The 241,816-nt window shown below is 44.6% G+C and overlaps 4 protein-coding genes and 1 non-coding gene across 13 annotated transcripts; 2 read left to right on the forward strand and 3 right to left on the reverse strand.

Moving 5' to 3' along the window:
• Nucleotides 1–4,750: 4,750 nt before the first annotated feature.
• Nucleotides 4,751–57,662, forward strand: Cimip1 (ciliary microtubule inner protein 1). The gene is made up of 8 exons (XM_074075262.1): nt 4,751–4,755; nt 9,793–9,918; nt 14,671–14,740; nt 50,962–51,137; nt 51,220–51,321; nt 52,198–52,279; nt 53,647–53,745; nt 56,690–57,662. Exons 1-8 carry the CDS (start codon nt 4,751–4,753, stop codon nt 56,849–56,851), a joined length of 822 nt encoding a protein of 273 aa, XP_073931363.1. The 3' UTR covers nt 56,852–57,662.
• Nucleotides 57,663–97,592: 39,930 nt separating this feature from the next.
• Nucleotides 97,593–107,244, reverse strand: Ankrd60 (ankyrin repeat domain 60). Its single transcript, XM_020170046.2, has 4 exons — nt 107,145–107,244; nt 101,971–102,101; nt 100,329–100,494; nt 97,593–98,226 (listed from the first exon to the last, which is right to left on the reverse strand). The coding sequence occupies exons 1-4, from the start codon at nt 107,227–107,229 to the stop codon at nt 97,922–97,924; spliced, it is 687 nt and encodes a 228-aa protein (XP_020025635.2). The 5' UTR covers nt 107,230–107,244; the 3' UTR covers nt 97,593–97,921.
• On the reverse strand, nt 99,630–99,702 carry Trnai-aau (transfer RNA isoleucine (anticodon AAU)). Its single transcript has one exon. It is a non-coding gene; the product is annotated as a tRNA-Ile (tRNA).
• Nucleotides 107,245–109,007: 1,763 nt separating the features above from the next.
• LOC109690606 (putative serine/threonine-protein phosphatase 4 regulatory subunit 1-like) lies at nt 109,008–195,840 on the reverse strand. 9 transcript variants are annotated; one of them, XM_020170057.2, is made up of 20 exons: nt 195,761–195,840; nt 194,835–194,879; nt 162,412–162,544; nt 148,506–148,612; nt 147,132–147,274; nt 137,029–137,175; nt 129,005–129,112; nt 128,236–128,301; nt 126,216–126,374; nt 125,452–125,636; nt 123,931–124,391; nt 121,718–121,911; nt 118,895–118,990; nt 117,547–117,732; nt 117,127–117,288; nt 116,151–116,251; nt 114,081–114,201; nt 113,143–113,277; nt 110,924–111,065; nt 109,008–110,172 (listed from the first exon to the last, which is right to left on the reverse strand). In XM_020170057.2, exons 3-20 carry the CDS (start codon nt 162,498–162,500, stop codon nt 110,018–110,020), a joined length of 2,757 nt encoding a protein of 918 aa, XP_020025646.2. In that variant the 5' UTR covers nt 162,501–162,544; nt 194,835–194,879; nt 195,761–195,840; the 3' UTR covers nt 109,008–110,017. The 9 variants fall into 9 exon arrangements, 7 of the variants coding, with proteins under 7 accessions (XP_020025646.2, XP_020025648.2, XP_020025649.2 ...); XM_020170059.2 differs by lacking the exon at nt 195,761–195,840 and adding an exon at nt 195,007–195,059 and having other exon boundaries at nt 137,035–137,175; XM_020170060.2 differs by lacking the exon at nt 195,761–195,840 and adding an exon at nt 195,007–195,059.
• On the forward strand, nt 195,173–240,985 carry Rab22a (RAB22A, member RAS oncogene family). Its single transcript, XM_020170054.2, has 7 exons — nt 195,173–195,496; nt 196,369–196,448; nt 222,500–222,581; nt 230,616–230,687; nt 230,772–230,878; nt 231,473–231,582; nt 236,472–240,985. Exons 1-7 carry the CDS (start codon nt 195,461–195,463, stop codon nt 236,567–236,569), a joined length of 585 nt encoding a protein of 194 aa, XP_020025643.1. The 5' UTR covers nt 195,173–195,460; the 3' UTR covers nt 236,570–240,985.
• Nucleotides 240,986–241,816: the final 831 nt, after the last annotated feature.

Consider the following 241,816-nt stretch of genomic DNA (forward strand, 5'->3'; position numbering starts at 1 on the left):
AACCATGAAAACAATGACTAGAAACATCAAGCCATAGAATTCAAGCCATAAACATTATAAAGAGGCTCGTTTTGTATTTACATATACAAAAGCCAGCCAGTATCTACAATGCTCACAGAATAGTCACGAACCTTTACCCATTAGGTAGCAAACATAGTGCTAAAATGTATGAGGCAACAGGATCTGAAGTCACTAAGCTTACGTGTTTGCTCCTTAAGAAAGGCTTCCAGGGCTCGTGAGCTCTCCAGGAGACACTACCTGTCTCACCACCTCCTCTCTGGCACAAATTAACCTCTGAGGGTCTCAGGTTATCCCTGTTTTCCTCAGACTAAACTTCAGCACCTTGCAAACATTCAGTGAATAGTTGTTAAAGGCATGGAAGTAAACATTCGATTCTGTGCCACTAAACCAGAGAACACACTTTTTTCAAGTGTTCGTGAATGTTTACAAAAATTCATCACACACATTTGATCAAAAGGAAACTTTAATAAATTTCATAATGTACAAACCACAAGAGAATGTGACATCCTCTGGCCTTGTAGCAAAAGAATAACCAAAAAGAAATTTACAAGCAAAAACTCCAATCTGCTGGAAATTAAGACTCACTTTATGAAATGGTCCCAGTCAGGGAAGAAGTCAAGACTGAAATTAGAGACTATTTACAAAGTAAGACATAACCCACACCCACATCAAAAGGCCTGGGAGGTGGCCAAGCCTTTACCTGAGAAAAGACAAGAGACTGAAATGTTTTCATATTTGCATAGCAAATAATGAGATGAAGAAACCAGTCAAAGCAAGAGCTATAAAAAGAATAAAATAAACTGAAGGAAGCAGGAAGTGATAAAGATAAAATTACAAATTGAGAAACTAGAAAACAACAAAACAGAATTTATAAATATATTCAAGTGCTTGTTTTTTGAAAGGCAAAATAGACATGCAAATAAGAAGTTTAATTTAAATTGATTTTTAAAAATAATTTAAAATATTGAGGAGCAAACTATGGAATAACTTGGTGTCCTGAGTAAGCTATATCAGAAACACAGACTGACACTCATGTTATTCCACAATGTCAGAATTTACTGAATAACAATAAATTTATAAGCCACATCAATGTCATTGGCTTTAATCCTCCAAGTACTGCTCAGCTCACTCGATAGCCATGAGCCATTGGTAACACAGCTTCTTTTATTATTTACTAATATTTATTTACTAATATCGACTCTCAGATCACACATTGCATCACACACAGTAACGTGTATGTAGGGGACAGAATGGCTGAGAAAGGGTCAAAGAGGCTGCAGAGTTCAGAGGGCTGTGCTGAAGGCTCAGGCAGAGCTTCACAGACACAAGGAAAGTCTCTTAGGGGAGCAGATAAGGAGTTTTGCTAACCACAGGTGAGGAGCTGCTCAAGGTGCAGAGTTGCCAATGCAGGTCCAGGTGGCAGGCCATTTAAATGTCAGTTGGAAGTGGTCTGTGTGTCACAGGCAGGAGAGACTGTGTTTGAGCTGGAGGCTGGGGACGGAGGCAGAGGTCCTTCACTGTGGCAATTTTCCTGGACGAGGCTCCTGATGGGTGACAGGTGAGGGGTCAGTGTGCCTGCCACATCTCAGCCTTGGGGTGTCCTACTTTACAGTCCCAGGTGAGGAGGGTTAATCTGTTGTGATTGATAAATTCATGTGTCTGGTGTTTCTGATAAGAGTTAATATTTTTGCAGATGTGATTATCGGTTTGTATTTATGATGTACAGACAGATGGTACTTACTTGTATGAGTCATCCTATTTGGGCAATAAGAGTGGAGTAGCTTAGGTCAAAACTGTTGCTTTATAAAGTGGAGTTAGTAGTCAGGTGACGCTGACTCACACTGTAATTCTAGCTCCTTGGGAAGCTGAGATTGAAAGGATTGCAGATTGAGGCCAGCCCAGGCAAAAAAGTTTGTGAGACCCCATCTCAACAGAAAAAAGCTGTGTGTGGTGCTCCATGCCTATCATCCCACAATGGCAGAAGGTGTGAAATAAGAGAATTATGGTCCAGGCTGGCCTAGGCAAAAAGCAAGACCCTATCTCCAAAATAACCAGATCAAAAAGGCTGGAAGTGTGGCTCAAGCTGTAGAGCGCCTGTACAGCAGGTGTGAAGCCCTGCGTTCACACCCCAAGGCCTGAGTTACCACCACCAAAACAAAAACAAGTGGAAGAGTCAAGGCTAGGCATGGCTTTAATCTGTGTTTGACACAACATACAAACCCAGAGCAAGCCCAGACTGTACTTCTCCCTTGGAAAAATCTATCAGGAAGAAAATGACAAGGTTTTACTTAGAGAGTTAAACTGCGCTCCCAGGTGGGGAGACTCAATATTTGTAAGTGTATCAGCCCTCCTCAGATCAATAAGTGAGCTCAGATACAGATACTCCTAGACTTCAGCAAACCCAAGTAAGATGAAAGCATCGTCAGTGGAAAAGCACTCAGTGCACCTTGCCTGACTGGGTAGCTCAGCTCACCTCCCCTACCGCAAACGCGCTCTGAACGCTTGCACTGGCCTGCAGTGTGCAGATCAGCGAGCACAAGCCTATCTGGTAAGAAAGCAATTGAAAGCAGCATCGGTTGCCGCCCTGTGATCGACTGGGAGCTGCAGCCCACAGCATCGCGACAGGGAATCACACCGATCATAAGCCTGGGTCAAGATCAAAATGCAAACTTCACAGTGTGGTTTCCACTGACTGTGTGGCGCTTTTGCACCATCACCAAGTCATAACGTAATAAGTCTGTGACCAGATTTCAATTACCAGACTAATAGGCTTCAGAGGCCAGAGAGGCGTGAGGATAAGAAAGGCAGTTCTGAAAGATAGAATAGAAAGGGAAGCTGGAGAACTAGGTGCGAGTCCTCCACACAGGTGTACCAGAGCAAGGATCAAGCAGTGAGTGGACAGAGACTTGCTGTCCTGGCCACCCTGCCCTTTGTCTTTTAGCCTTCCTGGTACCCACCTCCCTTGGACATCTGCAAGACCTAGGTGTGAGGCAATACCTGTTGCCGTGCAGGTGAAAGGAAAAACACAATTACCAAACACAGTTGGGCAGACCCAAAGCAATAAAAGATGGTGTGACCCTTACAAAGGCCACTACTTCAAGGACAAGTAGAGGGGCACTGGTGCCAAACTTGTTCCAGACATTGCCATCTACACAAGTGAAGAGGTCAAGGGTGGCACTGCCAAGCTACTGCTTCAGTGTCATAGGCGGCCACGGAAAGTTGACAACACTAGTCCAGTGACCTCAGCGAAGTGGAGATGTCCGTGCTGTGATCACTGCACATGAGGGACCAACCTGTGATAGAGGAAAAAGTGACAAGTTTGAAGAGGTTTCTCAGATAGCAAATGCACGAAAAATAATAATAATTGGGCACCATGACTTCTGGCGCAGTGCAGGAAGGTTGGAAGGAGGAGTGTCACCACGGTGACTACTACAAACAGCAAGTTCAAGAATATTTTTAATCCACACGTACCTGACACACTGAATGATCTGATCATGAATTCCAGGATGCTTGCAGTGAAAAGAAATGGTTTAGTGTCCGATTCCCCCAAAACTTCTTCCCCAAGAAGAAATTAAAAGTCCCCATTGAAAGTCTAGGTTTTAACCTCTCGTTGCCCCACACCTGTCCCTGTGTCAATCACTGTGGGTCAGGGAATGGAGCACCCCATGAGTTTACATGAAAGCCTCCTGACACTCCAAGACACCGTGGAGTCAATCCCACCCCAAACATGAGGACCCCAAGGAAATCCAGGGGTCTTTGTGTAGGCAGACAAGACAGGTGTGAATTTTAGAAGGAAATGCCCAGTTGTGTTCCTTCTTACAGAAGGGGCGACACATGGCTGTGACCTTGAACACTGGGACGAGCATCTTTTATTGGAATTCATTTAAAAGAACAAAACAAGGGGTGTTTGGGCCAAGTTGCCCTGATGCCTGCTAGTCACGCAGCACATCTCCACAAGACAGACTTTGCCCCACAGCCCTCACCCAAGGCTGGCCCACTGGGGACCTTCACCTGCCGTGGCCAAGACAGCAGCAGCTGAGGAAGCCGAAGGCAAGAGCAGCCTCGCTCCTGCCCCAGCAAAGGCAGGGTCAGTTCCCAACCAGGTGAAGGGTCTGCTCTTGAACACAGCGCTGAGGCCCATGTCCTTCTGAAGTCTGGGGCCCAGGCGGAAGGCAGCAAAGCCCCATCTGGAAATAGATAGAACCCATCTCACCCCAGAAAGTGGCAGAAGATGCCCCACCTTACAGCCTGACGAGGCTGGGGGTGCTCCACCTGAAAACTGATGAATTTCACCAATCCACATTCAGTTGGCCAGGATTTTAGTGAAATAGGTCAAACTTTTGAGGGAAACAGGTACACACCCTATGTCACTTAGAGCCAAAACTGCTAGTCAACTAGGAGGCAGGTGTTCATCTGTGCTCCAATGTGACCTCACCAGTACCTCACTTAAAGCAGTATCACCTTGTGTGGCCTTCAGTGGTGACAGATCTGCCTCCCACCAGTCTGTGACCCCCACAAGGCAAAGGCCTTGTCCTAGTCCCCTTGGTTCCCCAACAAAAGGCATGCGGGCTTGTTGGCATGTGGGAGGGTGGGAAGAAAGAGGAAGTGAGGAGGAGGAACACAGAGAAGGAAGAGAGGAGGGAGAGTGAGAGGCAGGAGAGGAGTGGGAGGGAGGGCAGGGAGTGTGGAAAGCTCTCTATGTGGAGCTAGTCACCCTCTTCAACCAGCAATGCGGTGAGTATCCCTGCCTGCCCAGTCAGCTCCCTGCAGGCCACATATAGCCATTCTGGGGCCAGGTTTTCTCTCCTTTCTGAGGGTGACCTTACACAGAAGTGGCCTTCTCCGAAGTATGAGTCCCTTTGCGGCAGGATGGTGGAGCACTGAAGGCCAAGGCTGTAGAGACAAAGGTCTCACCTCCAAGCTCAGTTCTACCACCCGCAGGCCAGGTGACCCCAAGTGTTACCAAATTTCTCAGAGCCTCATTTACTCACCTGCGAACTTGGGGTGACGTTGCTGTCATAGATTTCTGGTGTTACCAAGACAAGCAAGGAGGAGAAGCACCGGGTTTATTAGGGCACAGAGAAGCAGCAGGCAGCTGAGCACAGGGGCTTGGGCCAGGTTTTCTTGTGTGACCTAAGCAAGCGTGCACCCTCCAGAGGAAGGGTGGGGAGAGTCAGGAGGGAGCAATGCACCAGAGTTCCCAAGACCTCAAGCTCTGGTTTTGTTTGTTCTTTTGACATTACTGGGGTTTGAATTCACAACCTCATGCTTTCCAGGCAGGTGCTCTACCACTTGAGCTGCACCCCCAGCCCAAGACCTCAAGCTTTTATTGGGGTCTGCAGAGATGGGGGTGGCCAGTGCTGGAAAACTGAGGTATGTGTCATTAACTCTCAGAGACTCTCAACTGCTCCCACATGTCGGTGGGGTCGTTCTTGGCCCTGGATGAACAGACTGGGTCTGTTGTTTTCTGTGGGCTCCAAGGGCTTCAGGTGAGTAAGACCCTGCTGTGTGTCACAAGCCATTCTGTGAACATCACCGGTCCAGGGTGTGATTCCTCATCAACATCCAAGCCATGGTTCTCAGCTACCAGCTTTCCTCACTCCCTATTTAGCCCTCATCAGAAGTGAGACATGTGGTGACCAACTCTGGGCAGAGACCCCAGAGGCACTGTCAGAAGGGAAGTCACTGTGGACCAAATTTCCCTGACCCTATGGCCAGCTGCAGCCACAAGCACAGAACTCAAACCTGAAGTCTTCCCAGAAAGGAAGGGAAAGTTCTTCACTGGGGAGAAGTGACTCTTGGTCTTTCTCCCCTCCAGGACTTTTGCCTTCTCTTCCTCTCAGAGTGAGCACCAGAGAAGAACTTGGTCCAGGTCAACTGCACAGGGCCAAGGAACCAATCTTGGTTCCTCCTGCTTTCTGGAGGTGGCTGTGACCATTTTGAGAGTGTCCTGAGGGCTGAGATGCAACTACAGCCAGTGGTGTCCAGCTGCTCAGTAGCAGTACTTTCTTTCCCTCCCTCCTCCTGTGGGTGGATCCTCCATTACTACCCCCTCCCCCGTGGGTGGAGTCCTCCATCTCTTCCCTCCCTCCCCCATGGGTGGGGTCCTTCCACCAATCCTCAGTCCCTGGAGGAAAGAAGCATTCCAAGGATTTGAGGTTGGCAGAGAGAGGTCCTGCTCTCCCCTGGGATCCACCCAAGGCTGCTCTCAGCAAAGACCCCTGGAGGGGCACATGACAGGGGAAGGGGAGAGTGCTTCCAGTGAAATCATAGCATTCCCGGTTGTCATTCTAAAAAGCCTCAGAAAAGACAAGCTGTTCAAGGGAAGTTGCCCCAGGGATACTTATTTCAGGAAATTCGTCCCTGTTTCTTCCTTCTGAGAGTCCTGGGGCTGCTGCTTCCCAAAATGGTGCAGAACAGAGTGGATTCCAGCCTGGGTCCCCCTGGGGTCTGTACAGCTGTGCCTGTACACTTGCTGCTGATGTCTCTTGGTCTTTTTCTCTGGGCCTCCAAATCCTCCTCGTCACATTGAAACTGAATCATTGTCCCCAGGACAAAGTCATAATAGGCGATATTTCTGTCACATCTTGTATTTTAAACACTCATTTCATCTGCCTCATATAAGCCTCACCACCACTATGAGAAAGGTAGTTTTTCATTAAATTTGTTTTTGTAACTGACCCATAAAAACACAAAAATTACACATGTTCCTGAGATGCTGTGTGGAGTGAGGTACTGTTTTGATCTCCGTTCACAGATGAGGAAGCCAAGGCTCACAGAGTCGGTTTATCTAAAGCTACAGTTAGCAGAGGTGGAGTCTGTGATCAGAAGACTTCCACATTCCTTGTGTCCCATGGGGAAGAGTCCATGGCAGAACGCGTGGGTATAAATGGAATTTATTAAAATTTAGGGAGGGGAATTACAAAAGGGAGCATGGCGGAGGCAGAGACAGCAGGTGCTAACCTATTGGAAGGGAGGAACCAGATGATTCCCATCCAATAATCAATGAGTGGGGAGGGGCATGGGTGCCCCCCCCAGGCAAGGGGGGTCCAAGCCATCCCCGGGCCAGGCGTGGGCAACCTACACACACACACACGATATTAAATTATATATTTTTTATGAGTTCCTAACTTGCCCTAACTCTTGCCTGCCTCACTCCATCTAGAAGGTTTTGCAGCCAAGTCTGATATCCAGTCCTGGAAGGACGCATGCAAAATTTAATTCTGCAAGTCACTATAAAATAATAACAAATGACAAAGCTAAAATTAACCACCTGCAACCAAGGTTTCATTTTAGTATAGTACTCATCCAGGCTCTTTTCTTACCCAAACTGGACTCTATTACAAGTACTATAACTTGCTACTCAAGGGGCGTTTCCTTGAGGGACTTCTTGGCAATTATTTAACCCATCCCCTAGGGTTGGATAACAAGATTGCCTCCACCCTCTGGCCCAGGCTTTCTGGGCAAACCTCCAGTCCTTTCCAACACCAACTTCTCATCTCCTCACTGCCAGTTGGAGCTCCCAACTGGGCTACCCTCCAGTTGCCCAGAGGGGTAAGCTTTGTGGTGGCACCAGGTTTCCTTTCCCTCCTATCTTAATGAAACCCATTGCCTACAATTTCTTTCCTGCTCCTCTTTGCCTAAACCCTGCTGGTCTTTTTAAACTTAGCAGGTTTCCTCCTCCAGGAAGCCCTCCCTAGCCCTAGCCCCCCCAATCCCAGACTGGCTAACATTCTGTACTCCCAGGATCCCTGGAACAACATGGAGCACCTCACTCATTCCACTGTATTATCATTATGCATTTGCCTCAGTTTCCTGCAGGAAACTGAGACCCCTGAAGGCACACTCCGTTTGAGCTGTCTCTGTGTCTTCCAAACTCAGTATCTTGTTTGGGAAATGGGGTTGCTTGATAAGGATTTTATTTCTTCATTTGTTGTTGCCTCTGGTGGTAGAAATGCCTGCACCCCCTTTGCTGTTGGTAGCTGAGTAGTGAGGGAGGGTGTGGTGACAGACAAATTTATCACGTGTCTATTTTATCTTAAGTAGCACACCGTGACTCTGAGTCTTAACAAGGATTTCCATGTTCGTGGTGCAGGCCAGAGCCAACTGCACACAGAGCAGCTGTGATGGCGTCAGAGTGCAGATTCTAACTCAGCCAGGCTGGGTGGGGCCTGAGGGTCTGGATCTCTAGCCAGACCCCAGGCTGCTATCTGTTGGCCCAGCCCCACACAGTGAGTGCCAGACACCAGCAGGGATGCATGGCTCAGTCCCATCCTAGGGTACTCAAATGTCCCTTACATCAACTCTTGATTCTGTTCACTAAATGAATTTAAAAGTAGGTTTTAAGTTACTATCTTAAACAAAAAACAAGCATCTATATGACGTCATATAGATGCAGTGAAAATTTCTAAATGTAACTCACTTTCGGATATATTTCCTCACTTAAAAGTTTTGAGCCTCTCTCTCTCTCTCTCTCTCTCTCTCTCTCTCTCTCTCTCTGTGTGTGTGTGTGCATGCTGGGGATGGAACTCAGGGCCTCAAGCACTCCACCACTAAGCTACACCCTCAACACTACTCTCTCTTTTTTAAAAAGTAAATGAACAAATCGCAGAAGGGTGTTAAGTTCCAGTTAGGACTACGATGAGACTTTATTCTTTGAGGTCCCTAAGGGATTCAAAGGAACAGAAAAGAGACTGAGTTTCTTGGTCTGTGTTATTTGGAGATACACCTGTGTGTCACAGGCAGCCTGTGTTTTGGGAGGGCCTAGATTTAACACCTCCAATGGCCACCGGGTCCAGCCAGGCATGCTCCATGCTCCTGAGGCCCTCGGCCAATTTCAAAGCAAAGCACCCTCTTCGAGAGAGGGCAGACTGGACTCTATGCTGCTCAAGAATTTTCAGATTACACACACTGCCCTAGTGCAGCAAAGCGCCTGATGCATTTCATCTCCTTGATGACTGGTCCCACTGAGGCCCACCCAGCAAAACACACCCACCGGACTTGAATCCAAGACTTCTACCACTTCGATCCCATTGTAACTGCCTTAGATCACCCTGGGCTTCAAGAAATGGAAGGCCATGTGGGAGTGAAGGATATTTCATGCGGGCTTACTGTGTGGCCCATCTCTTCCTCACTGTGGATCTGGCTGAGCTCCCACAGTGCTGGATATCACCTTGGTGACTATTAAGGGCTGTTGCCACACAGCTAGAAGAGTTACAATAGCATCTGATGCAGGAGTCAGGGAGCAGCGGGAGGGTGAGCAGAGGATCTGTAAGCCAAGCCCATTCACTCCCACCCCCCATCATCAAGACAAGGAAGTCTGAGATGAGTGGGGGAGAAGCAAGGAGTGGCCAACTCAAGGCACACCCTGCTAATATGGCTGGTGAGTTCACAAGTTCAGCCAGCCCCAAACGCAAGACACCGTTTTCTCTCCTGCCCCAAACCCTTTAATGATGCTAAGGGCTGTTCTGCCTGTCCCCTGCCATTTGCCCTCTGCACCTGCTTCCTGGTCTCTCTGGGGAGGCTCACCCTTCTCAGCCTTGGTCTCCAGGTTCAGGTGGAATTCGGCCCCTCCCCCTACAACCCAGACCCCTGCTGCTGTAGTTGGCCCAGGGGTGGCACGTGTTTCAAACAAGGACTCAGGCTTCAGTCTTCAGATTTCACCCTTGAATCTGCCTCTGCCCTGGAGAACATTTGCAGCTCTGAAGTTTTGGGGTACATTCTGCAGCTTCCCAGGCTTGGTGGCCAAGGCCTATGCCTGTGACCTTCCAGGCAGTTCCCCGTGGGCAGCCCTGGGCTCCCACTGTCAGTGGCCACTGGTGAACCACGCATGCAGACGCTGGGCGTTACTAACTCACTAACAGGTGTAATTTACACCAGGGGCTCCCGTGAGATCAGGTGAGATGGCAATCACTGAAATCACCCCAGTGACTTCCTCCCCACATCACTCTGTCCCATGCCTCATCCCAGCGTCCCTGGGGAGAGTGGTATTAGAGCCATTGTAACTGGCCAGGCAGGGCAGCCCAGGTCCACCGCCTGCAAACACCTGTCCAGTGAATCACCACCTTTGACCTGACTGGCTGGGTACACACTACCCACACTCAGCAAGTTACCAGGTCACAGGCTAGGCTTGCTTTCCTGTCACTGACCCAGAATTTTTGAAGGGTTAGTTGGAGTCGGGAAAGTTGCTGCCACTTGTGAGCTGTCAGAAAGGCCGAGCTCACTCCTTTAGAGGTGAACTAGGCAGTAGAATTTTCTCAATGTTTCCCTGGCTGTTTTTTGTTGTTTTTAACCACACTCTGTCCTTTTTCCTTCTTGCTGCTGATTCTGGGTGAAAAGCAGTTGTTGAATGATGTCATTATGTGTGGGCCTAGAACACGAACCACACCCCAAGCTCTGTTCCAAAGCACACACCAGACCCCGCAGCCCCCTCCTTGGCTAATAGAGACTTCTCTCCAAGAAAGGCCCAAAAGGCAGCCTTGTGGTTGAGAAAAGTGACCGGTCAGATTTGCCGAAAAACACCAGGGCCTGGAGCCATCTACAGGTTCTGAGGCTGGCAGGAGCGGGCAGTCAGCAGATCAACTAAATCTCAAGGGGAAAAAGGTTGCTAAATTTTTAATTTTAAAGCAGAATACAAGAGAGTAATAATTCCAAGAGCATGGACTATTGTCTGGGCCAGTAAGAATAGTCATTTTGTTTCTGTGTAAGAAGAAGGCTCTGGCTGAAATGATGAGTGTGCCTTTTGTCAGAGTTAGCTGGAAGGGCCTTATTGCCAGACATCCGTACGTGTGTAAAACCCCTTCTTTAAATCTCTTAGCTTAGGTTACTTTTTTGAAAGGCCTGGCACAAGTGACTCCATGTGGATTCTGACAACTCGCCCCCTCCCCCATCTAAGCAGCTTTTCTTCAATCTTTCTTAAGATTCTGCTGGTTGGCAATTCTGGTCCCTCGTCACCAAGGATTAGCTCACTCCTGGATGGGCTGACCAGAGGGAAAGTTACAGATCAGGTGAGAGTCAGTGCCAATAAGACCCTTGACCAAACTAAAAATCAATGAGGCTGAGAAGGAGTGGCTGTTAGGCTGGGTTTATCTCAGTCCATTTTTGAGTCTAATTCTGTCTGTCCTACAGGAGGTCTCCTAGCATCTCAAAAACTGTTCGAGCTGTTTGTTAGCAGGTGTACTTATGCAGAATCTCAACAGACAAGTGCTATGAAGTTTTATAAGGACAATATAAAACAAAACTCAACAAAAGCAAATATTTAAAGAGTCTGACTCAGTTGACAGATAAATAGTTGTTAAAGTCATTTTTAGAATAGCCATGGTTAAGATTTTAATAAACAGTTAATCAATTGACAGAACAAAGTGTTTTAGGACAATAATTATGACTGACAGCATTACATCAGCACCATCCATTTTTCCTTGTTACAGTTAGGAACACATGCACACAAGCCTACAAAAGGCCATCATCACAGTTTCAATTTGGAGGACACCAATTTGGTACACCATCTTCCTAAACTTTGCATTTTAGAAGGCTTTGTACTTGGAGAACACAAATGCATGTAACACACAAAGGAGCCAGAAACAGCTAGCGTCATAGTTTTACAGATGTCATGCATACATACATGCATATTAATTTAGCAGTTACCCTTAGAATAAAACCTTGAATTTTTGGATCGATAAGACAACAGGTGTACAACACTGACAAAGTGAAAACCCTAGGTTTCCACCAATTAGGAGAGCAGTATTGTGTGTGTGTGTGTGTGTGTGTGTGTGTGTGTGTGTGTGTGTAACACAATATTTACCTAGCCAAGACAAACAGATATAGTCCAAGTTTCAAGCTGCATGGCTGCCCAAGTGGCATTGACCATAAATAACAGAAATGCCAAAGGTCCTGTTGTCATTTATATTTGTAAGAGGTTAAGATGAAGTGCATCTTAGACTAAAGAGAGCTCAGCTGCTCATTTTATATATACCAAACTTACACATTTTTGCTCTGCAAACATTTGTACAACATTCAGATAAACTTTAAATATATAACTCCACATATCTCTATCACAGACACTGATAGGGCACTAGGTGTTTTAGAGTCACTTAAAATAACAGTTGTTTAACTCCAGTTAGGAAGGAGTCATTTTAGACTCAGTGTCCTCAATAATCAAAACGCTGACAAAAATCAATAGAGAACACAAGCAATTATTGGTGAGGCCTAGACAGGGAGGTAGGAACCTAATGGCTGAGAGCTTGAAGGTTGAGGAATCACACTCCAATTGCTGACATTAACAGAAAGGCTTGTGACATCCAGCAGGGTCTTGCTTAGCTGCAGCTCCTGGAACTCAAAAAATAACAGGCCCATGACACATAATCTCGTCTTCCAGGACTAACCATCTCCATCTCTATAGACCCTAATAAAAGCTTGGGGTCCCAGGACTCCCAGTGCATGCAGTGCTCTTTTTTTTTTTTTTTTTTTTTGCAGTACTAGGGTTTGAATTTAGGGCCTGCACCTTGAGCCACTAGCTCTTTTTTGTGAAGGGTTTTTCTGAGATAGGGTCTTGTGAACTATTTCCCCAGGGATGGGGGGGTTTTGAACCACAATCCTCCTGATTTTTGCCTCCTGAGTAGCCAGGATTACAGGCGTGAGTTACCAGCTCCCGGCAGTGCTCCTTCTTGAGTCTTTCCATCATCCTGTCTGGAAGGTGCTCTTTTGCTTTGCTTCTATTTTGCTTTACATAAATAAATCTGCTCCAACCCTCATATCTGAGTAGCAGCAATACTCTTTCTGCTCAGCTGCCCGCTGTTTCTGTGTCCTAATAAATTTCATGCTTTTCCCTCTTGCTTCTCCTGATAAATTCTTTTACCAAACTGTGGCACCAAAACATTCCTGACAGTTATCTTATAAAACAAAAACCTTTCCTTTCAGGCAGGTTTTGTAAATGTTATTAAGAAAAGAATTCATCAAGGCAGCCTTGTTATTACAGACATGGAGAATTAGGTTCTAGCTTTACATCAGAACATTAGATTTTTACCTTAGAAAATCTTTTAGGTTAACTCCGACATTATAATCAACTCAATCATACACGTAAGATTTTATAAGTTCCATCTTTTAATTTTTTTTTAAGACTTACTCAGCACTTTACATGACTTTCTGAACCTCCTGTGGATTTATCCTTACACTTCCTTTACCACTTTAAAACAACCCTTTAGGACAAGATTTATTTTACAAAATTCTTTCTCATCCAAAAGCATTTTCTTTTCCCTTTCTATTGGTGTATCAGTGATTGAGATAATTAGGTTTAAATGAGTCCATGAGGTAGATGGCTGTAACCCAATAAGACCAGCATCCACACAACAAGGGGAAATTTGGACACACACACACACACACACACAGGGACAACCACATAAAGACTAGGACAGAAGATGGCACCTGAAAGCCAAGGTCAGAGGCATGGAAGGAGGCCAACCCTGCAGTTGCCTTGACCTTGGAAGCCTGGCCTCCAGAACTGTGACAGTAAGTTTTCTGTCACTCAAGTCCAAGGCCTGAGCAGCAGGGTGACAATATTCCTGGTCCCAGAGAAGGAGGAGCACGGCAGATACAAGGGCCCAGAGAGAAGAGGAGGAGCCATGGTACAGGGACAGCAGACACGGGGCTCAGAGAGAGACAGTCCTCTGACTCCTGGGATCTTTCCAATTCCAGGTCTGAGCCTGCTGGACTCGAGCTCTGCTCCTAGACTTGAGGTTGCAGGCATGACAAATGACCTTCTTTCACTTAAGCTACTCAAGTAGGTTTCTGTTACTGTGACCAAAAAAGCCTGAATCTTATACTATGGTTTTGTGACTTCACACATTACTGGGCCCTTATTCCTATGCAAGGTCCTTAGCCAGTGGTAAAGAGAAATTTAATGCAAAAATACTTTTGTGGTAGATAGAATAACGGCCTCTTAAAGATGTCCCCATCCTAATCCACGAAATCTGTAAATATGTTGCCTTATTTGGCAGAAGAGATTTGGGAGTGTTACTACATTCAGAATCTTGAGATGGGGGATTGTCAGGAATATTTTGAATTATGCAGGTGAGTCCCAGTGATCGCAGGGTCCTCCAAGAGAAAAGGAAGTGATTGGTATTTGGAAAGCACACTGCTGGCCTGAAGGAAGGATAAAGGGGCCACAAGTCACACACAGGCACCCCGTGAAAACTGGAAAAGGCAGAAAAATGACTCCTCTTAGAGCCTCCAAGAGGAACATAGAACAGCTGACACTTTCATTTTGACCTCACTGGGTTTGTCGCGTTTGTGATAGCTGCAATAGGAAACTTATACAACCGTGGATGGTATCATGTTCATAAACCCGGACCCTGAATTTGTTTCAATTCTTGTTTTCTTTTCCCCTCAACTCTTAATACCGAGGATGGGTCGATCATGGAGTGCACCCAAGTCTTGATCCTGGTTGAATTCAAAACAAAAGCCATAAATAGAAAGAAGACTTGCTAAGCTGAAACCCTCACAGCCGAGGGACTTTCAAAAGCAAGTCCCAGTGCTCTCTTGCTGTCTTGCCATGTGGGTAGTTTATTTGCATCCTGTGGGTGGCAGACCATGAGGTTTGCTGCAGAAGAGTGATGGGCTCTGCCTTGACCCCCCACCTTCCCACCTACATCCCAGACTGACCAGAGGTGGCCCCCAGAAGAAGCAGGGGTGCCAGCGGTACGAGGATCTCAATGCCAGTAAGGCAGTGAGAGAGCAGGTGGCTTTTCCAATAGCCTGTCCTCTGTCCTCACCCCCACCCTTATCTCCCAACTGGTCCCCTGCCCACCATGAGTGGCATTGTGGGTTAGGAGAGTGGGGCCACCAGGAGGGATGTGTTGTCCCTATGTCTATGACTCAGTTGCAAATCACGGACCCCTCAGACTGGGAAATCTGGACAGCTGTGCCCAATGCACTCACTGGTGCCATCTCCACCTGTGATGTCATTACAGGAGACATTGGCAGTATCAGCAGAGAACTCAATTGTTTTCCTCATAAAGAGGGAGAACAAACTTTCCTGGTGTCCCCATGAGTTCCTGGAGTCACGTCAGTGTGTAAAACAGGAGGCTGTTGCCCGGCTGAGGAGCCGGTGTGCATGCCTCTATGGGGTTGTGATTTATACCCAACAGACATACAAACCACATCTGTGTAAGTGCTTCTAGCTGTGTGGTTTAGCCATGAGAAACAGCATCAGAGCAGAAAGGCATTCCAAGGCTGGGCGATTTGCCTCTCACACTTACACACATCCAGAGGTCCCATTCAGCAAGCTGGCTCCTGGATGGGCATTCAGAGAAAGCAGACTGTCCTGGAGTCCTAGGAAGAGAGAATGAGCCCAGCAATGTGACAAATAGGAATACCCCAGCTACTGGGTCCAGAGTAAAGCCTTTAGGCCACCCTTGTAATAAATTATAGAGGATCCATCCTAGATTTCAGATTTCACAGAACAACTATATTCTCCAATCCACCTCTGCCCATCATCCCCAAGATGGAACATGCTGGACTCCCTCAGAAAGCCTGAATCTTCACTTTGTCACTTAGAATGCGACCCTGACCTTCAGATTTCTCAGCTGTTAACTGTGGATAATGCTATTAATGACTTCTCCGTGCTGTGAAGAGAAGTGAGGGAGAGAATGTGTGTCGAGGACTTAACAAAATATCTGTCTCATGAGTACCTATTATTGCCATTATTACGTCCCTGTGACTGTTCTATTGGATGACTTAAAGCTGAAGTCACCCTTTCAAATGCAGCTCTCAGCCCTCACTCTAAGCCCGGCACTGGTGTACGTGACAAGCTACAACTTGTGGACCAAACTCTATGACATGAAAAATCCTGTTGACTTCTAGTCTCAGCTCTAACATGTGAAGAACTTGGAAGCTGTCACTTCTGCCCTTGAAACAAAACAACAAAAAGCTAAATAGACAAATCAAGGATTCTTTTCCTTGATTTTGGACTCATCAGAAAACTGAGTTCTCAAGGAAAGCAGCCCCCAAATCATGCAGAGTCTTGGGCAGAACAGACACCACCAGAGACACAGCTAGTAAAACAGTTACATGATAACTCTGATGACTTGCTAAAGGCTGAGTGAACTAGCTGAGTGGCTGCTGGGGGCTTCAGTTTCATGAGCTTTACCTCTAGGAATCCCCAAGTTCCCATTGTTAAAATCAGAGGACAGCTATCCACCCCCCCCCCACCCATACCCAACTGGCTCTGGTGGGAAGAGGAAGAACAATCCTTGTGAAATACACCCAGAGACTTCATGGCAGTGGTCCTGTCCTCCAGGAAAGACTCTACCAGGGCCTCATCTTACTAGGGGCAGGATGCACTCTTCCTCAATCCCACCAACTTCCCTGTGCCACCTAAGGATGAGAGACCCCAATACAGGTCCAGGCCAGACACACAGGCCACTGAAGACTGAGGTCTTTTCTGAAGATTACAGGATGCTCTCTCTCCTGACCTCCCCACCATCCAGCAGGCTCAGGAGTCACAGTGGAGTACAGTAGGAAAGAACCCTGACTCTCTGAGGAGGGATGGGGAAGTTCAGCAAGGATTGGACACAGCTTAATTCTGAGCCACCAGCATTTCAACTCTCACGCTAAAGTCTGTTCATCCCAATTCCTGTTACCTGATAGAACATATCTGGCTTTCAACAAATTAAAAGACATAACACAAAAAGGGAAAACAATTATAGTCTGAAGAGAAATAAAACATAAGAACCAGACTCAGATATTACACTGATGTTGAAATGACCAGACAAGGAATTTAAAATAACTATGATCAATGTATTAAGGACTCAAATGAGAAAAAAAAAAGATAACACATAATAACAGATAGGTGCTATGACCAGAGAAATAAAATTTCAAATAATAATTATAAGGAAATGTTAGAGATCAAGGGTTCACTAACAAAAAGAATGCCCTGATGGGCTCCTCAGTAGACTGGATGCAGCCATGGATAGAATTAATGAACTTGAAGATAGATCAACAGAGACTCCCCAAAGAATGACTGAAAACAGAACTTCCTAAAAAGTCTGGGAAATCCTTAAAAGATACAACATACATACTGTGTTAGTCACTTTCTCATCACTATGACAAAATACCTGACATAAACAAGGTAAAAGGAGGAAGGAGGATTCTTTTAGCTCATGGTTTTAGAGATATCAGTCCATGGTCAACTGGCTCCATTATTTCTGGGCCTATAGTGAAGAAGAACATCACGGCAGAAGGGTGAGGCAGATGAAGCTGCTCACCTTATAGAAACAGGAAACAGAGAGAGAAACAGAAAGGGATCAGGGACAAGTTATACCCTTCAAAAGCACATCCCCAGTGACCTATTTCCTTCAGCCCAGCTCTATCTCCCAATTATGCTATCAAAATATTAATCCATCAATATGTTAATCCATTGATTAAGTCAGAGCCCTCATTGTCCAGTCACCTCTCAATGATTGGATCCACCAGCCTTCAACAAACAAGCTTTTTAGAGGGTACTTCATAGCTAAACCATAACACTTGTAATTAGAATACCAGATGGAAAGACAAAGAACAAAGGGCAATAGTTGAATAAAACCTCCCCCAAATCAATGATGTACCAAACTACAGATGCAGGAAGCTCAGACAATAACAAAGGCTATGCCTATGCATGTCATACAAAGTTGCAGAAAACCAAAGAGAAAGAGACATTTCTCAAAGAGTCCAGAGGGGTATCCTTACTGCTAGAGGAAACAGGGTGAGAAATATAGCAGACTTCTCACCAGAAGCCATCACCCTAACCCAAACAAGAAGAATAGAGTGAACTATTTAAATGCTGAATGAAATAGAAGCCAACTTAGAATTCCATATATAGCCAAATTATCCTTCAAATGTGAAGAAGAAATGAAGATTTCCCCAGACACAAAATTGAAGGACATGTTGTCATAGACCTGCTTTGCAAGAAGAGTGAAAGGATGTCCTTCAGACCAAAGAAAAATGACAGAGGTCTGAAAGTTAGATCATTTTTACATTTTTTATAAAGGAATAAAAGAAAGCATTGGGGAAGACAAATAAAGATAAAATCTTATGTTTTTCTTATTCTTAATCACTCTAAAAGATAATTATTTAAAGTAATAATAGTATCTTAGTCAGCCTCAGCTGCCATATCGTAAATCACAGACTGGAGGCATATGTGACAATTTATTTTCTTACAGTTCTGGAAGCTGGAACATCCAAGAAGGAAGTTCAGCTGATTTATTTCTGGTAAGGGCTGCAAGGACTGTCTGCCTTGCAGACAGTCACTCTGTCCCCATATAGCCTGTCCTTACTGAATGTATGTGGAGAGAAGAGGGAAAGGGAGAGAGAGACAGCAAGACAGAGAGAACTCTGGAGTTTCATCTTATAAGGACACCAATCACATCAGGTCAGAGCCCCACCCTAATAACTTCATTTAACCTAAATTAGCTCTTTCTAGGCTCTATCTCCAAATGCTTCAACATATAATTTGCAGGGGGAAGGCACACAAATCAGTCCACAGCAAGCACTATGAATTATAGTGTTTAGATGAATGAAATTAATGATGTCAATGTGACAAAGCATGAGGAGGAATTTAGAATAGTCTGCTATGAAGCATTCTAGTATTATTTGAAGATGCACTTAAATTAGTTTAAAACATATAGTGTACACCCTAGGGCATCAATAAAAACTTTTTAAAAGTAAATACAATTAACATGCTAAGAGAAGAGATTAATGCCATCATATAAAATGCCCAATTTTAAACCACAGAAGTCAGAAAAAGAAGTTTCTAGCAAAAAAAAAGAGAAAAGTGGTTATAAACATGGTTGATATTAATCCATATAGCTTGATAGGAGATTCACAAATATGGCAGATTAGAAGCTTCCTCCATGTGACTCTATGAAGGAGAAGAGTCAGGGTAACAAGGAGAAACTATATCCCAAAGAAAGAAAGAGGGAAAGCATCAGGAATCACAACAGAGATGAGAGGACAGCTGAAAAGCATGGAGAAAGAGAAAAGCAGCCCAGAGAAAACTAGGAAACAGTCCACAACTCCAACTCCAGTTCCTAGGAGAGGGGGAGTGAAAACCAAAACCACTCCCACAAAGTAAGAGAGGCAAGCATGGTGACAACAGACTGACAGACTTGACCACAAGGTACAACCACACTTCCTGCAAGCCTTAAATCCAGTGTGGGTTTTGGTGTGATAGTTATTCCTCCTGCATGTCAAGCTAGCATTAGAGAAGAAAGACATCTTATCACTCATCTTAAGATAGATATGATATGATATGATATAGAGCCAGCACCATCTTGAGAGGGAGCTTATTGTTTGAGATGGAGCTATGCTGCGGACTTGAAAATAAGGAACAATCACAGCTCAGGGACTTTGGGGTCACCCTGCCACAGTGTCTAGGTGGGAGATGGCCATGAGAGGAAGTCATGGAGAGACGACATAGGCAAGTTGAGAAATTTAAGCAACAGGGATCTTTGTCAGTGAAGGGCACAATGGTCAGAAGCCCCAACCTCCCTAGCAAGGAGGGAGTCCCATCACCTGAGAGTCATGACAGAAACAGAGTACCAAGCCTCTAGGAACTGCCTCCTAGCTGTGTGTGATTTACTGCCAGGAAAGACTGAGAGCTCTGAGCCAGGTCCTGTGGATCTCTTGATTTCCCCAGCCTTCTCCCTCCCACAAGGTGGTTAACTGCTGGGTGGGATGTGAAAGTACGATGTTGGCAGGCAGCAAGTTGGATTTCTCTGGTTCTCTACTTCCAGCTTGCTTTCTCCAACTCTTCAACATATTTGGGGGATACCCCTAGGCTTGGACACTTGCTGCCCCTGGGGACACAAACTGAGGGACATGTGGAGCCACCTGCCTGGCCCACAGACTGCAAAGCTCACTGGAGCCAGCACCAGCTCCCAGTAAATAAAGAAGGGAAGTTTTAGTGTGACTGCATCCCCAAAGCCCAGAACTGACCCTTGACCAGCCTAGCCCTCAACCCACATATAGCACCAGCATTTACACTAGGAACTACAAGAGACTCCAGCTAGTTTTTACTCTCTGGTGGTGCTGGAGATTGAATCAGTTCCTTGAGCATGTAGGCAGATGTTTGGACACTGTGCCTACATACCAGATGCAGTGGTGAGAAGGCACACCACAACTCTGCCACTACCGAGTCCTGACTGAACACTGAGAACACTTCAACTGAAAGAACACATGTGATTCAAATCTCCAACCAATGATTTGGCCTCAAATGTACAAACACCAATGCAGAAACATAAGAAACATGAAAAAATAAGGCAACATGACTCCTATAAAAATCAACAATTCCACGTTAATGATAGCAAAGTGGATGAAATCCCAAAGAATTCAAAAGAATGATTATAAGAATAATCAACAAAAATTAAAGAGGATGCCAATAAACACTGAATGAGTTCAAAGAGAATACAAATAAACAGCTGAATGAAATAAGGAAAACAATATAAGACATGAAAAAGGAATTCTATAAAGACAAAGAAATCTGAAAAAAAAAGTTGAATTGAAATCCTGGAAATTAAAAGCTCAATAAGTTAAAAATTCAGTTGAAAATTCCACCAGTAGACTGGGTCAAGTTGAAAGCAGAATATCTGGGCTTGAAAACAATGTAGATGAACTAGAATATTCAGACAATAATAAAGAAAAACAAGAAAGCACAAACAGAACATATAAGATCCCCTGGGACACCTTACAAAGACCAAACTTACAAATTGTGGCTACAGAAAAGGGAAAAAAGGTGCAAGAGGAAGGCATAGAAATATTTTCAATAAACTAATAGTTAATTTTCCAAATCTTGGAAAATTAGAGACGACTAAGGTAACTTTACAACAGACACCACTGAAATACAAAAGATCATCAGGAAATATTTTGAAAACTTGTATGTCAATAACGTGGAAAATATGGAAGAAATGAATAAATTTCCTGACCATATGACCTACCAAAATTGAACCATTTAGAAGATAAGAATAATTTACAGATCAATAACAAGCAATAAGACTGAAATAGTAATAAAAACAAACTCCCAATGAAGAAAACCCCAAGACAAGATGGATTCACTGCTGAATTCTACCAGACCTTTAAATAACTAATGCCAGTGCTCCTCAAACTATTCCACAAAATACAAATGGAAGCAACATTTCCAAACTGATTCCATGAAGCTCATATTACTCTGATACAAAAAGTAGGTAATGACACAACAAAAAAGGAAAACTGCACACCATTTCTTGATAAACAGATGCAAAAATCCTCAATAAAATACTTACAAGGCAAATTCAGCACCACATTAAAAAGGTCATATACCATACTCAAATTGGCTTTATTTCAGGAATGCAAGGATGACTCAATGTATGCAAACTGAAAAACACAATACAGCACATAAACAGAAGCAAGAAAAGAATTACATAGTCATCTCAATAGGTACAGAAAAAGCCTCTGACAAAATCCAACATCTCTTCATGACAAAAAACCTAAAGAAATTAGGAATAGAAGGTTCATACCTCAACATATAAATGCTATGTATGACAGACCGATAGCCAACATAATACAGAATGGGGAAAAACTGAAAGCATTTCATCTGAAATCAAGAATGAGGGTGGGTGCCGGTGGCCCACGCCTGTAATCCTAGCTTCTCAGGAGGCAGAGATCAGGAGGATTGTGGTTCAAAGCCAGCCCCAGACAAATAGTTAGAGAGACCCTATCTCAAAAAAAACCATCACAAAAAAGGGGCTGGTAGAGTGACTTGAGCAGCACGAGCACATGCCTAGCAAGTGTGAGGACTGAGTTCAAGCCCCAGTGCTGCCAAAACATGAATGTAGTTTACCCAGTCAGAACGGCTGTCATCAAGAAAACAGCAAATGCTGGTAAGGATGGGGGCAGTGAAAGGAACTTCCATGTGATCTGGCCACACCACTTCTGGGTATATACCCAAAAGAATTAAAGTCAGATTATACCTATGTGTACCACAGCACTATTTGCAATAGCCAAATTAAGGAACCAGTCTAGGTGCCCATCAATGGATGCCTGGAGAAAGAAAATGTGGTGCTTATGCACAATGGAGTCTTATTCAGCCAGTAGGAAGAATGAAATTATGTTGTTTTCAGAAAAATGGGTGGAACTGGAGACCATCATGTTAAGTGAAGTGAGCCAGACTCAAATGAGTTCATGTGTTCGCTCTCATTTGAGGAAGCCAAAGAGAAACAAAACAACTGAGGTCATGAAAGAAAAAGAGGGACTTCTAGAGGGGCAGAAGGGAAAGGAAAGAGGAAGAGAAGGAGGGATAAGAAAATAACAGAGAGGTGACTATGACCATGTAGGGAAGGGTCCTTTGAAATCCCTTACTAGATGTTATTTAATACACACCAACAAAATAACTTGAAAAAATAGACCAATAAGCACATTAAATATGGATGGCCTAATTACACCAATTAAAAGACAGAGATTCTCAAAATGGATAAGAAACAAGATTTGTCTGTCAGAAGCATGCCTTTCTTACAAAGACACAGAAAGGCTGAAAGTAGAGGCAAAAGACAAAATACCATATTAACTTTAATCAGAAGAAAGCTTGGGCACCTACATTAATTTCAGACACAGCAGACTTCAGAAGAAGAAAAATTATCAGGAATAAAAAGCCACACTAGACTACGAAAGAGGCAATTCTCCAAGGATGTAACAGCCCTAAATGTGTATGCAGCTAGCAGCAGAACCTTGAAACACGAGAGACAACACCAGGGAAGAATGAAAGGAGAAACAGACAAGCCCACTACTACATTTACGGACTCCAGCATCCCTGTGTCAGTACTGCTAGGCTGAGCAGACAGAGAACCAACAAGGATGCGATTGACCCAGATGACACTGCCGACCAGCTCAATCCAACAGACACACACACAGCTCCTCATCCAACAGCAGCCGAGTCCACACCTCCCGGGCTCACATGTGACACACACCCAAACACCCATGTCCTTGTCATCAACGCATCTCGACAAACTGAAAAGCGTAAGCCATACAAAATATGATTCCACAGTGGAATCAAACTGGAAATCAATAATAAAAAGAGAGCTAGAAAATTCTCCAAATGGTTGTAACAGCAAACTGCTAAGTAACAGTAAAGGTTATAAGCACAGATGTTATTTATTATATATACATAAATGCATATGTCACTTATAATATATTTATATTTTGATTATTTATATATGTTATACAAAGATATGAAATATAAGTGTATGAAGTCTCAAGATAAACACTTTTAAAATATTTTGAGCTAGGTGAAAATGTAAGTGAAATGTGTGACATTCAGCATAGAGTTAAGAGAGAAATTTGTAGCATTAAAAATTATAAAATACAAAAAAAAAGGCAGATCTGAAATTGATGACATAAGCTTACGTGGTAGCAAATTACAGGAAGAACTTGAGCAATTTAAGCCTAAAGCAAATAGAAGAAATGAAATAATAAAATTAGGGAAAACTAAAACGGTAAAGCACTGGAGAGAGGCAAAGAAATAAAAAGCTGGTTCTTTGAAGAGATTAAAAAAATAATAATAATAATCAGTAACTTAGAGCCAGGCTAACCAAGAAGAAAGAAACAGGCACAAATTGCCAAAATCAGAAATGAAATGAGTTAACACTAGGGTGTTAAAGAAAGACTGCAAATAACTCCATCTTAATGTCCATAACTTTGACAATTTAAATAAATGAGCAATTTCTTGTCAGATGCCAGCTACCAAAATTCACAAATGAAGAAAGAGGTGATTCAAATTACCCTGTGTCTGTTAAATCGATTGAATCAATAATTAATAGACTGAATCAATAAATCACTAGATATGAATCCTACCAAACACTTAAGGGAAGAAATAATACCAGCTCTCCATACTCATGCTCAGAAAATGAAATTAGAACATTTCTTAAGTCATTTGAGTACAGGACCACTCTAACCCCAAAGCCAAATAAGGACATGGAAAAGAAGCCCTATGGACCAACGTCACTCTGAAATATAGATCAAGTACTTCAAAAGTCTTCAATAAAATTGTCTTTGCTCACATATTTGCCATATATAAAATACCAAAAATTATGCAAAAACATTAGCAAATTAAATCCAACCAGGATCAAGCAGAATTTATTCCAGGTATGCAGAACTGGCTCAACATTCAAAAATCTGTTAATGTAATCTGCTACCCACAACAGGTAAAAAGAGAACACCACATAACCATATAAATTAATTCAGAAAAGCGTTTGACAAATCCAGGGTCTATAAATGAAAATACTTCTCAGCAAACTAGGATTAGAGGGCATTACCTCCATCCAATAAGTAACATGGACAAAAACCCACACCTGATATCAGAGTTAATTTCAAGAAACAGGTTTTCTTGAGTTAATTTTCAAGAAACAATCCCTCAGGGATTGTGAATAAGACAAAAATATTGTTTCTCACCTCTCTTGCTCAACACTGCACAGAAGTCCCAGCTAAGACAGTAAAACAAGAAAGGAAAAAAAGAAAAGAGAAGATAGTCCAATTAGCAAGGAAGATATAAGACTGCCTTGCTCACAGACGATGTGATCATCTATGTAGAAAATACCTCACAATAAATAATTGATAGTGGGTATATCAAGTTTGCATGACACAGGCAAACATATGAAAGTTCATTGTTTTCCTATATACCAGCAATGAAGGGTAGGAGTTTGAAATTTTTTAAACACCCTTCACAACAGCACAAAAAAATCTGAAAAATTGGACTCAGAAATAGAGAGCAGAATGACAGTTGCCAGAGGCTGAGGGAGGAGGAGAGAGGGAACAGGTGATAAAAGGGGAGGTTCCAGATAGAGTTCTGTTGTACAGCAGAGTGGCTGTCCTCAGTCATGAAGCGTTGTGTATTTCAAAACAACTGAAAGAGTAGATTCCAAAGCTCTCACTATGAAATTGATAAGCGAGGCAAATGATATGTCAATCAGCTTGACTTAATCACTCTTGGAATATCGGACCCCATAAATGTATACAATTACAATGTGCTCACTAATAGTGAATAAAATTAAAAATCAGAAGAATTTTAAATAGTATAAAAAGTAAAATATTTAGGCATAATCAAATCAAATATGCACAGGTCCTATGTGCAAAATCAAAAATCAAAGAAGATGTAAGGAGATGGGTAGATTATTGAAAGACTGACTATTATTAAGATGTCAGTTCTAGGGCTGGGTGGTAGAGCACTTGCCTAGCATGTGTGAGGCCCTGAGTTTTATCTCTAGCACACGCACACACACACACACACACACACACACACACACACATATGAATTTGATCTACAGATTCACTGCAATATTAATTGAAATATCAGGAAAATATTTTGTGACTATCAACAAACTGATAGTAATGTTTATGTAGGAACACAAAAGATCCAGAGGAGCCAGCACAACCTCACAACCAGCAAGCTTTAAGACTTAAAGCTACAGAAACCAAGATAGTGAGGCACTGGTGAAAGAATAGGTACACAAATCAGTGGAACAGAACAGAGGCAGAAATAGATTGACAGGAATACAGTCAAGTGCCCTTTAATGAAGGAGAAAGGACACTTTTCAACAAATGGTGCTGGAACAGTAGGGTACCCATAAGCAAAGAAAATGAATCTAAACACAAACTTTACATCCTTGGAAAAGATTAACTCAAAATGGAACTCAGACCAGTATAAAATGCAACGTTGACAAACTTGCAGGAGATGGCATGGGAGAAACTCAGTGGTCTTGACTTTGCAGTGAGTGCTTAGATAAACCACCAACTGCATGACCCTTGAAGGAAAAATGATAAGTTGGACTTCATTAAAATAAAAAACTTCTGCTCAGTAAAAAAATCAAAGACCAGCCTTAAACTAGGAGAAAATATGCACAGACTGCCCATCTGATAAAGAACTTGGATCCAAAATACACAAAGAACTCACAAAACTCAACTTAAGAAAACAAACCAATTTTGAAAATGGGCAAAAGATCTGCAAAGACACCTCACCGACTAAAGTGAAGTGCCACTGCACACCCATGAGAGTCACTTAAAATCTTTTTAGTCTTTTATTACTAAAAAGAAAACCCTGACAACACCACCTGCTGCTGGGGACAAGTAGCACCAGGACTGTCATGCACTGAGGATGGGAATGCAATGGGAGAGCCACTTTGGAAGATAATTTGGAAATTTCTAATAAGGTTAAGCCCAGTCTTTCTAAGTGATCCAGCAGTCATGAGCTGAGAGCCACAAATCCCAGTTAATCAACTGCAACATATATCCACCAAAAACCTGAATACAGATGTTCACAGCACCCAGATGTTTATGTCACTTTTATTTATAAGTGCCAAACACCAGAAATAACCAAGATGCCCTTTGATTTTTGAGCAGATAAAGAAACTATGGTACATCTATAAAACAGAATGTTTTTCACCAATAAAAAGAAATGAAGTATTGAGCCACAAAAAGACATCAAGGAACTAGTAGAATATATTGCTAAGTGAACCAAAAAAACAGTCCTCAAAGGCTACAGACTGTGTTGTCCCAGTTATATGACATTCAGGTAAGGGGAAAACTTCAGCCACAGTAAAATGACCAGTGGTTGCCAAGGACTCAGCGTTCAGGAGAGAGATAAAGACGTTGAGCACAAGGGACTTGGGTGCAACAAAACTACTCCACGTCATACTCTAATGAAGAATAAATAACACGTCACATCTGTCAACTCTATGGAACTTTTCAGAGCAAGAAGTAAACCTTAATGAGTGAAACTTTTAAAAAAATAACTCACTTAGAAAGTCAGGAGATTCACAGAAAGAAACATCAGGATCAGAAATGAAGCAGCCTCACGGAAGGAAATCGAGGAATAAGATGTAACTTATGGGGACATGTGGAACCTGAGACAAAAGCAGATGAAACTGTCCCTGAGCACTGCCCTCGACTTAAAGGCACTAAGGTGCACGTTAGCAATTCTCACACTGATACACATGGGTTCTGGATTCAAAGTAGTAAGTGAATGAGGTTGGATAGGGAGGTCCAGGCTTCTCACTGCTAGAGTGGGAGGGTGCACTTAGGCAAGAAAGTAAACTAGAATGGTCCACACGCTTGTGGATTAAGCTTGGAGACATCAATATGAACTTGTCTTTAGTTTAGGACAGACACAGATGGGGACACATGGAAATATTCATGGATGTGTATAATACACACTTATCTCTTTGCTCTGGCAGCAACAGCGTCATTGACAGCAAGCCACCCATGGCCCAGACAGATTTCTAACACCAAGCTCCAAGTTTGAAATAGAAAATATACAAGATGGGCCTGGGACATTTTGTGATTCCAAAAAGTAAGTGTTCCACACACACACACACACACACTCATGTGCATACAATGAAGAGTATGTCAGAAAGATACAGGATCCAACTGTGTCTTTCTGACTGGAAACAAAACTGGAACAATTTGAACAATAAAAGTCATTGTCATAAACTAAGTATTGGGTTCCCTCAAGATTCATATGTTTGGGGGAGGGGGAAGGGGGGAGAAATGACCCAAAGAATGTATGAGAGTCATGTGGTGGTGTAACGGTATTTGGAAACAGGAATTTGGGGTGGTAATTAGGGTTAGGTGAGGTCATGAGGAGGGAACCCTCATGATGGGATTAATGGTCTTCTAAGAAGATGAAGAGATCCCCACCCCCCAGGCCGAGTACAGGGGAAATACATGTGAGGACAAAGTGGGAAGCTGTCAAAGGGACAACTTCACCAGACAACGAGCCCCACCGGCACCCTGGCTTTGGACTTCCCAGACTCCAGAACTGTGAGCTCTATGACTCTTGTATAAACCACTCTGTCTATGGTGTTGTGTAGCATCCCAAGCAGACTATGACAATATTTTTGGATTATAACTCATAGTACGAAATAAATACCCATAAATCCATACTAATATTAGTAAATGAAATAAGTTATTAGATCAGGAAGAAGAGACATATTTCTCATACAAAGGAAATCCAAATAATTTGTGTAGCTACATCACCCTCAAAGACAGGGTGAATAACTCTCCACTCCTTAAGTATGGGCTCGCAGGGTGGTTTTCTTCCAAAACATGCAACTAGGAAAGTTTAAAAAAAATGAAGAAACCTAAAAAACACAACCTTATCCAGGCACTCAAAGACAACATCAAGACTTTTTAGTCATATTGACAGACAATGCCTTGATATGATGATGAGGACCTCTGTGGTCTCACTCACCCATAATGCTTTGCTGTTAGACTATCATGAGAAAAACACAAAACAAATTTCAGTAGAGGGACATGCTACAAACGCCTGACCAGCACAGCTCAAAACTGTAAAAGTCATCAAAAAACAAGGAAAATCTGAGAAACTGTCACAGTGAAGAGGAGCCTAAGGAGATGACAACTAAATGTCATGTAGTGTCCTGGATAGGATTTGGTACAGAAAAAGGACATTAGGTAAAAACTAAGACAATCTGAATAAATAATGCATGATAGGTAATAATAAAGTAGCAATATTGGTCTGTTCATTTTCATATCAGAATCTGGTCAATGAAGGCTCAGGAAGCCTCTTGGGGTGGATGGAGGCTCAAATGTGGGTATCCCACTTGCACTGGAGCTGAGTTTTGTACTCTGGTTATTGAGGGTTTTGTACTCTTCCTGGGTTTTGTACCCTGGGGCTTTGTGAATTGCTGGATTGGGTCATGGATGACTTCTTGCTTGGAGGGGAGGGCAGGGCTGGAACCGGGCTGGTCCTTCCCCACCCAAGGGCTGCATTCCCATCACATTCCACAGCCGTACTTGAGAATCACAAGCAAAAAGGAGGGAGAACAGTGTCCACTCAAGACCACCAGAGAGCTGCCCTACAAACATTGTGAGACACCAACACCAAGCCTGGAACTCAGGAGGGGCTCATGGCTTAGTGTCTAATGCTACTGTCCCTGGACCACAAGAGAGACTGAGTGAGACGATGGCTACCAAGCTCTTTCTAAACTGTACAGTTCTGGACATGTGTGAGAACAAGTTCTCTACGGCAGAAGGTAGAGCCAAGAAGGATCTCTCTGGGTGTGGCAGGTCCTGCTCACGGCCCCCAGCCCTTAGGGACAAATTTTAATTGTCCCTAATAGCCCTTGGCGACCTGGTCCCCATTTGCCCAAAACTCACTGTCTGGGGCTCCTTTGCAGTTCGGGGTGCTCACAGGATGCGTTTCTGACCAGAGGATGTAGAGGCTCCAAGGAAAATTTTCCTGTTCTGATAAAAAAAATAAGGAGCCCCCACTCCTTTCTCATACCCACTCTGTCCCCATTCTTGGTGATGCCACAAATGGGGCATATTTGAGAACTTATTCATTCATCTCCTGTTGTCTACCCCCCTCTAAAATGAAATAAAAGTTCCAGGAGGGCAGTGACTTAGCTGTCCCTCTTCATTCTCTGTCCCCAGTGCCTCAGTGGACCCTGGTCCTTAGTAAATGTGCCATGGATTTTTGTTGGATGAATGGATACTTTTCTGGAGCTTCTGACCTGGGGTTGGAGGAGGGCAAAGAGAAAATAAACAAGTAAACAAGCAAAAAAGCGATTCAGTGCTCTAACTTGCACATAGGCATGTCATAAGTCCCTAAAGCAGGGTGATGTGCCAAGAAATGACAGATGAGAGGAGCAGGCTGCGCCAATGGAAGGCCTCCCTTGGGGGGTAACTTTGTTCATTATTTGCTGTTTGTTGAGACAGCTAACAAGTATGTAGCCCATATTGACCTAGAACTCGCTATGTAGCCCAGGCTGGCCTAGAATTCACAGTCCTCTTGTCCCTGCCTCTGAGTTCGGGGATTACAGGCAGGAACCAGGTGGCATTTGAGCTGAGCCCTGCATAAGAGGGAGGCAAACATGGGAAGCTCTGGGGGAGGGCATTCCAAGAACAGGAGAAACATGTGAGACTTGCCACAGTCCAGGGTTTCTGGCTGAAGGTGTTGGCCAGGGAACTTACCAAGGCCATGCTTTCAGGAGATAACAAGAGTGAGGGCAGCAAAAGAGGCAGGGGATGAGCCCAGCACGAAGTGCTTCCAAGTGACATCCCTGCTCACCTGGTCCCATGCGGTACGCAGAACATGAGTTACCCCTGAGTTTGCTCCATCTCAAGGGAAAGGAGCCCCCCATTTGCATGCACACATCAGTCAGGCACTGGCTCCAAGGACTCACACACACACATACAGGATTTGAAAGATGCCCAGGTGTCTCCAGCTACCTGTCTAGCCAAAGTGCTTCCAGTGTCAAAGGTGGCAGCTGTGAGTTGTCAGCAGCAGAGCTGGAGAGAGGCTGGCGGCGACATTAGAAAAGAGCCCAGGGGATCTTTGGGAACATCAAGTGATACTGGCTATACCCAGAAAAGCCAGGAAGTGAGAGGAGGCAGAGGATGTGTGTATTTGGGGCGCAGGGTGCCACATGTATGACCTCATAGGCCAAAGGAAGGGGGTTAGATTCCTTATAAGGAGATCGGGATGCCTTTGGGAGGATTTGAATGGAGGCCCATGTGTTTGAAGGCAAGTGATAAGCGCATGCTGTTTGGGGAGCAGTGGGAGGGGCGGGGTATGCATGGGGCCTCTCACTGTTTTGAGTAGAGCTGAGGAGTCCTCATAGTTGTTTAAGACTGCTGAAAGTCCCCAGATCAAGAATTCCTTGACCCAAAACCTCCAGGACGGAGCGACCACCAGGCTGGTTGCTTGATGCTACATTGTCCCCCATGCATTTCCAGTTTGGGCTGGAAGAACGAACACACTGGCCTCTGGGGTATGGCTCCGGCTCCGGGGACACACAGCCTTCCATTTTAAAAAGCCCAAGGACAAAGGACAAGTCCCCACACTTAATCAACAAGTATTTATTGCATACCTCCTACGGGCCAGGCACTGGAGATGGAGTGGTGAATGAAGGCAGGTGTCCTTACCAGGGCGACACACACACAGCAGAGACATCTGAGCAATCACACACACACACAGTTGTACTGGTGACTCAGCAAGAGCCTCAGGCCTGGTGCTCCGGCCTGACAGTGATGATGGCGTGACCCCAGGACCCTGTGGAGTTTGCTTTCCCCTCTTTGGGTTTCCATGGAGCAACACGTCCATCCCTATGCATTTTGCTCCGTGGCATGGCGGGGTCATGCGTCTTCCTCAAGCGAAGCCTTTGGTGCTATAAGAGGCTCAGATGTTGGGTTACTTGCCTGTGCTCATGACACTAGAGCTTTTGGAGATCTCCCTGGGCATCAGTACCAGGAGGAACCTCCTGGTGCTCTTTTTGGCTCACCAGGATGCCCATTATCTACAGTGCCTTCTGAGGCCAGATGTTCAAAGGTACACCATGTCTCCTTACACAAAGACACAGGCATCAGGACAATAGACTAGTGCACGTGGACTGATTGGGGACATGCTCAGACATCACACAAACACAGAAACACACTGTCCTTGTGATCTGCATGTCTGTACAGATATGCTACTCTTACACAGATAGCAAAGTTGTATGACACTCTCTGTTTTAGTTTGGTTCCCCCAAAACCAGAGCCTGAGAGAGGGACTTGCATGCAAGTAATTGATCTGGGAGGGAATCCTGGGGAGCAAGAAGAGGAAATGCTAGAATTGGGACTCACCTTCTAAGGAGCAAACGACATGCCTCCCGGGCTTCTGCATCTGACCATGTCACACTGGCAGTAAACAATGGAAAACTGGACCTGACACACAAGGCAACTATTCCCAGGCAACAAACATGGGTAGCACAGGATCACAGCTCCTGAGAAAAGAAAGCTGAGCCAGGTGTGAAGGGAGACTGAGGCAGGAGGATTGTAAATTCAAGGTCAGCCTGGGATATATAGGAAGACCCTGTCAAAAAAAAAAAAAGAAGGGAGGGAAGGAGGGAAGGAGGGAGGGAGGGAGGGAGGGAAGGAGGGAAGGAGGGAAGGAAGGAAGGAGGGAGGGAGGGAAGGAAGGAAGGAAAGGGAAGAGGAGGGGAGTGGAGAGGAGGGGAGGAGGGGAGGAAGAAGGAAGGGAGGGAGGAAATGAAGGAAGAGAGAGGGGGAAGGAAAGAAAAAGAAAACCCTCATGATGAGCTCAACCAATCATAGTTTGTAACTGGGGATGATTCTCCCAGTTACAGAAGGAGGAGCTCATTTAGGGCATGGTGGTCCCACTGAGTCAAACAGGTAGAGAACAGGGTACAGGCAGGCACATAGCAGCTGTGATCTGTGGCTTGGGGCATCAGAAATCTGGAAGCTGTGAAGACAGAAGGCTCCAAAGGCACATGAGGCGATCCCTCTTTCATTGAGGGTTATGCTGTTGAGCAGCTGAGGTCTACCAGGCAGTAACTGCTGCGTGGTTGACAGCAGAGATATAGTAGAGGCATCTATCTCCAGGAGAACTGTGGATGCAGCATTAGCCTTGCCAGCATAGAGAGACCTCATTAACACTTCCTGAGCACACCTGGCATTCTTCTTAGGCATGAGAACCACACTCTAGAGCTGGCCTACATGAGAAATTTCCTAACAGGAACTGTTATCAAGCTCTGACACAATCTGTGGGGCTGTGCAGTGTTTAGAGGTTAAGTCTCACTGAATTAGAAAAAAACCTTGAGCTTTCAGCCAGGAATCAAATCACCTGCTAAAACACTCTAGAAAGGAAAACAATGCAATCCAGAGGTCCTATAATATAGCTTCCAGCATCTGTAGAATTCAATAAAATAATTAGACTGACAAAAAATATATAAACTATAGTTTTTTCTAAAAAAAAGTCTCTAGAAACTGAAACAAGACAAACCAGGTATTGGACTTAGCAGATGAAGACCTTGAAACAGACCTTAATATGTTAAAAGAATTAAAGGAAAATATAGTCTTAATGACTAAACAAATAGGGAATCTGGAGAGTCAAAGGTAAATTATTACAAAGAACCAAATGGAAAGTCTAGAATTGAAAAATTGTAACTGAAATTATGAATTCCCTAGGATACTAAAAGCATATTGATCATGGCAAAAGAGTTGCTAAACTGGAAGACAGGTCAATAGAAATTATCAAATCTAAAGGATGGAGATAAGACGGGTTAAAGAAATGAACAGAGCATTTCTGATCTATAGCCCAAGATCATATAGTCTAACATATGGTGTATTTGGTGTCCCAATAGGAGAAGAAAGTAAGAATGGGACAGAAAATTTATTTGAAAAAACAATGACTCAAAATTTGCCAAAGTTGATGGAAGATGGAAGCTTGTAGATACTAGAAGCTTTGCAAATGCCAAACAGGATGAAACTGCTAAAAATCAAAACCAGAAAGATCTTGAGAGTAATCAGAGAAAAAGAGTTGCTGTATGTACAAGGGAACAAGGTTACAAATTCTACCTGGCACCTCACTTGGAGTCAGGGGCAGGCTAAAAGCCAATGGGACAACATCTTTTAGAGCTGAAACAGAGCACCTCTCCAGTCACCCACCCAAAGGCTGACCCAGACAACTATTTACTCATCAGCTTGAGAGTTTGCTCCAGGTGTAAGCTCTCCTGCACACTGGGATGCACGTGTATACCACACCAGCTGGTTGCCACCAGTGTCTGCAGCATCAAAGCATCCCAAAGGCAGGAACAATATCAAGCTACATAGCATGTCTCAAGGCTACATGCTAAGATGGTGGCCTGGAGCCCATAGCAGACACAGCTGACATTACAGATGACAGATGAAGCTAGAGATAATTCAAGGCACCAAGGGCCAGCTATCCACATGCCATACATCGTACTAAGCACTTGACTGAACTGATTCACTTCATCCTGATTGCACCTCAACAAGGCCAGGGCTATTATTAGTCTGCTTTACAGAAGTGGCAACAAGGCAAAGAGTGCGTAAGCCATAGGCCAAGACCCCTGGCTGGGACGTGTTGAAACTGGATTTGAACCCAGTCCGTCTGCCATCCAAGCTTTCAGCAACAACCCCACACTGCCTCTGGAGATGTCCTCTTCTGCCGTCCCAGAGGAGATGAGAGTAAGAATGGGACAGAAAATATATTTGAAATAGTGACTAAAAACCTCCCAAAGTTGATGGAAAATGGAGGTTTATAGATTCCGGAAAGCCACAGTGTTCATACACAGATATCTAACTCATTCTCCAGACAGCCTTGGTTCCTCTGCCAGCTCTCCTGTGTTGTCTGTGACCACAGCCTCCCCTTTCTACAAGCACACTGAGTGTCTGCAGGCAGGAACTCAGTCTCCTCCTCTCCTTTAGTTTAGGGAGAATCCACCCTTGCTTCTTGGATCTGTAAACCAATCCCTGGCTGTATGAATCTGCAGCCACAACTCCCAGTGCCCCAAAAGGTCAGGTTTCTCTTTTTTAATTTAAAGCACACTAAATCCTCCTGTGAGTTCCATTCAGGAAGTTGGTTTGTCACCCTCGGGATCTGTGGCCTGGGGTTAGCAGATGTAAGGAACAGGATGGAGGGTGCACAGGATACACTTCCTCTGGTTAGCTGTGGAACATCAGGGAAATAAGTAAGCCTCTCTGAACCTGGGACTCCTGGCGGGTAAAGAGAGAATGATTGTGACTACACGCATGCACACAAATACGTGCCAAGAGAGCAAGCATGACACTTGGTAATGTGGGACAGATTACACAAATTTGTAGATTACTACAAATGCCAGCTGCCAATGCTGTGAGTTGCTGCCCAAAACCACACTTCTGTTTTGGGTTTCTCCCTTCCAGAGGTCAGCTTCTATCAGTCCCCTGGTTGCAGGAACTGCAGTCCTGGCTGAGGCATGACAGATGTGCCCAGGCTTAAAGAGGGCTTTGCAAACAGCACCACACTCTGCCCTGTGAGGCCCTGTGGCCTCACCAGTCCCTGGCACGGCTGAGCAGGTGGAGGCTCCAAGCAGTGGAAGAGGCGCTCAGGAGCCCTGTCCAAGTAGCTGGCAGCAAGAGTAGGTGGCTTGGAAAGCCACAGATGCCACCTTCAACTATTTTTTTTTTTTGTAGTACTGAGGATTGAACTTGCCAGGCACTCACTCTACCACTTGAGCCAGGCCCCAGCCTCCTCCTCTCAAGTAGCTGGGATTACAGGAGTGCATCAGCATGTCAGGCCTTGTCTTCAGATTTTGTTTTAATTTGTTTTTGTCTTTATATCCCATGCAAAATAAACAAAATTCAGATCTGGAAGGATACCCACAGGGCCCTGCTGCCACCCCTGGTCCTCCACCCAGTAACTGTCCCTAAAGTAGGAAAAGATGCTCACTGGGCCCCTCCTCCCCTAGAATCCAAGTTCCTACCTATGTAGCTTTTCTTTTTTCTTACCTTTTCCTCTTTTTTAAAACTCTGGATATGTCTTTAAAAGAAAAAACAACTATAATGCACCATGGTTTATAAAAATACTTTTTATCACTCAGGCTAAGGGAAGTCTCTGAACTCTCTGAGGTTTTGTACCAGGAACACAAACTCTTCCAGGTTTGTGTGGTGCAGTGAGTGGGCACTTGGGCTATCTGGTTGTTTTCCTCCTCTCTCCTCCCCCACCCAACTGCAGCCTTTTGTCCTGTGAACACTGAGTGATCATTTTGCTGATGGCTTTGAACTTGGCTTCTCTGGGGACAGCTTGTGTGAGAGATCAAGACTTTTGCAGGTTTGCAGTTTCCTTCCCCTGGCAAATTCTCTCCTGATTCACTCCTCCCTGGCTCCTTTGCAGCAAGCCTCAGCGTCTTTTTCTCCCCCTTCTTTGCTTTGGTTGAATTACCTTAATTAGGGGGCTCGTTTTTTGACAAGGTGGAGATTTTTAGGTTCTGATCTCTCCTAGGGAGACCACGGGAGGCCTGAGGCTGTCTGCGTGCAGTTACCAATCGGAGACTCAGAACACACTTCCTTGTTTTGTAGATTGATGCTGTGGGGTGAAACTTCACTTCTAGCTTCCTCAGTTGTGCCCTCCGTCTCAGGGGACAAGCAGAGCACCCGTTCACAGGAAGCAGCTGGGAGGACAGAAATGAGCAAATTAGAGCTGGAACAAGCCACCTTGCAGAAGGTGGGGAATGCCCCAGAGGAGCACTCAGGTCATTACCATCTTTTTCTGGACTTCTCGGGAGACAGCAGATTGGAGCACACCATTGAGATCAAGAGCAACAGACGCTTTCCCAAGTGCTCAGCTTGACATCCACTGCCTTCCCATCACAGTCAGTTGTGGGTTCCAATCCTTCTGCTCACAGTCTGCACCTGACCTTGCCCAGCCCTGAGCAGGTCACAGGATGACTCAGAAGAGGCGCAGAGGTGAAACATCTGCACTCCAGTTTCTCTTTGGGTCATGGTGCACTGTCCTCCACAGAAAGTTGTCAAAAAGACAAATCTTCCATGTCAGGAAGAAAGTTGCCAAGATGAAAAGAAAAGAAAAGCCGCATCCAAGGGCCAGCTCCTCCTGGTCCTTCTCCTGACTTGCTGGAAACGCACGCTCTTTCATAGCAGCACCCGCAACCACTTTGGAAATTTCACCAAATTACTTCTCCTTTCTTTATTTCAAAAAATAAAAAAGGCAAGGATATTTAGCTGTCATTGACCCCAACCAAATCTCTAAATATGTTAGTGCATCTGTAAGTACCACACTGACAAGCTCAAGTCACAACAAATAATAAAACAGAAATAAACCTGCACTGGGAGTCCGGGGACTTTTAGCAGCAGGATTGAGCATGCTTTCTGTGCACTCGAATTCTTCTAGAAGGCATGTTGATTTTTAAAGGAAGACTGTAATATCTGGAATTTTGAAGAGTGACTTCTAAATGGTGCTGGCACCAAGCATCTTTCTCTTCCCATCCAGCAATGTCAAATCAGCATCACAGTGGGGTTCACAAAGTGATTTGGGGAGCACATATGGTATTGAAAAACCACAGCAGGTTGTACTGGTGCACACCTATAATTCTAGCACTTGGGGGATGGGAGCAGGAAGATCAAGAGTTCGAGGCCAGCCTGAGGTGCATAGCCAGACCCTGTCTTTAACATGAAGTGGAGATTCTATGCGCAGGCTGGAGGTGTGGAGGAGTCAAAGTTTTGCCTCTTCTGGGTGGTTTTTCCTGTAAGGTGTATCTCAGTGTCTCTCCAAGATTTTATTTTAGGAGGCATGCTTTCTGCTTCCTCCCTCTAGCCACCATCTTGGAATTCCCCCAGACCCTGTCTTTAACCAAAAAAAAGTGCTGGGGATGTAGCTTAGTGGTAGAGCACTTGCCTAATATGTGCAAGGCCTGGGTTTGATCAAAGAGAGAGAGAAAGGAAAGAAGGAAGGAAGGATGGAAGGGAGGGAGAGAGGGAAGGAGGAAAGAAGGAAGGAAGAGAGGGAGGGAGGAAGAGAGGAAAAGGGAAGGAAGAAGGAAGGAAATGGACTAGAAGGAGATGGAATAGAAGGAAATGGAAGGAAGTAAATACAATGGAAGGAAAGAAAGAAGGAAGGAAGAAAGGAAGGGAGGAAATGGAAGAAAGGAAGTAAATAGAATGGCAGGAAGAAAAAGGAAGGAAGGAAGGGAGTAGAAGGAAGGGAGGGAATGGAAGGAAGGAAGGAGGGAGGGAGGGAGGGAAGGAAGAGAAAGGAAGGAAAGGAGGGAGTGAGGAAGGAGAGGAAGGAAGGAACAGCAGGCCCTGACAAAGCTATTCCCTCACCATCCTTCTGGCTCTGCCCAGGACAGTCTCCAAAGAGGTCAGTCGGTCCACCAAAGCTCCCCGCACTGCCTCCGCCCTCTTTCATAACAAGAGCAAGTGAGCATTACAACACAGAACCGGGTTCTAGTCACTCCGGAGTTCACTCTGTTCTGACCAAAGCCTTCTACCTGCCCACGAGTACTGGCTTTCCACTTATGGTGATGACTGGAAGTTTCCTTCGAAATAACTCTATGCTTTTTTAAGTGTGTAAATTTAAAAAGAAAAGATTAAGTAAATAATGGCACCAATACGGTAGGAAGGGTACAAATGACAGGTTTGGGCAAGAGCACAATCCATAAAAATAAGCCAACATGGCACCACTTCCCATTGCGACCTTTCAAAAGAAAATTAAAATTAATCCCTTCTGATAGAGGAGAAAGGACATCCAGAAGAAATTCACCAAACCCCTAAAAGGTTCCCCTAGGGAAAGGGGCTGGGGACACAAGCAAACATTCACTTTTTACTTTCTACACATCTGGATTATTTGAATTTTCATAGTGAATAGGAATTAACCCCTTGTCTGACATCTTGGTTATAAATATTTTCCCCAGATCAATCCTTTATTTATTACCTGATACCTTTGGCATATAGAACTGCATTTCATAGACTCAAAAAAAATCAATATTTTCTTTGTAGCCTCCGGGTTTTTAATCTTGGTCAGGATGGTCTCCCAGCTCCTAGCTCGTACATGCAGTGTCATAAATTTCTTGACACTTCATTAACATATTCCTTGTAAGTATTTAATCCTTCTAGAATTCATTTTTGTCTATGTGGGTGATTGGTTCTGTTTTCATTTTCTTCCGTTTGTCAAAGGGCTCATCCTTCTCCTGCCCCCACGCTCTCTCTGAGTGCCTTCTTGCTACAGTGGTGCCCAGGTCCCTGGCCATTTCCTTCACCAGCTGTCTGCTCCTCCACCCGACTGATCTGAGCTTTGAAGCTCATGTTAATATCTGGGTCAGGGGTCAACCCCCCACCACTCTCTTAGTTCCACCTTTTCCCTGCTGTTCTTCCATGAACGCCAAGATCATTTAAGTATGCATTACTTCAGTCATTTTCAAAGTAAAATCTTTTATTCTTAAAAGTGGGGGAGAAGACAATACCAAATGCTGGCGAGGGTGTGTAGCAGCAGGAGCTCTCATTGCTGGTAGGAATGCAAAATGGTACAGCCTCATGGGAAGACAGTTTAGGAGTTTCTTGCAAAACCCAACAAACCATCACCATACAATTTAACAATAACTGGGCTCCCTGGTATCCAGCCAAAGGAATTGAAAATTTATGCTCACATGAAAACCTGTACAAGGATGTTTGCTGCTGCTTTTCCACAACTATCAAATCTGGGGAGAAGCCAACATGTCCTGCCGGAGGCGAATGGAGTCATAAACTGTGGTTGATCCAGACAAAGGTATACTGTGCAGTATTGAAACAAAATGAGCTATCATCATGCAAAGACATGATAGACAGCCAGGTATAGTGAAGCACGCCTGTAATTCCAGCATTCAGGGGGCAGAGGCAGGAGGATCACAAGTTCTAGGCCAGCCTAGTCTACCTAGCAAGACCCTGCTTCAAAAAAGAAAAGACATGGAGAAAGCAAAATGTACATCACTAAGTGAAAGAATCCCACGTTGCACACTGTGGTTCCAGCTTCCTGACACGTGAGAAAGGGCACCGCAGTAAAATGATCGGGGTTGGGATGTGCAGGGGACAACCAGATGGAGCACAGACTGTTTTCCAGGCAGTGAGACCACTCTGTGTGACACTGTCATGGAGGGTACGTGACATTCTTGTCCAGACTCACAGAACATATGACGCCGAGAGTGCACCCTAATGCAGACCATGGATGGGTGACGATGGTGTGTCAACCTAAGTTTATGGATTGTGACACATGGACCACCCTGGGGGAGCAATGAGAAGGAAGAAGGCTAAGCACAGTTGGGGCAGGGGACATGGGGAGTCTGTATTGTCTGCTCTTTTCCAAGGAAAAGAGGGTCTTCCAATGTCTCTTTTTTGGACATCAGGAACTAGGACAAGCTGGCATCCTACACAGGAAGTAGGAGGCTCTTGGACCTCATTGCTTGGCATCTCCCTGAACCTGGTGCCTAAAGAAGGCTGTGAGAGGGGACAGAGCCTTCAACTCCAGAAGTGTCACCGCTGCAACCCCCTTGGCCAAGGGTCCCTCAGGTCAGCCAGCTGAGGGCTGAGCACTTCCCCACCATTTTCCTGGCAGAGAGCCCAACAGTGCTTGCAAGAGTGCCACACATGCGGTGCCGATTAAGTCAGAACTGGGCCTGTGAGAAGCCCAGGGAGAGCTCTCTCGGCAGAGTCCACCACGTGGTGAAGTGTAGATGGGAAACGGCCCTCAGGAGGACAGAGGAAACGCTGACAACACAGCACAGGAGGGCAAGGTCACCATGTCTGACCACGTGCCAGGCACTCTGTGCGTTTGAATCCACAACACTGCCCAATGGCCTTATCATTCCCACAGGCCTTGGGAATGATCACTTATTCAATCTACGCTCACCCCGCTGGGGGTACTTGGAGCTCATTGTTGGACGCAAACCCTGAGCATTTGGATGCAGAAGCAGCGGGTGTGACCCTGAAGGAGGCGTTCCTTTCCTCTCCGCAGGTAATCTCCATTACCTTTGGAGAACGGTGCTAGCATGTGTACACACAGGAGAACTACGGAGCCTGCGTCCTCACTGCAGAAGCAAAGGCAGTGCTGCATTGACCACGACAGCTGGCATCCTCCAGCAAACGAGACAAAAACCAAGAGTCGCCCTTGCTCAGTGTTTTTGCATGAAATTCAACATTTCCGTCCAACCCTCCACCACTGTCTAGGGAGATGGAGCCTTGCACGTGCACAGCTCAAGAAAGTTTTCATGATGTCACATCCCATTTGTGACAGCCCAAAGTCCTCATCGAGGGAAGGCAGCAACATGGGACAAATGCTGCTTTTCTCTTCCAACTTTTTAAAAGTTCGGTGTCCAAGTAACTTGACAACCTAGACCCTCGCAATGATGCTTTGTGCAGAATTCTGGGATCAAAATATAATTTCAAAATAATATATTTTCTGAAATCCCCCAAGAAAAAAATTACTGGTTTCTTCCTTCTAAAAGGATTTCGATGGAATAACATCTGTGCTGAGAATATTGTGAATATGTTAAACTGACAGGCAGTCTCTGAGGCACTCCGCTCATTAATGTTCTGTGCATAAAATTAAAACTTGAAATATATTTTTAAATCCATTTTGAATCATTTAAGCAATTCTCCCGCAAAGAAACTATTGTGCTGAAATAATATATTTGGAGCAAGGGATATGAAAGCTATTAAGATGTCTTCGACCCCCTGCCTTTCATGGGAAGAAGAAGGGGGAAATGCTGTCTTTTATTTGAAACATGTTCTGTATAAAATGTACCCACCCACACCCCCTGAAGAAAACGACTTTGAAATAACACCAAGAGTTTGACTTAAACCCACAGAAGCCAAGGCACTCAAAGTTGGGGTTTGGTACTTATGCTTTCCGGTGCACAGCTGAGCAGGAGAGCTGCTGGGCTGGAAGCTATGTGCACCTTCCCTTAGTCTGCATGGCTCATGGCTGGAAGAGGAAACCCCAGAGGAAGGCAGGCGACAGAGGCACAGAGCCTTGCCTGCATCTTCCTTGTTCTGATGTCTGCAAACTCTTGCAACGTGCACTCAGGTCGCTGCTCACTGACTGCTTTGTCAGAGGCCATTGGCATGAGTGTGTTCTTAGAAAAGCAATCCAACACTTCCCAATATCCCTTCCCTCACTCATCACCTCCTTCTCCATTTAACAAGAACTTACTCAATGCTAGCCAAGAGCCATCCTGTACTGGACTCCAAAATTTCAGTGTCAAGCAAACTCAACTGTAAAAACTCACTAGAAAAGGTCACAAGGGACAAAAGGATGGGAGGCATCTCTCTGGTCCAGGAAGGCTTCCTGAAGGAAGTGACAGCAGATTTATATTCTACAGGAAGAGGAAAAAAGGGAAAGTACATGCTAGGCACAGCCAATGGCCAGTGCAAAGACCCCGGGGTAGGAATTTGCCTGATGTGTTTCCTAGACAGGAACCAGGCCAGTGTGGCTGAAGCCTGGAGACAGGGTGAGAGAGACCAGAGGGTCTGTCTCAAGGCAAATGAGTCAGCCCTGGGAACCTGTGTCCACCACGAGAGGCCTCAGCCTGACCCTAAGAGAACATGCTTACATTGCCCTTAGCAGGGTCCCCAGCATGGTGCCCTCTGTGCATGATGCTCCTTCATCATTCCTCATAACGGTTGTCAACACGAAAGTTGTTTTGAGCCACTTTGTACATAAGCAAGAGCCCCTGACCTTGGACAGCGAGTAAGGCAGAGGGAACTAAGCCCAGAAGCCTTCGCTTTAGGGTCCAGTTCTCACCACTCTACACCACCTTCCTGTCGGGGCTGAAAGCAGAAAGGGTGATAGGATCCTGTTTGTGGTGTCAGGTTCAGGATAGCTGCTGGGATGAGCAGTGGGAGGGACCCAGACGACAGTGCAGAGGAGCAAATGCTGTGGAGAGGATAGAAATGTGGTTGGGGGTCGCAGAAGTGCTACTTCCCACCTCAAGACCTGCATCCTTTACCAAGGACACCATTTTCCTGGTTCCCATCCTTCTTGCCTCAGATGAGGAAGGATATCCCATTGGCCAGTTAGCTGAGCCAGGACTGGCTGGTCCTTGTAGAAGCCCTGGCTTTGTCCTTCAGTGCCACATGGGACTGGATGCCACTCTACCCTATGGGCCAGAAGGACCGGAGGCTGAGGCTGGATGCACTCAGCAGGTTCCCCTCTCACCCTCCCACCACCCACCAGGGCCAATGGAACCAAAGGTCCATGGAAGCAAGACCACACAACTCTGGTTCACCTCCACACATGAATTCATGACACTCAGAGATACGTGTGAATGAAGGAACGGATGGATGGACAGACAAATGGACAGGTGATGGATGGATGGATGGATGGAAAGATGATGGAAAGATGAATGAATGGATAAACGATAGATGGATGGGCAGGTAACAGATGGATGAATGGACAGAGGGAGGGATGAATGCACAGGTGAATGAGTGGATAGATGGACAGATGGATGAATTTCAGTGTGAACTGAACTGGCAAAGCATGGAGTTGTGAGCCTTTCGAGCTTTCAGACTTGATGACAGCCAGGATTTCTGACACTTTTCTGGTGAGGAAGTCAGGGTTCCAGGAGACTTCCAAGTCATCGAAGCTACCCAGGAACCCCCTGTTGCCCCTGCAGCCACAGGACCAAGCTCCCATCTCTCAACTTTTTGTCTCAACTCCACAAGTGCCACTATTACAGCAAATCTCTCACATGGATGTTATGGCTCGCCCCCACTCTTCTGCCTCCTAACTCCTGGAAACTCACTCTCAACACTAGCCACCCAGTGAGAAGAAAGTTCGGTCCATCTCTGTGCATGGCCCAGGAGGGAGCCCCAAAAACGTGCTGTGAGTATACAGTGACATTGTCACTGGCAATGGCAGGGCTGCATGCACAGATGGGTGGGACTAGTTGCATTACTGGGCACCTGGCCCAGGGAGCAACAGACCAGGCTGTTCTATTCACATTGGAGACAAACTCGGTTCTCACCAGACCTGGGGGCAAAGTCCCATATTTAGTGGACTCTAAGACACACGTTATTTCACATCTTACCATCTCTGAAATTACATGCAACTTATAATGGGCGGATGTCAGGTTGAAAGGAGAATAAAGAGAGACACCCAGGTGGTCTTGAAGGTTCACTTTCTCCCTGTTTTAGAGTTCAGCAAGGAGCTGGCTCTTCAGGTCTGAGTTCTTTCCACAGAGAGCAGACTGATGCCATCCCCTGGGCTCCAGAGACACCTGCTCTGGGAGGCCACTAAGAGTGGATCTGATGTCTTGTGGCTCCCATCCTGCTGGTGGGTAGAGCATTGTGAGAGCAGGATCCTCTACCAGAGCCTCTTCTGAGGTCCAGCCATGCCAAGCGAAAGCTTCTCCCTTGCACCAGCAGATGTTCTGAGGTCACAGGCACTCGGCTCCTTCTTTACCAAGTCCTCCTGTGGCAAATTCCACTTCAGGGGTGTGTGTACATGGTTCCTTGCCATATCACCACTTTTCTATGGTACAGGAACTAGAGAGTGCCCAGCACTCAAAGGACTAGATTTCATCAGATACAGCGGTCAGCAGCCTGGGCTGGTAGCACAGCCATTCTGGGCTCAGTTTCCTCATTTGCTTTATGGGATAATATCTACTTTGCAGGACTGATATAAAGACTCCAGAGAAGGTTCCTCATGTGCAATGCCAATACAAATTAAGTGTCCAGTAAACACCAACAACGACTTCAGATGAAGAATGCTAAGTCAGCTCTTCCTTACATGGGCTGCCCCAATTCAAATTTACCATCATGTCTAGAAATGGCGGAGACAATTTTTCTGAAATCTCAGTTTCCGTGGGGAAGCTCTAAAGGAGCTAATGTTAGTTACGCTGTAGTAAAATGGATTATATAACGGAGTGCTGAGCAGTTGACATCCTTTCTGCTCTGGGCGGGCAGGTTCTCAGGAATGTTAGCAATGTTCTAAGGAGATCATTCTGGAAGGATTCCCAAAGGTGGTCAAATCTTAGACCCACGTGATTTCCCCCTGCAAGAGCCGTTTGCATCTCCCCGCGGTCTCTATCCTTCTGCCTTCCTCTCCTTGTTCCCAATTTTTGTACCTTCGGGGAAGGCCCATTAATAACACATAGCACGTGTTCACATGCTTAAGAAGACATGGGGAGGACATGGCCACTCTGCCACAGGAAGAGGCTGCCACCTTGAGATAACGCAGGGTGATCCTTCTGCTAAGATGGTCCACAGGCCAAGTGGCTGGCTCCTCCTGAGTCCTGTGAGGTGGAGGCCATTACTTTGTCTATGGTGGAGCTGACAGTGGCTCAAAGAAGCCAGGAGCAGAACCCAAAGCTCACGGCGGGGGACTGGCGAGACTGCAATGTGACTCCAGGTGTGGGAGGTCAAGGATGAAGCCCTGGAACCATCAAACCACACTCAATGTCCCCAAGCGCTACCCCATGTGATCGTGGGGAGACGTGCGTCAGTCACCTGTGTCAATGTGTCAGCCCAGGACAGTCCCTGTCCCGGGGTTGGGCTAACAGCTCACATACAAAGAGCCCTCTCCCAGTGTCCACACAGCGATCACACTCTTCCCACAGCCAAGTTATGCTGGCGTCTGGCTGGTGTTTTGTTCCGAGTCTCCTCCAAGAAGCTTCCCTGGATTTATGACCCTGGACTGGTGGTCCCTCCTCACTGTACCCACAAGACTCTCTGTCCCTGTGAGAGAGGCTAAAGGAAGCCAACCCTCCCTCAGAGCATTTTGCTGGGAGTTAAGCATTATTAAGTGCTGTTAGGAATGTTGATGATAGGCTTTTACTGTGAGCTGACTTTTATACTGACTTTTCCTTCAAATAAGCTAAGCTGTGAGAGGCCATGTTGATTTGACCCTTTGATTGACAGCTGTCATACCCTTCATTTGTGCCTGGGAAGCTGTCAACTAAGCAGCCTTTCTTTCGGCAACTGACTGGACTGTCGTACGGCAATCCAGCTGCTTTGAACACTGCAGGGTTCCTGGAGGAAGCTACACTCCGGGTGTAAGAACCTCTGCAGCTGAAGTCACAATTCCTGCTCCAAAGGCCGTACTGCAGTGACAACCTGCACCATCCTTGGAAGGTAGCATCCCAGGCAAGACAAGCCCAGGGAACTTTCAATGACCCTACACTGTCATCACTGAAGATGACAGGCGGAACACCTCCTGAGTAAGTCAGCAAGAAGCCAGTGATTGGTGCAATGCAGGACTTGTGATTGGTCCTTATGTAAGGTCTGTGATTGATGAAATGGAAGCTGTTCTGTGATTGGTGCAAATTCCATGATATATTTGCATGCCATGCCCCTTTTCTGGCTATATAAGCAGGCTGACTGCTGGACTCACTTTTTGAGTCAGCTGGAGACACCCTCCTGTGCTGCCCTCTGAAGTTACAGCATTAGGCCCAATAAAGGCTTCTCCTAAATGGGTGCTCTTGCCTGCTTGTGACCTTTGTAATGGGAAGAGCTGGCTGAGCTGGTAACACAAGGGAAGACAGTGGCAGCAGCAGTAGGGGCAAGAGGGCAGCTGAAGGAGGAGGACAGAGGCAGCAGAGGTAACAAAGGAGAGTGGGAGTGCAGAAAAGGAAGAAGCCTCTGAAGAGCCAAAGACAAGGAACTGCGGGCTAGCTCGAGGAAGAGGTCCAGGTGGCAGCCAAGCCCTAAAGGCCCAGGGTCCTGACCCCAAGGCCCACGAGCTGTATGTAACAATAGTCACTGTAAGGGCCAAGAGTCCTGATGCTTAAAAGCTGTGAGCTAGCCACTGTTAGGATCCACCCACAGCATCTCCTGATGCAGCCATGCCTGAAGAGTGTCATGGCGAAATTCATTTTCTTCTTTTACTTTCTTTGCGCTTCTCCCTGATATCACAGCTGGAATATTTTATTATCTCTGAATTTCACCACATGGTGGTGAAGGGGATGATACAAAATTTCTGTTCTAAAGCAGAGATGTTGGGGGCCAAAGGTGTGGCTCAAGTGGCAGAGTGCCTTCCTAGCAAGCATAAGGCCCTGAGTTCAAACCCCAGTACTACAGCACCCCCAAAAACTAAATAAATAAATAAAAATGAAAGAGACGTTGGCTTGGCAAGGGTAGAGACCACACAGATAATACACGTCCTATGTGGCTCAGAGGGTCCCCTGCATGGAGCTCCTTGTTTATTTGGGGTTTATTTATTAGACTAGAGTCCAGGACAGTGGGAGCCTAGGGGTCCTAGGCATTTCACTGGCACCAAAACAAACTGAGAGAGTGGAGGCAACTGCCCTAGGCATGTAGTCACTGATAATCAGGGATGGGCCACAGGTGGGGTGGCCCCTCCCTTCCCTACAAGTAGAGGGGCTTCAAGGACCAACAGGAGAGCCCCTGAGGCCTGAGGACACGAGCTGGACCAGAAGATGACCATGAGCTGGGAAGATGCTTTTTGGTAGAAACCCCAGTAACAAATAAGAGGTGTGTTATGGCCTCCTCCACTGGGTGGGGAGGAAACCTCAGGACCCCAAGACAACCTTAAACTCAGGCTTCAAGGCTCTTTGGTAGAACAGACTTGCCAGCAAAATGTTTTCTGTATTGGACAAAAAGAAGTTTTCCTGTTTTGCTTTGTTTTTTTCAAAAGAAAAAACACCCTGATTACCACCAACATGGGTAGCTGATTGTCCCTGTCCCCAGACAAAATCACAATTGCTCTGGTTCATCCTCTTTCCCTGAGCAAGGGGAAGTAAGCACACAAGGTCTTAAATAAGAGTCAGCTGATTACAGCAGACCAGAGCCAAACCCTGCAAACCTATAAATCAGGGCTGTCTTACCGGGCAAAGCCACGGGGCCGCTCCAGCTTAATTTGGCCCCTTGTTGTTGCTGTCTCCCCCACTCCTCCACCCCCTCTCAGAGGTCTCTGCTCAAGGCCTCCTGTTCCAGCCCTGGCCATACCCCAGAAGCACCGGTGACACCCATTCTCTCCCCCACATCTTCCTCCACACCCTGGGCAGGCACAGTTGGTGGCCAGTCTCCCACACCTAGGCCTTGTCTTCAGGAACCAAAAGACTTACTCTTGATCCATGTAGAGAGTAGGTGTGTGGTCCACACCGCCCATCAGCTCTTTGTCCTCAGGCCGTGATGACTCCATCAGAGAGGCGCACATGACAATTCAGTGAGACCTGTGCAGGAGCAGCAAGAACAGAGGCACCTTCCATCCATGCTGGAGCCCAGAGCCGCAGGTGGCCACCACCAAAGAGAACCTGCCTGAGGTAAGCCAGCCAGGAAACACAGAGCCAAGAGATAAACAACAGGTCCTGATGGCAATGCTTGAACCCCTGGATACAGCCTTACCTGTCGCCTCCAATTTCTTCAAGTATGACAGCTAAACCATTCTGATTTTATTAAAGCTGATCCAAGGCAACTACTACACACTTTCAAGAATCCTGACCAACACATTCTCCTAACATCTTCTATGTCCCACTATAGCTACTCCTTTCTCCCCAGCCCAAATACCTCTTCTCTGGCCCTGGCCTTAGCCATGTATCTAGATATCACTTCCAACCTCCCATCTGGGTTCTGGCCTCCAGCTTTGCCTCACAGGCCATTCTCCAGGCCAGAAGCCCCAAACAAAACAGCATGCAGCACATGCTTCCCCAGGCTGGACTGTTCAAAGGTCCCCAGCATGACAGAGGTGGGCTGACTAGCAGGACAGTCGTGGGGCTTCTAAGCTCCCAGCAGTGGACTTCCTTTCTTCTCCAAGGAGTGGTTTAAGCAACTGAGAAGTTCAGAACAGGGCTGGCCATTAGATCTTTCTCTCCCCCTCTTTGTTTTCCTCTCTTTCTCTCTCCCTTTCTCCTTCCCGTGCTCATCTCTCCATTCTCCACATAACCCCAATATTTCTTAAAGCATGTAGACTCCTTCTGTAGATTGTTGGCAGTGGGGGATGTGGGGGGGAGGTTGTAGAGATAGTCTCACATAGCTCAGCGTTTTCCTTATTCCAAGCTAGGGATAGAAAAAGAGCCTAAGGAGTGAAAATCCCAGGGAAGGGCTCTGATTGGCCTGCATGAGTCACATGCTCTTCTGTGGGACCAATCACTGCAGCCAGGAGGATGAAGCCTGACTATTGGCAAGCCTATGGCTGGCTGGCTGTTGTGGTGACATGCAGGAGGATGAGCAGCTACGCTAGAACCATGTCAAGCCTGGAAGGAGAATCTCCTCCAAAAACTCCAGTGGCGAACGTCCCTCTCTTACCAGGTCTCACCTCAGCCCTGATGCCCCAGCAACATGAAGAGCAGGAAACTGAGTCTGCGGCTGGTGGGAACGTATGGGGTCCTATAATATGTCCCAGGCCAGAAAGCCTGCGTGGACAGAGAAGTTACAGTGCTTTGAGGAGCTCCCACCCAAACTCACGACCGCCATGGTTTACATGTGGTTTGTCCCCACAGCGTTCACTGGTGACACTTGGTCTTAAGTGTGGTGATGAGACCATTAAGAGACAGGACATAGGGAAAGTCCTCTGACCCTCTGTGGGCAGCATCCTTCCCAGACCACAGGCCCTTCACACCATAGGCCAGCTGGAGAAAATGTGTCTGAAGTGACAGAATTGCTGGCCTAAAATTCCCATTCGAGTTCAGTGTTTATGACTTTAAGCCACCTCCAAACATTTTGGACGTCACAGCAGGTAGAAATGGCTGCCCTGCAGGCAGCTGGCAGGCGACCATCTGCTTACCACCTCTGATAGCCAAAGCCAGGGAGATTCACACTGTGGAGTGAGCCAGCATTCAACTCACTTTCCTCCTCACTACGCATGCCCGCCCCACAGGGCTTGGGCTTCTCTCACATCCCCAGAGCCGCACAAAGGAGAATGGGGGGGAAGGCCAGAGCGGGAAGGAGTGGTCCTCAGCCTGCTGGGGGCCCTAATGGGCACAGTAAGACAATAATGGATAATTAAGCCAAATGGAGGACAGCTGCGGGGAGGTTTCTAGGGTGCTGTAGGAGGGGGTATGGCCCTTTCCTTCCTCAATAGCCCCCAGAACGTTGATAATTGTCACCGTAGGTGCGGAGTGTGGAGGGTCTACACCAGCTAAGAGCTCTTTAGCTGTGATGAAGGGGAGCACAATGGCTGTACAAAGACAAGCTCCGTGTTCCTTAAAGCCACGGCTCGGTGAGGCCATCAAATGCAATCCTTGCAAATTGGCACTTTGAGTGCAAATCTTCAGACCTTTGTTGTGTCGGAGGTAGTAATCACCCGGGCTGCAGGAAAAGGCACGTGGCTGGCAGAACCCTCACACAAAGCACTCTGGTTAAAGAAAAAAAAAATCATCAAGCGAAAAAGAAAACTGTTTAAGCTCAAAAACTAAGAAACAGTTGGCTCCAGTTGTCGGAATGTTTTATAAAGCAACAGCGAAATGAAAAAAAAACCAAAAAAACTGTCCGAGAGAGCTGACAGAGGGCCAGAAATATTAATACATGGGAACATGGCAGGCCTGCTGCAAGCTGTAAATATTTTCTGTTTCCCATGTGCAATCAGCAAGCGCAGTTGTCCTCTTTCTCGCTCCTCGTGCCCTATTTGAGATCTACGCTGAAGAACAATTTTACCAAGCAAAAAAAAAAAAAAAAAAATTAGGTGAAAAAACTGCCAAAGGCCCAGGAATTTCTTGTTTCAAATATCAGAGGGAAGGGGCTTCAACACTTATGGAACTAAGAACAAGGAGGAGGCTTTTTTAAAAAGAAAAAAGCAAACCTTCCAAGTTCAAAAATACAATCAGATGTGCTGTGCGGGAACACGTAACCTGCCAGGCAAGAGAAGCGCACCAGTGAGGCAATTCTCAGAGGGTGTCAGGGTGAGCTGATAACACACAACTCAGTCAAATCTGAATTGCAGGTAAGCCAATAATTTCTTCCTAGAAGTAGAGGAGATGTGTGTCTGTGACACCAAATGTAGTGGGCATCCTGTGTGTGGCTCACTGGTTCTGGCCACCCACTGACCAGGGAGGGAGTCAGTGACAGGAAGAGGGGCCTTGGCGGTTTGATTCTGTGGGGTGAGGCTGAGAAGGCACCCCCCCCCAATCCGGCAGCACCCAATTGGACCAAGGAATCCATGAGTCTGTGCAGGTGGCTGCACAGCAGTCAGGAAGGAGACTTTAGGGAGGAGAAGGAGGAGGTTGATGTGGCAGGGTCTCTATGTCTCCATCTCTGAGGGCTTGATGCCTGGAAGCAGCCCCAGGGCACATGGTAGGTGTGGATCTCAGGTGAGACTCGGGCCTCCTACAGGTGCAGCCTGGGAGACACAGGGCCTGAGCTGCCTCCGAGGCCTCATGTGCTGAGTAGACTGTGGCCAAGCACCCACCGCATGACAATCACCTGGGGAGAAAGAGGCATGGGCAAGAGAGAGGGAGACCCTGGAATACTGAGTCTGCCTGGGCTTTTGAGCTGCCCTCCAGGGCCAGCGTTCCACTGAGCCAGACTTTCCTGGCAAAGCGGTCAACAGTGAGTCCCTCCTGTGAGGCTCCGTTGAAGAACACAGGAAAGCCCCCAGCAGCCCTGCCACCAAAAATGTAGCTGAGTGTTCTCCAAAGACATGCGCGGTAGTGCATAGCAGCACTTTCCTAGTGGCCAAAACTCAGTCTGTCCGTGAGCAAGGGAACGGAATAGGATTCAGGAGAGGCGCACAGGAGGGCTCCTCCCAGCAATCTGCACGGATTTCCAGTGCCCAAGCCAGGCTGTGCAGAGCGCAGCACAAGGGCAGCTCCAGCAGTGGCGGTTGCACGGTGCACGTTCTCTGAAGCTTCCGCGAAGCTTCGTGTCCTGGGGATTCTGCTCACGTGGAGGTTCGTACGCTTCCGTTTCAGGTTAAGGGTTGAGGGGCGCGGGAGTGTTAGAGCTAAAGGTCCCCCTCCCTTGGAGGAGCAGGTGGCAAGGTGGCGAGCCCGAGGTCCAGAGCGAGCAGAGGGCAGAGACTGGCAGCAGGAGACAGAGGACGACACAGGAACCCCGCGGCCCCACCTCCTCCAGGTAAGCAGCCACCTCCGCCTCCGCGTCCCGCGTTGCCTGGCAACCGGTCTCCAGGGCGACGTGAGACGCTGAGCCCAGGGCCGGAGCTTGCAGGGTGCGCTGAGACCCCAGGCCCATGGCGCAGAAACCGCTCAGCACCGCGGCGGCGGAGCGCATGAACCTGGTGGCCCAGGACAAGATCTGGTAACACCCAGGATCCTCCAACCCCCTGGGCCTGGGTCCTTCTCACCCGGAGTGTGCACACCGGCGGCCTCAGTTCCCCCAAGTCCAGGAGAGGGATGGCCTCCAGGAGCGAGGGGCATGCTCTGAGGATGGGCCAGGACCTTGAGGAGAGGGGACAACGTTAGGGACATGAGAGTCACTGCCACGACGGCCGAAAGATTTGCCAAGACCACCAAAGGACTTGTTTGTTGAAGCTGATTGAGACGTGTTCTTTTAAGATTTACCGATTTTTAAAAAAATGTTAATATTTGTTCAATTTGAAAGACAGATACATATTCTCTTTTTTCTAGATTTTTAAGTAATAAGAGATTTTAAAATAGATCAATTTCCTGAAAGATGTATCTTAGTTGGCATTCCGTCAGGCTGCTGAGTATCACTTCATTGATAGCGTGCTTAAATTGGCCATTTCACTTAAATTCATTTCATAGGAAGGTTTAGATCACACTCCTAAATCGGAAACCAGTATTGTTTGGCATAAAATACTCAACTATTTTTTTTTTCAAGATATTTATCATCATCCAGGTACCCTCAGTAGACGTAGTAGCATCAGCGTCTCCAACAAGAGGACTTTCGAGAAGCCGGGAGTCTTATATACATTTAGGGTTTGCAGCAAACACCCAAAACGCCCCGCATTTAAGGCACTTTCTTTTTCAGGAGATACCGCCTGAAGGCTGAAACCGAAGCCCGGCAAAACTGGCCCCAGAAATGGGGGTTTTTAACAACCCCCCTGGAGGAGGTAAGTACAAACTTCATGAGCCCGAGGTTATGGTGAATCATTTCAGGAAATGAACTATGGCCTGTATAAGTGGTCAGAATAAGATTAAAGAGCAAAGATTACTCATTCATACCAGGAGCTTTCTGACTTTGACCAGTCACCGAGCACCTGCTCTGTGCGGACATGTGCTCAGTGCTTCCTTGGAGCAAGCTCTCAGTCTGCACAACAGCCCTGTGCAGAGGCTGTGGCCCTATACCTATCTTACAAGTCAGTGGAACTCAAAAAAACACAGCCATACAACTAATATGGGGCCCTCCAAGATGAGCAGCTGGTCAGTCTAATTCCATGGGCACCTGGCCTCAAACTTCCCATCTGTAAAATGGGATGCTGGCCTTCACCTGCCCAATGGAGTGACTGAGTGCAGGTGAAATAAGGGTGTGTGCGGCCTTCCAGAGACCCAGGGGCCAAGGGATCTATGAAGGGCAATTGGAAAATTGCCCCTCAGCATCCTATAAAACAAGATTCATAAGAGCATGGAGGTGACAGAAACAGAAGGGACCAAGCAGGGAGTGGAGGCGATGCTGGCAAAGGGACTATTTGCCCTGTCCAAAGAAGTAGCCTGTGTCAGCCCAGCCGAGTGCTTCCACGTGGGGAGAGCCAGTTGTATTTTCTGATTTTTAAGAGAGTCCAGAAAATCAGATGATCAATGGAAGGAGTGGCTCTGATTTACAGAAAGACTTTGCAGCCTCTCAAACCATCTCTGGACAGAGCCGGGGAAAAGAGCCACCTGATCCCAAACACTCATGATTCCAGGCAGCAGAAACCGGTCTTTAATTCCCCCCACACTTCACTAGCTTGGAAATTATGCCACCTTATCGAGTTTTTTAAAATTCTCAGAGAGTTACACAATTTGAAATTTTATGCATAAAATGAAGACTTGTTAATATAATATGCAAAAAATGAGTCTATATTAATATTCCTTGTAATTAAATTGGGTTTTCAAAGAGTTCAAAATTGCTTTAAAAATTCAAAGGGGGACAGGCTGTCCTCTATGATTTGAAAGGTTGATTCTGGAACCATCTGGCACTTTTTAATTTGAGTCCATAAGCTGTAAAGTTCCCTCAGGTCACTTTGCAGGGGACAGAAATTAGTGGGCCTCAAAGATCAGTAGAACTGGCACGGTAGTGCCACTGGGGCAGAGCTGGCCCGCAGGCAGGATCCTCTCCACTGTTTGTAACTGTGTGATGGGGACAGGCTCCCACCTCCCACCTCCCATTCCGAGCCCCACTGTTATCTGTCACATGTGGCCTTTGGGGAGAACGATAAAGACAGAGAACACGTTCCCCGGCCTCACCCTGAGGTTTCCCGTCTTGGGGGATCTGTTTCAGTTGATCAAGGGTGAAGAGGCCTGCACTCCAAAGCCTGAAGTCCGGCTTCCTGAGCACTTCTGCATCCAGCCAGTGACTCCAGTGGAGAAATACATCAAGGTTCGCGAAGCCATGTTTAAACTTCAATTTCCTAAGAAAGAAATAAGCCCTGTTGGGAATTATGGTCTGCTCAGACGCCCAAGGTAAGATCACAACTATACCTGGTACACAAAACCCAGGGTCCCTGTGTAGGAACCGTGTCAGGTAAAATGTCTGCACACCTGCCGTGTCATTGCCACGTCTCTGCAGAGCCAGAGTGTGCAAACATACACATCCACACACTCATCACTGACACGTGTACACACCCGCACGCACACCCGCACGCACATGCTGACACACACTCACACATGGGTGTACAGGTTTTAAAAACAACCTGCTTTATTCACTTACCAATTTATCCTGCATGTCTTTCCACACAGTTAAAAATAACGCCCCAGATCATTGTTACAGTAATGTCTGCATTTTTCTCCAAACTATGGGCCTCCCAGAATTTACCTGACCTTTCCCCTACCCCGTACACCTGGGCTGCTTTCCATTGGCGATCTGGGAGAATGATGGTGTGAGGCCCCCTTGTAGGCACAGCATCTTGCTTTTGTCTAGCTGTGCTCTTGAACCAGGTGCCTGAAGGGCAGTGGCTGTCCACAGGCAACGTGTGTTCAGGCAGCTGGCACTCCTAGGGCCCAGGAGCACAGGAAGAATGGCGGGGACATGGATCTGATTCTTTTCCAGGGCTGGATTTTAATTCCATACCTCCACCTTCACCCCAGAAGAAACCCCAGTGGTGAGGAGTGCACTGAGAAGCAGCTGTCTCTGTCAGCCTCAGCTGCCCCCACAAATGCCTTGCCCTTCTTTGGAATGGACCCTTCCCTCTGCCACAAATGGCCCCAGGGCCTGCTCAGCAGGTGGTAGCTGCCACCAGAGTCATCCCCACCTAGCCACTAATCCCCTCCTGGCTACCAGTCACCTCCCCTGGGTAAGGCTCTTGATGTGACAGCACAAACTCCAGAGCAGGACCTTGATCTGGTGACAAAGTGCTTAGCCTCTACTTCCCACTGCACTTCCTCAAGAAACGGGACCGTTTCCTTCTTCCACCTTCCCATCCCCTCTTGGGGCGATTACAGCCTTTCCAATATGTCACATTTAACAAGTAACCATGCTGCCCAACGGGATGTAGGATGATGGCCTGCTCCCCACACCCCCGGGGGCCATCATTACCCTCCCTAGATGGTACACACAGACGCAGTGGGTGAGTCTCGCCCTCTTCCTCATTACCTAACTCACGCCCACTTCACGTGCTCTTCTGAGCCTTGGTTTGTTTTTTGTTTTTTGTTTTTTTTGCATTAGCAGCTGTTCTCCGACGTTGCGCCATCTCAGGACACACAGAGCGGCTGCTTCTCTTCAGCTGTCTGGGGTGTGGCTAGGCCAAGTTTAATGAGACCCAGTCAGTGGATTTGGTGGTTGTGATCCATCCGTCCTTTGCTGTCACACACAGGCTACAGTGTACCGTGTGCCGACGTTGGTATGGATACGTGCAGACGTTAAGTGTGTTAGTTATTTCATAGCTGTGACAAATACCTGAGAGAAACAGTTTAAAGAAGGAAGAGTTTCTTTTGGTTCATGGTTTTAGAGGCCTTAGTCCATGGTCTGCTGGCTCCATTGCTCTGGGCTTGTGGTGAGGCAGAGCGTCATGGCAGCAGGAGTGTGTGGCAGAGCAAAGCTGTTCACCTCATGGCAGCCAGGAAGCAGCGAACAAGACTGGAAGGGGCCAGAGACAAGATATATCCTTCAAAACTGTGGCCCCAGGGACCCACGTCCCCCAATGGCCTGTTCAGTATGAACTTATCAAGAATTCACCCCCTGATGAGGTCAGAGCCCTCATGACCCAACTGCCTCCCACTAGCACACCAGCTGGGGACCAGGCCTTCCACACATGGGCGATTCATATGCAAACCACAACCATCTTAGGACTCAGGCTCAAGAGTGTTCACCGCTGCATCCTTGTGCATAACCGTTGTGTTGCTCTTGTCCTGTTTTGTGGTGTTCCCATCTCGCTGCTGGTCTGAGGTGACACATGGCACCTTGGTAGTTTTCAACCGTCTCCTTCATAAGTTGGTTAGAGATCTGAAAACTATGCTGGATGCTCTCCAAGGGTCCTGCTGGGTAGGTGCTATGGCTGACTCCAGGACACTTGGCCCCCCTGGTGTTTATAGATGACCCTCCCTACTGTGGCCTCTCGGGAGATAAATTTTTATACTTCCTCAAGAACACATGCTAAGGAACTGCGTCCGCGGTGCAGCCAGCCCACCTGCCACCCTCCCCGCCCTCCACCTCTGCCTGGCTGGCTCCTTCAGTGACAGTGAACTCCTGACCCCGGGCCTGTTAAAGCTCTTATCTCATTCCTCTCTTAGAACAAATGTTCCTGGCTGCTGCCTTTGTCAAATGGAGAGAACCAGGACTTTAAGAGGAGGGGAAGCTGCCTAAACATTTACCTTCCTTCTCCAAAAATTTCATGTCCGTCCAAACAATTGACAAATGAAGCTGGCTCTTTCATTGAAGATAGAGCCTCTTTTCCTTTTGTTTTTGAATTAAATTCAATTGCTTTTCATTCCTGTGGTGTCTGTGCATGTGGATCACAGAGCCTTCAAACCAAAACAAGATTTACAACCATCAGAAAGCCATCAACAATTTTGTTATGTATTTTATAAAGGGCAGTGAGGACCCTAGTATTTGATATTTCTGTGTCTTACCTTTTTTTCCTCTCTCTCACTGAATAAAAATTATTTTACTGGAGGTTGTGGGCTAAATACGCTAAATGGGGCAAGGTACAGAAATGTGTTTGGTGTTCCTTACACTCAGGAGGCCATGCGCCTTGGCCTCCAGCTGATGGGAAGGTGTTTTCCAGTCTATTAGTGTTATTGAGTTTGCTTCCTGTCTCATGCACTGACCCTGGGGGCCTTCTGTCACCATGGCCAAGGTCACTAACTGCCCTGCGTTTCCACTCCAGGTCCTTCCGTCCCCTCCAGTCCCACAGACAACACAGGGCTTCATTGGCTGGCGGTCCGGGGTTCGCGGTCTGAACAAGAACCTGGAGCATGACTCTGACATCAGGAGTTGCAAAGGGGCCTACGCCCGGGAGCTGAGCTGGCCCAAGCAGGGCATCTACTGAGTGGGCCAGGGCCACGGGACAGCTGGCATGAAGCCATGCCCTCTGGGGAAGAGCCCCCAGAGTCCCTGAGGACAGGTCTCTGTCCTCGCATCTTTGCACAGAAGATGTTAAAGAGGCACAAAGTCTACCTTAGGTGTCCTCAATTCACAGTACCTCCCTTCTGGAATGTTTCTGTGACTACTGTAATGAATAAGGAAAAATTTATTCTGATTTATTTGTTTGTTGATACCCTGGAAATTTCTAGGTATGGCTTTAAAACAGTAGTGATTTAATTTTTAAAATATTTGTCTAGGCGCTTTGCTTCAGCTTTCTCTCGCGCGCCATCCTGATGGGAGTAAAGTTGCCGGTAGGTGTTTCTGTGTCCAGACATCACGGGCCGGCTTTTCAGGAGGAATGAGATACCTGGGGACCTTGAACTCTGCTGGCTAGGTGTCTGCAATAAATCAGTAACTCCCAGAGTAGCAGCGAGGCCAAGGTTTGCCGTGGTTTATAGATGGCCAAATCTGACTTCTCTGGTGCACTTCCTGCTGACCTACCTGGCATCCTTGTACCATCTTGCATTGCCAGTGCCAGGCTGGCCATTTCCTGCCCCATGGACACCCCCCACCCCATTGACTGAGTTTTCTTCTACCCCAGTTCAGTTTTGCAGCTTTCCTCTGGGTCCTCAAACAGGAAGTGGGGAGGACATCTTGGCATATCATTAGGTTTCTTGAAGTGGACCCCAAAAGGTAGGAGGGGGAGAGCATGCAGCAGCCTGCAGAAGCCGACTCGTGGACTGTGTCTCATTTTTTACAACAAAGACCTAGAGTGGACAAGGGCAGGGCAGGTCACACCTGGCCCACAGAGACATGGGCTTTCCTCGGGCAGGTTGGCCAAGCCTCACTGTTGGAGGGCAGAAGTTCTCCCTGCATCTGGCAGATGGGACCTGTAGGGCCTCTATCTGGTGGGATCTGCTAATGAGGCTGTGCACCCAACATCTCCTGTCACCCCCTGTCCAGATGGGATCTCCTTTCACCCCCTGTCCAGACGGGGCAGGTGTGCTGGAGGCGATCCTGGAATCCCTCCTCTTGGGGTCATTCCCCTAGCCCTGACCCTGTCCTTGACTCCTCTGGCACACTCCCAAAGGGACTCCATGGCTGTTGGGGCACCAAAACCCAGGGGGACATAATCCCGGCTGAATCTGGGCCTCCCAGGCTCCGAGCATCCCAACCCAGAAGCCCTAGCTGACAAGCTAGTCTTACTTATGGACTCTGTTCCCTGTAGAAGTCTCCAGAGCGTGATTTGAACCTTCAGCCTTCTTACCTCTGAGGGGCTGCTGCTGACACCTCAGAGCCAGCATCTGGGAACTGAGGACAGAACTCCTGGCAGAAGCCTTCTCCAGCCTCCTGGTGGCTCTCTACCTCCCTACGCCTTTCCTCAGGCCCAAGAGTGGCTCAGAAGGGCCAGTACCCAAGAAAGCAGCCCTTGGAGGGCCTCATCGTTACCTCTGAGTGTGGTACCCTTGTTCATTGGGAATGTCACAGCTCCTTAGATCTGAGGACAGGGGAAGCAAGGCATTATGGGTTGAGTTGTGACTATCAAAAAGATATGCTGAAAGCCTAACCTCCAGGTCCTTTGAATGTGAGCTGATCTAGAAATAAGTGCATTGCATTGTGAGGTTAAATTAGAATGAGGTCATCTGGGCTTTGACCCAGTATGGCTGATGTCCTTATAAGAAGAGGACACAGGAAGGAGATGACCATATGATGACAGAGGCAGAAATTGAAGGGACCCGCCTACAAGCCACAGAATGCCAAGCCAGAAGCCAGGAAGAGGCAAGGAAGGACCCCACCCCACTGATTTCAGAGGGCACATGGCCCTGCTGACCTTGACCCCAGACTTCTGGACCCCCAAGTGGTGAGAGAGCAGACTTAAGCAGCCCAGTGGGCGCTACTTTGGTGCAGCAACCCTAGGAAATAAATGCAGCTCAAGCACACCCTGCCGCCTCCTCTCCCCAACTCAGAAAACGGTCCGCTCTGACCATGCATCTGTCATTCCCCCTGACTCGCTGCATCTGTGTGAGACAAATCACAAGACTCATTCAACTCCAGAGATTTCCCCCTTACCCAGAGTTCAGCCTAAGGTAGACTGAACCATGGGAGGCTTGGCCAATCCTCCTCAATCCTCGTGTTTTGGTGTCTTGGTCATCACTGCAGGCAAGACCTCTGTGCTTGGAAAAACGTATGTCCCTTGTTATGTTGGATGAACCCACCACAGAGCATGGTATCTGTGATCTCAGCCTCACAGAGATGAAGTGCACGCCTTGACGGGGGTAAGTCTCTAATGGCAGATGCTGTGTGCCCTCACTTTTGATCACAAAACACATCTGGGAGTCATGGTCATGCTGTCTTTGTGCCCACAACAACTGGGCAGCAAAAATGCCCTGTGAAAACAGATGGGCTGCTGGATCCATCCATCCCCTGGACAGGACGTCTGCATCCTATTTGCCACTGGGTGGCTTTAATTCTGCCTCTCACTGACTGCTCTCTGTGAACTGACAGGCTCACCTGTAGGGAGACTGGCCAACAGGTGTGGGTGGAGGTGGCCAGGAGGAGCTGAGCAGGCCACACAGGGCTTGGACAGCTGAACTTTCAAAAGACCAGACAGCCCCAGGATGGAGCCCCTGAAGCTGGCCTGCCTCTCCTGTCCAATGTGCACCAGGGAGAAAGTGGGCATAGGAGAAGCCACATCACCTACGCCACATCTACCTGACTCCAGGTCCTCATCGGGACAAAGATTCAAGAGGCACAGATCACACCTGAAAGAGGAACTGCCCTGTGGACATCGGCACACAAATATATTTACATTTCTAGAAGATAGTGTGGTACTTTTGTGCGATCCTTTCATCTTAATGAAAGCTTCTCCAAGCTGTGTGCACACGCTTCGTGCTTCCTACAACTACTTCTGCTTAAAATGTTAGCCCACAGCTTCTTCCCCCTCTTTTGCTCCTGTCAATACATAGATATTTTAAACTAACCTAGAGAGGTCTAGGAAACCTCTCTTGTGGGTGGGTGAGGTTTCTGTCTTCCATAATTTATTAACCAACTAACCACATACGTGCTTTTATTTAAAGCAGTGAGTGCAAGGCCATGTTTCTGCAAGTATCAAGTTGCACTGCCATGATCCTCCCAGTCTCCCCCTCCCACTGGGCTCCCAGCTGACCTCTGGCATTAAGCAGTTTGGCCTGCACTCATGGACCCACAATAGGACACAAACATCCAGTCAATGGCCCAGTTGAGAATCAAAGTGGACAACGTTCAAGGATTCAATTACCCTGGACGGTTTCAGACTTGACATTTAATCTATGGAAATCAACCTCTTTGTGGGTGTCCAAATGGGCCCATAAATGTCACCACACACTGTAAAATACCACAGGTCGAGATGCAGCTGGTGAACCTGTGTGTGTGATGTCAAAATACATCATGGCAACGAACCACCAGACAGGCCTTGGTCAAAATGAACAGGCTCTCAGATGATGCAAAACATAATTGCGTCGGGGACTCAGATTGGATTCTGTCACGCACTTTTCAGTCCAAGACAAATTAGATTCCTATGTCTGAATTAGAAGAAAATGAAACAACTGAATACAAAATAAAACTATTGAAAAGGATGACTCTTATACATTGTAACACTCCGAGGACAAGTGTCCCCGGGGACTCTAGATTTCTAGTGTCCAAAGTCTGAGAACAGATCATTCGGGAATTTATAGAGAAGGGATATGGCAGATATTACATACACTGTCCCCCCACCCCGCCCGGGCAAGGTGTGAGCATCCCCACAAAATTAAACCCATTAGTATTTTTTAGCAAGATTTATAAATGTGCACACACACTGGAATGAGGACTATAAGGAGCCACATATCAGTGTGGTCCATGTTTTTTCCCCAAATGAGCATTGGTGTCAAACTAAAAGAAGATTTCTGTGGTCTGGTACATTTTGGAGTTTGGAACTGGTAAGAGATTTTGGAAATAAAAGTTCTCATCACAGAAAATATTGTAGGGGTGATTCTTTTGGAGCTGCCTGCAGTTATAAACTTACACCAGGCTCCCCTTGGTTGTAAGACAATGACCATAACCCCACCGAAGCTAGCCAAGTACAAAAGCAATGTATTGACTTGTAACTGAAAAGGTCAAGGCCAAGACTGGCTGCAGGCACCGCTGATTAGGGATTCAAAGAATGTCACCAGGACCCAGGATCTTTCTGCTTCAATTTCCTTCAGGCTGGCCTATCCGACTGCTTCCAACACAAGCTCAGCATGGCAAGAACAATGAGGTGTGTCTTAATTCACAAAGACGAGGCCCAGAGGCAGGCCCAGTGCCAGCGCCAGTCTAGTAGCTTAACAATGTCATCAAAGACCTGGCTGCTTTTCCCTTCCTTTCTTGACTGTGTCAGAACTGAAGCGTCAGCTTCTCCCTGAGGCTGATCCTTCCTGGCTGCGGCACAGGTGCCATCAGTAGTCAGGGCCACCTTGATTTCTGACAGTAGGAAAGGAAGTAGCTTTTCCCACTCATCTCTGAAAAACTCTCAGGGGTCTCACTGGCCAGAGATGGAACCTGCCCCTGTTCCAGAATCAATCACTAGATTATCACTAGGTTATGTCCTTTGAGGGCAGAGAAAAGGCAGTGGGGGTCCATATAATATCTTTCCACAATGTCATTCCCAGACAAGCTCACGCTTCATGGTCAAGCAGAGTAGGAGAAAGACCCAGAGACTATACTCCCATCTAAAGTCTCATTGTGTCTCATTGACTCTGATTGGATAACTTGTCCATTCTTGAGCCAATGGTAATGGCCCAAAATATACTTAACTTAGGGCTTTGCTCTACCCCTAAGCTGAAGTGGGCCACACCACACAGGGTACTGAAGTCAGAGAGAAGGAAGATTTTTTTCCCCAGAAGGAACTCTGGACATGATCACCAGAAACAGGGCAAAGGGTGCCACATGGTAACACAATGAACAAAAGCAAGAATCCATCGGACAACCTGACCTAAAATGACATCCAACATCTCCTGGTCACTTCAGGGCATGTGGCCTCCGAAATGCCAGCCCCCCCCCCCCCCGCCTCTAAGAATCACAGCCTTGTGTAGTCCCTTCCCTGGAGTGTGGTGGGAGGTGGTGCCTCCTTTTTAGGGGAAGAATATGGCAGAAGTGATCCACCCTACCACTGACTCGCAAAAGCTCAGAGAATTTCTGAAGGGGCTGGAGAGCTCTGGAGTGCAGGGTGGCGCCTGGATAGCATCGGCTTCACCATGAAGTGTGGAGAGGCCCTTTGGCAGGGCAGACCCTGCCCTCGGGTTGCTACTTCCTAAAGTCATAGAAGGTGGGACAGCATTCCAGTTTAACTTTGGAGGCAGAGCCAGAAAAATAATGCCAGTCCCTCCATCCCCAAAATGTCATTTCAAAACTGTCCCTAGGGTTGGGGGCCTGACTCAAACGGTAGCGCTCCTGACTCACAGGCACAATACCCTAAGTTCAATCCCCAGTACATAACTAAATAACTAAATAAATAAATAACTAAATAACTATCCTCAGATGGCCACCAAGGCTGGAAATGTCTTCCTTTGGACCTGCAGAGAAGGTGAAACAGCATCACAGAGGGGACAACCTGAGTCCACATTGGCCTTTCCATGCCACATGGGGTGGCCCTAGGCAGATGGCTGGACCTCTGTGACTTCTGCCCTCCCCAGCTGGGGAACAGGGACACAAAACTCAGTCTCCCAGGTGGTATACAGATGAATGGAATGCGGACAGAAAGGCTCAGGAAGGAGTTGACACACAGATCAAAATGCAGAGAAAGCATGAGGAGTGTCCCTTGCAGAGACTCAGAAATGGGAAGACACAGGAGAAGCTGGTGATAAAGCAGCTGTAGGGACATGGGTGTGAAGGCCCAGGGTGCTGCTGATGGGGGGGACACAAAGGGACCCCCAGAGACCTGTCACCTAGTTAAGACAGCACTGTTTACTCGGTAGCTGCCTCAGTTAAGGCCAGGCTGTTGCAATTCCAGACAAAGCTGGGTGCTCCTTCAAGACCCAGAGCAGGTGCTCCCAGCTATAGGAAGACAGTAAGTCAGCTCTCCCGGCATCCTGGGTCTGCAGGTGACCACGGACACCACCCAGGGCCCTCTGTAGGTGGCTGTTGCCCACAGCTTGTATTCCGGGTGCCACCCTACAAGCTTGGGTTGGAGAAGCAGCTGGTCAGCTGTGTTCTCCTGCGTGGGTCACGATTCCGATTAGATGGAATTCAGATGTCAACTTGGAAGCCCAGACACCCCGAGAGTGGCTTGTCCCCAGGGAAGCTGGACACAAGGGATCATCACACCTAATGCCTTGTTTCGGGACAGGAGTGTTGCTGACTGATTTGCCTTTTCATCCAGAGAGAACCTTGCCTCTCAATGTCCACCTGTGACATTCCTCTCAGGATACAAAGGGATTGCTGACCAGGAGCAAAGGGGCTGTGCAAGAGGTCTGATGGTGCCCTGCAGAAGGCGTGCATGACTGGGGCTAAGCTGGGCTGATGGCACTTCTGGGAGAAATCGCCTCTGAGTGGGGGCTGTATTTTTTTTTTCCAAGACTGAACAAAAAGTCATTATGTACACTCCCCTTGAGCACTACTTGGCCAGCACCTGCTGTGTTGTCTGATGACAGCCCCCCAGATGCAAGAGCCTTGGGGAGCAAGCATTTACTTCTATCCCTCATATAAGCAATCTCTCATGTCTCCTACTCATTTTTATAGAATAATTATGCCAAAATACAGGAGCATATTCAAACCCTCAAACCAACAAAAGCTAAGGAAGCCACCAAGATAACTCTGGGCCCATCCTGATCTCTGGCTGGTAGAGCGATGGTCGCCCTCTATATGGATTGAATGTGATTGTGATTTGTCCACTGTAAGCCCAGGTTGGAGTTTAATCCCCGCTGTGAGGTCTTCGGAGGGTGCAAAAGTAATCTGACAGTGGAGTTTGGAGGTCAGGCCTTTGGGAGGTGATAGGATTGGCTAAGGTCATGAGGGAGCCTGTGATTGAATCGCAGTGACTTTGTAAGAAGAGGGAGAGACCAGAGGGCAGACACACACACACGTGCACTCCGTCTCTCGTGTGATGCCCAGGCTCTGCCTCAGGACTCGGCTTGTGGTCACCAGGTGTTGCCACCTAGGCAATGGACCAGACTGTGAGTCAAACAAAACCTCTTCTTTACAATGTACCAACCAGTGTGTGGTCTTGTTATTGCCAACAGAAAATAGACTAAGAAACCCCAAACCCACAACGGAACAGGCCAGGTGTTAAGGAAGCATGTGACACTGTGTTGACTCGGAGACATGGCGTTCCTACACCACCTTCCAGTCTCCAACTTTCAGTAGAGCCTCAAGTGTGGAGATGTATTTAAGCTTCCTCTCTGCTGAGGGGAAGGTGGCTCCTGAGCAAAGTAATAAACAGCACTGGGATTAAATTCAAGGTCGAGGAGCCTTGGGGGAGAGGTGGCAATCTGTAGCTGGCATGTCCTGCTGAGAGGGGCAGGAGATCCCTGTCCTAGGGATCCTCCAACTTTTCAAAGGAAGCTGAACAATTTGGATTCTGTAAATGTAAAATCTCCTGATCTTTAAATGTTTATGCATGTTTTAATGTTTAAATTACTATTAAATACTATGCAAGTTTACAGCTCCTAAAATAAACTCATATTTCCTTTCCATTTGGCTGTCTAAAGCCATCTCAGACTTGACACATCAAAAGGTCACTTTTTGACTCCTTACCCATCTCCCTTCCCACACAATAACCCTCTGCCCCTTCTCAGTGTTCCCACAGCCAGCGCCAGAAACTAACCCCCACCCCCAAACATACCCTTCTCCTTCACTTCCTGCCCTCACCGCCATCTTCACATGCTCTGGTTTGGAGTGTGTCCCCCAAAATTTCATGTGTTGAGAGCTTGGTACTTAGGGTGGTGATGGTGACAGATGGTGGAACTTCAAGAGGCAGGGCCTAGTGAAAGCACTGAGCCATTAAAGGCACAGTCCTTGGAAAGGATTAATATAGTTCTCACAGGACCTGGACAATTCCCCTAAGACCAAGTAGCTATTAAAAAAAAAAAACAGTGAGCTAGGCCAGGTGTGGAGGTGCATGCCTGTAATTCTAGCACTCAGGCTGAGGAAGGAAAATCATGAGCTTGAGGGCAGCTTGGGCTACAAGGAAAGACTCTGCCTCAAAAAAAAAAAATGGAAAAGAAAGGAGAGGGAGGCGGAGGGGAGGGGAAAAGGGGAGACAGAGAGGGAGAGAGTAGAAGAGTGAGTGAGCCACAACCAATGGGACCTGCTACAGAGGGTGAACAGATGGGGCCATGGATCTTGAGCTTTCCCCCTCTGAAGCTGAGTTAAATAAACCTCTTTTCTTTATAAAGAACCTGGCCTCAGGTATTCTGTTATACCAACAGAAAATGGACACCATGAGGAACAGGCATTTAAACAACCTGGCTTACAGCTTTTGTAGAGATAGCAGTGATGGCAGACAGCAGAGCCCACAATGGATGCCTCTGTCTATCTCAGTGCACACCAGGCTGGAAATGCTTCAGCCTGGCGGTGATAGAAGTGACTGTGCTCACATCTCATTCCCCCAAACAAGTTGGCTTAGCTTCCAGGGAATAAGAGGTCTTCATTAGCATTAGTAATGTCTCCCATGCTAAATGTTTACTTTTACAACAACCTGGAAATGTATCGTTTGCCCATCACTGCCATCTATTAACTCAGTTGTGCAAACTGTGGCCCACTGGCAAAAGCCGGTCCCAAAACGCTTTAAGTTCCACGCACACACCACCACGCTGGCTGGCTGGCGTTCTGTCTCTGGTTGCTTTTGTGCTACAGTGGCAGAAAAAGTTGCGTGGGTCACCCTCCATATCCACGGTTTCACATCAGTAGACTCAACCAATCGCAACCCCAAAATCTCGGGGGAAAAAAATGCATCTTTACTAAACAAGTACAGACTTTTCCTTTCTTGTCTTTGCTCGTTAAACACTGCAGGGACACAACAATTTGCACAGCACTGACCTTGAATTAGGTTTTAAAATCTTCTAGAGAGGGTTTAAGGATATGCAAGGATTGTGTAGGCTCTGTTTTACACCAGGACTTGATCACACTCAGATTCTGACATCCAGGGCTCCTGGAACCCATCCCCCAGGCATGGGGAATGACTGTAGTTACAACACAGGCTGCGTGTCCTGCACAGCTGAAAGAAAATATGTACAGAAAAGGTTGGCTCACTCCTAAACCTTCTACTATCACAATTACCTCATAAAAGAATAATTGGCTCCTGAGCAAGCAGAGAGGAAGTCCCCCCATACACACACACACCCGTCTTGATGAAACAGAGGTAAAGTCTTCATATGCTCCACAAATCTGCACAAAGAGAGTGCCTCGTCAGAGAATGGTGGTGGACCACAGGCTGGACTGCAAAGCCCTTGGGGGTTACACCCTCAAGCTGAGAAGAAAACAGCACACAGGGATAGGCCAGGTGAGGCCTTCAGCAGGTCTGCAAAACTGTGCCCACCTGAGAGGCAGGGTTCCAGCATTCTGGACATTCTGATCGGCCAAAAGAAGCTGGAAATACTATCTCCTAGCTGGGGGTGGTGGGCACCTCTGTAATCCCAGCTACTTGAGAGGTGGAGACAGGAGGATCTTGAGTTCAAGGCCAGCCCAGCAAGTTAGCAAGACGCTATCTCAAAAACAAAATGAAAACCAAAGGGCTGGGGGCATAGCTCAAGTGGTAGAGAACTTGTCTAGCATTCAGTGGGCCCTAGGTTCAATCCCCAGCACTGCAACAACAGAAAAGTTTCCTGTAGTCATGATTCCTGATTTAAAAACAAAAAACAGTGCAAAGGGCTAACTTCATGACAGTTGTTTCTCCTAGAGATGGGGGTGGCATTTCTTCCAATTGGGGAAGAGGTGACCCTGTGGAAAAGACGACTTCCCAACTTTATCAGTAATATTTCATTTCCTTATTTTTTTTTAAATGACTTGAACTGGGAGTGGTGGCTCACGCCTATAATCCCAGTTATTTGGGAGGCTGAGTTAGGGAGGATCACAGTTCAAGACCAGCCTGGGCAAAAAGTTCTCAAGACCCCCCCATCTCAACCAGTAGCTGGGCATGGTGACATGTGCCTGTTATCTCAGCTACAGCAGAGACCATAAGAGTATCAAGGTCCAGGACAGCCTTAGCAAAAAAAACAAGAACCTAACTCCAAAATAACCAGAGTAAAAAGGACTGGAGAAGGGGCTCAAGCAATGGACTGTTTGCCTAGCAAGTGTAAGGCCCTGAGTTCGAATCCCAGTACTGTCAAAAAAGACTTGGAAGCCTTAAAAAGACATGAAATACTAACACATGCTTCAATGTGGAAGAATGTCAAAACCACTGTGCTAAGTGAAAGAAGCCAGAAAACACAGAAGGTCACCTGTTGTGAGGTCTTGGTGGTAGGCAATGTCTGTATATTACCCACTGCATGTGTCAAATTAAAACACAGAGGAGGGCCACAGAGGCCCTGGAACACCCATTCAGCCACCACCGTTGTTGATCCTCCCTTGTGCCATCTGGTCATCGGGTCACTCCCATCAGAATGGGCCAGCATCTGGGACTCTTTCCCAGCTTTGGGAAACCTGCTCTAGGGGATTAGAGATAAAAATAAGCCCACAGAACGTTGGCCAAAGACGCCAGACACAAAGAGAACATGCTGTATGATGCCATTTATATCAAGTGCAAAGCAGACCAAGCTGGCCGAAGCCAACAGGAGCCAGGATGGGGCCATCTGTGGACCATGTTCTGATCCTTCCCTGGACTCTGGTGACCTGGATGCTTTCAAGTTCGTAAGATGCCTCAGGCTGTACACTTATGATATGCACTGCAGTGCTGTTTTGCAGTTTTAGAAGTTTTTAAATCAATTATAAATGCATAAATCTATGGGATACATTTAATTTCCTGTCACACCTTTGAAATGCAGGCCTAAGCCCTGGCTTCAGGTTGCGAGAGAGTTTCTGGGTCCAAAACCCTGCAGCATGGGTCATCATGCAGAAGTGGATCTCAGCTGCTTCTTATAGCTGCTTCTCTGTGCAAACAGAAATGGCCTTGACCCCACTCAGGCTCCCTCTGGGGACCATGGTCCAAGGACAGGACACAGTGCAGTTGTCTCCGTGGGGCAGAAGGACCCAGCACACTGGGCCATGATAACAGGAATGTTAACCAGCCCAGACCAAAATTGTTCCCAGGCTTAGAACAAGGAAAACAGAAATGTGACTACAGAGGTGGTTATTTCTCTAACATTTGGGAAAGAATTCAAACCATTGGTTACGGCCCCACCTCTCCCCTCCACAGGCTCTCAGACCCTTGAGGAGGGGCCCAGAGTGGCCTGCCAGAGCCTTCCTCCTCCCTCAACCTGCCCTTTGAATGGTCCTGCAGCATCTGCCCCAAAGGTCCATTTTTATGGAGTTTGTCAGAATCTTTGGCACACAGCAGGCATACAGGGGACTGCATAAGCTAGTGACCTCTTTTCCTTCCCCTGGAACAGAAAAGCCTTGACCCCATAAAGAGCATAAACCACAAGTACAGTCCCACTCCCAGCACAGGCCCTAGGGTATGGGAGGAGGGAAGAAAAGGAAGGAGGAAGGGAGGAAAGGAGGGAAGGGGGGAGAGAAAGAGAGGGAGAGGGTTACAGAGACAGAAAGGGGGGTAAGGAGGAAGATGCACAAAGAACAGAAGGTGGAGGAGAGGAAAGGCTGGGGTCCTGGCTGCTCTCCTGGCTGAGCTTCCAGCGCAGCAGGGAATTGCATTCCCAGGATGGATGGGAACAGCTCCACAAAGCAGGCCAGTGTGCACTGGGCCACAAGCCAGAGCTGGACAGCATAGGTTCTGGTCCCCTGCAGCCACTCCCTGCTGGTCCATCTGCCATCCAAGTGGATGAGTGGCCATCTGGGCGACAGGTCCTTCTGGCTTTCTCCCATCACACTTGCAGCAGGCACAGGAGAGCTGCACAGGCCCCATGGTAGCCTCAGAAGCGACAGAGCTGGCCCAGTAGGCCTCCACAAGGTGGAGCAGAGAATCTGTGTCTTACTTTGGCTCTCAGCTGCTCACACCCCACCTTCCACAAACCCCCAGAAGGGTCTGACTCCATTTCAATGGGGTGGTGGGAGCTACCCCAGCCAAGGGGCTCTTCTTACTGGTTCCTTCTCCAAGCCCACAGATCCTGTGTGAGTCCCCACCTCCAGGGGAGCCCAGCTCCAGTTTACACTGATCAGTCACTGCATAGAGAGTCAGCCAGCATTGACTGGGCACTTACTGTATGCCAGGCATGCTCAGGGATTTGATGTGCTGAGTCCTCACTATGGGCAGCAATGGGGACTTACTAATGAGGACACAAAGTCCAGGGGACGTCCCTGTGGCCTCCACAAGGTGGCTGAGGCTGCTGAATCCTGATGCATCAGCTCTGGCCCCTGGGCCTGATGTAGACAGAACCTAAGGATCTTGAGGACAGAAACCACAGGGCGGGCAGAGTGGCCTTTGGAGCGGCAGGGCCCACAGAGTCTGCTGCTATTCAGGAGGTGACAAGGGTGGGGTGTGGGAACCCCTTCCCAGTGTGGCAGCTCTCACAATCTCAATCGCAATCCTTCCATGGCAGCCTCCCTTCTAAAAGCCCTGGTAGAGTTATTCTTAGACAAAGTCGGTTTTTCATTCCATACCACAAAATTCTAATGAAGGAGTTCTGTTACCTTCTGGGAATAGAGAAAAGAAACACATTCATGCACACACACACACACGCATGCATACATACACACATGCAGCCTGTACACGCATGCACACATGAATACCAGCCCAACAGATGAAGTGGATATGTGCATTTTCTGAGGTCGAGATTGAGCTCAGGAACCCATCAAGCCTCAGCCGGCATCCTGCTGGGATGCTCTTCCCACCTCCAGCGACAGCGGGGACCTGACATTTAACACTGAGCAGGCGACCCCCTCCAATGTCTCTGAACTGGGCCTCAACAAATAGCAGTCACTTCTGAATCCATTCTTCCAAAAGGTCACCAGCCAGAAACCTGCAGAAAAGCCATCACTGTGGCCCCTCCCATCCGTCTCTCTCCACCACATCTCCTTCCTTCCATCTGCCATATAGACCCCTGCACAAGGAGGAGGGTGCCAGCCAGGACCCTCCCCTGCAGGAAACTAACAGCCTCCCAATTCCCGACATCCTCTCTTCCCTCCTTGCCAGGAGGGAAATTCTCCTGCCTCTGTCCTCTTGGTGGCTGCCTGGGTCACAGGAACGGACTTGGGGGGGATCCCAGTTCTCCCCAAACCTGCAGCCACAGCCCCACGGCCACATGTTAGCCTGTGCTCTGGGGAAGGCTAGTGGCATCACGCCCTGAGCTCACTCATCTGCAATACTTCCTCAGTCTGCAACAGAGAGCACAGGCTGCTCTCACAAGCCTCATCCTCTTGGCCGGGACAGTCTGCTAAGCCTTGGCCGTCACTGTCACATAACAGAGTTGTGTCTTCTCCTCCTGTTTAAGGAAGGCAGGCATACAGGGCATGAGGGCAGACCCCAAGCCACCAAGGGAGAAAAGGCTTCTTGTAGACATGGATGGGACAGTGGACAGGGAAGAGCCCAGCCTGTCTCCCTGTGCAGTGAAAGGTGACTCTGTCCAGGGTCCTCATGTGCTTGCCTTCAGCAGGCAGAAGGAGGCACAGCTCAGCCCTGACTGAGAACTGTGTCTGCTGCCTCCTGGGGGGGCACACACTTGAGTCCAGTCCTTCATTTGTTCACTCATTAAGCATACACATAGCAGGACCTTGACTTTGGCCCTCAGGGCTATTGGGCTAAGGGTTTGGCTAGGAGAGGGAAGGGGAGTGGGGACCACAGAGGTGCAGAGGGGAGATGAGCAGAAAGGAGTTGGGCACATGCACTCATGCGGTCAGATCTGCATCACAGGGCCACTGTGGAAAGTAAAAGTGTCAAGCACCGATACATGGTCATCACAGCATAAATGTTAGAAATTACTGTGTCCCCCAAGACTGGATCCCCGCCCCCCAGAGGGGTCCTGCTCCTTGCCCTGTGGTGGGGACAAAGGCAGACACTGATCTTCAGATCCAATCACTCAGTCACTTAGGGATCATATCCCAGAACTTCCTGCCCAGCCTCCTGCTGAGAGCTCCATTAGCTGCATTTTCTCTGTTGATGGGCTTTTCTCTTAAAGTCTTACTTTTTATGGTTTTCTTTTCAAGTTCTGCAAGGAATGCACCGTTAAAATAGAAAAAGGAGTAAAATAAAAATGCCCAATATGGAAAAAAGACCCTTCACCAGGGCTGGCCCACCAGAGTTGGACCTCCCTCTACTGGTGACTCCACAGCTCCCGGGGATGTGTCCCCAGTCCCCAAACACCCATCATCCATGACATCACATTTTCATCTTAAGCAACTATCCTGATAGGAGCCAGGCCCCATCACTCATTCACTCCCCCACTTCCGGAAGGCCTCTACCAGCTCTTTTATCTCTCTTGCCTTTCCGCTAGCGACAGCCAGGTCAGAGCCCATGGCTCTGGGCTTGGATCTCAGCAGCCTTGCACCCTCACTGACTTGCTCCTTGGTCATGTGGGATAGCTTTCAGGCACCAGTAAGGAAAACCCCACGAAGCCCTTTACACTCTACAGTAAGTGCTCAGTAAGCTCGATGGGACTAAGGTTCCCTGCTCAACAGAAGCAGGTCCTACACTCTGGGTGGGAGGCAGGTGGCTCACTGGGGATGTGCTGGGGAGGGAGGTGGAGACACAGGGGAGACTGGCGGGATGGTCAGGATACTGGGTCCACCACAGTCAAAGGAGGGGCACTCTGGGGTGATCTCACCCTCTGGCACTGGAGCAGGGCATTTGTCCCCCTTCCTCAGCACTGACTGGGGTTGCTCTGGGGACCCTGACTCTGGGGTATGTGTACATGGGCTGGACCACTGCAAGTGCTAAGGATTTGGAGGGGGACACAGGCCACCCATGTCCCACATCCTCAAGGGGCTCTGCCTGGAGACTGAAAGATAGAGTGGAGAGGGGGTCCCAACTGTGAGTAACTGACAAAGGCCCTCCTCGGCCACTTGTTTCTGTCCCACAGTTCACTGCCAGCATGTGAGGAGCAGGTGGCCACACAACCTGGCCTCCTGGGGAAACCAACAACATGGGCCCATCCCAGCTGTGCCCACAAGCCAGGGTGACAGAGGACACTGCTCAGATTCAGGGAAGAGGATACATCCATCGCAAGAGACCTCACCTGTCTGCCTCAGCCACCTCACCTACAAAGTGGGGCTTACAGGAGCCCCACCTCTTTAGGGCCACTGTGAAGTCTGGGACCAGTGTAAGAGCCTGGCATGGAGTTAACAGTCAGCACATATCTCATACATATGTGTCTGGTTTATTCTTTCTTTTTAGTTCAAATCCAAGAAAAACATGCTGTTCGCCAAGAGCAGAACTCAGAGCCCCTCCTTCCCCAAGAGCGAAAAGTAAATGGCAGCCTTGTGGCTCTGTCTCTTGTGCGATGTTTGCAAGAAGTGCAAGGACCCTGGAAGAAATGCCCAGGCCGGGCGGGGACGCGCGCGGTGCCACGCCGCCCCCTACCGGGCACTCGGGGCGCTGCAGGAGTCGAGCGCGGCCCGCGGGACACGGCGGGGGCGCGGCGCTGCGCTGCAGGTGGGGAGCGCGCCTGGGCCAAGCTGCGGGCCACCCCGCCTAGGAGCAGAGGGCACCTTGGGGGAAGGACAGTGGGGGGGGGTGTCACTGGAAACGACCACCTCCGGGTAACCGGACACGAGTGGAAATTAAAGGACAAGCTGAAAAAAAAAACATGGAAAATTTTAAAGGAACACAGGATCAGTGTTACTGATTTTCCCCTCTGCTGCACGGTACAGCACTGTAAACTCAACTATCTGTATTTTGTTTTTGCATTAACTTTTTTTTTTAATTGCCTTTAATTGTCATTTATCTTGATTATGTGCGTAGGGTTTTGTGGTGGTCTGCTTTGTGGCGGGTTGTTTTGGTTTTGTTGTGTTGTTTGGGCACCACCATAAATTTTGCACCCTAGGTATAGGTGTCACCTGCCTCACACTAGTCCTAGCAGTGCCGACCCCTCAAGCCACCTCTCTCTTGCTGTCCTGTGGTGGCTCCCATGGGCTCTAGACCTTTTCCCTCTCCCTCCCCTCTACAGTGGGGTCCCACCTCCTCTTCTAAGGCCTCCAGAAAATGGAACAGGAAGGTTTGCACCTCCAGGAAAGAAGGCAGTCCTGCAGACCTTGACTCTAGCGCAGAGCCAAGACTGATGGCTGACCTCTGGGGCTGTAAGGTCAGGCATTTGTCTTAAGAACCTGAGTTTGTGAACCTGAGACAGCAGCCCAGGGCTAACGCAAGGACTCCAAAGTCTTTAAGGCATACTGGACCCCGGAGATTCCCCAAGGAAGAGAGGCAGCCCAGATAGCAGGCTCCTTAGCACTCACACAGGCCCTGTATTGGTCTCCTGTGGCTGCTGTGACCAATGACCACAGGCTGGGTGGCTTAAAACAGCAAAACCTGATTCTCTCCCAATCTAGAGCAGAAGCCTGGAGTCCAGGTGTCAGCAAGGCCATGTTCCTTCCTGCTCCAAGACAAGCCACTGCCTACCCCTGCCAGCCTGGTGGCTCCAGGCTTGCTCATTTGCCTCAGATCATATCACCCTTCTTCTTCCGTCTCAAATCAGCCTCCACTTGTCACTTTCAGACTTGTGATGCCATTGGGTCATTCAGATAGCACAAGATATCTAACTATCTCAGGATCCTTGACTTATTCTCACATCCGGCCTGTTCCCAAATAAAGATCACAGGCTGCAGGCACTGGGACCTGAGCTCTCTGGGGTCATTGCTCGGGTGTCCACAAGCCCTGTGACATGTCAGCAGCTCTCTTGGATGGGCGAGAGATAGCCAACTAACCCAGTGGCTGAAAGCCCAGCTCTGTCTAGAGCAGAGAGCCACCCAGCTCCACCCTCACTCACTGGGACCCCTGAGACAGGTTAATGGTGACATTTAGAGACTCAGATTCCTCCTATGGGAATGCTGATCCTGTCCCCAAGCTTCTTTGAGCAAGTGCCTCCCTGGCCAGGCACTGTAGGGATGCTTGTGTTAATAATTTTACCTTCATTAGTGATACCCCAGTTGACACTGTAGCTGAGGACAGGGGGCCAGGCCACCCGGGCTGAATCTTCATGCTCCCTTCACTGGTTCTTTGACCTTGGACACACACCTTGCATCCCACTTGCTTGGCCTGTAAAATGGGGTGCTGGCTCTTCTCCTCAACTCACTCATTACAAGGATTAATGGGGTGACGCATGAGGAAAGCTTAGCTCCTGGGAGGGCTCTGTCCTCACGTGCCTGGGTCCTGCAACCCACAGGAGGAAGCCATCCCCAGGAGGAGTGGGGGAACAACTCTGTCTAGGCCTTCCACCTGGGGGGGCTCAGCTTCCCCAGCTCCCTACAGCCTCAGGGCCCCCCATTATTCAGACATGAGTTGTGTCCCATTTTCCCACGGTCAGCTGTCATTTCATGTGACTTCTGGTGACAAGTACGGCAGGACTGCCACACAAGCTCTGTGCTTCATGATCCCACAGATAGAATTACAGCTTTAGTCTGGATGATTGGCCACACATCATCCCATATTTTATTTGTATTTATCAGTACTGCTAATTATATGAGCCAATCCTTGTCACTTAGGGACACACATAAATTATCTCTAAATCATTCGTGCAGAGCTGATATCCAAAGAAAAGAGGCCATCTGCTTCTGGGGAGACTTTACACACATATGCATCACAGAGAGACCTACACATATTCATGTACTTAACAGATACACGTCCATATACGCACATCCGTGTATATGGGTCTCTATGCATCTACATACATATTTTTACTTATTCATATGTATTTTTTCTTACCACTTCCACCTCCCAGGATCTTGAGATTTTATTTTCAAAGGAAGACAGTGAAAGACACTTTGAAAGTCAGCTTGTCAAGGCTATGGTCCCAGTTAGTCAAATCAAACAATAATTTAGAAGATGCAGTGTAAGAGACATTTTGTAGCTGTGATTCAGCTAAGTAGATCGTCCTGACTGCTCTGGGTGGAGCTGGCCCAATCAGGTGAAAGGCCTTAAGAGCAACTTGGGGCTCCCGAAGAAGGAAGGATGCCTCCTGTGGATGCAGCTGTGGACAAACCTAAAAGGCCAACCTGTGTCCATGGTCTGCCACTCATGGGCCCAGATCTCCCAAGTCAGACCCTACAGCCATAAATTCCTTAATATGGATCTCCTCCTGCTATTTGTCTACTTGACCCTGAATAACACAAGGCCCTGTGGCACCACCCTGTCACAAAGCTCAGCCACAATGTTGATTTGCTGAGTGCTGGCGCACAGCAGTTTACATGGGATTGCCGAGTCCTTGGGGCCAGACAGCAATTTGAGCCCAGAGCAATCACAAGCTCGCTGAGACGTCCATGTCTCCCTTTGACCTGCCCTCTTAGTGGGGAATCTGAGGCAAGAGAAATAGCTGCTGGGCAAGGTCTACTAGAACCACTCCCTACCACCATCTCTGGGAGGGTCTCAGAAACACTCCACTTACCAGAGAGATATGGAGCAAGCTGGTGAGTGACACAGCCTCATTGAGAACACCTTGGTGGCTATGCCCTGCAACCTGGGACTAACAGTGGCAGATGCTGTCACAGAACTGGGCTCTCTGCTAACTAGGAGGGTGAAAGCCCAGAATTGCAGGGGTCAGGTGGCAGCACCTGGTACCAGCAGCCAGGTAGTCAGAATTAGCCGGTGGCAGCTGGGGTGGAAGCTGTGCTGCAGGTATCTACAGAGATCACTTTTCACCCAAGAGCAGGGCCAAAAGCTGGGCAACCACAGGATCCCACAACTATTTATGACCCAAAGAGGTCAAGCAAAAGCCCGGCACGGTGGCTCATGCCTGTAATCCTAGGTACTCAGGAGGTGGAGGTAGGGAGGATCACTGTTCAAGGCCAGCCCAGGCAGAAAGTTCACAAGACCCCATCTCAACCAACATCTGGGCATGGTGTCTCATGCCTGTTGTCCCAGCTATGTGGAGAAGCACAAATAAGAGAATTGTGGTCCAGGCCAGCCTGGGTATAAAGCATGACCCTATCTCAAATTTAACCAACACAAAAAGGACTGGTGGAGTGACTCAAGAGGTTAGAGTGCCTGCCTAGCAAGCACAAAGCCCTAAGTTCAACCCCCAGTACTACCAGAGAGAGATTAAGCAAAGCCAGGTGCCATGCAGCACATCTGTAGTCCCAGCTACTCAGAAAGGCTGAAGCAAAAGTATCTCTGGAGCCCAGGAATTCGACATGAGCCTGGCCAACATTGAGACTCATTTCAAAAAAAAAAAAAAAATGGTGGAACCCACTGGGGTGAGCTGTAAATGCAGTGACCTCCTCCATCACACAGGCCTTCCAGTCAACCCCTGCTCTTGCATCCCACCCTTCCCTGGCAGAAAAACCCTCAGTGGGACGGGCCACGCAGAAGCCCTAAACCTGCCACTCCCTACTCAATGGTCAGTCAAGGACAAAATTCTCCTGTCTAGCCCTGCAGAGCTGAGGAACTTAAGAAAAAGGAGAGCCACCCCCCCCCACCCCGCACCAAGCACCTTTATAAAAATAGTTAACTGAAAAAGTGCAGTAATTACTTTGACTAAAACACAAATTTAAAAATAAGACATAGTACCATAATACCATCTAAACTGCTACTTCATGGAAGGTGCCTGGCACTGTATCCAACAGTTTGCTGAATATCCAGAGCCCTCCCCCAGCCAAGGCCAGCTTGGCTGTTCCAGGAGAGGAGTGGGGCAAAGGGTGCCTTGGGCTCCTGTGCTCCAGTGCTGAGGCTGGGAGCGATGTCGAGGAGAGAACAAGGCAGCCTTCGTCATAGTGGTCAGCTGCATGTCTCTTGTCTGATTCTACCATTTTGCAAACCTGCGCCCCTCGCTCCTGGGAAGGCTGACATCCCAGGTTCCACTGACCTCGCATGACCCAGCTCTGAGGCACACAGGCGATCAACTTTCTCCCTGTCCTCTCAGGATCAAGATATGGTGTGGTATGGCAGTGGGGAGCAAGGGGAAGGCATTTAAAGATGTTTCTAGACATTTCTCCCAGCATTCTTCTCTCAGCAAGGGGCCAGGCTGAGCAAACCATTCTCCTGCCTTTGCAGACTCCAACCTCTCTGTGCTTTCCTGGGCTCCCCTTGGGGTCCAGGAGACGTTCCCAAGATAGAAGCCTGAGAAAAAAGGGAACTGCCTGGTGCTGGAGCCCTTTATAAATGTCTCATGACCTCAGATGCATCACAAATATTTCAAGGTCACTAGGAAGCTGTGTTTGAGAAAGGCGGGTTGTCTTAATAGGGAAGAGTGTTTCAATAAATGCTTTGGGAAGATTATTTTGATGTCATCAACCAGAAAGGATTTAGTCATGATCAGTCAGTATCTGCACACAGGCACAAATTGGTGCTCACTGTAAGCACACATGTTAGGCAAATGCTAAGATGATAGTCCCACTCCAGTGTCCAGGCCTCTGTGGGGTTCCTTCCTCAGAATGTGAGTGGGACTGGGGACTTCCTTCCCAGTGACAGAACGAGGTAAGTTGAGGGCATTACTGCCATGACTGTGTTGGTACAGACAAAGGTGAAGTTTCCTCAGTGTGATTAAGGTCCCTAATCAGTTGACTTAAAGTCACTCAAAAGGAAGATTATCATCCGTGGGCCTGACCCAATCCAGGAGGCTTCCAAAAGAAGGCACTGAGTGAGTCTGTCTCTGTCTGTCTCCATCTGTCTCCTGCTGCAATGAGTGAGGGCTGTGAATTCTGTCAACCACTGAGGGAGCTTGGAGCAAGTCCTTCCCTAGCCGAGCCTCCAGATGAGAACGCAGCCCTGCCATCATTATTTTAACCACTGAGACCCTAGAAGCCTGGGCTTCTGACCTAAGAACTATGAAACAATAAATGGATGCTGTTTAAGCCTCTAACTATTTGCTCATTTGTTCCACAGCAATAGAAACTGATATAATGAGCCTATTAAAACCTCTTTAAAATGCAATAAAGAAAGAGATTACACCATGAAGTTCACCCACAGGACAAATGGGGACACTGTCACTTTACCATCAAACACTGAATGATGGCCTCACAGAGGGATTCACCAGGTGCTTCTCCTCCCACCACTCGCCAGCCAAATCACTGAAACCATCCCTCAGACCCCTAGAGGCTGGAGGGGCAGTGAGGAGCGGACATGGCACTGATCCATGGAAGGGGCAGGAGAGCAGCAGCCACGCTTCCAGGTGCCCCCTCACGGCACGCACAGGTAGTTTTAAATATGTGCACCGAACTGGTTAGGCAAACCCTGTAAGCAGGCCTTTGACTGCTTCATCTATGTGTCTTATTTGGTTTTAGATCTTATTAGGAAAGTGGGGGGGGGGTCTCTTTCTGTTTCAGGTCCCCATATTCAGCCACATCTTTATCCGTGGTCAATGAATGCATGGACATCGGTTGCCAGGAAGGGAAGTAGAGTCACAGACCTCAGAAGCAGGGGAGCCAGGATCCAAGCATTCAATAACCCAAAAGCCCACCTTTTAGGACTACAATAGACAAACATGAGAGATGGTGTTTCAGAACCCCAGGAACCAAGAGCTGACAGGGACATCAAGGTGACCCTAGGGCACTGTGAAGGCCAGAGAATTGGCCAGATCCACAGGCAGTGCTTGGCAGCCAGACCCCCTCAGACTCCCCAAAATGTACTCTTTCAGGTGTATAAACTCGCCGCCTTCCCCACACTCACCTGAAGCCCATCACTCACAGAGGTGGTAGCTTGACTTTCAGCATGGCTTCAATATGGTAATGGAAAAAAAATAGCTTCTAACCATTCTAAGGTTTATCCTGACCAGCCATACGGTTGTCATTCCCCAGGCCACAGGGGCCCAAATGCCCAGCCCTAGTGGCAGAGAAACCTCATTTGCAGGCCACACTTGGGTTCATACCTTACACCCATTTAGTGTAGGGACCACTAAAAGCTGAAATACAGCAGCTGGGAGTTGACTGTCAAGTTCTACCTTTTTTGTTTTATTTTGTTTTGCTTTAAGTTCCTTATGTCACTAAAATTGGGAAAGTTTTCGAAGTTGGATGAAAGTTAAAAGTGTGGTTTCTAAACTAAATCAAGCCAGGAAAAGAAAGATGTGGTTTTTATTAGAAAAGATCACACCCAGTAGAAATATGCATTCTTCCTGCTCCACGGTCTTTCCTTCAGGGAGCCTTCACCACTCGGGGTCCCCAGCTATGCAATCACCTGTCAATAACATACTCACCCCAACACATGGAGGGGGCGGGGCCGTGAGCCTTTTGGCCAATGAGAATGCTCCATCCTACTGGGCCACAGGGATTGGTTCTAAGATGGTCATGTGACTCAAGCAGGTTAATCCGGGGCTTCCCTGAGATTTGTTGGGGGATTTTCTCCTTCTCTCTGGGGCCTTGAACTGTGAAGACCACTAAGCTGGAGCTTCCTGTGGCCGTTGGTCCAGACGCAGGCTGGGACCCATCTGCAGGAAGAGACCGCCATGCAAATATACGGGGAAAGGCAGATCGGTGAGGACGTGAGAGAAAGAGAGACACCCAGTGGTGTCAGTTGACTCTCTGAGGCCCCAAAACCCAGTGACACCCCTGACGCTTTCTGTTTCATGAGCCAACAATGTCCTCTTTGGACTTAAGCCACTTTCAATTGATTTTCTGCCAATCACACCCAAAAATGCGCTGAGTACACTACAGAGGATATCTGGCGTTCATCCATTCATTCACTCAGGCAAGCGACACAGTCCCAGGTCCACACAGAGTAGAGCTGAGTAAAGACAACTGCCAGACAAACAGCCACACAGAGAGACAGCCAAGGACAGAAGCAGTGAGTGCCACACAGGGGACATCAGGGGTTTCAGGAGTGCACAGGGGACCTGACTCTGACTGGCAGCCCAGGGCCTCTTCCCAACAGTGCCTAGGAGATGTCACGGGAGCACCTAAGCTCCCAGGTTTGCTCCTGAGGATTTTTTTATTGAGTTCAAAAGCTATTGCCAGTGCTACTTGTAGGAAAAAACACCATCTGTCCCTCAGAGGCGCCTTCCCAGGGCCATGAGAGCTCCCTGTCATGGCTTGGGCACACCAGTCTTACAAGTCCCCCCACTCCAGCTGGGGTCACGCAGAGAAAACCTTTGGAGAAGTCAGTGATTCAGGTGAAGCCATAGTGGCTTGGAGAAGCACCTGAGAATTGGGGTGTAGGCACAGGCCTGGGAATTACCCACAGGTACAGGGTTTCCTACCAGCAGCTACCCTGCTCCCTGTGGGAACAGAGCCTGCCACTGAGTACCAGGCCCTCCACTCAAGCCCCCACCCTGCCCACCTGTCTCCTGTGGCCCCTGGTGTCCTCTGCACTCTCTGACAGACAGCACACGCCTCTGCCCAGCGGCTTGAGTGCTCAGTGGCCTATGCCTGCCTGTTCCCATCTGCCAGAATGTCCCTCATCAGGTGAATATGGCACATTGGTTAGCCCAGCCCAGAGCTCCCCATCACTTCCTCAGCCTCCTGCTGTGATGCCACCTCCTCAAGAAGGCATTCCAGACCATTCTACCCGAAAGAGACTTGCACACTGACACATGCATGCTCAGACTCACAACACAGACCACATGCGGGTGTGCAAACACACACACTCAGACTCATACACATGCATGCACAGAAGTGCACAGGCACATGTACACACACACACATAAGTACACAGATGCACAGACACATGGGCAGGCAGAGATGTACACAGACACGTACACACATAGCTGTCATGCATGCACACAGAGACACACATGCAGGGACATGCAGACAAGCAGAGAGGGTGGCAGAGGGAGGGTAGAGGAAGGAAGAGGGGTAAGCCAACCTGATGTGCAATGATTTAAGGCCCAGCTGGGTTACATCACAATTCAACCCTAAACTAAACACATTGGACATATGGACTCAAATCCTGGCTCCTCTCTGACACCCCTCGAGCCTGGGGGACTCCCCTCCTGGAAACAGTGACAAGAGCAAAGTCCATCGTCAGAGAGAGGCAGAACAAGCCCCCTGGTAAATGGCACCCTCCCCAGAACCTCGAGATGTGCCAAGCCCTGGCAGCTTCTCTCAGGAGGAAGCTTGTCCCCACCTGCAGCCCCGTGAGGACAGCAGCCACAGCAGAGCTCAGGGACTCCAGCAGAGGGCAGTGGCAGCTAACACACAGACCTGCTCCTGAGCCCTGTGTGACAGACGGGAAGCCCCTAGGAGTGCTAGGATGGAGATGTCACAGAGCTTTTCAAATGAGGAGGACAAGACTTGGCGATACCTGGGCTGTCACGATGGCCCTGTTTGAGCCATGGTTGGTGAGAAGTGGAGGCTCAGGTCCCATTGAGCTTCTAACCCCTCCCTGCAAAGGAACATGAGACCCAAAGAAGCATCGGCTCAGAGGCAGTGCCTTCCCAAGCCCCAGGAGTATCCCATGCAAGAGTAGCACCCAGGTCCCGGGCAGAGCACTTGACACAGGGGAGCTGCACCTGGCATCAGCCTTGTGAGGGGCATGACCTCCTGCAAATCTGGCATGATGGAGACACGGTGGAGACAGCAAAGCAAGGAAAACGGAGGACCAGGCCACTGTCCCCACAGCTGGACCCCAGTGTCTCCCAGAAGCTTTCAGCTGCAAGTAAGCACTGTGCCTAGCATTCCATTCACCTAGACGCTTGCACACCTGCATGTTACCAGAGACCTGTTCTGCCCCAGACGTCCTCAGGAGCAGGGCAGGGACGAGGGGAAGAAAGGACTGTCTATCCCCAGTCACTGAGGCCATGCCTGTACCAAAGAAAGATGGATGGTGTCCAGCCTGGCTCCTGCATCACAGAGCATCCCCTCCTCTTGGTTACAAGCAGACACAAAGCCTTTGCCACCCTTGGGACCCCAAGCAGCTCACCCCACAAGCTAGGAGTGCTGCCCCTCTGGCCAGAACACAAGCAGAGCCAAGACCCACCCTGGGACCATGTGGGAGGAACGAGAGCTTTGCCCTGCCTTCACGGTGTCCAGAGCCACTCTGTCCATGCTCCAGACATGCCACACATAAGCAGGGGACCCCTCTGCCTCTCCTGTCGCTGGCCAGGGCTGCCCATCTCTGAAGGGCCACTTCCTCTAACCAGCCTTCCTGGACTTGCACTTCCTTTACTGCCCAGTCACTTCCTAAGCTAGATTTGGAAGCACCCAGCTCCCTCCCACACCTTAATGTCTAGGCCTGGAATAGGTGCATTATGTCCTCTGTTCTAGAAGCCAAAGTATATTCCATGAACAAACCAATATGGACAAACCCAAAGTCAAGAGGCTGGAGATACACACCACCCTTTTGATGGAGGAACCTGCAGAGTGGCTGGTGAGGGTGTGGAGGGCGGGGGAGGGTGGAGAGTGGAAGCCAGCCATCTCCTCAGGCCCATGATGGATGACCATCAACTCTGCCCCCCGGCCCAGGCCTCTCTCCAGAGCCTCAGAGAGTCCTGAAGCACAGAAAGCACCAAATGACTCAATTTTTATAGGTAGAGATTCACATAGAAAAAGTCTGGAAAGATATAGATGATAACAGTCAGGTGGCTCTTGACTGAAAACAGCAGAAGAACCCACTAAATGTGGCTTTTAAAAAATTGAGCTTGCTTTCTACATCAGAAAAAGGTGAGTGAAGGAACCGAGGGGTAGGGGAGCACATGCTTATGATCCTAGCACTTTGGAGGCTGAGGAAGGAGGATCAAGAGTTAGAGGCCAACCTGGGATACATAATGAGATACGGTCTCAAGAAAACAAAAAACAAAGAAGAAAAAAAATGTGGCATCAGCTTAGCAGTTGTAGCCCTGGTTCAGCTGCTCCATGGACTAAAAGCCAGATCTCTGAAAATTTTGGGGGTCTTAACAGTTGCAAAATGACTGCCTTGCCTCCAACCACCACATCTGAGCTGCAAACATGTTGGTGAGCCAGCTGAGAAGACAACAAAGAGGCTGCAGAATGGGAAGGTGAGTTGGGACTGGCCAGACCGGAAGAGGCAGGAGATCAGCTTGTGTAGAGGGTCTAAAACAAGACTCAGAAGAAAGGTGTGCAATCCAACGAAATCCACGCAGAAGTCAGTAGGGCACAGGGGCCTTACACTCCAGCCATTTTCACTGTGTCTGAAAATGGGGAGGCATGGAGGATTTGAAATGTAGCAGTGACATGATCACACATTTGGGAATTACCACTCTGATGACTTGGTAGGGACTGAGAGACACAGGCAGTGGAAGGGATGGGGAGATTTGCTCCAGGCCTTGGAGGCAGGTTAGACATTGGAGTGAGAGTATGGGGTGGGAGCTGCCTCTGAAATGGGACAGGAGGGAGCCACAGCAGCCTGGGGGTGTCGAGGTTTGGTCAGTTTTCCATACGATTTGAGGCCAGAGTGGCTGGTGACTTTTAGAGTCAACTGCATTACCTAACACGGCTGCGCAATGAACTTCCCGAGCAGCGGTCAGCCGTACCCTTGTCACTGAGGGAATTTAGAACACCTCTGACCTGCCATTCCCGTCACCAGCAAGCAGGCACTGTGGTGAAATTATCCCTCCAACTCTGTCAGTGCATTAAACTTAAGTGTTTTCTATAACCTGCACACCCTGTGCCTTCATCCCCGACTGATCTATCTGCCAATTTATTACCAGGCCTCAGCCCATCAATACTGGCTGCATGCAGCTCCCGAGGCCTCTGATTTGTCCTGCAGATGTCCTGGGGTGACTTGAGGTCCCCCGTGGCACTGCAGAACCCCTGTCCCAAAATCGATGGGTCGATCTAGCTGCTGCCTCAGCCTGGGAGGGGCCAGGCCTCAGGCCCCCTGGACCTGCTCCATCAGCCCAGGGCTGGCCCTGACCTCCAGCTCCCTGGGGAAGGAAAGTTTCCCAAACTGCAAAGGTTCCACGGTAATCGGGACCATGGGCTCTGTGAAGAGGGAAGCAGGCCGGCACTGCATGAACTGTGTGGCACTGGGTCAGGTTCTAAATTAGACCCTTATCTTTTGCTCTGGGCGTATCAAAACAGGATGTTAGGCTTTCTGGTTCCCAAGGATTCAACAAAACTTGCTAAATATATGCGTGCATATATTATATATATATATACATAGCAAAAGACGCCTGACAAGATGTTTTTTTTCCACCCAAAAGAAGGGTCACAAGGTCTGAAACTGAATTGAAGAGGTCAAGGTCTTCCCTCTTGAACTTGCTCTGGCAGAAGTTCAACCATCACATCCTCTGCTTCTAATTCTAAACTTCCCAGAGGAGGGCTAGCGGGTCTCTCAGCCTGTAGCCTTTCTCAAAATAAATCACCCACCGTTCTGGCAGCCAGTATTATGAAAATATGAAATTATTTGGGGGTCTGTGTTTTAGACTTCCTGCTCCCTTGAGGCAGATTTGGAAACGCTTTTAGCTAGAAAGAAAAGCTTGAAAACTCAGCCATTGACCTAGTCCCAAACACTTTTGGGGGCCAGGGAAGCCACTTAGGTGGCAGGGCCACCGGGAAAGGCAAGAAGGGCCTGGGGAAAATTTAGGAAGGGGTGGCTGCTGCTGTACCGCTGTCTTGGCCTGAAGGGACTCCAGACACTGGGGTTCTTGGCTTACCAAAGACTCCTGGAACCCGAAGATGAGCACGCACATACTGGTGCCATCAGGCACAGAAGCAGCAAGTGTGCTGGGACCACAGGCATCTGACCAATGTCTGCAGTGTCCCCTCACAGGGGCAGAGTCCATAAGACTGATGGGTGCTTGCCCACTACCAGCCCAGAGGGTTGAGGCTGTGCTGGAACACTTTTGCTCTGAGCCATGCATTCCCTGCCTTCCTCCCTCGAGCCACTCCTCCCCTGTGAAAATCAAGCATTAGCTTCCAGGAGAGAACGCACTGCAAACAAGAGAAGCAGAGTTGACTTCATTGGGGTCTCAAAGTCTCCTCCTCAGAGGAGGCCTCAGGATGTTCACAGAGGGGAAAGGTCCAGGGCACGCCCTTCCATCCTAGGTGAGCAGGCATGTGGGGTGGGAACACCCTGGGGTGCTGAGGTTCTGGGAAATGCTAAAGGAAGACTCAGAATGGCCGGGCAGCATCATGGCACCCGTAATGACAAAGAAGCAGGCATTTTCCTGTCCCTTTGGAAGGGAACTGCCTTTCTGGAAGCCCAGCAGCTATTGGGACGAAACCCAGCTTTCTCGTGGTTAGGGAACAGTAAGAGCAGTGGAGTTAGGAAACGGCCACCTCATAACCTCAGGGAGGAGCCAATGGGATGGATCAAAGGCAGACAGGGACCAAGTCACACTCAGAGGACAGTGACAAGAGCTGGTGAGAATGTGGGAGACTTCTTACCCTGGGCACTGATGGTGGGGTACAAATGGTGTCACTGCTGTGGAAAACAGGAAACGACCCCGGCAAATCCTCAAAAGTTAAACCTCAAAAGGATCAGAACTATCCGTCCACACAAAAGGGTTTGCATCCATCTCCAAGGCAGTGCTATTCATGTAGCCAAAAAGTGGGGTGGGGAGGGCAAATGTTCCTATCAACAAAACATGGGATATTCATACAAAAATATTATTCAGCCACAAAAAGCAACCAAGTAGGAGGCTGGGGGGTGGTGTGCATGGCTCAAGCAGTAGAGCACCTACCTAGCAAGCATGAGGCCCTAAGTTCAAGCCCCAATACTGCAGCGTGGATAATCTATAAAACACTCAGCTAAGTGACAGAAGCCAAAGTCAGCCATATATTGCATAACTCCTTTATAAGAAGTATCCAGAAGAGGTAATAGTGGGGGCCGGGGACTGAAATGAAGGGTTCCATTATGGGAAGATGAAAGTCCTCTGTGGGTGGATGGGGGTGATGACTGCAAAACGGTGTGAATGTCCTTAACACCACCACACTGTGCACTTGAAAGAGTGAAACACGGAGGCCCACGTGAGGTGTATTTGCCACCAAAACACAAAAGGAGGCAGGAAAGAGGAGAAAGGATCACCTAGTATTGCTTGCTAGTGACAAAGAAAAGAGCGGAGCTTCCCCAGGGAGGAGCACCTGCCAGACCCCAAACTCTGCATGCTGACAGTGCAGAGCCTGGCACCCAACACCCTGCTGGATGCCCAGGAAGTCACAATGCCACTCCCTAATGTAGTCTGGTGAAAAATGGCTAATGCCACATCCAGTTCACAGGAAATCAAAGCACAGGGAAAGGAGCCGAAGGGCTACCCAGACACCTGGGGAGTGACCTCCCACAGGATGACTCCACTGGCCTCCTCCACAGCTAGCTGGGGTTGGGGGAGCCACTTGCAGGTTACAGAGACTCCACAGACCTCCCTGCCTAGGGCTGCAGCTCAGCGGAGCAACCAGCTGAAGTGGCAGCTGTAACAGACATTGGAGACCACTGGGGGACCTGACTTCAGACTGGCTATTAGGTGCTGGGGGCTCTGAGCAAAGCCCCCAGGTGCCTGCATCCCACCCACAAGAGCTGGGGATGCTGCCCAGGTGAAAGAGGGAGTGTGCAGGGGTGACGATGGGTCCAGAGCTAGGGAGTGGTCCTGGTCCAGTCCAGTCACAGCATAGTTCTGATAGGGACCAGGAAAACGGTCATGGTCAGAGCAGAATCAGTAGACACAAGACTGCTGGCTTAGGAAATGGAGAATGAGCTGGAGCCCTAGGATGGGGGTGTCCAGAGATAGGTGCAGGCTAGCAAGTGGGTTCTCCTTCAGGACCTCCAGAAAGAACCAGTCTGGCTGGGTGGAGCCTGTGAGCCCCATTTCAGACTTCTGATCCCCAGAACTGTGAGATAATGAACTTATTTTAAGCCATGTGATCTGTGGAGCCACTGCTGTTTTGGGGGTGTTTGAAGGAGAGCATCCTTGTTCTGGGTCCATGCAGGTAGTCAGTGGAGGGAGCAGTGTCAATTACTTTAACCAAATAGCTCCACAGAGGGAGCAAACAGGACTGGAGCTGGCAACTATTGAGTGAATATGTACTTTCTTGATTTTTTTTTCTTCGTGCTTAAGATTTTTATTCTAAAAATTGTTTAAAGTCTCACTGTAAGAAACTTTTCACCAAGTTTGGAAAATTGGTTCTGACAAGTGGGAGCCAGTTGGATGCACGGGAGGGACTAGTGGACACCTCACCCTCAAAGCAGCCTCTTTACTCAGGACCCCTTGGAAGGAGCCCCCCTCCCTGCCAGGCCTTCAGCTGGAGCAGTTGCTCTGACTACTGCCTCATTTCTTCCTGTCCAGAACTTTCCTGGAGAATCGCAGCCTCCCTGGGCTCCATCTGCACTGTGCCTAGAGCCCATCTCAGGCTCTCCCTCCCACCTCACCAGCACCTCCCTCTCTTTCGTCTTCATTGGCTCCCCATTCCCTGAGCTCTAAATAAAGTGGAGTCGGGGCTCAGTCCAGGCTGCCTGCTTTGCCTATCTGAAGCCCTTTCCTTCAGCCCATGGCTTGCTTGACAACCTTCAAGGGTGCCCAGCTGGTGAGCCCTGACCTGTGCACCCAGCCACGTGTGCCCAGCGGCCTCCTCAGTGTCCACTGGGACTGTGGCAGGCAATCAAACATAACGGCAGTGGTGGGAGAAAAGGTGGCCTAAAGGCATGTTTGTCCAGAACCTGTAAATTCTATCTTATTTCGAAAAGAGGACTTGGCAGAGTTGGTCAAGTTCAAGTTCTTAAGCTCTTCCTGGATTAGGGTAGACCCCAAATCCAATGGCAAGATCTTATAAGAGATGAGGTGAGACATGGAGGAGGAGGCCTCGTGAAGACAGTGATGCAGCCACAAGCCAAGGGATACCTGGAGCCACCCAAAGCTGGAAGAGGAAGAAAGGAGCCCAGCCCTACCAACCCTTTGATTTCTGATGCCTGGGACCAGAACTGTGAGACATTAAATTTCTGTGGCTACCTGAGTAGGGACATTTCTCTTTACAAAGGGAGAATGTATCCCTGTGCTCCCAGCTGTGGTTTTCGGATGAGCTTCCAAGAGAGCAGGCGACTCCCACTTGCCATCCTGAGGGTGCCTCAAGAAGATGATGGTGGGAGCAGGGGCAGGTGACAGAGACTTAAGGAACCAAAGGAAGTCTGGGCAGCCTTAGAACCTTCCAGAAGCTACTGACAAGGCAGCATATTCCCAGCTGTGGCCACAACCCCCAGCCCTGCCGTCCAGGGAGCTTTGCTAAGTTGGTTCCAGAGCAGAGGCACTCATCAATTCACTAGGTTCACAGTAGTTTGTGACAGCAGCCATGGGAACCTGAATGAGGTGGAGAACCCTGTGGTGCCCCTCCCATCTTCTGCTCCCCAGTTTCTGCCTTCTCAGTAAACCACCTCCATTCCTCAACTGCTTAATCACAGGAAGTGGCTTTTTGGATGCGGTGGTGTCTTGCCTGTCCCATCTGCACAGCTCTGTCCTCTGCCCCAGGCCAGTCCCTCCACTCACACCCTGGTCTGTCACCATCCTCTCTCCCCTGAACCACAGCGGGCTCCTCTAATTGGTCCAAGAACTCCCACTCTCGCTCCTTGTGGACGTTTGTCTCCTCCTACCCCTGCCACCACCTTCACTAGTAGCTGCTGGAGAAAATTCCAAACTCTCCCAGGGCTTCTGTGGGTGAAGGTATTGGCACCAATTCCCCACCCGTCTCTGCGTCCATCCCACTGTGGCCTATCTCTCACCCCCTGGCATGGGCCTCAGCCATGTAGTGCCCTGGGTCACTGACTTGCACCCAGCAGCAAGAGGAGATGGTTCTGAATCCACACCTCACAAAGTTCCACTCTTCTCTACTTGTCAAGGACATTCCAGGGGCAGGCAGAACACAGCGTCCCCAGCTGTGCCCAAGTGGACCAGTGGTCTAGAAACTCTCGGGCGTGTGATCAGACATCAGTCTCTGTCGGTTCAAGCTGCGGAGTTCGGAGCAGCCACGCAGCCCTGCTGTGGCCACCGCTGGCCAGTACAACCTCAGAGGCACCACCTAACCTGGCCTCTGCCCACTCTCCAACCCCATGTCATGTCATGTCATGTCAGTGACTTCTGGAAGGTTCTAAGGCTGCCCAGACTTCCCTTAGTTCCTTAAGTCCCAGCCACCTGCCCCTGCTCCCATGGAGTGCTGGTTCCCATGGCTCTGCCACTGGGCTCTGGGGGTCTTCCTAGTGCAACTCAGCTGCGCTGTCCTTCCCACCAGGCTTTTCCTGTCACTGCCCCAAGCCATCCTCTTCACGGGAGTCTCCTGCTTTCTTAGATGCCCACAGCTGAGCGCACAAGGAATATGTTCCCCTCTTCTGAAGAGAAGTGCTGCACCACTCGGGTAGCACCCCCCTTGCTACTTCTGAGACCCACAGCCTCGCCGACCCCACTCTTCCTGCACTGCTGCTCAGTGCAGGGAAGGTTTCTCTGAAGGGTTGGGTGCCACAGGGACCTCTGGCCATTTACCCACTCTCCCCGCCACCAGGCAAGGGCCTAAGGACACAGAGTCCCACTCCCCATGAGGACACTGTGCTTGAACTTCAAGAATCTCACAGGGCCCGGCGCTGGTGGTTTAGGCCTATAATCCCAGCTACTTGGAAGGCTGAGATTGGAAGGATGGTGGTTCAAGCCCAGGCAAGTAGTTCAGGAGACCCCATGTCCAAAATATCCAGAGCAAAATGGACCGGAGGTGTAACTCAAGCGACAGAGCGCTTGCTTTTGGAAGCATGAAGCCCTGAGTTCAAACTCTTGTTTCCCATGAAGCAAATGCACACAGAGCGCAGGTAGGTGGCAGGTGCAGCCTGGAAAGGATGGCTCCCTTACAGTGTCGCCTGCACCTGCTCACACAACCCACAGGACAGACCACCTCGCCCTTAGCAGGCAACCACCATGCAGGAGTCCCTGGTCGGGTCTCCAAACACCCAGGACATTTCTGAGTGCCCCCTGACAGAGGGCATTGGGTGGTGGAAAAGCCATTGCAGTCCCTCTGCCTCCCTGCTGGAGCAGAGGTATCCAGTCTGCCACCTTTGGAACCAGGTCGGCCTGAACTGGGGGAGGGGGCCATGCTGGAAAGGTTGATGTTTTAAGATTTGCAGGTGGACACCTGTACAAGGTCAAAGGAGCTGATGTCAACCCATGCAGGAGGGGAACTGACAGGCCAGAGTGCAGGCAGAGGCGGCAGTGCTGAACACTGGGGCTGATGCCACCAACCGACTGGAGTGTCCCAGGCCTGGCAGGATGGAGTAGCCAGTGCTCCTTTCATTTAGTTGAGTGAATGGTGGGCACTCAGCCAGATGTTGCACCTCGTTAGGAAAGGCCACTCATCTCCATGTCTGATAGCCAAGGTTCCTCTCCTCCATTCTTTTCAGAGCCACAGGCTCTGGCTCTTCCAGCCTCTGTCTCTTTGTGTAAGTGGGACTAGTACCTCCCAGGACCGGCTCAAGAATCAAATGACGTGCTTCATAACACAGACAAAACCAAACTAGAACTTCTTTTCTTATTTAAATATAATTCTCAAACCCATGTGAGATGGACCAGGACTAAATACACTGCAGTTTGCAGAAAGCTGGAAGTTCAACTCCAGAGAACTTCATTTCTTTTTGCTTTTTTTTTTTTTCAATACCAGAGGCAACTCCTGCACTCACCAGCTAGTGCCCTACTTTACTACTTGAGCCACAGCCACAGCCCTTTGCACTTCAGTTATTTTTCAGATAGGGGCTCTCACTTTTTGCTAAGGGCCAGCCTCAGGCTGCAATCCTCCTCCCTTGTAGACAAGATTACAGGTGTGCCCTACCACACCCAGCTTGTTCTCTGAGATAGGGTCTTGCTAGCTTTCTCTCCCTGCCCCCCAGGCTGGTCTCAAACCTAGATCCTCCTAACTCCATCTCTCAAGTAACTGGACTTAGCAGAGTGAACCTCCAAACCAAGCACCTGGTCTTTCTTATTGCAGTCTCTCCTGGGGAAAACATTAATTAAAATGTTCCATAGAGTTGAAAGAGCATAAACTTGTTTTCCGTTTGGGATGTTAAAAAGTGCAATTTGGCTCCACAGCTCCTTACCTCGTCCTCAACCCTGAGAGGGTAACTGGTGGAGCCCTGAGGGAACTCGGAATTAGAGGATGCAGTTCCTAAGTTTTGTACTGTGGATTTTATGTGAAAGTATCTACATAAAGTTTCATGCTTTAAAAAGTATTCTGAACTAGGCAAAGCTCAAACCACCACCTAAGAATGGAGAGTGGGAAATCCTGGGGTCACAGCGGTGTGCAGGGACAGGGGAAGTGAAGGATCTGAGTCCCAGCCAGGTCCCAGCCCCAAATTGAACTGCGGTCTCGCAGCGACACCTGGCGGCCGCCGCGTCTCCCGCCGGCGGCAGCATTGCTCAGTAGCGCCATCTGGCGGACGCCCCCTCCGGACGGGCCTGGGAAGGTTTTCCTTGGTCCGGGGGGAGCCTGGGGCCCGTCCTGCGGCTGCTGGGGCCCGGGGAGCCCAGGAGGAAGTGTCGGTGGGGTTTGCCTTCATGCCTATCCTTCCTGCCCTCTGAGCTGTGGTCCTGTGGTCCCCTCCCAAGCGGCCAGTCCTGGCTGCATTCTGGCAGACCACCCCCTCAACCTTTGAGGAGTGCCAGCGTTTTCTGAAGTTGCACGTGGGGAAAAGCAGCTTAAAGGATCAACCAAGGTCGCAGCCATCAGGAAGGGTCCTGAGCAGGCTGACTTCAGAACCGCAGCACCGCCCAGTGCATCTGCTAATGGTGTGAGAACTGAGTTCACCCCCTCCCCTCCTCCCAGGAGGTACACACGCTCTGAGCTGGCAGGTACATAGCACACCAAGGCTCAGAACCATTTGCTGCTGTGTGTCACTGGGCAAGTTGCTGACTTTCTCTGAACCTCTGTTTCCTCAGAACAAATGGACATAGAATTGAATTTGCTCAGCACTGCTCAATGCTGAGAAATTTGTCAGAAAGCAAGCTCAGTCTCTGCCTCAAACCCTCTCCATTTAGGCTCTGGGAGGCAGGCCCAGCAATGTATTTAAGAAACTCTTTCAGAGATTGTGACGTTGGTTGAGTGTCTGCCTGACACACTCAATGAGGGAACACTGCCGAATGCCTGGCTGCTGTAATTCTCCAGCTTTGGAGAGCTGGGGTGGGGTGTTTCTTCTTCCTTTCTAAATAAATATTTTTGCCATGTAATCCAGCAGTTTCCTCCCAGGTGTACATGCACAAGAACAGAAAGCAGAGTCCAGAAACTCCATCACCAGGTAGAAACAGCACTGACGTCCACCCGCTGGTGAACGGATGTACACACTGTGACCCTTCCCTAAGTGGAACACTCGATCCTGAAAGGGAAGGAAGCTCTGAGACAAAGGGCCAGTGCTGCATAGTGTGTACCCGCCAGGGAGGTGGACATGAATGGGATGGGTGATCGTCCAAGCCTGGAGGGGACTGTGAGGAGTGACTAATAGAGATGAGGTTTCTTTTGGGATGATGCAAACATCCTAGAACTGCACAGTATGAGGGTCGCACAGCTTGAGGCTGGAGTAAATGTCATGGTCAGTTTAATGCATATTTTGACACAATATAGCAGTTTGACTATTCACAGTGCCTAAGACAACCCCTACCCCAATCCCAAAGTAGGCAATGCTAAGAGTCTGGGATGGATCTTTTGTGTGTTTGTGATACTAGAGTTTGAACTCAGGACCTTCCCCTTGAGCCACTCCACCAGTCTTTTTATGTGATGGTTTTTTTCAAGATAGGGTCTCACGAACTATTTGCCCAAGCTGGCTTTGAACCTTGATCCTCTTGATCTCTGCCTCTTGAGTAGCTAGAATTACAAGCATGAGCCACCGGCACCTGGCTGGGGTGAGTCTTTGATGTCATTCTCTGTGCTCAATATATGTAGACATGTTCCTGTTTGCTTCTTTTTACAACTGTGACTCAGTGAGCCTGTGCCATTCCTGACAGCTTGCCATCTTCCCCATAGTGACACAACGCAGACACTCTGGTGACCTCCTCTTGGCCCATACACACTGATGAAGTCATCTCTTAATTGCAGAATGTGCCCCCAATGCTCCCCTGTGGGCATTTGGAGTGTGGCTAGGGGCTTGCCACCATAAACCACTGCCGTTAACATTTGAGTGCATGTCCCTTTAGGTACTGGGCCTCCAACTCTGCAGGATGATTTACAAAAGTGGGGTAGCTGGGCCCAGATCAGGGCATCGGCAGAAGCATTGACAGGTTGTAATCTTGCAAGCACACAGACCTCAGCAAGCCCCTCGTGTGGCTTTGGGATGGCTCCCCAGGCACACGCAGGCCACACTGCCCCAGGTGGGACTGGGTTATCATCTTTCCAGTGGTAAACTGAGTTATGCACCAACAATATGGGCCAAGGGTGACACTGTGCTGACGGTGACAGTGCAGTTTCTTTGGCAACTGGAATGGGGGAAGCTTCATTTATGTGGCTGTGTTGTGGAACCCTGGGGAAGGAGGGGGGACTCAGAACCTTTAGGGTGTCTTGAGAGCTCTGTGTATGCTCCCCAGAAATTGTGCGTGTGCACACAGCCTACTTTGCAGACAATTTCTGGGGTCTAGGTCAAAATGCCCACCTGCGAGCCCCGGGGCTGAGCCCTGCTCTCGAGTTTTCTAAGCGACGCAGACTGCAGCACCGCTGACATTTCCAGCGAGCACAGACACCGGTGTTTTTCTAAATGTTAATGGCTTTCTGTGCCCTCTGCTGGATGCCTCTGTACTCAGTGTGCACTGCGGAGGCAGAACCAAGCCACTGGAATTTTCCTCTCCCCGAGAGCTTGTTTTCCTCTGCGGCAGACCAGCCCTGGAGTCTGTAGTTGAGAACACACTTTGTGCAAGTTGCTGAGGAAGCTCTCAGCTGAATATCACCATCAGCAAGTCTAAAGGAAATTCTTTGGGAATTCTTAGCTCTGGACCCTTGTTGTGTAAGGTTTACTGAGAATTTATGTATGAAGCTCTCTGGAAGCAGGGATGTATTGATTCCCAGTGAGCAAACATTTTAAGCAAATTCAGTGGTGCTAGCAATAACAACAATGATGACAACTAGCATTTTTCAAGTGTCTGCCCTGTACTAGGCATATAATCTCTCCAGTGATGTAAGGGGAATATGAGGAAACTGAGGCTCAGATTGCTGCCATTGCTTGGCCTGATGCCACATGACTGGTGGCAGAGGAGAATTCTAAACAGGACCTGCCAGATGGCAAGGCCAAGCCACTCTCACTGTGCTGCAGGGTCAGGCTGGCAGGTCCTGGGTTCTTACCAGCACATTTCCCATTGGTCAGTCCTTTCACCAACATGACCAGGTTAGGAAGGAGAGGGTGAGGCCAACATAGTGAGCAAGGGAGCTATGGTTCTTGGGTGGTGACAACTGGTGCCAGCTTTACCCCACTAGTAAGAAGGGGAGAGAGGAAGGAAATCCTGAACCCAAGACCATGCTATTAACACTAGCAGAATGTCATCACCTATGGCAGTCTGTTCTACCTGAGTGTCTGAAAGGAAGACCAGCCAGGGCCCGGAGGCAGCAAGACAGATTAGCAGAGGGAGACTCCCCATGGTACAAAAGGACTAAGCAATGGGGAAGGAAGGGGTCAACTTTCTCACTGAGTCAGGCCCAGCAGAGGAGTGAGAGAACGTGCTTCAGGCACGGGAGCATCCATGTCTTCAGTGGAGGGGAGAAATGGTGGCAAGCACCCCACATGCACTAGAACCTGGCAAAGGAGGCTCTGATGAGAAGGCACAGTGCCAAGAGCAAGGGAGCCCAAGAGACCTGGGATGCTCAGTGGTCCAGAGGCCAACAGAGTTACACATAAGAACAGCTCAGGTTGGGTCCACAGGCTGGAGGACCAGGGAGCAGGGTCTACCAAACCAGCCCTGGGTGAGATGTGCTAGCCACCCTCTAAACCCCACAGTTTGTACCATGACTTTCTAATTTGCACTGCATTGTTTCCACAAAGGAGGCAACTTACAATGGCATCCCTATACAAGGCAGCTTAATTTTTAGGGCCGATTGCAACTCACCCAAGGGAGAAGAAGAGGTAAGCTGGGTATTTGCTCCAGGTGGGCATTGAGCTTGACTGAACAGCCTGGCAGCCAAGGCAAATGGAAACATGATGGCCAACACAGCCTCTATCCTCCTCTGCTCCAGTGAGTGTGTCTGTCTCTCGGGACATCTCTGATTCCAAGGACCATTTTTTGGGATGCCATTTAAAGCTCACAGGTGAGCAACGACCCAGCTGTGCTGAGATGAAGAGGATTCTCCTTCCTGTCGCCTCCAAGAGAGCCATAGATACAAGACAGTGTCTCACTGAGCTCAAAGGTCAGGTCATTAGATATGAGGGATCAGAACTAGAGAGAGTCCAGGAAAGGTACCAGGTGGGTCTCCCATCTTCTCTCCCCGAAAAGGTCAATCACTTTACTCAGGACAGCCATACTCCCAGACAGCAGTAGCTAACACGTGCTAAATGTTCCCTGCCTCCCAGGTGAGGGACAACCCTACTCTTTCCTCTACAGGACATCTTTAGCTAGAAACAGCTGAGAACTTGCCCAAGGCCAGCAAGACGCACCCTGAGGTCTACAGTGACCCCAACCCCATGTCTCCACCTCCACATGAGTGGCTCTTACCCCTGGTGACTAGAAGGCCAGCCCTGTGTGTGAAAAGCTCTTCTAAGGGAGCCAGCTCCTCCCCATGCAAAGGAATGGCCCCTGGGCCACGCCAGACCCTGACTGTTCTACCATTCTGGACCCTCTGCGCTGCCCAGGCCTCCAAGAAATTCAAGGTCCTACAAAAATGCAATTTCAGTCTTCCTGCAATTTCTGTTGCTGTTAGCCCCCAAATTATGGGGCAGGGACTTCAAAATAAGCATTTAATGGAATAGCTACAAAATGTAACATTACATCAACTTGAGTTACAATAAACTGCCTTTTCTGGTTATGAGCACATCTGATTTGAGAAGCGAGGCAGGTTTGCTGCAATGTAATGCACAGGGTGTTTGTGTGCGGTACTTTGGATGAAACCCTGGGTCCTTCGAAGGCTAGGCAAGCCCTTGACCACTGAGCTCCACTCCCAGCCCTAATACGGGACATTTAGATTGTCTAAAATGAAGAGTCCACAAGACCTGGGAGCCTGTTCAAATGCTCCTATCACAGACTAAGAAAAATGTCACCACAGAGAGTTTGGGACTTGCCCGATGTCTGGCCAAGTGTCTAATTGAATTGGGCGGGCACATGAAGCCTTAGTGCTTGACCCTGAAATTGTAGACCCAGGTGCCAGGCAATTGGCTCTCCTACCAACAAAGACAGCTTAGCTAAGCTCCTGGCAAACACATGACTTGAAGCCATGCCATTTGTTAAGTTGAAGGGTTGCCCGAGTCACCCCCTCCGCACACCTCATTAGTGAAATGAACTGGCCTATTGGATAGGGTTATTTAATATCTGCCTATTGACTTTGGAGAACACCTGCCAAAAACAAGACCTCAGTTTTGACAGCGTGGATGCTGAGCTATTTTTTCCTGACTATTATTTGTCAAACAGATTGCTGAGCAGGGCACGCACGGCCACGTAGGCTGGTGTAAGACCATGGTCAACACAGATCCTACTTGTTGTGACAGCAGGAAAGGCGGGCCATTAATTCCAAAGCTGGATCCGGTTGTTGGGATGTAAGTCAGAAAGGGTATCCTGCCACTGTCAGTCACCCGAAAAACAACTTCAATGGCTGCTCTGGGGACCTTTGCCTTGTACCTGAGTTCTGGAAGTCATATTAGGATATAGGGCTTTGAGGGATCAAGGAAAGGCCAGTGGGAGACAGCATGGTGGGTGGCAGGCCCATGGCTGTTCCCTGGCTGTGACCTCAGAGCTGTGGATTGTCCCCAGTGGAACTTAGGTTCTTTCTAGCACTTTCCCCAGGGAAACAAATTGAGTTTGACAGTAGGCAGCATTTCCCATAGAGGTGCCTCAACTCTCATTCCTTTTGTACCAAATGTCATCCAATGTCTGGTTCCTCTCTGAAGGATCTTCTTCAAGACCAAGTCTTCAAAGATTTGAACCAACATTTAAATCTCAAGGGTTATCCCATCAAAAATCAGGTTCAGCTCAAGAAGGCTGTAGAAAGTTCCAGCAGCCTCTGGCTGGCGTTTCTGCTGGAGCTGGGTCCTGGTGCCCTCTTCAGACCGTGGGCCCATCCTCACCCTCCCTGCTCATCCCTGCAGCAGCTAACTGGCCCACTCCACCACCTGGTCTAGGGTTGTGTGGCATCTGAGGCCTGTGGCCAAGCACAAACCCTGAGGGTGGGAGTGAAGTCCTGCCTCAGGGAATGAAGGGAAAGGGGCTCCCAGCTCCTGTCTTTCCTAAGAATCACCTTTGTCTTCTACAACACTGTTTCCTCCACATCTAAGCTCACCTGCCACCCTGCAACCTGTGTTCCTTTTGGAGAACCACACTCCCCCCCAGCTCCTTTGTGCCCTCCTGCCCCCCGAATCCAGCAGCAGACCCCTCAGACGGCTCAGCCCAACCTCAGGAGCACTGCCAGTGGCAGAAGCATTTAGTTCCATGGGTTTTACAAGCTCAAGTTCACAGCACACATGGCACACGGCCTCCCAACTCGCGCTGGCAGTTGTTTTGTACACTAACAATGGTGCTATTATCATTATTGTCATCACTCCTATTATCCTGGCACATTGAGTGGCCTCCAGAAGGGAGAGAAAGTAATTGGTTCCCATCACCCCACCCGGCGTGATCAGATACAATGTACAAATAGCTCAAAATTAAAGGCTGGGCTCATCTGCCATTCGCCAGCAACGCAGCACCACAGGAACATGAGCTCCTCAGTCACCGATGCCCTCCCGAAGTCATTGCAAACATGACAGCAAATTCCGTGTCTGGCTTTGAGCTCAGCAGTGGTGAAAAGTCCCCCCGGGCAGCCCCAGCCTGCCAGCAACCCATGGGAACAGCTAATGCCAGCTGTTGTTGGACTCAAAGCCAGAGGTGGTGGCTCTCCGAAGGATGTCCTTCATGTGCAAGGTGCGGGGGTCCTTTGCCCCAGACCTGGCCATGCAGTGTAGCAAAAACATCCTCTTCTCGCACTTCTTTCGGTTCAGGCGGCGGGCGACAGTGAGGGCGGTCTCCCCCTTGTTGTCCCTGTCATGGATGGAGAACCCGTGCTTCATCAGGAGGCTTATGCAGTCCAGCCGACCCATGGCTGCTGCCACATGCAGGGGCGTCCTGCCCACTGGGGACTTGCTGACACAGTTGGTGCCTGTGAATAAGAAAGCCGGCTGGGGAAGGGCCACCCTCTTGGTGATAAGCAACACTCTTAGAGATACACTAGGGACAGGGTACAGGAGGGGGCCAGGGCTGTGCCCGGAGTGCTTGTGAGAAGTAACTGATCCGAAGGGCACAGCTCGGCTGCCTCTCCCAACCCTATGATTCCTGGGGTCCAGTCTGTCCCCTTGCAGCAGCCCATGATCTTCCCACAATACCCACCTCAGTCTCCTCAAATCCCATCACTGCCATCTCGTTCCCTTGGGGTAATGTTCTAAGTCTTGGTTGCTCCAGCTCATCCAACCTCCCTTTATTACTCATGCACTTCCAACCCAACCACCCCCTGCCAAGGCTCCAATTATATCTGTCTTCTGTCTTTAACTACATCCTGCTCTGCATCCTGCCCCAGGCCCTTTGCACCTGCAGCTCCCTTTGCATACAATACTCTCACTTTTTTTTTTTCTGGGATAACTCTTAGCCTTCTTTGTGTTTCATTCATTTCCTTAGGAAACTTTTCCTTAGCTCCCTGTCTCTGTGAGAGCTCAGCAGACACAGTCTTCAGAACAGTCCCTATGTGACTGACCACAGAATTAGTTATTTGTAATAATTTGCTCCACGACTTGTTTTGACAACTGCTGTTTTTGTCCCCAGCATGTAGGTTGGAGCCTGGAGAAGACAGGCACAGGGGAAGTGACAGGCAACAGCAGCCTGACTCATGGACAAATCTCACTTGGATCAAATTCCTCACTGCCTCCCGCAGACGGATGTGTTAATGACAGGTGTCCGACGTGGACTTGTTGAATTGAATCAAATTCCAGGTAACAAATATCATGGCACAGAAAACAAGGGAGTTCAATCCAATTCCGCTGACATCTCAGCTGCCAGTTTTTGTGATCTATGGCTGGTTGGTGAGGCAAGGTTTTAAATAAGCTCTAGCATGCCAGTGTTGCTGTGCCCCTCCACACAGCAGGGGACAGAAAACTTTGCAAAGCCGGCAGTCATTTTTTAGCTGGTACCTTCAAATACATCAGAGTTCCATCAGAGGAAAAATGACTTTTTATGAGCTGAAAGGGGTGCTGGGCTGAGGAAAGGCCATATTTCATTTCACAACAGAAGGACAAAAAGGCCTGGAGGATGCTGGAGGACACAATTGTGGAGCCCATCACAGACATTACCTCCTGGGAAAGCGAGGTGTGGATAAAGGGGGGGGCTAGCAAAGGTCAAGCCGGCAGGTTAGGGAACAGAAGGGGCCTGATGCGGAGGCAAGTGGCTGGGAACCCTCAGAGAGGCTCCTCCTGTGAGCAGGCTCAGACCAAACACCCCTACACACACACTAAGCTAGGCTCTGGACTGACTGTTGTTATGATCTGTAGTTCCCTAGTAATTTTTTTTTTCTTTTGGTGGCACTGGGGTTTGAACTCAGGGCCTCACACTTATTAGGCATGTGCTCTACCACTTGAGCCACCCCACCAGCTGTCTGTTGTTTCTGAAGGGTTTGCATCCCACTCAGTGGGCACCTTCCCCCCCGCCCCCAAGTATCCCACACCCAGGGAGGAGACAAGGCAGTCCTGAAAATCCCTCAGCAAAGCCTTCAGCTCAGGAACAATGCTGGCCAAGAATTCTGTTTCTATGGACAGGAACCCAGACAGCCAGCGAGACAGAGACAAAGTGGAGGCAAGGTGAGAAGACAGTTTGGAGTGACAGTCTCCTGAGGAAACCATAGAAGGTTTGCAGAAAGGGGCCAGGCCAGCCTGCTGACCACCAGTGGACCTCCACTGCCCTGGCATTAACCATGTTGAACCACCACAGAACTCACTTTCAATGGGGCTGAACTGACACAGACTGCCTGGGGGTTTCCAGCAGTGAATCTGGTCAGAAAGAACAAGCCAGGAAACCCTGTGGCTGCTCCTATGTCACAATGTCCTACAATTTCTGACTCTAGACAAAATCTTCTAGAGACCTGGCCTGTCCTAGGATATTCTCCCAGATGGGACTCTGGCAGGGACCATGTGTGGTGGATGACAAGACTTGAGTACAGAAAGACAAGACACTTTGTTGTCCCCAACTCGAACACACTGAGCTTTCTGGCAGAATTACCTTGTGCTAGAAGGTACCGCACAGCCTCAGTGTGGCCTCTGTGGGAGCAGATGTACAAGGCCACAAACGCCCTCTGGGATGTCCACTGCTTCCACTGCTCACCTTCAAAGTGCTTAGAGTGTGCTGTTCGGTAGAAGGAGTCCTCGGTGATCCCGAGACAGGACAGCTGGCAAGGGAAACAAGCCAGGTTACTCTCCAGAGTGAAGTCTGTGGCCAGAGGCTGGCAGCCATGTTGGGGGAGGGTTTGTTCAATCCTAAGGCAGGGCACATGGGGAAGGCAGAGGTGAAAGCCAGTGGAAAGAACAGGGAAGGACAGTGAGGACATTGTCCAGCTGTCCATGCTCAGGAAGCATGGAGTTGTGGTCGGTCAGGCAGGAAGCAGGAAGGCCTTCCTGTCAATGTTTTGAGGAAAGAAAATAGCTCCGCTGGTGGCCAGAGGAAAGTGGTTGTGGCCCTTAAGGAAGACACCAACCAACACAACATGGCCCCCTAGAGGGGGCCCAAAAAGAGGGGAAGGTCTTGGAGACGTGATGAATTCTGGCCTTCCAACCCACTTTGTGCCCACTGTCCTGCTAACTTTTGGAACACTGTGAACTCACTCACAGGTGAATGATCCATCTGAGAAGCACCTTGTCAGGAAATAATTCTTCAGGATCAGGAGAAAGGCAGAGAACAGCTCTGCTCCAGATATCGGGTCAGGTGTGAGGTAGAAGAGGAATAGAAGGGACAAGGACCCAGAAAGGAGGGAAATAACCTCAATCCTGAGCAAGAGCCGGAAAACCATTTCTGGGGCAGAGGGGCCTAGGGAAGCCGGGGAGAACAGAAAGGGGAAACAGGGAAAGAACTGAAGGAGGTGTTTGAGACGGGGTCTGGAGGGTGGCGGTGCCCACCCTCCTGCCAGGGTGTGGTGTAGGGAGCACCAGAGGGTTGCTGCAGCCCTGACCCTGCCTCCCAGAGCCACCCGCTCTTCCCTGGACAAATCCCACACCCCCCTGCAGTCAGCTTTCTCTGACCTCTGACCCACAAGGAAACTCTGCTCCCTGTTCCCTGGGAGCCCAGAGCTCTACCACCTGAATGCCTGCTATGGAAAGAACACAAATTTGTCCCGGTGCCAGCAATTCATCTTCCCTGATGGGTAAACATCCTGGTCTTTATCCTCCTTCCCCTCCCACCCCAGAGCCAGCAGAGCGCCCAGCGGGAGGCCTGGCAAACAGCAGGGCCTGCTGTGCTGTGCTGTGCTGTGCCCAGAGTGGACTTCCCCCAGGAACTGGGCTGGGCCCCCTGTGTATTTTTGTACCCTCACGGCACTGGCATGCAAGATCTGGAGCTCTGGACCAAGACTTTCCAGATTATCTGGAAATTCTTCGCTTGTACTAAATTAGATTTTCAACTTTATAAAATAAGCACACAGGTTAAAAAGCAGCTGCCTTGACTCCTTGGGGGTGGGGATGTCGGTAGGTCTCTAAGTCGTAACAAGTGCATGAAAGAAACACTCCATTTAGTAGCTGGCAGTCGTGACGTGGGGACCTGGGTCCTCATCTTCCTTCCCTGCTCTGAGACTTTGCGTACCGCTAGTAAAGACTGGCCCCCACACGCGTCACCATTACTTTGTACAACATCCTTTCAAGAAGCTTGAAACCACCTTACTGGGGTCCCCATCTATGGCTGCCAAGATCAGCTCTGTCCAGCCATCGTAATGCCAGATGCACAGGGAGATAATCCCGTCAGGAACAAGATCCTGGAACTTCAGGGTGGTGTCATCCAGCAAAACTCCTAGGGGGAACAATTGTCCCTTTAAAAGTGCTGAGGAGTCGAGAAAAGACCCACTGCGCTTGGCCACCACAAAGATCACTTTAGAATCTTGAGCAAAAATCTCATTTGATGATTCTGCATGAGTCTCTCTGCTGTCGTTAATGCTTTCAGAAAATTAATTTGGCTCAGCTCGGATAGAAGCTGGACCAAAAAAACAGTGGCAACAATTTATAAAATTCTGTAATTATAGCTTGTCCTGTTGCAGAAAAATACATGAGTCAGTAAAGTTGTTTTATGAGGCAAACTCTACAAATAGAACTACTTAAACTTGGAGTAAGTATGTTATAGACACAGTGCAATGTACTTAAGCAAGTTACAGACCTTCGACTAAAATACCAAATCTGCTAAATGCTTTCATTAGGTGGCTAAAGAGGTGACAATGACAAAATGTTGTTGGATCATTCACATGACAGCATATGCAAGGGCTTCTCCACGTGGACACTACCGACATTCTCAACTAGGTAACTCTCTCAGTTAGGTGCTTCCCTGGCCTCTACCCAGGGGATACCAACACCACCTGCAGCTAGTTTTTGCAGTCAAGAAACATCTCCAGACAGGGAGACAAGATGTTCCCAGTGAGGACTCCGGTAATGTAAAAGGTGAACATTGACCTTCATTGTGTTTGGACTTGGAGCTCAGAGCCCTGGGCTATGTCATTCCCCAGCACCGCATCTCATTTACGTGAAAGGACAGGTGGGTATGCTGGGAAGTCAGGCTCTGGGGAGGCCCCCCCAGAGGTGGGAGAGAGAGGGGCAAGAAGAAAGTACAGTGGTAGTTACTCTTTTATACACACACACACACACACACACACACACCTCTCACGTGGCCACCTTAGGAATAACAGCAGACTTGCTTTGCTCATAAAGTCTTGGCTCTGCCCAGGCTGTATGGTCACACATCCCAAGGGAGTGGAATTCTGGGTATTTTGGGTTCCTGACAGTGATTACTTTGGGCCTGTGTGCTAGAAACTTCACTTAGAGATCACCTTGTGCAGGTACTAAGGACTGTGTTCTTTGATTCCCATGACAACCTTCCAAGGTAGATGGATCTCATTGTTGGGGATCAAACTGAGGCTTGACAGGCTAGGATGACCTGCCACTCCCCCTGGTCCCCCCAGCGCCCCACACACCTACCAGGAGCTGTGAGCCGTGTGCTCCAGACTCTGTTAGCACCATTCACTTATGGGAATCTTGGGACGGTAGATAGAAACCGAGAGCACAGATCAGCAGATCTGTTCATTAGGGTCTTATTTGTGGTTTGAACATGGAGAATAATCAGTAATTCACTTCCTAACAACTTTGAAAACCTCCAGGAAAGCTTATCTCTGAGCAAGGCCGGGCTCCACTCGCACACCGAGTAGATCTTGCAGGGATCAGCCACACCCCTTAGCACACGGGTAGCCACTGCCTCAGACTCAGACAAGTACTAATTATCACCAGCTAAATAAATGATCAGAGCTGACAACAGACATGGAAGGGTGACCCATGCCATGAGTTTGCTTGCCCCTGCAGCTTTGTTCATGACAGGGTTTTCACACACGTGATCGAATCTGAGTTTACCCCGTCCCCTTCGAGATGGACCAGACTGTGTGTCAGCTGATTACTTACAGGCAGTAGCCCAAATTTCTCCTAATGACAAAACCACACCTTCTCCCTTTCTTGCTTGCTAGCCGCAGAGAGAGGTCAAGCTTCTAGTGGTTGCTAAGTGACTGCTGAGTGGTAGCAGTGTGACATCAGTGTTAAGTCACCCCATCTTGCTCCTTCCCTCTTAGCTTTCTTGAATTTATTGCTTGGCAGAGCTCATCAGTGAAAATAAATGAACAGAGGGGTCCAGACATTGGCAGTGGGGGATACATAATTTTTCAAGTTATTTGCTGGAGGGCTCTTCCTTCCGGAAGAAGATACAAGTTCTTGCTTGTATCGGCTCAAGATACAAGTTCTTGCTAATACAGCATCCAAAATAACCAAAGCATCCTTCAAATACTCCTATAAGAAAATAAATAGGCCCCGGAAGATGTTGAACTTATTTTTCAAGAGTGCAAAGGAAGGAATTTAGGCCTTCGCTACCCAGTGGGAGTTTCCAGAGTCATTTCTGTTCTTGGGGAGACGGCACCGAGAATTCTGGAGCTACTAGGATTCTGCTTTAGGAATTAGGAGACTGAGCCCGGGAAGGGCAGTGTCTAGGAGCCTGGAGCACGTGGAGATCTCGGTGGGTCTCCATCCTTCCCTCCAGTACAACTGCAGTCTCTGCACTGTCACGTGTTCTGTGCCAGCAGCTCAGAGATTTTTTTTTTAATCTTTGTTTTCTTGAAGTATTTTGCATTAATTTCAACCAGGTGGGGAGATGATGGAGTCCAGGGACTTCGGTCTTGTTTTCATACTCTGAATATTGCAGGGAACTGAGGCGGGGTAAGCCATGCCCTCCAGTAGATGCTAGAGGGAGAGATGGACTATAGGAAGGTCGGTGCCACTGGGCATCTCCCCCAGGGGATCCGTCTAGATAGGGGGCTTTGGGGTCCTGAGTTAGGCACAGTGAGCTTTAGGTACTAGGTTCTGATTCCACTGGGCTAGCTTTGAGTTCCTGATGTGGCCAAGGACACAGCTTGGAATTCGGGGTTCTGATACAGATGGCTAGTGCCAGTATTGGGGGTTCAAACGTGGGCAGGGCTTGCTTTGAGCTCTAGACCCCTGGTAAGGGCAGATTTTACTTGATTTGGGGTTCTGATGAAAGCAGGATTTTGGTGTCTGTTTAGGGATTCTGGGTTGGGAAAGGTTCATTCTGGGATTTGGAGTCCTTGCATGGCCAGGACTCATTTGGGGATTTGGTGTTCTCAGGTAGCAACTGGAGGTTAGGAACTGGGCAGGTCTACCCTGAGATTTGGGGTCTCGATAATGACAGATTTGGGGTTCCAAGATTTGGGGTACTGATATAAGCAAGGTTTGCTTTAGAGGATTTGAGTTTCATGTGCAGTCTGCTTTGAGTTTCGGGGTTCTCATGCAGGCAAGGCTTGTTTTTTTGACCTTGACTCTTTACATGGACATGGTTGGCTTCTACTCTGGAGTAGGTGTAGACAAAATTTTCGTGCAGGTTTGGGATTCAGACATGGGTAGGTTTGATTTGAGTTTTGGGGTGCTGTTGTGGATAAGGTTCATCTTATCCCTGACACTTTGCCTGAGGACATCTTGCTTCGATCCAGGTTCTGGTGTGGTCATGGTGAGCTTGGGACTAGCTTTCAGATGTAGACAGTTTGCTTTGGAATTTGGGGTCTGGATGTAGACAGGGTTCACTTTAGTCTCTGGCACCCTTATGTAGACAGAAGTGGCTGCTAGATTGGGGTTCAGATGCACCAATGGACAGCTAGAGACTGGGGGTCAGAACTGAGCACATCTGCTCTGGAATTTAGAAGCTGTAATGTAGGTAAGAGTCTGCTCTGGGATTTAGGGTTCTGCTGTGGCCGGGAGCAGCTGCCTGAGTGTCAAGGCAGCAAAGTGTGCAAACAGCTCCTGGGACCTAGAGGTGGGCAGGGGATTCAGATCCCAGGTCACATGGCTAGCCTGGGGTGTTGGGGCTGAGATTTGGCCAGGCTTGTTCTTGATTTGGGGGTCCTGAGGTGGGCAGGACTTATTTTGAGTTATGGCATCCTCACATGGACAAGGCTGCTGAAAGATTCAGGGTTCTGAGGTAGTGGTGGTTAGCCTGGAGATTTGGCATTGGTTTTCTTAGGCAGGTATGTTCTGGGTTTGGGAATTCTGAGGTGGGCAGAATTTATTTTAATCTTTGGTATTCTTGGAAGAACAAGGTGCCTGGAAGATTTGGGGTTCTGAGATAGTCATGGTTGGTTGGCCTTAGAGTCCATTCTTGAGCAAGTTTGGTTTTGGTTGGGGTCCTGATGGGGCTCAGGTTTGTTCAAGCTTTCATCCTTTTTGTGTGGACATGGTTGCTGGAGGATTTGGGGTTCTGAGGTTGTCATAGTTTGCCTTGACTTCTAGGGTTCGAATTTGGGCAAGTTTGTTCTGGGTTTGGGGTCCTGAGGTGGTCAGGGTTTATTAGAGTTTTGGCATGCTTGTGTGGACATGGTTGCCAGAGGATTCAGGGCTCTGAGGTAGTCATGGTTAGCTTGGTGATTTAGGGTTCAAATTCAACCAAGTTTGTTCTGGGTTTAAGAGTCCTGAGGTGGGCAGGTTTGTTTTACTTTGCTTGGATGGAAACAGCTAATGGTGAATTTGGGGTTCTGAGGTAGCGGTAGTTAAGTGTAGATTTGGGGTTCAGGGTTTTGGATTCCTGGAATGGGCTGGATTTGTTTTGACCTTCAGTGTCTTTAGCATGGTTGATGAAGTTTCAGGGCTCTGAGAAAGTCATGGTTGGCCTGGAAATTTGGGGCTCGGTCGTGGGAAGGTTTGTTCTAGGTTTGGAGTTCCTGAGGAGGCAGGGATTGTCTTGGCCTTTGTATGGACATAGCTGGCTAGAGGATGCTCACAAGTCCAGCTGAGGATGTGGGGTTTTCTGTGAGTATGGGGTTCTAACACAAGGCAGGTTTGCCCTTGGTTTGGGGGTCCTCCTGAAGACAGGCTTTGCTTCAAGTTTCCAGTCCTATGTGCACATGGTTGGCTTTGGAAACTTGCATGCCTTATGGAGACCCGGGGGGAGTTAAGGGTTCAGATGCTATGGGGTCTTGCTGTGGCTTTGAGATTTGAGTCCTGGTATGGAGAAGCCTTTGCTCATGGTAGGCAGGTGCAGGTGGACAGAAGCAGAATTTGTTTACAGACTAGGGTCCTGCTGTGGACAAGGTTAACCTAAAGACCTGGTGTCCAAAGCACGGGTCTAAGGTAAACCAGTGTTTGGGAGCCCCTGTGTGGCCAGGACCCCAACAGGTGCTCCTGTCTGGGGGCTTAAGGTGGCTGGGGCTTGCTTTGCCACCCAGGGTCCTCCCGTAGGTAGGCTGCCCTTGGGACTCTGGTCATGCGAGGGAGCTGGGGTCATGTGGGAAGGGGTCACAGAAGCCACCTTGGTCCAGGTAGTGGAGTCGCTGGAGGTCGAAGGGGATGGCGACCATCAGGTCCAGCTCCTCTTTGAGCTCCCGCACGGTCATGTCGCCGTAGCAGTTTGCCACCCGGAACATCTCCCCGGTCTCCTCCAGCCGCACCCAAACGGAGAAGACATCAGGGGCCGGGGCCAAGTCTGGCGACGCACTCGCGGCCTGCGGGTCATCGGCGAGCCGACGGCCCCGGCCCCGGCCTCGGCCTCGGCTGGGGGTCTGTGCGGGCGCGGGCCGGGAGCGGGCAGCGGGGTCGGGACGCAGGGCGCCCCCCAGTGGCTGCCCGGGCCGCGCGCCGCCGGCCCCGGCCGCCCGCCGCATGGCCCCTGCGCCCGCGGTCCCCCTGCCGCCCTAGCGAGGCCGCGCGTCACCCACCCCGCAGCCCGCCCGTGACTGTGATGCCGGGCCGCGGGCCGCCCGAGCCCGCCGGGACCAAACCTCGCAGCTTCCACACTCGGAAAGGCCGGACCCTGCGCCTGTTTCCAAACTGTTCCCTCCTCTTCGTGCATTGAAAACACAGATCTTTGCATAATTTAGGGCCAGCCACGTGGAGGAATTACGCGTGAGAAACGCTCGGGATGACCGTGGCACACGCGTGCAGTCTTCAGACCTGCCTAAAACGCAGCAAGTCTAGCACGAGGCAAAGACAAAACCTGCACTGCAGAAACAGGGCTCCCTTCAGCAGATCTGCGCCCTCCCTGACCCACGAACTGGGGAGGGAGACCTTGGAAATCAGACATCTGCAAAGCCACTTCCATCACATCAACTTTTCTCTTGACTTTGGAAGGGAGGGAGGTGCTGGTGAACACTGAACTGGGAAGTGTGCCCTAGGGACAGACCGGCAGCAAACAAGCTTAGGTGGGGCCCAGGTCACAGACAGGCACAGGGGCTGCCATGAGCCAGTGTACCCAGGAGCTAAAGGCCTGCAGAGGTGGCCAGCCAAGGGCAAGGGGTCAGGGGATCCACAGTCTTTACCAGGGCCAAATTCTACATCTCACAGCACAAACTGAAGCTCATTTTTCCCCTAATGGAAAATTAAGCTTGCTTAGAATGAATACAAGATTTCAGGGGAAGAATTTTACTTGTTGCTGGATCAACAGATTTTAACAACATGACAATCTCACTTTCTAGACAATGTATTTATTTTAGGCACAGATTATACACAATGGATTTTTTAAATATGTAGTCTCTAAATTTTAATGAAGTCACTCTTTGCCAAAGTTGCCCTGAGTGCTACCCTGGGTTACAATGTGGCATTTTCACACCATATTTTCTTTGGCACAGTAGAGACTCCTTCCTTTCTTTTGAAAGAACCAGTTCAATAGAAATGGGGGGGCGCGGGAGGGGTATCCTGTATGCCAGGAAATCCAATATACAGCTTCAAGAAATTTTATTTAAAAAAAGAAAGAGAAAACACATACAAGGAAAAGATAAAGGGGAAAACAAAAATAGCTCACATGTCCTTACAGCCAGCTCCTGAACCCCAGGGGCTGCTCCTCCCTCCTTCCCATGCCCACCTTTGTGAAGGTAAGAACAGAAACAGAAACAAGCACACATGTATGAAGAACTCAAACATTTATAGAACCTTGGATTCTTAATGAAAAATTCGTTTAAATTCTACAGCATCTTTCTCTTAGTCTAATTTTTTTCTTTTTTTTTGGTGAGACTGGGGTTTGAACTCAGGGCTTCCAGTTTGTAAAGCAAGTGCTCTACTGCCTGAGCCACATCTCCAACCTTCTTAATCTAAATTTTTAAAGCATGACATTTAAGTTCTGTATACTTAGGGCAATTTAAGACTACATAATTTAACCCCCACAATCTGGTATTAGGGGGCAAGTTCTGATCAAACCTGCGCTTTCCTATTTTTTTTGTGAAGATTCTTTTTTTTTTTTTTTTTTGCAGCACTGGGAGTTGAACTCAGGGCCTCTCGCTTATTAGGCAGGCACTCTACCACTTGAGCCATGCTCTAGCCCTTTTGTGTGACTATTCAAAAGCATTAGCTATAAAATCAATACCCATGCATGTCAATTATTAGTTTCCATCCTGAGTTCTTAAACATATGACAATACGCACATAAAATGAAAAATCTTTCAGCTTCATGCCACTTTCACACATCTTTATGGGCAGAGTTCCCGACAGATGGGAAAGTGTGACCACCCGAGGGAAAGCTCCAAAGTTATACTGAAAGCACAACATTAGGAAGACTGCCACAAATCACTCTTCAGAATTCTCTATCACATCTCTTAAAAGTAAACAACTCGGCTATATTTGCAGCAACTCAAGTGGAACATAAATTTAAATGACGTATTTGCTCAGCTCACTGGTGGGAAACTAAAAGAGCGTTCATATATTTTCTTCCTATCAAGAGTTATTTATATACGAACGGTATTTCAGTCAAAAATAAAATACCATAAACTATATTTTACAGGAAACCATAAGAGAATATGGAAGTCTACTTAAGACTTACATATGCTTCTAGTAAACGACTTTATTGGCAAGGGGGGACTTTAGTACTCCGTCTACAATAGACCACAGTCTGAAGGTGCAGAGACCCTGACAGCTGTAAGCCACCTGGTCCTTCAAGCTTCCTACAGACTGTCATAGATGAGGCCTATGAGCCTGAGGGAGCAGGACACCAGCTGAGCTGTCTGCAATAAAACCCCACCTGGAGTTCAGCCCCCAAGAGCTGCAGACAGGAAAGCAGGCGGTCATGGAGGTGCATGATATGAAAGGCTCAGAGACCCTTCTCCTTCAGCAGGTAAAATACAGTCAGCTCCCCTTCAAGTTACAAGCCAGATGTGCCAAGCAAAAAGCATGAGGAGTGCAATTCATCACGGAGGAGTTAGCTGTTCTCCGGCACAGTGGTGTCTGTAATATTCTGCTGCTTTGGTTCTGGAGTGGCAAAAAAGGAAACATCTTGATCCCGATCAGACTGCAAAGCCAAGATGGTCTCGTCAATGACTTCAAGATGAGGGTTACCAGCACTTCTAAAATAACCTGAAGGTGGGGGAAAGAAAAGAGTTTGAATTACATGTGCAATGAACTGTGTACTAAAACATATTCTAGTTTTGTTGTTTTTAAACCATGGCAGCACAATAAACCATTTTTCCAGCACAGTCATATACTTAAGTCCTTTCAAATGACAAAATGTCTCAATCAAAAAGTATTTCTTAATATGCGTATTTGAAAAATTATAATAACTAGTTTGCTATCTTTTTTCCTATAACACAAAAGAACAGGCAATGTGTGGAATACAGGATAGGGAACAGGCCTCGGGCAGAGTGGGGCAGGGCTAGAAGTGTACAAGCAGGGAAGAGCTCGAGTTGTTTCTCTATTGAACTGGAGAAACATGCCACTCACAGGACACACAACTTATACCAAGTCTCACCCAGGCTTGAAATAGCCTGCTAGGCTGGGTTCAAATAACTTCTTGCTGACTATGAAATAACGTCAAGGCCTTTAATGGCAGTGAGGCTGCAGTTTGCTTCCTTCCATAGCCTTTCACGCCCTGACTCAAAATTTACACAAGCTCCCCGCTTCCTAGAAGGCTAGGCAGTATTCCGTGTTAGCATGTCTATTAAGTATAAAGACTGGATTGTATCCATTTCCTTCATCATTTTGCAAATAACAAATGTCATATAAAAAGCCACGACTTATTGACACGCAGGTGTCCGTGTGATGGGACTCTGTTGGTGCCTTGGAGGCTGCGTGTTTACGCAGGGAGGGCTCAGGGAGGTGCGGCACACACCCGTCTGCAGCAGGGTCCGCTGCAGTGCCTTGGCCAGCAGGACTCGCACGTTTGGCACAGGATCCGATGCAAGGCTCAGAAGACTGGGAAGCAAGTGCTCAACGAACTGGTCCACGGGGACACACTCCTCACTCACCACCGCCTGTGACAAGAACACCACCACACACATACACTGTTATCCCAAAGAAGTCATCTGAGAGCCTGCACGTGTGCGGGTGCATGTGTGTGCGTGCTTCTGAATGCCAGCAGTGAATCTGGTCAGAAACACTAGCACCTTTATGATGGAACACTGCCCCACACTGGTGTACAGCTAGTCTGAGATGCAGAGGGGAGCACAGGCTTTGGAGGCAGATGGATTTAAGTTCAAAACCTAACTTGGCTAGCTATCTGGCCTCACGTCCGTTGCTTAGCCTTTCTGGGCCTCAGTTTCCTCAGCTGTACAGTGGCAGCTCCTTCATGCCAAGCGTCTAGCACAATGCCACCACTCTGCCTATGGCTCACCAAAAAGATTCGGAACCAACTTCCGTTGCTCACCAGAATGTAGGTGCCGAGGCACAGACTGGCTGCAAGTCAAGCCTGGGCCCTAAACCAAGGCCCAGCCCCCTGCAAGCAGCTACTAAGCGCTGCTCCTGGTGGAGTGGCCACCACCTTTGCACTGTTTTTCTACTTACAGAGACCGCTGTATGCATCCCTCATTTAATGTCACAACTAGCCTCAGAGGTACAAACTAGCCTAGTTTCACAGCAGAAAATTCTGGTTCAACGTAGCAGTGACAACTCATGGTCTCATGACCAACAAGTGGTGACTAGGTGGGGACCCCCAGCAGGAGGGTGGACTCTGAGGCCTGTGGACGTTCCTGCTGAGGGCAGTTCGTGCTGTGGAGGGCAGCATCCAGAGCACCAGCCGCCAGCAGTCTCTAGGTACACTGTGGGCGCCAGGACCCTAGCAGCTGGCTGCCTGCCTCACCCCACAGAGCCTGCAACAGCATGAGGGGTGCATGGGGCCATACAGAGAAGGAAGTGGTGTTGGCTTCAATGTCACCAGGATCACCCAGTCACTCTAGGAGGACATGGGATTGTGCTTCTGACTCCAGGCTCCTTCCCCACTCCGTTCACACAGCAGGTGGTGAGGGTCTGGGAGGAGCACGAGGCTACGGGCCCCCTTCCTCTGGTTGGTGTTTTGTGGGGTTTCTACATTTTGTAATCAGTGAGAACAACAAAAGACCTCACTGATTTTTCTTAAACAAAACTAGTTGATGTCATTTCCTTGTTTCCCACAGATTTTTCCAAATCTTAGATAAAGAATTAAAAAAGGATTCACTTCAGCTTTTAGCAAAGAATGTTTTGGAACGCAGACCTTTTCCTCACAAAGGGCTGTGCTATCATGAAGTACCCCGTGATACCTGTCTGGACCAACAGGGGGCGGTGGCAAGTATCTTGGTTGGGGTGTTTATAAGGGAGAAAAAGGGAGTTAGGGTCTGGCTTTGCTGTGCTATCAGTGCAGTGGGAGACTGGCTTCAAGGCGATACCTTATACCACCCCCTTTAACTTTGTGATGCTTAAAAACACACATGATGAAAAATGAAAACGTTTAAAATAACACTTTAGGGAAAAAATGGCTTTACACTTTGTGTGATTTTGATCAAGTTACTTAACCTCTCTGGGCTTTAAATGCTTCATCTAAAACAGTGATCTGCCACTCAATACACAGTAGCACTTGTTAGAGAATTAGAAGAGGCATTTGAGAAATGTTAGCCATCATCACTGCCATCATCCCCATTTGAACGAAAGTCCCTCCTCTCCAAAATGCTCAGGAGAGAGGGCTGTCTCAGGAGCTGGACAGGCTGACAGGATCTCAGTGCATCTAAAGAAGTTAAACAGTCAGTCTCAGCCCTAATCCACAGCCATGTTTTTCACCCATCTTCCTGGAAGGAAGCCCTTGGTTACCAGGAGGTATGGCAGGAGCACAGCCCTAGATGGCATATGACAGGAGTGAGCTGTGGGCCCAGTGGGAGAGTCTGTGACTTCAGCACACAGAGCATGGTGCACGGCAGGGGTGGAAATGACTTGAATGAGTGCACCAGGCACTGCACCTCCCAGGCTGGGTAAGGAGGCCAGGTGAACCGCCCCCAAGCTCCCAGCCAGCGCTCAGGGATGGAACTCCATAGCACTACAGAAGACATGTCCACGCAGGGCAGGTTCTTGCTGGGCCTTGCTAACCTGACAAATGAAAGCGAATGCTTGCCTTCCAACCCACTTAGAGCAGTGCCGGAACCTCAGGATGAGCTCCTTGATGAAGAGTAAGCCCAGGGCACTTTCACTGTGTGAGTAGAACTTCTGCAGAATTGCCACAACCTGGGGAAAGGACCAGAAGCGCAGGTTTAAATTGTGCTGTCCATGAGGGCTATGAATAGTGCCTAGATGGAAGCTAGACATTTTATGACCCTTCCACCTTTCAAATGAATTTATAAGCATGAGAGAGAGAAAGAGAGAGAGAGAAAATGAGGGAGTAATTTTTCTGACAGTCATCATTACGACACAGAGAAAAAAGATGTTTAAATATACAGCAGTATCCATACACTTATAAACACACTATAACTCTTCATAGAAAATGAAATTAACAAGGGGACTGACATTAGAAAATGTACTGTGAAGTTTTAGGTTCCAAATTTAGAACATATCCCCTTGCAAAATAAGGAAATCACCACCTTTTAGAACTTGTCATTTTTATAAAATTTTAATACCAGCCAAGTATCTTAAAATCAGTATTTTCAAGTGAGATTTTTCTCTGTAGTTAGCTGCAGAAGTCACATCATAAAACAGGGCCAGTTTTTGTGCACTGCAGTTTTCTCAGCAGATGCTGTTCTACTAAAGCAAGATGGACCTTTTTTTTTTTAAATGAAGCTATTAAAGGTTTTCGTATACAGTATGATTTCCCCATGGCTTTCATCACTGAAATGAAACAACAACAAAACAAATGAACAACAACAAAAAGCTGTCCTGCAAACTGATAAAACTGTAATAATACAGTTCCCCCATTTCAAAACTTAAAAAGCTGGCTGACAATGAAACCCAGGGGAAAAAAAAAGTTAAAACAGCAAACACACAAATGTTCCAGTTTACAAAACTCACAAACAGAAAAGGCCGAGCTGCCTTACTAGCTTGAAGGAGATCCACCGAACTCGAGACACTTTGTCTGCACACAGCTTGAGGGCGATATGCATCAAGTAAGTGTGAACGTCACTGGGGTTATAGAGCTCCAAAATCAGTATCAGCTGCCTGAAATTTAAAAACTCCATTTTGGTCTACAACCACCTTATTAATTTCCCTTTCCTGTCATCTTGGGTTATGATGGAAACAGGCGGGTCGGGAACAGTGTGGACCCCCACCCGCAAGGCTTCTGCCAACAGCAGGGAGCGGCAGGAGCAGCCCACGGGGAAATTCTTCTCCTACGCACGTGCACACAGCCAAGGGAACGGAAGTAAATTCAGCTGGGTAAAACAGGGCTGAACAATTTATGGACACGATTCCGTATTTCAATTTTAGGTTATCAGTTGAAAAGCACATAAAACTTCAAAAATCAGATAACATAAAAATAGCATGGACGCTGAAGTTCCCAAAGAGCAGCGCGAGGGGACCCGGAGCGAGACCACAGCGGCCGAGCCCGAGCCCGAGCTCCCTCCCTGCAGATTCAACCTGCGCGGCGCTGCTCGCTCAGCTCGCTCGCTCGGCTCGGCTCGCTCGGCTCGCTCGGCTCGGTCAGCCCTGCGAGGCCCGCTTGCAGAGAACACGCGATCGCGATCGCGCCTCACTCCGAGACAAAAAGCCACCACACAGCTGGCCGAGAAAGCCGGCGACCACCGCTCTCAGTTTTCTAAGTGGGGCTGGGGCGAAGGGCACGAAAATAAATGCATTATTTTCATCCAGGCAACCAGAGGAAATGAAAAAGAGATGGGGAGGGAGTTAGAGCCAGAAGCCACGAGTGCCAGTGAATACTTTCATATCAAACAGCAGTTTTCAGAAAAATGATACCAATATCACGGGCACGGGCGCACAGAACTGTTATCAGCAGCTCCTGCTTCAATAAGCACGGGCGAGATGGAAGATAGGCGCGCCCACCGGCCAGGAGATAAGATCCCAGGGAGCCGCCGTCGGCCGGGCCCCGCACAGCCGGAGCCACAGAGCCGAGGCGAGCGGCCGAGCCGGGCCGAGCCGGGCCGAGCACCCGGGAGGCTCGCACCGACTTCCCGCGCGGCCGCTAGAGGTCGCAAGGCTGTCATGGAAAACATGGGCCTGTTATTCTCAGTTCTTTTGGAATCGTACGCCGGGAACACGGCATAATGACTAAACCTCAATCTCTCAAATTAAGCATAATGATTAAAGCTCAGAGCAAAGAGAAAATCTTCCAGTTTGCCCCTGGCACCAGCCAAGTCATATCCTGAATAGCTGCAAAAGCCTGATGACTTTCTTTGGGGAAGACAATTACTTGAGAGATTTCTAGTTGTGGATAAGAAAAATGAAAAATAAAGAGACCAAAATGAATCTCAACAAACCCAACCACCCACCACACAAGCAAACCCCCTGCTCGTCATGAAAAACGCCCTGTATGTCCAGGGAAAGGGTCACCTAAAATCACTCCTCTCTCCCCAGCGTTAAAACCTCCAGCATTCTTCTTGTTTTTGCCTGCACTAGGTGGAATGGAATGACTCCTTCACACACCAGTGGTGTACAGATATGAGCCACCTTAGGGGACATTTTTACTAACAATTGTCTCATCTAGGGAGGCTTTTTTAGATCTCTCACTGCTGCCCAATCTTCTTTAGAAGCTGAAGTACATAAGGCACAATGTACCCTACAGAGAGGACTGCACTTAGAATGTTCAAGAAAGCTTTGCAAAGCCACTCCGATTAACAGGAAAATATTGAAGAGTGGGTGATTCATCTTTGATTTGGTTCAAATAAATTGCCTTACAGACAGCAGAACACTCCAGTTCCGGAGTGACTAGCCCTGTCTTCGTGTGGAAACGAAGGTCTCCCCAGAGACCATGGCATTTGTGACTTAGAGCTTTGGAATTCAGTTTATACCTTAATAAAAAAAAATCATCTCTTTAGCCAAAAGAACACTATTGCTGCTGGTTTGGAAATCAATTATCAGAAAGAAAAATTAAGAATTATTCCTTCTGGTTTGCCTTCTAATAGCCCCAGATAGGTTTGTTTGTTTTTACTTACTCTGCTAGCTCATATCGAAACCTCCAATTCCTGCTGTTATCAGTCACTATAAATTCTTGAAGCTGATAAAGATATTCTCTCCTCTTGTCTTCATGGAGTAGCTATTTTAAAAAATGTGTATGTAAGCACACAATCTCTCACAGTGACCCCAGGTGCCCTGTCATTGTGCTTCAGGTTATCTGTTTGTCACCACTAGGGCTGGGCACTTCCCTTCCCTCACACTACAGTCTGTGGCCCAGAGTGGTTGAATGTTAATGCTGCTGCAGAAATCAAATGTCTCCAGCTCCCCCACCCCCCCGCCCCCGGGGGTATGTGGTACTTGTATCTCCTAAACGCCCCAGGGACCTCCTGGTGTAATTCCCCACCTAAAGAACCATATCTGCGTGTTCAGATGATAATGCTGCTCTGCCTCCCAGGCTGAGCCTGCTCTACTGCACCAGAAGGGAGCCTGCATGGCACACCATGCACCAGAGTCCCTCAAGGGCAACTCTGGGTTATGTAGGAACAAGTAATTAGTTTCTCTAGGTTATTCCTAAACTCTTGTTTTTATACTCATCTTTCCTTTAAGGGGGAAAAAAAATGCAAGAAAGGAAGGAGCAATGTCTTGCAGAAAAAGTCCTTCATGTGGACCTGAGGTTTGGATTTCGGCCCAGACACTTTTCCCTGGATAACTCCTGGGCAAGTCAGGTCACTCCCTGGGGGCCTCAGTTTCTTTCTCTGCACAGCGCATGAGACTATCTGTCTACCACCCCCAAAGAATCACAAGTTCTACAGGGCAGAAGGAGTAGCAGAAAAGATAAACAAGTATTTCCCATTAATGAAACAACACCCAGTTTGAGATTCTGGACCATGCATTTTAACTAAATAATCCATGACAACAGCCTTGCTGCTCCTCACTGGCATCACACTAACCTGTTGTGGGCCTAACATATGGACTGGAGAAGGAAGGTGGCTTGTTTTTAGCCCTTCTTCCTACCTTTAGAAAATCATACAGATGCTTTAGAACTCCTATGCGTACTTCATCCAAATCCTTTAAAAACCCATTGAAGACAGGTACCAAGTCAGCTGCCGTCAACTGATCCCCAAGAATCACAGCCAGCTCATGAATGGAGAAGGCAAGGGTCCTACGGACCTTCCACTAGGATGTAAGCACACACAGGAATCACAACAAGCAAGTGCAACTCAGTGTTCCTAATGTCCTAGGAGAATTTGTGGAGCAAAAGGAATGATGCCAGGTGTTGGTCACTGAAAGCTTTAGTTCATCAGAGACCAGTAAATATGCCAGCTCACATGCACATGAACTCAGGTCAACCAGCCTTGCCACAGCTTCCCTGTGCCTCCTGATCAGATGTCCCCCACCTCCATTTGCATGTGCCACTGAAAAGCCTTCTTTTACCTGTACGTCGGAAGCCAGTGTTTCATACGTGTCTTTCAGGCAGTGCCAATTCTGCCTGCCCAGGGTCAGTGCCACCCCTGGGAGGCTATAGGCACAGTGCTTGGCTATGTCAGTGTCCACAGTCTGGGCTCGAGCTGGGTCAGTCATTGACACGAACTGGTCTAGTAGAGGCTGAGGGATTATATCCTGGGAAACAGGAGAAAGGAAGAAGCCACCATGTTTGCAGGGATGATGGCCAAAGACAGCAAAACAAGCATGGAAAACAAGGCATCTGGAATTGACAGGTGAAAGAAGCAAAGCAAAAATATGGAAGAACAACAGGCCTTGCTAAAACCAAAGGGTGGGGGGCGTGGGGTTCAATTTTAAAGCAGTGCCCCCAAGTCATCCTTTCCCAGTTTAGTGCATCTGGACCACAGAGAGCAATCCAGACAGCAAGGACTGCACGGGAAGGCGGTGTAGCTCCTGAGAGTAGAGCCTTCCTCTCTTTTCACTAATGCCCAAAAATCTAGGGCCCAAGACTTGGAATCACTACTATATTTTTCCAACTCATGGGAGGCTCTGTCACAAGACATCAACCCATGCAGATTTATCTCTGTAAACACAAAGCATCACAATAACTTGAAACACTTAAGGGAACATACATGGCACAAGAGGCTAATACATAAGATAAAACAAAATCAAACATGGTTTAACAAAAGAAGCTACTGACTTTTGGACGGAAAAGAAAAAGCAAAGTAGTTCGTATAAACAGACACTAAACATTAATGTTACATGTCAAAATTTTTTCCTTACATTGGTTAGCTTCATTAAATTATAATTCTAAGCGTCTGATGTGGTGGAACACACCTGTAATTCTAACCACTCAGGTGGCAGAGATAGGAGGATTGCAGTTCAAGACCAGCCTGGATAATTACCAAGACCCTATCTCAAAAACAAGCCAGGCATGGTGGTACATGCCTGCAATTCAAATTCTCAGGAGGCAGAGAGAGGAGGATCATGCTCTTAAGCTGGCTTAGATAAAAGCACAAGATCTTGGCAGAAAACAAACAAAAAGCAAAAGGACTGGGGGGAGCCATGTCGGGGGACATGGCTCAAGTGGTAGAGCACTTGCCTAGTAAGCACAAGACCCTGAGTTCAATTCCCAGTACAGCAAAAAAAAAAAAAAGACTTTAAGCAATACTTTAAACTTACTATTTTAAGTTAGAGAATAAATACTAGCAACATGGCCTGTGAACTAGATAGGTAATCAATATTGATAAAAGGAACATATTTGGTTTCACCAGGCATCCTTTAATTTAACTTTCAGAAAGTATAAAGGTTTGAGTTGCTTTCTTTTTAAGGAACAAACCTGTAGTTTAGATTTATCCTCTTGAAGTGTGGTGGGTTCATGCCTCTGCTCAGTCTCCAAATGGCCAGTGGTTCCATTATAGGGGTTGCCTGGATCCTACAGAGTTTATTGGACACATTACCAAATTATGTCAAAGGAAGAAGCTGTCCTCCCCTTCAAGGAATCTGCTTTCATGTCAGCAATGACTTCCATAAGCCAAGGCAAGAACCTTCTTTGGAGTCCATGGTGTCTCTCTGGTTTTAAAGACTACATTTGCAGTTCATGTGATAACACACAGACCAGTTGTTTTAGGTGCTAGCGAAAACACATTTCATGCATTTGAATTTCAAACTGCTGCATTCTTTATAAAATCTTGGTAAGGAACAATCACGTGGGTCTGCGCCTCTCAGTCTTTAAACCCCAAATCTCCCAGTGTGGCTGACCAATGCCCTCATGTTCAGTCTCAGGTTTAGGGCATGGACAATCAGGGAAGGAGAGGTAGGGTTTGCAAGAAATGGTACAGCAAGGATCTTCAATTTTTCTGAGAAATCACAGACTGCAGGACAGTGGCCTCAGAAGCTGGGGGTGGGAGGGCCGGGGGTGAATAAAGGAGTGCTTACTCGGGAAATTGCTCTTGATTTTCACATGCACAAACACTCCTAATGTTTGATGATGAACCTTCCCATTAGGTTAACAATTAAAATGAGCAAGAACATTCACCAGAGACATATTGGTCTCTGATTATTGATTAACATTAACTGAGATGGACCTGACCTTCTCCTTCAACCATAACATGGATTTCCAACTTGTACTTGAAATGTCATACTGTCTACCAGCTTAATGGATTCTGACAAATCAGTTCAATATATGAGCCAGGAAAGTCGATTAATACACCAGTAGATGCTGCGTTTGTTCCGAGGGTGCTACCAGAACCTTCAGTTCCAAGGTTTTCCCTGATATGCCCTGTTTCCTTTAACAGAATATGTGATAAAACACAAGGACTTTGGTAAGATACCTTAAGACTTCTCTTAGGATAACCTTCTCTGAGGATGACCTCAATTTCTCCAAGTTAATAAATTCACATGTACTAATAAGATAGATGTGTGTTGAATTTATTTGCTTTCAAGTCTTCAGTTGCAATTGTCATGCATAGCACTTACTTCAGGGACCAAGTCAACCCTGCAAGAACTGAGTTCATTTCTCCATTCCACCCCCAGCCCAGTGGGACAGTATGCTGGATGGCTACCTGGGCATCTGCTGCCCACTGTCCTGCAGCCCCAACTAGCAGAATCCAAATATTCCAAAAAGCTTCTCTGGCATAGGGTGTTCTTGCTCTTTAAAAAAGACAAGTGGGAGAGTCAGTCCCTCCTTCCACTGAGCACCTCATACTGACACAAGCACATGGAGGTGGAGCAGGTGGAGCAGGCAGGGCAGGGGAGTGGGGGTGGGGCAAAGCCAGCAGCATGGAGGTGGAGAGCCCCCAGCCACAACACAACGCTGCTTCCTACCATCTTGCTCAGAGGATCTGTCTCCTCAGTGCCCAAGCCTTTTGAGTTCTTTTGCAATTGGAGGCCCCTGGCTGACCCTATGAGAACCTTGAGGCCAAGCTGCAAATCCACAAGCTCTGACACCTCAAACCATGAAACAAAGTTCCATGGCACAAAGTCTTTCAAATCTAACTCAAGAGACCTACATTGGAGGAGTCTGCTCTTTTTCTTTTTGCACTTCTGTCTCTGATAAAGAAACCTAAATACTATCACACCTCAACAAGATTAACAGGTCACATCGTTTTACTTCACATACATGACTTCTGCAGTCAGGTAACAAAGGCAACAACATGAGTTTTCTTGCCAAATTTTTAGAAACAACAAGCAAAACAAGATATCATCTAATTTCTTAGGACTCAAAGATAACCTTAAACAACTCTGAAACATTTTACATTCAAGTTTTTGCAACTTTTGTTTTATTTTGCTGTACTGGGGCAGGACTATGGTGCAAAGGAGGTAGTAAGTTAATCACTAAAACCAAATCATAAACTGTGTGGACAAAGAAAGAATTTGTACCCTGGCCCTGAAGACAGTGATTTTGAAGAGCCTGTCCATCATGGCCTACGGTAATGAGAAGGCTCTAACTCAATCACAGGCCCCCCCTGAGTTCTAATTCTCTACTGTTACCCCTACCTGTGGGAGACCCCAGCTTAAAGTGGTTCAAGTGCGAGCTTAGCAGGAATTGGGGGGGACACAAGAGTCTCCAGCAACAAGAGGGTTAGAAAACTTCTGGAGAGATTCAGGGAGGACAGAGTCCCAGGCTTCCCACCCAATTTTGGGGCCCAGGCTCTGACCACAGAATAAAAAGGCGGCATTGCTGGGTTTTTAAAATCTAGTCTCTGGCAAGTGGCATGCCAGGACTGGTACTGAAACCACTGTGTACTGAAGAGCTCCTGTAAAATGAGGGGGGCTGGATGCAATGATCATTCTCTAAGGCCCCCGTCAACTTTAACTTCTAGGAATTCACCCTCTACTATTATTAAAAGATGTAAACGACTGTTAGCAGTGGCAGAGAACATTTATATCATTAATCTCCCCCCCTCCCCCCTGAAAGAACCAGTTCTTGTCATCTTCGAAGAGGGAAGGTGCTTTCTGGTCCCCACCCTGTTTCTGTGGAGGAGAAATCAGTGTTATCAATCACCTGATTGACTGGTTGTCTAGTTATCCAAAACATGACCTTAAGAATGAAATGAAATTTGCCATTTATCTTCTCTGCAGGGATGTATTAATAAAAGAAAACGCAGCCTTGTGATTTCTGTCACATCCTCAGTAGCAGAGGGATAGGGCACATACTCACTGTGCTCTGTAATATCCTGGCCACAGAGAGCTCATTCTGAGATGATGAAGCCAGCAGAGGGATGTGCTTGTCAGGGGCAGGGCTGGGATGTGAGATGGACACTTCGCTTAGCCCTTCTGCCGGCTTGCTCTCGGGTTCATACATGGAGTCAAGCTGTGCTGCTCTCAGTGCAGCTGATAGTACCTGAACTTGAGCTGCAGGAAGAAGAGGTTCAAGAATTTTAATAACTTTGTGTGGCTCATGGTGGCTCACTCCAAAGAGGCGCACTGCGCCCTGGGACAGGGCCCTACTCAGATACACGCACCTGTTCCTGAGTTGAAGACTATGCAGTCTTAGGATGAGTTCTCAGCAAAGTGTGATGCAGGGGCCATTAGCAGTAACCATATCAACTAAGCACCAGCCATGTTCCAAACATCACATCTGATCTCAAAAAGCCTCCATCAGGAGAGATCAGAATCTGACTCCCGTGTCTTTCATAGAAAGACGCCATGATGTTATTGAACAGCAAGGTCCAGGAGATTCCCCACCTCGGCAAGGGTCATCCTGCTCCCCACTTTTAAAACAGAATGACTACCTTCTCTACACACCCCACACAGGCACAAGCACAATTTGTGCTCACACATCCACACGCACATCCATACCTGAGTAAGTCAATTTATGCGTAGGTGGATAAGGCTCTTACTTGCTGAGCCCACAAGACTGCTCGACCTTGGGTCGCCAGTATAACTATTTGAGACCTCCTAACTAAAAATGACATAGTTCACATTCCTTTCAGAAAACTGCACATTTCCATGTCTCCAACCTCCAAAACATACACATTACTCCCTGCATTCTGTTTTTTTTACAAGTTAAACTCAACAAACCTCAAGAGTCATTAACAACCTGTAGCTGGCCCTGCACTGTGCCCAGGACAAGTCCCACCTTCTACTGCAGCATACCAGGTCCCTCCGATAGCCCAGTGGGTATTCCTGCCAAGGCCAATTCACAAAGAAGACATGCTTGTTTCTCAATCTTTTGGGGTTACAGATCCCTGAGATATGAGGAAAGCTGTGAACTCACTCTTACAAAGATACTGAGTATGCATACGTGGGAAAGACAACACAGAACAGTAACTCCAGGGAGCTAACAGAACCCTCAAAGCCATTTCTGGACCCCCTAGAGGGTGGGCTCCAGCTGTCCTAGAAGGCCAGGCCACAACCACCTGCTTTGCTCTGTGAGGTCTCTTCTCTCCCAACATTTCCTGTCCCAAGGCCCAGCCAGCTTCCTGGCCCAGTCTTACTTCTATAGAATGTTAGTACCCTCCTCTGCCAGCCTTCACCACACCCTTCACTGACACAGCCCCTCGGCCACTCTAAGGGCCTTGAGCACCCGTCACTGCTGCTCGGTTCCCGGCTCGGGTACTCACACTGGGAATAAGGGCAGCTCCAGTAATGCATTTTCCAAAACAGACCTTTGTCTGCAGCTATTAGAAGTGATAGGTTACATGTACTCATTCCTTTGGTGAACACTGATTTCATTTCACTCATAAACTTAAGGACAATGAATAATCACAGGGCTAACTGGATCTTCACATTACCCTTCCCGAAAGCTTCACAAATCTTTGCCCAGCAACAGCAGCAAGTGTTTTTCCCGCTTCTCTACGTCAAGGAAGAATACAGATACAGCACTGGTGAGAGGAAGAAGAGCTGTGACAGTGGACATGGATTACAAGGGCCTGGCTCCCAGACCACTCAGTGGGAGCACTAGTCATGAAATGAAAACCACCCGAAGAAGTTGCACTTTTCCTGGCTGTCATAGACTGAAACCTTAGAGTTCAGCTAAGGGCTGAGTTAATAGGCTCCAAAAGGAGCTCCAGCCTTAGCTGCTCATGACAGAAAGGGCATTAGAGGTGGGAAACTACATCTGTGTCCCGGGCTAATAAGCCATCCACTGCTATGAATGTGCCCAAGCACGGCTCCTGTTCTATCAGGACTGACTTCAGGCTGTGTGCGTAACAAGGAGGCACGGTCCTTGCACAGGTCCCGTCTGGAGACACCACAACTTATCTTGGCTGTGGTCAGACCCAACCAGTCTCTCCTCTCCATATGCACACAGTGTAAGCAAATACAGACATGCACAATCAGTGCACAGGCCTGAGGAAGAAGGAGGTAGTGACGTGTAACACACAACTCAGAAATACCTATCTTCTCCTTAATGACAAGGGTCACATTTACCTTGTACATTGGGATCATTCATCATATGCTCCTGCAAACTATCCAGGACCCTCTGGATCTCACTGCTGGCCACACAGCTGTGGTACGTAGTTTCAGGGCAGCCACAGTCCTCTTCCCGAGGCCCAGCCTCACTCAGAAGCAGTTCCATGTCCTTGCTTATGTCAGGCAGAGGAGTTCGCCAATATAGGACATTACTGAACATATCCTCTAAGTTCCCTGGGCAGGCCTGGGGATCTGGTCCATGGCGGCTGCTGAGTGGTTGCTCATTACCACCACGGAGCTTCAAGGAGGCACTGCCCCCTGGGGAAAGCCTGGTCAACTCAGCTCCACCTGAAGCAGGGTCTTCCATTGGGTTTTCTGCAGGGCCACTGGAGGAGCTACTGACATGAAGGGAATTACTGTTTTCAGCTGAGATCTCCTCCACAAGTAGATCTGCCTCCATCTGCATAGGCTTTGTTGAACTAGGTTAAATGGAGGGAAGCAAATTTTAGTGCCATGTGACAAACTGGAAGTAGATGGAAAAAGCTGAGACCTATATCCTCATATACCCAGTCCTCTTCTTCTAGCCCAACACCCACCTCCTTGTGTCTCCCAAGGAGACAATGGAGAAGAAATCCAATCAGCACCCTTTGCCTCACTAGGAGTATGATGTGCATTAAAGATGCCCTGTGACAGCTGAGCCAATGCTTCCCCCATTCCAGTGTTGAATGAGCCCTGGCTACCACGCAGACATCTCCAGTGGTCAAGCCTCATCCCGTCTCCTCAGCAGAACCTCCACCAGGGGGCAGGCATCAGGAAATGACAGGCCAGGACACTGGAAGAGCTGGCTCTGTGTGGCCACTTGGAAAGTCTTGATGAGGAAGCTGTGGCACCTGGGCCTTACATTTGGCAGGAGCTCAATGGATCCCGATGGAGAGTAGATGGAGAGAAGGACGGACCAATCTTAAGAGTATCTGTATTATCTAAGGTGTGACTTGTCCACTCTCACACTCCTGCTATGTAATACTAAAATAGAGGCACGTATAAACTACCTCAAAGTGACTGTGTAGTGCAAATCTATTATCCTTAGAGGAAAAGTATGGAAGACCCAAGACCAACCACCACACTAGAAAAGCATCGTAGGTCCTACAAATGGTGGTCAGGAAAACCACCTTCAAGTGCACACAACATCCTATGTTACAAAGGTGTATTTGGGGGACTTCACGTTTTTCCGTATGTAAATTATCCAAAGAACTTCCTTCATTAATCAAAAAGAACGAGAAAATTTTCTTTATAGGTTATTTAATCATTACTCTTAATGAATATTTTATCTAAATTTAGGAGACATGGTAGCTTCATTATTTATAACCCAGTAGTCATGTTTCAAAATCATTATTGCAATTACTTTTTGCTTCTTTACGTAATTAAAGCTCTAATATTCCATCTTGCCCAGAAGGTCACTCTTACTAAAACTCGAGACAAGATAATTGCTAGACTTCTAGGTGAAACGTGGGTCCTGGCAACGATCCTGCCACAGCATACCTGGTTGAAGAGGTACTACCACAACTGCCAAGCTTGGCTGAGCCAGAGGCAGAACCAGCCTCCACATCCTGGCTTGGTGGGCGGATGTTCGGGGTGCCATCCTCTTGAATGTACAGGCCAGCCCTGGAGGGGTTTGCAAAGGTGGAGATAAAGGGGCCAAGGGACTGGAAGGCAGCTTGGCGTACCTGGAACCAGAGAATAGTGAGTGACCACAGCATCACCCTGGCGGAGGCCAGGTCTGACCTTAGGCTAAAACAGATAGCTGATCACCACTGCCCACCAAGTCATGACTACTCAAGTTCACTACTTTTCAGACCATCCCCTACATCCCAAATAAACTATTTTTCAAAAGAAAAGAAGAAAAATTTAATTCCACGATAGAGTTTTATTCTTCTAGAATGTTAATTCCATAGCAAACAATTCCAGAGTTCATAAATGATGTAAACAGAACTAACGAATCCTTACAAGCATATTTATGATAGTAACAGAGAAGGTAACAGCTCAATTATAGTTATTCTTCTCAATTCTGACTTCTATGACATTCATTCACTGCAAGTAATGAGGTGTGCCTCACTTTCTTAATATTTACCCCAAAGTTTCTGCGATTTTAGTTGCCTTAATTTTGACCTTACAAAGTTTAAGTCTGATTATACCCATCAGTGCCTGACAAGACAAAATACAGAGCACAAGCCTAAAGCCAAAATGAGGCCCAGCAGCTGGACACTTTGTGGAGCTGGACACTCCGCAAAGCCATTGGCACTCACCCATCGGCAGGGGTCACTGGCGAGCCCAATGAAGAGAGGCGAGAGCTGGGTCCTGCGGACCTCAGGAGAGGTGTTGTAGGACACAGCCATGAAGCACTCCGCACAGGCTTTCCGCATCCCCCACACACTGTCCGAGCAGAGCTCAAAAAATTTTGGTATCTACCAAAGCAAACAAAAAATAGAGCTACTCAAATCTGATTTCCTGGAGGACAGACAGAACCTGTCTTAATGCCCTAGTGAAGGCAAAGCCAGAAAGCAGCAGAGAAAAGGAAGTATGCACTGTTAAATGGAGGCATCTGAAACCAAGCATAAGTAACATTCCCTTCACCTCCTAACTTTAAGTAACTCAATTAAATTTAACAAGGAGATAGAGGAAACTCCAAAAAAGCAGAATGATATTCCCTACATGAAACATAGAGAAAGAAAGACTGTAAGAGATACAAACTTAGTAGATCTCCTAACTAGCTCACCAGACGGGTATTACTGTCCTTACCCAGAACACTGTACAACTCTGTGAGGAGGTTGTTAAAAACTGACAGAAATGCAAATGATTCCTGCCCACAGAAATGCAAACCGTGTCCTGCAGAAAGCAATCAGTCACCACTTTGACTATTGACCAGTTTTGAATTCCTCTGTAATTTCACTTCCGCATTCCTGGGTCAGATTGTAAATGTGTGCTACTCTACGTTCTCCATTAAGCTAGCTGTAATATGTGACTAGTTTCCCTTATTAACAAAAGTGTTAAATGTAAGCTTTGACACATACTCATTTATGTCTACATAAAGGTGATGATTACATCTTCTTTTAAAATGTATCCTTTAAAAAGGCTTTGATTTTACTATCCTAATGTAAACTAACAGATGGGGATAAACTATGGCCATGATCTCACCTACAGTTAGGTTAGCCTGTTGGACACTTCTGTTCTTCATTTGCATGCACTAAGTTCAAGGTAACACTTGCTGTATTTTCAACGCAGCAGCCCATTAAAGATTATTCTTGGCTTATATTTTAAATAAAACAAAATGAGCTTCTGAGCTTAAATTTAAAAGTCAATTTAAAGATTACAATTTTTGAGGTTAAATTCCAGCTGCACAGATAGTGCATTCTGTCAAACAAAAGTGACAAATGCTTTCCTAGCATCTGGCCATTGTCCAGGTGACAGGGCCAGGGTGGGCACCAGGGAAACAAAGATAAACATGATAAGGTTCCTGCCCTCAACATCCCCATCCATGAAACTCCCATAAAGTACTCTGGGGGAGTACCTTATGGTTACAGGGGGCTGAAAGGGGAGAAGTGAATCTTCTCTGGTATGGATGGCAGGTATGTCCAGACAATGAAAGAACACCAGAGAGCATACTGAAGCTGGGTTTGAACTGGATGGGCAGTCCCACAAGGTGGTAATGAGCAGAGGCTCAGGGTGAAAAGGCAAGTGGGCTTTGGGTGGAAAGTCATGAAGCTGGCTGGCAAAATGATTCTCTATCTTGCTGTGCAGCAGTCATGTAGGAATCTGTCAAACACACAGGCACCTCGGCTCTACCCTATCTACCAATCTCCCCAAGATAAGAGATGAAACCCACCTTGGCCTGGGCAGTGTGCAGAACTGAGAAAGACAAGTGGAGGTAAGGCAGAAAAGACTTACAAAGCCACTCAAAAGGCCAGTGAGACTCTGCACTTTAACCTACAAACCAAGAAAAAAATCCCAATGGTTTTGAGACTCAAGGGCAAGGTGGTAGTGTTCTAGAAAGAACAACGGAGACCGGACAGAGAGTGACATAGACAGTAAGAAGAACAAGGGGATCAGGACCTATGAGCAGGCAACAGCACAGTCCACAGGAAAGAGGCCAGGTACTAATTCACCAGACCAGCGGCCTTGCACTTAGGAAAAACAGTAACTTCAGAAGTCAAGAGATTTGACATTGACGAATGCAAAACTGAGCTGCCATTCAGAAATAAGAAACTCACAGATAAAAAACTTTGCAAGTGACTTGGAAAGTGCACTAAGAAGCAAAGCTTCACATACCAAAAATTTCTCAGTGGCTTCTTGTCCAACAGCATGACAAATATCACCAAAACTTGTAGCGCACACCTTAAAAAAGGTAAGAGGCATACCCATTATTCTTATCTTTCTTTTTGTGTTAACAAAATGTAAAAACTAACAAGCAGGAACCTTGAGAGCCATTCTCCCTCTAGTCAGGCAGCTAACAACCCCTTACCAAGCCCATCGCCTATGCAGCACAATGCAAGGCGCCTCTGCTGCATGGAAAAAAACAGGTCTACAAGAAGGTGCCAACCTCTAGGATTTTCTGGCTCCTAACTGATCTTGATACATATGCATTTAGTTAGCAATAAGGCCAAAAGAGATCCTTAACAATCTCTGCATGGCCAGCAAGACCCCTCATCCTGCCTGTGCCTCACCAGGCCAGAGGAGCTGGGCCAGAAGGCAGCAAGGTGGAGGCTGAAGCTGTTTAGGGAGGGTGACACAGCCTCCAAAAGGAGGAGTCTGAGCTAAGAGGGCTCTGAACAAATCACACTCAGGCCTCATGAGTGTGCTAATGGCAGCCTGTGGTCCACCCTCACTCTGTGCCCCGGGCTCCTCACACCCCCTAGTCCCCAAGTCTCTGTGTAGTTCTTGACTGTAGTGAAACTGGGAACACTGTTCAGTCATTTCCCTCACACACTTCATACTGGCCACATTTTCACAGACTTTCTACTGAAGAAGCAGATAGGAACTTTAGAGGAAGAGATTCTGAATTTTTAACTTGAGATTTCTGAAATGTTTACGTTCCCACCTTCCGAATTTGTACAAGCTTCCCATCACAACACAGCTCACAGAACCGAGGGAGTAGCAGGCGTTCAACTGTGCTCTTGCTCAGCATTGAAGCCATTTTACAGATTACCTGTGAATGCCAAGAAAATTCAAGTCACCTCATGTGCTAAAGTATGTATTGCTAACAAGATATATTCCAATCTACTCTACTACCAAAGAGAAAAGACACACTCTAAAAGTAAATACTCAAAATATTGCCAAAATACCTAAGAAGGAAATGAAAAGAATATCTTTTGAGTTGTGTCATTACACCATTGATACAAGGCCAACTATCACTCTGGTTTTGCTCAGCTAGGGATAGTCTGCCATTTGCAAGGTAACCACTGTGTGGCCAATATGTGAACAGAACACCGGCCCACCATTCCTTCCCAAGGACCCTGGCATGGGTGTTACTTGTCTCCATCTATCCAGAGGAGGTGGGACATACAGTCACAGCAAGACACAACATTACAAAATGGCATGCAGACACTGGGGTATGATGAAACAGCAGAGAAGCTGAAAGAGGAGATCATGGAAAGAAGAAAACCACGCTGGATAAAGTTTGTACTTCGGCTGCTCTGTGTGTGAGAGCACTTCCTAGTCTGCATGATGATGCAGGGTCACTAGATCTCATGCAAAAGCTATCAGAAAACAGAGATTGAGCATGCCAGGGCAGCTGGAAAGTAAGCACAGAGATCCTGGGAAGGAAGGAAGAGGAGAGTTGAAGGAAGCCTCAACATCTGTGACTACATCCTGCCCTAATCATTGGCTGACCCCTGAGCTATGCACGCCTAGGGGAGACAGTGAGGTTTGTAACTTTGTGCTGAAAGAACTGAGCACTTATAGCCGCTACCTATTGCAGAGGAAACAAAAAGGGAGCTGCTTCCTAGAACAAGGTTAACACTCTAAAGAGGAAATTAAGAGAATCCAGAGTTTCTATAATGTTAACAAGATACAACAGAAAACAAAACAAAACAAAAAATTAAGCATGACACTAGCGCTACTAAAAACAAGACCAATAAGCATCCTAGAAGAACTAGGAAAATGTGACCCACATTCTGAAGAAAAATCAGTAAGTAGAAACGAACCCCTAACAACCCCAAATACCAGAATCTGCAGATTTTAAGAACTTAAAGCAGCTATTATAAATACAACTGAGTACTACAAGGGAAAGGCAGCAACACTGAATGAACAGTTTAGGAATCTTATCAGAGAAATGGGAACTATGAGAAAGAATCCAGCAATAACAGTACTTTGGGATGGTTCATCTTGATTATCAACTTGACGAGATTAAGAAATGTCTACGAGATCAGTCAAGAGGACCTCTGCGTGTCTGTGAGGATGCATTCATGAAGGATTACATCATGAGGGTTCTGACCTAACGGACAGTTTAATCCACTGATGGATCTGAAACAGGAATAGACTGTTGGGAGCTGGTGGAACCATGGAAGGCAGGGCCTGTTTGGAGGAGGTAGACTTTCTGGGGAAAGGGGTCTCATGGAAGCAGTATCTCCTGGTCCTTTCCTGTTACTGCTGTTACTGCTCTGCTTTGCTTCCTGGTCACTTAGATGTGAGCTGCTCCATCATACTCTCCCCACCAAGATGGACTGAAACCGCTGAAACTAAAAATAACAAAATAAACCTTTTCTCCATTTAGGTTATTTATGCCAGGTACTCTGTCATAGTTACAAGAAAGCTGACTAATACAAACTTAGTTGGACTAAACTTTCTATGGATAATAATTATAGAATTGTATGAAATTTTATAAACATAAAAACAGCCATTTGAAAGCAGTGAAGAACAACCAAAAGGTAGAGACTGGAAGGGAGGCCACAATTCAAATGATGAACTATAATAGGAGACATTTGTGATCAAGGTCTAAAATCTATATATAAAGTCTGTTCAAATCTTAAACTGACTGCTAAACTACGTATGTGTGTGGGAGATTCCAGAGGACCCAGCAGCCAGAAAGTAAACAAACTGAGCAGAGATTTTAGCTACTGCTCACCACAATGGTGATCAGATGGAAATGGGAACTCAGCCAAAGTAACTACCTACTAGGACAAAAAGAAAAACCACATTAGAGAGACACAACAGAATTCAGACCCCCTGCAGCGTTCAGTCAAACATCACTACTCAGCCCAGGCACCGGTGGTTCATGCTATAATCCCAGCTACTTGGGAGGCAGAGATCAGAAGGATTGTGGCTTGAAGCCAGCCTAGGCAAATAGTTTGTGAGACCCTATCTCAAAAACACCCAACACAAAAAATAAGGCTGGTGGTAATAAGTTCAAGTGGTAAGAGTAACTGCCTGGCAAGCATGAAGCCCTGAATTCAAACCCTAACACTACTACAAAAAAAAAAAGAAAAACCACTATTCATGTGTTCACAGGACAAAGTGACCCATAATACAAGTTACAATGGAAATCAACACCAAGATGATCTGGAAAAAGGCTTTGAAGAAACTGTTACAAAACGAGTCACTGAACTTCAGATGAATAAAAATGATCAAATCTGAACAACAGAGAGAAAAATGACTGAAGAAAAACACAGCCTCAAAGACTTGATGGAGAATATTAAGAATCAAAACTTGGTATCATTAAGTCCTAGACTGAAAGAAGAAAAAGAAAATGACAAAGAAAAAATATTTGAAGAAACAATAGCCAGAACTTCCCAAATTGTGTAAAGGGTATCAATAAACAAATCCAAGAAATTCAATGAACACAAAGTAGGATAAATACAGCTCACTAAAATCTAAAGATAATAGAGAATAATCTTAAGAGCAGCCAGAGAAAAAGGATACCTCATATAGAACAGCAGAAATGAATGAAAGTTGACTTCTATGAGTAAAAAGGAGACCCAGAAGACAACAGAATGGTTTTTCACATGCTATAAGAAGGAAAAAACTAACCTGTATGCCCTCAATTCTATGCCCAGCAAAACTACCACTCAGAAATGAAGGCAAAATAAAGGCATTGGTAGATAAACAAAAACTGAGAGGTTTCATCATCAGCTGTCCTGAACTACACAAAGTAAGAAAGGAAGTTCTTCAGGCTGAAGGGAAATGATACCAGATGGTAACTCAGATCTAGGAAAAGAAAGGGCAATCACCAAAAATGAGAGTATAAAAAGGCCGTATTTTTCTTATACCAATTTCTTCAAAAGATCTAATTCTTAAAAAATTATAGAACTGTACTTTCAGGTTTATAATGTAATATATGTGAAAACAACAGCACTAAGGATGAAAGCAAGTGAAAAAAACTGTACCTGTTGCATGGACCTGGGCTGAGGCTCAAGGTAGAGATCTGCTTAGCAAGTGTGAGGCTTTGAGTTCAATCCCTAGTCCCCCATACCCCCCAAAAAGTTACTATATTTTTTTAAAACTGCAATCTTATATTCAACTAGCCCAAAAGAAAGAAAGAACAGAGGGAAAAGAAACTGATGAGAAAAACATAAAACAAATAGTAAAGAAGCAGAAATAAATTCAAACATACAACGATCACATTAAGTAAAATGATCTAAACATTCCAATTAAAAGACAGAGACTATCAAACTAGATATAAAGCAAGACCCAACCATATGCTAACAAAAGCAGAAACACTTGGATATAAATATACAGGTTGAGAGTAAAAGAATATAAACAAAAACATTATAATAAACAGTAAACATAAAAGTGCTAGTGGTTATATTAACACCACAGCACACTGCATTATATACATTACTGTCAAAAACATTTCTTAATGATAAAAAGGTCAATAAATCACAAACACATAAACATTAAGCATGCATCTTCAAACACTTAAAATGTTAAAGAATGTAGGCTTAAAACTATTGTTTCCTCTTTATGAAGCTAGAAAAATAAAAGCAAATTGAATTTGAGAAAGTTGAAGAGAGAAAAAAAAAACAGTAGAAATCTATTACAAAGAAAACAAACAACAAAGAAAATCAGTAAGGCCAAAAATTGGGTTAAAAACATAATAAAACTGATAAACACCTAGCAAGACTGATTAAAAAAAAAAAAAACCAGAAAACACAAATTACCAGTATCATAAATGAAAGGGGATACAGATCTTACAGACCTTCAAAGGATAATGAAGAAATACTATAAACAACTCTAATCCAATAAATTTGAGAAGGTACGTGAAATTAATAAATTTTCTAAAATATCCAACTTAACCAGTGACACAGATGAAATAAGAAAAATGAAATCTGATTGAATTTGTTATCAAAAAACAAATCACAAAGAAAACTCCAGAGCCAGAGGTTTTACTGGTGAATTCTAATAAATATTTCAGGGAAAAATATAAGTCCAATTTTAAACAAAATCTTTCAGAAAACAAGAGGAGGGAAGACTTCCCTCCTCATTTTTTGAGACCAGGATAACCCTGATTCTGAATCCTGACAAAGATGTAGTAGGAAAAGAAAACTGCCTTCAACAACCCTCTGGAATACAGACATGAAAGTCTTCAACCAGCTGCTAGCTAACAGTGGAGAAAGGTTATTTCGCAGTACAAAGCCAGCTACAATCATCCACAGTCACAAATACCAGCAGGTGAGAGTCTGAGGAGAAAGAGTTCACACACATAGTCTCAAGGTAATGCTTATCACTTCCAGAGGGAGACCTGCATACTGGAAAACATGGCAGGTATGTCTCTTACCTACTATATCATCAAATTAACACCAGACAAAGCCAAATTGGAAGACATTTTACAAAAGAACCAGCCTGGACTTAGTGTTAAAAAATTCAAAAACTCAGGAACAGCTCCATTTGACTGGAAACCAAAGAGAGTGACACACTGATGCAAACACAGATTGGCCTGGACCCTTGACAAACAACAACATTTCGAAATGAACTGTGAATGGTTGTGTACGAGAAAATTTCTTCATTTTTAGGATATACACTCTGAAGTACTAAGATGTCAAGGGAAACAAAGTGTCCAATTTATTCTCAAATGGCTCAGAAATGTATGTGCGTTTGGAGAGGACAGAAAGAATTATAAGAAAAAGTAGAGCTGAACATTAGGTATTCGAGAATCTGGATAAAGGGTATAAGGAGTTCAAATTACTATTCTTGCAACTTTTCTGTAAATTTGAAATTAAAACAAAAAGAAAAGTTATACCCCCTAAATCTAAAAAAAGAACTCTTCCACTGTCTCTTCAAAAATTAAAAGGAGAGAAGGAAGGAGGGAGGGAGGGAGGGAAGGAGGGAGGGAGGGAAGGGTGGAGGACTTCCTGTCTCTGAAGCCCATCATGTCAGTAGGTGCACAGCACTACTGCTTTATAGTGAAAATGATCTTAGGTAATCCACACATCACTGCATTTGGAATGTGCAGACAAGAGGAGAAAAAAAATTAATTGGGGTGGGGGAAAGGAGAAAACAGCCCACTGACACAAATAAGGAAAAGGCTGTGTCTTCAAACTCAGAAGACACATCTTTCCGATCTGATGCTTAGCAGAGTTGTACAAAGTGGCAACTGCAATAAATGAGAACGTGAGGTTTCTGTATCCAGGGCAACGGGTGACTAAAGAGTTCCCAGCATCTCCGTCCACCCCTCCCCCACCTGCCACACCCACATGACCTTATTACTACCCACTATAAAACCCAGAATCATTAAAAGTCAGCACACGGAGAGACAAAAAATGATATTCCGTGGCCCTGGGAACCGCTTATAGGGAGTGACAATCTTCACTTAGTTGCTTGGAGCCAACTATTCTTTATAGCACGACCATAGCATTCTTTTTAAATAAATGCACAAATAAAAATGAGCTTAAAATGGGAATGACGACAAAAAATGAGGAAGCCTTAATGTGAAAACGTGTTGAGAGAGAAAAATGGGCTTCTGACAATTAGTTACAATCTCAGAATGCTAATGGCCTCCCTGTAAGCAAGAGGAATTATAATTGGTCTCCAGTGGCCTGTGTATCCTGTCTAGATATAATTACAAGATTCAGCTCTTGCAGTTTTTACCAACCCATTCATCTAACAACTAACATTTACTCAGCACTGACTCCGGGCCTGGCACTGTGCTGGGTGCTGATGATACAGACGCCATGACTGTGGTGAAAGAGCTCACTATCTCAGGGGGACGTAAACAAACAGAGCTTTACAACTCAATTGCAAAGTGACAGAAGACAAATATGTGCCAACCTTCTGACTACAGAAAGCAGAGTCACTAATGCTGCTTAGGGTGCTCAGAAAAGACCTCATCAAGGAAAATGCACATGGGTGTGAGAAACCAGGACCCACACCTGTCCCAGCAGGTGAGCTGCACAAGAACTCCTCAGCTGCTGTCTCTGATTGTCCCCACCGCATATGCACTATGGTGGGCAGCTCAGGACGAGGACCTTCCATCACACGTGAAGCAGAACCTGTAGCCATGAGCCAACAACTCACTCTGATAGAAAGCAATTTATATGAACTAACTTGTTCCGCAAGTGACTTGTGCAGATGACTTGTGGAAGGCTTGTTAGATTTTTCTAAGGATTTCCATAAAAAAAAAAACAGAAAAGAAAGAAGAAAGAAGAGAGGATATTGTTGACAGGAATGGAGTGTTTGGAAACAAACAAAATAAAAATCATGCAAAAATGCCATTAGCATTGCTTTTCATGGTATTATCAGTCTTTGGGGATAAGATACTTGGTTGTCAGTTGTAGCCTTGGAAACTCACCTAACCAACTTCTAAATGAAAAAGGAGGTCTAGTGGGCAAAGTTCACTGCTCAGCTGCCAAATATCACAGCTAAATGCTATTATCCAGGTTCATTTTGCAAAATAAATTTAATTTCTTATAGAGAAACTCAAAATTTATAAAAGAACTCTAGAGAATTTGAATTTTAATAATCAATTATTCTTCAGCCTGATTCATCTTATAAACATATGGAATATGCAAAAAATTAAATTAGTTTAAAAAGCCAGACCTTTAGCACATAGCTGAAGAAAACTTTTACATAAATGAAGAATAATTGCCAAATGTTCTGATACTGCAATATAATTTTTCAGCTTCATGGTGTATAATGGTTTTGCACTTTGGAAAAGAAAATACTTCCTTTCTCTAACATCATTCTTTTCTAAACAAGAAGACAACTATGTCCTATCTTTTACTGTACTCCAAAGTAAGGCTTATGATTTTTTAAATCCTTTATGTACAGGTACGTCCTCAGATGATGAGTAGTCCTGGAGCTCTAACTTTTATATTGCAAACAGAAAAGGGTCAAGCATATAGCATCCTTCGCACGGGTCAATTGAGGAGTGGCAGCTGAAGAAAATAAGATGGCCTGTGATGACCCTCGGAGCACAGAAGAAAAGGTACAAAGTCAGGCTAGAGCATCTGGCAAGGGTGGTAAAACCAGCATGGGCTCATCAGCCACTGTTTCCAAACAAGGGGTACAGGAGCAAAGAGGAAGTCCTGACTGTACCTATCCGCGATAATGGGCATGGAACCACAGACCCCAAGGGTACCACACAAATGACTGAAGAGTGGGGACACTGACTATCTGCACTGCTCCTTTTGCTGCATACTTTTAACTGAAAGAGCACAAACATTCTCATTAAGAGCTTTTCCAAACCACTGTCGATAATGTGCCAGGGACTCTTATTTGTTTATGGACATAGCTTAAAGAAACAAGTGGGTCTACTAATTTTTTTAGTTGTCAACGTAATATGTAACACTGCTGCACATAACATACAAAGTTCCTTCCCATGAAAAGCAAAGCCCAGGCTGCAAGCAGGTTCAGGTATCTACCAGGGAGTCCAGCATCCTGCCCAGCAGAGGCCTAAACCAGCTGCCCCTATCACTGTGATTTTTCAAGCCATGCCTTCTTAAAACAATGTGCTCTGAGGATGAACACTTCCAAAACAGGCTCTGGGCTGCATGGTGAACTTCCCTGACTATCTTGTCTATGGGAACAGTGCTGGCCAAAATTGAACATTTGTGAAACTTCAAGACCTGCAGAAACCAAAGTATGGGACAGTCCCAACAGGTGCTGACAATCACCCCTGTACAGACTTACACTCACAGCTTCAGCTCTGTATTCATCTTCACTATCTGGGGCAGACAGCTCCAGCAGAATAGGACACACTTTGTTTTCGATATCATGCTGGAAAATTAGGTCTTGTTCCAGAAGAATCAAGAGCACTTCCTGACTCGATTTCCTAACCTACAGGAGAAAAACAGCAAAAGATAAAACACAAAATAAGTAACGGTGCTCTCAGGATCAAGACTGACACTGAAGCTGGACTCTATCTTTTCTGGATCTGCATGTGCACCAGTTAGTCTTCTGGCCCTTCCATACCGAGGTCCCCTCGGTCTAACTGGCACTACCATTTCTCCACTCTCAGCCCCCAGCCCTCTCCACCCTGAACTCCATTCAGGCCACATGCCTGATCTACACTTGAGTATTGCCTTGTACTCTTCCTCCACAGTTCTTGCTCCACATTTCTGCATAAACATATACACACATACATACATATACATACACACACACACACACACACACGTATGTATATATGGTTTTTTTGGCATACAATTCATAACTGTCACCTGTCTCCCCCACTGCGGAGGGTGAACTCAGAGGGCAGGTACCGTGTCTGTTTTGTTCTTTCTCCAGCACGTCTTCTCAAGGACCTGGCAGCACGTGGCACAAAACTTTTCATTCTATGGGGATTTGTTGAATGAATGGATGACTTGGTGCCTTCCCTCCTTCACAAGTACATGAATCTAAAAACAGGGTGCCCTCCTCCAGCTACTCTGTAAGCCCCAGTAGGCCACACCTGAGATGTGAGTTGTTCCTGGTGCAGTGGAGGAAGGGGCCCAGGAAGAGCCTGGCCACAATGGGACACTACAGAGAGGAAGACTCCTCGGCCAGCAGAGATGAGGGCAGAGAAATGCTTGCTCTTTGCTGTAGGCATGGGGGTGAACAAGCCTAGAACTCAGAGATCCAAACAAGCTGGAGAGAAATTTTTAGAGAAATGAAAACATGTATATACTGGTTTATAGAGAAAGTAATGAAATATGCAATTCATGGCTAGGACAAGAAAATAGTTAGCAGGCCCAGAGGTGAACAGACAGTTGCACATGATCAGTCTACAGGAGGGTACAAGAGGGCATGCCTGGGAGGTTGTGGCCACAGAGGCAATGCAACACCAGGGCTTCTTGCTACAACAGAGAAAAATGGTGTTGCAGAAAGATCTTTCTGACAGCAGCATCAGAAAGATGAAAGGCCGAGTATAGAAGGGTCAGTGAGGCACCAACTGCAACAACCCAGGTGGGAGGGACGAGGCCATACTTGCTGTCCACATACGGGAAGGTGATGCCTGGCAATATTGCCCAACATGGTGACAGAACTGGGTGCAGCTAGAAGAAGCAAATGTCCACAGTGACTCTAAGGTGTCAAATACTGCCTGAGGGTATGGCATATGTCAGCAGCAGAGAACATGAGAAGACCAGAGATGAGAGATACTCAATGCTGCCTTGCTGCTTGGCTCTCTCCCAGGAATTGCAAGAGGATGCACAGAGAGCTGTAGGGACGCAGTCACAGCAGACAGGGAGGGGAAGGCCCTGAGCAGTAGACATGGAACCAGATGTAAAAAGACAGAAGCCTCCTAAGGCAGTGTATTGAGTGGCAGCTCCCAAGAATAAATGTCTACACCAAATCCCTGGAATCTGTGAATATGAATGTTATAGTTTGGACTCTGAATGTCCCCCAAAGGTTCATGTATTGAAGGCTTGGCTGCCTTCAATATTAGAACAATATTAGAATTCATCAATATTAGAATTCATCTCCTATTGGGAAATGGTAGAACATTTTAGGATGTGGAGTCCAGTAGAAGGAAATTAGGTCATTGGGGTTGTGCTCTTCAAGAGGATAAAGGGATGACAGTCTCTGTCTCTCTACTTTCTGGCCACCATGAGGTGAGCAGCTTTGTTCTATCACATGCTCCCTGCCATGATATTCTACCTTACCTAGCCCCAAAAGCAACATAGCCAACTGACAATGCATTGAAACCTCTGAAACCATAAGCCAAAGTAAACCTCTCCTCCTTAAAAGTTTACTGTTTCAGGTATTCTGACATAGTAGAGGAAGGCTGACTAACACAGTGACCTTCTTTGGAGAAGAACCTTTGCAGACACAATTAAGGTAAGAACCTTGAGGGCATCCAGGATTAGCTGGGCAGGCCTGAATGTCATCACAAGTGCCTTACAAGAAAAGGACAAGCGGAGAAAGCACTGAAGAAGAGAAGACTGCCTACAGAAAGAAGGAGACAGTCAAGTGAGGTGGCCATAGGTCAAAAAAGCTGGCAGCCAGCAGAAGCTGGGAGAGTTGAGGAAGGAGCTGCCCCAGAACCACCCATTCCCCCACCCTCCTGAGAGGAGGGGAGCCCAATCCCGACAACACTTCGTTTAAGACTCTCGCTCTGCAACTGTAGGAGAACTCAGGTCTGATGTTCTAAGGCATCCAGTTTGTGGTACTTTGTTATAGCCACCCCACCAAGTCAGGAAAGGGGTGATGAAGGGAGTGCCAGATTCAGGAAACAGCATGTTTTCAAAGGGTTCATGTGATGAGCTAAGGGGAAGTGAGACAAGTTCCAGATGACAGGATTTAGGAGCCAGGGAGGAAGGGCACAACAAGTGGCTGGGGCAAGCTGAGGTAGGACTGGGAAAGATACCGAATACCCCACTAAGACCTCTGGTGACCCACTCTAGGTGCAAAGAGAAGCCACCAAGGGCTAAAAATCAGGGCCACACTGGGTCTCAAACAGGGTGACAGTGTGGAAATCTAAACTGGTTCTGAAGGCTGAGCACAGGGGAGGAGCTTCTAGTTTTAGCAGACAGAAGAAAGGTGGGCCAAGACCCTGCCCAACAGCTACTTTGATGATCACAGGAACCAAAAGCAACCCTGCTGACTGCCAGGCTACGAGCAGCCAAAATGGACGAAACGGAAGGAAGAACAAGACTGATGGTAAAGACAGCAAGAGAGCAGGGCTAAGTAGTAGAGTCCGAGCTCCAGGGGATTCACTGGACCTCAGGTGGGCCTTCTACTGGGCTGTGGCAGTGGTGGTCAGACCTGGGTGGGAGACAGCAGTCTGGTGTTTGCTCTCAGCTGGATTTCCCCTAGGGAGCTCTGGGATTATTAAGAAAAGAAGTCCAAAGACAGTAATATCCTATAGCACACCAACCCTCAAGGACTAGCAGAGGCCCAGGGACTAGCGATGGAGACTGGGAGCTACTCAAGCACTCCTGAGGTCAGGGAAGAGGCAGAGAAAACTATGGAAGCCCAGAGGGGGTGCTTAGGAATTCTGGACTCTGGCAGGTAATCTGTTGCTGTGCTCTGGTCCTTATTCTGCAGTTTACTAGGTGACTCATCTGGGCAAGTGACTTAGCATCTCTAAGCCTCAGTTTCTTCATCTGCAAAACTAGATAATTATACTGATGTTCCTAGACTTGTGATGCGCTTATGTCCTGATAAGCCCATCTGAAGTTTTCAACTTAACTTAAGCCAAACTTAACATTTTTAACTTAAGCCAAAAATGCATGTAATACACCTAACCTACCAGACATCATAGTCTAACCACTTTGCATGCTCTGAACACTTACATCAGTCCCCAGTTGGGCAAAAAAAATCACCTTACATATGGTCTATTTTATAATAGTATGGAGTATTCATGTAACTTACTAAATACTGTGCTGAGAGTGAAAAACAGAATGGCTGTCTTGGTACATTTTTGCACCATCACTGTAAACTGAGGAACATCTGTAGAACTAGCCAGTCTCACAGGGCTGGGAATGAAAGGACTTCACAGATGCCAAGGGCTGAGGAGAGATCTGGGACATCGGTGCCCAAAAGAACACCAGCTGTCACTATCAGCAAAGCTGCTCTTGCCTGAAACCCGGACAAGGAGAGTTTAGAGGGTCCTGGTGCAGGTCTCAGGAGGGTCTAAGGACATATCTGGTCCCCTTTTCATCCTGGTTTCTCGGGTGGAACAGTGTTAAATACCTGGTGGGTATCTGGCAAAGGTTCCTCAGAAGCTCAAAATGTTTAACAGGGACAAACGGAGCAAACAGACTTAGCAAAGAAAAAGCAGTTGCAGTGAAATAACTAAATGGCGGAGGAATAAAAACACGAGCTCTCATGTTGAAAATGACCATTGTGGATGGACCTAAAGCACAGGTACAAAGCAATCAGCAGAATGGGATGCAGAATCTGTATCATTAACTCGAAGTGTTAAAGCCCCCAATGACACAGAAGCACTTCGCACATGGGGTGACTGTGACAACCTGGATGTGAAGGGTGGCGGTTTCTATGGCAGGGAGGGGTAGAGAGCACTTAGGAATCATAGCTGTGAGCTCTAAATCAAGCAAAACTGCAAGCTGAGCACACTTGCCGAGTATCAATGGTACATATACAGGTGTTTATTATACAATATTCTTTTTTGCGATTACATATTTTAAGACATTAAAAAAAAAAAAAGCACTGGATTGGATTTTCCAATGAGCCTATCAGTTGAGTCCACTGACTGGCTTTTCAGGAGCATCAGCTGTGGCCCAGGGGCGGACATCTGTGCATGAGAGCCGAGTGCAGGCTGCAGTTAGGTCCTCCATCAAGGGCTCAGCTGTGAGGAAGGGCGTGTGTGGCATACTCTGGGTCAAGGTCAGGGAACAGAGACAAGGGAGACTGAGGTATGATCATAATGGGAAGAGAAAAGCCAATGAGAGTTGCAAAACAAGCAAGCTGTGAACCAGAGAGCAAAGTGAAGATGCTCGTCTAAAAAGCCATAAGGCAAAACCAGAGGGCAGGAGCTCAGGTCTGCTGATGAAATGCAGCTTTAAGATAAGCAGAGTTTATAACTACTTCAGCTCCACAAATCAGTAAAACACCACAGAGGTCAAGAAAATAAGAGCACTCCAACAGTCAGGGGTTCGGATTTGAGGATGGGTAAAAAGCTCATGGTACAATGTCCAGAAAAAAGCTTTCACCACCCCCAAAGACAGGTGAGTTTCAGGAGCCAGGTCCCACATCCAGCCACAATCCCACTTTCTGTACCTCAGCCTCCTGACCTCTGACAAGAATGAACATATAAGGAGCATTCTCCATACTTCCCAGTTTGGTGGGAAGAGTAAAGGACACATCCACACTAGTCCTGGAGCATGGCACCCACCACTGGAAGCTGCAGCAGCAGTCCTCCCTGAAATTCAGGTATTACGCCAGCACTCTGAGCGCACTCCTCACCTACATGACTGGTGTTCAGCAGCCATGAAAGGTGCCTGCCAGTGAACAGGCTGGCAGGAGAGGCTGATGCCCGGCAGGACACGGCAGACACACCCAAAGTCAAAGTACCCTTTGTCTCTGCCACACCAAAATCCTAACTCTACAGGACCTTTGAGCAGGGCCAGTGGCCCACTGTGTGTGTCTGTGAGAGCCAGCATCTGTTAACATGAGGTGGACGCTGACAGGGGCAGAGAGGACACTGGGAAGAGCAGGCACAGCCAGATGAGCAGACCCTGGCAGGGTTGATGGTAGAACTTGCTGGGATAGGAGAGGTGGCCCCCAGGGCTGGGCTGTGCCCCAGGGAGTAAGTAGTCTGAATAGACTCAATAACATTGACTTTCTCACAGCTCTGGGCTTAAAGATGGTGGACGTGAAGAAGGGGGTGCCTTCAGGGTTAGGTGTTTATGACAGAAACAAAGGAAATGTGCTATGTCTAATTGGATGTAGGAGGTAAGAGGGAAGGGTTCCAACGGTTCCCAGGTTGCACTCAGGGGAATTGAATAAAGCAGATGGTGGTTCCATTTGTTGCAATAGGGGATGAAGATTGAAGGCCTCTATTTTCTTCTCAATGTCAAAGGCAAGGTCACCTGCTTGACGCAAGGCAGGGCGAGGTGAGGGGCCTGATGAGAGTGGCAAAGGTCTAAGAGAACTGCCAAGGATAATGTGAAAAGCAGCTGATGAGGGACAAGGAAAAGGATTGCCAAGCAGCGCTGCAGGTCCTGCTGCGATTGGAACCCATAAATTTGCAATGGCACCAATCAATGTGTGATTGGACACCTTACCTCCCTCCGCTCCTCTCTCCCTCCTTCACCTTTTCCCTCCCACCAACCACAGAGCTCAGTAATCGGGAGTGGAGGATGTTAGGTGAGGCTGCGCAGGCAGTCAGTGAGGCGGAAGGACTGTCGGAGGGCAAAAATATGGAGGTGATGGTAGAGATGGGGAAGAGAGGAGCACCTGAGGAAGAACAGGAAGTGAATGCAGGCCCTGGAGCCAAGGGCCTCTGGGGGCGGGATGGGACAGCCAGGGCAGTGGAGGAAAGGAAAGGAGAGTGGTGATCAGAGTGGGAGACCAGATTGGGGAGGGACCCTCAGATACACAACAGCTGTGGAGACAGCAGGTAGCTGGGAGCTACTGGGGGGTAGGCGCAGGGGAAGGTGGGCTGCAGGCCCAAGTGGGAGTCAGCTTGGACTGATGGTAGGGAGGGCAAGCTCCAGGCACTTCCTCAATAGACACAAAGTGGGCATCGGATGCTAAGATAGATCCTGTGATGGAAACCACCCTTCCTACCTCTACTCTTCCAGAACAAAATATACAGCAACAACAGATGACAAAGATCAAGAAAATGTCAAATCCCTAACCCGGTGTAATCTCATTGTTAAAATGTGTCCAAGGAGAAAGAAAAGCCAGCAGAAGCAAAAGTGCATCCTTTACATTTACTGTATCTACAGCACAAGAAAAGCCAAGGAGCTCTAAACAGTCAACAAAATTAAAACCAGGAAGACTATGAAGAAATGGAGGAAAAATGTTTATGGTCCATGGACGAGCTTTCTGAGGGCAGAAAATCAGTCCTGCTCAACTCTTATCCCTAGGCACAACACTCTGTGCTCTGCTCCTAATGGGCACTCAGAAACTGTCGAAACAAATGAAAGAATGGAAGAAACTGCACCACGTTACGATTAGACCCAAGTGGGAACATTGTGAGCACCCAGAGAGGAAAATGCAAAAATAATCAAAATACCCACTTTAGGAAAATGGAAATAGGATGACTTTTTCCTTATTTAAAACTCCATTGAGTCCTGTCACACTGCTTAACAGCTAAAATTGAGTATCTACTCTTTTAAAAACACTGGAAGAGGGAAAAAAATACAAGCCAAAATCTCAGAATTTCTTGAAAATAATGACAATAAAAACACTGGCAATCATTAAAAATTAAATATATTTACCCCTTTTGGAAAGCCATCCCCCAAACACACTGGCACAAATAGAAATGATGCAGGTTATTCCTCAAATCAATTTTAAAATGGCAAAAGACTAGAAATAACCTCAATGTCTAATAAACTATGCCCTGTCCCCCAATGGGGTTGGATACTGCAGAAAGAAGGAGCAAAGAAGAACTCCACAGACTGCTGTGGCCCTGAATCCAGTGCATGTTGCATAGGGAAAGCAGGGCAGAACAGCAAGAAGGACATGGCACTGCACACAGGAGGAAAGATGGGGTACAAAACACAAGGACTTAATCTGCAAACTATAAGAACAGCCAAACACTAAAAGATATAGTTACCTAGAGCAGAGGGAAAGGACAGGTGAAGGGAAAGGGAGGGAAGTCAGACTTCCTGAATATATTTTGTTTTATTAGAGTTTTAACCTTGGAATTAAGTAAACATTTAAAATAATTATAAATCAAAATGTAAAAGCTAAAGCTATTCTTAAAAATAAATGTCTAGACTAGGTGACGGTGGCTCACGCCTGTAATCCTAACTACTCAGGAGGCAGAACTCAGAAGGATCACAGTTCAAAGCCAGCTCAGGCAAATAGTTCACAAGACCCTATCTTGAAAATACCTGTTACAAAAATGGCTGGCGGAATGGCTCACAGTGAAGGATCTGAGTTAAAAAAAAAAAAAGTCCAGGTTCAGTGAAATGTACCATAGTCCTAGCTACTCATGAGGCTGAGGCAAGAGATCACTTGAGTCCAGGAGTTCAAGGCTGAACTGGACAATGGAATGGGCCCTTGTCTCAAAAAGCAAAAACAAAAAAAACCCAGCCAGACATGGTAAAGCACACCTGTAATCCCACCTACTTGGGAGGCAGAAGAATCACAAGTTCATGGCCAGCCTGGGCAACCTGGCAAGACTCTGTCCCAAAACAAAAGCAGGCTAAGGATACAGCTCAGTTGCAGAACTTGCCCAGCACATGCAAGGCCTTGGGTTCAATTCCTAATACCACAGCGGTACCCCTCACCCATCACACAAATTAAAAACAAATGAACATAACTGTGTATCAAGTTGGTGCCTTAACTACTAGAGTGATGCAAGTGACATGAATGTGACTGTGTCCCCAGTGCATGCAATGTAAAGATAAAAAAGAAGTGCAGAGAGATCTTAACCTACATTCAGTATTCCTATTGTATGTCAGCAATGCTATGGGGATTTCATTTTGAATACACACACATTAATGTTACTAAGAAACAAGATCTGTATCATAAGGGAAAAAAATACAAATACGAAGTCAAGGAAGTAAAAGCTCTGTAATTCTAAATTTGAGTTGGAAGTATCAATATAAATTTATGAAGGATTTTATTTAAAAAATAAATTGCTCTGTCACTAGGAACAAAGATCCAGCTTGTAGCTACGAGTGGCCCTGGTGCCAGTGTTCTGAGTTTTCATCATTGCCTGTTAGGGAACCCAACCTCCTTGGAGGAATGGCCAGCTCTGGGTACAGGTGTACTACAAAGTCTACTGGGGTCAACATTAAGGCCTCCCACATGTTAAAAGTAGAACAATTTGATCAAAAAGAACAATGCCCACAATGGATTGAAACCTACTTAATATGTTAAAATTCGGGAGTTCATAATACTACTAAAACCAACAAATTTAAAAACCTAATGGACTACCTTTGCAGATTATTAAGACACCAACTAATTATTCTGGAAACTGGCAAATAAAGAGAGAAAATATAGATTTATCCTGTCTTTTCTATACAGACAGATTTTTTGGTTACTAAGTAGTTAATAAGGATAGGTCTTTACAGAAGAACTCTAGTTACATCAAGAAGGAGGGATGGGATCCAATGTGAGAACTGCCCAACCTCCAATGAAACACTGGGTCTCAGCAGTGCCAACTGTGGCTTCTCACAGGTGGGTAGCAAGCTTCATGGGAAAGGTGAGGCTGACAACACCTGCAGGTGATAGTGACCAGGTTCAACATCAGGACACAGAACATGAGGCAGCAGGAAAACAGAAAATAGGTGTCTCACTGAGCCTCTGGACTTAACTACCAGCTTCTAGAAAATGCTTGGAAGAGAAGGACACTTGAACGCTAGATGCAACCAGCCAGGACTAATGGCCTGGTTTTCTCAATAGATACATAGGGATGGGAAAAGTGGAGTGAGCACAGCTGTTATGAACTTAATTCAGAGATGTATCAAACAAATCCAATGCAGGGACCTTGTTTATATTCTGATTTGAAAAGACTACCTACAAAAAACACGTTTTCAGTTAGGTGAGGTGGTGGTGCACACCTGTAATCCCAATACTCAGGAGGCTGAGGCAGGAGGATCATGAGTTTGAGAACAGTGTGGACTACATACTGAGACCCTGTCTCAAAAAAAAACAAAGAAGAAGAAAACCCACATATATATGAGAAAACTGGGACACTCTGACCAAAGACTAGATATCAGATAATATTACGTAACTATTGCTAATTTTTATGATTATAATAATGGTATTGTCATTATGTTTTCTAAAAAGAGTGTTCATTTCCTAGAGAGCCATGCTAAGGTGTACAGCTGAAGTGATAGGGTGCTTCGGGATTGCCTCCATCTGGGATGGATTCTATCTGGGTAAGATTAATGGGAGGATGACTACTGAAATGTTAACCATGGTTGAAGCAGTGAAGAGTACGCAAGCACTCACTTTCGAATTCTCTCTATTGTTGTGTGTACGTCCACACACTTCCATGACAAAAAAAGTTAAAGAAAAGACAAAATCTGCAGATAAGAGGTCCACAGGATGAGAGGACCTTCTCCTGTAAGTCAATTAACTCGAAGGTGTTTTCTGAATTAAGAATACCAGCTAAAATATGACTGCATGGAATCTGCTAGAGATCTTAAGGTGGCCAATTTTCAAACCTGATTGTTTGGGTCAGTCAGATACCTCACTACAAGAGGTATGAGGTATGCAGAGAGCACCATAGGAAAATCTGATCTGTTTTCTCGTAAGAAACTGGCGACAGGAGGAATCTGTTCCATCAGCTCGGTCCTCACTGTGGGCTCTACAGCAACAAAAAATGAGAAGGAATTGTAAGAATAAGCCAAGCATCTTACATAGTATATCCTGATAGTTTCTAGCTTTTCTTACTAAAATACTTCATCAAGGAAATTAAACAAATGCAGTTTAAAAATCATTTCCCATTTTGAGTATTTATGTTACAGACAGGCTTAAAAAGCTAATAAGCTGTATGGTAATATAAAAATATAAAAGGAGGAGAGAATGACAACTCTATTATAACAAGCCATATATAAATTGAGGAAGGAGCAAGAAATCTGCGTGCTGGGCCAGCGTCCAAAAGCCATTACAACTAATGGCTTATATAGCAGACCTATGGGTTGCGCTTATTTTAACTCCAGCCAGAATGTATACATTGTAAATAGTTCTTTCATAAATGCACTCCCCCACAATCCACGCATCCCAATTATTCCTACGGTAAAGCATTAAACAAAAGAGAGGCTCTAGCTCCGATACACCACATCAAATTTAACACAAATACGTAATTGCTGCAGCATGTAAATGGTGACTCATTTACAAAGAGAATCCATTTAAAGACTCAAAACATCCACTTGGGCCTTTTTAAAAGCATTGTGTCATAGTCGTATGAATATTTTAAACTAATATGGGAGCTAGGGGGAAGGCTTATTTTTCTATTTTCAGTTAAAATGATCAAATTCTAGGGCCTGAGATTTCCGGAACTTTCTGCAGCCGCTCTCCATTCATTATGAGTGCAGGGAAGGGGGGGCTGCAGGGCAGTTGTCAGGACTGGCAAGCCCACCACTCATTCATCTTACTCATCTTTACTGTGTGTGGCGGGGGTGGGGAGGCAGACAAAGTCACAGCGTCTGCCGTACAGCAATGTGGTTTTCTTCCAGAATAGCAATCATGGCAGGTAGAAGAGAAAGAAAAATCAAGATTAGCCCACAGAGATCACAGGTGAGAGAAACTAACAACTGGGATTGTTCTAATCCAAAGCACCTCTTTTGATTGGGTATTTCTTAGCAAAATTCGAGAAACACAAAAGGCCTAACTGCCAGGGCAAACAGCATTCATAGCCATTAAGTCGTTCTAATTTTCCAAAAGTAAGGACAATTTGAGTCATTTTCAGATAAAATGGTCAGACAATGCTTAAAGCCGATCAATTAATAAACAAGTTTTTTAAAATTCAGCAACCACTAGTTGTACGTAATTTCTTAGGAATGTGCAAGGAAAAATTATATAGTAATTATACAAACCTCCATCTTCTGACAGTCTGACCACAATCTCCATTACTGTTCGAAAGTCTTCTTCATTGCTGCTGAAGTCCCGCAAGACATCAAGAAGTCCTCTGGCAATAATCTGACTGTGGAGACAAGAAACGATTTCCACAGTTACTGAAGGATTCGAGGAACAGGAATAGGACCATGGAGTAGGGGATCACAAGAACCTGCATCCTAAAGGAGGGCAGAGAACAGTAAAGGCTGTCCAGAGATGGGTATCCTAATGTGAATCAAAACTGTAGTGGAACTGGAACCCATTCCTTCTAGTCTGGCAGTCATTTGAGTTTGAAACTGTCTACGGGAGACAGGGAAAAATCTTTTCCTTCTTCATTGATTGATTCTTTAGGTCTAGATGTTCTTGGAAGAAAAGGCCCAGGACAGTGGAAGGGAATTAAGTAACCCACAAACACAGAAAGAAAAAGGCCCAGAGAGACATGCACTGGTTCTCTCTGTGACTAGAGATGAGGAACTAGCAATTATAAGAGGCTGGAGGGAACTTTTAGAATTTCCGGAATTGGCTGGGGCATCAAGTGGCAAAGCACCTGCTTAGCAAGTGCAAGGTCCCAAGTGAGCTAAAAATTCAGGCATTTCCCATATTTATTATTTTTAGTCTGCATCTCCCTAAGCAGATCATCCATAAAATCCATAAAACAAGAAGGAATACAATGCTCACTTGTTTTTGAAAGCATAAGGAAAGCTATGGGCAGGTTTGGTCAAGAGAATCAAAGGCCAAGAGACAAAGCCAGCAGTGGTAGTTACTTCAAGAAAGTGAAGCTGCCCTTGGTCACAAGGCCCCAGCAACATACAGGAGAGGAGCACATCAGCCTGAAGCTGAAAAACAGAAGAAGGACTGGGGCAGCTCCCATGAGGCCACAGGTGACAAAGGAACTGTGAGCACTCGGGCACCTGAAACACAGGAGAGGTGCCATCAGAGGAGAAAATATGACTGTCACTACAGCATCAAGTGACAGAGTCCACAAGCATGCTCTGAGCTAGTGGGGGCCTACTAAGGAGAACCCTTGAGATCTCTGTTCAGGTTAACTGTAAGAGCTGAATGGCTCCTGATGAGTGATGGGGATATACTCAAGGAAGGCGTATTCAAAAGGACAGATCCTCCACCCCAGGAGGCCAATGTGAACCACCCAAGACAGAAAATAAGAACTTTAAAAAATATACTTTTAAACACCCAAAAGTGGAAAGAATTCATCACTGAATTGTGAGAAACAATAAAAGAAAACCTTAAGGCAGGAATAAAATGACACCAAATAGAAATCTGAACCTACGTGAAGGAGTAATGAGCACTGGAAATGGTTAACACATAGGTAGGTATATGAAGTTTCACCCTATTATGTAAAACTCTTTCAGAAATAATTATCTAAGTAAAAATAATAATAGTGTATTGTGGATTTAAAACACATGTATAAGTAAAATGCAAGATACAGCATAAAGACTAGGAGGCAATCACTAACGTAACAAAATGATAAATTATTTCTAAGAAACTATTTTAAAAAGACAAAATGAAATCATAAAAATACTCAATTAATCCAAGAGAAGGCAAATAAAGAACAAAAAGAGGAACAAAAGAGATGTGACAAGAAGAAAACAGCACGGTGACAGGCATAAACCTAATCACACCAATGACTGCATTAAGTGTAACTGTTTTAAACATTCCAATTAAGAGACAAAGATTGCTACACTGGATAGAAAAGTGTTACCCAACTGTACAATGCATACAAGAAACACACTTTAAGTATAAAGATACAAATAAGTTAAAAATCAAATGATGAAAAAAGATTATTTTACGCTAACAATAGTCAAAGGAAAGTTGTAGTGGCTATATTAGCATCAGAAAAAGTAGATATTAGACAAAGAATACCACCATGGATAAAGAAAGTTATTGCATGATGATAAAGGGATAAAACTGTACAGAAGACTTAATAATCCTACATGTCTATGTACCTAATAGTAGAACGCCACACTACATACAGCAGAAGATAAAACTACAGGAAGAAATAGGTAAAAGTCATTATCAGAGTCCAGAAAAAGGTCCACGCATATGTATCACCAAGTGGTTTTTACAAAGGTAAACAGAGAAAGGACAGTCTTCTCAAAAAGTGATACTAGAAAAAATAGATATTCAGAGGGGAAAACGTGCCTTAATTCTTACCTCATGTCATACACAAAAAATAATTCAAAATGCATTATAAATTTAAGAGCTAAAACATAAAACTATCCGAAAAGAAAAAAATCTTTCTGAACTTAGGTTAGCAATTTTTCTGAGGTCCCAAAATAGACAATGCAAAAAATAAAGTAATTGATAAACTGGACTTCATCAAAATTCAACACTTTTGCTCCCCAAATCATGCCATTAATAAAACAAAAAAAGACAAGCCAGAGATTAGAGAAAATACTTGGCAAAAGACTTGCACATAATACACAGATAACTCTCACAACTCAATAATGAGGCAGCCTAATTTTTGAAAATGTGTTCATCAATTATCCAGAAGCATTATTCTTAAGACAAAAGCTGGAGACAGCCTCAGTGTCTATCAATTGGTATATGGGTAGATGAAATACAGTACATCCATTCAGTGGAATATTATTCATCAATAAAAACAAATAAAGTACCGATACATGAATGAACCATAAAAACAGTACGCTGAGTGAAAAGTCAGTCACAGAAGACCACACATCCTGCAATTACCTCTTTATAAATGCTTAAGACGAGGCACATCAATGGAGACAGAAAGGAGATTGGTGGATTCCCAGGCTGGGGGACTAAGGACAGATGGAGAACATGGTTTCTTTTTGTGGTGGTAAACGTTTTAAAGTTCACAACTCTGTGAATATACTAAAAACCATCAACTTGTATACTTTAAGGTGGTACACTGTATGATGTGTAAACTAAATCTCAATAAAGTCATTACATTTTAATAAGTGTAAAATATATGCATATATGCAAATATATACAAATAGATAAGTTTATGTGCATATAGTTATTTATTCATATATAAGAAACAAGAAAAAAATTCCACATCACAAATCTTCAGAAAAATGCAGACCATCATGGGTCTGACAGACCTCATCCGAACTGTGCAGTCAAGGTCAGCGTCACCAACAATGGGTCATATTGACATCATGAAACTCCTAATATAGCTCAATGAAGAAGGGCTTATCATCTCTGTGTCATATAACCTCAGACACAAACACACTTGTTCATTATTTTTCAAAACCGTCAAGGTCACGTAAGACAAGTACAGCCCAAGAGGTCCTCAGAGATTGAAGGCATCTAAAGAGACAACCAAATGTGAGGTGGCACCTGGGACAGAGTCCTGGAACAGAAAACACAGTACCAATGGGAAGACAGGAAATCCAAGTAAAATCTGCAGTTTAGTTAACAGCATTGGACACTGCTAACATTAACATCTTAGCCTTGGTAAATATAACATGTTTCTATCTGACATAAACCTTAAAGCAGCATTTCCTGCCCTTAGTACTACTGACATTTTCGAGTAGATGGTTCTTTGCTGTGGGGGCTCCTGTATATTCCAGGGTGTTAAATAGTGCCCCCAACTACCTGCTAGATGTCTATCTATAGCATCCCCTGCCCCCAATATGTGACAACCAAAAATATTTCCAGCCACAATTAAAGGTCCCTTGCAAGCAAAATAACTTTTGGTTGAGAACCACTGTGCTAGTAGAGTTGGGCAAATGCTAAAGCAACTCTCCACACTGTCTTTGCAACACTTTTGAGAATCTAAAACTATCTCAAAATAAAAAGCTGAAAACCAAACACAAAAAACAAAAAAAGAAAAAGAAAAAAAGCTACAATAAGGTAATGCTACAACCACTAGAACTAAAGTTATAATGCCAACACCAAGTGCTGGCAAAGATACGGTGCAAAAGGAGCCCACAGACACTGATAGTGGGATACAAAAATAGCACAGGTGATTTGTAAAACAGTTTGGCAATTTCTCAAAAAATTAAATAGAAACTCATTCAACTGCATACATATCTTTCACTTTTTGATATTTATCTTGATGAAATAAAAACATATCCACACAAAGAATATGAAAATGTTCATATAAGCATTATTTATCTTAGCCCCCAAATGGAAAAATCCCAGTGTCCATCAATTGCTGAATGCATACAGCAGACTATCCACACAATGGAATCCTACTCAAAATAGAAAGAAACAAACTACTGATAACAAGAGGAGCAAATTTCTAATGCCATTTTACCAAGGAAAAGAAGCTAGACACACAAGACTATATAGCATATGATTCCATTTATGTGAAATTCTAAGAAAGTAAAACTTGAAAACATCAGAAACCAAGTCCATGGTTACCTGGGCTCAAGGCAGTGGACAGAGGAGAGATTAAATGTAAAAGGGCAAACAAGGGAGCTTGCTGGGTGATTGAACTGTTCAAATTGACTGTGGTGTTGGCTGCATACTAGTGTACATTTACCCAAAGTCATCCAACTGGATGCTTACAGTGAGTGAATTTTACTACATGCAAAATAGGCCTCAGTAAAGCCATTTTAAACAAGGCAATGACGAAGGGAAAGTGTCCTCGGTGGCCTGTGGGATTCAGCGTACAAGAAGAAGTGCAGCTCCTGAAAGTTCCTTTGAGCAAGTGGAAAGGGGCCCCTGCCTGCTTCTCTCCACTCCCTTAGAATAAGGGACACTGTAGGAGCAATGCATAGCATTCCTGGCCACACATACAGGATAATTAGCTGCATACAAAAACCTACCTTGATTTGCAGGAAAAGATGCCTAGAAATACAGAATTCAAAGAGGCAGTCCTTAGGCCCACCATACTACAGGAAGAAATCCATCAACTCCATCCTGTACAGGGAGAGACTTATACCACCCTAGGGATGGAAGGTCGAGATCTGGCAGCCAGCAGGCTTGGGAAAAGTTGAAATAGATACTATACAGAAAGTCAATGATTACATTTCACTGGACCACATTCATGTCGGCCTCCCCTGGGAAATCAAGCAACTAAGATCCCCAATCTGCTTCTAGGGCCATAGAACGGATAGACAAATCTGCATCTAGCTTCAAGAGGTCACAAGGGGCCTGCCCTCTTAAGGAAAGAGAGGAAAAGGGTAAGAGAGAGATACAGGCAGGGACAGCCCACAGCAGTGAATACAGATTGGAAGAGCTAAAGGTGAACAAATAGGTACTTTGGAAAACCTGCTGCTTTTGGTTGCATGACTTGGAGAGACCATAGTGGATGAGCAGAGTCTAACAGCATCAGCCTCAATACCCCACTGTCAGCTATGTCAATGAGGTGAAAGAAGAGAAAGGCCTCTAGGTAGACTGCCTATGTCTGACAGGAGGGTTCAGTGAGGCAGTTTGCAGCACAGTGCTTGGCGCCCCATAAGCCCTCCAAAGTGTTGGCCAGGACGATGCAATCTAAGCCAAGAATTTCCAACTGTATATCAAAAGTGGGAAGCTTAAAGAAATTATGACATAGCTACACCATGACATACTGTACAATTATTTTCAAATGTACCTTCAGATATGCATTAAGCTTGGAAGATGTTCATGATAAAGTAAATAGAAAACCAGGTGCAGAATTTTACCTCTAGGATAAGTTCATTTCTTAACATAAATTGTATTTATGTACATATGTGTAATACACATACACATAAACACACTCGTGTGTACATGTTATTTACTTAGGAAGAAGCCTGGAAGCACATATGCAAACTGTTCACAGCTGTTTCCAAGACTGATTGGGGCAAGAGGGAAACACTTGACACTGAAACTCCTGAAACAAGTGTTTCAACAAGCATGCATTATTTTTGTGAAATTTTTAAAATACAAAGAAGGAGGATGGCTCGGTTTTATAAGTAAAGTGTCCTGGAAATACAACCATGGAGGTCACCGCACAGCTCTGTTCATCCTCCCCGTCCCACTCACTCAGCTGTGGGCTCATGCTGAGCTCGGCTATGTCCAGGGCTGGTGTAAGAAAGCTTAGGGCGCTAGAATGAAGAAGATCCAGGCTCTGCCCTCAGGAGCTGCAGGACCCAGGCCCACAAGTAGACAAGGAAATCCCAGATGACCCAGATAAGAGATCTACAGAGTGCCCACAGTGTACTCCAGAAAGAGTGATGGAGAGAAAGTACATGGAGAAGCTGGCCAGGGAAAGGAGGAGTGTGAGGCTGAGCAGACCTCAGGCAGAGAGACATGGCTGTGAAACGCAGACTTCACTGTCGACTTGACCCATGTGACAGCAAGACAGCTGGAAGTGTCTGGACCACTAAGATGAGAGCTTTATGCTTTCCACTCAATCTCTCTGTAAAAGTGAATTGCTCTTACAAATCAAGTCTATTAATTTAAAAAATGAAAAGTAAAATAAGGATTTCTTTCAAACAAACAAAAGCTATGAGAATTCTGGACAGTAGTTTTGCACTAGCAATTCCAGAATTGTTAAGCAAAGCTCCTGAGGCAAAAAGGATGCCTGCTAGAAGTAGGAATTTGGCTGGTGGAGTGCCTACCTGGAAATAGGCATTTTACAAAAAGAAATTAAAAGCACAAAAAAAATTGATGTCAAATACAAAACTACAGTTCTCATTTTAACTACGTCAGAAGATGTCAAAGCAAAGATAGCAGCAAGGTCCTGTAGCAACATTAACCTGTCACACTACAATGCAGGAAAAGGCACAAAGGCTAGGAAGAGGAAATGGAACTGTGCTACTGGAGTGTTCTTCCACTATGTCTTGTGCTGAATGCACAGTGGCAACAATGTATGCTGGGACAGAAGAAGGAAGTATTCTGTAATCCGTAGAAGGACCAGTAATTTTTTTTTGGCCATACTAGAGTTTGAACTCAAGTCTTCGTGCTTGCTTATCAGGTGCTCTACTGCTTAAGACGTGCCCCAGCCCAATAAAATTTTTAAAAAGAGGTGTAACTAAAAATCCAATAGTGGAAATAAAATAGAATCATTTTTGAAACTCTTTAAAAGGCAGGAAAAGGGGAAACAAGAGCAGTGAAGATAGAGGGCATGCAGAGTGGCTCAAGCAGTAAGAGTGCCTGCCTAGCCCTAGCAAACATAAGGCCCTGAGTTCAAACTGCAGTGCCACCAAAAAAACAAAAGGTAAACAGAAAACAAATGACATGATAGATTTAAGCAAACCAAATCAAGAGTAACATCAAATATAAATAATCTAAACACTGAAATTAAGAGACAGAGACTGGAACTGGAGATGTGACTCAAGTGGTAGAGCACCTGCTTTGCAAGAGGAAAATCCTGAGTTCAAATCCATCCCACCAAAAAAAAAAAAGAGGAGAGTGTTAAATTAGATTAAAAAAAAGCAAGATTCAACCATATCTATTCCATAAACACACTTTAAATTTAAAGATATAGATTAAAAGTATACACAAAAATATACCACCCAAACATTAATCAGTGGAAAGATGGAGTGTATATATGATTATCAAAGTGAGCTTCAGAAGTAGTATTACTAGGAATAAAAAAAAATATTATAGGATGATTAAGAGATCAATTTATTCAAGAACACAGAACAACACTAAATGTGTATGCACCCAACATAAAAGCCTCAAAATACATAAAAATTGAAAAGAAAAAATAGATAAATACATGATAACAATTGAGGATGCCAACATTTCTCTCAGCAATTGACAGAAGTAGACAGAAAATAAATAGGAATATGAGAAGACCTGAATAATGTTTTCAACCAACTTAACTAATACTCTACCCAAAAACATTGGAATGAACCTTCTTTTCAAGTGTACATGGAATAGTTCTAGTAGAACATACTCTGAGCCGTAAGACAAGCCTCAACAAATATAAAAGAAGATAAATAACCATAACGTATGTTCTCTGCCCACATAAGAACTGAAGTTAAGAATCAACAACAGAAAGACACAGGGAAATTTTTCAAATACTTGAAAACTATGCCATACACTTCTAAATAACTCATTGGTCAATCATGCCATTATAATACTTTTAGTGAGGAGTAATGACAATATTACATATTAAAACTTGAAGATACAGTGAATACACTACAAAGAGCTGCTATATTTTGGATCTAGAATGTCCCCCAAGGGTTGTGTGTTGCAGTCTTGGTCCCCAGTCTATGGTACTGCTGGAAGATGGTGGAACCTTTAGAGATGGGGCCTAGTGGAAGGAAGTTAGGTGTTTGAGGACGTGCCCTTGGATGGGATACAGAGACAACACTTTCTTCCTGTCTCTTTTTTTGTTTCCTGATCACTATGAGGTGAATAGCTTTGCACCACACATGTTCCTCACCATGATGTTATACCTCTCTTCAGTTCCAAAAGCATGGACTGAAACATTTGCAACCATGAGCCAAAGTAAACCTTTTCTCCTTTTAAATTGATAGTTCTTTGGTTAGTTTTTAGTTTTGCTTGTTTTGGTTTTTTTTGGCAGTACTAGGGTTTGAATTCAAGGCCTCACGCTCCCTATGCAGGCACTCTCCCACTTGAGCTACTCCACCTGCCCTTTTTTTTGTATTGGACATTTTTGAGACAGGGTCTCAAGAACTATTTGCCCATGCTAGGCTTGAACCTTGGTCCTCCTGATCTCTGCCTCCCAAGTAGCTAGGATTATAGGTGTGAGCCACCAGTACCCAGTCAGTTCTCAGGCATTTTGTCACAATGACAAGAGGAAATCACACAATGTAAAATGCAGATGTCACAAAAGAAAGGCCCAAAATAAATAAAGAACTAAGTATCCTCCATAAGAAAAAGAATAGCAATTAAATTCCAAAACATTCCCAGGAAGAATAATGACTACCAAATCAGAAATTATTAATTAGAAAATAAACATACAATAAAGAGAATCAAAGCCAAAATCTGATTTGCTGACATAACTAATGAAGTTGACAACCTTCTGGAAAGAATTATCTATGGAATAAAACAGAGAAAGGCACAACAACAAATAACAGGATGGAAAATGGAGCCATACTACAGATCTCACAGATGATAAAAAGAAAACTGCCATTTTCCAGCCCATAGTGAAACAACTTATCCAAGCAAAGATTATTTGTGACCACTAAAATCATTAGAAGAACTGCTGGTGAGGAACTTTTTCATATGAAAGAATCAAACACCTGAGACCACTGTTTAATATTAACACCTCTAAACCAGGACAACCAGACATTGTTTCCTGAAGTTTTGCAATAAGTACACAACACAACATACAAGTACTGAAAACAGAATCAAACCAGAACCTAACCAAGTCTCCAAGTGTAATATTCAGTTTGTAGGAAAGATAGAGAACAAATTATACCATGAGAATAATGACTACCAAATCCAGAATGTGGAAAATTCTACAGGACTAATGACTCCTTCAACAAATAAATGGTGTAGGGGAAGATGGAAGAAACAACCATTAAAGATTAAAAGAGATTTAAGATCAAAAGGGGATAAAACTGTAAACTAAAGAAACTTAAGAGACGCATCTACCTAATGAAATGTGTGGACCTTATTTAGATCATGATTCAAACAAGTCAACCATAAAATGGCATTTTTGAGATCATCAGGGAAAACTGCACTCACTCACAAAGGAGACTGGAAGGCATTACTGTTAATTTTGGTGACTGTGATAATGGCACTGCAGTTAGACTTGTTTTAAGTCCTTAACTGGATATAACATGGTGTTTCGGGTTTCCTTCAAAAGACACCAGCAAAAAAAGCACAAAACCTCTATAAAGAAAATGATCAGGTTTTATTGAGACATTAAAGAAAGCCTACATGAATAGATAGATATACCACATTTATAGATTGGGAGCTAAGTATTACACAGAGTGCAATATTCAGCAAAACCAACTGATTCAATGCAAACCTAATCAAAATCCTAAGAAGTACTCTGTTTTGTTTTATTTTGTTAGAATTTGATGAGCTGGATTTAAAATCTATATAGGAACTCAACACAAATAACTAGTAATGTCAAAGAGGAAAAACTAGGTGGGAAAACTTACTCTATCAAAAATCAAAACTTACCATAAATGTGCAGGAATCAAGACGGTATGATACTGGCTGAGAGGGAGACAACCAACACTGGGAAAGAGGAGGTTCTGACAAAGATGGTTCATAAACAGAGACTGCATCCTAACAGACGTGGTTCTCCAGAATGCGGGAAAGGATAGACTGGATAGATAGTACTGTGACAAGTAGGAAAATGAAGCTGGACCCACCTTTTGAATGATAAACAAAAATTGTTTTCAGACAGATTAAGGAATTAAATGTGGAAGAACAAAACTAATACCTTTAAAGCAATAAGAAGACCAGAAAAGGGCTACAGAATACTTACCAAAATGTGCAAGGCCTTGGATTCAATCCTCAGCACAAAAAAGAAACCAAACAGGCAAAATCAGCAAAAGCACTCCAAAATGAAACTGTTGGCAAATTTAATTACATTAAAATGAATACTTCTGGTCACTAAGAGAATATTGTAAAGAGAATTAAAACACAAGGCACTGAACAAGGAAAGAGGATTATCAAACATTACTAATGAGATTTAAAATGTATACAGAAATCCTACAATTAAGAAAGACAATCCGTTCTCTCCCTTCCCCTCCAGCAAAGATCTCAATAAGCACTTGACAAAAAAAAGAGATGTCCAACAGACATCACAAACTCAAACTCAGAGTAAGGACAACACAAATCCAAGTCACAAAGTGATAAGCTATACTCACTACCAAACTACTGTACTAGCTAAAATTTAAAAGTCTGACATACCAATTGGCAGATAGAATATAGGGCAAAGGTAGGGGTGCAAAGTGTTCCAACCACTTTGGAAAAACTGACATCATTCACTCAAGCAGAAGATACGCATAGGCCATTAGACAGTAATCTTTCCTGAGTCTGTGCGCTTCAGAAATGCTTACTTACCGGCATATAGGATTGTTCACAGCAAAACTGTTCCTAATAGTAAAAAACCTCAAACCTCTCTGATAGCAGTGAATGGATAAACTTCAGCATATTCCAAGAACATTGTGACAAAAGGAAGAAACTCAAGCTATATACAAAATCCACAAATTAATGACTCTTGTATCATTTCACAAATTTCAAATTTAGGAAAAAAAATAGGTTATATGGAGGTAGATGCTCAGGTACTAAAACTAGACATAAAATTAAGATATGATAAACATAAAAATCAAGATGGTGGTTATTGCTTGACAGGAAGGACACAGTTATCAGGATGGGGTGGGTGCCCAGGGTGCTGGTAATATACAGCTGTTTCTCTTGAGCCCAAGACTATGTGGGGACTTGCTTCATAAGCATTTCTTAGAGTCTGTATCTATGGTTTATCCGACTTTCTATGTGTTACCCTGCACAATAAAAGAAATTTTAAAGTTTTAAAAAAGAGATTTTTTTTAAACCCATCTGGTAATCTCAAGATTTAAAAGAAGCATTATAAAATTCAGACTTCACTAATGATCTAAAAAACTTAGTAAACAAAGTTTATTATACAAAACAAATGACCTGTACTTTTCAAAAATGTAAGTTTCATGAGACGTAAAGAAACGCTGAGCTTAATGGATACTAAAGAACTACAAAAATTAAATGTAAAAATGGTGCTGGGTTAAGATTCTGAAGCTAAAAAACAGATAAACAGACAAAAAAATAATTATAATAATTAATAATAATAATAGAACAAATGGCAAAGTTTTATTAAAACCTACATGTTAAATAACAGTATTATGTCAGCTAAATGTCTTGACTATTGTAAAATTGAATGGCAAATGTCCTTGTTCTTAGAGACAGGCACACTGAAGCAACTGAGGAAACACAACTTATTCCCCAATGGCTCAGATAAAAACAATGTAAAATTAAATAAAAAGAGAATGATCAAGGTAAAAGGGCAAAATCTGAGTCAAGGACATGTAAGAATTTTTTCTACCATTACTGAAACTTTTTCTGTGTGAAATTATTTAAAAATTTTTTAAAATAATCTCTTAGCAAAAAAGAAACATAAACTTTCTTAAGCTGACAACAAGTTACCAAAAATATAAAATAAGGAGATAAAACTCATTTGTCACAAACATTATTGAAGTACACAGAAACCCAAAAGAATCCACAGGAAATACAGTAAAATTAGCATGACCTTAGCATAACTAATACGACAAAATAAAAATTTTGTTATCATATATCAACAATTATAAAGTTAAAAAATGATAGAATTTACATTAGCATGAAAAAGTAAACTTAACAAGATACAGGTCTCAACCACAGAAAACTATGTACTATAGTTTCATAGTTATTTGTGTGTGTAAATGGGTATACATGTATATACACAAATATGAGCACACATACACACACAGACATTGGAGAAGATCTTAAAAAGACAGGAGGATTTAATACTAAATATTGCAAAGAGGTCAATAGTTTACAAACTGACTTACACATGCAATACAATTCAAATGAAAATCTCAACAGGGTTTTTTTTCCAGAAATTGATAAACTGGTGCTAAAAAGTGTTTGGAAATGCAAAGAGCCAATAAAAGCCAAGATAATCCTGAGGAAAAGCAAAGTGAGTGGGCTTACTGTCCATGAGGCCAAGTATTTGATGACAAAGTTACAGTGATAAAGACAGTGCAGTGCAGTGACAGAAGAAAGACCAAGGAGCAGAGTATAGAGTCCAGATGTGGACATGTGACGTAAGACAAAGGAGGTAGTGCAGAACACAGACAAAAGACATTAATTTTAATAAATAGTGCTGGGTCCACTGAATTCCATGTGGAAGGATGCAAAACCTGGTCCCTACCTCACACCATACACAAACAAAAACAGTGATTCCAGGTGGACCATAGATCCAAATGTGAAAAAAGCTTCCAGAAAACAATGTAAGAGAATTTCTGGTGGTATTGAGGGAGGCAAACATTTCTTTCACATGACATGAAAAACACAAACCACAAAAGAAAAAGTGAACTAGATTTAAATTAAGAATGAGTACCATCATTTCCTAACTGTACAATGGGGAGGACAATGGGACTTAGCCAGTAACATGGTTGTGAGCTTTCTATGATTTAAGAGATGTGAACAGCCTCACTTATGCTTGCCGTAGAATATAACTTTTAAGAAGTAAAAGTGAGTGGGAGGTAAGAACAGAGTCCAGGAGAGTCATCTAGTCTCTGCAGAAGAGTGGTGTAGTAGGGAAGATACAGGTAGGATGGAGTCTAGAGTGAGAAATGAGCCAGTGTTTGTAAGTGGGAGGAAAGGGCAAGTGCAGGGCGAGGACACAGAGACCAAAAGCACTCCTGAGGGAGGGGAGAGGGCAGGGTCTGAAGGCCTGTCCAGGGCAGAGCAAAAGGACAGAGAGGAGAGGCCTGGAGGCTTTCAGATTTAGGGAAGCTTGGGGACAAGTTTGCATGTTTTAGTTTCTGTTTTCTTCAGGAAATAAAACCAAGGTCAAGTGCTGAAAACAAGATCGTTTGAACTAGAGTTAAATTATAAGGAGTGACAGTGGAACACAGCAGGACAGTTGCCACTGAAGCCCCAGAAGCACAATGTAGCCAAAAGCTGAGTTGTAAAGCCAACACTCCAATGGGCACTTGTCTGCACCTCTCCATGCAACAGAACCTTTTAACTTTCTGAGTATACATGTGACAGAACCCCCTCAGCAAGCCTAATCATTCAGACCCCATTAAATTTCATCACCATTCTCTTCTTGGCTGATTAGGTGGTCAATACAACAGTAACAAAAATAATGGGAAGCCCTAATAAAATGGTGCCATCCAAACAGAATTCTGGCTTCCTGGAGTCAGACTGCATCCCACCTCATTCATGAGTCTCCCTGAAGCTGTCAGAAAGAAAGGGTCATAAGCATCAGTGTAACCCAAACACAGCAGAAGGCTGGATGTGTGAAGGACAGCAGCTTACCGGTTGAAGACATTATCGCTGAACGCGTACTTTTCCAGGCGGGTGAGTGGAGGCAGATTATCCTGACCTGGAATGTCCAAGAAGGCCATTACCCTCCTGCTGTCACAATCTGGGCTGCAGTCTTCAAATCCATCTAGTGGGAAGAGGAAATGCTTTAAAATCACATACCTAACTGCAAAGCAACTGTGACGGGCCACACAGGCAAAGCTGTGGCCTTGTGGCATGCCTTTTGCCTTCTCGGCCCTCTTCTACAAGCATCTCTAAAACTGCCACATTGAGAAGTCATCTAAAGTAAAGTGGACAGCTGTATAAGCCCACAAGGAAGGCGGGAAGGAGCAGAGGGTTCCAGAACAGCTGGCTGCCTCTCGTTCAGTGCCATTTGTCCAATGTGGGCGTTGCCTCTGATCAGCACCCTCGGGAACCACTCCTCTACTGGGGACTCAGAAGCAGGGAACAAGGAGGCTCACCCCTATGAAAAACAGCCAGGCGGTTCTGTTCCAACGTGCTGACCAGTCAGACGAGAAACAATGAGGTCTCGTCCTGCTAGCAGGAATCTGACAGAGGATTCGCTCCCATCCCGTCTGCCCTCAGGCACTCACCAGCTTCACCATTTCCCATCCAAGTGCACCTCTGGCCTGGCAGCACCTTGCTGGCCCTTCCCTGGGTATGCCCAATAGGTCTCTCTGGATGAGAAAAGTGTCCTGGTTAAGAAGCCAAGACCCCTTCCCAAAGCAAAATCAGAAGGCTGAGCTCACAGGCTCAGGTGCCTAATGCACCCAGAATGTAATGGGATGCATCCCACAACTGCTACTAAGTGTAGCTGAGTGGCCAGAACAAGTCACTTACCTGTCTACACTTTCACACGCTCACTCGAGGGATGGCGATAAAACCCCACCCTTGCCTCAGGATGGTGGTACACACTGGGTTTGTGCATGTGGGATATGCCACCACCCCCATGATCTGGCCACCCCTGGCCACTGGTCACCACCCTTTATACACCCCACGCTTTGGTCTGTTGGAACTGCAAGAGGCCCTCACACCTGAGACTTCCTGCAGAACTTGTTCCTCATCTTCTCTCTCCTTTTGGCTTTAGGTCTCAGCGAGGGTGCAGCATCACTAGAAAGCCTTCCCTGTCCATTCTCCTTCCACCTCAAGTGTTCCAATGGTGGCAATGTGGCTGACGTCTGGCTATGCCACAGCTTGCTGTGATGGGCAGTAAGTCCTTCTGTGACAGGTGTTTCCACAGGTGACTGCACCTGGTTGCTACTGGATTCTCCAAGCTTGGTATGATGCCTGGAGCACAGTAGGTCCTCACTAAAGATCATGCCGTTCACCAAGGAAGCTTTTAACCAACCACCAAAGTCATGCCACCTTTCCATCCACTCTATAAGACACTGACTACTCCCAGGACACACTAAACACTTGTTACCAAAAGGCTACTCTCTAGGAATGAGAGTCAGAAGAGGAGCCGTTGGGACAGTCATAATAAAATAATGGCTATATCTTTTGAGGACCAGCAAAGAGGACCTGCCAGAAGCAGGAAAGTGCCTCCACAGTTATGACTCCATTTCCTCATCAACTCACCAAGGAAAGACCATTCTTACCTCCTTTTACAGCTGAGCAAACCAACACTTAAAGAGGTCAAGTGACTCCCTCAGCCAGCCATCTAACTCATCCTCACAGAACTAGGCTTGTACAGCTGTTCCTGCAGAAGGGAACGGGTGTCTGTGCTCCCAAACCTGTTTACCCAGCAGTCTTCTTTACTCTGATCAAGTAACTCGGTGACATATTGTGCAAATAAATGACATGTGACTGTCAAAACAAAACTGTATTCCTGAACAGGAGCTTCAACTCTTCAGAAAGATTCAACAAAAATACATTACTAAAATGTAGCCATCAAATTAGGTATGGGTAATACAAGTGGAAAATAGTGTAAACATGAGGATTTCCATACATGTTTTTAGCACAAATCTCACTCCATATAACCCTGAGCCAGGAAGTACAGATGAGGCCTTCCTGGCCTGTTCTACAGGAAAAGAAGGTCCAGTGCCTGGAGCAGGCCTTGGCTTAGATCATGACAATCACCTATGAACACATATTTCATGCATATTAAAAAAATATGGCCACCTCATTTCTAAGAATCTCTGCTCTAACCAATCTGTCCTCTTAAGCAGACATGCCCTCATTCCATTCCTGCTAGAGAAAGGAAAGGGGATATCTTTAAAAGATACAGCAGGTAGGGAACAGCCTAGATTGGAAATCCAAGTATCAAGAGGACTCTCACTGTTTCAAAGAGCCTGTTGAAGTTTTGCACAATAAAGAGAACCAGACAGACATAGCAGAGCCCTCCATGTCCAAGCTCCCTCCACCAAACCTGTCTGTTTTTGACCTGAAAGAATAAACAGGCTGCCAAAGACCTCCTGGAGGCTAGATTCAGCAAGAGAACTGCCTCCCTACTCAGTTCCGGGAAGATCAATGGGCACCTGCTATTGAGGTGTAAATGTAACCTGCCATTCCTTGGACTGAAAATTAGATAGCTGCTTCAGTAGTGCTATTGGTGTGAAAAAGCAGGGGGTCTCACCTGGCAAACCAGAAAACCATGGGCAATTTAGGCAGTAGTGAATGACAGTTTCAAATAGAGAGGACAAGCTCGTGCCAAGGTACTCACTTTTCTCTGAAACAATAACCACATTTTCTCATCTAATTATTTTAAGCTAGTAATGAGAGCTTATTAAAAACTTATACACATAACAGTTACCAGAGAACTGTATAAGGATTACACGTTTGTAGAAAAAATATGTCTGACATCATCACAAGATGTTGTTTCTCTGCAGGATTGCTACCTCTGTGAATGAGTCCACTCAGGGTCACAGCCAAGGCCAGAAACCATGTGGCATGAGTGTGTAGTAGTACCTATCCCTAGGGGCCCACAGGTAAGTACAGAGCTCCCAGTCCCAGCCTGCAGCAGATTTGAAGAGCAGCTGAGTGCAATGCAGCAGCTCCCATCTCCAGAGCCCACGGGTGGCTTTGGAACTGGCAGAGACCCACACGCAGGCACACACAAAGCCTCTCAAGAGTGGGTGCTTCCAAAAGCCCCAGGCCCATGGGCTTCCTGAGGAAAGAACTAACTTGCTGGTTTTTAATACACAGAAACTCTGCAAGACACACTGTTTAAAGAGATAACTAAAGACCGTGGCAATTAGTCCCACAGAAGAGTACTTGTTATTACAGAGTATTAATGGTCCTGCTATACCAGCTATATAAAACAAGGAAACAAAAGCTACGAGCCATAAAATATGGGATAACAATTAGCCCATATTGGTTACTTCCTACAAGCTGGGAACTAGGCTAAGAGCTTTTTGTGTAGCATTAGTTTGTTAAATCTTGACATCAACCATATTATTCCATTGTTTCTGTTAAGAAAACTGAAGGTCAGAGAGGTTAAGAAAGTTGCTGAATGTGGCACAGCTACAAAGTTGCAGAGTCAGAATCTAAACTCAAGCAGCTAGACTGCAGACATTGCCTTGTGCTATACTGGCCCTCACAGATTACACAACTGGAAAACCAGGAACAAAGAAGCCCAGACAACAAGTAGCACAAGTATGATTCCTCAGAGAAGGGAGAGAAACAAGGAGAGGACTGGGAATGCAGCAGCTCCCACCCAGAGGCAGTGTTCACTAAGAGGCCACAGGCTGAGGAAGCCTAGGAACAAGAGAGAAGAGGGGCAGAGATGGGAGAAGGGTTCTCTTGGAGCTTAGCTGAGCACTCTTTTCTGCACATGTGAGAAAAAAATACCCAAGGCTGGGGAAGGACCCAGCAATCATTCCCATCACCAATGTGCAGTGAGCAATAGTCCTGTTCCCATTAGCCAAAGAGGGCCCTGGTGCCACAAGGTACATGGAGTACAAACTTCAAGGAGGGTTCTATGGCTGGGCACTGGTGGCTCATGCCTGCAATCCTACCTACTTGAGAGGCTGAAATCATGAGGACTGAGGTTTGAGGCCAGTCCAGGCAAATAGTTCTCGAGACCCTATCTCCAAAATAACCAGAGCAAAAGGGGAACTGGAGGTGTGGCTCAAGCAGTAGAGCACCTGCTCTGCAAGCGAGCATGAAGCCCTGAGTTCAAACCCCAGTTCCACAAAAAAGGGGCGGGGAGCTCTGGGTGAGAAGCAGAGCTAAATCAATGCAAACTTCAGCCTTCTCCAGACCTGCCCCTAGTAGGGAACTAAAATGAGTCCCGAGGGAATCCAAAAGTATGTTCCTAATAACACTTGACACTACCAGGCTACATAACAAAACCTAACAACTTGACCACCACAGGATTCTTTTTTTTTTCTTTTATTATTCATATGTCATACAATGCTTGGGTCATTTCTCCCCCCTGCCCCCACCCCCTCCCTTACCACCCACTCTGCCCCCTCCCTCTCCCCCCACCCCCTCAATACCCAGCAGAAACTATTTTGCCCTTATTTCTAATTTTGCTGTAGAGAGAGTATAAGCAATAAGAGGAAGGAACAAGGGTTTTTGCTGGTTGACATAAGGATAGCTATACAGGGGCATTGACAGGATTCTTAATGTCGGCCACACATGAAGAGAAGTCAAACATTGTGACCACAACCGGGAAAAGTGAGCAGAGAGGAGGTCCCCAAAGGTTAGAAGTGAGGAATACACCAACTAAAAGAAACAAAGTTAATGAGAGAGAGAGAGAGAGAGAGAGAGAACAAACATTCCATCTACTCCAAGAAAAAAAAAGGTCAAGGAAAGAGACAGAAACAGAAATAAGACCTAAGCATACATCTGAGTGATTAGAAACAGTGTTATCAAAAATTAAACTAAAAGAAATTAATAGACTAGACAACTAAAAAAAATTGGAGAACTCAAAGATATACAATAGAGTGATTCACATATATAATCCCAGCTATGGGGGAGGCTAAATCGGGAGGACTGCCTTTCAAGGCCAGCCTGGGTCAAAAAAGTTCACAAGACCCCATCTCAACCAACAGCTGGGTATAGTGCTATGGTGTACAACCATCAGCCCAACTTTACAGGAGGCTGAGATTGAGGTGTCAGCATGGTGGGGGTGGTGTAGCTCACAAGACTCCATCTTAACAGAAAAAGCTGGGCATGGTGGCATGTGCTGTCATCCTGGCTACTGTGGGAAGCAAAACCAGGAGGATTGAGATCCAGGTCAGCCCAAGCAAAAAGTGAGACCCTATCTCCAAAATAACCAGAGCAAAAAGGGCTGAGCCACAGCCCAAATGGTAGAGTACTTGCCAAAATTGCAAGCACAAAGTCCTGAGTTCAAATACTAGTACTGTCAAAAAAAAAAATCTCTTTAAAAGATAACTGAGTATTAAAGCAAAAATAATGATTATGAATGGATGGGTTATAGCATATGTAGAAGTCAAACAGTAGTAAGGCAAGAAAACAAAATAAAAAGCACACAGAACTAGAAAGGAAAAAGCAAAACTGTCTTTCTTCACAAACATGACTGTCTATGCAGAAGATCCTAATAAAATTACAAAGAAGCAACTAGACCCAAAGAGTTCCCAAGACTGCAAAATACCCAAAGCAAGTGCATACTAGCACGACACAATTAGATTTTGAAATTTTTAAAATATCATTTATCGTGGCATCAAAAAGATGAAATTTTTAGAGATAAATTTAACAAAATATGTGCAAATAATATCACAAGAAACACGTTAAAAGAATTTGTTTAGTTATGCCACTTTCATACATCAGAAGACTCAATGTTGTTCCAAGATCAACATTTCTCAAATTTATCTAAAGTCCACTGCCGGCCATCTTGCTTTCCATTGGGTTGTAGCTGATGCCGGAGGCTGTATGAGGAGGTGGGGGAGGGGGAGAACAGTGCTGGGAGAAGGGAAGAGATCGAAACCTGATGCTACTTTGCAACCCAGCCTTGTCGGGGTCTGGAGCCAGCACCCGGCTGTCTCTGCACTAGTGTTAGGAGCTGTGGAAAATCCACCCAGATCCAGCAGCCCTAAGCAGACGTGCCTGTTCCTGCTGGAGGTAAGCGGGAGAAACCAGGAGGGCTCCCACGCCGCCAGACGCCAGCGTCCAGACCTCTTGGGAAGACGCAGACTATAAGGTGAGCTAAGTGGCACACGGTACTCCCACAGACAACCCTGGGCCAGATCAGCATAGCCCCCTGGACAGACCGACCCCCACCCGGGGAAAAAAGAGAAACTGAGTAATAAGCAATAAGAACAATAAAGAGCAAAGAGGGAGGGAGGGGAATCCTTCCCAGAAACTGGTAAATAAACAAGCCGGGCCTGGCCGGAGAGGGCGGGAGCGGCAGCGTGTGCCCAGCAATCAAGGAGCAGGAAAGCTTGTAAAAGTGGCGGTGAGAGGAAAACTCTACAGGAGAGAGGGGAAGACCCACTTCCCACGTGAACTGTAAATAAACACCCCGGCCTGAGAAAGCAGGTGCCGCGTCACCTCCCCCAGTGTGCTTGGAAAGGGGAAAGCTTGTAGCAGTGGCTTTACCCACAGGAGAACTCTGAGTAAACAAAGCCTGCAGGGCCAGGTGAGAGCTAAGCTCACTCCTGAGATCTGCATAAATAACGCCTCCAGCAACAGCAGGCTGACAGCAGCGGGCAGGCAGCCACAGCCTAAGATAGCCATTCACAGAATTGTCACCAGAATCTTTTTTTTTCTTTCTCCCTATCTTTGATGAGAAAACAACTGAACTACACCTGCATGCTGAAAAACTTACTGAAATTGTATTGCATTTGAACTTGGGATACTTTGTGGTGGTTTTTGTTTGGTTTGGTTTGGTTTGGTTTTTTCTCCTTCGATGAGACAACAACAGAATGACTTCTGACTCCATCTTCAGGATTGGAGGCTGAGGGACTAACACCAAAATTATTAAGTCTGAAACTTTATTGCATTTGAACTTGAGAGATTTTTTAATTATTTATTTTTTTATTTTTATTTTTATTTATTTATTTATTCATTTTTTCTCAATCCTCTCTCTGTCTCTCTAAGGCCTGTTCAGCTTACTGTTGATCAGTACACTGTCTCACCCTGTTTATGTCTTTGAAACTTTTGTTTGTTTTGGGTTTTTTTGTTTGTTTACTTGTTTTTCCCTCTTTCTTTAACTTCTTTGCTTTCCCTCTCCCATCACTCTTCCATTCTAAATATCACCATTGTTATTATTACAAGCTAGAAAATACTTAATTGCACACAGTACAGGGACAGTAACAACACCGAGGGCAATGACGGGAAGACAGAAAAAACAGGGAAAACAGTTTCTCCACAGCAAAAAATTAGTACAGGAACCAGAGGGAAATGAAGAAAACAGATACTCAGATCCAGACTCCAACAAAATGAAGATAAACTATGCCAAAGAACCAAATGAAGCCCACAAGAATAATCTAAAAAAAGAAATACTACAGGTACTCAATGAGAATTTTATAGAGATGATACTGGATAGAGTCAACCAAGATGTACAGGAGACACTCAAGAAATTCCAAGACAACAAAAATAGAGAATTTGAAAAAACACAAGAAGAAATAAAAGAAACCATAGAAGTGCTGTATAAACACCAAAGTAAAACAAAGAACACAATTAATAAAGAGATAAATGAACTCAGGGCAGAAAAAGACAACATTAAAGAGGAAACCACCCAGGATATGGAAAACCTCAGAAAAAAGAATGAAACAGAATCGCAAAACAAAATGGAAGGCCAATGCAGCAGAATAGAACAAACAGAAGACAGAATCTCAGAACTCGAAGATGAAATGGTAATTAAAGGAAAAACCAAAGAACTATTAATTAAACAACTCAAGACCTGTGAAAAGAAAGTGCAAGAACTCACCGACTCCATCAAAAGACCAAACTTGAGAATCATGGGCATTGAAGAAGGAGAAGAGGTGCAAGCAAAGGGAATGCGTAATATATTCAACAAAATAATAACAGAAAATTTCCCAAATCTAGAGTAACCTATTCCCATACAGATACAAGAGGCCTCCAGAACACCAAACAGACCAGACCAACACAGAGCTACCCCACGGCATATTATCATTAAAACAACAAATACAAAGACCCGAGAAAGAATATTGAAGGCTGTAAGAGAGAAAAAAACAAATAACATACAAAGGTAAACCCATCAAAATCACAGCAGACTTGTCAACAGAAACATTAAAAGCAAGAAGAGCTTGGGGTGAGATCTTCTGGACACTGAATGAAAATAACTTCAACCCTAGGATACTCTACCCAGCAAAACTATCATTCAAAATAGATGGACCAATAAAAGTCTTCCATGATAAGCAGAAACTAAAACAATATGTGACGATTCTACACACAGAAAGTGAAACCCAACATAACCATGAAAAGACAGGCAGTACCAAACTACAGGAAAAGAAAAAGCAAGACAGTAGAGAGTAACCTCAACTTAGGTACACACAATCAAACCTTCAAACAACTAAGAGAACTAAATGACAGGAATCACCACATACCTATCAGTACTAACACTTAATGTTAACAGACTTAATTCACCCATCAAAAGGCACCGCTTGACGAAATGGATTAAAAAGGAAGATCCAACAATTTGTTGCTTATAGGAGACCCATCTCACCAACAGAAATAAGCATAGGCTTAGGATGAAAGGCTGGAAGAAGATTTACCAAGCCAAAAGCCCCCAAAAAAAGGCAGGAGTAGCAATACTTCTCTCTGACAAAGTAGACTTCAAACCTATATTGATATCGAGATAAAGAAGGACATTCCATACTAATAAAAGGGGAAATAGACCAAAAGGAAATAACAATTATCAACCTACATGCACTCAATGTCAATGCACCCAATTTCATCAAACATACCTTGAAGGACCTAAAAGCATATATTAACTCCAACACAGTGGTTGTGGGAGACTTTAACACCCCATTATCATCAATAGATAAGTCATCCAAACAAAAAAATCAATAAAGAAATCCTAGATCTAAAATATACAATAGATCAAATGGACCCAGTTGATGTCTACAGAACATTTCATCCAACTTCTACACAATATACATTCTTCTCAGCAGCCCATGGAACCTTCTCCAAAATAGATCATATCCTAGGGAACAAAGCAAGCCTCAGCAAATATAAGAAAATGGAAATTATACCGCACATACTATCTGATCACAATGCAATAAAACTAGTACTCAACAACAAAAGTAAAGACAAAAAACATGCAAACAGCTGGAAACTGAGTAACTCATTGCTTAATGAACAATGGGTCACTGATGAAATAAAAGAAGAAATTAAAAAGTTCCTGGAAGACAATGAAAATGAAAGCACAACCTACGGGAACCTATGGGACACAGCAAAGGCAGTCCTGAGAGGAAAGTTTATAGCCACGAGTGCATATATTAAAAAGACTGAAAGATCCCAAATCAATAACCTAATGATACATCTCAAACTCCTAGAAAATCAAGAACAAGAAAATCCCAAAACAAATAGGAGAGAAATAATAAAAAGAAGAGCTGAAATCAATGAAATAGAAACCAAAAAAAACATACAAAGAATTAATGAAACAAAAAGTTGGTTCTTTGAAAAAATAAACAAGATCGACAGACCCCTGGCAAACCTGACTAAAATGAGGAGAGAAAAAACCCAAATTAGTAGAATCAGGAATGCAAAAGGGGAGAAAACAACAAACACCATGGAAGTCTAGGAAATCTTCAGAGACTACTTCGAGAACCTATATTCAAATAAATTCAAAAATCTTAAAGAAATGGACAGATTTCTAGATATATATGATCATCCAAAACTGAACCAAGAGGATATTAATTACCTGAATAGATCTATAACACAAAATGAAATTGAAGCAGCAATCAAGAGTCTGCCCAAAAAAAAAAGTCCAGGACCTGATGGATTCTCTGCTGAATTCTATCAAACCTTTAAAGAAGAACTGATACCAACCCTCCTTAAACTGTTCCATGAAATAGAAAGAGAAGGAAACTGTCTAACACATTTTATGAAGCCAGTATTACACTTATCCCAAAACCAGGCAGATACCTCCAAAAAGGAGAACTATAGGCCAATCTCCTTAATGAACATTGATGCAAAAATCCTCAATAAAATAATGGTAAACCGAATTCAACAACACATCAAAAAGATCATTCACCATGACCAAGTAGGCTTCATCCTAGGAATGCAGGGGTGGTTCAACATATGAAAATCAATAAACGTAATAAACCACATTAACAGAAGCAAAGACAAAAACCACTTGATCATCTCAATAGATGCAGAAAAAATCTTTGATAAGATCCAACACCATTTCATGATAAAAGCTCTAAGAAAACTAAGAATAGAAGGAAAGTACCTCAACATTATAAAAGCTATATATGACAAACCTACAGCCAGCATTATACTTCACGGAGAAAAACTGAAACCATTCCCTCTAAAATCAGGAACCAGACAAGGATGCCCACTATCTCCACTCCTATTCAACATAGTACTGGAATACCTAGCCAGAGCAATTACACAAGAAGAAGGAATAAAAGGAATACAAATAGGTAAAGAAACTGTCAAAATATCCCTTTTTGTAGATGACATGATCCTATACCTTAAAGACCCAAAAAACTCTACTCAAAAGCTCCTAGACACCATCAATAGCTATAGCAAGGTAGCAGGATATAAAATCAACATAGAAAAATCATTAGCATTTCTATACACTAATAATGAACAAACTGAAAAAGAATATATGAAAACAATTCCATTTATAATAGCCTCAAAAAAAATCAAATACCTAAGTGTAAACCTAACAAAAGATGTGAATGACCTCTACAAGGAAAACTATACACTTCTGAAGAAAGAGATTGAGGAAGACTATAGAAAGTGGAGAGATCTCCCATGCTCATGGATTGGTAGAATCAACATAGTAAAAATGTCTATACTCCCAAAAGTAATCTACATGTTTAATACAATTCCCATCAAAATTCCAATGACATTCATTAAAGAGAATGAAAGATCTACCGTTAAATTTATATGGAAACACAAGATGCCACGAATAGCCAAGGCAATACGCAGTCAAAAGAACAATGCTGGAGGTATCACGATACCTGACTTCAAACTATATTACAAAGCAATAACAATAAAAACAGCATGGTACTGGCACAAAAACAGACATGAGGACCAGTGGAACAGAATAGAGGACCCAGATATGAAGCCACACAACTATAACCAACTTGTATTCGACAAAGGCACTAAAAATATACAATGGAGAAAAGACAGCCTCTTCAACAAAAACTGCTGGGAAAACTGGATAGCAGTCTGCAAAAAACTGAAACTAGATCCATGTGTATCACCCTATACCAATATTAACTCAAAATGGATCAAGGATCTTAATATCAGACCCCAAACTCTAAAGTTGGTATATGAAAGAGTAGGAAATACTCTGTAGTTAGTAGATATAGGTAAGAACTTTCTCAATGGAACCCCAGCAGCACAGCAACTAAGAGATAGCAAAGATAAATGGGACTTCATAAAACTAAAAAGTTTCCGCTCAACAAAAGAAATGGTCTCTAAACTGAAGAGAACACCCACAGAGTGGGAGAAAATATTTTCCAGTTACACATCAGACAAAGGACTGATAACCAGTATATATAGGGAACTTAAAAAACTAAATTCTCCCAAAATTAATGAACCAATAAAGAAATGGGCAAGTGAACTAAACAGAACTTTCTCAAAAGAAGAAATTCAAATGGCCAAAAAACACATGAAAAAATGCTCACCATCTCTACCAATAAAGGAAATGCAAATTAAAACCATACTAAGATTCGACCTCACCCCTGTTAGAATAGCCATCATCAGCAACACCACCAACAACAGGTGTTGGCGAGGATGCGGGGAAAAAGGTACCCTCTTACACTGTTGGTGGGAAGGCAAACTAGTACAACCACTCTGGAAAAAACATTTGGAGGCTACTTAAAAAGCTGGACATCGATCTACCATTTGATCCAGCAATACCACTCTTGGGGATATACCCAAAAGACTGTGACACAGGGTACTCCAGAGGCACCTGCACACCCATGTTTATTGCGGCACTATTCACATTAGCCAAGCTATGGAAACAGCCAAGATGCCCCACTACTGACGAATGGATTAAGAAAATGTGGTATTTATACACAATGGAATTTTATGCAGCCATGAAGAAGAACGAAATGTTATCATTTGCTGGTAAATGGATGGAATAGGAGAACATCATTCTGAGTGAGGTTAGCCTGGCCCAAAAGACCAAAAATCGTATGTTCTCCCTCATATGCGGACATTAGATCAAGGGCAAACACAACAAGGGGATTGGACTTTGAGCACATGATAAAAGCGAGAGCACACAAGGGAGGGGTGAGGATAGGTAAGACACCTAAAAAATTAGCTAGCATTTGTTGCCCTTAACGCAGAGAAACTAAAGCAGATACCTTAAAAGCAACTGAGGCCAATAGGAGAGGGGGACCAGGAACTAGAGAAAAGGTGAAATCAAGAAGAATTAACCTAAAAGGTAACACACATGTACAGGAAATTAATGCGATCCAACTCCCTGTATAGTTATCCTTATCTTAACTAGCAAAAACCCTTGGTCCTTCCTATTATTGCTTATACTCTCTCTTCAACAAAATTAGAGATAAGGGCAAAATAGTTTCTGCTGGGTAGCGAGGGGGTGGGGGGGAGAGGGAGGGTGGGGGGGATACGGGGGAGGTGGGGGAAGGAGGGAGAAATGACCCAAACATTGTATGCACATATGAATAAAATAAAAATTTATAAAATAAATAAATAAAATAAAGTCCACTGCCCTCCAATCAAAATCCAGCAATTGCTTTTACAGAAATTGATATGCTGATTCTATGTTTATACAGAATTCAAATGACCTAGAACAGCCAAAGAAAAATCAAAGACATGATACTGTGATCCTGGCTTAAGGATAAAACACGTAGATTACCAGAAGGTAAGAGAAAATCCATAAGTGACTCACACATCTAAGGCCAGTTCATTTTTACAAAGATTCCAAGCTAACTCAATGAGAAAGGACAATCTTTTCAGCAGACAGAATAACTGAGTAAGTGTGCAGAGAGAAATGAACCTTAGTCCATATAACAGAAAATAATTAACTCAAAATCTTCCATAAATTCAAATACAAAAACAATAAATGTTCTAGAAGAAAAACGGGAGAAACATCTTTGTGCTCCTGGGTAAGACAAAGCTTTCTCTTTTTCACTTTTGCTCTTCACAAGAAGAAAATGGAACACTAAGTCACAAAATGAGGGAAGAATCTACAAAACATTTGACAAAAGGACTTATATCCAGGTTATATAAAACAACTCTTAGAACTGGACTTCAAAAAAGACGCTCAGATTTGAATAGGCTTCTCAAAATAGAAGAAGAGGTACAGCACTGTTAGTAACTAGCGAGTGTCGATTCAAATCACAATAAGCTAATGCTACATGCCCAGCCACAGTAGTACTTTTTTTGTTGTTGTTGTTTTTTGTTTTTGTGGTACTGGGGTTTCAACTCAGGGCCCAGTGATTGCTCTAATGCTTGAGTCACTCTGCCAGCTCAAGTCCAATTTTTTTTAACTGACTTTATTAAATATGGGAACAACTGGAGCTCTCAGACACTGTTGGTGGCAATGCAGACTGGTACAGCTATTAAAAAATATATCTATATATAGATACCTATATAAATATAATTTACTCAGTTATCCCTATTCCTAGGTTTATCCAAAAGAAATGAAATTGTTTTTGTTTACACAAAGACTTGTATGTTTATTCATAATAGCCCAAAACTGGAAATAAACAAAATATCCACCAACTGCTACATGAATAAACAAATTGCCGTATATCCACACAATGGAATAGTTCTCAGTAATAAAAAGGAATGATGCCACAGCACAGATGCATCCCCAAAGCATTATGCCAGACACAAAAGATTTCATACTGAGCCAGGTGTGGTGGCAAAAGCTGTGCCTGAAATCTAAGGAGGTAGAGAAGGACCTCAAATTGAAGCAAACTTGGGCTACACAGCAAGATTGTGTTTCAAAAAAAAAAAAAAAAACAGTAACAACAACCAAAAAAACCCACTAAGATCTCATATGACATAATTCTGCTAACATGGAACTATAGAAAAGACAAAAGTACACTAATAGTTAGCAGATGAGGGGTCGCCTGGGATGGGGTGGAGAGAGGGGTGGCACAGGGAACTTTATATCCTGATTATGGTTGTGACCACAAACTCTGTGTACTTGTTAAGACTCATGTTACCCAATTAAACTTTGATGAATTTTTTATGAAAATCACATATCAATAAAAGTGACTTTTAAAAACCAGAAAAGATGAGCAGAAGAAACAACATCCATCCAGGTCTCATGGAGGCTGTGACCATCTAGTACACAAGCTGCCAGCACCATTATGATGGAAACAATTTTTTGTTTTGTTTTGTTTTATTTTGGTGAGAGTAGGGTTTGAACCAGGGCTTCGTGCTTATAAAGCAGGTGCTCTATTCCCTAAGCCATGACTCCAGTCCATTTTGGTCTGGTTATTTCGGAGATATGGTCTTGCGAACTATTTACTTGGGCTGGCCTCAACTCTCAAACCTAGCTAGGATTAAAGGCGTGAACCACTGGTGCCTGGTTTGATTTGTTTTTTTGAGACAAGGTCTCCTTATGTAACCCAAGCTGGCCTCAAACGTCAATCCTTTTGCCTCAGCCTCCTAAGTATTGGAATTCCAGACATGCACCACCACTGGAGACAACCCTTATGAACTCCCTCTGCTCTGATTCCATATGTACAAAGTGACTGTGTGATCCTAACCACATCATTAAGAAATCCAACAAGTATCCAGGGATCCAGCAGTTAGTCATGTGACCACGGGGAAGAGCAGATCCTTCAGAGGCCCTTCACTCCACTCCAAAGGTATGCAAAATATAGGTCAAAGTGGCTGGTTACTTGTGTTTGCCAAGAAGTCCTATTTGCCCCAACGGCATTAGAAAGACACTGTCATGTTCTTACCCTACACTCGATCTAGTGGGGAGCTACTGACCTATCAGCATGGATAACTCAACCTTCTAGACAAGAATTTATCTCACTGTAGGAAATAATAAATTGACATTCTGATCTTTATTCCACATGGGTCTCTTTCTTCCATCCCCACAGACACTGCCCTAGCCCAGTACAGTGTACCAGCCAAGCACAGGCTTTGGACAACAAGGTTTCATTCTATTTACTGAGATTTCCAACAACTGGACAATGGACTTGAAGAGAATGGAAGCCCGCAGCACCCCCCCCCCAACACACACTACAGAAATTTCAATAAAATATTTCAAGACACACAAAGGTAGGAACAAGCCAGATGGGGGAAAGGACAAGCACAAGGTCAGAAAGGAAGCTAGAAATCAGGACAACCGACACCACAGGGCCATGTGGTAGGAGCTGGTACCCCATGGGTTAAAAGATCAAGGCAGTGACTATGAAACCAAGGCCTTGGTCTAAGAAAGTTGCAGGAAGGGCCAACCTAAAGGGAAAGGAGGAGTGGTTCCTGTGAAGTCAAAGAAACAGGCCTGTTCAGCTGCTAGTGCAGAGTCCTCCGTGCCAAGCTGCAAACAGGGTTGCTGTCCAGATTCATTCCCAAATAAGAAACTATTCTAAAGAAATGTCTTCACAACACACAACACATGGTACTGCACAAAACACCTCCGTCAAAGATAAACAGGTGATAAAAAAATTTCAAGCTATACACAACTGCAAACCATCCTCAAAAAGAGAAATACACAAAACTGAAAATTCATACCTCAAGATAGAAATATGGACTGACTGAGAAAAGTGGTCAGATAACTATGCTCAGAATTAGTAATATTTCAAAAAACAGACATCATAATGAAAGAAGGAAAGGAAAAATGGGGGGACAGACACAACTGAAAAAGCGAGTACAAATGAAAAACAGAGACAATGTAATTAAAATAGCTGTGACCCATTTAAATAGCAGTTTAGAAACAGCTCTAGAGAGTTAGGGAAGACTGGAGGCATGACTCAAGAGTTAGAGCACCTCTTTGCAAGTGTGAAGCCCTGAGTTCATAACCCCTGTCCCACCAAAAAAATTATTTTAAAGTTACCTGCATATTCTCACTTTTGCTGGGTGCGCCAATGGCTCACACATGTAATCCTAGCTACTTAGGAGGCTGAGATCAGAAGGATTGCAGTTGAGACCAGCCCAGGCAAGTTTGTGAGGCCCCATCTCCAAAATAACCAGAGCAAAATGGACTGTAGGTCTGGATCAAGTGGTAGAGCACCTGCTTTGTTAAAATCCCTGAGTTCGAAACTCCAGTTCCACCAAAAAAAAAGTCAGTGAGATGGAAGATTGACCTGACAAATTACTCAAAAGGTTACGTAGAGAAGTAAAGATGGAACTATAGGACCGCAATTAGGACACATGAAGAATGGAGTGCCAAGGCCTACAAGAAGTTCAATAGGAACTCCAGAAGAAGAGACTAGTGAGAATGAGAAGGCGTAATAGTCAAAGAGACCTGAGAAAAGATGAATATTCAATTTGAAGAAGTACAAATCCTAAACTCAATAACTAATAACAAATCCATACCCAGATGCATTGTAGAATATCAAACAGCTTTACAACACATACCTACAGAAGTTTATAGTTTTGTTTATAGTACTTTTCTTTAGATAACAAGCCCTTGGAGAGTTCCTCCCATCCATCAAGTTATAAAAATAAAATGCTTCACAAACTTGCACAAGGGTTATGCTAATTTTTCTGTATTGTTGCAATTTTAGTATCTGTGCTGGTGAAGTAAAGTGAGCAGCAGCTCTCCCTCTTATTAGGCATGAAACCTTAGGTAAATATCTCACCTCTTTGATTCTCAGCTTCCTCAGCTTAAAATGGGTATATCAGGCCCTACCTCAGATCACCATTGTACTAGAGACAAAGACAAAGAGAGACAGATGCTAGGTAGACACACACTTATATACAACACCTGACACACATATGTCCTTTGCAAGTATCAACTGATGTTACTATTACTGTTAAGGCACTGAATACAGCGTATTACTGACGCTGTTTATGTTTCTGTCTGTAGAGTTCAAGGCAACTATGGTCATTCGACAATATGGGGAAGAGGTATGGGAGGGATTCCAAAAAGGAGAAATTCAGGGGGAGGGTCCTCTGTATTACAATCTGCCCAACGCTAACCCATGCATTTGTATGGCAAACGCCAAGTGGCACAGCTAAGACTAAAAGAACTGAACTAAGGTTTGGAATATCAAAAAAAAAAAATTTGGAAAATCATCCTCTATAGAAAAGACAAGTCAACTGTCTGACCCCTGCCAATTTAATATCTACTAAAATAAAACAAGCAGAAAATCCACACTCCAGAGGCATATTAATATACTAATATTATAATACTCAGGTTGTATATTTTGGGTATTACAATATTATAATATATAATATTCTCCAAAATATGGAGAAAACAGTAAAATATAAACTAGTGAAAAGAACAAAAAAAATCAAAATAGACTGACTCAGAGAACTCCAAAAGTTGGACTTAACACACAAGGATTTTAAAGCAGCTATTATAACAGTGTTTATGGATATAAAGGAAAATATTCCAGAAATGAATGAAAAGGTAAGAAATCTCAACAAAGAGATATAACTTATAAAAATATACCAAATAAAAATTTTAGAATTGAAATAGTATCTGAAACTTAAAAATTCAGAGTGAATTTAACAGAAGAATGGAGATGACAGAACTCAAATTTAGTGAAAGACATAAATGTCCAAAATCTTAGTAACCCCCAGGAGGACAAATACACAGAACACATCACTTAGACATATCATAACCACTAGATAATCAAATATGGTACTTCTGAAAGCAGTAGAGAAAAACAAACATTATACACACAGAGTAGTGACTGAAGCAGAAGACAGTGGAACAACATTAAAAGAGCAAAAGAAAAAAAAAGTCAACTCAGAGCTGATGTTCAGTGAGATAGTTTCAGGAATGCAGATAAAATAAAGACACTCAGATTCCTAAAAACCTAAAAACTTGTTTCTAACACATCTTTTTCTTTTTTATTTTTTAAGCACAGCCAGTCAATATGGATGATAGCAAATTCTAAAGTACCTGCAGGCTAAAGAGCAATGAAGCCATTTGGAAGCCTATATCTTCAAAAGGAACAAAGAGCACAGGAAACAGAAAACAGCGCAGGAAAACAAAAACTAATTTCCTCTTTATTTCTTTAAAATATGTATGACTGCTTAAAGCAAAAATTATAAGCTTGTGCTATAGAATCTGCAACATACTGAAAACTGTGACACAAGTCGGGGACTACACAATTTGCCAGTTTCAACATTTTACCTAATGTGGCACAATATTAACACTCAAGAGGCTGTCTCTACCTCCACAGCTAGACTTGAGGGCTTTTAAATATGTGGATCATATCAAATAATGCCTGGAACACAGCAGACACTTAATAAACATTTGTTTCTATAGAAATCAGTCTCCTGAGACTCTGATTACCAGCATTCAATTCAGAACAAGCCGGCAGCCTCAGAGAAGACAGAAAATCTAACTAGCATAAAACAAACCCAAGATGCAGAATCTAACCTAAAAGCACTGGGGCTACACTCAAATGTGAGTTATAAAGTGAGCAGACACCAACTAATTCACTCTGTCTATGAAAACAAGGCATCTTAATTTCAGAAGAGAGAGAAAACAGGGCAAAACTATCATATAACTGCTGAAATAAAATTATGAATTATTATGAAATAATATTATGAAATATTATTATGAAATAAAACTATGAATTCTAACATTTGATATAATGTCCATCAATGAAGTAGAATTAAACTTTGGTAATTCATATTAAGTATGTAAAAAGGGATAGACAGAGGAAACAAAAGATGTAAAAATTCGTCTGAAATAGTAAGAAATCTGAATTATAGGGATTTTTGTTTTTGTTTTTAATGGAATTATAATTTTCATCCTATACATAAGTGCCCTCCCCTGGGAAAGTTCTGCACTCAGACGATTGCTCGCCAAATGCAGCCAAGGAGAAATGGCCTCCACTAAGCCACTGGTGGGTTCCACATCCTCAGATTGCAGCTCTGACCCTAGCCATCTTGCTGCAAGTACACAGCTTGGGACAGCACTGCCCCACCTGTGACATAAGGAAGATACATTAAATGTCATTAAATCATATAAGGGGAAAGTTACTCCCTTCTTAACTCCCTAACTAATCAAAGGAATTCTCCTTATGGTGCTAGCATGTCTCAAAGATCTCCTATGGCTAGCAATCTTTCTCTTACCATTGTGTCCCTCCAGAACTTAATATTGTTGTTTTATTTCTGTTTTATGATAGTTTGGTTAGGTTTTATTTAGAATGACCAGTACAAGTTTCCTAAAGTAGTTTTAAATTATTTGATATAAAGAAAAATGCAGATGATACACTGATAAAGTAAAAATAAGAAAATTAGCACACAAATGACTGATTTCTGACAAATGTGGATTGATGCAATCCAAGGAAAATATTCTTAATAATAATGTCACATTCTTATCTAAAGAACAGTACAGTACCTCTTAGTCCAACTACTGAAAACCATTTTTGTTTTCATATAAGGAGATATTTTCCCTTGTGTCGATCAATTTCCTGGACTCTTTCAAAATTAGAAGATCCTACTTGAGGACAAATTAATGAGATTATCAGTGAAATTATCACTATTGGCTTGTGAATGGTATCTATCAGTTTCTGAACTATCCTCAGAAGCAGCAAAGTCAACTAAAATGTGCATGCAAACAAGATCGGGACCTCATTTCCTCAAAGTAAGGGAGACAGCCAGCATTAGCTTCACTGACATTGTGAAGGCATTCTGACCAGCTACTGTGATTAATGATTTCTTCCTGTGACACTTTAATATTTTTTATTATGTCTTCAAAGACAAGCAAAATCAACCAGCAGCTGATGAAGTACGTAATAATACAGTGGCATTTCTCAGCCTCAACACTATTGACTCCTGGCCAATTCTCTCTGCCTTGGGGCCTCCCTGCCTCTAGTCTGTCTGGGCACTGTAGGGTTTTTAGCAACATCCTGGCCTCCACCCCCTGCAGGCCAAGAGCACCCTCTCCCCAAGTTGTGACAATCAAACTGCCTCCAGACTTTGCCAGAAGCACCCTACAGGCCAGAGGTTACCAGAGAGCAAGAAGTCTCAAGCAGGGTTACCGGAGGGGCTTCTAGTCCTGGGAGGTTCTCCAACCTCATCTCCCACTCACTCCTTCCTTGTCATAATCACCACCTCTAGCCAGGAGGGCTGTCTCCTTCCCAGCCTCCTCCCCAAAGTCCTCTTACCTAACACTTTCTTCTCTTTTCAAGCCTTTGCTCTCAACCACCGCCCTCTCGGGGATGTTTTCCCTAACCACTTTTCTGACACTGCAAGTCCCCCCACCTACGTCCCCCTTAGCCCAATCTACTTTTCCATTTTCCCAGAAAACTCTCATCTCCTACAGTAAAAACCACATTCTCCACTTGCTGTTTATCAGTTGTGTCCTCGCAACCCTCGTACACCACCCCCAACAAAAATCTCAGATTAGCTCATTGGTATGCCTGGCACACGAAGGCACTCAATAAATGAATGAACCAATGATAAGAATCCCCAAGCTGGTGTACAAGTGGTGACAATGGAGAAGCACATAAAATGACTCCTGCTCTCAACAGCACTTTTTAGAATTTACATTTCTGGCCATTGCTAAGATGGCATGTTGTCTAGCAACTGCTGACAGAACAAGGGATGAGGTCTACACGGGGGTAACCTGAGCAGTCAATTATTTTGGGCCCATACAAGTCTAGGCTACACATAAACATCAGGAATCTGAAGTATTCAAATCAGGAATGAAATATAAATATCAAAGTATAAATGTAAATAATTCCTTGTTCAAATTGTTTTCATTATATTTTTTACATTTGGGGGAAAGTTACCAACTCCATTTATGAAAGCTTAATATAATGCAGACAATTAAGTTTTCTGAACAAAATCATTTATAATAATAACTTCACACTTTCTTAGCCTAACTTAAAATATAAAATGGAGTAATAATGATCACATTTTGAGCTCACTTGCCATTAATACTATGATAAACTGCTATATTAGGTTCACTGGCAAGTTCACAAGACACCACCACTGCCAAAACAGCTTAGTAAGAAAAACTAGCGAAGAACAGCTGGGGAAGGCCTTGTAAGAAGCGTCCATGTGATCTGCAGGTCTAGGGGCCTTCCCAGTATCCCAAGTGCTCACCACTGTTCCCTGTGGAACACACACAAGTTGCAGTTTCCCTGAATTGTGCCCAAAGTCCCTATAGTCAGTGGCTATGGCTGCTACCTGCCTCCAGGGAGAAGGTCCAAGTTTAGAACTACACCTTAGTAGCTAAGACACAGATATTTGACCCCTACCATCCAACCAAACCAGAGTGGTTCTGAGTCCACACAACCCAAACCAGGAGCTATCCCTCTTTATTGAAGTCCTGCCTGCCCATCTTCCAGAGAATAAAATGATTTATAATCCTGTGACCCTGATGACAGGTGACTATGTTAAAAACTCTTCTCTGATTAAAAGGCCCACCAGAAAACATGTTTCTGGAACCTGCACTCAGCAAAAGGGTTTATCCTTCTCAATTCTAACTAATTACCAAAACTAATGGCTGCTGTCAGCATCTTCAATATTTAAAATAGGTTGGGTGTAAAGAAAATGAGACAGCAGGCTCCAGTGGCCCTGAGTTCTTGAGCTCCAGCCCAAGTGTCAGTGTTTTGCAGAAGACACCAAGCAGCTTAAAGCAGGCTAAGTATGAATACCTCAGCTCTGATGCTAGATGAGTAAGCCTCACAGGTTCCAGGTACAGTAGGCGTAATTTAATAAAAAGAGAAAAAAGAAACTTTACAGGCTATTTTACAGCAAGAAAAGAATCAAAATATCTGTGTGAAAACAGGACTTTCAATAGCAAGCCACCTCGACATGCCCTCTTCCCTCCATGGTCAAAATTAACAGTAAACCATGACTTAATAGAGTATTGGGGACTTAGCAGTGTACAGACAGGGTCCCCGGACTCTAAAAGCTGCCAAGGGAACCAAGGTCACCATACACGTACCAACCCACATTGCCATGAGGGCAAGAGGCATGGGATACAGGTGCATACAAACAGGAGGAGACAAACAGCTCTGCTGGAGATGGGGGAAGAGACACACAGAGCTTCCCTACAGCAAAGTGGTACATGAGCTGGGCCCTGAAAAGTGAGTATGATCCTCCACCAGGGAAGAGAGAGAGGATCTAGGGAAGGAAAAAGGACATTTCAAACATGGCAAAAACACAACAGAGACAGGACAACGCCTGCCACCTTCAACAGTTCAGGGGTGCAGAGACCTCATGTGAAGCCACCAGGCCCTGTGAAAGGCCACACTATAATTGGTTTAAGTGGAAAGGTAAGAAAAAAATAAACACAATAAAACATACACAATGAGGTATGTTTATTGGCCCAGACATGAGCAGAGCTGGAGCTGGACGCAGAATGTCACAGCACGGCCATCCCAGCAACCATTTTCATTAAGAACCCGTTCTCCAGGCCTTCCCAGTATTTACGACTCTTCATTCAACATGTCATCTTGTCACTATAACTCTGGGTGAGACATGACACCCTGGGCCAGACCAATTATCCACACGATCCAATATTCTGTCTCTGTGACACAGCACTAGGGGACACTGGATGGGGGTCATGACAGATGTGGTTCACTGTGTGTATGACCAACTCAAAATGTTAGAAGATTGGTTTGTCGACAGCAGCCAAGGTTAACTTTATTTGCAAAATGTGTACTTTTTAAAAAGAATATATTAATGTAGAACTTACATAAATAATAATTTTAAGAGGGTCTCATTAACCACTCTTTGAAGAACAATAACTGAATCTCTGTAAGGCCTTAAATGATTTGCAAGAGAACTTGAGTCAACCAGTTCCATAACTGTAATTTCGAGTGCTTTTGTTCTCACCAACAGCTACAAGTATTAATGCAAATTCCCAAACTGGGACTATTTCTACTAACTAGACCAGGCAAACCAGGCCATCTGAAAGATGAAGAACACTCTTGATCCTTCACTGGCTCTTGGAGAACTGATCCCCACCCACGACAGATCCTTGTTGACTTAACTAAATTTCAATGGCAAGTTGCACAGCAGACTCCCTCTGTATGAATGTCATTCTCTAACAAGGCTGTGCTGATTTATCCGCTCTCGTGTGAGCACATCCTTCCAGTGCACAACATTTTACACTGCAAATCTTTGAAGGCTACTGATGGTTATTACGAGCACTGTACAATGGATTGGCTGAAAAGACCAGCTTAATTCATGAGCAGCTGTCCTTTCTACACCATGCATACATGAAAATTCTTCTTTGATTTGTGGTTTTAATCACAGATTCCAAAACCTGTCATTATTTATGCCTCTGACTTTTACACTGACGGTCAATGGGAAACATTTACTCAGGATACCTGATAGGCAAGAGTTCTGCATCTTAAAGCAGTTCATACATCCACTTGGGTGTGACACATCTCCACTTTCCTACTGACCTACTGGGTTGGGGGACAGACTTAGAGAAGGTGAATGTGAAAGTGCACAGAGAACAATTATTATTTAAAGATACAATGAATTCCCTAGCCAGACTGAGGCAAATTTTTTAAAAAGGAGGGGATGTGGGAACAAGCCAACAACCTTTAGGGTGGGGGTGGGAGATCTTTACTTTCCTATTGTTCAAAATATTTGAAATAATCAAGCAATGCTAACCAAAAAAAGAAGTTTCTTCTCTTCTGACCATCTTGGCTATGCTATTATGGGATCTCTTTCCCTTCCACAGCTTATGCAGAACACCCCACAGCCATCCACTTTCCCTTCTGCAATCTGTCATCTTTCCCCATCTGACGTCTGCCCCCAAACCACACTTATGCTCATCAGTTCGTCTTGACTTTTTAAAAAGCTAAAGCACAACACACGGACAGAAAGTATAAATAAGTAAGCCTCCTGATTTCACCAACTGAATGTGCTAGTGCAGTCAGCATTCAGGAGAAGAAAGAATTTCACCAGCATCTCCAAAACCATCCCAGGTCCCCTTGCCACTCACTCCATCCCATCACAAGCCATGCTCCTGTCTCCTCACAGCCTAGACTGCTTTGCTGGGCGTGCGCCGTGCAGAAACAGAGCCACACCGTATGGGCACTTTTTTGAGTCTAGCTTCCTCCACGTTTGTGATACTCACCTGTATTGTGGAGCAGAATTGTAGATCATTTGTAGAGCTGCATGGTTTTCCATCGTGTGAGCACACCACAGTTGACAATTCACTCTTCTCAGGCTGCACAGTAGAGTAGGTTCTAGGCCTGACTTCTAAGAAGGGTATTATTATAGGCATGCCTTTGAGAACATATGTTCTCATTTTGTTGGGCATAAAAGCAAGAGCGGAATTGCTAGATCACTGAAACCCTTGGGCTTATTTATTGTTTTTCCTGGGGTTTTCAGAATAAATGCAGAGTACACATCTCCGTTTTTCTGCTGACCCAGGAGGTTGACAGCCAGACTTAGAGAAGGTGAAGGACACAGGACTCCTCCTCCTCCTTCTCCCCTCCATCTTCTTCTTCTTCTTGAAAGAGTGGGTTCTCTCTTCTGCTAGACTGTGACACTTACCCTGAGAGTAGTAACTATTCCCCAAAGTGCCCAATCACCAGCCAGTGCCAGGTCAATAAATGACCACTGAGCAACTGAGTACAGCTGCCCTGCCTCACTTCCAGTGCCTTCCCAACTAACTGCAATACAGCTTCTACTCCTGGGCTGCACTTAGCAACTGCCCGCTGAGGTCATGAAGACTGCTAATTGCCAAGCCCTGTGGCTACCTTCAGTTCTCACTTAGCCAACCCCCTGGGGCAAGTAACATTCGTAAATGATCACCCCAACAAAATTTCGGCTTTAAGCTTCTCTTGGCTTTATCTCTACAGCTACCAACCAGATACTTCTACTGCCCAGAGACCCTGCATTCACCTTCTCTGGAAACCCTTATCTGCAGCAGCTATCAGCCACTCTCATGGTTCCAGTCCCCATCTACCACGGAGAACTCTCAGATCTTATCTCCAGACCCAACAGTGCTCCTGAAACCTGTGAGAGACAGGGCCAGGCAGTGCCACAGGACCTCCTGTAAGCCCCTCAAAAGTAACTGTCTCAGCTAGAAACACAAATTCCACCCATTCTACCCCATCATTCAAAGCATGTACCTCATATAATGTCTAGTGCCATTCACTATGATAGGCCACAGTGATCCAAGATGGCTACAATCCATTCTAACAGATAAGGAAGCTATCTGACCATGCCTGTGGCAAATGCTGACACAGTGGTGGAAGAACACAGACAATGGACCCCTAATTTAATCTGAGTAGAGGGGAGTGGAGGTCACAAAAGTTTCCCACAGGACTTGTCTCTGAGTTGACTCTTCCCTCCCAATCAAAACGGCTGGGCACAATGGATCATGCCTGTAATCCCAGCTACTCTGGAGGCAGAGATAAGGAGGATTGGGGTTCCAGCCCAGGCAAAAACAAGTTAGTGAGGCCCCTATCTCAACAAACAAGAGGGGTATAATGGAAGGCACCGGAAATCCCAGCTTTGTGGGATGCACATATAGGAGGATTGTACTCCTGGGCCAGCCCAGGCAAAAAGTGAGACACTATCCGAAAAATAACATAAAAGCAAAAAGGGACAGGAATGTGGCTCAAGTAGTAAAACGCTTGCTTGCCTAGCAAGCACAAAGTCCTGAGTTTAAAATCCCAGTATTGCAAAGAAGATAGAAGAAGAAAGCAATAACTATCAACCACCCCACTTCCTGCCCTCAAAGCCATCTACTTCACTGGAATCCACTCTACTTGCCTGGCTCCCAGAATACACGATGCATCATCCTATCTCTGGCTTGCTTCTCTTACCAGTCTGTCCTTTCTTGAAAGTGTAACTCTGCTCCAGTTACTCCCAGGGTTGAAATTCTCCAATGGCTCCCAAGAACTCCTTGAATAAAAGGCATACACTTCACCTTGACATGGATGTAAGGGCTGTGCATGGTAGGACCTCGCCTTCTCTGCACTCCTGCATCTGCCACTCACTGCACTCTACATACACAGGCCTCCTTCCTAGTCCCCAACAAGGAAGAGCTATATCCCAGCACTTTCTCCCTCTCTCCTTGCGTAAGCTCCCACCTTTCCTCAAATCTCACGCGAGCTCCTCTCATGCTCCAGCAAAGCCTTCTCTGGCCACCTGAAGCAAGCAGCACCTGCATCTCGGAAGCCATACTTTTTTTGGTATTGTTCTGGCTTTTTGTTTGTTTGTTTTTTTGAGGCAGGGTGTAGCTCTGGCTGGTTTTAGCCTCCTGAGTGCTGGGATGCCAACATGAATATGCTACCCACTGTGGCTACACCAGCACTTTCCATCACACTCACTGATAACTGTCCTCAACAGCACAATAACCTGAAATCACTGCACTAGCTTGTGTTTCTCTGTGTAACAGCTTTGAGTCCATGCTCTGGTCTCAAAGCTTCACAGGAAGACACCTGTGTGTCCACTACGCCTAGGGTAGTGTCTGAAACTTGATAGGCCTTTAATAAATATTAGTCTCATGAATGAGTGAATGGATGGATGGATCTATGAGTGAATAGTGAGTCCTTCAAAGAACAGCTGCAAGGATAATTTCTTCAGCCAGACTTCTTGGTTTAAATTCTACCCCGGCCACTTGCTGGCTGTGTTATTTTGGGCAACTTACTTAGTTTTTCTGTGCCCCTTGTGAACCTTGCTCAGCAGTAAAATGAGATTAAAAATCCCTGCCTCCTAGTTTTTATACTTAAAATACTAGAAGCACTCAGAACAGAGCTTACCGCCTTAGTCTTAAAGAAATGGTAGCTTTGGTATACTTCCTCAGCTGCCATCTGAAGTTCAAGCAAAACATTCAGAGATGCCCTATTGCATCCTGGTTAGACCTAACACTGGCTGGCGGAGCAGACTCTTCACAGACAGCCCGCAGTCACACCTCGCAGTCCTACTCAGTTCTTATTTCCCCCTTCTCACCAGTCCACAGGCAGAGCAGGCCACCTGGAAACTCTACTTCTGTGCACACTTTGCCCAGAACATTTAAACATCTACTGCCTTCCGGCCTGACCCAACTCAAATCACCTCCCCGCTCCTCCTATGGACTGAGTCACTGTCTTCCTGATGACCCGGCTCCTTGGCTCATTCTCCTCCTGATCCCCGTCGGTGCCCCTCAAGGCTAGGAACAACTCAGAAGCTGGGCCCAAGGCTTCTACTGCCCTCATCCCCAGCACCACCTCCAAGCCTGGCACCCTGGAGGAGCTGGAGAGACATTTGTTAAGCAGGGGAGTAACTATCCAAGGCTGGGTGACAATCATGTGCCCTCACCTTAGTTTTTTCCCATCAGTTAAGACTAACTGGCACTTGGAAGGTCAATACCACTTTCTCTTTCATTAGCTAGGCTTTGTTATAAAATTTCTGTCTTAAAAGGTTTTTTTTTAATTTTATGATAGCTTTTATTCTATGAAGACATTCACAACAACTCTATTTTTCCCCTCAAACAGACAGGGAATTTCAGACATTCATGGTCTGGTCTCTCAGGAAATAGAAAATTCAGGGCAACCAAAGTAAAACACATCAGCAAGGTTGATTGTGCTTCTGTTACTCTGACTAGGCTTCCCTGCCCTTCTCATTCTGCCAAGAGGAAAGAGGTACAAATTTTTTGTCCCCATCAACCACAGAAAGGATGAGACATCAGGTGTCAAGGGTCATTCAACAAAGCAGAGCAGCTCCGCCCAACACTCAGCGGGGCTCACAAACCTAGCAGGAGAGACACCTGACCAAGTGGGCTCAGCTCAACGACAGAGGTAGCTGCTCTAACGCAAAGAAACCAAGTTTGAGAGGGGTTAGCAAGCCACTTGCCTATGGGCCAAGTTCAGTCGACCGCCTCTGTTTGTAAATGAAGTTTTACCAGGATACAGCCATGCCAGCCCCTTTACAGCAGTTTACAGCTGCTTCCAAGCTGCAGAGCTGACAGGACACAGCAGAGACCTTCAGGCCTGAAAACCTAACATAGTTATTATCTGATTCTTTACAGAAAAACAGTTTGCCCATCTCTGGTTTAAAGAAGCTTGAGATCTAACTTTTTCTCTATTTCTCAAGTATCAGAATATTCAACTAGTTCCCACCTGTTCTAATTATCTCACTTGACAGGGAAATTTTTATAATAGCATAAGTGTAATTCAAATTGATATTGCTCAGAGAAAAGTTCAATGACCTGAGGGTGTGGCTCAACTGGTAGAGCGCCTGCCTAGCAAGTGTAAGGCTCTGAGTTCAAATACTGGTTCTGCCCCCTACCTCCCAAAAATTGTTTGGTTTAAGCTTCAAATTAATATAGTATCTCTCAGTTGGAGGTTCACAATTTGCTTGTGGCCCTTGAAAAGAACATCTTCAAAAACATGGAAGTAAGTGGCAGGTAAAATGGAAATTATTTTATTCAAGGTGAACATACACTGCTCTTCCCAGCACTAAGATCTGAAGAGTCCATCTCTATTCCACTGGCTTTGCTCACCCTGCTCTCACTAAAGGTCCAGACATCATTTGTGGCCACCTCGCTCTTCTCAGAAATAGAAGCATGCCCTCTTCCAACTTCTTTCATAGCCACCTCCTGAAAACTAAGCACTGGAGAAGAAATACTGGTCCCAAATACTTATGTATTCTACAAGGCAGTGTTTTGAAGCTGAACATATCATACAATAACTCTACAGAGAATCCAGCCTTCCAACTCCCCCTGCAAATGTCTGATCACACATGACACTTTGACCTCACTGCTGAGAACCTTTTCTTACATACTTTCAAATGTGCAATAAAGAATGGTTCCCAGCACCCAGCTTCTACGAGTAGTAATGTTCTACAATTTTTTTCCCATTTATCCCTTGTCCCAACTTTTTGTTTATTGTTTGTGGGGAGCATTTGAAAGTAGACTTCACATTTCATTTCACTCACAAATGCTTGTTTCTGTTACTTCTTTTCCTTTAGGAAAAAAACATGACACCATTATCACATCCAACAAAAGTCGTAATTCTCAATTATCTAATAGTCCAAGTTCAATATTCTCAACTGTCTCAATGTCTTTTCATAGTTAGTTTGTTCAACTAAAGATCCAAATATGACCATGTATTTTATTTTGTTTGTAAGTCTTGTTGGCTTCGTTATGCCTGCAATAGACTTCTCTCATTTTTTTTTGTTTTAATTGGCCAAGCAAATCTTACTGACAAAAACGCCTCCTTAGCCTTTATCTACTGTAAGGAACCCTGACAGTCACAAGTGCCACCTTCTGAACAAAATCCTACCTGAAACCAATATACCAGGCTATCCTCCATATTTTCTGCTCTCAAGAGAAGAAATTTAGATTGCTTAAGAAAGCCAATTCTGTAAAATTAAATCTTTTCTGTGCTGCGTTGGCCTGAAGACTCTGAATGATTTAAAAACAAGGCACCCATTTGTTGTAGCTTCTTTTTGAAATTAGCCAAACTTAATCAAGACTCACAAAGTAAATCAGACAAGCATCAGAATTCATTACTGTTTAGAGTAACATTTATTGAGCACCTATATCATGCAGAATATTGGGTTATAAAAAGGACCCAAGTCCCTGCCTAAAGGAACTGGCAGTCTAAACTATTGACGCTAAATGCATCTTAGCATTACATCATTTAGACAAAATTGCCCAAAGACACAGTCTTACCCAAACTAAAACCTGTGCCCCAACCACTGGGTTAAGAGTATTTGAAGTCAATCTGCATAGTGAGATACACAGAAGAGACACAGAGGAAAGAAATTTGATTGTCAGTTCTATCATTTATCAACTATACCATACTAGATAAGCTATTTAACCTCTCTGAGTCTCAGTTTTATCCTGTGTGAGCTAGGATAACCCAACCTACCTCAGGGAGTAGCTGCTGCTAAACAATGAATTAGATTTTCTATGAAAATTCAGCGATGAGGATGAGTAAGATGAAATTACTGAATGCAATGCTCACTGTGCCAGGCCTGGGGCTGAAAGTTTTATGTGCACTGTCTCATCTAGCACTCACGCCTGTCTAGTGATGCAGCTCCTATTCTTAAGCCATTTCCCAGACAAAGAAATTGAAGAAAGTGGGTGAGTGATCCACCCAAGCTCACACAACTACTGGAACGGGAAAGCCAGGAACTGAGTGACAGGACTTTAAAACTCCTGATGTCAATCATAGTGTGATAACACCTCCCAAGTATCACCAGGGTGAGGTGTAAGGTAAGAGCCAGAGCAGCATCAATGGGGGGAGTGGGAAACCCTCCTATTAGGACTATTCAGTCAATTATATTGCAACATCTAAGGCACAGCACCCAACAGCTCCCATCCCTGCCCAAACAAGAAGCCCCAGGAGGTTCCCAGAGTTGTCCTACCCAAGGAATGGTTATGTCTGAAGCCGCAATGGTGGTTTTCTTCCTGACTAAGACAAGTCTTCAGTGATCTGCTAAACAGTATTTAAACCTTTTATTACAAGTCTCAAACACCCAATTATTTCCTCAAATAGAGCCAAAGTACAATCATATCTCTCCCTACACAATTGCTTACTTCCCTTTTGCACCTCTAAGTACAAAAAGAATGACTAGAGCTAGCTGCCAGGAATGAGGTCCAACTCCTCTATGGCCACCATGCTGTGAGAAAGCTGAGGAGCCAAGTGGAAGGGGACCTGGAGGGGGGCAGAGGCCCTGGTCAGCAGCCCCAGTTGATCTCCTCACTGACAGCCAGGACCCAGACCACCAGCGGAGGAGTTACCATGCACATTCCACCTTCCCAGAGGCCCAGCTGAAACCAGATGAAGCAGGAATACCACCCAGTAAGCCCACAGAACTGTAAGAAATAATAAAATGCTGTTGGTTTAAGCCACTGAGCTTGGTTAGATACCCAAATCACCTAGAAATAGTTTTTCTAGCTAGGCCAAAGAGAAAACCTATGAATGACAGGAAACTTGATAGTGGCTCAACATTGTTTATCAATGGAAATGGCACATTCCTTTGACTTGGGGATGCTGAAACATTCAGCTCAGTGAACCTGGATCTATGCTGTACCTGGCTTTAGAATGTTCAGTAAGTATTGACAACAATCCTATTGTAACAATAATGGCACCCAATAGTTACTGTTTATTATGAACAAGGCTTCGCGTCATAACGTTTATTTAGTTCTGACAAAAACTTTTTGAAGTGAGCTACTACTATGACCTCTTTGCCTACGAGGTCACTGAAGCTTAGAGTGGTACAGTGACTGGTCCAGAATCACAAGGCTCACTGTGTGGTTAGCTCTTAACCATTGACTTAAACGTCATGCAACCTTAATAAAGTTTCCTCTTCTGAAAGAGATGAAGTGTGCAAAGGATTTAACACTGCATAGTCTATGGCACGTTCTCAGTAAGCACTAACTGTTGTTATTAAGAAACTTGCAAACGGGGAAAGAAAGACAGAGGAAGTACCCATGGGACTGTGACCTAGGAAACCCCACTTCACATTAGTTACTCTGGCGGATTATACAGGCCTCCCCACCTACAAGGATCCTTGGGTTTGGTAATTTTCTGTGTCAGGTCTGCTCTGCAAGGTCCCTGAGGGTGGTGGCTGCTTCTAGTTCATCTGTGTAAGCCCAGAACCCAACACATGACCTGGGCTGGAACAAGTAAAGTGCTCAAGAAATGCGTGTTGAATAGAAAGGCAATGCTTTCTTCCCCACAAATTGGAACTTGCATTTCCGGGATGATATCTTCCTCCAGCTATCTGCCCTTAAAATAATTCAAAAAAAAAAAAAAAGAGAGGGCTGGAAGGGACCACGCAAACGGAAAGAAGCTGCCCGCCCAAGAAATGAAGGCATCAATGGGCCCCGTGGGGTAGGATATGGAGCTGGTCACAAGCAGTCCCGGCAACCTCAAGGCTGGCCACACGCATTCCGATCGCCCAAACTCCCCGGGAGGAAGGCGAGTTCCCCTGCCTACCCCCAGGAGGCTGCGCCTCACCCAGCCCAGAGTGACCCTGGCCGGGACTTCCCCTCCCGCTGCTCCCAGGACCGCCTGAGAAGAAAGTGACAGGAAGTCAAAGTTTCCAACAACCTAAGTCCTGTCCCCGGGGCGCGTGGGGGCCTCCTCCTCAGCCGCCTGCGCCCACGAGCAGGGTCCGCGGCAAGGGGAAGAGGGCAGCCGGGGACCCCGCGTCCCAAGTTCCAACGTGGACGGCACGGCCTCCCTACCCCGCCTTCGCGCACCCCAACCCTGTGAGAGGGACCCAGGGAGGGGCGGGGCGCCCCAACTGTTACTCACAGTCGTCTAAGTCATCCTGCAAGTCCACAAAGTACAGGGGGATCTCTGAAAACCAAAAGACACACACAAGGAGTTACACGGGGCTGCGCGAGCGGGGGCTCCCGGTCTCGCGGGGGGCCCCGGCGAGCGGGAGGGGAGTCTCCTGGAGACCCTAGAGCCTGGACCCACTCACCCGCCATCTTGGGATGGGTCTAGAGGCGGGAGCGAGGGGCAGGGAACTACTGGTGGGGCGGGGCGGTGGGCGGAGCCTTTGCAGAGCCACGCCCCCTCCTGGCTCCGCCCGCCGGCTTCACGCCGGTCGCCCCGCCCCCGCGGAGAAGGTGGCTGCCGAGGTGGGCGGGGAGGTCAGGTGACCCGGCCGGCGTCCCAAGATGGCGGCGGCGGCGGCGGCGTACCGGAGGCCGCGGCAGCATCTCGGCTGCTAAGGCGGTTCCGCGTGGTGGGTGGCAGCCTGAGGGCCGGACTAAGAACCGGCAGACAAGCGGGCGCCGCCTCTTGGCGCCCCGCGGCCGGGGCTCGGCCGTACGGCGGCGGAGGCGCCGGGGGATGAAGCTCGTGCTGGGCCGGGCCTTTCCCTCCTCAAGTTAGGGCGGCGGCGAGCCCGCGCCCCTGGCTCTCCGACGGCCATGGCGCTGAGGGAGCTCAAAGTGTGTCTGCTGGGGGTGAGTGGCAGCGGGCCGAGCCGGGAGGGCGCGGCAGGGGCGGGCGGGGACCTCGGGGGTGGCTCTGCACCTCCTTCCGGGACGCCGCCTGCGGTGGCCCGCCCCGTCCAGTCCTGTCCCGTCCGGTCACCTTGCTGCACCCAGGGGACGGCCCCGAGGCGGGGGTGAGGCGTTGCGGGGGGGCGCACCCCCGGATCCCCCGAGCCGGGCACTCCCCGCCCCTCCATCGCTGCCGGCCGGCTCATGGGTTACCGCCCAACTCACCCAGGACGAGGTGGGAGTTGGTCACGGTCTTGGAGTCCCTCGAGCAGCCTTTCCAGACGTCTGTGGGACGTTTGTGAACTTTTGGGACGCCCCCGACAATTCTGGAGTTGCTTGGAAAAGTGCAGGAGGGGGAGGGGGAAGGCGGGGCGGCGGGGTCTCAAATCAGGAAGCCCGGGAGGAGTTTGGGGTATGGGCTTCCTCCTGTCTAAGCAGTTTGGCCATTTCATAGCCTTCCAAAGTTGATGCTCTCCTTCCTGACCTTATGTTTTAAAGACTAGAAAAAATAACAATCATTAGTTGTTTTTGACCCTAGGGATCACTCAACTAATTAAGGACTTCACAGTTTAAGAAAGAGGTGTTAAAAAAAACAAGTGAATTTGTCACTTGTCACATGAAGTAGAAACTTTGGGTCCTAGTGTCTCTTAATCTTAAAAACTATAAAACCCTTCTTTTAACACTTTTTTGAAATCTTAATTACTCCACCGTTTTTTTATGGAAACCTCTTTATAAAATTTACACATCTAGGATGATTTAAATCCCAAACTTAGGCCACAAAGTAGTTTTTGGTGTCTGCAAACTTGTCCTCAGTCACCGATCTCCTCTTTCAGGATACTGGTGTAGGTAAATCAAGCATCGTCTGGCGGTTCGTAGAAGACAGTTTTGATCCGAACATCAACCCAACCATAGGGTAAGAGATCAGGTTTATCTAACATATGTGTAAAGGTTCACTGAAAGTCCTTCCAAGCAATAAGTGTCACAGGTTAGCCTCTGCCGTCTTGGCTTTAGTGAATTCTGAATTGCTGGTTCTTGTCATCTTCAGAAGGACTTAAAAGAATACTGTGGGGTTTGTTGTATTTTAAGAAAATTAACTTTAGACTTGTGGGGAATGAAAACTTCAAAATAAAAAGATAAATTACAGTCTTTCTTAGTATTAGAATAGATACAGAGGCTTCAATTTGTAAATTGCTGTAATTACACCTTAAAGGAAGCTAGATGAAAACAGGTCCTAGTACTGTTTTTTCTGGCATGTCCATCAAAAGATATTCAGATGGTTTTAGTCTTTCCTGAAAATAGAATGGAGTCCAAACCCTTCTCATGCTCTTACACTGGTGGTGATGATGAATTAATATGTTAATGTTGAAATGTAAGGGAATTTTCCCAGATCTCAGGAAAATTGGCCGATTGAAGTTGAGTGTCCATAGATTTTACTCGATACAAAAATCTTGTCAGAGTATTTAAATGTGTCCTTTTTTTTTTTTTTTTTTTTTCTTTTTCTGTGACATGGGTTTGAACTGGACTTTGAGCTTGCAAAGCCAGGCCCTCTACCACTTGAGGCAAACCTCCAGTACATTTTGCTCTGGTTATTTTAGGATGGGGTCTCAGGAACTATTTGCCCAGGCTGCCTTCTAACCTCAATCCTCCCTATCTTAGCCTCCCAAGTAGCTAGGATTATAACTAGCCACTGGGAGCCACTGGCATTCAGCAAGAAGTTGAGTTTTATATGTTATATACTACATTAGGCTTGTAGAACTAAATAGCTTTTATGCTCTATCTTTATTCTGAAACCTCCCCCCACCCCCGCAATCAAATGGTTTCCTCCATTTAAAAAAAAAAAAAACATCCTTAGGATAAAATAAGGCTTTGTGCGCTATACAGATTTCTCTTCACCTTATAGAGAACTATTCTGCAGCCTGTGAGAAAACTGCTGTAAGATTGTCCCCTGAGAAATTGTGAAGTCCTATTGTCAGTTCATGTACTCAATATTTTCGAGATGTGCTTTGTTAAACTCTGTGGGTTTCCTACACATTCCAGGACCTGGGGATGAAATTCATGACTATTTCTGCCATTAAATGCCTTTTAAGATCCTTCATGCAAGAACTGGGTGTGTTCACATGTTTACAGCATGACCTCACCTTGCTCAGGGCCTACCTGTCACTACTTGTATGGGAAAGTGAAGTGATAGGAAGTGACAGCAAATAGTACTGGTGATTCTGTGAGTGATATATTTCACACTGAGTCAAAGCTGAAAACCCAGAACCCACAATCAGATGCCATCTGGTCAGTCTCGAATGAAGAGAGAAAAAAATGAAGAATGCAGCATTTTGGGTCTTAGTGGCCTGTGGTGCCATTCTGGGCTTTACCTCTTCCCTGTCGTCAGTGGCTCCCAGAGTACCATGTGCTTGTGGTCCTGAGCCGCCTCTACTCTGCTCTCCACCATGGTGTCTTGGCTCCCATTTCACAGAAGAGTGCAAGGCTTTCTTCACTTCCTTTCTTCTACTGTTCCTTGTTATTTTTTCCTGGGACTCAGAAGGTGGCTGCCTCCCTCATTGACCAACCCCATGTACTCCCACACCCAGAGCTCTGGAACCCTACTTCTTCGTCTCACTCTTCCTCCACCTTACAAACTTTCACCCCAGCTCCTCCCCTGCTGAACAACGAGAGAACCATTCCCTGACTGCTGCTCAAAATCCTAGAAGAGAAGCCCACTGTCATCTCAGCTCTACCTTCCATGCCGCAAAATCCACCTTCCCTGGTTACTAGTCACCGTCTCATAACCAAACCCAACAAACAATTTTTTCTTTTTTTTTTTTTTTAAGCTTTACTCACTGACTGCCAACTATGTCAAGTACTAATAAATTAGACCACGTGTCAGCATACATGCTTATATATAAAACTTTATTGAAAATCATACCCATTTGTTTACATATTATCTTTGCTATTTACGGGCTATAATAATGGAGTTGAGTAGTTGTAACTAAGATTCTATGGGCCACAGGGCCAAAAATATTTACTATCTGGAGCTTTTCAGAACAAGTTTGCTGACCCCTGATTTAGACAAACTTAAGTTCCTACCCTCATGGAGCTTACCTATAGGTAAGGAGAAAAGCATATTCTGAGTACAGTAAATGACTATTCAGCCATTTTCTGTGCTACAGAAGAGAAACCTGCAGTGCTATGAGAGCATGAAGTAGGGCCTGGCCTCTTTCTGGGAATGAATGATTCCTTCTTGTATTTTGCAAGAAGATGCAAAGCACTTAGAAGCACTGACATTTGAATATTGAAAAATGAGAGGATTGTACTTTCATAAAAAAGTTTAAAGAAACAAGTATTTGAAGAGCAGAAGTGTACCAGTTGTTGGTAGTGAGGGGAGGTGAGTAGAAGAGACCTGGAACAGACCAGGGGGGCAGAGAGACCATGTGGTTGGAAGGTAGGAGGAAAGAGGGGTAAGAAGACTGGAGTGGACAGAGGATGAGTAGGAACTGGAGGGTGGTAAAGAGGACTGCTGAGTCAGCAAGGATCAGGGCTAAGATGGGGGAGGATCTGACATCATAGACATGTCCTGGACTTCATGGAGTGAAATTCGTTTGTCCTCCCGAGTCATGTGTGTCCCAATCTCCCCAACATCCCCCAGCCCCCAACTGTGGCCATGCTCCCTCCCTTTTATCTCTTGGCCTCTCCTGTTGATAAGGTAAGTGTTGGTCTTCCTTAAGCTGTATCCTGGGTCCTTCCCTGTCTCTTTGCTGCGTGTTCCTTTCCCCTCCTACAGCTTATCTTCCCCCAGGTCATGTGACACAAAGTTGGATTTTCCAGCCCTTCTCTTTGGGTCCTGGTCCTTAATCTCTAACCTGTGATTTAGATCTAGTTTCCTGCAGAACTAGGTGTCTGTGACTCCTCCGCTCCTAAAGCCCTTCTCTCTCCTAAATTCACGTTCTTTTCTGTTGGCCTAAGTGTGTTGTATGGTGGAGAAGATCCTGGGCCCTTCCTGTCCTGGACTTGGATTAGGTCTCAGCCATGTGCTGGCAGGGAGAACTCCCATGCAACTGACTGAGCTGCTCAGAGGACAGTCATGTAGACATTGTGGGGTTGTTGGGAGAATTCAGTGACTTGACACAGATGTGTTCAGGAAGTGTGTGGTAAATGCCTGTGGCTTTTAGCAGTACTTTAGCCTCATGCTGTGATCCTATCCCTCTGGAGATGGAGAAAGACAAGGACACCTTTACAATCACCAGTGGTCACCAGTGAGGGCTCTCTCCAAGCTTCCTAGTGTGCTGGAGTAAAAGAGTAGTTAACAGTCACTGTCTGCATGTGAACAAGTCCCATGGCAGTAGCACCAAATTCAACCTGTAGATTGCACTCACCTTGGGATCTGTGCCCACAGATGACCTACAGACATCTAGGGACTACATGTGTTTGTGACTTAGTTTATGAACAACCTGTGCGAGGCTTGGTCCTCTGCTCCTTTTTCCATGAACCCTGTGGTAGGGAAGAGGACCAACAAGTCCTCACTTACTCAAGCCATCAACTTGAACTTCCTTCTCAAGTCCCTGCCTAACTCACCATCCCCTCCCCAGGCCAGCAACAAGTGACTGAGCTCCTGTCCAGGTCATCTCCAAAATATCCACCCCAGTTGTTACCTGACATGGAGGCCTTCATCTTCCCTTGTCAATGCAGGACACAGACCCTGCAGTCTCTTTGGAGTGCAACTCTGCCACTTGCTGGCCATTTAGCCCAAGGTGGTTGAATCCCTATTTTGTATCTACCCAGCAAAGTAGGGGTCATGATAGCACCACCTCCATATTGTCTTAGGGAATTCTCCGTAAGACAGTACATTTAAAATGCTTAGCAAAGTGCCAGACACATTGGAGCTCTTTTTTAAATAGGTAGGTCTTAAATTATTTTTGTCAAACCAATGTGTGTGTTGTTTTTCAAATTGAAATAGGCCAGCATGGTGGCACACACCTGCAGTTCCAGTGTTTAGGAGACAGAGGCAACACGATTGCCAAGAAATGGTGTTATAGGGCTTTCAGCTTATGTCCCCAGTCTGCTCTGACCTATTTCCTAGAGTCAACCATTGTTGCCATGGCATGTAGCTAGTTTTTTCTGTTCTTTCCTCCTGATTTCTTCACATCATGCATATACTGGCAGGTCTTGAACCTCTCTTCTCCCTACCACCAATTTTAGACATCATCTATTGATTTTTTTTTTTCCTTTAGCATGTGGAAATTTAGCCATCTCCTTCCTGCCTCCTGAACATTTGCCTTCCCTCCATCTTCCCACTAAAGTACTGTCACTGGGCTGCAACCTGGCTCAGTGTTTAGAGTACAGACCCTCGTGCCAGGCTGGCTGCCTTCATTTTCCACATCTAGCACTTAGTTGCTCTATGCGTTTGAACAAGTTATTTAACATCATTGTGACAAAAATTTGTACATTTGGGAATACTCTGTGACATGTAATTTCAAGGGTTGTTGTGAAACTGAGCTAACACATAGAAATTACTTAGAATGATACTTGGCATATGGTAAGGTTTTGTTAATTCTTAGCAGTTATAATGCTGCAGTTTTTAATTTATATAAATAGAATTACACAGTATATATACACATACATAGTATGGTATCTGCTTCTTTCAAATATTGTGAGATTTGTCATGCACTAATAGTCCACTCAACTTTATCCCATGATAAATATCCTATTGGGTGAAGACTTTATCGAGTCTCATGGGACATTTTGTTCCTCATTTAGATCCTTGTTTCTCATCTGGAGCTCTTGCATGATATCCTACTATGAGCATTCCTGTACATATCTTTTATGCCCTTAATAAGAATCTGGGGCGGGGCATCGGGGCATCGGGCAGTGAAATTGCTAGGGCACAGGGAATGTGTGTCTTCAGTTCTCATAGATGTCTTCTGAAGTGTTGTACTAGTTTCTACTCCCCGTCAGTGTAGGGAGCTCCAGGTGCTTTGTATATTCTGCAACATTTGTGTGATCTTTCCTGTCTTTTAGCTTTTTGGGCAGGGCATTGGAGGGTGTGTGACAGTATATCATTCTCGGCTTTTACTTTCTATTTCCTTGATGACCAAAGCTACTGAACCTGTTTTTTTGTTTTTTTCTGTTTTTTAATTTTTGGCCATGTACCCCAGTCCATTTAATTTTTTTTTTTTTTTTTTGCCTACCCACCCGTCTAATTTTTTTTAATTTTATCTATTTTTTTTTTTTTATATTTGTGTGTGTGTGTGTAAGCACGGTGGTACTGGGGTTTAAATTCAGGACCTCACGCTTCCTAGGCAGGTACTCTACCACTTGAACCGCTCCAACAACCCTGTTTTATGTATTTTTACTAGTATATTTTAATTTACTAAGTGGTTTCATTGGGCTGTTTCCATACATGCATATGTTGTAGTTTGATAACATTCACCTTCTCTGTTACTATTTCTTATCCCCATGCTCCCTGCCCTCTTTTTGTACAGTGTTTAGTAGGTTCATTTTAGGATCTTCATACATAGATACAATGTGATTCAGTTTTACTAACCCTGCCTCATCCTCTTCTTTTCCTTTTGCTTTTTAGTTTATTTTTTAGATAGGGTCTTGCACTGACTTTGCCCTGGCTGGCCTTGAACTATGATCCTGCTGTTTTCTACTTAGTACCTGGGATTATAAGAATGCCCACCACATCTAGTCCTTCACTTATTCATATGTGTATCAGCCATTTAGATATTTACTTCTTTAAAGTGCTGTATATGAATCTTGCTGTTTTTTTGCATCGGGTTGTCAGTATTTTTATTGATTGTAGGCATTGTGTATGTCTTTTATATACTAGCCATTCATTTGTTCTGGGTATTGCTGATGTTTTCCCCACTCTGACTAGCCTTTTCACTCTATAAAAGGATCTTTTAATGAACAAAAGTTCTTATTCCTAATGTGCATTTAATCAGGTTTTTTTCCTTTCTGATTAGTGCTTCATATGTCTTGTTTAAGAAAACTTTTTACCAATGTCATGAAACTATTTTCCTGTTACCATATAGGAACATTGTTTGGCTTTTAAGATTAGGTCTGGAAATAACCTCTGGATGAAATGTAAGGTAGAAATCAAGTTGTGGGACTTCTTGTTTTGTAGTTCAAATTCAGCAGACTTTCAGTAGTCTTCCTCCCATTTTTCTTGTTTTATAATGACCATTCATAAGCTGCTGCTCTGCACTGTGTCATCAATGTCCTGAATTGAGCGTGTGTGTTTACATGGCTCTGTTTAGGTGTCTTCCATTATTATAGTCCTTTGGTCTGTGCTTTTAATTTACTGAAATATAGTTTACATACAGTAAAATGCTCTGGTTTTAAGTCAACATTTTGGTGAACTTTTGTGAATTTCTATATGAGATCACTACCACAAATCAAGATGTAGAACATTTTTATCATTTTAATAGATTCCCTTTTGCTTAATCCTACTCAACTCCACCTTTGCCCTGGCTGCAGGAAGCCACTGAGAAACTTTGTCACTATATATACTTGTTTTGTTTTTAGATTTTCATATAAATGCAGCTACCATTTATGTACTTTGAATAATGTTTACAGCATGGAACAGTAAGTTCATGTCTTTTTATTACCAAGTAATGTTCCATGGGAACTTTTGGCATGGGATATACCAAAAGTTGCTTATGTGAGTAGTTTACAGTCTCTTTGCTATTATGAATACAGCTGCTGTGAATATTCATAGGCATATCTTTGTGTGGACATACATTTCTTTTGGGTATATATGTAAGAGTGCAATTTCTGGGTCATGAACTGAGTATGTATTTAATTTTATAAGAAATTGTCAAATTTTCCAAAATAGTTGTGCCATTTTATGTCCCATCCTGCAGTATGTGAAAGTTGCAGCTGTTCTACATCCTTTTCAGTCCTTTATATTGTGAGACTTTAATTTTAGCATTCTATTAGGTATGTACTGATGTCTCACTAGTTTTCATTTGCATTTTCCTAGTGAGTAATGATGTTGCTCACATTTTCATGAGCTTGTATGTGTCTGTTCAAATCTTTGTGTGTTTCCAACTGGGTAGTTTTATTCCTCATAATCTTTTCTTTTCATTTTCTTAACTGTCTGTTTTGAAGAACAGAGGCATTTAATTTTGATCAAGTTCACATTGTCAGTTCATTTTATGCTTCCTGCTTTTTGTCCTGTATATTCATGATCACAAAGATTTTCTCCTCTGTTCCAGAATTGCTATAGCTTTATGTTTTAAATTTGGTCTGCAGTCTGTTTTTACTAGTTTTTGTTTACTTTGTGGAGTAAGGGTCAAAGGTCTTTTTTTTTCCATATGACAATTCTGGTTACTCTAGCAACATATGTTAATGCTCAATTCAGCAATTACTGTATTAAATTTCCTTGGCACTTTTCTCAAAAATAAATTGAGATTTGTGTGGATTTGTTTCTGGATTCTAATTCTGTTCCATTGATCTCTTTGTCTTTATGCCACTGCAATACTGTGTTGATTGCTGTAAATTTATGAAAAAGAAAAACAAAGTCTTGAAATCTAGTAGTCATCTAACTGTATCGTTATTTTCCAAACTTGTTCAACACCTCTAAGTCCTTTGCATTTCAGGGTCACAATGCCCAATTCCTCAAAAGTCTACTGAGATTTTGATTAGGAACACATAGACTCTTGACTAATTTGGGATAATTGACATCCTAATGATGTTGAATCTTCTGATCCATCAGCATGATATATTTCATGATGCTTTCTTTTAAGTCTTTTTATCAGACTTTTTTAGTTGTCACGGTACAGGCCTTGCATATACTTTATTGAATTTAGCCAAAAGTATTTAATGGTTTTGGTGTTCCAAAACCCTAAATAGTATTTTTTATTTCGATTTTAATTGTTTATTAATAATACAAAAAAACATAAAATTGATTTGTACCTAACGATCTTGTGTCCTGTGGCTTTGCTAAATTCGGTTAGCTTGGGTAGCTTTTTTTTTTGTAGATTCTTTGAGGTTTTTGTAGATGCACAAGCATGCCATCTGTGACTAAACATAACTCATAAAATGAGTTGGGAGGTGTGCTCTTCTGAAGGAGTTTGTGTGCAGTTGGTATTATTTCTTCTGGAGATGAGCAAGGAGATTTTTTGATCAGAAAGACTTTTAGCTGCAGCCTCGATTATTTCAATAAATGTAGGCCTATTCGGGCATCTGTTTCTTCTTGAGTAATCTTGAGTAGTTTGTGTCTTTTGAGGAATTTTCCCATTGCATCTTTCAGTTTATTGGTATAAAGTTCACGATAATGTCCTTTGTCATTTTAACATCTTTTAAGATCTGTAGCAAGAGCCTCCCCCTCCATTATTTATATTAGTAATTTAAGTCTTTTTGTCAGTCTGTCCAGGTATCACTTTTATTGTTCTTGTCACAGAAGCAGAGTTTTTATTAGTGCATATTAATTATTCAGAATACTGGGTTTCATTGAGACAATTTCATACATGCATATGACATATTTTGATCATGGTCACCCCTGAATTCCCCTTCCCTGGTCCCCCTCCCTCTGATCTCCTTCCTCTTCCCTAATAGTTCCCTCTAACGGTAATGTATGTGTCTCTTTTCTTAGATTTTATATGAGAGAAAAACATGCAACAATTGTCTTTCTGAGTGTGACTTATTTTGGTTTACATGATCTCGAGTTCTACCCATTTTCCTGCAGGTGACATGATTTTGTCCTTCTTTTTAGCCAAATAATACATCATTATATTTGTATATCACTTTCACTTTATCTGTTCATCCCTTCATAGCCATTTAAGCTGATTCCATAACTTGGCTATTGTGAATAGTGCCTCAATACATGTAGTGTGCAGGTATCACTGTTGTATGCTGACTTTGATTCCTTCGAGTATATACCCAGGAGTGGGATAGCTAGATTATATGGTAGTTCTGTTTTTGGATTCTATTACTAATTTTCAGAGTGGTTGAAATTTATGTTTCCTTCCCTGTGTTATGATTCCTTTTTTCTACATCCCTGCCAGCCTTTATTATTTTTTTTTTTGATGGTAGCCATTTTGACTGGGATGAGATGTAATCTCAGTGTACTTTTGATTTGCATTTCCTTAATGATACTGAACATTTTTCATATAATTATTAGCCATTTGTACTTTTTTTGAGAATTGACCATTCAGTTCATTTGCCCTTTTATTGATTGGATTATTTTTTCTTCCAGTGTTCAATTTTTTTGAGTTCTTTATATACTCTGGATATTAATCGTCTGTCAGAGGAATAGTTGGCAAAGATATTCTCCCGGTTGATGTTAAGTTACTTCCTTTGCTGTACAGAAGCTTTTTAATTTTATGTGATCCTGTTCATCATTTCTTACTGTTACTTCCTAGCTAATGGAATCCTACTCACAAAAGTCATTGTCTATGTCTGTAACTTGAAGTGTTTTCGCTATGTCTTCTTCTTAGTAGTTTTACATTACGGTCTTTGATCGATACTGTACAGGATGAGAGATAGGGATCAGTTTCAGTCTTCTACATGTTGATATTCAGTTTTCCCAGCACCATTTGTGGAAGAGGCTGACTTTTCTCCAGCATGTGTTTTCTTGTCTTTATTAACGATCAGATGGCTGCAGCATCACTGGTTACTTCTGGGTCCGCCGTTCTACTCCATCAGTGTATCTGTTTTAATCTCTATACCATGTTGTTTTTGTTACTATGGATCTGAAGTATATTTTGAAATCAGGTATTGTGATACCTCTAGCATTACTCATTTTGTTCAAGATTGCTTTGGCTATCTAGGTTTTCGTGCTTCCGTACAAATCTTAGGATTTTTTTCGCCTACTTCCTTGAAGAATGGTATTTTGATAGAAGTTGTATTGAATCTGTAGATTCAGTAATATAAACATTTTCACAATATACCCAATTTCACAATATTAATTCTGCTGATCTATAAACATGGGAGGGCTTTCTATCCTCTAGTGTCTTCAGTTAATGAATCAGTTTTTTTGTTGTTGTTGCATTAATGTTTCTCTGTATTTCTACTTCACTAGATTTTGCCTTTATCTCCTTTGCTCCTTGGTTTTTGTTTGTTTGTTTGTTTAACTTATATTGGCTTGATCTTTTCCTATGTAGCAGCTTAGGACATTGAGGTTTTTTTGTTTTTTGAAGGCCTTGGTTTTATTTTCTTATGTGAGCATTTGAAACTATAAATTTCCCTTAATTTCAACTGATCTAGTTAAATCAATATTTTTTTAATTTTATTTTTCTTACGTATTTATTTGGTGATACTGAGGTTTGAACTCAGGGCCTTGCGCTTGCTAGGCAGGCACTCTACCACTTATGCCATTCTGCCCAAATTCCAGATTGTAGTATGCTGCATTTTCATTTTCATTTAGCTTTGACTATTTCTAATTTCCCTTATAACTTCTTTGGCCAGTCTTTTCTAACTTCCAACTCAGAGCCTCATGCTAGGCAATTGCTCTACCACTTGAGCCACTCCGCCAGCCGTTTTTTATGTTGGTTATTTTTGACATAGGGAGATAAGGTTTCGCGAACTGTTTCCCCAGGCTGGCTTTGAACCTCAGTCTCCTGATCTCTGCCTCCTGAGTAGCTATAATTACAGACTTGAGCCACCAGCACCCAGCTATGTAATGTAATGACATGGAATGTCTCTTCTCCCCCCCACCCCCCCAGTAAAAGTGCTGGTTCTGGATTGTACTTTGATACTAATTTAAGAATCCCAGCATTCTGTTTGCATGTCTCCCCTGCCACTACATTTAACCTATTTATAGCTATGTATTTCATACAGCAAGCAGAATTAGAGATTCTGGATTTATATCTAACCTGACAATTTCTTCCTCTTAGCTGGAGCTTTTATACCTGTGCTATCTAATACAGTTGCTCCTAGCCTCTTGTTAAAATTAAAAGTTCAGATCTTCAGTAGTACTAGCCACACTTCAGTGGAAGTTCCATTATATAACACTGGTTTAGATCATTTTTATTTATTGTAACTGTTGGTATGGTTTGGTGTAAATCTCCCATCTTGCTGTAATTTTCTCTGCCTGTGTTAATGATTCCATTTTACTTCCACTATTGTCGTGTTAGCTGTACCTCCTCTTCTTATTTTAGTGTTTCTGCTAGGATTTATAGTATGCTTCTTTAATTTACATTCTGTTCAAATAATATCCAGTTTCACATATAACTGGATAAAAGCCTTATAAGAGTCTACTTCCATTTTCTTTTCTCCTGTGCTTTGTGCTGTCCTGTCTTCTACATGTCATAGTCTACAGTCTACTTTACCTTAGTGAACTTTAAAGAGACCATTAGTCTTTTCTTTCCTATCCTTGTTCCAATATTATAATTTCTTAATCTCTATATTTTTGTAAAAAGTCATAATGTCAAGTGGTGTGAGTCTTCTGTGTTATTCTTTCAAGAATGTCTTGGCTCTTTTGGGCCTGTTGCATTTCCACATAAACATTAACAGTCATACTGTCTGTTTACACCCACACCAACACACACTGTTTTTGATTGGCGTTGCACTGAATTTTTAGATAAGTTTGGAGAGAAACAATATCTTCCTAATATTGACTTCTCTGATAAGTGAACAGATTTTAAATAAGTGAAGTTGATTTTCCTAACCAGTTTCTTCATTTTTTGGTGGGGTTGAGGTTTGAACTCAGGGCTTTGTGCTTGCAAAGCAGGCACTCTACCGCATGAGCCACATTTCTGGTCCATTTTGCTCTGGTTATTTTAGAGACGGGGGTCTTGCTAAATATTTGCCTAGGTGGGCCTAGAACCATGATCCTCCCAATCTTAGTTTCCCAATTAGCTAGGATTACAGGCGTCAGCCACTGGCACCTAGCTTCCCAACCAGTTTTAATCTTGTTTTGATTTTTTTTTTTTTTTTTTTTGGTGCTACTGGCTACTGGGGTTTGAATTCAGGGCCTTGCACTTGCTAGGCAGGCACTCTATCACTGAGCCATGCCCTCAGCCAGATAACTATAATCTTGATACAAATTTGACATATAATTCAAAATGGACTATTATATGACATCTCACTTATAAACATACACAAAGAACCTTTAAAAATAGTCAACTGAAGCCAGTGATATATAAAAATAACATGTTATGATGTAAATGGATTTATTCCATAAAAATTCAATGAAGAAACTTACCACATTAGCAATATACACAGAGTAGTATGCGATCAGCCCAATACACATACAAATGTTTTGATAAATTCAACACTATCTGGGCTAATAAAATCCTAGCAAACGATGAAATGGACAACACTTATATAATGTGGCAAGGGTGTATGTACAAAAAACCTATAGCCAGCATCTTTGATGGTACCACAGTAAATGCTAGAATTGTACTAGTTTGGGGGTGTTTTTTCATGAGGGGGAGGCAGTACTGAGGTTTGAACTTGGGGCCTCATGCTTGCTAGACAAGTACTCTACCACTTGAGCCACACCTCCAGGCCTTTTTGCTTTGGTTATTTTGTAAATACAGTTTTGCTTTTTGCCCAGGCCAGCTTAGACCACAGTCCACCTATTTTAAGCTTTCTGCTGTAGCTGGAATGACTTATGCATATCATCATGGCTAGTTTTTTCCATTGAGATGGGGTCTCGTGACTTTTTTGCCTAGGCTGCCCTTGAACCACTTTCCTCCCAGTCTCAGCCTCCTGAGTAGCTAGGATTATAGGTGTAAGCCAGTGTATGACATACTCTTGAGATGCCCACTATAGCTTCTGTTCAGTGGGAGGGAGTTGCCACACCCATCCTAAACTCAAGGGGTAGGAAGGAAGCTCCACTCTTGAAGGGAAGAACATCTCACACATATACACAAAGAGTGAGCATATTTTATAACCACCAAAAATTGAATTTCAGGAGTTTAACTTTTCTTGCAGCGTAGCCTGCATCTAATAGTATAAACATGAGGCAAACCCAAATTGAGACACATTTGACAAAACAACTAGTTTGTAATCTTCAAAAGTCTCAAGGTCTAAAAAGTTGAGGAGAAAGTGAACATCTGATCAACAGTCCTAACAACTGAATTGCACCCCACGGTTTTGAACTGATGTTTTGCCTAAAGAATGTGTTTGGGACAGTTGGTAAAACTCAAGTGACCAAGTAGTAATGTGTCAGTGTTACTTTTACAATTTTGATGATCTTACTCTGCTTATATAGGAAAATAATATTTCTTTTAGGAATGTAATAAGGTAATTTTCTGTCAAATGGTTCAGTATGAATGAATCTTAGACTTGCAACTTTTGTCAACTAGTTGAAGAAAAATAAATTATTTCTATTGTACTTAGCTTTTCTGTAAGTTGGAGATTGTTCCAAAAAATTTTTTTTAAGATAGCTATTTCACTGTGAAGTACTCTCCATCCCCATCCCACTATTATTAAAAGGTAGTTAGCTATTTGATGTTAAAGAAATTAGGACTGGGGATGTACCTCATGCCTTGTATGTATGAGGCTCTGGTTTTGACCCCCAGCACTGGGGAAAAAATGCATATTTATATGTATATGTAAATAAAACATTATGTCATCGATCCCATCTTCACAGGCATAGGCTCTGTCAGTCCAGGCCAGCCGCCTTACTTTGCCTGAAAGGGTACTTCCTACTCTGCTCAGGCTTTGATACCTCTTCCCCCACTGAATAATTACTTGCTTAGCCTACCTAATAGCAACTTTTGAACTAAATAATTATTCAGAGCAGAAAAAAAGAAGGAAATAACTTTGTTCTACACATATATTACCATTTTCATTGCTCTTCATTTCCTCCTATAAAATTGAGTTTTCACTTAATGTTCAGTACCATTTATTCTAAAGAACTTTTAACGTTTCATATATTCAGGGCTAGCTACTGTTGAAAGAGTTCCTCAGTATTTATATGGTATCATCTGCATTGCATCGTTTCTGCTTCCCACCCCAAAGACATGTCCCATATTTTATTTATATTTTGAGAATAACTATAGGGCCCGGGATATTGCTCAGTGATGAAATGCTTGTCTAGTGGGCAAGGCCCTGGGTTAGATCCCCAGCATGGCAAAAGAGATGTAACTTCAGTCTCAAAATCATATACCCATATATTTCTTTCCTTTTTGGTGACTTCACTTAAACTCAAGTGCATGATTTATTAAAGACTGTAAACAAATATTAAATATGTCTGTTACATGTAACACACAGAGATAGCTTTTAATGGAAATTCATCAACCCCTCACACTATTTTATAAATACAAGTATCCAAACAATCCTGAACATATTTTAGGTGCTACTGGTAGTCAGAACCCATACCGCTTTCAAAATTAACACTGTGACAAAATGTATTGAACCTACTGCTTTAAACAATTTCAGCTGCAGCTCTTTCACTAGGCAAGATGGATCAATCACGTCCTTTGCATTCTTCCTTCTTGAGATTCCTACTTCTCAGAAACACAGGATTCCACTGCCATCTGATACTTCTTGCCATCTTTCATGTTATAAACCTGAATTCTATTTCAAGTACTCCAGGTTTATATATAAATGAGAGTGCCTTAAGAAGAGACAGAAAAAGTATAGTACATGAAAATACAATTAATGTATCCTTACAAATGTCCAGGTTATATCGCCAGCTGCAGTTGTTTTATTAATGTGTAAGCATTTTGTATTATAATATGTAATCAAGATATTGATATAGTAGAAGGTCATTGATTTTAGACAAGTTGGAGATCCACTAAGATTAATCATATGTTTGTCCTTTTGGTGCCTTAGCTCTTGAAGTATGACTTTGACTTTAATGCTGTATGAATTTTTCCATTTTGTTAACATTGATAGGCTTCATGCATCTACATTCCCACTGGAATTATTTACTCTAGCCTATTGGAATTATTACAGTATTAATTTTTGTTACAAATCTAGTAGAAGTGCTTCTAGGTGAATAGGTCTACATTCTACTTTTAGGTTATACATTCTCTTTTCATAATTTGCCCTTGGTGGCACAGTAATCTTGCCTAGCTACTTTGTGTCATATCTTCATCTTCAACCTAATGCACCATCACCAACACCAACTCTTTTTTTTTTTTTTTTTTTTTTTTGGGACTAGGGTTTGAACTCAGGACTTTGTTCTTGCAAAGCAGATGTTCTTTTGCTTGAGCCACACCTCCAGCCCATTTTGCCCTGGTTATTTTGGAGTTAGGGTCTCATGAACTACTTGCCTGTGCTGGCCTAAAACCATTAATTCCCTCCATCTCACCCTCCCAAGTAGCTAAGATTACAGGTGTGAACCTCCAGCCCCTGTCTCAACCAACTTCTTTTTTGTCCTTCAAGTTTTTCCAAGGGAAAATTGTAAGGTACTTTATAACTCCTGTGGAGAACTCATCTTCCGCAGCCCAACAGCAGTTCACCCATCCTCACTTTTAAGGAATGTCTTTGCTTTTCTGGGTGTTCTTTTCTTTTCTTTGGTTTTGTTTTGTTTTCCTTACATCACTTTACATATGTTACTCTATTCTTCCTGACCTCTGTTGTTTCTGTTGAATGGCTTCTCATTATAATGAGAAGATGTATCACTCTATAAGTGATACATCTTTCTTGTCTGACTCACCTTAAGATCTACTCTTTTACTTTTTTTTTTCCAGCAGTTTACTGTAATATGCTAAGAGTGTAATATACCCAGGTTCACTGAGTTTCTTGGATATGAATTCTAATTTTTACAAAATTGGCAACATTTATAGCAGTGAGTTTTTTAAAGTATTTTTTCTGCCCTATTCTCTTGTTTTTACTTAGGGGATTCCAGTTATACAAATGTTAAAGTGTTAGATGAGGTACAGAGGCTCTGGATTTGTTTTTCCTCACTCCATTATTTTCTCTCTGTTCTTAGGATCTTATGATTTCTCTTTAAATTCAATTGATCCTTTCTTCTATTTTCTCCAATGTTCTGTTCAGCATATCTAGTATTTTTTTCATTTCATCATTTTTTTTTGTGTTTTATATACCTACATTCCCCATGTTCTCACTCAGTGTGACTATTTTTCTCTAGGTCTTGATTATAACAGCTGTTTTTATTGTCCATTCCCACTCATTCAGCTATCTGGATCATCTTAGGATCCCTTACTGTCTACTGTTTTTTCTCTTGACTTTGCATCACATTTTCTTTGCATTTCTAGTTTTAGTAGTTATGTTCTGGAAACTGCAGGAGATATGTCACGGAGATTTTAGATTCTCTTCTGCTAAAGAGTGCTGTTTTAGCAGAAACTTAAACATAGAACTAATCATATGGAACTTGTGGAAGCTTGGTTTTACACTCAACTAAGATGGTTGTTTTGCAGTGTTGCCTTTACCAGTGTGGCATCCAAAACATTTTCCCCACCTATCTCAAATTCCCACTCCAGTCACTATCACCACACAGCAGTTCTGTTATCATTATAGTAAATATTACAGTCTGTAATCATCTGTTTATTTTCTGACCCCACAACCCCAGTGTACACTCTATGAGAGGAGGAGGAGCCTCATCTGAAATGATCACAGCTATATCCTCAGCCCACAATAGAAGCTCAATTAAAAATAAAAGGTTCTTTAGAGTTTGTGTAATTGTGTACAGTCATTGTCTGTTTCCCAATCTCTTACTTACTTTTAATTCTCCTCTTATCAGCTTCTGCTCCCATTGTTCCACTGAAACCATTATTACAGATTTTAACATCAACCCGAAAATGACAAGTATAATCTGCAGATTGTTTTTATTGTATTTGTCCTTTCTACATCTGACATGATCATGATGCCCCTTTTTTTTTTTTAAATCCTTTTGACACCTGGGATACAACTCTGATTCTCCTTCTTCGTACCTCTCTTTTTCCTCCTATTCCCTGGCCTCAGTGTCCAGCCCTGAAATGTTGAAGCAGCAGGATTTCTTGTATAGCTGTACACCCTGGGTGATTTAATGCACTCTCACAGCTCTGAGGGTTACCTACCTTCTCCATTGACTCAAATTGATTTGTTTCAATGCAGGCACACCTGCAACTCCACTTACCTACCACTGAACTCCTCTCTCTACTCCATAGCCCCAGAGACCTGGCCTTCCCTATCAGTGAAGAAGCAGTTAACAGGTCCACCCTTGAGTGTAGGTACAGTCACCATGAAAGAACACTTGGCAAAAATTCACTAAGATATTAATAGTAGTAGTGATAGTAATGTGCTATGTCCTTAAAACAACCCTTTTTGCCTTCCAGTCCAAATATTAAAAATTATAGACTTGTTGTTCACATCCAAATAACCCAAACAAGCAAGATATGTATTTTTTAAACCCAATAGACAGCTGAGCATACAAAGAAATCTAAAGGAACTAAAAGTGACAGGCCATTCAGAAGAGGTCCTGGGCTACTCTCATCTGCTTAAACAGAGGGATGGAGAGGATCTGCCATGGATGGGGATGCTCAGCTATCAACTGCAAAGACTCAAGAGGGGACAGGAATTATTCTCCACAGGAATTATTGCCTTCACCAACCTAGAGTGACTTCTGCCAAGGCCCAGGAAGCAGGGGAAGACTAGACAGCAAAGGGAGTTCCTCAAAACCTTGACAAATTCACTCATCTCCTCTTGCTATGTCCAACTACTATTAAATCTAATAGCAGGTTTATTTAAAAGTCAGTCAGTAGAAATACAAAGGGAAGAAAAGAATATTTTTTTTAATCCAAAAGCTCTAGGATACTGTTAAGTCTCACCAATACGTAATTGACTTCAAGAAAAAGAATGAAACAATTCAAAGAATAAACAGTAAGAACTTTCCAAAACTGATGAAGGGATCAGTGTACAAATACAAGTGTATCTGCAAACTTCAGTCAGAATAAATACAAACCACAGCCCAGGTATTTTAGAGTCAAACTGCTCTGCTAAAAACCAAAAATGAAGTGCACACCTTGAAAGCAGTCAGAGCCAGCCATGCCTGTAATCCTAGCTTTAGGGTGGATGAGGCAGTAGTATTTCAGGTTCAAGGCCAGCCTGGGTTACATAGCAAGAAATTGTCTGAAAACAAAAATTTAAAAACAAACCAAAAAAAAAAAACCCTGCCATATAAGTAATTATATTGACTGTTTTCTAATCTCTGGCATTTAGATTTTTACAGACTCCATGGTTTACCCAGAATAGGACATGAGTCCACTGGAAGTCCCATTGTGTTAGTCAGCTTTCCATCACATAGCAAAGCACCTGAGGTGAATAACTTACAAGTGGAAAAGGTTTATTTTGATTCATAGTTTTGCAGACTCCAGTCCATGTTCTGTTGGCCCTTTTGCTTTGAGCCTGTGGCAAGGCATCACATGGCAATGGTAACCTGTGGTGGAACAAAACCACTCGCCTTATGACCAGGAAACAAGAAAAGTGCTAAGCAGGGTAAAAATAATTATCATTCTTGTTCTCTCTAGAGATGACCTGCTTTCACTTTGTTGAAAATGTATTCCTTTCCTAATAAAATTTATCACTTTTATTACAAAAAAGGGCTAGGATTCCACAATTCCCTTTGAGGGCATACACCCAGTGCCCTAAAGACCTCTCACATAGGTCCACAGTACTTCACCATGGAGTTATGCTGGGAACCAAGCCTTTGTTTTTATTTTATTTATTTATTTATTTTTAATGGCACTGGGGTTTGAACTCAGGGCCTCACACTTGCTAGGCAGATGCTGTTACCACTTGACCCACTGCTAGCCCCGGGACCAAGCCTTTACACACACAAATCTTTGGGAGACATTCATAAAGATATTCCTAGTTTTCAGATGAGAAAACTGAGGTGAAAAGATGGTAATTGATTTGTCTGGTGGTGCACAGTTGGTAGAAATACTAATAAAAGTGGAGAGTCTCTCAAACATCTTCCTTTTTTTCCCCACTATGCTATTTTCTTAAACTGTCTGGCCCATCAGTTCTACTTCTAGGACTTTATCATACAGATAACTGCCTGTTAAGTTCCAAACTACAGGTTAATAATTGTACAAGGTTAGTACTTGCAACATTGTTGATTAGTAGGGGTCTGATTATATAAATTATAGTATAATCACACAACGTAATACAATTAAGGAAAAGACAACTTGAGGAAGTTGTATATATTTATATCAGATGATCTTCTAGATCTAGTGTAGAGTGAAAAGAATCAGTATGAGAATGTATTACTACCTGTGTTAAAAAAAAAAAAAAGATAAAGGAGGATACAGGAGAAACTATATGTTGAAGTATTTCTGAAAGAAATGCTAAAATCGAGTTTCCAAGGAGAGGGAGTGGCTGAAGGGAGATGTTTCAGAATGTCTCTGTTTTGTACCGTTGAGATATTGAAGCATATAAGTATATTTATTACTTGTCCAAAAACCCTGAGGACTGAAGTGGTTTATTGCACACATTGCTTGAGCTCACAGAAGTCTGTGTCAGACTTGGTTTCCCTCACCCTGTCCCTGTGCCTTTTGTGTATCAGTCTCAAACTGTCCCTTATGTCCCTTCCTATCCTTCAAGCCTGCTCCACCTTTGTCCAGGATCATTCCAGGGAATGACTTAACTTAATTTCCTTCTTGCTACCCTTTTCAGTCCAGTGCTGCCTCTCCTCTTCATCTTGTTTGTGCTCTTATAGTACTTCTCAATTTCTGCCTGTAGATCCACTTCATGCATCCTTGGGTCACTAAAGGAATGGATCTGGGGGAGTTTGACTTCTAGAGCAAGTCGTATAGCTTCCTTCCCCCACAGTGCTTCCTTCACTTTAGCTGTCCTTTCCAAAGCATCACATGCTTTCAGGTGGCACTCAGGTAAGCACTTTTTAATTTATTTTGTATTTTATTATCTGTTGGGAAAAGTAAAACTAGCCCATGAAAGCTATATAGGTTTTTAATTTTGCCACAAGTATTGCTTAGGACTCAGTTTATAAAGAGGGAGTGATTTGTTAAATTTTTCAATACTACAGATGGAGCATAGGTAGAGAAGAAAAGGTGGTGATGGAGCACTGTCCCTGAGAAGGCACTGGCTGATAGGAAGTGGGGCCTCACACCACAAGGTGCTCATTTCCAGTTCTCCTACTTGCCTGGAGCCCTGCAGAATGATTGGTTTGCTTCTTACATGTTCCTGGTGTTACTTTTAAGGATTATGACCTCTTGGGTCCTTGCCCCATCTGCTGAGCCATCCCTCTTCAACTTCTGGGTTCAACTCACAATTCACCTCTTCTCTGAAGTCATCCCTGGTCTTTTCATTTCCTCTTGCTGCTGTAACAAATCACAACAAACAGTATCATTAAAAAAGACAAATTTATTCATTTACAGTTCTGGAGACCAGAAGCCCAAAATCAGTTGCACTGGCCTAAAGTCAAGGTTAGGGCAGAGCTGGTTCCTTCCAGAGGCTCTGAAGGGAGAATGTTTCCTTGCCTTTTCAGCTTCTACTGGCTGCTTTGGCTTATTTCCTCTTCTGTCATCATAGCCTATCACTCTCCTTTCCACTTTCATCTTCAAACCGCTGGCTCTGAGTCTGACTCTTGCTGTTCCCTTGTATAAAGAGCCTTACAGATAGTTACATCAGGCCCACCAAGGTAATCCAGAATCCTCTCCCCATCACAAAATTCTTTCTTAATCACATTTAACAAGTCCCTTTTGCCACATGAGGTCACCTATTCACAGGTTCTGGGGTTCTGATGGAGACATGGGGAGGACGGGTTCAGCCTCTCGTGACTGCCACCACCACCCTTCTAAGTACTTAAACTTGGATTTACCTCTCTGCTCCTACACTCTCCATTCTTGTGTTACTTTCTAGAAATATTTACCTTGTAATTATCTGTTTACCGGTCTCCTCCCAGTGTGAATCTCTCAAGGGTCTTAAGAGAGGGTCTTGCTCATCTTGCCTGCACAGTGTTTGTGCTATATAGTGGAAGGCATGAATAGACCACCCAGTGCAAGACGACCCTGCAGTGCTGTTGTTTAGAGCACAGGCTAGGGGCCTGATTGCTTGGCCTTAGATTTCAGCAGCTCCACTCACTGACTCTGTTCCTTCAGTGTCTACATCCATGCCCCGTGAAGAAGAATAGAACTTAACTCAGAGGCTCACACACATGAAAATATGGGAAGAGGCAACTAATTTTGTTATCATTGATGATTTTATTGTTGACGATGTGAAAGGATTATATTTGTAGGTAATTCTTAGGAAAGGGGAAGCTAAACTTTGTTCATTTAGTTAGCTCTAGTTTAAACAAATATTTTCCTAGACTTTAAATATTTTCCCAAAAGATTTTGAATGTTTTACTGAAATGTAAAATATAATAAGGAATGCTTGAATGACTATGAACCTGTGGAATAATCTATTATGTACCCCTCTAATTTAAGTGGGTAGTGACTGCTTAGAAGAAAACACTAAACAGAGTGGTAAATTAGTCTTTAGATCTGTCTTAGGGCAGAGATGGTAGAGTTTAATGAAAAGAATAAAGATATCATCATATACATTTGATCTTTTTATGCTTGGTCTTGTATGTTGAACAGAGTTTCTATCATTACATGAAACCTAGAGATCAAAGTGTTGTTTGTGTGAAATTTAAAGTGTTTAGAAGTTATGATCTTTTGTTAATTTTAAGACGTACTGAATTGTTCATCCCCAAAACACACTATGGGGATCTCAGCATCCCATGTGCAGTTCAAAGAAATGGGCTTACAGTAAAGAGAGGTTCTGCAATGTAATGTCATTGCACACCTATGTTGCAAGTTAAATATGTTACTGCAGTTAAAGAAATAAAATGTTAAAATGCCTTGTAGCAAGTATTTTCATTGGGAACACATATTCTGACCAAAGATCGTGACTATTTGGTGTGCATGAAAGTCATATTTTCAGGATTTCATGAAAAATGGAGAAGCATATGAAAGGCATTCTAGCTTCAGGAAATAATGCTAGTAGGGATTTTAGATTAAAGACGTAATAAGATCTGCCTAGGCAGACTGAAGAGATGTGGTTTAGTAGTGAAAAATAAGGTTATCAGACAAAAAAAATGGCAAGCTGGAAAATAAAAATGTGTCATTTGAATGGCAAAGAGCCATTGCCTGTTTTGCAGAAAGCAAGATACTGAAGTTATCATACCCTCTGCATCTTTTAACTTGAACATTAAAAGAGTGATGCTGGAGTTCAAGCGATGATGGGAGGAAAAAATTCTGGTAGTTCCACCTAAAGATTAGGGTTCAATTTGTGAATTTATTTCAGGGTCGAGGTACAAGTGTAGATTAAATACAAAATGAATAACCAGGCAGTTTTACTACAAAATCGGATGCAAGTAACAATGGACAAAAAATAGTTACGCACTAGGCATTATGTTCTGTGACTGAGAACTTAGAATTTGGGGCTGTTGTAGGGGTTGGATGGAAATAAGCCCCATCTTTACCATGTTAACTGTGGTGAAGTAGATGCATTCTATAATTTAAGTCAATTAGATTTGGAAAAGTGCTATCCTTAACAGCTGTGGCATGAAATTCATTGTTGGGTCAGATAGGTAACCTGTCCTGGGATTAGCACAGAGCTCAGTGGAGACCACTTGAGAAAGACAACAGGCAACACCTACTCCCCAACTCTGACCCTGAGTCCAGGGTATTAACAACCACATATAGGAGCCAAATCCAAATGCTTAGAAAGAGGAAATGGTTCTTACAGATGTGACAGATCAAACTTTCAATCTCTTAAAAATCAGCAGAGATGACTGTTGCTATAAAGAGACATTATGGAGCTCAGAGGAGGAGTGGTAAGAGAGTGGTCATCTCATCCTAGCCACATGAGCTGGGACCTAAAGGAGAAAAGGAGCACTGATTGAACCCATGAGTGAGCAGCTGAGACACCCCCATAAAGTGCTAATCCTCCTACCTCAGCAAAGTCCCAGAGGTCCCAGTGACAGAGGGGTACACTGTGTCTTTGCTGCCAGCCCTGGATTTTGCTTATTTTCTCTTGGCTAGCATTGGGGTTGGAGCTGGTGACTGAGCAGGAGAAGATAAGAAGCACCCTGAGTATAGGCAGCCCTGTCCTATTTGAACCAATTCCCTCATGCCACAGCCCTGGCTATAGTTAAAGAGCCAAAGTCTCCTCTAATCCCTATTCTTTACCTGCACTTGAGTAGCACATGTCACTTTCTGCTTCAGGAAATGTTAGAGTGAAAAACAACCAAGTAGCAGGGCTGATGGAGTGGCTCAAGTGGTAGAATGGCTGCCTAGCAAGCTTGAGGCCCTGAGTTCAAACCCCAGCACCCAAACAAAACAAAACAGCACTGAAAAAATAACCAAGTAGCTTGTGGACAGCACAGTAAATGTTGACTAGAGTTCTAGGATAGCAAGAAGGGAGATATGAAAGATAATCTTATTAGGGAGGAAGAGCCATAGCAGTCTCCTCATGGAGATTACATTTCACTGGGGTGAGTTAGACACTGAATAGGTAAATTTCTAAAAACACAAATGAATTAGACTTTGTAGTAGATGCTCTAAACACAAAATGGGATGCTGTGTTGGAAAATGGAGTTGGGTAGGAAGCTTTGTGTGGGTAGTCCAGGCTCCTGTGGTCATTGATGTTGGAACTAAGTCCTTAAAGAGTGAAGAACACCTGGCCAAGGGAGCACCTGGCCAAGTGAGCACCAGTGGGAAGCATTCAGTGAGGAGCAGACGATGGGAAGTGGAAGCATCTGAGACTGGGAATAGGAGACCAATTTGATGACTGCAATGATCCAAGCCAGAAGTGCTGGGAACATGAACAGAGTCGTGGTTATGCATGAACTGAGGAAAAGACATCTCTGACTCAGCCAAAGTTAGAAAAGGGGAAATAATAGCATGGGTGAAAAGTCATCCATTCTCAAGCTGGGAGTGTTGACCAAGGAGTTTGTTGGGGTTTGAACTCAAGCCCTCACACTTGCTAGTCAGGCACTCTACTACTTGAGCCACTCTGCTACTATTTTTTGTGATGGGTATTTTCAAGATAGTAGATCACAAACTTTTTCCCTGGCCTGACTTCGAACTGTGATCCTCCTGATCTCTACTTCCCAAGTAGGTAGGATTATAGCTGTGAGCTACCGGCAGCCATTCAAAACATTTCCTTTTAATTGTTCCATCTACTTTTGTCAGCTTTGGGGTTCCTTTCATCAGTCAGATGTGTTGGATGCATTGGTTCTATGAACAGGCTTCTATTGAATAACTGTTGTTACTCTTCAGTGTAGCACCACAGCAGTAATTGATGAAGAGTTGAGTTGCAAGCTTTTAGGACTAATTGCAAAGCCCAAACTAAAGTATTGCCTGAAACTTCCTTTAAATAATAATAATATAATACCTTGTATAGACATAGTGCCTTACAATTTGCAAAGCACTTTCACATACATCATCTCATTTAACATTTTCCATAAATCATACTTTTTGAATACTTAGATCTTTACTGAGTGAGAGATCATGTTGCACGTCCTGATTTAATTATGGTGAATTGCCAAAAGTCCACACTCGTCACTTACTAAGAGTCTCCTATGCACAAAGCACTTCACTAAGGATGTCAAGGGGTAAATTTCCAGCAAATAAATATCTAATAAATAGTACCTATCCAGTAAAGGTGATCTTGCTTTTTATTCACTTCCCATCAACACAATCATTGTTTTGGAGGCTACTTACTGTGCCTCCAAATTTATAAATTTGTAAATGTGTAAATTTATACAAATATTGCCAGGAATTTATTGCGTCAGAGTTGAAGTTTTTAAGACCAAGGATTCTGATGCTCCTCTAAGCACACTGATGCTTCCAAAAGTTGATCAATTTCAACTTGCACTTCCTTGAATATTATCTATTCATTCTCAATAAAAAATATTTCAAACTCTCAGCATGTCTGAAGATGTGTAGCCATTGAATTCATTGTCTTGATGGAGTGAGTGGCATATGATTCAAGAATACAACTTGGCTCTTTGCCCCGGAAGTCTTGTCATCCAGTGGCAAAGAAAACCTGCCCATTGCTGGGCACCTTGTGAACCGGGCTAGGGTACTGTAAGAAGACTCTGAGACAAGCTGTGTCCCTTTAGGGAAGTGGGGAGCAGAAGGTAGAAGGTAGTGTCAGAGCCAGGCCCCATCTCAGGGCAGGACTCCTGACGTGTGTCCCAGAACCTTAGGCACATGCTTTGGGAAACAGTGGCTCCTCAGAAAATACATACTTTGAGGTCTTATTCAAGAGCCTCTAAAAAGTATGGGGTCCCCTAAATACAGAAACTCCTTCATCAAAGCCCCTTGAGCATAGTGCCTTCCTGAAAGGGAGAAATGTGACCTGAAAACTACTATTCCTTCCTCCACCAGGGACTGGACGAGGCCTAAGGATGGCACTAAACCTTAGTTGAAAACATGAATGAGGCACAGGTCGTTGCCCAGATGCTGAGCACGAGTCAGGCTACCTTAGCTCAACTCACAGTTCTCCAGTGTCTCCCTGCTCCTCGTTTACTACCTTAATTTTACTAACTTCAGTGTTACCCTAGTTTTTACTCAGCTGTTTATGTGGGCATGTGGTCTGAGAACTGGAGGACAAATCCAAAATGACCTAATTTTTTTTTATTAGTGCACACATTTCCTGGACATCCTGGTTTTCAGAAAGATGTTATCTCAAGGTAGCATCTTTTCTTTTTAGTGACAGCTTATAATGTTTTAATAAGCTAGTAAAACATAGTTTGAATGACCAAACCATGTCTCAGTTCTTTTGATAAGAAGCTTGGCATTCAAAAGCCCAGGAACTCTTCCTTCTTTGTTTTGTTGTTGTTGTTATATTGTGCTGTTTTGGTTTTTTTTGTTGTTTCTTTTTTTCTTTCTTCTCCTCTTCCTTCTTTGTGTTGGGAAGCTGTGCCTAATGCTTTATTTTAGCAAAGACTATGTAACCAGCATCTGAGCATCCCATAAATGCTCTAGAGAAAACACAATTAGGATATAGTATGAAGCTGGGAGTTTGAGTGTTAAGTCTAAGTGATGTTTCCAACTGGGGCTAAAAACGTGTTTTAAATGATTGTATTCTGATCATTTAGGTCTCTCTTTGTAGGGCATCTTTTATGACCAAGACTGTCCAGTACCAAAATGAGCTACATAAATTCCTAATCTGGGATACAGCTGGACAAGAACGAGTAAGTCACTCCTTAATTTACTATGTGTTTTTCTGAGGCCCAAAACAAATTAAAATTCCAACTAAACTGTCAATGTCCCTGTCATTTCACGTTACTCACTTCTCTCCTATGCGCCAGAGACACATTTATTTCCATTTACGTAGGCCAGCCTTTTTCTTTTCAATTAGAGCCACAAAGTCCACTGATGGAGAAAGTGATAATGGGCACTGAGGGCATTTTTATACTTTTTAGTGTCTTAAAGTAAATGCTGACTAACAGGCCTGATAAAATCCTGCTCAAGCATTGTGTGTAATTTGGAGCTCCATCCTCTTGTAAAGATGTAAAAGAATTAGTGGTAGAAAGGGAGAGTTAAGCACAACTCATTTATAGCCTCCTTTTAAAAGCTAAAGAGGGACTTTACAGCATATAAAGTTTGAGATTTAAGTGAAATGGATGAGCTAACACAGTGCCTTGCAATAGACACTTAATAAATGCCTGATGATAAAATTGACCACAGTGGTTATCTGCCTAAGGCAGAGCCTGAACCACAATGGGGTTGCCTGCAGCAGCAGAGTCCAATGGGACTTGAGAATGCCCACCCAAATCTGGAGGGGCTGTGAAGGGAGCAGACCACATGCCTGCTGCCTCATCTCCCCTCTGAGTACCATGTCCAGATTGCCTGCCAAAGTACCTGTGGCAACTACCCCATTATTCAGCTGCCGTTTAATTTTGTTTTCAAATAGTACTATCAAAACAGAACATCTGATGGATGTACAGTGCTGTCTTAAGCTCTTAAAAGTATACCAGAAGTAATCAGAAAAAATAATCTGTCATCATAGTCTTATCTAAGACAACATAGATACTGTGTATGGTATAAAATCTGACAAGAATCATCACAGACAAATGGAAAAAACAAAATGAGCCATTACTGGTGTCCTAGATGTGGACATCACACATTTGTACAGCTTTAATGTCTTAAGTTTGCTCTGGTTGGCTTCTTCCATTTTTAACACTGGATGTCATGCTCCCATTCAGTTATTCATCTGAGATAATGTCTGCTTATGGTCTTCCATTCCCCATTCTTTCTCCTGTGTTTGTGTTGTGCGTGTATCACGGAGCATCTAGGACAGCTAGACCTTTGCTAACATCACTCTTCCGTTCTGCAAAAGTTTTGCTTACCACAGTCCTGCATATATCTATACATAGCCCTGGGATCTGTCCTAGGTGGAACTTTTCATACTAGTAACATACGTGCCCTTACTCTGAATCCCAAGTTACCCCTCACATATATTTGATGGTGCAGCAAAGCCTTCATAAAGAATCATGCTGGAATACAGACCCCATTATGTTTTATATCAGAGCCTGTCCTGTGATGCACGTGATGTATTACTTCTCTTTTTTCTGGAACATGAAGAGTCAAACACCCCAGAGCAATATGCCTCTCCCTTTCTGCTTATGTTGTTGCAGGAACCTGTGAAAGTGTGTAAGTAGCTGGTTTGTTCCTTCCTGTTTGCTTACTTCTAATTGGTTCTTCAGCAGGAATAGTTACTATGAGATGTAACCATGCCTCTTCTCTACCTGAAGCACCATCATCCAGCCCAGAGCTGGGCAGGAAATGCTAACGGGCACCAGACTAGGGGAGGGACCCTGACCAGGAGGCCCTGCACTGGGGAGGCAGAAGAGCATCCCCACCTAGGGAGCACTGCCTCCAGCCAGTTGTTCCTGGGCAAGAGCACAGGTCTAAGATTGCCGTATCACAGGGCTTAAGAGAATAGACATCTGACAACTCGTCACAGATTGACTGAAATGCAGGAGGATCGCATCCTCTGCATTTGTAAGCCATTCTGCTTCAAGGGCTGCCTGGTTGTATAGACAAGGCCTTAAAGACCCTGAATGTACCAACCACAGCTAGACACTCCATTTTCACCACCTTCTGTCCATCTGCCATCTAGTAAGAAACTGTCTGTATTTCTTCAGTGTTCCCATACAATTTAATACCTTCTTACCCTTCCTCCCACCTTTTGTCTGGAAAATTATTCAGCCTTCAGAACCTACCTCCGATATCTCTGAAAGAGAAGGAGCTTTCTAACCAGCCATGCATTCTTGGATGAGTAACTGCATTGCCATATACCCATGATGCTCAGACCCAAATCTAGAGGTATCTTGTATTCTTCCCTCCCCTTGTGCCCTCCACATTGCTCTGACTGGGTGTCCTGACAGCTCCGTTGTCTGAGTGTATTTCAGGTATGTTCAGTTCTCTACTTTCATTACCAGCACTGTATTGTTAGCTACCTTTCACTCTTAGTTAAGTATTCCTACAGCCTGCTTTCCTGCTTTCTCTCTACGCAACTCCAACTCATGTCACTTCTGCTCGTAAGACCCAGAGTCTTTTGGAAGCATTCATAGACCCTGCTAACATCCTTCAGTGACTACTCACTGCTCTCCTCTAACCACATTCTAAAAGGCCTGCAGCGCCCACATGCCCTGTTCCACTTCTGTCCTCAGCGTCCTTCCAACCCAGTCTGCCTCCTAGCTGATTGCCAGCCCACTGGTCTCCACTCAGGTATTCCAGCACTATTGCCAGCAGACCTCCACATGTGTTGGTACCTCTCACTGGAACTCTTGTCTTTCCTCCACTCACATGCTCCTTACCAGATCTTGGTCTCAGGTTAAATGTCTCACTTGGGAGTTTTCCCTATACCCCTTCTCTGTCATTGCCTGTATTTGTTTTCCTCAAGACACTCATTACAAGTTATAACTAGATGTCCATCTGTTTACCTTCATTGAGAGTCTCTTCTACCAGACTATAAACTGAGAGCTGGGACCACAGTGTCTTGTTTACTGCTGTAGCCCCATTCCCTAGCATAGTTCCTGATGTAAAGCTAATGTTCAATTATTGGTTGGATTAAGAAGCAAAGGGACACCTTGTATCCTGGATTGTCCTTGATTACCCTCGTCTCTGAGATCATCACCTGTTTTCCTACTTGTCTGCCTTCTGTTAAACTGTGAGCTCCTTGGGGAAGGGACTATTTTCATGTCTCTGCTCTCAGCCTTTGGCACATAGTGGTAATACCAGTAAACATATGTCAGGCACAGATGAGGACAGACGCGCTACCTACTTTCACTATGTGTGTAGTACACGCCTCTAGTTACAATTGTCTGGTGCTTCTATGTTTATTATTTAGTTCTCTGTAGTGATGAGGTTCATAATGGAACTGAAAGTTGTTATAAAATGAAAACCCTTTTTTGGTCCTAGCATCTGATGTCACACAGTTTTGACACATGGGTTATCTTACAGCTGATTGCAAAGTGATTTCACTAAGTCAGTGAAAGTGACTTTGAGGAATTTTTCAAAGGTTCTGTGAAGCCCTTGACTGTAGGGATCTTGTTAAATGAAGAGAAAAATAGTGATTGAAATGCCAATGTCAGTGTTCAGAAGATAGCGTCAAAGGGTCAGGAAAGACTCCAGGAAAACTTGACTCGAGCCTGCAAATATTTTTGTAAAAATGATCATTTTTATGATAGGAGTATGAAAGTCAAATGTGAAATGAAGGATATTGTATTGTGCTAGCATATAGTTTTATCAGGATGTTCATAGCCAAGTTATCTATTAACTTTGATTAATTGTTCATCTAAAAAATTAGATGCTAGTTTTTTCAACTGCCAGGTAAAATGAACCTTCTTATTTTCACAAGACAGAGTCTTTGTGAGTTCTTTTTCTCCCTATTATTTTTGGTCCTGAGTGAATTCGTTTTGTCACCTTTTCTGGCCAATAATACTCCTGCACTAGTATTGAGATGAATTAGCACCCTAAATACATATCATAAATATACTATAAGTGTAGAAAAACATGTCAAATGCTTGCCAAGCTTTATGACCAAGTCTAAGAGATACTGCATCTAAACCTGAAGATTTACGTCCCCACCTTTTCTGTGGTTTCCCTTGGTGAATGTTTCCACAGAGGCCAGAAGACCATGACAGTAAACTCTCATTTATTGTCAGAGCAGCCTTGTGCAGAAATGTTCTCAGGTTTAAAATCAGGAACAAGTATTGAGGTTTAGGGTCATCTAAAGCTGGTGTCAGCAGACTGTGGCCTGTAGGCCATAACCAACCTACTGTCTCTTTTTTGTAAATAAAGTTTTATTGGAGCATAACTACACTTATTTGTTCACGTTTTATCTAGATGCTTTCACTTTACCATAGTAGATATGAGTAGTTGCAACAGAAATCATGTGGCCCACAAAGCTGAAACTATTTACTACCTGTCCTAGGCCAGAAAAAGTTTGCTGTCCCCTGATCTACAGCCACATTTGGAGCACAAATGTACTGACATCTTTTGAGTCTCTGTATGCATTCATCTTCTTTATGCCAAAAGCATATGGAAAGAGTTTTAATGTCAATAACACTTCTGTTATTGGCTCAAAATATCCAATAACAGGCAACAATTATATATAAACTCTGGACAAAACTTGAAAAATGACTGTTTGAAGGTACTGTAGAGCAACCAAATACAGTCAGGGACTGAAAAGGGAGCAATATTTGGTGCAGCTTGATAGCTTTCTTCCAGTTGACACTCCTCAGTTCATGGAGCATAAGGTAGTTAAGACTCAAGCAGAAAGCCTGTCTTCAGTTTGTAGTATTTGAGAACAGAGCTTGGGCCTGCTAGAGTAGCTGGGAAAAAGGAAGCAAACCCCAGAAAAGATGGATTTAACAAGAAAGGAAGCCCCAAAATCTGTTGATAAATTCCCCTCAAGTCTTTCATTGACTCCAAAATTATGAATGCCAGGCTAGACATTTCAAAACCCAATAGAAACCAACAGCCACAATGGTGACAAGATGGTACAGAGATTTCAGCTGCTGACCTTCAGAGCAGAGGTAGAGTTTGGGGTTGAATCCAGTCCTACTATGTTAGAGGGAATTGGTAAACACTTTGAACATTCCATTGAGACTTCATGATGGAGATCAAGTCCTGGGACTAAGGAAAATCCCAAGCAGACCCATCCTAACAATGTGCAGAACAGTCTTAGGATGATTAGTCAGTACTTTTAACACTCTTCAGAGAAGATAGCAGTCTACTGTGTGTCATTCATACTACCCAGTGTACAAGCAGAATTCTTCCTGTAGAAGAAACAGGAAAAGAGGACCCAGTGAGTAGAAGCAAACCCCAAAATGCCCCCGTTATCAGAATTTGCAGGTACAGAATTAAAGCACACATTTTAAATATATTCAAAGACTTAAAGAAAAATAGTCATAAGCTTAACTACTTAACTATAGATGGGAAATCTCACACAGAATGGACACAAACAATGAATCAAATGCTAAAACTGAAAGCCACAGTATCTAAGATAAAAAGTGCACCAGATGTAACAAATTAGAAAAGAAAGTTTTGAACAGTCTCAGTACAATAGGGAGAAATTCAGTCTAACATAACATGTAATTAAGACTCGTGAGGAGAGAGAGGGGGACAGGAAAAAATACATATATTTCAATAAATAATGGCTGAACTCTTCCCAAGTTTGGTGAGGTATCAACTCACAAATTGAAGCAGTTCAAAACAAAAACCACATCTAGGTACATCATAGTCAAATTGCTGAAAGCTAGAGGTTTAGAGAAAATCTTAAAAGCAGCTAAAGATAAAAGACACATCATATTCAGTAGAACAATAGGAATGATGACTGACTTCCTATAGAAACTGGGAAGTGTCTTTAATGTGCTGAAAGCCAACATCAACAATAGAAAAACCCACCAGAACTGTCAGTCTACGAAAAATATCTTCCAAATTTGAAGTCAAAATTGGGACATTTTTAGAAAAACAGAAATATAATTCAGCAGCAGCTGGCCCAAAAAGTTTTTCAGACTAAAGGGAAGTAACACCAGATGACCACTCACATCCAGAGGGGAAGGAATAAATCCTGAAAATGGTAAATAAGAAAATCCATTTCTTTTTCCTCTCAAGTTCTTTAAAGACAGACAACTGGCTTTAATTTTAAAAGTCACAGCATTTGATTGTACAGTTTATAAAACGTACATTTTAAGTATTAGATGACAAGAATAGCAAAAAATGGTGGGAGAGCAGGAATTTGATTTTCCATGGTTCTGATGTTTTATATGAAGGGATACATTTTAAACTCCATATTGACTATAGACAATGTATATTGTAATTACCAGAACAACCATTTAAAAATACAAGAAAGTAAAAAGTCAATAGAAGAATTAATATATTAAAATTGAATACTTAAAAATAATCAATGCAAAAGAAGGGAAGCAAGTAATTTTAAAAGAAGCAGAACAAATATAAAGCAAATAAAATGGTAGACCTCCACCCTCATACTGAGTACAAGAAATGTAAAGAAACCAAGCATCCACAGAAAAGGCAGAAGTGCTCAGGCCCTGACCCAGCCATGCTCTGTGTAAAGAGGATGACCTTATATGTGAAAACAAAGATAGGTAAGAAGTAAAAAATGGAAACATATTCAGGGCAAAGTATAAGAAAAAGAAAAGTGTTGTTCATTATTATGTTTGTACCAATAAATAGACTTGAAGATAAGAGTTATTATCAAGGTTAAAGGGACATAATAAAGAGGGGTTCTAGGGAATTTTGTGTGTTGGTGGAAATGTTTGTCTTCATGGATAGCATTTACATGGTTGTACACATTGTCATTTTATCAGATTGTACAGTTATGATCTTTGCTTTTCTTAATGTGGGGTTTACCTTACAAATTTGAACAAAGAAAAAGAAATAGTTCTGTAAAGGACAGTGTCATCACAAGTACATCAAAAATGGAAGCTAATACCATAGCCTTTGTTCCACCGGTACACTTCTGTCTCACTTTTCCTCTTATGCTATGGAACTCAGTCCAACAAGGTAAATTTTTTTCACTTCACGATGTAAGTTTTTTTTTTTCTACAGTGCTTTCTTACTTATAACTCTTATTTTTGTTTTCTTCTCTCTAAAACTTAGCATTTTATTGGAAGTTAACAGGCTTTCTCCCAGAGATAGGTGTTTTTCTCACAGACTAATAAGTTTGTGTGTGTGGACACCTGGGTCTGGCATGTGGTTTGGCATCACCCATATGTGCACAGTGGTTGTTCATTTATTCACCAGTTACTGATTACCTACAGTGCACCAGGCCCTGAGACCAAAAGAAGTGCAAAACGAAACTTGCTGTCCTCCCTTACGGGCTCCCAGTCATAATTCCATTTCTTTTGGAAAATTCTGAACAGCAAAGTTTAAAAGCCAAAAGTTTAGACTTAAGATCGTTGATAAGAAGTTACAGAGTCTAAAGTTCTGTATGTGGATTCTGTATGTGTAGCACATACCTCGCTCTGAGGATGGCTCCTGCCTATGTTTCAGGTAAGCTGTCATAAACAGAGCAGTATGCAGTACAGTGCTGTCACAACATGAGTACAGATCAGGTTTCAAAGTCAGGGTGTTAGGTAAAGGTAAAGTGTAGGTAACCTTCTTGTCTTTAAATGTTGGCATCACATTTGGTGGGTCATGCCCACGTTGAAATGTGCCCAGAACCAAGTTTGACTCAGAAAGAGTCAAACATTTTCCACCTCAGACTTCTCAAAAGAAATGGCCCACTAAATTACCCTTGCTATGAAAATTATTCATTTCCCTTTCCTCCTTTTCCCTCCATTGTGTGTGATGAGGGAGGGCAGCAAAAGCCATGCATGCAGCGTTAAGTTCTTGGAAGTGAAATGAGACCTAGCATTTAGACACTGCCACATGCAAGGAGATATCAAAAAAGCAAGCTGCATACTCATTCAAGTAGTGAGTTTAAAATGTGTCCTCATGTCAAGGACAATCAGCGTCTAGATTACAGGGTGATCTCTGTGACACCACAGTGCAGCCACTTCTCTGAAGAACTGTTTACAGCTTTATTTTTATCTCCCTCATAGTTTGAGAAGCCAAAGTTTAAAGGACTATTGAACAAATGAATTTGGGAATTACAACATTGAGTTCAATTAAAAAAGCCTTTTTAGCTGAAACGATTGTTTATAGCACCGTATTTAATCAGTTTTCCCAATTTCTTTATTTTCCCTCTACAGTTTCGTGCCTTGGCACCAATGTACTATCGAGGGTCGGCTGCAGCTATTATCGTTTATGATATCACAAAAGAAGTAAGACTGTGTTCATTCTTCTTAGATGCCTTTGGGAACTCTTAGTTGCCCAGATCTCCAGTTGCTCTCCCTTTCATGTTGCAGGAGACGTTTTCAACATTAAAGAACTGGGTGAAAGAGCTTCGCCAGCATGGCCCACCTAATATTGTAGTTGCCATTGCGGGAAATAAGTGTGATCTTATCGATGTCAGGTGAGTTATTAGAACCAGAGATTACCATGCTGATTATATGTTCCTTTTCTTAATGAGCAATGTCCAGGGTAAGAATTTCGTTTTCGTTTTATCTCTGACATTGAAAATTTCCTTTTTGTTACATGGTTAGGGTCCTGAAGTTTCAAACTAAAATTAAGACTTAAGGCGTTTGGAGCTAATTATATTATGTAGTAGACAGGTGTGTGATTTACTTAACCATTGGTAGCATCACACTTGACATTATCTGAGATCAGTACCACCCCAGGCTTTAATACAGAAAGCACATTTTATTGAGTTTTTCTGTACCACATCTAAGATTAGCAAAGCAAATGCTCTCAGGCTGGGGGAGGGAGGAGGGGACTAGAAAACCTTGCCATTCCCTGAGCATTCCATTACATTCATTGTTAATGGTATTGACTTTTGTTTGTTTAAACACAGAGGTGGTGTAATTGGGCAGAACCACATGTCTGGGCTTATTCTACAACCATTTGGGACATCCTTTGGCATCATAAATCTGGTTAATTACTGGGTAGGTGGGGATAACATTAAGATCTTAATGGGTAGAATTTCTGATTTGCAATTGTTGTCTTCCAGAGAAGTCATGGAGAGAGAGGCTAAGGACTACGCTGACTCCATTCATGCAATTTTTGTAGAGACCAGCGCGAAAAATGCAATAAACATAAATGAACTCTTTATAGAAATTAGTGAGTATCTCTGTGTCTCCTGGGTTTTGCAGAACAACTTCAAACAGAATTACCTTCCTGGTTAAATCCCCACTTCCTTTGAATCGTCTAGTCTCCACTACTGCCCTTGGTGCAATAAGACTTAAGTGTATAGTGGAATAACCTGCTTTCCTATCATGATGTAATTGCTGGAGAGCTGCTGTCAGATGACTGTTAGCCCTTCTTGAAGGATGTCCCTTCTGAAGAAATAATACGGAGGGCATTGAGGTCATGGAAGCTGGGTTTCTTCTCTATTTAAATGCGTCTAAATTAGTAATCTAAGGTCATTTAATAAATGAACAAAATAAAGGGAAATGAAATGCACATGTAATTCCGATTAGAAAACCCTCTTTCCCACCTTCCCAACCCTTTCTAGTGTTAATATGATGACAGTAGATGGCAGAGAGGCTGCTGTATGCCTTTGGGATCCTCTACAGATTGGATCTGTGTTTATTCATTTCATTCAAATTCATCAAAATATTTATTGGGAACTGTTCCAGACTCAGAGGATTCAGCGTGGAGAAGATAGACACAGCCTGCACTCTCCTGGAGCACACATTCTGCTGAGGGAGGCAGACAGTGAACACCAGATAAATAGGATCATTTCAGATCATAATAAGAGATAAGAAGAAAGAGGTTGAGGATGAGGTGAAAACTGCCTGCAGGTGGTCAGGGAAAGCTTCTCTGAGGAGGCAGGATCCGAACTGAGTTCCTCGGAGCTGACCCTGCAGAACTAGGGGCTGGGAGTGTTCACTTTAACTGAGCACCACAGACTTAATGGATAAGCAACTTATCCATTAAGACCCACCCTTTGGTTGAGGTCTGAGATAACTAAAGCTGGAAGGGCTCCTGGCCTTTGTGAAGAGGAAGGGGCGTGAATGCCAGCACTCATTAGGGCCAGTCAGGTTCTGCCCCGGTGGAGCAGGCCTGGAGAAGCCCTAAGTATGACTCAGCTCCAGCAATTGGGACCATCCTGGCGTGTGGGCTTCTGGCTGCCCAGTTGCTGAGGTTTTCAAGTATTTTTATGGGTTGGTTTTTTTTTGTTGTTTGGTTGGTTGGTTGGTTTTTTTTGTTACTATATTTTATTCAGAAATCTGGATTTTTTTTTATGCAGTGTTTTCCATTGTTAGATTTGGCCGCTGATTCATATCTTTTCAGAGTACTTTCAAGGTGCATCTGGTAGCAGTGGCTTACTGGTGACACTCTCAGGAAGCTCTTTCATATCAAGGTTAAAAGCCGTGATGTTTATTGTTGTCCTAGATATAAACAGCAGGTATCCAAGTGTATTCTGGAAAGGCGGTATTATACCAGTTGGGAATTTTTAACAATTTCTAACTGAGTATCTACATGTATGTGTTAAGATTATTAGAATTGTAAGTGTTTTTAAAAACAGGAAGGTAGTGAGCTGTACCAACAGTGAAAAAGGGTTTTTTTTGTTGATTTTTTTTTTTTTTTTTTTGGTGTAATAGGGTTTGAACTCAGGACTTCATGCTTATAAAGCAGGAGTTCTACCACTGAACCACATCTCCAGTCCATTTTGCTCTGGTTATTTTGGAGATGGAGTCTCACAAACTATTTGCCCAGGTTTGGCCATGAACCATGGTCCTTCTGATCTCAGCCTCCCAAGTAGCTAGAATTATAGGCATGAGCCACCAGCACCCACAACATATTCTTATGTAAAAAACTAATATTGGGACAGGCACCAGTGGCTCACACCTGTAATCCTAGAGGAGGCAGAAATCAGGAGGATCTCAGTTCAAAGCCAACCCAGGCAAATAGTTCATGAGACCCTATCTCAAAAAAAAAAAAAACCATTACAAAAGGGCTGGTGCAGTGGCTAAAGGTGGAGGCCCTGAGTTCAAGCCCCGATACTGCAAAAAAAAAATCTAGGTGTGGTGGAGCTGTGCCTCTCAGTGACAGCAGGAAATTTAAACAGGAGGATTGCGGTCCAAAAGGGAGACCCTAAAACAGGTCCTGTCTGGGGGGGGTGGGTACCAGTGAGATTGGAGGGGACATAAGGAAAGGGTGAGGGAGGGTGAATATGGTGGGTGAATTTTGTATTCATGTATGAAAATAGATCAGTGAAACCTGTTGAAATTGTTCTAAGAAGGGGGGAGGAAAGATGACAGAGAAAAATGGAAGGGGTGAATATAATTCTTTTAAGCACATATGTAAATGCCACAATTTATCCCCCTGTACAACTATTATATGCTAATTTTTTTAAAAGGGAAAGGGGGAGATCCTATTTCCAAAATAGCCAGAGCAAAAAGGGTCAGCATCATGGCGTAAGTGATAGAGTACCTGCCTAGCAAGTACAAAGCCCTGAGTTTAAAAAACCTCAATACTATCAAAAAGACCAAAAGAGCAAAAAAATATTGTAGCTGGGGGTACGGTTTAGTGGTAAAGGCCTTTGATTTGATCCCCAACACCTAAAAGAAAAAAGAAACACAGTAAGACATTCTGTTTTAACTGCTAAAAATAAAAAATACATGTCCATAGTTTCAAAAAATGGTTACATATATCTCATACTTTCTATTTTTTTAAACATGCCTTTTGTGCCTGTCTTTTATTCTGCATTAATTCTTAGATCGTTTGTATCATCATGCACAGCTGTTAAAGATGGCTGGTGTGTGAGGTCAGGGTTGGAAGAGGAAGAATCAGGCAATATCCACAATATAGTTATCTGCTCTGCTGTGGATAGGCAATTTGGATGGTTGTTTCCAATTTAGAGCTATTACAAATAGTACTATTGTAAACATTCTGCTCATATCCTGTGGTGAAACTGTACGCAAAGAATTGCTGGGTCATTGGATCTGCATGTGTTCAGTGTAACTACTGCCAATTTGCAAAGTGGTTGTACCACTTGACAACCTCCAGTGGTGTATGAGATCCTGGCCCTCTCCTGCTGTAGTGGACAGGCATTGATCTGTGCTTCCATGATACTTACATCTATGTAATGTCTGAACATTCTCTCTCTCTCTCTCTCTCTTTCTCTGTCTGGGGTACTGGCATTTGGGCCCCTTGTACTCCATAGGCAGGTGCTCTACCACATGGAGCCATACCTCTGCCATGAGTATTCTCTTCATGAAGTTACTGTTAAGTCTTTGGCCTGCTTTCCTGAACTACCTGCCTTCTTGATAAGCAGGTACGCTTACCACCTGAGCCACTCCACCAGCTCTGGCTTTCATTTTTTAGTCAATCCTTCAGTGAACTGACATTCTTAAGCTTAATGAAATCCAGTTTTTCCTCATTTTCCTTCATGATCAGCACAAAGGTTTTTAATCAGTGTTTAAGGAATCCTTGCTTATTCCCAGCTCATAAAGATGTTCTCTTCTTTCTTCTGAAAATACTCATTCCAAAAAGAATTGTATGTCACATTTCGCAGTTACCTGTTACTTCAGTTTCCAATTAGAGAGAAATGCATGGCACAGAAGCTCAGTAGGGCTTTTAAATGAATTTGTGCTTTGATCACAATAGTCTCTTAAGAGCATTTGAAAAGTTGGAGGACATTTTCTAGTTGGTATAGTACTATGTACTAGGTACTGTCCATGTGGGTTGCAGACTGCCCAAAATGGCAGAGATTCAGGGCTGGCATCCCAGGACCTGAGAGTTGTCAGATCCCTTCTCAGCATTGTTCATGTCAAAACATGTATCTGTCCATTCATTCCATGTTTACAGAATGCCTCAGTGCCGTTTACTGTATCAGATAGAGCCTGGAAACACCAATGTGGATCTCTTCCCTGAAAGAGCTTAGGCTCTAATTCAAGGAAACCAGTTGTGTAAACAAATGTGTGGGCAGTGTGCTTCTGGTGCTTTGATGGATTTCACTGTCTGTGGTTTTAAAGTTAGGAGGTGGAAGAGTATCAGTATACAAGAAGCAACCCTTGAGTTACTGGCCAGGTAGAAGGACGGGTGATTTAGGGTTTCTTTTGAAATTGACATTATGCTTCACGGAGCAGTAAAGTGAAACCTGTTCATTCTCATGCATTGTTGGCAGGAGAATAAAGTGGCATAGTCTCTTCAGAGAGCAGTTTGGCAGCATCTGTCAAAATGTAAATTGCACTTGCATTCGTGCCATATAGACACTGGGAGTACAGTGTCAGACAGATGCCCAGGAGGTGAATGGTGAGGCTCAGCTTCTCCACTCTTGTTCATCTATCTACACACAAATGCCATTGATCAGCATCAGAAAGTGGTGACTGAACTAGATATCCATTAGTAGAGCATGTTAAGTTATGACACATCCATATGATGCAGTGTCGCAGAGCGAAACAGTCCCCAAGATACATTGAATGGAAATAGTGAGGAGAACAGTGAATGCTGTTTACTCCCATTTGTGCTTCAGAGGGGAGGTATACCTGGCAAATTATACATGCTGGTTTCTGGTGACCACTGCCATACAACAGAGGGACACAAATGTTCTGACTAAATCTTTTTCAGTGTGAATGTCTTAACTGCTCGAAACAAAATGTTTTTAATGTGTAAGTTTTTTAATTAAAAAAAAAATATTTACTAAATGCTGTGTAGTATCCTTGTTTTGACCCTGAAACAAATAGGACATTAGTGGAAAAACTGGTAACTTCTGAAAAGAATCTGCAGGTTCTGATCATGTGAAAGTATTGAATTCTGCATTTTGGCCAACATCTGATAGCAATATAAGATCCTAGCTTTAGGGGAAGCTGGATAAGGGTAGACAGAAACTTTCTATACCATTCGTCTTTCCAACTTTTCTTTCCATTAATCCAAAGTAAAGTGTTTGTTAAACTTTAATAAAACCTGTCAAATTGCTTCGGCAAACTTGTGTATCATAAAGTGAATAGATTTAGGAAGTCAAAGTTTACATTCCCTCCTCTGCTCTTATCTTGGTACAGGCCGAAGAATTCCATCCTCAGACACCAACCCGCCATCTTGTGGTAAGGGCTTCAAACTCCGAAGACAGCCATCGGAGCCAAAGCGAAGCTGCTGCTGACAGGCCTCAGCCTCTCGACCCAGTGATGAAGTAGGTGGTCTTGAAAGCTAGCAGGAGGAGCTGAAGGCCCTGCCGCTAGTGTCTGCCTCACACTCTTGAGTCGTCTTTATGCAAAAGGACTCAAAGAAATTGACCCGTTCTGCTCTCACTTTGAAGACCACAGCTGTGGTATTGCAGTACTGACATACTGCTAGTGTGTCAAGACCTTCTGGTGTACAAAGGGATGACATCATTCATTGGCTTTTGACCTTGCAGAAAGGAACATCTAATTGTATGGATGGTAGGATTAAATTGCTGAGTAGTTTTATAATCAGGATTTCATGTAACATAAAGGGTAAATTAGCACTTTCATTGTTCTTGAGGGGAAAATGTCTTTGTGGAGATTATAATTTCCTTGGTTTCCCGTTATCACTATTAGAGGGAGTTGTGTCATTTAAAATGTGGTAGGATAGCACAAGTGGAGAGGTGGTGGCTATTATCGAAGCTGCAATGTGTTATTTGTAGGATGGATGGGGAGGATCTATCGCTGCCATCTCTACGACATGTTGGTTAAGTGTGTTAACCTAGGATGCACACAGGAAGTCAGCAGCCTAAGTAGGGGTTGCCTAGCTCACCTTGGGTTTGCTTCTGACCCTGTCTTGTACGTATCATCAAACACATTATTGGCACCTTTTTAAATAAGCTCTCATGACCAAAATGATGGTGGTACAGAAGCTGCCTGGAATAAATTAAACTGCCTCTGTTCTAGAATGACCAGCAGTGGTTTCAGAAGGAAGGAGAGAAAGAAAGTAGTATAAATGCTGTTATTTTCTTTATTTAACCCAAGTGTTTTGGTGGGGAAAACAAGTATCTGTTGCTTAGCACATGTAAAGTTACAGTCTGTATTTATGAGAACATTGCCTAAAGGTTATAAATTATGTAAACACATTAGTAAGTTCTAAGTTCATTCAGTACCCCATTTAATCTTGCTCCCAGTCTTGTATATGCCTACCCATTTTCCAGCCTGTCTGCAGGAGACTATGGAGCACATGTTCTGAGAGGCATAGAGGACTTGCCTCCATCTTTCAGGGTTTCTCTGCCTTCGTTGCCTCCACATCCCATCTAGAGATGATGAAAACATGTGCCACAGGCCCGACAGTCCTCCATAGCCTGGAGTGAAACACTAAGCTCCAAGCTCAGGTCATTTGCCTGGGCTTTGTAATAAGTGTCTTTTAGCTTTAGCAGCGACCTTGCATCAACTGTTGTAAGAGCTCTTTCCTTGTTAACAATTTACCTTATCTTCCTGGTTCCTTTATTTTCCCCTGCCTCTGTTAGTGGTTAACACTTTTCCCTCAGGGAGCCTAATGAGGTTTTTAATATAATCTAAAAATAAAGCACTGAAGTGAAGTTGGTGAGAATTTGCTCCTGGTCTAATTTGGCACCCTTCCAACCTGAGCATTGTAAGGGAAGGAAATTTACAAGATTAAATAGGAAATGAAACAGCTTGAATTTCAAACTAAATTGTGTTTTCATAGCTATCCCTTAACTGAACAGTCGAAACTTTGAAAAATAATTATTTCTTTATGGCCCCCACTTGAAATGGATAAATTTTAATAGGGAAATAATCAAGTAAAGAGCAACTCCTTTTTCCTTCTTACATATCAGAAGCATTTGAAATTGTTTTACTTATATCGAAATCATATAGACAAAATGCAGTTAGTGGTAATCTAACACTGTTTTGTGAAAAACACATGTGGACTCTAGGTCTCCCTAGCATCTTGCTTCCCACCCAGCATTCAATTAGCAAACTTCTAGAAAAAAACCTGTGATTCTCAGGACTGGGCTCCTTGTACCTACCTGATGTTGACTTGATTTTATACACATCCTGACGAATCGAGGGCATGGCCACTGCCCTGGGCCTCAGCATTCCTCCTGTTGAGCCTCTGTCTTCATGACAAAATAAGAACAAAAGTTGCTTGACTCATTACAGAAGAGGCAATGTATGCCTGGCCCTTTTCTGTCTTATTTCACCAAAAGGCAAATCAGTGACCTTCATGTTTTCCACCAAACCCACTAATAAATGCTGATGAGCATGTGGTATGTTGGTGCACTGGAAAGGCAAGGTGTTCTGAGCCACATCCCAATGCCTCTGGTCTTACATGGTGTCCTACTGCATCTAGCCCAGCAGGGCCATCTCTTCAGCCCTTGGAAGTTGGTTTCCCTGGCTGATTCTCACACTCCCACCCAGAGGTGGGGAGAGACTGTTTGGCCATAGCTACGGGTCTTACTAATAGAACAAATAGCATGGAGCTTGTGCTCATGCATTTCTGGGTCCTCTTCTCCCTCATTTCTATTGGTCTGCCCCAGAAATTGACAGGGTGCTGTTTCTCTTGTGGTATCTTTGTAATGCTTAACAACAGATTTCTGTCTCAGATCCAGAATCCACACTCAATGAAGCGGGGTTGGGGGATAGAATGGACTGTCCCTTATTTTCTTTGTTTCTAAAATACAAAGATGGATGATGAAGTCAGAAGCAGTGCTTTATTTTAAACACATTTTGGATTAACCTGAGTAAATACTTGTCTAATACAAATTTCATATTTTCTTTCTTAATTCTTAAGAGAAAAGGCTAACCACCAAAGGAATTAAGACATAGTCCATCATGGTTCCCTTATGACACAGGGCCATTTTTTTAAATTTTTCAGGGCTGAACAAAAAAGAAAAATTAATTAGCTGCAAGTGTATATTGATTCCTTTCAGAGAAATTGAAACAAGCTCTTCGTAGGTGTCCAATCCTAGAAACCATTGGCCCCTAGATCTCTCCTTTTACATAAGTGTTTTCTGATTCTTTGATAACTAATTAATTATCATTGGTGATTAAAAGAACATAAAGTAAGTATGATTAAGTGTCCTTCATCTTAGATTCTGCAAGAAGTGATTGGGGAAAAGTACCTACTGCAAGCCCTGCTGGCTCCCAGCAAAACCTCCATCACCTGCTTGACAGCCAGTCAGGACAAGTTCTGCGCATAGCAGCTGAAAGACTTGTTCTTTTTAAAATAGCGTGCATCCTTGTTCTCCGCTTATGAAGCTGTTTGAAGTGCCTGCCTCCTCTCATTATGCTCTGATTGCCTGGACACCTACCCAGGACTGAAAGGAACAAGGCTTAAATTAGAGGCTTGGTCTCCTTTAAGTAGACCAGTGACCTTAACGTTAGTAATTCTCTTTGCTTTTAAATCCGTGAAATTTCAGAACTTCTCCTTAAGTCTTCTATTTCTTGTTTCAAGGAGGAAAATAGATATAGGAGGCCTTCTAAAATGCTGGGAGCTATGGTAATGAACATGTCATAAGGTAACTACTGCATGGCTTTCCTGGAACTGTCAAACCAGAATTGGGGGTGGGGGGGTTGTTTTTCTTTTGTGGCATGTGTTTAAATAGGTTAGAGTCAGACTACACTGCACTAATTGGCATGTCAGCCTCCAGCCAAAAGGCGTTTGTTCATTACTGTGTGCATCTTTTATGTTCTAAGAGAGAATTGTAAAAGAGGTTATATAAATTCCATTTAGCATTTCTTCACTCATTCTTCCAGAACACAAGAAGAACACACACATGGGCCCTCAGAGTATAAACTACAGGCACCACAGTATGTGATTTCTAGAACATATGTCTCCATACAAACTTACATGAGTAATGAGAGGATCATCTCCTTCCAGAGCAAAGTAACCAGAAATCCCTTCTCTCTGATCCATCCTAGGAGCCTGCTTTAGAACATTTGGGGGAAATGACAGCCCATGCTCTCAGGCTGGCTGTCTTTGCTAATCTCTCTAGGCTGTAAATGTCCGTCCGATTTTATGATGAATGTTAAGTGAAATGGTAAGCGAGATAGTGTAAGCCTTTGAAAATCCTCATTATTTAAATTTGTTTTAAAGGGATGACTAGCATAATTTTTGTTTACTGTTTGACTTCAAGATATACTCTACCTCTTAGCAGTTAATATTTTAAAGGAAAAAATGGAATAAACTCTGAAGAAACAAGCTGTGACAGCTTGGTTCATCACAGAAAAAAATTTCTTCTAATGCTTCAAGGTGATGTTTAGGATATCCTTTAGTATTATATGATTTTAAAAAATCATCCATGCAACAAATTACTTAGGAGATAAACAGACAACTGTATAGTTTTTTTTGTTTTGTTTTTTGTTTTTAAAAAAAGGGAGATGCAGGTGGAATTTAGCCTAGGACTTAAAGAAACGACCTCTGCAAATTTCTTTTGACAGCAGAGTTGCTTGTCTTGACTTCCAGTAATAGAAAACCAGGCAATTTGATTATCTGATTTGCAAGAAATGTTAATGGAATTCCAGGGCATTTGTCCTGTTTTATATGCAAATGAAAGTCTAAAAAAATATTAGAAAGGTACTACATTTTTCAGGACCCTCCATTTTTTCCATCAAAGGAAATGACAAGTGAGAGACCTGTTGTGATGAAGTTTCATTAGACATAATGAGAAAAGTGAATGAATATAACCAAGAATTGTCATATTTCCTAGCTCATCCTTCAGGATTTTCTTAGCATATAGGAAAATGATTTACTTTCTAAATCTAGAAGGACTTCCAGTAGCATAGATCAAGTTTAATTTGATGGTCTGTACCATCAGAAATAACTAATATCAGAGTATAATCAATTACAGATATGCCAGGATATTTTTAGCTTCAAAACAAAAGGATTCAGAACTTTAATTTAAAAAAAAGATGTCAAACCTTCCAATTACTCCTTTTATTATGTTGAACATTTTCGATAGTAAGATTAGAATATATAAACAGTAGATTGTGAGATTAAAACCATAATGTCTAAAATGTAATAAAAAAATTTTTAATTTGTTAATTTTTAGACCTGTATGGTACCCAATGCCTCATCAAAACACTAAAAATTCTGGGTAACTTTCCACGAGCCCGAATTTAAGTACCAAGTTCTGTCTGCCAATTAATGGGAAGTCCTAAGGCAGCAATGATGTTTTTAACAGCCTTCTTTAATTGGTAGTTTTAAACTGTAGACCTTAATGCCCTCCTTAATCATGCAACAGAAACAAAACACGCCAGTTTTACTAATACCACTTCTTGATTCAGAAACTTTCTAGTGTATAGGGAAACCAATTGTTTAATGCAACACATTGGAAGAATCATCTTTAAAATAGCATTTTGCACATAGAGCCAGTAATCTTTACTCAGAACTGAAAATGTCAAGGAAGCCCCAAAACGGGTAAGGTTGTGTTGTATAA

The sequence above is a fragment of the Castor canadensis genome, chromosome 5, assembly GCF_047511655.1.
Source record: "Castor canadensis chromosome 5, mCasCan1.hap1v2, whole genome shotgun sequence".
Taxonomy (NCBI): domain Eukaryota; kingdom Metazoa; phylum Chordata; class Mammalia; order Rodentia; family Castoridae; genus Castor; species Castor canadensis.

Bases quoted from the DNA above. Each gene is read 5' to 3' on its own strand.
- Rab22a (XM_020170054.2), top strand. From the start codon at position 195,461: ATGGCGCTGAGGGAGCTCAAAGTGTGTCTGCTGGGG. The intron at 195,497-196,368 runs GTGAGTGGCAGC...CTCCTCTTTCAG, and splicing joins TCAAAGTGTGTCTGCTGGGG to GATACTGGTGTAGGTAAATC. The intron at 196,449-222,499 runs GTAAGAGATCAG...CTCTCTTTGTAG, and splicing joins AACATCAACCCAACCATAGG to GGCATCTTTTATGACCAAGA.
- Cimip1 (XM_074075262.1), top strand. The intron at 9,919-14,670 runs GTGAGATGGCAA...CCTACATCCCAG, and splicing joins AGGGGCTCCCGTGAGATCAG to ACTGACCAGAGGTGGCCCCC. The intron at 51,322-52,197 runs GTAAGCAGCCAC...TTTCTTTTTCAG, and splicing joins CGCGGCCCCACCTCCTCCAG to GAGATACCGCCTGAAGGCTG.
- Ankrd60 (XM_020170046.2), bottom strand. From the start codon at position 107,229: ATGACCGTGCGGGAGCTCAAAGAGGAGCTGGACCTGATGGTCGCCATC. The intron at 100,495-101,970 runs GTGGTTTCAAGC...TTCCCTTGCCAG, and splicing joins TAGATGGGGACCCCAGTAAG to CTGTCCTGTCTCGGGATCAC. The intron at 98,227-100,328 runs GTAATTCTGCCA...TCTTATTCACAG, and splicing joins GCGGTACCTTCTAGCACAAG to GCACCAACTGTGTCAGCAAG.
- LOC109690606 (XM_020170060.2), bottom strand. The intron at 129,113-137,028 runs GTAAGTCTGTAC...TGGCATTCACAG, and splicing joins ACAGAGCTGAAGCTGTGAGT to GTAATCTGTAAAATGGCTTC. The intron at 124,392-125,451 runs GTATGCTGTGGC...CATTTAACCTAG, and splicing joins GGTAGTACCTCTTCAACCAG to TTCAACAAAGCCTATGCAGA.